Genomic DNA, 225845 nt, shown 5'->3' on the forward strand with positions numbered 1-225845 from the left:
TGCCTTACGTAAAACTCACGAAACCTTAGCAATGTCTCTAAGAGCATCTTCAATAGCGTCAGTTGTTTCCAGAGCCACAATTATGTGGGTCAAGAAGCTGATTCAGCTGTTGCCAGAACCAGATAAGAGGGTGGCAGAAGGAATGAACAGAGTGCTAAAAGCAGCTTGTTTTTCAGCAGACGCCACCTTGGACGCATCCATCTTCAACGCCAGAGCCATGGCCACAGCGGCAGCTGCGAGAAGGACACTGTGGCTAAGAGCATGGCAGGCAGACACAAAAGCGAAATCAATCGTCACTGCTTATCCATTTCATGGATCCAAGCTTTTCGGGGAGTGTTTGGACAAGGTCCTGGTGGAGACACGTGATAAAAAGCGCGTAATGCCAAGGAACTTGAGAAGAACGGATAGACGGTTCTCCCAACTTGCAGGTAACTCCTTTCGTGCCTTCGGCTCATATAACAGGCAAAGACAAGACAGGAGATCTAGCTGGTCCAACACCAGACAGAACTTCAGGGGTGGCTACTCCAATAGGTTCCAGAGAGGAAACCCTCCTCCAAAGCAGGAAAGAGACGGAAAGCCTCACAAGGCGTGACTCCATCATCCCGGTGGAAGGAAGACTAGCCCTATTCTTGGAGCAGTGGACAAGATACCAGGCAGACAGCTGGTCATTGGAAATCATAGAACAGGGCTACGCCATAGAATTCCTCAAGTTCCCACCAAACCTCTTCGTCCAGTCACCCTTCCCAAGATCAAAACCAAAACTGGAAAGAACCCAAGCCGCCATACAACACCTGATCGACATCGGGGCAATAGAACCCGTACCTCACAGAGAGGAAAGGACGGGAGTGTACTCGGTGTTCTTCACAGTGCCCAAATCCAACGGGGATTGGCGAGCAGTGTTAGACCTAAAGTTCCTGAATCGCTTCATCAAGCTTCGCCACTTCAGGATGGAAACCCTCAAATCCATTTCGGAAGCGATACAAAAAGGAGAGTACCTTACATCGTTAGACCTCACGCAAGCGTACCTGCATATTCCGATCCGAAACGGTCACAAGAAGTTCCTCAGGTTCTGCGTGGGTCAGCACCAATATCAGTACAGGGGTTTACCATTTGGACTCTCGACGGCACCCAGAGTTTTCTCGAAGCTGTTAATCGCCCCGGTGGCCTACTTGCGGAAGCAAGGGATTCACCTGCATCCATATTTAGATGACCTGTTACTGAGGGCTCAGTCCCTCCAGCAAGCAAACAGCCACCCCGCAATCGCGTTGCAAATCCTTCAAGACTTTGGGTTCATCGTGAACCTTCAGAAGAGCTCGATAATCCCGTCCCAGTCCCTTCAGCATCTGGGGGTACTGATCGATACGGTGGCATCCAGACTCTTCATGACAGAAGGGAAAATACAAAAAAACAGAAAATTGGCAAATCAGATAATAAGAGGAAGAACATCGTCCCTAATGACGCTGGCAAGTATGATGGGCTTCTTGGTGTCGAACCTTTGCACAGTGGAATGGGGAAGACTGCATTCTCGCCAGCTTCAGAGCTTGTTACGACCATTCCAGCACCAGATCTCCATGAAACTGGACAAGAAAGTGAAGGTACCACAAGCCGTAAAAACCAGCCTGGCCTGGTGGACCAAGAAGGTCAACCTGTCAAAAGGAAAGCTATTTGGTCCCAGACGGGAAAAACAACTGTTCACGGACGCGAGTCTGAGAGGTTGGGGGGCCACACTGGAGAGCCACTCAGCCCAGGGAAGATGGTCCTCAGAAGAGTCAAAACTTCCAATAAATGTCCTGGAAATGAAGGCGGTCTTCAGAGCTCTACAACACTTCCGATGTCGAATAAGAAACACTCATGTGTTGGTAAGAACAGACAACATAGCTACCAAAGCCTACCTGAACAACCAGGGCGGATCCAGGTCCTCAAACCTTCACAGGGAAGCCATGCAGGCCTTGTGTTGGGCGGAGACCAACCTATTATCAATAAGGGCAGAATACATAAAAGGAAAAGAAAACATCCAAGCAGACTGGCTGAGCAGGGCGACGGTGTCCGCAGCGGAATGGCGTCTGAAGCCAGAAATCTTCGCCTGAATAACGTCAATCTTCGGTCAGCCCAAGCTGGACTTGTTTGCGACAGTGGAGAACAGCCAGATGCCCAGGTTCTTTTCCAGATACTTCCATCCGTCAGCGGAAAAGATGGATGCTCTGCTGGCCCAGTGGCCAGAGGGTTTGCTCTACGCCTTCCCACCGTTCCCGGTAATCACACGCCTGCTCGCAAGGGTAAAAGAGCTCAAGGCGGAGGTGATACTAATAGCTCCGAAATGGCCTCGTCGGCCGTGGTTTTCAACCCTGGTATGCATGTCAGTGCGGGAGCCACTGCAGATTCCAGTACAGCCGGACATGCTCCAACAAGGTCCTATTTGGCATCCAGACTCGGGATGGCTCCAACTGACCGCCTGGAGGTTGAGCGGGGCCGCCTAGTCATGGAAGGCTACAGTACGGAAGTAGTGGAGATGATTATGGCCTCCAGGCGCCAGTCCACTAATAGAATCTACAATGCCTCATGGAAGGCATTCGTTCGCTGGTGCCGGCGGAAGAAGGTGGATCACCTGTCTCCAAGGTTGCGAGATGTATTGCAGTTCCTTCAAGATGGTCTGGCACAAAGACTGAAGGTGGCAACTCTTCGGCGACAAGTGGCAGCCTTAGTATCTGTCCTTCCAAATTTTAAAGGCAAGCCGATTTCTAAGCACCCTCATATCATCCGTTTCCTCAAAGGGCCACCCAAGTCCAAGGCCCAATTACCCATAGATTCCCCACTTGGAATCTGAATAAAGTTCTAATGGCAATGACGAGACACCCCTTCGAGCCAATAATGGATATTTCATTAAAACATCTGAGGATGAAAACAATATTCCTTACAGCAGTGACTTCAGCCAGAAGGATATCAGAACTGGCAGCTCTATCGGTCAGGAAAGAACTCTGCATCTTTCACAAGGATAAAGTGGTACTAAGAACAGATCCAGCCTTCAAGCCGAAGGTGCTGTCCAATTTTCATCTTAACCAAGATTTGGTCTTACCGTCCTTTTGTCCAAACCCGGTCCATCCAAAGGAGATAACTTGGCACACCCTAGATGTGCGGCGCTCCTTAAAGGCTTATATTATCAGAACAGAGAATATAAGAAGGTCTGACTCGTTATTTGTGTCCATTGCAGCCCCAAACCAGGGCTCGAAGCTGTCCAGCAGGGCTATCGGTAGTTGCCTCAGAGCGGTCTCAACATTCATTCGCCATTACAAGATAGACGCTTACAGCTCAGCAGAAGCTGCGTTTGGGCAAAGAGTGCTGCAAAACGTGATCAATGCGGATGACGATGGCCCACCCTGATTCTGCGGACTGCTATGGGAGGTCCCAGCAAGATGTCCTCGCCCCAGGAGGAGAATGACCATTGAATACATACCGAGAAGGGTCCTTCTCTCCTGGGGTATAAGAGGACATCTTGATCCCTCCCTTCCATCGTCAAACTAAAGAAAAGGATACTTAGCCATAAGGCATCTGGAAGTTGCCCCATAGCAGAGTTTTCGACATGTCATAATGTGTTTCTTCCATGTTTTTTGATTGTGATGTGTCTCTAGTTCTTCTTCTGTTAGGAGGTTCCTAGGTTATGCGTTGTGGTTATATATGCCTAAAATGCGAACAGCTATGGCAGTGGACGAACTGAAGAGGCCAGGTGAGTGCCACCTAGGGACTGGAAGAAGAACTGTTAAGTTCCTGCCTCCCTTGACCCGACGGTGGAATCTCACCCAGCAAAATGTCCTCTTATACCCCCAGGAGAGAAGGACCCTTCTCGGTATGTATTCAATGGTCATTTTGTCTCCTGTTTCATCTGCACAACAACCCTGTGCAGTAGGCCTCAAGTCTTTCAATTCAACAGCAACAACCTGTGTGAGAGGCCTTAAATGTTTCTTCTCTACCACAACCCTCTCCAAAGTAGCCCTTTCTGCCTGGGGAGCTGATCTTTATACTCTGCAGGTGAGCTGTAATTCCAGGACACCTCTCTAGGCCCCACCTGGAGGTTGGCTACCCCTGGGTTGGAAATATTCCTGGAGGTTTGGAGGTGGGACTTCAAAATCGTACAATGCCTCAGAGTCCAGCTTTCATAGTAGCCATTTTTGCCTGCAGTTGGGAGGGAGTGGTGCAGGTGTGTCCCTCCTGGGCTATGGGCTATGTCCAGCCCTTACCAGCAACTCTTTGTATTCTGGGGCGCAGGCAGGCAGACCAGCATCAGTCCTATGAGTCTGGAAAGTGCAGGAAGATCTAAATAAATACTTACAGCCTGAAACTGTAAATAGTGAGATGGAGAGGAAAGGAAGATGATTGGAAAATGCTTTGAGACACCTTAGGCCTGCTGGGTTACTGCGGCCCATTCCCAGTTCTCTCAGATCTCTCACAGCCCCACATACCTCACAGGTTGACTATTGTGGGGAGACGAATGGAAAAGGTGTTTGTAAACCGCTTTGAGACTCCTTTGGATAGTAAGCAACAGTGTACAAAAATCCGTTCTTCTAAGGAGCAACCATGAAAGAAGCATGTGGGCACATAACATTTTATCAACAGTGAAAAAATGGAGAAGATGGAACAGGGTGGACACTTGTGTACTGTGACTACCCCATGTGTAGGGCAGAGGGGCATTTTGGTGTCTGTGGCCTAATCCCCACAAGAAGGGAAATGACGCAGAACTGGGGAGAATTGGCAGCCATTTCTCCAGATTGCCCCTGGCTGGATGGAATTGGTTGCCATGTAATCTTCCCCTAAGAAGAGTCTCCAGTCTGATTTTCTCTTCACATATCTGAAGACATGGAAAGCTCATCTTTAACCACTATGCCACGATTCCCAAAGGTCAGTCCTCTCCCACACTCAACGAACATTCCACACCACAGGTTCTTGACACCCATATCTCCACACCCATGCCCTTATTTGCCACTACGCCACCACAACCTCCCACACAACACACACATTCAACCCCATGCCCTTACAGACTGGACAATTCCTCCCCTTCCTCTTCCCACTGCCAAGCTCTAGCGCCCATTGTATTTTTGGATACATCGGGCTTTGCCCCTAGCTTATATATAATCATGAACAATGGATCTTCATTCCATTGGTCAGTTTCAGTTTAATTTCTGTGAAAGAACACTTGCATCATTTTAGGGCTGTGGGTCATCACAGCATGAGGAACTGCATTGAGCCACGAGAAAAAGTGAAATACAAATATTTCAACAAATTAGCTTTGCTAATGAAAGGGTTGTCAGTCAACCTCTTTGGAGACCTCAGCAAAGCCTCATCTTTGGTAAATGTAACGAACATTTTAGTGGCTATGGAGAAGCTAGATTGGCATCTGTCCCCAACTCTGGATTGGGAAAGTCCTGGAAATTTGGGGGTGTATCATAAGGAGGTGGGGTTTGAGGTGGGGAGGGACATAAACTGTGTATAATGACATAGAGTCTATGCTCCAAAGCAGCAACGTAACCCATTTTTTCTCCCTTTGGCAAATAGAACAGGTGCTTTAGGGAAGTTTCAGCGGCAAAAAAATAATGGATGAGGAAATGAAATTAACAACCATTAAAGTGACAAGAGGGAAAACATGTGCCAAGAGAAATATTATTTTATCCTCATCAGATCCAGAGACGGTGGACTATACTGTGTTCAACCTGATTCGAATGTCATTGTACAGAGGGCAATACAGGATGTAGTGGATAAGGTCTCCTACTTGGTTAAGCCCACAAGGGTACAAGCAACAGTCTGATGGGACACCAGGATCAGACAATGGTCAACTGTTTGGTGGCCTGAAGTGAAATACATATACTACTTTCTTATCAACCCCAAGCATATTTTACTGCATTTACTTAATATGTAAAATTGTATTATTAGGCATCTTCATGAAACTTAGAATGACAATTACCTTACTGTGCAACCCTAAGAATACTTTCCTGGGAGTAAGATTGCTCTCTTTCTTTTTATTCAAAACAGTGGTTATATCCAGGTCTTGAGAGAGAGAACTGTAGTACCCTGTGTTATTGCAGTTGCTCCCTTGCCGGCGGCCTGACGCATCGGGAGGCGCAAAACGCCTCCGACGCGTCAGGCCGCTGGCTAGGGAGCCCCCGGCAGCCGCGCGCAGTGTGGCTGGTGGGAGCTCCCTGGCCGGCAGCCTGACGCAGCAAGAGGCGCGAAGTGGAGAAGCAGCGGCCTGACGCGGCAAGAGGCGCGGTTGCCGGGGGCTCCCTTGCCTAGCGCCTGCTGTATTGTTATTACAGCGGGCTTAATTACTAGTTTATAAATGATTTGGATGAAGGATTAAAGGGGGTACTTATTACATTTGCAGACAATACTAAACTGGATGGGGTAGCAAATACAACAGAAGACAGAATCAGAATACAGTGGGGCTCATGCCAAACAGCAACTTTTCAAGCCAGCTTGGGGGGGGGGGCTCTGCCGAGGGGGTTGGACTAGGGCCTATTCTGCACACATTGGATAATGCACTTTCAAAGTGCTTTTGCAGCTGAATTTTCCTGTGCAGAACAGGATAATCTTCTAAAGTGCATTGAAAGTGCATTAGGCCTAGGTCCTTCCTGGACATTTAATGCCATAGAAACCACCCACTTACGCTGCATTTTCTTCCAGGTGAACTGATTTCTGCGGTCTGGAGATCACTCGTAATTCGGAGACAACTCCAGCCCCCTACCTGGATGCTGGCAACCCAATGCCAGGATCACACATTCAGAGTACCCCAGAAACTGGCTGTCAGATGGGAGCTGCTGACCCCAAACTGGGTGCTTGGTTGCATGTGCATTTTGCTACCCTGAGTTGGTTCCAGATAAGTGGGCATGCACTGCTGCTGTAGTCTGCCCTGCTCTACCTGCTGCTTGACTCTTCCCTGTTTTTCCCCATCCAGGTGGAGCATGGCTATAGGTAGTCAGGGTTCTGCCCAGCCAGGGGTGCTGGGGCAAATGCCACAGTGTCCAATGGCTAAGACTCCCCCGGCATGTGTCCCCCTTTCTTATTGTTGCCTACATTTCCAGCTGTCCACTAAGGAGAATAGGAAACTGCCATGTAGACATGCCTTAAAAAGCCAACACCCCTTTCTTAAAACATTCCTGCAATGTAATTGGCTTGCCAACCTGCTGCTGTAAGGCCCTTACAATGCTAGCATCATAGTTTGCAGACTTGCAGTTAATGGTCTGCACCATTCCAGAACTGGCAGAGCAAGTCTTAGGAAATCAGTCACTAGACCTGAATCATTCTCATATGCACAATAAGGTCTCAGTGACTCACTGGAGATCATCCCGGTGGCCTGTGCAGATCTGCTGTTCAATTCCAACACAAGAATCTCCCCAGGTAGGATTTTCAATGTTTGCAGGGCAGGCAGTGCCATTCATATGAGTGTTCCTTTAGCGTACGGTAAACAGGTGGCTGAGATTTGGGGCCTGGAGTTCAGCACTTCCCTTGTTGTATGCTAAAGGCTTTAAATTTGAATCCATCACCTTGTACTGAAGATTAGTAGTGTCATTGGAGGGCTGATGCTTGCCCAGTTGTTCTTGGTACCCTTCCTTCATATTTGCTTCATGAAGAGCAGGAAAGTGCCTTTAGCTTGCCGGCTAGCAAACAAGGATCTGCGCAGAAATGTGGCTGCTATTTCTGTTTTATGCTCCTCTTGGTTTAAAAAAACCCCTGTTAATTCTTTGATCATCATAGTTATAATACATGTTTATTTTATTCTTTCATTGCTTTCAATGGAAAACAGATTTCTGGTTATTCCGGGTGGGTAGGGTATATTAGTCTGTGGTAGCAGAACAAAGTTTTCCTGAGCATAAGCTTCCTTGGGACAAATCTAATGTCATCAGATATATCAGATTCAGAGTTGCCAGCCTCCAGGTAGGGCCTGGATTTATTCTAGATTACAACAGACTACAGATATCTGTAGTCTCCAGACTACAGATATCAGTTCCCCTGGAGGGAAAAGCAGTTTCGAAAAGTGGATTCTCTAGCATCACATCCATGCTGAACTTTCTCCCCCCCCCCCCCCAACTCTGCCTTCTCTAGTCTCCACGGCACGCCCCCTCCCCACCAAAATGTGAGAAATGTTAGATAGGAGAATACCTCCCTATCCCCCTTTCTGAGAAACAATTAAAGGATCCTAAGCAGATCTACTCAGAAGTAGATCCAATTTTATTCAATGGAGCTTGTTCCCAGGGAAAATCTTTGTGTCTTCACAGTGGAAACCTAAACTGAGTTTGCACCATTCTAAATCCATGGGTTTAGAGGGGAGAGTGTGTTTAGGATTACACTGTGAATGTCTCCCTTGCAAAGTGGACAGAAGGAGGTGATTAGCAACAAGGAAGCAGGTGTTGGTGGGTACATGTAGTATATACCTGGGGTGTTCTGTAGGGTTACCAACTCTGGGTTCAGAAATACCCAGAGATTTGAGAGTGGAGACTGGAAAAATGGGGTTTAGGGAGGGAAGGGCCTTGGCAAGGTATAATGCCATTTACTCTACCTCCCGAAGCAGCCATTTTCTCCAGGAGAAGTGGAATAAATATTTTAAATAAATAAATTATGAATGTAGTCTGGAGATCAGTCGTAATTCCAGCAGGTCTTCTGTTTCACCTGAAGGCTGGCAGCCCTAGTCTGAACCTACCGATTCATAATGGTAGATCTATTTGTTTTTCTATTTTTAAACAAGAGCAGACAACATGCGTAGATAAATCCTTAAGTCGCCCTTTATTTTGGTGTATTTGAGTGCTTTAAGCATTTTTTTCTTCCAGCATGATTTGCTCCTGGAAACAGAGGAATGTGGTAAGATGCAGGGGGGAGGGGACAGGGTTTATATCCTCTTTCAACACACTTTGCTTTTGTTTAAAAGTAAACTTCCCCCCAACATTAGAGTTGCCATGTAACAGTTGAGAAATTCCTGGGATTTGGAGGTGCAAGCAGGTGAGAGCAGGGCTTGGGAAGGAGAGGAACATCAATGAGCTATAATCCATACTGTCTGTTCCCCAGAGCCTCCCTTTTCTTCACAGGAATTTATCCTTGTAACCTGGAGACCAATGGTAGTTCCAAGAGGGGTCCAGGCCCCACCTGGAAATTGGCAACCCTGCCTTACACTCACCCCTCCCTTTTTTACATTACATGTTTATGCCTTAGTTCAACTGAGTGAAATGTTGTTCTTTGTTGATTAGGTCCACAAATCTACCTTGAACTCCACCCTTATCATTTCCTAGGCTAGTTTCATTATGAGCCACTCTCATGTGTAATTGGATTAATGCATATTTTATGAGAGGCTTTGGTTGTTAATAGAATTCTAAGGCTGATTTAATGTAAAAAACATGGGGTGAGCATGATGAGATCTGAATAATTTGTTCATTGAAGCACAACAGTATGAAAGATATGTGCATCAGCCCTCTTTATTATAAAACAGGAACACTGACATTAAATATATATAAATATATATATGGTCTATACTGCAACAGTAATATGCAAGAGGTACAAGTGGACATTTTGAGACATGTGTCCTGATTTAAGTCATGGAGCTATGACATGGAGCCTATGGTTATCCAAGTTCTGTGTCATGGGTTTCAGGTGGTGCCACTAAAGTTCTGGGATAGGTCTATACCACCACTTGTCCTCTCAAAAATGTCTTAGTTTGGTTTGGTTTGGTTTCAGTGGGTTTAGACTGGAGGAATTCTTCAAAGAATTGGTTAATCGGGTAGAAAATACAGTACAGAGGGAAATAATGTTTCATTGGCCATAAAAGAGGCCTTGGTTAGGCCTGTACTGAAGAAACAATTGTTGGCCTCAACTGATTTTAGCAACTGTGGGGCAGTCTTCTTGAATGGTTGGTGGCAGGCCAGCTCCAGCTCCTTTGGGGTAATACTGATTATATGTATACATTGTTATTGAGTCTCAGGCTTGATTTGGTACAGACACTGGTCAGGAGAGCATTGCCATGTTACTAAGCCTCCATATTGGCAGTGTCTTTCTCTATCTTCCTCATTCTTGGGTGTGTAACCAGCTAGTTTTATGCCATACTTGGAGCTTGGTAAACTTAGTTTGGGGACTATTTGCAATACATTAGGAAGCAAGCTGGCCAAAGAATATGTAAGAGGAGGAACACCCAGCCTGGTGCATTAGAGATACAATAATCCAATTAACAGGCTTCAAGGCACACCATGGGCTCAGATGGAAGGTTTTTAGCATGAAGGAAGTCCTGAAAGAAAATGGATTAAGTTACCCTTTAATGCTGCTATTTTTTGATGTTGCTGTCCAGGTACGCAGGACTAACCCTGGCTAGTATTTTTATGGGAGAGTGGTAGTTCCTCCAAGGAACACTAGGGGTCGTGATGCAGAGCCAGGAAATGGCAAACCATCTCTGAACATTCCGTGATTCCTGCTACTCATCCCCACTTCTACCTGTCCTGGATGCTGATGCTGTGCTTACCCACCGGAAAAGCAGTGGCAGCTCCCAATCCTAGTCCCTTGCCTTAGTGGAAGAGCCTCTGATTTACATGCAGAAGGCCCCAGGTTCAATTCCTGGCATCTGCACTTAAGACAACCAGGTGTGTTGTGAAATACCCCTTGCGGAATCTCTGAAGAACCACTGCTAGTCTTAGTACAATACTGAATGGACTGATGGTCTGATCAGGCAGCTTCATGTATGTTCATGGTAGAGCTCCTCCTCCTTTCCCCCCTTCCCTAACCAACCCTTAGTATTTTTCTCCCAGCAGTAGTAGGACAAACAGTGTCTGCTTCTCTCCCATCTTCTGCCCACTGAGCCAATAAACTGCTGAAACACACTTATGTGTGCATGCACAGAAACACATGCACACTATAGGGAAAGATTGGGGAATTTCTGCAAACCAAATTTGTGGAAACTGTAGTGCATGAACTGGCTCATGAACTAAAAGTTCATGACAAATTTTGGCTGGTTCATAGTTCGCAAAGTGAAGTTTGTGGCAGGTGAAATGGCACAACTGTTCCACATGCTTTCAAGCTGTTTATAAAGGTTTGTGTTGGTTGGTGAATGGTTACATTTTCAGACAGACTTTCTCATGTTTGCCAAACTTCAAAGCAGCAGGGGGCAGGAAATTCAAAGCAATGGTAGGATGGAATTCTCTAGCCTTGGATTTTTTCTTTTTCTCTCTTTCTCAGGTTTCTATGATTTCTATGGGCTTCTACCAGAAGGATTGCCATTTGTATGTTTCAAACTAGTCTTCTCAGTTTCAAGAGAGTTTTTTTCCTTTGCTGCATTCATTTTGGTTCCCTTCCCATTTTCTTGCACAAGCTTGCAAAGTAGTTGCAAAGTAAACGCAGAGTAGATTTTCAAATAATGTCTTTGGGTTCAGATAAACTGCTCTGGGACTGGAATAGCAGGTTCCAGAGTGGAAAGATGGTCCCCAGAACTAGAATTGTTCTACATCCCAAGTAGTATGACGGCCCCTAAGAGTAGCAGAAGTGCTCTGGGATGGGAATGACAGTTCCCAGAGTGGAATGCCAGCCACTGGGAGTAGCAGAACTGTTTTGGACAGGAATGGCAGGTTGCAGAGTGGAGTGACAGTCTATGGGAATAACAGAAATGTCCTGGGACTGGAATTACAGCTCCAAGAATGGAATGACAGCCCTTAGAGGAGGAGTTTCCAGATTCCTATCTGGAATTACAACATCAACTTATTTCTCTGGTGACCAAAGTACACATACAGGAACAATCTCTGCTATGATGCCTTCTGTCACTAGCTGCTAAAGATACCAGCAGATGGTCAGCTTGCCCAGAAGTGTCCTGCTGGGACAACTTCACACTAGAACACAGCATGGTGTTCTGTTGCAGGTGAAGGTATCATGCAGCTTACCTACCAGCCACTCTCAACCTGTCAACCTTTTCCATATGCAAACAGTGTGTGCATTGGAAATAATAATAAACCAGTGTTGTTCAACAGTTAATATTGTATGGGTAATTTTTCATTCATAAATCCTTCTTGCAAGTCCCATAGTGAACGATGGGAGGGAGGATGTTTTGAGAGGAGAAGGTTAAGGGTTTCAAAGGGGAGGCAAGAAGCAGAGAGGTATCTGCCTGTGACTGGTATACTCATGAGCCAGAGGCTGCTAGAGCATGGGTCAAGATGGGCAAATAACTTGATGGGCTATAGAGAGATCAGCTATTGAAATGTTCATATATGAAAGAACGTATCACTTAGAGCAGTGGTCTCCAACCTTTTTATCACTGGGGACCAGTCAATGCTTGACAATTTTACTGAGGACCAGGGGGGGGGGTAGTCTTTTGCTGAGGGACATTGCAATCTGAGCTCCTGCTCCACTTGCTTTCCCGCCGGCGCCCCTGACTTCCCGCTGCCGGCTGGGGGGTTCAGCCAGCAGCAGCTGCGCAGTGCCACGCCAAGCCCGAGCCCCAGCCATGGCAGCTGCTGGAGAGCACCAAAGGTGAGCTGGCGGCAGAGTCGCAGAGCAGCCCCCGAGGCAGCATCCAGGGAGGAGGACGAGGAGGAGCCGCAGCCCGGTACCGACTGAGCCACGGACTGGGACCGGTCCCTGGACCAGGGGTTGGGGACCACTGACTTAGAGCACATGTTCCCAAAATGGTGCCTGTGAGTGCCACGTTGTCCACTTACACTTTTCCTAGCTCCCACCAAGTATTTTTTAGAAAGTGAGCAGGCCCAGATATGACTTTTGTCTAACAAGGCTTCTGGCGGCCTATGCAGTTTTTGTAAATATTTCCTTTAGCAGCAACTGCCACCATATCTCAAGGATCTTCACTGTGTGGCTGAAGGTATGCTGTGGTCTTTTTTCTGACTGGCTCTGCCTCCTGCAGCATGCATTTTGTGGCTGTGTCCAAATTTCAAAGGTGCCCACAAGGCTCAGAAAGGTTGGGGACCCAGGACCTTGAGTACGGGAACAGGATTTTTCACAGAGAACCTGCGGATGGGGTGCTGTGGGATACTGGTCAAGAGAATGGGCAAAAGTGTGTGAGGAACTCAGACAGGGACCATTTCCACATTAGGAGACATGTGTACCTTGTTTCACTCTTGCTTTGGATTTCCTTTGGATGCCGCAAGTGGATTCTAGTGTTTCCACATTTGGGCTTTCCACATTTGGCCCTTCATTTCCTCGGCTGAAGTTTGTGACATGCTTTCTGCACAGAGTCCAATGGAAGCAGCCTCCCATCATGCTTTGCTCCTTTCCCCTTTTCAAAATAAGTATTTTTTGCTGCGACAGCTGAGAGGGGTGGCATAAAAATCTCTAAATTAATATATCTCTAAATAAAATAGTTCCTGCTTGTACCTTTATTTTCATTGCATCCATTAATCCAACCATTCTGATCACTTACCTGCCTCCTCTGCAAAGTGACCCGAAAGTAATTAAAAAAAACACAACCTAGCTTATAATGTTATAGCATTATCACACTGCTGTGTAAGACTGCAAGATGGCATTTTTAGAAACAACTTTGTAATAGGAATCCCTTTTTGTTAAAAAAGCAGATTTTTTGGAAAGGAAGGAAGGAAGGGAGGGAGGGAGGGAGGGAGGGAGGGAGGGAGGGAGGGAGGGAGGAAGGAAGGAGGGAAGGAGGGAAGGTGGCAATGAAGAAAGGGGTGTTCCCAAACATCTCAAAATGGTAGGCACAGGGGAAAACCCGATTGCATGCATTTTCACATTGGGCAGCCCCAAATTAGATTGTTAGACCCTGCTTTGAAAAATGAAAACTGGTTTTCTGGGAATTGCTGTGGGGCAAGTGAGGAGACAATTTGGGTCTGCACCAGAAGTGGAGAATTTCAGTGTAGAAAACAGACATGGTGTGACACAGAATGGGAACATGGAGGACTGGAAGGAAGCGGAACTGAACACTGGAACTGGAAGGGGGACAAGGGGATGATTTATACTTGTCAATGGAGGAGGTGGCTGACACCAATATCATGACGATTCAAGGAAACAGAGCAGCTGGCAGGCAGGCAGACCAGCATTTAGGTGGAGCTGATGAGGGAAAAACTACACACCTTCAAGAAACATTAATTAAAATGTAAGGGATTTCAATCCACACTATGGTCTGTGTTTACAGTTGCAGGACACTAATTCTAATCCCAGGAGCCATCATTCCATTCTGGGAACTGTCATTCCTAGAACACTTCTGGTACTCCTAGGGTACTGTCATTTTACTCTGGAACCTGTCATTCCTGCCTCAGAACAGTTCTGTTACTCCCCATGATTGGCATTCCAGTTGGGGGTTTGTCATTCCAGTCCCAGAATGCTTCTGCTACTCCCAAGAGTTGTCATTTAACTCTGTGTCTGCCATTCCAGCCACTTCTGTTACTCCCAGGGTTTGTCATTGCCCCTGGGGGGCAGTCATTCCAGTGCCAGTGCACTAATTCTATTAGTGGGTATTGTTATTCTAGTCCCAGAGCAGTTTATCTGGGCCCAGAAACATTAATTGAAAATCCACTCTGCATTTTCTATACAACTATTTTGTGCTATAATGCAGTGGTCCCCACCTTTTTATCACCGGGGACCGGTCAACGCTTGACAGTTTTACTGAGGCCCGGGGGGGGGGTAGTCTTTTGCAGAGGGATGTCACCACCACCGCCTGAGCCCCTGCTTCACTTGCTTTCCCCCTGGCGCCCCTGATTTCCTGCCGCCCGCAAGGGCTACTGCCAGCAGCAGCTACGCAGTGCCATGCCGAGGGGGAGCGCGGTCGCGGCCCGATGCCCTGCCGGTCCCCAGCCTCAGAAAGGTTGGGGACCACTGATCTAGATAATACTGATAGGGTTATTTTCAGATTGGTAAGATCTGTATGCATACCCCTACTTTGGAGGTCTGGCTGGATGGCCCCTGATATCCTCAGGGCTGAGCCAGGCCTCAGTTGTCCCCATAGTTGTCTGGGTCGGACCTACCCACAGTGATTCATACAATGGCCACCTCCAGATTAGATTACTGCAGTTGCTATATGGAGAGCTGCCCTTGAAGGTACTTTAGAAATTTCAGGTTATTTAAATGGGCGCAAATAGACAAGATATGGTTCAGTTCATTGCTAAACTGGGAACCAAATGCATAGTTTGTGGCCCCACAAACCCTGGTGAAAGGGACCACAGTTCCTTTCAACCGAGTCTCCAGAATGTGTTTCCCTGCTGCTCAGCTATTTTTATGCCTATTACAGGGAACAAAATGCAGAGGTTTAAAGGAACTGAAAATCTCTTTACATCCCTGCTTTCTGCTTCATCCACAGACCACCACAAACTGCTTTAAAAGTTCATGGAAGTTCATGATGGCAGACCCATCATGAACTTTTATTCACAAACCACAAACAGCAATATTTGTGATGAATTTTGCTTTGGGGGTTCGTTTATACCCACCGCTATTTTTTTAGAATGCAACTGCCAAGCTGTTGACTAATTCACCATTACTTCCACCCATCTTTTCCATTTTGTGGCAACTGAAATAACTTCCAGCTCAAAGATATTAATTTTTAAAGCCCTGAATGGCCTGGGACTGTCATATCTAAAGGACCTTCTCTCCCATTATGACTCTTTCCCCCCCCCCACACACACACACATACACTGTCTTCATTCTGCTGCAAATGGGGTTCTGGTTCAGCCTCTCTGAGTGCAAGAAAGGTTTGGGAACCTTTTCCATCATGGCCCCAACCTGGGGGAATGTTTATTTCTGAAAAAAGGCTGAAAGGCTTGAGAATCTTCAGCCTGGAGAACAGGAGGTTGAGAGGGAATATAGTTACTCTCTTTAAGTCTTTGAAAGGTTGTCACTTAAGAGGAGGGAAGGGACCCATGGTAATGGGTTTAAACTACATAACGATACTGGCTAGATATTAAGGGGGGATTTCACAGTCAGAGTAGTTCAGCAGTGGAACTGACTGCCTCAGGAGGTGGTGAGCTCCCCTTCACTGGCAGTCTTCAAGCCATGACTGGACAGGTACATATCATGGATACTTTAGGCTGATCCTGCCTTGAGCAGGGGGTTGGACCAGATGGCCTTTCTAGCTCCTTCCAACTCCATGATTCTATATTTTTTGCAATACGTTTTAGTGCATAATAATTTGCTACCATTATTAGTTAGATTTGACAATACACATTTGTGATCCCCATGTAAGATCTGTAGTTTGAATCCATGTTTTAACAGCCCAGTGGCACATGACACTAGATTTGTAACTTTTATAGTACAGCGTGCAGTACAGTGCACAGATGACGAGTGTTCTTTTTTGGGGGGAGGGTGTTTTTACAATTGATAGTTTTGTTACTAATCTGTAGAAACCCTGAAGATCCCTGCTTGAGAACTGTGCTTTTGTAATACGGTGTTGTGATGGAACATGCAGAAATTTTTTCTGGAGAGTCATTGGCAGCCAGGAACAATGCTACAAGGGTATTGGCTTGGAACACTGTGGGAAATTTACCAGTTGGCAACAGTGTAGGAAGCAATGGATGGGCAGACTCATCACTGATACTGGCAAAAGCTTAGCTGTTACCCCTAAAGTGTCATCTTATAGTACCCCGGAAGCAGTGTGCCTACAGATTTGTTGGTGGCTGAGTGTAGAATAGACAAAAGGACGTACTTCATTCAACTAGTAATTCAATTGTGGAATTCACTGCAAATATAATGTAGTTGGTAATCGCTTGGCTAGACAGCCTCAACAAGGGGTTAGACAGAGGTCCACCAGTGGTGAACACCTAAGACAACTAAAGCGGACCTCCCCATACAAAGGCATGAATACTGGTGCCCAGAAGGACAGGGGCAGGGTTGACCTCTACACCGTTTGTTGATCCTCCAGGTTGATTACGATGTGAAACAGGATGCTGTACTAGATGGACCATTCATCTGAAGCAGCAGGGTTGCCCTTAAGATTTGTGATTATATGGGAGATGTAAAGTGTCCATATAAAAACGATGAGGATCCACATTTGGATTGTATATTTGTGCCCTCGACAACCATAACTTCGCAAACGGTGACTGTGATATGTGGTGATCATGAGAATCTGGTCTAAAACTCAGGGCCACGAAGCCCTGACTCAAAGCTTTATTTCACCTTTTTGTATGGCCTTAGGCACAGCTGTGATTTCACGATGACTCTGGAGGGCCTACATGCCAAACTGAGGCACAAGATGCATGTACGTTGACATATTCTCTCCCCCCCTCTGGAGGCGGCGGCAGCGGCATCACCATTCCCCGACTTCCTTGAGTGCCGCCGCCGCCGCCTCGTCTGATGACAGGCGCGAGGGAATCAGGCCGGACTGGCCGGGCCGGTATTTAAGGGGCGAAGGCCGCAGCCAGCACGACTCGGCAGGATCAATTTCTGCCCGCTTCCTCCAGGAGAGGAGGAGGAACAGGAAAAGGAGAGCGAAGGCAGCGGCGCGGACGGGCCTTTGGGCTGAGCGCTCCCCTGTGCTCCGCGGGCCGGCTGCGGAGCCGCCAGCGCCGTCCATCCGTGCGTCCCTCCCCTCCGCGGCGTTTGGTCTCGCCCACTCCCCTCTCTCTTCTCCCGGCCATGTTGGATTGTGCGGCCGGCGCCGCGGAGAAGTTGGAAGTTTAGGGCTTGTCGGGCAGGAAGCCGCAGCGGCAAAAGAAAGGGCGAGGGGGAGCGCTGCCTCTGCCTCGCCTTGGCCGGGGCCTACCGGGAGCGGCCTAGTCAGCCAGCCCCTCTCCGCCCCCATGCTGCTGCTGCCGCCGCCGCCGCCACTGCAGTGAGCCGGGCTGCTCCGCCGCTTCCAGCCAGCCCGCAGGAGCAGGAGGGCGGCTGAAGGGGGGAAGGCGACGAGGCTGGCCGGCCGGCCGCGATGAGCAACAGCCAGCAGCAGCCCCCGCCGCCGCGGCGGGTCACCAACGTGGGCTCCCTGCTGCTCACCCCGCAGGAGAACGAGAGCCTCTTCGGCTTCCTGGGCAAGAAATGCGTGGTGAGTGGCGGCGAGGCTCCGCGGGGCCTGGCGGGCAGGGCAGAAGCCACGCGGGGGGGGGGGGAGGGGGGCTGCGTCGGTCTCCGAGCTGCTCGCCCCTGGCCCGCGACCCCCACAGTGCGTGTGAATGCAGAGCTGGAGGCCAGCACCCGTGTCTGCGCAGGTCTCCGGGTGAAGCCCTTGGAGCCTCGCATTCCATTGACCGGAGCGCCACTTCCTGTCGGGATCGGTGTGTCTTCGCGAAGGACCTGGGGCAGAGGTGGCAGGGGGGAGCGCGGGGGGGGGATGTTTCTCCCTTGTGGGGAATCCTTTCAGGCCCTTCTTCTTCGGAAGGGGGAGGATTCCCCTTTCCAGGCCTTGTGTAAGTAACAGCTGCTTGCCTCCCTCTATTTCAGTCCTTCCCCCCACCCCCGTGTTTCCCCATTGTTGGGAGCCAGAAGGAAACAAGCCACTTTCTGCTAAAGCAATTTGAACCAATATTGGGGGTGGGATTTGTTCCTGCTGTTTTGTCTCCCTGGAACATTGCCTTGGGATGCTTCGACAACCTCTCCTCCGTAGAAGGGGGATTGGAAGGGCACAGGCGAGTAGCCACAGTGCTGGATTTGTTTTATGGGGAGGGGAGAAGAAAAGTCTCTGATGGTGCCAGATTTGGTTAAATCTTTTTTTACCGTGTACGCCAGGCCTTTGACTGTGCTCTCTTCTTCCCACTGACACCTTAGAACTGCTGTGAGCTCACTGAAGGAAATAGGCCTGATGTGCGGAGGAGGCCTCCAGCAGTCTCTTTTCACAGGTGTATAGTTGTAACACTCAGTTGTGGGGCACAAATGTTCTTAACGCTGCAGTGAAGTTATTCAGAGGGTGGGTGTTGAATTAATTCTCTCCCCCTCCCTCAGGTGGATTTCAGAAGGAGCTGCAGAGTAATGATTTGCAGTTTCCAGCAGGAACTAGTCAACAGTAGTTCTGTTGCGACACTTGTGAGTGTGCGCACGTGCATGAAAATGTTTAGCTAGTTATAACAGGCCTGACTAATTCCATCCAGCTTGCACCTGTAGGATTTTCAGGAAATGGAGTGGTATGACCAACATAGGCAAAACAGGAACCTACTGTATTTTGTTTTTCTGAACAATAGGCTCACATGCAGATGCAAAATTCTCCATGTAGCAAGACTTCTGAAGGGAACAAAAAGTTGTATAAAAGACCAGGAGGGAGGGGAGGGGAGGGATCACCTTAGACATCATTTCATGAATCTTTGTTATTAGGATCCCAAAACTTTATGGAAACATGAGCAGGATTGGGAATCAACTTTAGAATGTGTGTCCAGTATTCCTATAAGAGTTTAATGTGTAAAATTGTGCTTTCCCGCCATATGAAATTCCTTCTGATGTATTTTCAGAAACAAATTTTATCTGAATTTTGTTAACTTCTGGATTGATCCCCATAAATCTTTAAACTTTTCCGGAGTTTGATTTATCCTAAATAGTAAGGATTTCTTTACCCTCATAGGTTAACTATGCAATGCATTGTTTTCTGATTCCCTTGAACTGTAGACTAATCAAAAGGAAACAGTACAGTTCAAGATTGACCAGGTAGTGATTTAAGTGAAAGGTAACCTTGTGATAAATATAAATTGGAAACCAGAAGTTGGTGAGACCATCAGAATGATGATGCATGGTTAGTGTTATTGTTGACCAATGGATTACAGTTGTGATGCTGTGGGCTGCAATTCTCTCGCAGGTGAAACAGTACAGATGCACTGGGACAACAATGGCAATAATAAATCAAAGTAGTCTCTCTTCAATTTCAGTTGTTTTTTTAATCCTTCATATAAGTAACAACGTGTTTCACCTGTTGGCTTTATCAAGGGACAAATCTTGAGAAATACAAATATAGATATGAAATTAGTGGTTATACAACAATAATAAGTCAATAAGTAAATATAGTACATATAAAGCATATAAAATTGTCACCTAAAATTGAACCCACCCCTCCTAGTTATAGAAGGATGTGAGCCAAGATATGGGGCTTAATGACAAATATGTCTTCCTCTATATATAGTGGGCCATGAAATAAAGCCTTAGCAATTATATATTTTTGTTTGTTTATTTTTTAAAAACTGCGACATCCTGTGTCTTTTATGTTGGATTTGGAGAAGGAGAAACTAACATTTTGCAAATGGGTCCCAAAAAGTAGAATGAGTTTAGAAATGGCTTCCACTTTTAAAAGTTTGAGAATTAGGTTATAGGAAGCTAGTAATTAGTCAGGGATACAGGTTCCAGCGAAGATGGCAAGAATATAATGTGGGAGACTGGCTTTTGTCTCTGCTAGGCTCACTGCAGATCTTCCTCCAGCTTTCTGTCATCTGGGGAACACTTGTAATTGCAGGAGTTCTCCAGCCACTACCTGGAGGTTATGCAACAGGTGAAGACCCGTCAGCCGTGATACAGTAGAAGAAAAAAGTCTCAAGCTGGTGATGGCAAAGTGATTTAATGTTCACCCTGCTATAGAGGAATGTCAGTGGGAATCTCTCAAGGCTTGATTTACTTCTGCTGTATTTCCTTTCCAGTACAGGGCATTCAAAACCTGGCTGTGTTACTTGTACTTCCAACCCATTAAGAATCTCTTTGTGAGATAATATGTGTAAGTATTTGGTCAGTGTAGGCACATTGGAATGACTCCTCATGACTTTCCCCCCAGGGTGCCCCCTTCTTCCATCTCTCTCTCTCTCTCTCTCTCTCTCTCTCTCTCTCTCTCTCTCTCTCTCTCTCTCTCTCTCTCTCTCTCAATGCCAATTTTAAAATTTTAATAAGAAAAGAAAGAGCTGGGTTAACTTTTTATTCTCCTCTCAGCCTTTTTTTAATGTACTGATGTACTGCTTTTTGGAAGGGTTTTAAAATGGTGAGATGTTAAGAAGCTGCCTCCAGAGGTTCTCCCTAGGAAGTGCCAAGGAAGACATGAATTCCTCAGGTCCCTTGAAGTATGTATCTTCACTGAATGAAGGGACAAAATGCCAACTTCTCAGCAGTTGGTGCAATGCAGGAAATTGAGTGCCCCACCCTTTATGTGTTTAGTGCCATTCCTTTGGGGGGGGGGTGCCCTTGCTTCTTGTAATGCACTGAGCACAGATATCTGCCTGTACTGTAACTTCTCTTGGGAAGAATACAGTTTTTCCAACTTGAAGACTATGACAAATTAATTTGCTGTTGCATTATGTTCTCGTAAAACAAATGGGTAGCTATGGTAGAAAACTAGGGCTACAGTATCTATTCTGTTTTAAATAGTTAATCTACTAAAATGTCCTGACTGAAACATATTTTAAAATTTAATAATTGTGTTTTAGAACTGAATCAGATGCAAGCACTAACACCGGCTTAGTGGTAGATACCATCCTTGAAGAATCATTTCCTCTTCTCAATTGCCTGCTTCTAAGTGCCTCAGGATAATGCTCTTGTGACACAAGCACATGTCTAAAAACAAGTGAGCTGTCCTCAGAAATATTCATGTGCAGATATATGCAGATTCATTGATATATTGACTCAGGATTTTTTTAATTGGATCATGTTTCTGAAAACCTGAACAGATTGTGCAAAGAACCGCAGAATAGGTAATAATCAGGCAATATAGAACTTAGCATGCAAACTGTTAGTATTCTTTGATTATATTACAGAGGAGTATGTGTTCGACTCAAAATATTCTAGGTGCCAGCCCTGCAGAAACCTGAAATGTAGCTCTGAGTTATTTGGTACCTGGGCATCCTGGTACTTTCCTGGTTTTGCATTGAATGCTTGAATACTGCCTGGAGAAGCATAAGGTTTATTGATAACACAATTAACGTAACTTTAATTCTAAATAAGTTTTTTTAAAAAATTCTTGGAGGAAATGCAAGCTGGATCCCTTAGTCTCTCTTCCGTCCCCCATACACGCAAACCATGACAGTGCTGTACTTTTAAGGCCTTGTCAGTAAACAGGCATGCCGTATGTGTGTAAATACACATCGGTGGTATACAGGTATTCATCACCTGCTTCAGAAAGGCAAGGTCATAGTTACAGTCAGTAATGGAGAGTGATACTGTTCTTTCTGGGGCCATGTAGGATAGTGGTTAGAGCATTGGGCAAAGATCTGGGAAATGTCATGTTCCTGCTTTGCCATGAAAGCTTTGCTGGGTGACCTTGTGCCAGTCACATACTCTCAGCCTAACGTGCCCCACAGGGTTGTGACAGTAAAATGGAGCAGAGGAGATCAGTGTTCACAGTGCCCAGAAAGGGAGGGTATAAAGGAAGAAAATAAATTTCCTCCTTTAGGGTAACTACAGCCAGTTTTGTTTCATTATTGTGTTGACTTCCAGGTTTTCATGCGGTTATCTGCATTAAAGACTGTACATCTGCATACTTTTCTTTCTCCAATGAAAGTAAAGACTTCATGGTGATTCACATTCTTCCCTTACTTTAAAAAGGTTCTGCCATTGAATATCATCAGTAGTAGACTTTCAACATATGCTATTTTAAGTTTAATAACTTAAGCAATTAAGACTTGTGTTTTTAGCATAGTGTGATTACTTCAGCAGTTGAAATGGACTAGCTTTTCAATCTGAAAGCAAAATCTATTGATTACTTCATCCTGCGGCTCTGAGCAAAATATGTCTGCAGAGTCTACTTGTGATCTGCTACAGTGCCAAAGTGCTCTTCAAAGAAATAGATATTGGATCCTACAATATGTGGTTTCTTGTACTCCACAGAGGACACCTTGAATAAAAATATTAGCTCTGTCACATTTGGCCTGATCTGATGCAGCCTCCATCAACTGGGTTCCACTAGTCATGGGATACATCACTTGTAGCACCATATTTAGTATTCCTTGTATCTGTTATCCTTCAAGTTCATAACTACTTGTGTTTCCGTTCTGTGCCTTCTGTTCTATCTTCTGACATTCTCTCTATTCTGTACAAATTGCATGTCATCTGAAAGGTCTGTATAATGGGAACCAACTGTTAATGACATCTGTTGCCTGGGCCTGATGAAACATTACTGGAAGCTAGCAAAATACTTCACTTTCTGAAGTGTGAGAAGAACCCATGTGAGATATGTAACCTCTCACTTGTTCTTGCCCTACTTAGGTTCAGCTAAGCAGTTCTGGATCTCTGAAGTCATCCATGAAACACTTTTGGAACAGTACACAATCTTGAGTTTTAATAAAGGCAATTAACTGCCTTCTGTCAAACTACCACATCCTTTTCTGTCAGCAGCTCAACATTAAAAATGGAGCAACAAAGGTGTATGTGTTGTGTGTGCCCCTGTAACCTCATCTTGCTGTTAATGGGGATCTAAAACAGCATCTATTCATTTGTTGCACAAAACTTAATATTAAATGACTGATTAAAATGGAGGTGGTTGTCTTGCAGAAGAACTGAACTGCTTTCCCCAGTATTACAGCTTACACACATTTCTTGTACTGTAATGTGATTCAGTTTATATGTTCAGAGTTTTGATTTCTGTGTAAATAGTAAAAGATAAAACAGTCTCTGCTTGTTTATAAGATTAAGGCCAATATTTTCAGGGAAAGGAGGTTTTAAGAAGCCAGTATTATTTTTCGTATCTTTTTGTTGAGACACTTTGTATATATGCTTATACCACCGTGAGTCCTCTTTTTTTTTGTAAGCCATTTAAACCAACAGCTAACCTCCCCACTGTTACGTTTAAATGGCTGCCAGCAAGGCAGGTGTGCCTGTCAGCTATTGGGCTGAAATAGCTTAGAGCCAGTTTGCTTCCCTCTGCTTGGAAGCATGGGGGTGGGGGTGGGAATAGATGGGTTAAATGGTTGCCAATGTTTAACTAAACTTATTGGAAATCTCTCATTTTCTGACTTCAAAGGAAGTCCAGTGATCTTCAGTGCTTGATCTCTGTGGTTAAGATTGTGAAAGAGAATAATATCCTACAGTGCTGCGGGTTTGAATGAGATACCGCAAATTAACTTCCTCCTTGTAGTTTAGCAATAGCTTGTAGTTACAGTATGGTTTCAGTACTTTAAAATATATTAGGCAGTCATATGCATTTATAAAGTCCTCTCAGAAGTCTGTCAGTAAGAAGGAAAATACTTTGCAGTAAGTGCCCATCTGGAGTGTTGGTGTGATTCCTGCTGGAACTTGAGGCATGACTGAAGATCTGCCACTTAGCTCTTTTTGGACACTCAGAATAATAGTCCCCTCCCCAAAATAAAACCTAAAGAGGGAGGGGCCTTTTGAATGAGGTGATTAATTATCTCATTTTAGTCTTTAGTTTACTGTCATTAATTATTGATAGAGTACTTGTACTATACATGGTTCTAGGCTTACATCTTAGTATCTCCAAGTAAAGTATTTCAGGTAACAACACTGGGGAAAAAATCTGTCATCATTGGTGTAAGTTAGGGTTGCTGGCTCTGGGTTGGGAGATTCCTTGCAATTTTGAGTGTAGGTTCTGGGGAGGGGGAAGATCTCAACAGGAGATAATGCAATAGAATCCAACTTCCAAAGCAGCTGTTTTCTCTAGGAGATCTTCTGTCATCTGAGGAGCACTTGTAATTGCAGGAGTTCTCCAGCCACTACCTGGAGGTTATGCAACAGGTGAAGACCCGTCAGCCGTGATACAGTAGAAGAAAAAAGTCTCAAGCTGGTGATGGCAAAGTGATTTAATGTTTACCCTGCTATAGAGGAATTACATGTAGTGAAGTTAATATTAGTAGACCCCTACAAATTTGAATTTATGAGACTAGTTTGGGATTGAATTACACATCCAAGATATTATAGAGACTAAGTTATGTTCAACAATTAAAAAGCATTATTAGAGGATTGAGTTATTACAATATTGAGATTTAGAATTCACTGATGAAGAAATCGAAAATGGACATATACCTGGGAATCCGTTTTGAAATTGTTCTGAATATTGTGAATTTGGCTTGACCATTTAATCACTTTGCCATTGCCAGCTTGAGACTTTTTTCTTCTACTCCCTGGAGGTTGGCAACCCTGGGACAGTATTGAATTATTCCAGCTCTCTGGCCCAAAACCAAATATGGGTCTGTATCAGTTACCCTAGAAGTATAAATGAATGGACTGGCGACTGCTTGCCAGCCCATCAGCTTCGTTGGGTACCCTAGAGTTCTAGTATTTGGGGGGGGGGTCCCCTCTGTTAAATTATTACACTGACTGCTGGATGTTGATTTGTTCTAGATTTCTTGATTTCTACTTGCTGCCCAGTATATAATTGTTAAATAGTTTAGTTTTAGTGTATGGTTTTATTAAGTTTACATGTAGTAAATAATATAATTTAGAACTCAACAAAAATAGTGGTGGTATCTAAGATAAAAAATTAACATATTTATTAAGATAACTCTCTTAAATCAAACAGCTAAAATTATCTACATTTTTGAAATGTCATAAACAATATAATTTATTAAAGAGGACAAACTGGACTAAAAATGGGTGCTACTAGGGAAATCTTGATTGTTAACTTGCATAATACTATGCAATACTATACATAATTTGAGACAGTTTTTGGTTGGCTAGAGTGGAATTACTATGCTGGGGTTTATCCAGCAGTACTAGATTTATATCTCTGATTGCTAGCCTAGGCCTTGTTTCTGTAGTCCTTCAGAACGGTTTATAATACTTTTCAGAGGGCAATTTTATGATGCTGTTGGCTGTTAAAACTCTGCAAGTAGAAAACTATTAAAGACTGGGGGAGGCATCTCATTTCTTCCTCCTACACTATTTCCCTTTTCTAAAAACCCCATAGAATCATCCCTGTATCACATTTCCTACATCCTCTTGGCAACCACCATATCCTCTCCCCTTTCCCTACCCCATTCTCTCCTTGGCCACTCACCAACCTACCTGTTATCTGCTGAATTTATTATTTACTCAGTTTATACCCCACTTTTTTGCACACTGTGGGCCAAAGCAATTTACTTTATTCTCCTCTTGTAGGAGGTAGCTTGGGCTGAAAGTATGTAACTGGCCTAAAATCATCTAATGAATTTCCACAGTAAGAGGGGTTATGTAAGCCTGAATCTCCCATTTCCATTGTTTCTATTTCATCTCTCCAACATCTGTTCTGTTGCTGATCTGCTCTTTCTGTCAACACCACCTCTTAACTCTTTTACCCCCAACCCCTGGTTGTCAACTCCTCCTTTCCTGCCAACTTGGTGGGGGAAAGCAGTGATGATTCCCCCCTCCCACCTCCAGCTTTGCCTGGTTGGTATGGGGAAAACTACTACTCCATATTCTAGTTTGCCAGATTCCCTCCATTCCCTCCATATTCTAGTTTGCCTGATTAGTGTGTGTGGGGGGGGGGGTGAATGATTCTTGCACATACCCCACCCATCCACACAGCTTTGCCAACTTGGAAGGGAGAAAGAGTAGAGTCTTTCATACATCCCTACAATGTTTTGTGCTCTGGATGACAACTCTTCAACCTATTACTTGCATTTTAGCTAGGTGGAGGAGAAGTGTTGATAACTTCTCTGTATTTCTGTCCTCCCCCCTCATATTGTGGTAGGGTGTGCAGCCGTGACCCTGGGCTTTGCTGTTGGTGTATCCTGACTGTGCAGCTCTAGGAGGCCTCTGCTGGCATGCCTGGGCCTGGCACTGCTCTTGCAGGCTGCTTCATTATGTTTAGGCTCAGCATAGACCTTGCATACTGCTTCAGCTGTCATGGGCCACCAGCCTGAGCACAACTCTCACAGGCTACCACATCCAATCTCAGTGTAGCTGTCACTGGCTGCCAAGGTCAGGCCTGGCGCAGATCTAGGTGTTGCTGCCACCACTAAAAATGAGCCCTGAACAGCTCTCACAGACTGTGACCTGTGAGCTCAGAGTTGCCTTCTTAGGCAACCACCATTGAAGGCAGGCCCAAAGCGACCCTCAAAGGCCCCCACTGTGGGAAGGAGGGTAAGTTAATTGGTTATGATTGAGGGGGATTTAACATCCCCAATGTAATGTTTTACAGAGATTGGATTTTTCTGCAAACCTGTGGGTTTCCCCAAGTTTGGAGAAAATCTAATTTCTCTCTGTGTGGGCTCCATCTGCAAATATAAGTGTCCGCAAATCTTCACACGTTTGAGAAATACATATCTAGATTGGATAAGAACAGAAAATAGCAGAGCATGGAAGACACCTCCCCCCTCTGCAGCAGCTAATGTCCCTCTCAGAATACTGCCCCTACACAGGGATAACATTGGACACAAAGTGGGATCTACACTGTGAAAGGGAAAAGCAATAAAAATTCTACCTGTCTTTATGCATATATACCCTTAACATGAGAAGAGCTTTGCTGGGTTAGACCAGATCTAATCTAGCATCTGGTCTGTTACAGTGGCCAGCCAGTCACTCTGGAGACACAGAGATACAGCCCAAAACCTTCCCCTGATAATGGCCTCCTAGCACTTATATGTAGAGGTTTACCACCCGTCATCTTGAAGACTTCCTTTAGTCACTGTGGCCAGCAGCCACTGATGGGGGCCTGTCTTCCTTGAATGTAACCAATACTCTTTTAAAGCCACCTGTACGTGTCAATTCCCTATTTTAATTGTTGAGTAAAGAAGTATGTCTATCCTGTCTTTCCCGTCAACTTCATTATATGCCCTTCAGTTCTAGTATTCTGGAATGAGAAGGAAGAAATTATCTCTAGTCACTGTGTCCCATCTATAGTTTTATAAACCTCTGTCATGTCTGCCAACAGTTTTCTTTTTTCTAAACTGAAAGTCCCAAACTCTTTATCCTTTCCTCATAGAAAAGGTACTCCAGCCCTTCAATAATCCTCATTGCCACCTTCTGTACTTTTTCCAGCTCCACAATTTCCTTTTTTGAGATACAGTGACTGGAACTTCACACAGTATTCCAAATGAGAGTGCACCATAGATCTGAATAGAGGGATTGTAATATTGACAGTTTTATTTTTTGTCCCATTCCTAATAATCCCCAGTATGGACTTTGTCTTTTCCCTGATGCTACACAGACATGATACTTTCATTGAGTTATCCATTATGATCCCAAGGTCTTTTCCCCTCAGTTTCAGCAACTTAGGCCCCGTCCACACATTTATTTATTACATTTGGATACTGCCCTCCCCTAAGGCTTAGGGTGGTTTATATAGAACTAAACAGAACAATACATAGAACTCAGTGATTAAAATGAATGAAAGGTAACTAATAACAACAATAAACAGAGAAATAACTTAGTGAACAATCTAACAGGCCCATGGTTGGTCATATCAGTTGCATGAGTTCAAAGGAGGAAGGTTCAGGGCCCCAGTAGATGTTGTTTAGTTCTGGTCAGCCTCAACCAAATGCTTAGTGGAGGAGCTCCCTTTTGCAGGCCCTGTGGAACTTTTAGTTTTAGTTCTGTTAGGGCCCTGATCTCTGGGAGCTCATTCCACCAGGTAGAGGCCAGGACAGAGAAGGCTCTGGCCCTGGTTGAGGTCAAGCGGACTTTCTTGGGGCCAGGAATCACTAGCTGGTTGGAGGTGGTGGAGCGCAGAGCTCTTTGGGGGATGTAGGCAGAAAGACAATCAAGTACACACCATGTATGGTGGACTTATTGGTGGACGTGCCCCTTTCTTGGCCCAAAATGAAAGATGGATAAAACTTTCAAAGTTTAATTAATTCCAGAAGGAACTTACATTTAACACACAAGAAACCTTTGTTATATTTACCAGTCTTTAACTTTGTTATCCAATAAACCAGTTTAAATGTCCTTCTGCACTGGTTTAGACTGAACAAACATGGTAGTCCATATAAAATTAAATACAAGGTGATTAGCAACACTAGGTAAACAAAATGAAGAACATGCAGTTAGATTTCTTAGAAAAGCTTTTTTGTGACTTTTACACCTAAACTATAATACAGTACTAAACTGTGTTTATTAAAATAACTGCTGTCCAGAATCAATATTCCATTTGCCCATTTATCAGTACAGCTGTTCTCAGAACTGTATTGATGCATAGACAAATGGAATATTAATTCTGAACAGTAGTTACTTGAATAAACGGTATATAATTGGAAGTAAAAGTGATGGAATGCTATTTTAAAGTTATTCTAAATGTTTTACTCTAAAATGAGTAAAATAGCTGTCATGAGCTATTAAACCTTTAATACTGCTTTATTTCTCTGTGTGTGGATATGGGTTTGTGTATATACATACACACTTTACAAATGCACTTTGGCATGTGGGAGCTGTTACATGGACACTGCCAACAAGCAAAAATGCCTCACCCACCCCTTGTGCAAATAGGCACTCTACTTATTACTGGCAGCTTAGCACTTGTCCTCCATCTGTGAAAGTTAAAAGAAGAGGTAATTTGTTATATCGCCTTTCCTGCAGCCCCTCACTTTGTTAACAATGGTTCCCAAACCCTCAAATCATTTTCAGGAGTGCAGCAGGGATGATCCATCACTGTACATTCTCTCTGCTGCTTCTACTTCTCTAGGAACCCCATCCCTTTTTTGTTTGTTTAAAATAGATCAGGTTTATAACCCCCCCCCCCCCGGCTTTTCTACATATGTTAGAGAAATTGCTAGTTCAGATGATTTAAGAGTCACTTAAATGTATAACATAGCTAGATTAGGAACAATGATTTGTTCTCTAAGCTATAATTGCATCTTTGCCGCTTTCTTCCCTTTTCTTTTTCTGGTTTTGCTGAATACATAAATTGAACCTGAAGACAATGTGTTCACCAGAAGGGTTTCTTGCTGTTCGTCTCTATTCAGTTGGTTTCGTAAAACACACCCAATGCTAGGTCTGAGGGCATGCCTGAAGAATACTGTTCAAGCCTGTATGATTGACACAATGATAGCATCATAAATTCAGCACTTTTCTATCTTGGGGCTCATTCACACAATACAAAGAGCATCATGAGGACTTGTATAATATGTGTTAAGAGTTCTGAACCTCTCAGGTGCATGAAGGCCTAATCCAGTCATAGCTTAGAGGGGGAAGCTGGTTTGGCCAAGCACACACACACACACACACACACACACACACCATTCTCTTTTTCATATCCTGGTTGGCTTGTTTCATGATGTGACAATTGGAGGGAGGAGAGTAAAGACTGAAGCCATGATCAGAATTGATCTTTCATGAATCAGGGAGGCACAGAACTCCTATCAGACAAGAAAGTCTCTTGACCCCAAGTACCTTGTGTCATGTCAATCCAAAATCAGTGTTGTCATACTCCTCAGCCTTGTTCATGAGCATGGCACTGGTAAAGTTGCAATACTGAAGACTCCAAACCTCTTCATACTTTTGGAGTGAACATCGTTGGACCTCCTTCTCCACCCTCCTTAGTAATAGGCAGTAGGAAGGGGATTTTTCCACCATGTTGGAATGGATTTTAAGTATTTTAGTGGGGGTTTTAAGACATTGTGACCGGCCACGAGCTGTTCAGGGAGTGGCGGGAAATAAATAAAATAAACAGATACCAAAGTAGTCAAAAGAATTTTCTCCCAGGCTAGTAGCTCAAATGGATAAAGAACAGATGGTTCAAAAGTTCAGCTCTTCATGAATTGCCCTTAAATAACAAAGCAGAATTACATGTTTCCACTTCACAATAAAATCCAGCGGTTTGGTATTTAAATTACGTCTGTATAAGAGTTATGCGTCACTTTTCCAACTTCAAATCCACTACTGCTGCAGTTAAACGTTGGATGGATGTATATGCCTAGTAATGAAGCAATAAAACTCATTTCAATTAATTGTACATTTGATTTTTAAACAAAAATCTGAGTAAATATTAAAATATAATGAAGAAAAGGTTTTTTATACCAAGCCTTTTCCCTACCAGATAGAGTCTCAAAGCAGCTTACAGTCCCCTTCCCTTCTTCTCCCCACAACAGACACCCTGTGAGGTAGGTGGGGCTGAGAGAGCACTGTCAACACTGCTCTGTGAGACCAGAACTATCAAGACTGTGATGAGCCCAAGGTCACACAGCTGGCTTCATGTGAGGGAGTGGGGAATTGAACCTGGCTTGCCAGATTAGAAGCCCCTACTTTATACCAAGCTGGCTCCTATGGCACTTACATGCTGTTCACTGCATAAGGTTGTGCATGTGAAGAAACTTTATTTTTATTTACTTACTGGCAATAGTGAGGACACAGTGATGACATTAAAACTGTTCACAGCTTTTACTTGATCTTTGTACATAGCTTACACTGATTAACAGTTTATGTGCCAGTTGCTAACCTTGAGTGGTTTGGTATTCTGTCAAAATTCTTGCAACAAGTGTTTTTTCCCAGGGTGGAGAGGAAGGGCTGTATTTATGGATGACTGCAGCATTCAGTCTACTTCCAAGTCTGTGAGAATGTGTCACTGAAGCAAGGATATGTTGCTTTTATCTGCAAGCAAAATATGAGCTTTACTATATGGGGGCACTTGTTCTCACACACCATGCCTGTGCTTCTGACGCAGCTTGAGTCCTTCATTGTATCACTTAAAGCAGAATTTAAGAAATCTAGGCTCTGACTACAATAGGACCCAATTATCACTGAGAATAGTGCATTTGAGCTGTGCTATTTCTTTATGGCAGGTGCAGACTTTCATGGTTGAATTTCTCTCTACATACTAACTTCCTTCACACAGAATAAATAAAATTTAGGATAGAACAGGAACCCTTTTCACTGACCTACTGGATTATGTGGATAAAATGTGTGGAAAAGCATGAGATGACCCCCCTCCTGAAATCAAAAGTGGTACAGCCTAGACACATGTAACATTTTCATGAATATTGGACCTGAATTCTTCTCTTAAATTTAGTCATACCAATTCTTGCTCAATTAGTCATTAAAACCTCAGGCAGTTTTGTTACCTTTCTGTGCTGTTATATTTTTATAGTACCACTTACAATAAAAAATGCACTGTACCTGACAAAGTGTGCATATGCATGAAAGCTTATACCTTGAATAAAACTTGGTTGGTCTTTTAGATGTCATTGGACTCAAACTTTGTACAGTTAAACAATCTAATTGCCAGACAAATTCTTTGGCTGCTAAAAAGTATGGGTACTTTATTTACTTAATTTATACCCCATCATTCTTCCCAGTTGGAACTCAAAGTGCTTTACGTTATTTTCCTCTGCTCTGTTTTTATCCTCACAACCACCTGGTGAGATATTTTCTGCTGAGTTTCTAATAGGCCAGTACTCATCCAGCAAGCTCCGGTAAGGATATGTGTCTCCCAGTTCACCTAATAACACAATACTAGACTGATTTATAGCACAATAATTATAGGTACAGATACAGATATAGATATATAGAGCTATATAGATACACACACACACACACCATTAGAAAGGTATTGGTTGTGACCTGTACCTACATGGGTGCTAGCTAGTTTGTTTAATAAACTGTCTCTCTTCGTATATCCCCATGTGTCTGCTATAGTTCTCCAGCTACTACCCATGGGCTGTTCCCCCACTTAAGATAGTTCTCTGTCAATCCTTCAGACCCCCTGCTGTAGCCACTATTTACAGAGTGGAAGAAGCAATCTCTGGAAATTTTATAGAGGTGCTGAAAGCTTGTTTTATTTGCTGCAGTTTTTAATTGGCTTCAGGCACAGGTTGGCATTGTATCTTGTATGTTTTAAATAGGCTTTATAAGGTGCCTTGAGCCTAAAAGGAATGGTGAGGCTTAAATGTTTTAATAAATAAAAACTAAACATCAGAAGTCCATCCATTCTCTCCTTTGGGGAGATAGGGCATGGATGCAACTTGGAAGGACCATTGCTTTGTGTGACCCAACATGTGGTAGCCAAGGACAAACTTACATTTCCTTGCTTCCAACCTAGATTCAGATGGATAACCATATTGGTCTGATTCAAATGTGCAGCCGTTTTGGTCTAAAGTAGCACAATAGAATCAGAGTCCAGTAGCACCTTTAAGACCAACAAAGATTTATTCAGGGCGTGAGCTTTCGAGTGCAAGCAAGTCTGATGAAGGGTGTTTGCACTTGAAAGCTCATGCCCTGAATAAATCTTTGTTGGTCTTAAAGGTGCTACTGGACTCTGATCATATTGGTCTGAAGCAGTGGAACAGAGTTTGAGTCCAGCTTTATTCTCAGTATAAGCTTCCATGTGCAAGCATGCTTCTTCAGGTATTTGCAAATGAAAGCTTTTATCTTGAACAGAATTTGGTTGCTCTTAAAGGTGCCACTGGATTCAAACTTTGTTCTGTTGCTTCTAAATTATGGGCATTTCTGTGTCAGCTGGCCTTTTCATTTATTGAATAACTAGAAATAAAGCCCATTTTATTTTTTAATAAAATGGGCGCTAGGGGCCATGTTCGAGGGAAGGCCTCACAGGAGGAAGGCTTCCCTGGGGTCTGGGATGGGGGGGCGACATATGCCTGGTGGAAGAGCTCCGTCTTACAGGTCCTGCAGAAAGCTGATAATAATTCTGATATGGCCCTCAGCTCTTCCGGGAGCTCATTCCACCAGCTTGTGGCCTGGGCTGAAAATGAACTGGCCCTGGTCGAGACCAGGTGAATGTCCCTGGAATCCAGGACAACAAGCAGAATCGTACCCGCACAGCGGAGTGCCGTGGCTCATGCAATCTCTCTTAAAATAAGTATAAAGCAACTAGTACAAGTATGAGGACACTGTTTTTATTATTTATTATGTGATTTTATACTGTCACTCCCAGCATAGCTGGCTCACGGCGGTTTACAAATCAATATACATCTCATTAAATATTAGTAAAACATCATAAAAGAACAAAGTCCCCACAAAGTACTCTAAAATACAAGTATTAGTCATAACAGACGTATTACATTAGTCACAATTCGTGATATCTCTGAGTTTAGTGTGTGCTGACTGATGTTTTGAAAACATGCTGGCTGCTCTGGTCTTGGAGAGTAAGCCTCTGCAGAATAAATCAGAAGTTTTGCCAGTAGTGTTCAGGCTTCCATGAACCTTGAAATGAGAGAGTACAAATAACATATGCAATCTAGTCTTGCAGAACTGGAGTTGCAGTAGAGTCTATACATTGCAGTAAATTCTATACTAGATTTTGGTATAGTAGTAAATACATGGTTTTACAGAAAAAACAGAAGCAGTTAGTCCAAGGAACCTGGAGCAGGTTTCTACCCACTGTGGTGGTATGTGTAAAATCTGGCCACTGCCACTTCTTCCTAATTTCTCATTTTGATTCACAGCTACCAGGTAAAAGAAGGGTGCCCAAATCAGAGCTTTCAGCCCTTGCATCTTTTCTTTGAACCTTACCCAGAAGTAGGGCAAAGGAGACAAAAAATACACATAGGTTTGGGGTGGGTGGGTTTGCAAGTGTTCTTGTACCCTTGATAATAAGGAGTGCACTAAAAAAATGTGTTTAACTGTTGACTTGAAAAAGCCAACTGTGAAAAATGAATTGAGTGATGGATCTTGCTTGGTTGACTTTGTCTGACTTTGAGCCTGTCAAAAAAGGTGATGGCACATTGATCCATTCTAAGTCCTAAAGCCCTTTTTCTCCTTTTCCAGACTATGTGCTCTGCAGTTATTCAGATTTATGCAGCAGATCGCAATGCCGTGTGGTCAAAGAAGTGCTGTGGTGTAGCCTGCCTTGTGAAAGACAATCCACAAAGGTCTTATTTTATCAGAATATATGATATCAAGGTAAGGAACACACAAATAGAAGGATCTGTAGTGTAGGACGACACAAATATATCAAATGGTAGGAAGCAAAACTGGTAACACTATTGTCTGCATTTTAAAAGACCTCGATCTTTGTAGGAACAAAACTGAATGTGTTGCTGTTTTACTTGGTGCATATTATCATTTAAAAAGAAAACAAAAAAAATAATTTATGTCTGCAGAAAGAGAAAACAGCACCTCCACTTCCTGACTTTTGTGGCAGAAGTTATTACTGTTGAACAAACTGCTGTGTAGCTTAAAAAAAATGTCCTATCTCTTAGGCAATACAAACAGCCACAGTAAGACAGGAAGTAAAGATTTAGTTATGAGAACAATTATGTGTGTCTCTCCCCCATGGATACCCCACTGTTTGATCATGGCTATGCTTTAAAAAATAAAAGGTGATATGCGCTATTGGGGTGAGGGCTACCATTATGGACTATTTGGATGGGAAGAATTTATGCAGAACTTGTGCTGTTATTTTGCATAGAATATTCCCAAAGCCATTATATAACAGCTGCATAGTGCAAGTACCAGGGAACAATGCAGGTCTATGTCCTCAAGATAATGCCGCTCTTTTGATTTCCAAAGAGAGAGTGCTGACTAGGAATCCCTGAGGTGTATGGGGAACGTAAAGGTTTTGCTGATTTCTGGTCGTTTCTTTATGGTCTCAGGATGTGTATTTCTTTTTCTTTCAGGATGGAAAACTACTATGGGAACAAGAATTGTATAATAATTTTGTATATAATAGTCCTAGAGCGTATTTTCATACCTTTGCTGGGGATGTAAGTGTTCTATATTCCTTCTATACTTAATCTTTTTTTTTAATTTCCCTGAAGCTACCTGTAAAGTATCAAATAATGTGTTTCATGTGCTCACACGTGTAGGGACTCATTCTTGTTGCACAGATGAAATAACAAAAGACCTTGAACTGTTTCAGTTCATGTTTGGAAATGTATTGAAAATTCATGGCCATGAAGTCCACTTTCTGTCAGCAGGATCCATGTACAGCTCAGAGCCACTCTTACATGATATCTTTGGCCTCCAGTTGCAGCTGCTGAGAACCTAATTCTCCAAGTAATTCAGGGCCTGACTTGGATCAGGACCACTTCACCAGCAGAGGCTAGTATTGCTCCACAGTGCCTTTTCCTTGAGCCAAAACTGCACCGGGGGAGTGGGGGAGGTGGTACCTTTTCTCCATTGTGGGGCTGTAAATGCAAAAAGCATGCACGCACACCCACCCACACCATTTCAGCAGGGAAAATGGCATGGGGAGGCACTGCAATCCTGGTCTGAGTTTTACCCTACAGTGCTTGGACAGCTGTCACATGGAGGAAGACCCTGACTCAGCTTGAGGCAAAGTGAATCGTGCAGAAGGGCTCATACTTGGCTGAGACTACACAGAATTTATTTACAGTTCATTAGAAACATTAATACACTCTGGGAATTGATTGTTTTTCAGACATGTCAGGTGGGTCTTAATTTTGCTAATGAAGAAGAAGCTAAAAAATTCCAGAAGGCAATAACAGATTTACTTGGACGGCGCCAACGGAAATCTGGTAAATGTACAGTTTTGTTCAGTGTATAATGTGAAAATGTCCAGAAGCAAACATCTAGGACTTAACTGATCACTCAGGCTTAATTTTAAATGTACTTACATACTTCAACTGAAAATTGGAGGCAGAAAATAACAAACTTCTAAATATTAAAAACATGATGTGTGTCTAAAAGAGTTGTAAATTAGGCATTTCTACCTCTTAGCTTTTCTAGAATAACTGGGTTATTAATCTAATAAAGATGAATTGCCATGGAACTTTTCAATGTATTCATGGTCTGTCCTGAAGGTAGCTTCTTCCCCTTGGTGCCAGTCGCTCCCCCCCCCCCCCAGGTTTTTTTCTTTGTCCTGATTCTACTCATGTTTAAATTTTTGTCCTTACAGAAAATGTCTTCTTCCTCCCTCTTCCTCTAAGCTTTCCATATTGGATGTAATTTGGATATTTACTTTTAATTAGTAGTATGTTATGAGAAAGGAACCCCCAAGAATACACAGGGAGGCTGATTCTCATTCCCCCGGTTCTGTTTCTCTCCCCTTTCATCATTAACCTTGCCATATCATAACGGAGGTAGCCACTGCCTCAATTCAACTTCCATTTTGGGTTGCTATAGGAACCCACCATGCCCCTGAAGTCCCTTTTTTATATATTTGAAAATTTTGGAGGTTCTAACTTGCAAGTTAGTGGTTTGGTTCAATTTTTCAGTGATTACATTCTTGTACAGAAACCTCCTCATTCAGCCACCAGATGGAGTTCTAATTCTGCACTGTAACCTTGGAAAACTTTCTAGCAGTAGAATTTGCAGTTAAGTAATATGGTTGTCGATTTACTGGTCCATGGCTCTAATTTCAAACTTCAGAACAGGAGAAATCTGATATCACTTGACACAGAGGCATTTGGTTAGTAATAAAATTAATATTTACATGTATAGCTGCTAGGTTGACATGAAAGTTGTTGTTATTTGCTATATAGCATGCATTTATACAAAGTCATCCTGTATTGAAACCATACATGTGCCAATGTGTATTTGAAAACGTTTAGTCATCAGTTCCTTATTACTTTCTTATGTTAGTATTGTTGTTTTTAAATCTAAAATATTCAGCTTGGCTGAATATTTACAAGTTAGGGAATACAACCTAATTTTACTTTCCTTGCAAAAATGTACACGGTTTACCATCTCTTCTTTATTTTGAAGAAAATGTGTATTTTAGTTATAAAAGTACCAAAGTGTTGTATGATGGTGACTCTGGAAGCATTCTTCTAAAACCTAGCAGCTAAAAATTATTTCTGCCCATGTGCTGCTTTTCTTTCTCTGTTTGGTCTAAAATGGCATAAATTCAGTGGGTTGGATACTGCCATTTGCATACCAAAGGCATTCATGCTTGCATCTTCCTGACAACTCCTCTGCAAATCATGGCTCAATGTATGTGCTGAAGAGGATACTATAGGAAGAATTGAGAATAGGGCTGCTCTGCTACTTATTTGACCTGAACAAGGTGATTTTTCCTCTATACTACAGTTTCATCTTGCCACTTCTTCCTCCATCCCACTGAAGGCACCATGGGAGCTGCTGGGGGCAAGATCAGTGAGCAGAAGATGTTTGTGTAATAGCAGGAGTCACCCCTGTGTATGCAAGAGAGCTCCTTGAAATACTGAGAGCATGTTTAAGACAGGAAGTGGGAGGGCTGATTAGCAGAGTGTCTTGGATCTCTGACCTTTTTGAAACCAAATATGACTTTCAAGGAATCTCAATAGTAAATTTGTTCTTGGTCTTGCACTTTGCATTGAGGGACTGTCGCTCTAAGCTTGTCTTCTACTTAAGCAATCATAGACCTGATGAAAGATTACTTGGAAGATTTGAGGTCACCCACTGGCCATTAGAGGATATTTGCTGTTAAAATGGGGGGAGGGGGAGCTAACGATTTTAGCAGTTTGAAATGTGACCTATATTCCCCTGGTAATAAAAGATCTCTAAATTAAAAGTTAAGAAATGTTTTAACATTCAACCTCATGCCTGAATGACCTGAAATATCTTCTTTCCCTCTTTTTATAACAGAGAAAAGGAGAGATCTACCAAATGGTAAGATTTTCCTTGCATTAATCATCTACTGTCTTCCTCTTTTAAACATTTTTAACTTATTTCCTTAGCTGCTCATCTCCAAAGAGTCTCACTGTCTATGACCTGACTTGTGTTTCAGTCTGCTTATGATGGTTATCTATAGGGCCTGACTCAGTTAAAAACTATACTATAAAACTGCCTTGAGAAAAGCACAGGCAGAGACATGAAAGCAGGACTAAAAATGAAGAAAAGTCAGCATTGCTGGGCAAGTGTCAGGATCTTGGAGACACTCTACTTGCTTTTAGCATATGCTGACACTAGAATGGTTTTCAAAGCTGATTTATCTGTCACTTGACTTAATATACAGACATCAAGCTATCTGCAGAATATCTGCACATCTTTCACTTGCTATTAGTTTCTTTCACCCTTATATTTTTAATATCTTTAATGTTGAATGGAAAAGGCCTTTGAAATGAAAACACCCTTTTGCTAGAAACCTGTCTTAAGGTTGCATCGTAAGAAAAAATGTAGAATTAAACAAATTAGCATTAAGGGTTATATAAAATGCATTAGCCTGTAATTTCCTGGGATTTGTGTCTTTATTCTTGTTGGTAATGGAAAAGTCTTTAGAGTGAATCAGTTAGCAGTGGTTTTGCCGACTGTTCATAGCGATTGGAATGAAAATGGGGATTTATCAGAATTAGGGTTTTTTTTTTAAAATCTTGCCCAGAATGATGTGGACTACTTGCTCTTTAATTCAGAAGGTAGAATCTGGTTTAATCTGCAGCAGGCTACCCTCCAGTAAGGCAGCATTTGAGAAATATATAGAAGTTCTGCAATGTTTTGTACTACATTTTCTGGAAAGTCTTCTGAAGACATCCCAGATATCAACATCAGTGGATGCTTAGGGCCACTATATTGTCAAGTTCTTCCTAATGAGGACCTGTATAGACCATTTTCATCTTCACTCATTGAGCTGTCGACAGCTGATGGGGAAGGTGCCTGTGTTATGATGGGGAAAATTTTCTTGGATATAAATATGGCAGTGTTGGAAGAAAATGGAAGTTCTTCAGATGATACACATCTTCAGATTCATAGTAAGTATGGTTTTTCATAGGCTGTGATGAGCACAGCTGCTCTTGGGGTATTAAAATGGGTTGTAAATAAGGACTTGAGGGAATTAGTCTTGGACTACAAAACAACCAGATCTAAAGCATTAAACTTTCTAATAAGAAAAGTGTCATTTTTGACATATTAAAAATACGTGAGTTGCATCATAAAGGGCATTTTCCTGAATATAGAGCACTGGAGAATTATTAGTAGTATATTTTGTTATGATTGTTATTTATTTCATTATTATTATATTCCATGTAAGCATTCCACAACGCTTAATGTAAACCACCCAGAGCTGTAGGGAAGGGCGGTATAGAAATCTAAATAAATAAATAAATAAATTTTGCCATTTCATTAATCAGTTTGCCTACCAGACACATTGAAGAAATACACAACAAAAATCAGTTAACATGCAAAACAGTCTATATGCATTAAGGAAAAATGCTCCTTGATAAGGAAACATCATAATATCATATTCAATGACTGGGCATCTGCTTGCTGAAACAAGTTTCTGTAGATCAGTTGTCCTGTACCACTCCCAGAAGTGTGCAGAGAGAAAGGAAATACAACAAGGTACTTTTCCTTGAACCATGATGATACTAAAAAGGCAAAGGTACAATAAAAATACTTTGGTGGATGTGAAAGGCCAGTCAACTAAAGGACAAAAATAATTAGTAAAAACTGACCTTGCACATAAGGAATAATATCGTTACAGTATTCATATAGGCAGAATGTTAAAAGGGATTGTAAACTAGAAGTGATATAGAATACCTATTTCTTGTATTGCTTTGTAACATCTTTCTCTCTGCTTATTCCTACTTTTCTTTCATCATGAGGGTCAAGGTCACCTATCTAGGTATTGACCAGACCTGCTTGGCTTCATCAGATTTGTTGGGTCACGTGACTTCTAAATTATATGCTTAGTCCATTGTTGCATGGGGAACCCTATTGTACCATTTTTGCATTGAGCCATCCTTTCAATTCAATAAAAATATCATTAAAATAACACTATTGAAGTCATGGGTTGGAATGCTAGGCATTATTGTGGTCTATTCTAAAGTTTAGAGTTCTTTTAAACAATTTAGCCCTGAGGCAACCAATTTAGTTGTCCAGAAGTACATATCCCATGCTAGCTAACATGGCTGTCTTGATAGTAATCTTTCTTTATGTGTGTGTGTGTGCGTGAGATATTCAGATTTTGTTCTATATCTTGTAAATTATGGGATAAACAGCAGTTGGGTTGCTTAACTTAGCTTCAAATAAATATAGAATCTTATGACATCTTCTCTTAAAATTTTGGTGTTCAGCTTGACATAGTTTTTATGAGTGGGGACTTCTAATCTGGCAAGCTGGGTTTGATTCTGCGCTCCCCCACATGCAGACAGCTGGGTGACCTTGGGCTCGCCACAGCACTGATAAAACTGTTATTACTGAGCAGTAATATCAGGGCTCTTTCTCTCAGCCTTGCCTACCTCACAGGGTGTCTGTTGTGGGGAGAGACAAGGGAAGGTGACTGTAAGCCGCTTTGAGACTCCTTCGGGTAAAAAAAAGCGGCATATAAGAACCAACTCTTATTTTTTTTGCATGTGTACAAGCAAAGCAAATGAAGTAGGTCTCAATAAAGAATATGTGAATAGTCAGCTCACTTACAAGCACTGAGATTTAGAGTTATATTTAAAAGCACTTAAAACTTGTCCACTTACTTATACTATGCAGTGGGATCCAGTTATTTAAGAGCCAAAGGAATTGTTCCTCTGAGAAACAGTAGATTTGATTTGTTTCACGAAATGAACATCCAATGATATGTTAGAACCCAAGCTATCATGGAACAAAGTTTGAGTCCAACAAAGTTTAATTCTGGGTATAAACTTGTGTGTATGTGAAAAACAAGAAAAATATGTTTATCATTATTATTATTATCATTATTATTATTATCATTATTATCATCATCATCATCATCATCATCATTATTATTATTATTATTATTATTATTATTATTATTATTATTAATATCCCGCTTTCCCCCGGAGGCTCGAGGCAGGTCACAGAAAAACCAATCCCCTAAAACAATAAATACAATTAATACAAAAGTTACAAGAATGGCGGCAAAATTCAATAGCTAACCCAATTCCACACCCCCTAAGAAGGCAAAGGGAGGGGGCAGATGACAGACGAAACCGTTACATTTGTGAGGGGGGGCTAGATCTTCTTGCTGCCCGGCCTCAACTGAAAGCCTGGTGGAAGAGCTCCATCTTGCAGGCCCTGTGGAATGATGACAATTCCTGCAGGGCCCGCAGCTCTTCTGGGAGCTCATTCCACCAGGTTGGGGCCAAGGTGTAGCCGTGAGGATCCTAGCAGCTGCATTTTGGACCAGTTGCAGTTTCTGGATCAAGCCCAAAGGCAGGCCAGTGTAGAGCGAGTTACAGAAATCTAATCTGGAGGTGACCGTTGCATGGATCACTGTGGCCAAGTGTTCAGAGGACAGATAGGGCGCTAGTAGCTGAGCCTGGCAGAGATGGAAAAATGCCTGGCTAGCTACTTGTTTGACCTGTGCCTCAAATGTTAGTGAGGCGTCCATGGTCACCCCCAGGTTTCTGGCCTGAGACGTGATCTTAAGTTGCGTCCCAGCCAGAGAGGGCACATCTCATGGCAGTCTTGTGATTGTGGCACTTAATGCATTTAAAAGTTTTACTTGCTGTTTGAAACTCTCTCCTGACTTTCCTAAATAGAACATCTGTAGATGAAAACAAATGAGTCCAAGGAACATAACAGAGTACGTCAGATGAATATAACACTAACACACAATATCCATTTGTATTGTTGCAGGTCCGAGTCTACCAATGGCAACTGTTGACATCAAAAACCCAGAAATCACCACCAATAGATTTTATGGTTCCCAAGTCAATAATATCCCTTATACCAAAGAGAAGAAAAAAGGAAAAGCGAAAAAGAAGAGACTGACAAAGGCAGATATTGGGACTCCTAGCAACTTTCAGTAAGAATGCTTACTCTCTGCCCAAATGGTGCATTGAAGGAACAAACTATTTTGCAATAAGTGGGTTCATTTTTCGATTGGTACAGGTTTCCAGTGTTTGCTTTTCCAGTGTTTGCTGTGTACCAAGCAGATGAAAATGAAAACCTGAAACATCTGTCTACATACATGTCCATGGGCTAGATGCCATGGGGAAAAGCAGGTTCTCCATCCAGAAAGCAAACTTTAAAGATTTTTAAGCGCAGTTTGGCAGATGTTACAAAACAAAACAGCACTAGGATTTCAGCAATGTCATCTTATTACATAATGATATGGAATGATTATTTTGGAGGAGGGGAGAGGAGATTAGGGCACTCAGCCCTATCAAAATAGGTTGTGAAGAAATTGCTACAATCTGTTCAACTGTTTAATGATGATGCACACAAGAGGCATGCAGCACAGCCCAGGCCAAGCCACAGCCATTCAGCGTCAGAGCCCACCGAATGTTTATAATAGGTGTTCAGTACCCTTTCTGCCTTTGCTAGGGGTAGTTGTCATATGTATGTTTATTATAGTAGCTAAACTGGATTTAGGCAAGCATGTTCAAAAGCCTCTCTTCTAGTTGAAGATGTGTGAAGATAGAACTTTGTTTGTATTGTGCTGCCCTGTGTATGAGCAGACTCCCTTTCTCCTGTGACAAATAATTTTTGATACTTGATACAGAAATTTAACTGAATTGGATATCAAAAGCAAGCCACTTTCAAGGAGCAGAAATGAAGTCATGGGACGGGCCAGATTTACTCACCAGAATGTGATCACTTACTTAATCACAACATATTTGTATTCAAATATTCTTGTATTGGAAGAGCATATTAATACCTTCTTTGGCTCGTTTGTTGCATGTTTTAATGTAGAAAATGGAGTCATTTTCAGATGCCTGTGATCAATCAGTATAGTTAAATAAGGCTGGCTGTTTTTTAAAGTAATAACCTCACTGGTTCCTGCATAGTAGTTACCTTTCTGTAAATGAAAGGAGTCAACATCAGAGGCACATGAACCCAGAGATGATGATTACAGGATTATTTTTAAGTGCTGCAACCCAGACTTTAAATTGAAAGTTGTTCATCATGGATAACAAATTTCTAACATGGTCTTCTTGTGGACTTTACAGTGGTGGTGTGAAAAGATAAATATCTGAGTAGGGATACTTTCAGAGAGAAGCCATGTTGATCTGCAGTAGAACAGCTAGATTTGAGTTCAGTAGCACTTCTTAAGAGACCAACAAGATTTTCAGGGAATAGGCTTTCAAGAGTAAAATCTTGTAGTTTACATTTTAGCTTTTCTGTTGTCATGGAGTAAATGTTACAATTTATTTATCTGCAGTATGTCTTATTCATAACTAGGTAACTTAACAAAGTGAGCTTTCCACTTGTTCCTAAGGACTCTAACATTGCTTGGAAGCTTAGCAGTGATTCTTTGAAGAACAGTCAATAATGGCAGAAGGTTCCTTGAAAAACTATTTGTCTGCCATTATTGTATGCTGCAGGGGAGCTTTGAACACATACTTCACTCACACAAGATCACAATAAGTTCTGGCTGGTGTCCTGAGTGTTCATGCTAGAATGTACCTCAGAATCTCTAGCATCATATGAAGCTCTGATGGTGGATGTGTGGGAGTCCTTAGGCAGACGGATCAATGTAGAAAGGCTTCCCTGTGTGTGGGAAACTTGAAAACCACTGTTATATTGGCACTAAAATCTTAAATGCATTCAGTGACAATGATGATTTCTAATGGACCTCAGAATTAATTTGTGCTAGAGACTTTGTAGGAAGTGTATCACTGAGCACAAAGATTAAATCAAATAAATGGTTCATGCTGTGTCTGGCATACAGCAAAATTGCACTTGTTCAGAAGCTGAGCTGCTTATTCACAGAGGCTGTTTCCATGGTTATCAGACTTTGAAGAACGAAATATGGGTTTCACCAGTACAGAATGGCCTCTTTAAGTCTTCGGGGAGTCTGCTTTCAAAAATGTTACCCCCTCAGTTATTGTTGATGATTCTAGGATACAGTACTAGCAGTACTATGTAGAAGCTGTCCAAATGGCATGTGCAAAATCTTATCGAATGTTTTATACGCTGAGGCCATCTTTTGCTCATCCTAACCTAACCAATTCTATCAGGTGAACAATTCCTTGTTGCCATTTAATTGTTCTGAAGACTGCACATTCTAATAAAGTTGCTTTGACCTGCTATCTGTACTAGACCTCCTGATTTTTGTTTTGCTTCCTTCTAGGCATATCGGGCATGTGGGCTGGGACCCAAATACAGGTTTTGATGTAAGTGTGATGACAAGCCTCTCAGAACTTACCATCGAAGCATGTGAGGTTCTGTGTGTTTTGTTTCCCACAAGTTTTGTGAATATGTGGCCATTGCTTCTGTGGAACAGGTGGAATTGGCATTTGTGATTCATACATTTTATTTATAGCCTGTGTATCTCCCCAGTGGTGAACCTAAAGGGGCATGCAATAGAAATAAGAAAAAAAGAAAATTGGAGAGGAGGCTTCTGAATACAAAGCAGATCTTCTGAGTGATCTTCCTGCCAGCTCCAGGGTACAGCCCTCTGGCTGTTGTCCTTCAGCTTATGCACAAGGGTTCGAACTTGTGGGCATGCCCAGGCCTTAAAATACCAGTGAAACAGGAGAACAAAGTCAGCTAGAGATTAGGCATCTGTGCTAGCCAAGTAGCAAGCATTTCCTCCTCTGCCATTTTGATTCATACAGGCTTTAAAACTGTGCTACAACCCTACTTTAAGCTTCATATATAGAAATAGAATCCGCACTGGAAATGAAGTACATCTAACTATTTGTTACTTTATTGTGAATCTCATGGGCTTGGATCTTGTTCTGCTCCAGCAGAGTCTCCCATGTATAAATGCCAATCTTGTCTCCTCTTGTCCTGCTGCACTGTTTGGTGACTTCAGAATTGTATCCCAGGAGGTCACAGGACATCAAGAAGGTGGAGAGCTACAGGGCAAATAGACAAAATTTTTCCTATGTCCTCTTTCCTTGAAGTACATAGTGCAAGTAAAAAGGATCCAATCTATGGATTTATCTGGCAAAATAACAGTTGGAAAAACCCTTTTCCTTCAAATACTGATCTGCAGCATAAGCTTATCTCTAACTCTGCAAATAACTCTCTTTCCCTTAGGTTAACAACTTGGATCCAGAGCTGAAAAAACTGTTTGATATGTGCGGAATTTCAGAGGCTCAGCTGAAAGACAAAGAAACGTCCAAGGTTATATATGATTTTATTGAAAAAACAGGAGGAGTAGAAGCTGTTAAAAACGAGTTACGTAGACAAGGTATGTCCTTGTTTCTTCATGCAGTTAACTTACAATTTTTTTTGTGTCAAAATATTTAAATTGTTTTCAGCAAGCTCAAACACTGTTTCAGGTTTTCCCAATTACAAAAGGCATCCTATTAGCAAGCATGTTAGAACACACAACTCTCCTCCAGTTCTACATTTCCAGACACACTTGCGTGCAAACCATTCAAGTTACGCTTGCTTCACCTTTGATTTATGGAAGCCGCATGTTTATGTATCAGTTTAGGGAGTGGTATGCCTCACTGCTAACTGGTTTAGGGAGATGTATGCCTCACTGCTGACCCAAAAGTGAGGAACACAGCTCCAGTTGTGGGTGCAGATAGCCTCTGTGTTATTTGGGAAATATGCCCAATAGCCAAGTAGAGTTAAAGATGGGAGGCCAAATAAACATACTGTTTTAGTTCAAAATTTAGATCATACCATCCTGGAAAGTATACCTGACTGGTTTACCTGCCATGAGGACTTAATCCATGTTGAACAGATGGCAGAGGTTGGAGATTTCCCTACTTTATGGAAATGGACTTGAGGAACTAAGTGGGATTTGGGGAGGGAGTTCAAAGAACATTAATACATTTTAATGTTTATGATCTAGGTCCACCACGTTGGAGTGGTATGTATGAATTCTAGTCTCTGAAGTTCTTCACATTGTGGTTGTGTGTGGCACATGGTGCATAAACACTTGGGCAAAACATAGTAAAACAGAAGTGGAACATCAGATTTACAAATTAGCATTTGAATTACGACCACTTTATTCGACTAGCATGTTTTCTTTTTGTTGGAATTCTTGGCAAGTGAAACATGCTGTGGTCAGTTTATAACACTAACTTATTCACTTCCATGTTTTTTACCCATCCACCATATAATAATGTATGGTCATTTGAAGTGTGCATGTGTTTAAGATCTTGTTACTTTGAAGCAAGCTCTTCTCCCTTCTGTTTTTTCTTTCTCGTGTGTTCTAATTGCAAGTCTCTATACTTACAAATGGTAATGTTAGGATTTGCTCTGTGGTTGGCTAAATGGATTGCATTTATCAATACATGGCTGGTTTATGGGCTTTGATGTGAGTGAACTGCTTAAGACTGGGCAAGTTGATGGTGACCACAGAGGTGTGGGGTAGGTTGTGCATTGAGAGGATGGGGCAATTTCATATTGTAGAACATGTGGTCTCTCACAGTCAAGAGACCATTGCCTAACCAATTCCTCCTACTCTGTTCCCACAATTATAAAACAGCTGTGGCATAAACCTTACATAACAAATTTTGCTCAAAAAATACAACGCATCAAATGTATGAACAGGCAGTTGAATCAGTAGCCTTACTTTGCTTAGCCAGTTACCAATTTTCCTAAATGCAAGTCTTGCCAGGTTTTGAGAATTTTTTACTCATGTTTCAGTATGATTTCTCAAGCTTAGCTGCAACAACATAATAAAGTTGAAATACAAATTATTCATTCATTCATTCATTCATCTGATTTATATCCCGCCGCTCCCCAAGGACTTGCGGCGGTTTACAATTCATTAAAACCCCAATAAAAACTTAACAATAAAATAATCTCACATAAAACCAGCAATCAGTAAGAAAATCTGGCAGAAAGCCTTGTCCCAATTTAGTCCACTTAATACTGTCTCAAGAGGGGAGGGGAAAAGAAGAAGAGAAGGAAAGGAGAGGGCGCTGATGGAATACGCTAAGGAATAAGACAGATCTTTAATCAGCAGTGGTATATATTTAATGGCCTGTCCTGGATAGCCCAGGCTAGCCTGATCTTGTCAGATTTCAGAAGCTAAGTTGGGTTGGCCCTGGCTGCTATCTGGATGGGAGACCAATTGAGGAATACCAAGGTCATGATGTGGAGGCAGGCATTGGCAGACCACCTCTGAATAGCTCTCACCTTGAAAACCCCACCAGAAGTCATCATAAATCAGCTGTGACTTGATGACAATTTCTACTACATGTCTCAATATCAGAACCCAGGGGATACAAGTGGTTCTTTGGTACTTTCTTGAGCATAGCAAAGTCTTGAATCTCTCATTGTCCATGGCATCTGTTTCCATTGTCATGACAGAGCATGCCTGACTTGAGGCTGATATGAAATGGGGGTGAAAGCATATTCTAGTCAGTGATCAAGAAGTAGCAGATGACAGAGCACTTTCTCTCTCCTCAGTGCCATACGTAATGGTAACAATGTCTAAATGCTTCTGAGTCAAATTAACAATTGGCAAAGATATCTGGCTGTCACAACCTGAGCAAGTTATTATTTCCAGAATGACTACAAGAACAGTCACATGTAAATGCTCTGCAGTAGTCCAGCTGAAAGATTACCATAGCATATACTGCAGAGGAGCATAGTCAGTGAGTCTGCTAAAATTGATGCAAATATTATTTCATCATACCTTTCTTCCATTCACCCTGTGTCCAAGGACACTCCAAAACTGTAACCCTGATTTGTGAAAGTGTAAACCACCACCAACCCTCCCCCCCCCCCAATCCATGACTGGTGTTTCCACCACTTCCGCAGACACAAGCCTTCCTGTTGCACCCTGTAGCCTCCATGTTGAAAACTTTTTGCATTTCAATATTATATGGTGGCTTCAGTAGATCTTTATCAAGGGGCATGAATGAACTGTTGGTACTTTGATCCCTATTTTAATGTTTAGCCCTATTCAATTTGTTTCAACAAATTGGTTGTCTGAAAAACTTATAAAAACATAAACCATTTTGACTAATAGTTGAATAATCCAGTCATCCAGGGACACAAGGAGTTCTTTCCAAGAAAATATGAATTTCAAGCTTCAATTAAGCCAAAGGCTTTGAGCTGCTTTCTGGATATGTATTTTCTCATCAAGGCTATGGGTTGAATCTAATGATCTTTTCCATTAGGTGAGATGTCATCCATCAATGGAAGGAGTCATTGGATTCAAACCTAGGAGAGTAATGGTGGTATTTATGAGTATAAAGGTAGAATGTCACTGTTAATTATCAGTTCTGGCCTGCTCAGGAACTTGATGATTACTCATGTAGTTTCATACAGCAAAGAATGCTTTGTGATGTTAGCATGATAGAATATGTACTCAGCTGGGGATTTAATGTGACCATAAGAAACATTGTTCAAATTTGAGATGATAAAATATTACTGTGTCTGTTTGGTGCTAGATAGACATCGCTGTCATTCATACTTAGTGTAAACTGAGCTAAAAATTCCTGTAGGGAAAACACAGTGAACAGAGAACTGTTATAAAATAACCAGACTGGATTGATGCCTTTAATTGTGACTATTTTAATTTACTAGTTACTGACTAACCTTCGGTTTGGTGTGGGTTGTTCTTTTTGTTTATTCCAGCTCCACCTCCACCTCCGCCATGTAGGGGAGGTCCACCTCCTCCCCCACCCCCACATAGCTTAGGGCCACCACCTCCTCCTGCTAGGGGAAGAGGAGCTCCTCCACCTCCTCCATCAAGAGCTCCAACAGCAGCACCACCACCTCCGCCACCTTCTAGACCTGGTGCTGCAATGCCTCCTCCTCCACCAAATAGGATGTATCCTCCTCCCCCGCCAGTTCATTCTTCATCTGCACCCCCAGGCCCACCTCCACCCCCTCCACCACCATCAGGTGGTTCATGTGTGCCTCCTCCCCCGCCGCCACCACCGCCTCCTCCTGGGCCACCTCCACCACCTGGTCTTCCAATAGAGGTTGACCACCAGGTTCCAGTTCCTTCAGGAAACAAAGCTGCTCTCTTAGATCAAATACGAGAAGGCGCACAGTTAAAGAAAGTGGAACAGAACAGTCGGCCAGTTTCCTGCTCAGGAAGAGATGCGCTGCTCGATCAGATACGGCAGGGTATACAGCTGAAGTCTGTAAGTGTTCTTGTGGGTTTCCTGTCTTCCACTAGAAAACTTTTACATTTGTTAGCAAAAGAGTGTGAAATAAAATTTGCATGCCAAAGGCATGTAACTCCTTGGCATGATCTGAATTAGTGGGAAAGATAAAAGCATGAATGATGCTATGTTCAAGCATCTTATTTCTAAATTGTAACGCTATGATTTAAATATGTATTTGTCCCATTTCTTAATACAGAAATAAAGTTTTCCTAGATTATGCTGGTTGGATGTGTGTGTGTTGGGTGGGGGGATTGTATTTCAGCTGTTTTCCATTTTTGATTGTGTCCAGCATTAGACCTGTAGTCTTAGATACATTCATATAGGCATTGTTTGGATGTTACCAGCATGGTTATTTGAAATGTGGGATCCAGAAATATACAGGTGATATCAGCTGTGGTTAATAGATGGCCGTGTTCTTGGAACTGCTTACATCTGTTCTTGTTTCCATGAAGTTTTGCTTTAGCAGTCTTCTGTTAATCACAAAAGGTGAGGGTTAAATGAGCTATTCTTTATAGATTTGTATTCCATTCTTCCAAGGTATCTGATGGCCAAGAGACTGCACCTCCTACGCCTGCACCCACCTCGGGTATTGTGGGAGCATTAATGGAAGTTATGCAGAAAAGGAGCAAAGCCATTCATTCTTCAGGTAAAATAGTTACTTTAAAATAGTCACTTTAAAGTGCAAGCCTACTCCCAGAACTCAGTGTTCTATGTACTGGTTGAGCTCTAACAGAAAAAGACAATGCATTGTATTTATCTGCTTTGTGCAATTGGTTAACATTCTTTCCCTGAGAATATATCCTGTTTTTGAGTAAAAATACAGTCAGATGCACTGCAACATGAAACCAAAAATGGGCCAATGGGTGATCAATGAAACCCTGCTTGTCTCATCAATTCCTGGTTTCATGCCCTCAGTATTTCCCCATCAAGTCCCCACCAGGGACCTGGCTTAAATCTCTGCCTGCTTGTTTCCTCTCAAGTTGAGGTGAAGCCTCACTACATTAAGATGACCTGATTGTCCCACTTTTGGAGGGACATCTGGGGGCACCTGGCAAATTGTACTTATGTTGAAATTAAAAAAATATATATTACAATACTATTTTTGCATTCTAAGCATTCTATGAAACTTTTTGTTGCTCCATATAGACCAAATTTTAAATCAAGAACCCCCCCCCCCCCCAGCCAGTGGTGTCCCGCTTTACCATTGTTAAAATCTGGTCACCTTACACTACATCACCAAGTTCATTACTGTTGGCCGCCAGCAACACGAGATGAGAGAAGCTGCACTTGGAATTTCTTGTCACTGATTTCAAAGTGCACACATACATAGTCAACCTCCGAAACCTCTTAAGTGTCCCATCCTTTCCTCTGTGCCATATAAGATGCTTGCGGCAAATACTGCTGTATGTCTTACTGATTTGGGCTGCAGCGTCGTTCTCTCCCCACAAATACTGCCTGCTAACAGAGGGTGTTCTACATAGATCTTCTGCAAGAGATCATGTACCCTACCAGTTTTGCTCCCTGCAAAAGGCATGCAGATGAATTTTTTTGAAATTAATTTTATTGGAGACAGAGAGAGAGCAAGTATTGAACAGGAGCAGCTGTGGCTGCCCAACACAAGTGTTTGACTCTCTGAGTTACTTGCCTATCATTCTGTATGCAGTCCCTGCTCTTTGAATCCTGCTTGGGAGGCCTGTAAGGCTACAGTGCAGGGCAGATAATGAGCATGTTACTATGACATGATCTTGGCATCAGGATATGTTGGCTCTGGGCACTATGACTTTGTTTTAACAGGGTTTCTGGTGGGAGAAGTGGAAAGAGATGAGAGAAGACAAACCACATAATGCCTTTTGCAACCATAGCTTTCTTACTCTTTGGCTATGACACGGTGCATATGGCTTTACTTTACCAGAGGGTGGAGGGGGCTGCCCTGCCCCCTTCAAAGCCCATCCCAGCGCCCATTGCATTTCAACTTGCTATGGTCTTTGTTTCTAGTTCTATTTTTAAAAGTTTACTAATCTTCTAGTGCTGTGAATCTCTGCTGGCCCCAACACTAGATGTCATAAGAAGAAGCTACTTTGTCAGCATAATTTATTTAGGAATGCTCTGTTGCCCTCCTTCTGAACTGCATAATTTGTGTATCTGCAAGAAGCATATGGGGAAGGGCAGGAATTCTGCAAACAGCTGTTTGAAGACTTGTCAGAGATTTTTGAGCCTCCATCCAAAAGACCCGAATTCATGATTCACGTTTGGTTGAGGGAAAGCAAGGGAATCTACTCTTTCCTATGAAGAAGCGTGAAGAGTAGCATACTTGCACTGTGGCCATTTCCTGGTTGGGAAAGGGTGCAAAAGAATAGTGGATGGCTGTAAAAATGACTAAGTTAAAAGCAGGCAGATCTCAAAGCATTTTTTGAAAAGAGGAGCAGGCAGCAGTATGGAATCCAGTGTAAGTGCTATGTAATTAACTCTGGAAAGAACTGGTATGATGTTTCAAAACTATTACTGCTCAGAACATTAAGTTCTGTGGATAGCTCTGTGAAAATATCAAAATACTGCACATCATCTGTCAGAGACTGGATTCTAGGGATGAACAGAGCAGGATAGCCTCTTAATGCTTTGCTCAATGCAGTTCCTCTCAGGTTTCTTTGAAACTCATTTTGAGGGGGGGGTTGGGACAATATTGGATAGTTTGCTCACTATTGCTGATCCCCCTCTTACAGTGCGCAATCTAGTTATCCATAGCTTGACTGAATTGAGGCTTAGTTGTTGACCAAAGTGAAATAATTTCTGAAAGTACTTCCTCGCAAGCCCAGATCCTGACTTATTCCTTCTATTGTCCATGTGCTTTCTATCTTTACTATAGAAATGACAGTTTTTAAATTGCCACCATACCAAAGAAGTCAACTGAGTTTTGCTAGTGTTACAAATTAACAAATATTTTTTGCCACTAGATGAAGATGAGGATGAAGATGATGAAGAAGACTTTGAGGATGACGATGAATGGGATGACTGATCCAATATATTATATATCATATAAATATATATATTTTTAAGGTGAATTACTAAACTACTTTCTGTCTATGGATTCTGTAAAATTATCATGTAAATGTTCTACCAATTTGCTGTATATTTTTGTTGCCTTTTGCTTTTTTATTAATCTGTGCAATACCTCATTTAATCTGTAAAGGTTTGTCATAATCCTCTGCAAAGGCTACTCCCGACTTAATGTGTGCCAGTTTACATCAGGTTGCTCAGTGTACATGTGAATACTTTTCATTCCATCAATAAGGGAGTTTTAACGTAACGCGTGAGACTGACAAACATTTTAAATGTATTTAGTTATAATGCAAGAAGGAAAAAAACACTATTTTCATACCCTACTTTTCTGTACCTAAATTTTCTTATAAAGCCTAGTATAGCACTACATTATTTAAGCAATGCAGCTCCTAGCAGATTAGCCCGTTCATCTTGGGAACTGAGCTACATGAATGAGGCTGACGAAAACAATGGACTTCCTAACACTACACGTTAGCATTAAGCTATACATCAAACAGTCACTAGAAAATTAAAACAGTTGTGAATTCCCCTCCCCCCCCCCCTTGATTCTGTAGCAGTGCCATTGGGAAAGTTTTTGAAACCTTGAATGCCAAGTCCCAGGTGAGGTCATGGGGCACAACATCTTTGATGCCTGCAACCTTTGAAAAAAAAATTTCTTTTTTGGCCTGCTAACTTTTACAATGAAGAGGAGTCTACCTTGATGGCATCTGCTGCAGTCATTTATTTATTTTTATATAATCTTTTTTACCGAAGGGCTGTGGTTTAATATTTGCTTGAGGTTAACATTGGGGTTTAAATCCATTTTTAAAAACATGTAGGATGTTGGCGTACTAATAAATGAATTTAAAGCACTGTAACTCTGCAGTCTCGATGGCTTGTGGTACAAAGCAACAACACACTTAAAGATACCGGCTCCGATATCTAAAAATGGAAAGCAGTGAAATGAGGATGGATGCCTTAATAAAATACCTATTTCTCTTGACTGACAAGAGACCCTAATGGAAGCAATGGTGGAAGGAGACGCTTGAGCTCCTCACAATTTTTTTTTGTTTTTTTTTTTTTGCATCAGGCCCCATAACCTCCTTCATCCTCTAGTCTCTGTGCATTTGGGCCAGATGTTTGAGTTTGGGTGGGCTCATTTCATCAGCCCACTAATGCTGCTGCTGCTGCCACCCAGTTCCATATTCCTCACAAGCTTTCCTTTGAATTATGCGTTATTGTAGGTCACCGCTCACCTGTTTCCTCTCTTCTCTTTTCGACTTCCAGAGGAGAGTGGGTTAGAGAGCCAGCTGAGCTTCTTTGCTTTTTGAGGAAGCTTAGAGATCTCTTTAAAAAAACAACTTGTGGAAGCTTACTGTTACAACATTCTTTTCTATGTACTGAATTTGCTTATTGCAGTATTGAGTGTCTTTTGTGTTCTTTAGGATTTAATACCAAGGGTTTGTGATCTTCAAAGATGGAGGCCCTGTGCTTGGAAATAGCATTCCAGTTCATCCTGGAGAAATTAAGTTTTTGTCTTAATTTTCATCCTTACTAACAGATTTAAATTTTGTTAAGGTCTCTTATATTTTACACACAGTAATGTGTTTTAAGGACAGGTATTGGCAATGCTAATTCTACTTGTGGGTTGGAATTAAGTAGGGGAGATTAGAAATATCTTTGCTCACTGATGCAAATTGCTTCCAGTCAGACTTATTTGGAATAGAATTGATATATTCTTTCTTCCAACGATTCCCTATGCTCTGGTCATGATATATTGAGCAGAATTGTATTTCCTGAAACCCAGTGTTGGCCTGATCTCAGCAGGCTGGACCTGCATGATATGGCTTGGATTTCTAGTGCAGTTTATAAATATGTGTTTGGCAGTGGCTTTCAGGGAAAAATCATACTGAGAAAGGAAAAAGTCACAGGTTTGAAGGAGGTGCAGTAAAGCTGAAACTAAATTATTCAGAGAGTAACTTTTAAGCACATGACTTGGGAGAAGCGATTTCTTTTCCCCAGGTATCTTCCTTCTCCCCCTCCCCACCCTGCCCATCTGCAGCTGCATTCACAGCACTGCCTGCTGCTGGAAAAGACTTTTTAACTAGCAGTGCTGCTAGTGCAGCTTGAGGACTGTGAGTGGTGTGGCTGAGGCCTGGGTAAATACTATCTTGTAGGGTTAAGAATGTGTGCAAATGGGAAAGGGGTGTTAAATGGCCTTCAGTAAATGCTTCTCCTTTTTGTATCACGTCCTTGTAGTTCTGATACCATGAAGGGCATTTTAAAGTGGGCACTGCTCAGGTGGCCTCCAAAGACGTTACTTATTAGCATGAATTAAGCACATGCTTCCAGACTAGAGAACAAGCGTGCTTGGGATAGGTTTGATGTTGTATGTCTGGATAGTTGGGATGCTTGTGTGATCCATGAATCACTTGCCAAACAGGCTTCTGACTCTTTTTTTTTCTCTTTATACAAGGTGTATCCATGCTATTGCACAAAAGTTCAAATGTTTTTGCTTTCAGTAGCATATCATATGGTTTTTAAGTCGAGGCATGACTGCAGTTACAGTTTGGCTAAATTATTGTCACCACTGCATGTTTCTGCATTCCCTGCTTTGTGGAGTCCCCAAGCAGGGGCCTCTCATGGCATTAAATCACTTCTAACTGTTGTAACGAAGCTGATTGAACTTGGTTGTCCAAGGAGCCTTGGCAAAACCACAAATGAACTCAAGGCTTGTATCTTGGCACTCTGCATAGACAATACCTGCTAGCCGCTTATACTCTGAAAAATGTCTCAATCATTTTTTTTCCATTTCATCAAATTGAAATTATTGGTATGTGATTTTTTTCTTTTCTTTTTCTTTTTTGAAATGTACAGTGAATAGGATGTTGCACTGGTGGCAATTCATCATGGAGCATAATAAAATTAATTTGACTCAGTATTCACTTGTGGGTTTTGCTTTGTCGGGTGGTCATGCTTATTGATGATCAGAAATAATTTCAAAAGCGAAAGGCCACAAGAGCATCACCACTTTCCTTGTCAGTAACCTTCAGTGCTTCCCTAGCTTGAATTGGACGATGCCCTGAAGTAAGTGGAGGGATAGAATGCCTTGGCCCACTGCCAGCAGCTCCCCTGGAAACAGTTGTCACTACAAGCAAGCAGAGTGCACAATACATTAACATGTCAAGGTTGAACCATCTCAGAAGGACAAGTCAGCATTCTAAATGCAGCCCAAAGGCCTGGATGATTTTGCAGTAGTTTGACTCTCCCCCCACCCGCAAAGCTGTAAAAACATGTTACAATTTGGACGTCAATGTTAGCAATGAACCTCATTAAACTGTCTTCATTCAAACCTCAACACAGTGCACAGGCATTTCATGTTGAATCTGGGGAGGAAAGGATGTCTTGTCTTGAAGGGCAAACAAACATTGCCAATCTTCAGGACACCTAGGGGGTGAAATTAACAGAGGGCAGGGTGTGTATGGCATCCTCAGTGACACATTTCTCAGGAATACTTTCCTTAATATCAAACCCAATAGTAGTTAGACTGATGTACATGAATGATACAGCTACACTAGAAGTTGCTTCTCTTATGCGAAAAGGAAGGGGTGATACGAATTCCTGGTCATTCCTGCAAGTCCACATATGTGTGCTCTGTGTCATTAAATATAAAATACAAGTTTGGAAGCTTTGGCCTTTTCTCAATGAGCAGTGGTGGCTTTAAAGGAAAAGTACACCAAGTTAATGTTTGGTGTAGTGGTTAGGAGTGCGGACTTGTATTCTGGCATGCCAGGTTCGATTCTGCGCTCCCCCACATGCAGCCAGCTGGGTGACCTTGGGCTCGCCACGGCGCTGATAAAACTGTTCTGACCGGGCAGTGATATCAGTGCTCTCTCAGCCTCACCCACCCCACAGGGTGTCTGTTGTGGGGAGAGGAATGGGAAGGCGACTGTAAGCCGCTTTGAGCCTCCTTTGGGTAGGGAAAAGCGGCATATAAGAACCAACTCTTCTTCTTCTTCTTCTGCCTTGTAGACCCTGATAGGGTAAGGTAATATAAAGTATAAAAGGTAGTATAAGGTAGTATAAAAATGTTTCAATAACTAAATATAATTATTAGCACAGTGATCTACAGATCAGAACAAAGAATGCATTGCTGAGCTAGATTTCAGTTAACTGGTAATGCATGTTTGCTACTTCAGTTGTGAAACAGGAAGTTGAATTTGCCCTACACTTAGCAGGCATGCTGGGAATGCTGTTACCATTGTCTTCCATAGAGTAACTCACTTCCTTATTTCTGCTATTTACAGTTTTTCCTTTTCCAGTTGTTCAGACGCATCTTGGAGATGCAGAAGAAATTGCCTGCCTTCAACCAAGGCTAGCCTAGAACAGTGCAGTATTACACAGGCTCCATTACACAGTACACTGTGGCGCTTGTTACATGTGGGTCCCATTAATGCAGAACTTAATACCTCAAGCACTTAAGAGCAGCCAAGCAGCTAAAGTTAAGTTCACCTCCTTTGCTGAGCAAAGTGATGAACTGGAAGTGAAGGACATAGGAGGGTAAGATTTAAAGAAATGGCACCTAACAGGTTTCCTGCACCTAGTTTGGAATTTACTAACCTTATAAGTATAGTTGGGGGCTGTTTGATACCAATGTCTGAAAATCTGTGCTTGTTGGAGAAGGTTGGAGAATAACAGCAGAAGTTCAACAGATCCGCAGTTTAAGGCCATATTTGTTCCTGTGTCCTTTAATCCTTTAGTGCCATAGAAGTATGTTGTCTTGGAAAAAAATTTTAAAATCTAAGTTTTGTTCCTTGTCAGTTGTCTGAATCTGAAAACACCTCATCCTTTCAAGAATGTGAAATAGGATTTACTTCTGCTTTTGTTTTAGAGTCTTCCAGTGAACCCAACATGGTAACTAAATGGTAAATTCATTTAAAAGAATTAAGTCAAGTTCTTGGCTGAAATCTGTTCCATATGTATGGGAGAAAGGCTGATATTGTAAAACAAAGCAAAAAAAATCAAACTCTGTCTTCTGAATCCTTTGCCTCTGATTATAGCTAGGTCCCCTTCTAGTCTCTGCAGCAGGTCATACCTCAAATCCTTTTGCTTTAGTCACTTCTGTCAGAAGTTTAAACTTGTCTGGAACAGCATGTCCTCATTCAGTCAGGCTGGGCTTTTCCAACTCCCCTTCTAATTTTTACTTCACACTTTCCTCCTCTACCTTCCAGCTAACTTTGTGTGTACATAATACAATGCCACCTTTTATGGCAGCTAGAGCTATGTTGCTTTGCTTGTTTGTTCTTTGTTGCCAAAAGATCAACATTAGGTTTCTATCATTTGGAATCAGGCCAAAAATACATCTCATCATCTCACTATAACTGAGTGAAGGTGGGGGAGGACAGAATGCTGAAGCTCAGGATTTCAGAAAGCATTTTGTTTGTGGCATTGGTTTAGTGCAACAATGTGTAACCTGGCTCCTGCTGGTTTCTCCTTACTGTCACTGAGGTTTACCACTGTGATGGACTGCACTTTTAAAAGTACATAGCTTAGAAGTGCTGTGTAAACAGATAAAGAACTGTGAAGGGTTAATTCACAGAGCCAGAGAGTGACAGACTTTTCTAAGAAATCTTATTAGTTAGCATCAACTGAGCAGAGAAAGAGTTCTGAACTGGATGCTGAGGAGAATTGAATCTGATTTCAGGCCTAGCTGAGAACCATTGAACACATACACAAAAAAAAAATTGGGGGGGGGGGAGTTGGCAAGGAAGTTTGGGGAGTAGGCAAAGAAGCCCATTTGGACCAAGGAAAGGTGGTAGATCTTCTAAAGGGACAGAAGAGGATTTGCCTACCCAGTCAAGCAAGGAGTTCTGAAGAGTGCAGAGATCCCTGCCTTTGGAGACCTTAAGCTTCAGTTAAAAACTCAAAGATTGGTGTTTTTAAAAAAAGGTTATGTGCAAGAAAGTGTACATTCTTGCCTTCTGGAAACAAAAAGAGAATACTCAAAGAAAGTGAAGAATTAACCCTTCACAGTCCCTCAACTGTTTACACAACACTTCTGAGCTTTTAAAATGCAGTTTGTCACAACCACCTTTTCAATTGAAATGAGTTCTATTTCATCTTTGCTGCTGTGCACAGGAATTCTTCTGTATTTTAGTATAAATTAAGCTGAGTAACTTAGTCCTCTCCCTGAACTATCCATTTGGGTCTAGAACCACATGCAATTCACAGAGATCCAGAATGTTTCAATATAGAGGTTTTTCTCTCATTTCTAAGAAACTACAGCAATACAACAATAAAAAAAGAACTAGAAATACAAGAGGCTAATATAATAAAAAATCTCAGTAGCACTAGTAGGTAATACATTTCCAGAAATATATTGGAGGATTGGATACCAAATGGAAGACAATGTAGTACAATAGCTTGGATTAGTAAGTTTTACATATTATCAATTTACCCATTACAGAATGTTTTTTTTTTAATGCCACAATTCTAAGGTTGGAGGAATCGGATTTTTCCATATTGTTGAAGCTTTAGTACTTTTTAAAAAAGCATCCACATAACATCATCTTTTCTGTATCCCTTTGTGCTTCGTTAACCTGCTTTGATTGTTAAGGGAAGATAGCGGCCAAAGACAATATCACACGATCTAGATCAGAAGATAGACATTTTCAGCAGCATTTTCCCGCCACACTAAGGCCATTTATGCACTGGAGGTTTCATGCTGGGCTGCAGGCTGGAGTTTTAGTCGTGGCAGATTGCCCCACCTCTTCATGCACCCACACGGAGAGCATTTGGTCCAGTGCACCTCATTCTGATCATTTATGTTCCTGCACGGAAGATGGGGCAGTGAATTTCCCAGTGCATAAACAGTCTAAGAAAGGCTTCCTCCATGACAGAGAAAAATATTGGAACAATGTTCACTGTGAAGGGGTTACCAGTGGCAACAGTGCAGGAAACTTCCATGTGGAAGATTTGTTCCCAGTGCACATGCCTCTGCATTCACAGTGCTAATGAGAGGAACACGAAGACCCTGCCCTGTGTGAAAGAAGCTCCAGTTAATTCAAAAATATAGTGTGGGTGTGTGTGGGTGTGTGGGGGGGGTTCCATTCAAAATTGAGAAACAGGTTTGATCTCTTTATTTTGCCAAAGCTGGTGTTACAGAGGACAGTGTGCCCACTGCCCACTTGGTCCTAGGAATTATGGTCTTCATCTTGTACTTACTTAATTTCAAAACAACAGCATAATTCAGGACATGTGTAGGGTAGCCAGGTCCAAGGACTGTCTGGCAGTCAGGCAAGGGATGTTTGGCATGCTTGCCATGTCATGACCCCTAGTGTTCCTTGGAAGTACGCCACTCAAATCCTTGGAGATCTCCCATCCAAATAACTAGGCAACATCAACCCTGCTTAGCTCACGAGATCTGATGGGATTGGAGGTTCCAGGCTATCCAGGTTATTGCATGTGTTTGACTTTGCAGTAAAAGATGGAAGTAGCTCTCCAATACTAGGGCTCAGACTTCCAAGGTTTCCTCATTAGGCCCAACTGGCCCTGATTGATTAGTTGTACTTATCCTACTTCATTACACTGAGAGGCTAGAATCACTGACCTTTTACCATCCATTATGTGTAAAATCTCTTCTAGTCCTTTATGCAAGGAATCACACGTAGAAGTTTCGGAACAGAATTCACCTTAAGCAACTCAATTCACCTTCTTCTCCTGACTCTCTATGATTTTCTTTCTACAATGATTTATTTCCCATAAATATCTGAATAAATGAGCTATGACTCACAAGTGCACACTATCCTCCATCTACAGGCAGTATACAATATTTTACCCCATCTTCTTGACTTCATCCATTCAATAGTCCCTACCTTTAGACTGCTGTCTTTGTGCCATGTTTTCCATGTACTCCTGCCTAGTGGGCAGCAGTAATCCTGTCACCTTGTAGGTAGTCTGCATGCAGCCCTGCCCTGAAGCACCGTGAGGCTTCGTTGGAATTCCTTCTAATCAGCCTCCCCTCACCCTGGATCAGGTGTAGTCAGCGTTCGCTGGCAGGGGCTCATGGGAATTGTAGTCCATGGACATCTGGAGGGCCGCAGCATGACTGCCCCTGCCCTGGATCTTATTTCCTCTTGCTTGTTTCCTGCAGTTCCATCTGTCGCTTGTTCTGGTCATTTTGTTTCTGAGGTCCCTTCTCCCTTGCCTGATTCTTAGGACCCCAACGTGTCTTCAGACTCCACACAGCTTTAGGCCACAATTTCCTCCTGTCTCTAGGACTTGTGTTTGGGATTTTAATTCCACCTAAAGTTGTACATTGGGGATTGGGAAACTCTAGAGATGTTACGGTGGAGCTTGGGGAGGGAGGGCAGTGTTTGGTGAGAGGAGGGACCTAACTGGGGTTATGATGCCATAATGTCCACCCTCCAAAGCAGCCATTTTCTCCAGGGAAATGATCTCTGTAGTCTTAAGAATCAGTGATAATCCTGGGACATCCCAAAGCTCTACCTGGAGGATGACCATCCTAATGCCACCAAATTTAATTTTCCCACTCACAGAAATACCCTACACTTTTGTCCCTGAGCAACCGATAATTGTATGATATACACATTTTGTGTCATTAAACGAGTATAGCCAATCAACACGTGAGGCTTCACTGCCTCAGGCACCATACAAGTTAGAGGATAGGGCCTGGTGGTCTGCATGTGAAGGTTTCAGAAGGCAAATAGTTGTGGCTGTTAAGACCCTTGAAAGATGCCCAAATTAAAATTCCTGTGCTTGCTTCCTGCACTGCTCTAATTTTTTTTCCTGATTTATTTCCCACCACTCCCTAAGCGGCTCATGGTGGGTCATAAAACCCCATTAAAACTCCCATTAAAAACTTAAAACCATCACAACATGGCGGACGCAAAGAACCCCTTCCTACCCCCATTGCTAGGGGGGGCAAGAAGAAGGAAGCCAGCGATGTTCAATGTACAAGGTGAAGGAACAGGTGATGTTCAGTGCTACATAGCCTTTGCTGGGCTATGACAAAGACACCTAGCCAAACTACTATAGGCCATTTCAATGACTGATTACTTTGGAGAGGCAGATAGATTAAAGCTCTGCCAGGTCTATCTATTTCAGTGCCCAGCCAGAGACTTCTAGGACACCCACAAACAGGACACAAAGGTTTCCCATTGTTGTCTCCTTCCCATCATAGCTCCCTGCTGTTGCTCACTCTATGAGACTTGGGGCAGGGAGAATAATATTTTGAGTTAAGATTTCTATCTTCTTTTATGAATACTGATTTTCTAGTTCACCTTTGAAAAACCAGGGTGAAGAGAACTTGGTTGCCATGGGCATCAGGAATGCAAGGTAAGAGTTCAAGAGCAAAACCTGTGTACTGGGAGGGAAAGATCTGATCAGAAAAGGGGGCCATGGATTTAATAGCCAAAATCTTTGTTTCCCTCTGCACTTTCATATTTAATGATATTTTCTCTTGTATGTGTGTGTGTGTGTTTCAGGGTTGCCAGGTCCCTCCAGCCACTGGTGGAGCAATAGGGGTTCGGAGTGCCAGATCCAGACTAGGAAATTCCTGGAGATTTGGGATGGAGCCTGGGAAGGACAAAGACCTCAGTGGGGTGCAATGCCACAGACTCCACCTCCCAAAGCATCCATTTTCTCCAGGGGAACTGACCTATTGTAAGTCTGAGATGGGATGAAATTCCAGGGGATTCCCCAAGTCCCACCTCAAGACTGGCATCCCTAGTGTGTCTGCATTTTTGGAATGAAATAATCTTACCTGCCTACCAAGTTCTCACATTTCATGTCTAAGCAAGTGGTCGTGACTGAATACTTCTTCTAGTTGTAAGATTTACTGGGTACCGTATAACTGAGATTTTATGCATTGAGCCTTGCTTTTCTTGGTCTGCAGCCCAACTGATATCCAGGCACATGCTGCCTGCAGATATCTCCTCATAACTGAGGCCTCCACAATTTGCCAATTGTTAGAAGTTTCCAAAGGAAATCATTGCTGTGAAGAATTTTAGATTTCCCAGTTATATACTAAGAGTACTCTAGTACCCATCACTTTGGATAAGATGTCAACTTAATTTGATAGGTGATCCTTTCATTCTTCTATGCTCATTTTTATAATTTCTATGATATTGCTGAACAAACTGAAAATTTTAATTGTTTATATGTAGCCAAACACTCTTAGACCAGCAATTTGTTCAATGCAATACTACTAGCAAGCGTGCTTCCCGCATAGTTGTAAGTACTCAACGGAGAATTTGATAATCTTTCTGCATAATTTTCTGTGAACAGCTGTGCTGTCATTTTAGAGACTAGGAGTTCTTCCAAGAAATACAAGGGCAAATAGCTCTTCAAACATGACCTTCTGCTTTTATTCTTTCTAACTTCTAATTCTGTAGTATCTATTTCACACCATTGGAAGGGGAATAGAAAAACAAACTTTGGCTCTGATCATCATTGTGCTCTTAGACAACACATCCTTTCTGTTCTACAATAAAATTCAAGAATATTTCCTCAGATAATTGGATAGTTGTGTGTCCTTTAAAAAGAGGGACGATTGAACATTGTCAGATACCTCCCTTTGGTTCAGGATGATCAAAAGTGTTGGAAACAAAGTTTTATTCAAGGTATAAGCAAAGTTGTTCTGCTGCTTCAGTATGCAAAGGTGGGGGGAATCCTTCCTTCCATTTGATGGAGGGAAGGTTTGGGGCATCAAGAAAGCCAAGCACAAAAGCAAAGAATGAAGGCTGAATTTCTGGAAAGATCAGTGAGCAATCCTGGTACCTTCTGAAAGTGCAAGGAAACAATTGTTTTTCAGGGCAGAGAAAGAAAATGATAGCAGTTGCTTGAAGAGAAGAGAATCAAACCAGTTTCTCTAAGCAAAGCAATGGAAGGAAAGGCAGCTTGTCAGTTTAAGCCACTGGTAGCAGCTTTGGGTGATTAAGGGCTGTGACAGAGGTTCTATTTTGCCAGCTCTTGAACTATTTTACAGCATTGCAGATTTGTCATTATAATCACTATGTGCTATTTACATGACTCAATTTTGTCTGTCTTTTTCATTTTCTGAGACTTACTTTGACCACATTTTTTGGTTAAATTATAGGCAACAAAAGGGCAAAGGACCTCAGTTGCTCCTGAGTCTGCTGTCATTAGGCACAAAATCTGAAGAGCTGTTTTTTTTATTCCCTACTTTCCACTACCCAAAGGAGTCCCAAAGTGGCTTTCAAACACCACTGAGCTACAGCTCCCCTCAACTTCTGCATGTGTGGCTCCTCAGAAATAATTGAGGGTACTAGAATTTTGAGAGAGGGTAGTAGAGCCAGTCAGAAAATGGCTGCCATGGGGCACAATGTTGCAAAGCTCCAAGAAAAGAGTCCAATAGTTATTCACTGCAGATACAAAGCTGATGCTGGATCTTGTGTACACTTCCTGCACTCAGGGGGGAGCAAGGAAAGCTGGGAATCAGGATTAGTTCTTTGCTTGGTGGAAGAGATGTTGTTCAGTGTTGATTTCCACAGAAAGGGGAGGGAGGGGTCCTTGCATGACTACAGGAAGAGGCTGTTCAGCCAGAGCCAGCAGATAATCTGTGTACATTCAAGGTGAGGACTGCCTGCAATGAGCTCCTTGTTAGTTTGGGAGGTTTATCATTCTGTGCTTGCTGTTTTTTTTTCCTATTCAAGAATGTCAGATGCTCAAGAAGCATGCAGATGCCAGAAAACACATTGGCAGACATCATAGTGCTCTTGGGTGTCATGTTATCCCCTGCACTGTATCATCGACAGCTTCCCTGAACGAAAGGAATCCTTCCAAGTATTTCCGTGCATGGATAGAAAAAATAGTTCCCTCTTTCTCTGAATTGTGTTCAGCAGTGACACGGACCTATAGCTGAGTTTGCTGGGCAAGATTACCATGAAGGAGCAGGAGACTCCTTTCTTTATCCTTTGGAATCCCCCTCTGTCTCCAAAGTGCTACTTGTGGCTGCCATGGTACCCAAGAAAATAAAGAGCCACTTTAAAAGGCCAAGGCCAATAGTGCAAAATCAGGTTTAAAAAAATTCTAGTTATTCAAAAATCAACTATAGAAAGATGAACCAATTCCCCTGGAGAAGCCTATTGGTGAAATACATAGGTTTTGCTTTGAGTTTTTTGTATATATTTGAGTAATAAAATATATTTTTTTCCTAACCTTTGTCCTGGTTTCTCATTGCTTCATATTCTATTTGCCAATAAATTATTTGGCTTTGTTCCAGTTGTGGCAATAAACACCCTTTGTGTCCCCAAGCCTTTCCCCTTAATGTTGCTGCTTTATTGTGGACTAGGGGCAAAGCCCGTTGTCTCCAAGAATACAACGGGCGCTAGAGCTTAGCAGTGGGAAGAGGAAGGGGAGGAGTTGTCCAGTCTGTAAGGGCATGGGGTTGTCATGTGTGTTGTGTGGGAGGTTGTGGTGGCGTGGTGGCAAATGAGGCCATGGGTGTGGAGATATGGGTGTCAAGAACCTGTGGTGTGGAATGTTCATTGATTGTGGGAGAGGACTGACCTTTGGGAATTGTGGCATAGTGGTTACAGATGAGCTTTCCAGAGCCATGTCCTCAGATATGTGAAGGGAAAATCAGACTGGAGACTCTTCTTAGGGGAAGATTACATGGCAACCAATTCCCCCCAGTTCTGTGTCATTTCCCTTCTTGTGTGAATTAGGCCACATTCAGCGAAATGCCCCTCTGCCCTAATACACATGGGTAGTCACAGTACACAGGTGTCCACCCTGTTCCTTCTGTGTCCCATATTTTCACTGTTGGTACAATGTTATGTGCCCACATGCTTCTTTCATGGTTGCTCCTTAGAAGAACAGATTTTTGTACCCTATTGCTTACTACCCAAAGGAGTCTCAAAGCGGTTTACAAACACCTTTTCCATTTGTCTCTCCACAATAGTCAATCTGTGAGGTATGTAGGGTTGTGAGAGATCTGAGAGAACTGGGAATGGGCCGCAGTGACCCAGCAGGCCTCAGGTGTCTCAAAGCATTTTCCAATCGTCTTCCCCTTCTGTCCCCATAGCAGACTCCCCATGAGGGAGGTGGGGCGAGCCTCACAGGGAAGGTGGCAACCCTAAGAGGAAGACTGTGCACAGCAGTCTTGACCTTAGTAAGGTTTTTAATACTGTTTTTTTATTTGCCAGGCCAAGGTTATTTGCCAGTTACTATTTCAGTTACGATGTGTCTCCAGACATTTACTTGTTCTCTATTTAGTTTCAGGCTGTAAGTATTTATTTAGATCTTCCTGCACTTTCCAGACTCACAGGACTGATGCTGGTCTGCCCGTCTGCGCCCCAGAATACAAACAGTTGCTGATAAGGGCTGGCCATAACCCATAGGCCAGGAGGGACACTCCTGCACCACTCCCTACCAACTGCAGGCAAAAATGGCTCATTTGAAGGCTGGACTCTGAGGCATTGTATGATTTTGAAGTCCCACCTCCAAACCTCCAGGAATATTTCCAACCCAGGGGTAGCCAACCTACAGGTGTGGCCTGGAGATCTCCTGGAATTACAGCTCACCTGCAGAGTATAAAGATCAGCTCCCCAGGCAGAAAGGGTTACTTTGGACAGGGTTGTGGTAGAGAAGAAACATTTAAGGCTTCCCACACAGGTTGTTGTTGAATTGAAAGACTTGAGGCCTACTGCACAGGGTTGTTGTGCAGATGAAACAGGAGACAAAAGAGCCAGCTTCCTCTGCAGAATAACACTGTGCACAGTGGCCTCAAATCTGCAGAGAGTTGCAAAGAAGAAAGACACATGGCTTGGCTGTGTCTAACCCCCGGCCAGAGCAGTATTTTAAGTGAGAAGGGGCTTTTCTGTGGCCTCCCTGTCAGGCAACTGTTTGGCAGAAGGGGAAAGTTCCCCCCCCTCAAAAGGAAGGCCCTCAGGCTCCCCTGCGTTGCTCTTGGAAAGGCCTCCTTCCCTCAGTCAGGGGCTGTCAGAGGTTTCTTCGCAGCAGGCCTGAAGGGAGGGAGGGAGCGCACTCTCCAGCCAGCTCTGTCAGGGTTCTGAGGCAATTTGCAGTTGGACATGGCAGTTAGGACAGCCTTGGGGTGAAAAAGGCTGGCGCAGCCTGTCCAAGCCTCTGTTCTCATCCCCCTTGGCAGCCCTACTGACCTCCTCTCCCTTTGGTGGTCAGGAGCAGACTGGCAGCCAGACTGGGCTGGGTGAATGGAATTTTGGTCTGTCCTGGTGAGGGGCCAATAGGAAGGCACTTTGCGCGCCTCCCCATTGGCTGCTTGGCCCTGGATGGACACTCGGAGGGCCCAATCAGGAGCCGCTTCGCGGCTCCTGATTGGGCCCTCTGAGTTTTTATCGTGGACAAGGCCCGCCCTAACTCCTCCCCAGGTGGCCTTACTCTTTTATTTAATAGGACCCTGTCCTATTTAAAGATGTGCAATGTGTCCTTCTTTGAAAAAGAACAATGGGGTGCAAAAGAAGCCTATGGCCTCATTTTCTGTAAAATGTGGCCTATTCTAATGGACTGCTATTGTTGTGGCACTAGCTTTAAGCTACAATGTTCTGTGGATTCCTTGAACTGGCAAATAAACAAACATGCCAGATTACAGCCTTAAGTGATCAGTTTTCATTTTGGAGGAGTTGGAACTTCATGATACACATAAGCCTTTATTATGCAGAATGACCTTGAAGTTAAATAGCACTTCATGCACAACAAGGGAATAGGCTATGATTCATAATCTTTGCATTCAGATCCTGTTTGCATTCAGAAGTTCCCAGTTCAATCTCTCGCATCTCCAGGTAAAAAGTTCAGGTAGCAGATGATATGAAAAACCTCAACCTAAAACCCTGGAAAGATGCCGTCAATCAGAGTAGACAATACTCACCATGGTAGACCAGTAGTCTGACTCAATATAAGGCTCAAAAATTTTTCTGCTGCTTGAATTGGTATAGGACAGCTTTACATGTTCATATTTGAAAGCCATGTGTGAAAGCTATTGGAGACATAGTCTTGTGGCATCAGCTGTGAGTCACTTATTAGATTAATCATCCAGATTAAGTTGAATATTTCTGTGAGAGCATCTCACAATCCAAACAACAGCCTGCACAGGCATGGTATGACTGAACACAATAAGGGAAGTGGTAATTTTTTAAAGAAAAACTAAAGACAATCCATGTAACTAGCCAACTACATCTACCACCACAGAATTTTTTTTCACATGGGCATCTTGCAAGGTGAATCCACTATAAATTCCGGGTACATGAATGTTCCCCATGGCACCTGTGTTTCTCTCTTAAATTCTTGATCTTTTTGAAAACGTCTTGTAAAGGTTACAGGCATGAAATGCAGGACAGATTGTTTTGTCACAAACTCAAACCATCTTTATTGCATATTATTGAAATTGACAAAACCACAAGTCACTGAACAACTGCTTCTCCATATAAAGAACATGGTCTGTGAAGTGCTTATATGTTATCAAATAGCCATTTTTCCCTTAGAAATCTTGTTAAATAAAAAAGGTAGTCCTCATATTTACAAATTAAAATGCTGATGTGTCCTCAAAGGGTCACGTAATATTTAGCAGGTCTCTCTTCATATATTTCAGGCACAAGTGTATACTTCTGGAGCCATTTACATTAGTTTATTGATCACCGTAAATCAATGCAGTACCTTTTTTCTAATTATCACAGTACTGTCCTCCTTATTCTTCTCTTCATGGTTTTATCGGAGAGCTTCTGGGATTTCCACCTGAAAAAGAAAAGTGGTTCTTCTATGAAATCAATGCTATTTGAAAGGGAGAAAATTAGATCATATAATTATAAAGCCATAGTTTACATGAAATTCTGTGTTAGCGGTCCTGGATTTATATACTAGGTAATCAAGCTACAGTTTAGAACAGTGGAGCCCAAATGTTTTGAGCCTCTGGACCATTTCTGCACGGAGGGGGACAATGTGCATCACCTCATGCTTGTAAACGCATAATGGTAAACTGCGCTTGGCTGCTTCCTGATGGGAGACTCCTCCTGCCTTATCCTACTGTCTTGCCACCGCTTTTTGCTTCCCAACGAGGCATTGGAGAAGCTGGAAACATGGACAACCCGCTGGTTTCCCACTGCTACTCATGTTGTCAATCAATGTAGGCCACCAATCCTCTCACAGCGATGGTTTTGGGTACTAAAACATCCCCCCCCTCAAGTCCCGAAATAGGTTAAAAAAAATTAAACTTCTGCATTGCTATGGGGGCATGCCACAATAATAAAACATTTTTCTTGATTTCTTTTTGAGATTCTTTTTATGATGGTCTTGATTCATGTTTGGGTAGATTTCTGATAACCTTGAGACTTACGCTGATGGTGATTGGACCCCGAGGATTGCGTGTTCACAATACAGAATAAAAATACAGAACATGGATACCATGTTCTGATACATAACACGCCCCCCTTCCCTGTTCATGTCCTCCCACCAGAAACCCCATAAATGTGTTTTAGATAGGGTTGCTGGCCATTCCCAGTATTAATGTGCACACTGAAGAGAACATGACAGTACATGTTATTTCCATTGATACATGGGCACATCAATTTGCCTTCCCATAGGAATACAGAATGTGCCATATAAAAAAAAAATTGGCATTCCGAAAATGGAGAGGGGAGGGCGGGTTTGAGGGCGAGAGTGAGGAAATGGCTCGCGAGACTGTTGCACATTTCTTCATCCACTCAGGCTTGCCCTGGTTTTCACGTCATTGTGCGCCACAACAAGACAGGGAAAATAGATTCTACCACTGTCCCTTCTCACAGGACAACAGGGACGAAAAGTCATGCCAGCTCCTGGTTGTTGCCGACCATCAGGAAGCAGCATTAAAACCCAGTAACAATGAAAGGTGGGGCAGGGGCAAATTCCTCATGTGGAACTGGTCTGAAATTCTGACACAATATGGAAGGCACAGCCACAAAATGGCTGCTTCAAGAGACCGCGGGTGTGCTTGCCTGGGGGGAAGGCCTGGCTGCTGCTGAGGGAGAGGGCCGGGGATGGCTTCCCTGCAGCCCCAGAGCACACCCGCATCATCCCTGGGCCGCTAGGTGTGCTCGCCACCAGGGGGGGTGCTTTCAAAGCCCATTCTTATGAATGGGCTTTGAGTCTAGTATAAGCATAAAATGGAAAGCTATTTTATCTACTTCTCAAATTTCCTACCAAACTTTAAGGCTTAAAAAAAGCATTTTTTGCATTCTCTTATGTATGTAACAAGAGCCTCTTGTGGCGCAGAGTGGTAAGGCAGCAGTCATGCAGTCTGAAAGCTCTGCCCATGAGGCTGGGAGTTTGATCCCAGCAGCCGGCTCAAGGTTGACTCAGCCTTCCATCCTTCCGAGGTCGGTAAAATGAGTACCCAGCTTGCTGGGGGGTAAACGGTAATGACTGGGGAAGGCACTGGCAAACCACCCCGTACTGAGTCTGCCAAGAAAACGCTAGAGGGCGTCAACCCAAGGGTCAGACATGACTTGGTGCTTGCACAGGGGATACCTTTACCTTTACCTTTACCTTTTTATGTATGTAACAAATACATATAAGACTATAAAAATTTCATATAGGTATTGTATTTCCTAGGCAAGTGTACTCTGAAAAATCAAATTGTTACCAATCTTCCTTTTAAGGGCTCTCTGGAAGCATCTTCATTTTTTAAAAGCCCATCAGTGGGTATCCTCCTATTAACTGTGTGCCTGGACTTTACTGCATTTTTATCCTGCCTCTTCTCTAAGGAGATCCAGCTGGTATAGGTGGTTGTTTTCTCCTTTCATTTTTACCTGGAGAACAGCCTTTTCATATAGGTCAGACTTGAAGAAAGTAATTGGCCCAAAGTGTCTCCACTTCTCCTGCTGCCAGTCCTAGTCCAATGTTCCAACCATGACTGGACACTGGCTATCAGGTTCATACTTGTGAAGCATCTACAAAGAGGGGATGGCCATTGGGCCCAAACTTTGTTCTTTTATTAACCACCCATTCACTTCAATTAGTTAATGATGGTGTTTGGAATTGTCATTAGATTAATGATATATCAGCACCAACAAGGATTATTTCATACATTTTATGAAAGATGGAGAGCCAGTGCAGTATAGTGATTAAGAGTGGTAGATTCTAATCTGGAGAACCAAGTTTGATTCTCCACTCCTCCACATGCAGCCAGCTGGGTGACCTTGGGCTAATCACAATTTTCTAATTGCTGTTTTTACAGAACAGTTCTGTTAGAGCTCTCCCAGGCTCACCTACTTCACAAGGTGTCTGTTGTGGGGAGAAGAAGGGAAAGGTGTTTGCAAGGTGCTTTGGGACTCCTTCAGGTAGTGAATAGTAGGGTGTAATAAATCTCTTCTATTCAGAAATGCCCATTTTAGAGTTGAGTATAGCCACATGTATGAGTTCCAAATATTTCCTCTTACATTAACATGTTATCAGCATTTCAGAGGTGAAACTATGTTAGACTTCTGCAACAAATCTACACAAAAGTGTCAGGCTGAGGCTATGAGATTCCTGTTTATTTCTTATCATGTATCTGAAATACCACTTGCCTGTAAAGCTAAAGCATCTTAAGAAACTTACCTTCTTCAGTTGTTTTAAGCTACTTGCTCTGATTGCTTCCATGAGGTCACCATGTATAGATCTCTGCGGGGTAGGAGGTCGGGTAGAAGGACGTGAACCTTCTTCTGATTTCTTATCTGGGATTGATTTTAAGGAATCTTTGATTTCTTTCAAGATCTCATTCTCATATTTTTTGCTTTTCTTGCCTTTTTTCTTCTTCTGTTTATTTTGTACAACTTTTTGGGCACTCTCTTGCTGTTTGATAACTTGCGCAATATTCCTGGTTGGTGCCTTTTTCTCTGGAACAATTTGAGGAGGAGGTGGTGGAGGAGGAAGTGGTGGGGGAGGGGGAGGGGATGGTGGTTGGATTTTAACTGGTGGAACCTTTTTAGGAAGCTTTGGAGAGGACCATGGTGAACTCCGAGGAGATGAGTAGGGTGAAGAACTAGGAGTTCCTTTTTGCAAAGCTTTGGTCTTTGGATTGACAGCTCCATCCCAGTTGGACTCTTGCTGTCTTTGTTCCTGCATTCGTTTCTGCCTTTGTTTATCCATGTTTCTTGTCAGGATGCTTGTCATACTCATTCTTGGTCCAGCAAGCTCAAAGTGATAGCCTAACTTCACCAGTGTAGTATTGTCCTTCATAAGTTTAGCGATATCCATTTCCACCTGACTGCCCATGATATGTCTTTGGTTGTGGAACCGTAATTCTGTCAAAACTTTGTTATACTGTAAAGCCCTCATGATAGCTAGTATCCCTTTGCCTGTGATAAAATTGGAATCCAGATTTAGACTTGATATATGTTGATTCACTTTTAGCATTCCAGCAATGGCCATCGCAGCATTGTCATCTGCATGAGTGTTGGACAGACTGAATGTTTTGACTACGGTGTTGTTCCTGAGGGCCTGAGCAAAGTGGGTTAGCATCTGGGTGGTAATATTCTCAATATTGTTTAAGTTGACTTCTGTAGTGTCAGGGTCATTGTCCCTAATTTTCTCCAGAGCATCTTCAATCACTGTGGGATTTCCACAGGGATGAATGGCACCTGTTTTGCAGCTTGAGTCTTCTATGCCCTTTTCACTATGACCATTGGTAATAACGTCACTGTCACATTTTCTTTGGTTAATTTTGTCTGAACTCTTGCTGCTTTCACAATTTGTAGTCCTTTCACAAACTTCAGCAATTTCCTTTTCTTCTTCATCTGCACTACTTTCTTCTTCCTCCTCCTCCTCTTCTTCCTCCTCCTCTTCCTCCTTTTCTGCCACTTCTTCCTCATCTTCTTCAGTATAAGCCTCCTCAGAAAATTCACTGTTGCTTCCTGTAAAATCATCTTCATCAATTTCTTCTGATGCGTCATCATCTTCATCTTTAGACTCCTAAACAGGAATAAAACATCAATAATTTATTTTAGGAATACCACAACCTACAATAAGGGTTCTTATGCTTGGCTCTACTGAACCTCACTAAGGTTCCATCTTGCCCCACCTCCATTAGTAGTTTGCTAAAGCTAAAAATATGCTTTGTTGCTCATTCATGGTGTGAAATCCAAACACCTTCCCATAAGAAGTCACTTTTATTACAATATATTGCACTGGAAAATTGAATTATTTTTTACAGCTAGCAGCTAGCCATTGTTGTTTGGAATACTGGCACTTACTGGACATATATTCATTTGAAAAAACTTCTGTCTTGCCTTTCCCAAAGTCACATCCTTAAAGTCCACATGTCCTTTTCTAGGATGTAAAAATGTAGACGGGTACACAAAATGTTACATGCTGTTCTTTTGTAGAAATATTCTATTTTTTATCCTCTCCTTTCGTCAAAGTCTTCAGGGCACTTTATGTCTTCCTTTTATCCTCACTACAGCCCTGAGGTGGTTGATTAGTCTGAAAGATAAAGACTGTCCTTAGAGCATCCAATGAGTGACTTGAATGGTGACAAAACCAGAGCTTCCTAGTCCATCATTCAAAGAACTGAAATCCACATATGGTTGAGGATTTGCCAGAGAATACAAAGTGAGTATGGCTGTATTGAGCCCTAGGCTGATTTTGTTCTTTTAATGCTTTCTTTAGCCTTCCCCTGATGGAAGACACTCATCCATTAGCAGAAGAGTCTCTTGCATCTGGGGATGATATCTTGCACTAGAGGAAGGAACTGCCATGAACAGAGCACATTTGCCTGCATGCAAGAGGTACATATGTAGCAGAGCCTTAGAATAATGCTAATTACATCAGGGTTGAAGTGAGTTGCGGAGTGGAGAATAAGCACAAACCTTGGCCAAATAGGTATTATCACATGAAGACATGGGAAGCATTTATGAATGGATAGCTATTAATCACCAATCTCCGTAGGCCATAATGAATCAACACCAGACATATATGGCAGAGGGAGGCTGAATAGGGGATGAGAAGTTAGCAGTGACCACCCATTTCTCAAGATGTTCCACCTCGCTACATAAGCAAGGGTCCTACAAAGTGAGGGGTTCATGCCCTAAATGATTGCGATGAAAATTAAAATAATAAAGGTGTTTGGAACCAAGAAGTGTTAAGCAGTATCAAGTATTGACGAGACTGAAGAACAGAAATAACTGTGCTTTTGTTTTGAAATACAGGGACACACAAAGATGCCTTATACTGAACCAGACCCTTGGCCTATCAAGGTCAGTAGTGACTGATTTTTGGCTGGCAGCAGCTCACAAGAGATCCAGGTAGAAGTTTTTCATCTCCCCTATAACCCACCCCCCTTTTTGTGTGTGTGCTGGGAATAGCTAGGGCTGAAGATCAACCTCTCTGCATGCAAAGCGATGCTCTACCTTCCCAGTTCCAGACACCAGTTGTTGTCATGTGGGTTCATGGCTATAAGGCATCAAGGCTAACTATTGTAGCCTTCTAGCATCCTTACTGTTGTGGTGTGTTAGAAAACAGTTGTTGTTGTTTTGCCCCTCTCTTGGACAGAGTGGTGCATGACAAGCACTATATTAATACTTTGACTGATGGCACAGCAACACTCTGGCCATCGTGCTTGAATAAATTCCTTCTGATAAGAGCCAGCCCAGAAGTGAGATAATGCCCTGGTGCTGCTTTACATGGATAGAGGGCATGGCTCTATCAGTGCTGTGGTGGTATATATATAGCCCTATAATCTCTCGACTGCTAGGAATTCAATATTCACTCTTCAGTGTTTCATGCATTCAGTTTGCTCTATGAAAACAAGTGATTATGTTACTGAAGAGGTAATGATACCTATGAGATCATGACCCTATGGAGTTGCGGGCCTGTCTTCTATATCATTTTTTTGTTTAGCCTAATCTTCCTATTATTATAGGATTATTTTGTCCATGCAAATCCAATATATATATATATATATATATATATATATATATATATATATATATATATATATATATATATATATATATATATATATATATATATATATATATATATATATATATATATGGTCCTTTATTGTATAGGCTTAGGATGATTTGATTGCAGTAACTCCTTAGGTGGTTATGAGCTTTAGAAAATTTTGTGCTGTTATTTCATAAAGTGGCATTACTGTATGGTAAACAGAGCCGATTCAAAATCTTTTGTCCTCCATAACAAGGCATACCCATTGCTTTCTGGAGCTGCACCTCTACTAGCAGGGCCAAGTCAAGCCCCTGGATAATGCCAATTTGGGCTTAGGGAGTGAGGCATGTCCCCTTGTGTGTCACTGATGACTGGGAATGAGCAGAGCTCCTGCTGTGCACCAGTGGCCTCCTCGTTCAGCCACCCTAATCAGTTATCTGGGTGGGCTTGGCCTTGATGGGACAAGTGAGAGGGAATCCATAAGGTGAGCTCAGAGAAGTCATGAAATAGGAATAGTTCCAAGCCTCAAGTATCTTATATGAGTAATGTTAAAACAATTGGGTGCCATCAAGTCACATGACAATCCCAGTGCCATGGCAAGGAATTAGTCAAAGTGGTGCAGTTGCCTTCCATGGCTTAGCCACCCCTGGCCTTCCTTGGTGGTTTCCCATCCAAGTACTAACCGGGGCCTGTCCCATATAGCAGCCTAGTTCTGATGAGACTAGTCTACATTAGGCTTTCAGGCTGCTTTCTATGATTAAAACTCCGTCTGTTTTTAAGCAGGCATTTTGTGACCAAGATAGTCCTCATAATACCTTCATCTTTAATCTCTCTCTGAATTATAACTACTATATTAAAAAAAATCTTAACAGAAAACTTTACTTCTCCAAATTTCTATACATCAGTGGTCCCCAACCCCTGGTCCAGGGACCGGGGCCGGTCCGTAGATCAGTTGGTACCAGGCCGCAGCTCCTCCTCGTCCTCCTCCCTGGCTGCTGCCTTGGAGGCTGCCCTGCCACTCTGCCGCCGGCTCACCAGTGGACAATGGGAAATCAGGGGCGCCGGTAGGAAAGCAAGTGGAGCAGGGGCTCAGGCTGTGGTGACGTCCTTCCCCTGGGCCTCAGTAAAATTGTCAAGCGTTGACCGGACCCCGGTGATAAAAAGGTTGGGGACCACTGCTATACATATTTAAGAATTCACCCACAAGAGCGGACAGATTGGGGTAAGAGAACTAATAACATGTGGTCTAATACTGAGGCATTTATAGGTTTTCCTCCCACTTTTAAGTAAAAACAGTGGGCTCCATAAAAGGTTTATTGGTTTTAAACTCACATTTAAAATTTATGTTGAAAAGGTGCCTGACCCATAGTTCAAGATTGGAAGCGTTCTGCCTATTCCAGGCAAGAATGGGTATAAACTTAAGAAAATTGATTAATATTCAAGTTTTTGGGTTGTCTGAAAACTAACAGGGAAAATATAAATGGCTTCTTGACCATGCATAAGGGCTTCTGTATATGCACCCACCAGGCCAGACACCACCCCTCCCTCTGGCTTACAGAAGCATCTTTTTGTGTGCAACAGTGTGGCTGTTTCAGCAAGAGTCCTCAGAAACCGTTGGATCCTGTCCAGGGGCTTGACAGATATAGGTGCTTTTGCACTTTCTGTGGGCCTTGTCATGTCCAAGATAAGCACTTTGTTGATTTCAGAGGAATCAACAGAACACAAATAGAATGCATCTGGACTCTATATGTGGAATAACTTTCTGAATCTTCCCATGTTTAAAAAATCCTGCTTACACAAAATTACCCCAGATGGCAAAAGGACTAGATGAAAAAAAGTTTCTCCCAATGTAGTTTTTAAAAAACAACAACAACTATATAACAGAGTTTAATAATGTGATCCTTATTTACAGTCTAAAGTGCTGGCAGAGTTCCAGAAGGACTGCCGTGCTGTTTAGTGAGCCCCTAACCCAGACTCCCGTAGAATGTTTCCAAGAACACCCTTTCAACAGATATAGAGAACAACACATCTAGTTCTTTACGTTCCTGTAGAAATGTTTGTTTTCCTGAATAGAACTTTATTACAAACTGCACTTTCAAATCAAAGTTTCAAAAGAAGTTTGCTACAGGGGCAGGGAGGGGGAAGAGTACTCTTAGGAATCAGATGTGGTTCAACAGAGTTTAAGTACTGTCTTTTTTTCACTGCTTTCTGCCACCCCCCGCCCAAAATAAAAACACCCAACGTGCCTTTGGACACTGTTCTCCTTGCCTCCCTTGGATCCACATTACATTCACTTTTCTGTGAGGAAAGGTTGTCTGAGTGGTCCCAGGTCACCCAGTGAGGTTCCACAGCAGAAAAGGGATTCAAACCTGGGTCTTCCAGGTCCTAGTATAAAACTCTAACCACTACACTGTGTAGGATTTTTACAAAATGCATTATTGTTGTTGTTATCATTACCATTATTATATTATTAATAATAATGATGAGAGGACATATTTTTTGCAACCTAGTTAATACATTTGCTGTCTTACCTTTTCAGATGCCCCCATCCTCTCTTTTTCTAGGAGTTTCCTGGTCTCCCTTTCCCAGTAGGCCATCAGAGCTTCCCGGCTGAAAGTTCCAGTTGGAGTTTTCTCTGTGAGGCTTTTTTGCCTCTGGCCCACTGGAAGGTTCCGGTCAGGCTCAATGTCCTCCAGCTCCCTCTCCAGCTCCTTCAACTCCTCATCGGTTAGAGAAGCAAGGAGCTCGTCTTCATCGAGGTCTTCATATTTACTAAGCTCTCGTCTGTAGCCAAAGGTAGACATGGTCCCTTGTTTTGACAGCCCGAGATACAGCTGGGAAAAAAGGCAGCATCCACAAAAGCTGAACCAAGGAGTCACTGTCTGATTTGGTCAGCAACTGTTTCCCTGCGTCTCTGCGGCACCCTTTAAAAAGTATTCCTAGGGGTTGCGACAATGTACGGAAGGATGAAAGCATGCTCTGTTTTAAGCATCAGACGTCAGCAAGACAGTTGAACAGAAAGAATGTCCCAACACCGGTGTCTGCGTGTCTCTTAAACACAAGGCTTATTGACCTACCGGCCATGACCATATTTAGCGTAGCCTGACATGAGGAAAATATATATTTCTCCATGCACTTGCAGGCAGGAAAACAAACTGCTATGCTCCTCAATATCCTGTCTTAGTCAAGCAACAGAAAGGAATCAAAAAGCATTTCATTTTAGTGGGGTTTGTGTCATTCTACAGGGGGAGGGGGAAACAGAGACTTTCCCAGCTGTTTAATGGTTATTGAGAGGGGAATGGTGGGAGAGGGGCTGTCACTCCAACAGGCAGTGTTGTTATGTTTAGAAATGGAACACGTGGCTGGGATGGTTGCCATTCCCCAAGATAGTTGAATAGGCCCCTCAGGTGATATCAGCTGCATGTTAAATAATTGTACACAGAGATTGATTGCAGAACTCTTTAAAAGAAAATGTGATCTCAGCCACAATAGTAGCTTCCTAAATATTTTGAACCTTGATAGCCTTCCTTTGAACACAATGGGATTTGTCAAGGCACAGTTGTGGCATTGAAACTTGAGGAGCTGCAACCAACAATACCCATTTATTAGGACCGACAAAAATGTAATTTAGTAATCATTTGTTAAAATATACATTTCTCACATTTCGCCATGACTCAGCCTACACATTAAGTACCAAGGCTTGTGCTTACCATATTATGCTACCTAGCAGTAATGCAAGATATTAATTTTTTTCTCATTAACCACCAGTTTTGAAATTCTCCCCTCCCATTGGAAATGTGAAGTCCCAGTGGGGAAATAGAACTTCTTTTCCCTGAAAGCTTTAAATGGAAACTGGAGGCTTTTGTGAAGTGTTAAAAACAATTCAATTTGTTTTTCTTGGGAATGTGTGAAATGCTGTTTAATAAAAGATTTTATTCATTCAAAATAGATAACATGAAATCATCTAAGGATTTTTAAAAATTCTGATAGAAAATGTGAGAAATTTTGAGGAGCACTAAAAACTATGAAACACTTTTGGGGGCCTTTTGGAATAAATGAAACAAATAGCATAGGGTCCAGCAATTTGCAGCTCTTTTACTTTATTCAAAGGTGTATTTGCTGTTAGATTTTATATTTTTTAATTTCACAGCTTTTATACTTTTACATTTCACCACTGTGCCAATGAATACAATTTTATGTTTGAGGCCTAACTTATTGCAATATGCCTTATATGTTTATGTTTTGAGCTCAGTATTTTTGTTGTCATTTTAATTTGCTTTGATTGCATTTTAATTGTTAAAATTGGAATATCTGTTAATTCTCATATTTCATGTTCATCTCATTTCCCCCTTTCTGATTGTCACAGACTTGCAAGATGCAATAAACTTCTTTGATCAATGTTATAATGAATTATGCCTTTTGTGTGCTAAAGCAGCAATACATATTTAGGCTTGATTAGAAAGCATCAGATCCATTTCCAAAAATCCCTTAATTTCTGTAAAAAACTGAAAAAGGAAAAAAAATGTTATGGTTCCCAAATTTCTGGTAATTTTACAAAACTGCTCTAGTATATAGGAGTGTGAGGAATCTGTGTCGACCCTTTGGTATATCTCATCTTTCTGTAAAATACCCTTCAAATATCCTATTATATTCAACCAAGTTAATGTAGACATGAGTGGGAGGGTGGCTTCTTTTCAGCAGAACTGCAAAAAAAAAGCCATTTGCATTATATTGCATGGTTAGAAAGGAATACAAAGAAGCAACCTGCAAATAGCGACAAATAGGTCAATGAATGATAGAACTAACCACTGAAAAATCAGTTCCGTGCCGTGAACATGATGCTCTTGGACAGTTGGTGTTCTTGGAATTGCTATTTCAGCAATAGATGACTTAGATTAGCTACTCATTACAATTTCTATAATATGTTTTCACTTTTCAGGTAAATCAATTTCCCTTCAATGTGTTATTCAGAGCATCTTTGCTCTGAACCTAGATTTGAGAAACAATCATCAAGATAGAATTTTTCTAAATAAGGGGTTGTGACTTGGATTCTTTTATGTGTCTCAGTAGAAGCTGTGATTCCACAGGTAACAAGGTAACATAATAAAGCCATTACAAAAATTAGATCATCGGGTCTACAATGTTTTAATATTTGCATAGTTCAAAATGTCCACAATCTTATTACTTCACAAAGTTACCATGAGCAAGCTTTGAACAAAATGTATATATGGCCTCATGGTCTCTATATACATTAAAATGTAGTATAGAAGAGAATGGGAAAACAGAGACTGAAGTTTTAATCCTAATTTCACTAGTATATATCATGATGGTAATAAAATCATTCTGAAGGAAGCCCAGTCAAAACTTTGCATAAAACTGTAACATATAACCATCTGCAACAATTTCTATGGAAAACCTGATTGTTTAAATTTTACAGAAAAGTAATATTTTGTTAACAGAAATATATTTATTAAGAGAAAATCTAAAAATACTGGCAGATTTCCTCTCAATTTCCATGGTATATATGTGCACTATAATAAAATATTAAGCAAGTGTAAAAATCTTTGAAGGTTCACTGTAGCCCAAAGGGATTTAATATCATTAAGTTAATTCCCTAGGACTGACCCAACCTTGGTAGCATATTTGTCTTCAGGTCTTTCTCTTCTGTTTCAGTTTGAGATTACCATGTTGACCAGGCTTAATATACATAAGCAGAAGCACAGCCTTTCCATGCTTAACAGATCAGAGCCTTCAGGTGCCATTTCTTGAATTTCAAATACTATCTCCTGAACTTGAAGACTCTCATTTGGAGATAGGTCTAAATCTGAATCCAATTATTTGCACACATGGCCTGGCCTAACTATATTCAAACACAAGGTTTTCCCATTCATAATCCAAAATGGTAAATATCCTGGTAAATAACATCTCATTAAGCATCTGTTAAAGCAGTGGTCCTCAACCCCCGGTCCGAAGACCGGTACCGGTCCGTAGATCAGTTGGAACCGGGTCGCGGCTCCTCCTCGTCCTCCTCCCCGGCTGCTGCCTCAGGGGCTGCCCTGCCACTCTGCTGCCGGCTCACCTTTGGTGCTCTCCGGTGGCTGCCATGGCTGGGACTCCCCCTTGGCATGGCATGGCGTAGCTGCTGGGGCAGCGCCCCCTCACTGGGTGGTGGGAAGTCAGAGGTGCCAGCAGGAAAGCAAGCGGAGCAGGGGCTCAGGCGGCGGCGATATCCCTCGGCAAAAGACTACCCCCCCCGGGCCTTAGTAAAATTGTCAAGTGTTGACTGGCCCCTGGTGATAAAAAGGTTGAGGACCACTGTGTTAAAGGAACAGGATGTATTCCCTCCCCCATGTAGTAAGCTGTAATATATCAATTATGTCATTGAAGACCCATTTCAGTCTATACAACAAATGATATCCATCATTAGAGAGGAATGGTATATGCAGAGGTGAATTATTTGTGATTTCACCAGTCCAACTAAAGTGAAGTGAAAACAATGAGACTTAACTTAGTCACAAGTCATTACTACATCTGCTTTCAGTGTGGCTTAGTCCCTGCCAACTGTAGTTAGATTGGAGCCAACCTCATGCAAGCACATAGGACAAACGTCTGACATCTGACGAGATTGGGCTAACCTAAATTATCCAGGTCCAGGCATTAATGGGTACACCTAATGCTTATCAATACAGGTAACTCTTTAACATGTGGCTTTCTGAGCTGCTGATATGTAGCTTGGCCTAGGAGGATATTTATTAATTTATTTAAAAATGTTTCCTCCTAGGTTAAGCTACATATCAACAGCTTCAAAAGCCATATGCAAAAGAGTTACCTATAATTTCTGAATAACAATTACTATTGGGGATGCTATTTACTTTGTGGGATGGATGGCGATTATACCAGTGGGGATGCTATTTACCTTGTAGAATGGAGGATGATTATACTTAAATCCCCTCATCTCAATCAGATAGCTGTGGGAGTTCTGTATTAAAATCCACTGCTCTGCAATCTCAACTCTTTTCAAAAGATCTTGCATAACAGTGGAGGTTGGACCGTGCCTGGGACATAATGCCCAGTATGGGATACTGAATGCCTTTTGTGTGTCATTGTCCCCACTATTTAGGCAAGCACCAACAAAATGGCGACAGTTGTCTTGGAATTATATCTTTGTCATATGGTTTGATTCAATTCAAAGAAGAGATGTCCCAAATACTACTTTCCACTTGAGATAACAGTGTCTCATTTGCATCAGTACAATATTTATTTTTGTGGTTTGGATGGATTCTTACAGTCCTCACAAACGAAGGGGAAGTGGTGTTCTAAATAAGCACTTAATGACATTTGTTCTCATTTTTACTTTTTGCTGTAATTAAATTGCTTCTCTATATCCAGGACTAAATGGCCTTAGGGTATCTTTATTGTCTCACACACTCATGTATGAACACATGAAAAGTATCCATGTGCTCAAAAGCCAGGCGTAGCAATGGGGGCACTCCGCCTTTCAGTGTTTTGGACTGAGAGAAATGGCTAAAAGCAATGTGAAAATGATTTTGTTATATTTACAGGCAGTCTAATTAAACCAATGCAGCAATTGTGCCATGACTCTCTCAGAAATAGAGTGCTTGTGCTGACTTTCTTTCCACAGAATAACCTGCCTGTACTAGAAAAATCCAGTACAACAGCCATAGTTTCTGTTGCTACTTCCAGAGTTGGCACAAGTAGACTTCATATGTGCATCACACAGTTGGGTTGCTTTCAGCGAAATCAACAAGATGAGTTTAAGGATGCACAAATGTGAAGGTGCGTAAAATAAAACACACAAAGTATCTCTCCACCAGGGAGGTATATAAATCAATGCATAAATGGATACAAAAACTGTTGCAGTCAAATATAAATGATTCCTTTCCCACTTTTCAATCATGAAAAGTTAAGCAGTTGTATCTTTAAAACAACAGTGAACCACTACAATATATGCTCAAGAGGCAGTTTGGTGTAGTAGTTAGAGAGCTGGATTTGATTTTCCACTCCTCCACATGCAGCCAGCTGGGTGACCTCACAGCCTTGTTTGAGCTGTTCTCACAGAATAGCTCTGTCAGAGCTCTCTCAGCCTCACCGACCTCAGGTGTCTGTTGCGGGGAGTGGAAGGGAAGTCAATTGCAAGCCACTTCCAAGATTCCTTTGGGTAGTGAAAAGCAGGATATTCAAACCAACCTTCTTTTTCTATTTCTTGGAATAGGATTCCTTCATCACATATTCTTTGTTGATCATTTTCAGTCCTCTGTGAGAGACTAATAGAATGCTGGATACCATAGTGAGGTAAAATTTGCTAAAATGCCAGAATTTTAGATCCTAAATTAGATCCTAAATTGGTCTAGAGAAAGGCAAGATACAAATCTTATCTTAACACCGCCCGTGGCGCCGCGGGCGCCACGGACTAAATAAAAGGCTAAGGGGTTCTGAGGCGGGATGTGTCCGTGATGAGGAAGGGTCTGGATTGGACCCTTCCTCCGAACAGACAATCGGAGGGACTAATCGGCAGGCGCTACGCGCCTGCCGCTTGGTCCCTCCGATTCCCAGCCGCAGCAAGTGCGAGCCGCGCACAGCGCGGCTCGCATTTGCTCCTTTGCCCTGTCCTGCCGACAAGGAAGCAACTGCGAGCTGCGCAGAGCGCGGCTCGCAGTTGCTCCCTTGCTGGCGGCCTGACGCGTTGGGAGGCGCGAAGCGCCTCCCGACGCGTCAGGCTGCGGGCAAGGGAGCCCCCGGCAGCCGCGCTCTGCGCGGCTGCCGGGGGCTCCCTGCCGGGTGGCCGGCGTACTGGAGCACAGGACGGCGCCGCCGCTGTGGTAGCAGCACAAGGAGGCCATGGCCGAAGGCGTGCTCAGCAGCACCTGCTGGCCCGAGGACGAGGCGGCGATGCGGCACGGCGAGGACGACACCGGCGACAGCAGCGGGGGCGGCCCGAGGGTGCGGCGGTACGAGGTGACCGCGGCTGCCGGGGGTTCCCTGCCCGGCGGCCGGCGTGCTGGAGCGCCGGACGGCGCCGCCGCTGCGGTCGCGGCGCTAGGAGGCCAAGGCCGAGGGCGTGCTCTGCAGCAGCTGCTGCCCCGAGGACAAGGCGCCGAAGCAGGACGGCGAGGACGACACCGGCGACAGCATCGAGCATGGCCCGAAGATGCGGCGGTACAAGGTAGCACGCAGGCAGCTGGAGTGGCTCATGGCTAAGGCGTGGCCGGGCGGGTGACCAGCAGCGCATGAGGGAGGCAAGGCAAGGGGCGCCCGAAGTTTCGCCTGGCAGAAGGAGGCAGCAATGCCGGCCGCCCCGCCTTTCTAAGCGCCCCCTGGGTGGGAGGGAGGGCGGCGTGGGTAAAAGGCTCCTCCTCTCTTGGACAACGCCCAGAGCCCTGCGTTGCAGCTTCGCCGGCGGCAGGGAATCACCCGCGCTACCGCCGTGCCCGGGGAAGAGGCGCCGCAGGGGGGGAGGGGGAGAGGAGGGCTGCCATCCTTCACCCCGGTGCTGCCCCGCACTCAGCCAACCCTCCATTTTGTGGGATGGTCGGTGCGGTGCCCTTCTCCGGTCGTTTCCCATCGACTGCGTCACAGCTGCCTCCCGCCCCGGTTTGGTCGCTTAGCCGATCTGGATGGATGGCGGGACGAATCTCCCAGACCCCTGCCCTTTGCGCCGGAGGAAGAAGAAGACCTCCCCCACCCCCTATTTTAACGGCGCTTGGGACACATTCAGTCTCAAGGAGGTACGCATTTCTTTCCTTGGTTCTCCCCCCCCCCCAAGGTCTTGGGAAGTTGTTCCATGTGTACAACTTGTGTATAGCCCATTAATATATTGAAGCTCTCCCAATGAAATGATATCGGTGCCACAGCCTAAGGCACAAAGACTATAGGGGAAGAGAGAACCCAGGTGCCCCTCAGCCTTTTGCTGCAACCACCGATGCCCAGTTTGCAGGATCCACAGGGCTTCAGACTGCCAAACTGAAACCTTTGGCCACAAGGCATCCCGAACCCCACTGTATACCCCCAAACAAGCCTCTTTGCAGTTTCCGTTCCCCTTAGAAAAGTTCAAATGGGTAGCCGGGTTGGTCTGACGTGCCACAATGACACTCAACAAGTCATGCCCTGAATAAATCGTTGCTGGTCTTAAAGGTGCTCCTGGACTCTGCTTTTATTCCTTTGAAAAGTGTCCATCTGCATTATGCTTGGAAAGATGCTTCATGATCTGGCAAGTCTGTGCATCCATGCACACCCAAGAACAAGATGCAAGTCATGGCACGCCTGCCGGGGGCTCCCTTGCCTAGCTCCCGCTGTATTTTTTTTACAGCGGGCTTGATTACTAGTATTTTAAATAAACAGAAGGTGAATCTACATAGTAAGGATTACTTTTGCATTCATCACTACTGTGAATTCAGAGCCATATACACTGGCAATGGACCATCCACCCAGCAGTTTACTGTTCACTTTACTCAGCCACCCGCCATTGTTCTTGCCATACCACCTGAGGACTTTTTGATGGTTAACGGTCTAGCAATTACAGATTTTTTAAAAGCCCCCTGCGTATAACGATGGCCACAAGCTGCTAACAGAAGAAAAATTCTACCAATGTAGGCAGGACCTTTGAAAACATCCAGATGGCTTGATGCCACAATTGGGCTATGGTGTTTTATAAGAAGTCATAATAAAGCAGGGTTGAGAAAGAGTGTTCTGAGGACAGGAAAGGGATGTCTGGGAACAATTAGGACATGGGACTCAGTGGATGCTCCCCCAACCCCCACTCCCATAGCATTCCAGTTTGGACACCGAAGTGGAAAAAAATAACTTGCAAGCTGCCTTGGGTGGCATTATATAAATAAAACAAAAATTAACTTCTTGTACTTACAAGTCTCCTTGTACACTTTCCCTTAGGTGCACTACTGCCTATTCAACAATAGCATACTCTCCTTTCTGAGGATGAGGATACCTTAACTGAGCCCATTAAACTTATGGAACATTATAACATGACACTGCAATATCCCATGAAGGTCAGTGTAGATTACATGACCCTTCTGCTTTCCAAGACAATGACTGTTCTGTCCTGCTGACATCTAGCTACTAATGCTTTCCATTTTAGGGGTCTCCAGATGCTCTATATTTCAAGAATGATGGCTGTTTCTTCCTAACCTGGATACTAGGAGCTGGAACATCTATCAGGGGCACTTCCTGGGCTATATTATATGATGCAAATCATGCTTGTGAGGCCACTGGAAAATAACCTGCCCCTACAAGATGTTCTTGGTCCCAATGAAAAGTTCTGCAACCAGATATAATCCAGGGTCTCTGCGTGTCCATTAGTCTCCACTTTTACTTAAAAAAATACATGCCAGATGTTTGTGTCCAATGTTTCAGAAATTGCTTCATGCTACTTGTCAAAGTTCTTTCTGGAGATTTACACTGATCATATTTTTATTTTTATTTTTATTTTTATTTTTATTTTTATTTTTATTTTTATTTTTATTTTTATTTTTATTTTTATTTTTATTTTTATTTTTATTTTTATTTTTATTTTTATTTTTATTTTTATTTTTATTTATTTTATTTCTTACATTTTTTATACCACCCTCCCTAGCAGCTCAGGGTGGTTGACAGGGAACATGAAACCAATAATACATATACAACATGGTAACTGCATCAATCAAACAACAGCAACGTCAATAACATAGAACATTTAATATTTGCTTTATCATTTCAACCACAACCCTAGAGACTGGTCAAATTGGAGGGAGGGGGATTCTGGAGGGCCCTATAGCTGTTGTTGATTTCATTGGCCTCAAACAAATGCTTGGTGGAAGAGCTCCATTTTGTAGGCCCTGCTGAACTGCAATACCTCTGTCAGGGCCTGGATCTCCTCTGGGAACTTGTTTCCACCAAATAGGGGCCAGGACAGCAAATGACCTGGCCCTGGTTGAGGCCAAATGTGCTTCCTTGGGGGCAGGGATCATCAGACAGTTGGAGTTGGCTAAGTGTAATGCCCTTTGAGGGGCATAGGCAGAGAGGCAGTCGCTCAGGTACACTGGGCCCAGACCACGTATGGCCTTAAGGGTAATTACCAAGACCTTAACCTTGATCCAGAATTCAACTGGGAACCAGTGTAGCTGTTGGAGAATAGGCTGGATGTAGGACATTCAAGGAGAATGCTGGCTGCTGCATTCTGGACCAGTTTTAGTTTTCAGAGCAGGGATAAGTGTAGGCCCATGTAGAGCAAATTGCAGAAATCCAAGCTAGAGGTGACCACTGCATGGATCACTATAGCTAGGTGTTCCAGGTCTAGGTAGGGCGCTAGTAATTTGGCTTGGCACAAGTGGACAACACCAGCCATGCTACTTTTGTGACCTGCTTCTCCATAGAGAGTGAGGCATCCATATTCCTGGCAGAGTGGGCTTTTGACAGCTGCACCACATCCAGGCTGGGTAATGGTACTTTCTCACTAGGACCCTTACTGCCCAGTCACAGGACCTCTGTCTTTGAAGGGTTGAGCTTCAGACAACTCTGCTTGAACCATCTCGTCACTGCTTCCAGATATTAGGCTAAGGATTCTGGGAATGAATGTAGGCAGCCATCCATCAGGAGGAAGAGTTGGGTGTTCTCTGCAAATTGATGACACCCCAGTCTGACCTCCATACCAACTGAGCAATAGGGGACATAAAGATGTTAAATAACATTGGCAATGACTGCTTTGTGCAGTATTCCATACTAGATCTAAAGCCCATTTTAATCTCAAATAAAATGGGCGCTAGATGGGCACGGCCTCCTGCCCCCGACTCCCAAAGGCTTCCGCAGCTATGGGGCCGCAGAAGTCTTTATCCTCCTCCCCCCTCCGGACGGCATAAGGGTTCAGTGGGGCCGGGGCTGCGGGGAAGCGGCCTACCTGTATTGACGGACGGCAGTGGGGCAGTCACGGCGGTAGCAGCGGTAGCGGCTCGGCTGGCGGCGGCGGCGGCCATTTTGGGCGGTTGGCGATTTTTTGCGGCGGCTGGCTCACTGGCAGCGGTGGCGGCTGGCTGGCAGGCTGCGGCGGCGGCCATTTTCGGCGGCGGCTGGCTGGCAGGTGGCGGCGGCTGGCTGGCGGCGGCTGCGGCGGCCATTTTTGGCCATTTTCGGCGGCGGCTGGCTGTCAGCGGCGGCTGGCTGGCGGCGGTGGCGGCTGCTGGCTGTCGGTGGCGGCGGCCATTTCCAGAGGTCCGTCGGAAGAATAGACAGGAGTCCCCGGCAGCCGCGTCTGGCGGGTGCTCTCTTGCGAGTGAAGCAGGAAATGGGGAGCCGTGCGAAGCGCGGCTCCCCATTGCCTGCTTGGGCCGGGATGGACACTTGGAGCTCCTGATTGGCCCCTCCGAGTTTTTATCCCAGACAGGGCCCACCCTAACTCCTCCCACAGTGCCCTTACTCCTTTATACAGTCCGTGGCGCTCCGCGCCACGGGGCTGTTTAAAGATGTGAGTTGGCAGCAGCTCGATTTTTTCTCTCCAATTGCTACCCTCTATCTGCAATCCCAAAGGAGAGCAGCTATTGGAGGGCTGTCTATCATATCCTGGCATTAGTGAGGTGGTGAGCTAAGAACTCATGGTCAGTTATGAACATTGCCATGAGGTCAAGGAATACAAGCAGAGTTGACTCACCCTGATCCAGCTGGTGATGGAGGTCATTTGTCAGGGTGACCAGTGTTGTTTCCACCCCATGGCCAGGCTGGAAACCCGGCTGGAATGGATCTAAGACCAAGACCAGCGATGCTGATATTTGGTTCTGAAAGCTGGGCCAACATCAAAGAAAAACTGTGACCATGGAGAGCAATCACCATCCCATTAAAAGCCCTGTTGGGTTGAACCCACTTGCTAAGAAAGCAAGACAAAGTGGTCTTGGGATACAACTGCACATTGTACTTTGCTGCCTCGAGGAAAGCCATGGGCTAGTGGGAATATGCTGAGATTCTTTAAAAGCGGTCAAGGAAAAATGGATGCTCATTTCTACAGACTACACACACACGTTTGTCAAATGTACTTTGTTTTATTGATTACTGCACCTAATGCAGTACAGGTCCCATGATACAGAGAGTTTGGGCTCTGAGATGGGAAATAATGAGTGCAAATAAGCCTTGAACATACACATCCCATTTGTAATATAGGGCAACAGATTCCAAAGATGTTATCAGGATTACTGATTACATCAATCACTTTGAACAATTCAAAAAGCAGAGTATCAACTCTAAATATCACAGTATCATTAAAGCCATACATCCAGAAATGTGTTCCTGGTGTTCCATTTAAAGCCATCTTTCTCAGCTAATAGGAAAGTGACCTGGCAATCTGGAATGGTTGCTAGATGGTACATAACGTTTTCAAAGGGTTGCGACTGGTATGAAGGAAGTTACAGGGCCTGTGGCATGCATATCTGTCTCACTATTCCCAGGTCACTGGCTTTTCAAAGCTTTGCTCTGATTCAAAATCTCGTAAGATTGATTTGACAGGAAATGGCAGAACAGAAATGGATGTGGGAAACTAGGGAAAGGATTCATTTATGAAAGCTATCACTGGCTCCTACACTACCGTTGCTGTTTGCAGTCAGACAAGAGGGAAACGCCACAAAATCCCTAACCCCCCCCCCCCCCAATCATAAGTCTGTTAGTAGCCAGATGCCTCCTCCTTTTTGAAGGGCAGTTTATAATCAGCCAAAATGCAAATGCCCTTCCATGACCTCCAGAGATCCCCTTGCAAAGCACAATCTAGCAGAAATGGAATTTGGAATAGATAGCAACTGCATCTGTACACTAAAGTTTTTTCTCGAGCAGCCATCATGTACACCAGCCAGTTACCTGACTTCTTGAAATTAGTTTAGTGAGATAACTAGGGACTGGTTAACCACTTGCATTCTCTCCCCACCCAAAACTGGGATGCATATCTTTGGGACAATAGTGACCACCCAAATATGTTCTGTTCTGTAATTAAGAGGTTGTCATCTTTAGTTCTACTCTGGTAGCACAATTGCAAGTATTGTCTACTACCTGGGAACTCATAATGAGTTCACCCCAGGTTTTGTCCTTACTCTGATCTAATCCAACACATCAAGTCTTGGGCCTCCAGGGATCTCCAGAGGCATCACGTTAAAGTCACATGTTGCCATAGTCCTGTTGCACGCCCCATTGGTCAGACTGCACCAGGAGTACTGTGTGCAGTTCTGGAGGCCTCACTTCAAAAAGGGTGTGGACAAAATTGAGAAGGTGCAGAGGACAGCAACAAGAATGATCCAGGGCCTGGGAACCAAACCTTATAAGGTAAGGCTGAGGGACATGGGAATGTTCAGCCTAGAGAACAGGAAGTTGAGAGGTGATATGATTACTCTCTGTAAGTATTCAAAAGCGTGTCACTTGGAGGAGGGCAGGGAATGGTTCCTGTTGGCAGCAGAGAATAGGACCCACAGTAATGGGTTTAAACTACATGCAGAACAATACTGGCTACATACGGGGAGGGGGATCATAGTCAGAGTAGCTCAGCAGTAGAATAGGCTGCCTAAGGAGGTGATGAGCTTCCCTTCAATGGCAGTCTTCAAGCAGTAGTTGGACAGATACTTATCCTGAATGCTTTAGGCTGATCCTGCATTGAACAGGTGGCTGGACTAGATGGCCCATATGGCTCCTTTCAAATCTATGCATTCTAATTTCTTTATTATACATACACAATCCAACTGAGTACATTGTTTTAGAGGCCAGGTCATGAAACCCTAGCCTCATTATTTAAAATTCTATAAAAACTGGAGAGATCCAGACCAGTCTCCCTATGTGTGTTCTCTGGAATTCTCTGTGTGGGCCCTTCTTCCTTCATGTGTCTGGGTTGTCAGATCCAATGCACACATCCCTACATGCTTGTAAGCTCTTCATCTCTTCTAGAAATGTTGTCTGTTTCTTCCTTAGACTTCTACATGTGACAAAGGCAGCTATAGCATACTTTGTACTTTTGTCCCCATCATATCATCTCACCTCTTTTTCCTCCTGGTTGTATACTTAGTTTAATTTGTGTGCTATTTATTTTGATTTGCTTTTCAATAAAAATCATTTTCATTATTTCAAAGTGGTTTTTGTGCGAGTTTCTGAGGGAGGAACCCTGGTATACACAGGTGGAGATCCCATTGTTACCCACCTATCGCTAAATCTCCTTGGATCTGTTAATTCCCTCATCAAAATTCAGGAGACACTCTAATTTAGGTAACAAGCTGGGAGAGATATTGGAAAGCGACTGGGAATGTAGAGTGCAACTCAGCCATCAAAAATGTGCACTGTCACACCTCCTACACAAATCTCTTCAGTTAGGTTTGTCTTTACTCAGATTTCATAAGCATTTTGGAAGTTAAATCAAGGAACATGTATATGTCAGCTTTACTACAAAATTAGTGGTGTGACTGTCATGTCATTTGTGTTTTTGCATTGCTCCAGTTATAAGAATGTGTTTGTAAAGATTTCAGCTCCTCTTATATGGACAAGGAAGTATTTTACATGAGGAAGAGATGTTAGGTCTGGTTCTCACAGGCAAAAATAATGAGAACGGTGAATGCTGAAGTGGACCCTTCAGACTGCAGAAGGGGATGGTTTTGGAGGAAGTACATTTTGAAATGCTGCCTTATGTTAAAAATTCCCTGCAAACAGAAAATTGGCTCAGCAAAAAAAGGTGGGTAGGAACTTCCTCTGTTTTTATATTTTATGTGGAGGTGTCTTTCTTTTATGCAAAGGACTATACGCTGGAATCTCCTGTGCTCGTAAAGCAGGAGTTACTCAGCTAAATTCATTTAATCTAATCTGCATGTTTTTATATTATGCAGAATGATTATCCTTCCGTGGAGTTTGATTTGACACTGCTGAAAAAGGAAGTGGACTTCATTATGGTTTACCAGAAACTGAACATGACACAGAGATCAGGAACAGAATCCTCCCGTGAGAGCACTGCACCCCTGTATAATAACAGATACTGTTCTAGGGAGTAAGTATACCCAGAAATCCAGGCAGACAGCCATGTTGGTCTCAAACAGTAGAACAAAGTTTGAGACCAGTAGTCTTGACTGTTGGTTTTAAAGGTGCCACAGGACTCATAAGCACAGGGTTTCTAGGTGAGGGGCAAGGGAAGAATAGGGGGATGGTGAAGCAAGTTTTGTGACCAGTTTTATTCTCTGTGAATATAAAGAGTTGCATATCCCCAGTTGTTAAAAATGAGACCCTGTAGCCTCCAGTATTCATACAAACCTGCTCTGCATAATAACTGACTGTTCCACCAGAAAGCCCAGTTTCATGGGCTACCTGACAAACATTTCTTAGTGTGGTAAAAGAGTTAGATAAGATTACTATATTTTGAAAAGCGAAAAGGTTGACAGTGATCACTATGACAGCTCTTTTTAAATACCCTTACTATTTAGGTTGTGATAACTGCTGCTAACAAGGAATATTTCCAACCTCAAAAGAGGACATTTTCATCAGCTTTTTTTTTTTTTTTTAAGCCCAAAAGAGGACAGATGCACAAAAACAGGATATCTCCTCTGGTGACCCTATGTTAGAGTGTTGGACTCAGACCATATTTATATCCCCACTGTGGCATGGAAGTTCATTGGGTGGGTCAGTCTCTGTCTCTCCATCTCATGTACCTCACAGGGTGGTTGTTGTGAGGAAAAAATGGAGGAAGAAAGAAGAAAATTGTAAACTGTTTTGGGTCCCCACTTGGGGTGGGGTAAAAATACCTATAAAATAGTATCTGTGGTCCCTTCCAACTACTTCAACGTTTATAGCATGTCACCAGAAGCAAGATACAAATGTTTTAGTTAATAAATATCCTTCACATGTATTGTAGGATGTACGTTTAAGGTTAAAATATATGGAATTTCATTATAGTAAATAGTGATTGAGGCAGCATCTATCTTGAACTGCTTATTTCAATTGTTAGCAATATACATTAAAAAGTTGCATTGACACTTGCGCAACTGGCAGAAAACCTTTGAATTTTGTTTCATGTTTCTCTCTTTTGAAACCACCTGTAGAGAAATGTATAAAACTAGTTCTTCAACAAGACGACTTGAATCCAACTCTGCAGTTCAAAATTCTGGAACCCTGATTCTAAGCATGGATATCTGAAGGCAGAAGGAGTGAGGATGAACTTCCAACTAATTTGTGTTAAAATGGAGCAATGCAATAACTGGTCTGGAAATCACAACAAATCATAGAGGCCCTTTCCATAAAGGTCATACTCTTTGTACAGGATATACCCTTTAAGGACAGGTGGAAGAGGAAGTTTTTTCATTGACAGTGGCTTTTGCAGCCTCTCTAATCCCATACATTTACGTATTTTCAGGCGGCACAGATGCTTTAGTGGGCGGGGGTTCTCTGAAAAACAAATAAAAAAAAGATAAGTGCATCCCTATTTAATGACTATGTAAGTGCTGTGGTAAAATTCACCTCACCATGTGACTCAAGAGAACTGCCAACAATTTAGTACATGGTAAGTTAATGGGTAACCGCTATGACCTAGATGCCTGCTAATACAAAATCCTCAGAGCTAACATGATAGGCCCTTTGTCATGACTACCTGTTTTCAAGAGCATATAACTTCCTGTGGAGCTGTAAGGCATTTGGCTTAGTACCATCATTTTAATAGCTTGGATGTTTACTTTTGCTATTATGTAAATTACAAAGACTTGATCAAGGCTGAAGCAACCATTCTCCTTCACTTGCTGTGTTTGGGTTTCAATAGTACAGTGTTTTCACCATGACCTGTAAATTATTCAAGATCTCATCCATCTGACATTTTGAGCTCTACTTGGCCATTTAATCTCTCTGTCTATTCATGTACTAATTACTAGGTATCCCTTGTTCCCTTGATCCTAGACAGCATTTCAGCGGTGTGGACTACTATTGCACAAGATCAATGCATAGGTGTTCATATATATATATATGTTCAGGTAAAGCCAAAAATAAAACAGAAAATTCCAGATTTCATCCACCCACCCCTTCCTCAAACACACTGGCAAACAGGCAGCCATTACATTGCCTCATGAAGATCTCTAAGAAGGGGACCCTTCCTGCCTCTTCAGGGAGCCCACAAAGCAAGAGCCATGATAGAAAAGACCTGAGCTCTTGTCAGACAGCCCACTCTAAGCAGTCGGAAAGACAACAGATGGCTGCATCAAGAAAGCCATACTCAGAGTCATGGGGAAGAAGATAGTTCTACAAACCAGGGGATCCCAGGTTGTGAAATGTGTTAAAGGCCATATTCAATAGAATAAGATTAATTAAAACTAGGGTCAAATTAAGACTTGTTAAAAACCTAACCTAAGCCAAATTTAATAAGCCCTAGCCAAAACAACAAAAACACTCCGGAGAGAGAGACAGAGAGAGACAGAGAGAGAATTTAATTAACTTGTATTTAGAAACTGATAATAATCCAATGGTTGCTAAATCCAGCTAAATGGTTGCTAAATCCAGCTCTGCTTGAGACCACACATGAATATAACATGATTTACTTTTACCTAATATTTGCTGAATATCTCTCCATTCTTTCTGTGTCTCCAAGACAAACTTAAGTTTTGTGCACAAAGGAACATAATCCATGTAATCTATCAAAATGCGAACAATAGGTCCCACTAAATGTTTCATCCAAGGAACAGTCATAAAGTCACAGAACTGAAACAAAAGACATCCAGTGTTAGTTTAAATCCTTGCTGAGGAATGGCTTCCAAATAGGTTTTTGAGAAGCATATCACCAGACATTCAAAATAAATACAGTAGTGACTTTACTTTAACATCTTTTAAAACGATTTAAATTAACTTTTTGAGTTTTGTTCAGAAATTAGACTGCTAGACTTTGAGCTGAAGATAATACTAGAAGAGCAGTTTTTTGGATGGGTGATGGTCTGCAGGAGACAGGGAGAAGTGGGAAAAATCTATTATTTGGATTCAACCCATAATTTGGTGTGTATCTGTGTTTGCCCTACTGGCAACTCAATCCATAAGCCATACTGCTTTAACTGCACCAGCGTGCTCACCACTGCTGTGGACAAACACAGTTTACAGTATCTCCTTGTTCATTTGGCTTAGAATCTAGCACTCTAGTTTGAATTTTAGGGAGAATAACAAGAGCCTGCTGCAAACCATATAAAGCTATAGCAGCACCAAGCAGGCTGGTGCAGCTAAAGTGGTACATTTGGTGAAAAGGGCAGAACTCGACTGATCTGGCCCCCTCCTAAGGAAACTCATCCTCAGGCAATGAATCTGTACAAGGACCACCGTGTTCAGAGGTAACACCAATATTTCCTTGTCCCTAGCAGCCAAGTGGCAAAAGGGGATGTTGGAGATCTCATTCTACTCCCAGTGTTGCATAATCACTGTTTAAGTGCTTCAGCACTGTTTCTTGGATGCCCTTCTTGCGTTACAGCACTGAGCATATTGTTGCTACTGATTACTTAATGGTTCTGCCCTGGGCATTAGCTACTGGGGCAATGCATCAGTTGTGCTGGTAGAGTATTCTTAGTGTTCAAGAATGATAAGACCCAGAGATTAGTTACTCTGAAATAAGTGATATTAAATCAGGGACATGAATTCTTCCAAAACAAATAGTACTGAATTGGCTAGCCTTGAATTCACCTATTATGCCACTGAGACGCTTGTAGATCCTTAGGCCAAATTACACAATGGTAGATACAGCTGAGGCAAGAACACAAATGTTGTGTCAATTTTTTTCTTCTTACAACAAAGCCTTTAGCTACAATTTCAACCTTGTCCTGCCTTTGGTCTTTGCATTCTGGTCAATAAGAGGGAAGAACAAATGCCCTATAGTTTGGTTGTTTGTTATCATTTTCCTTTAGAATTACACTATCCATTCAAGTAGCATGCTAGTAACCTTACATCTGATGTAGAATGGTAAAGGAATAGGGAAAATGCTTACTGGATTATCTTTAATCACACAAGATGTCCATCCTGGTAATATGTCTTCCTCTGGAGTTGACCACACAAAAGAATTGCCAAAGATGTCCCCATGCATGCAGTCAAAACACATACCAACATCATACCCATGGTTCAGAAGTAGCCTCAGCATGACCTCATCATTCAAGGCATACTGTATGGCACTAGGGAAGTGGGTGTCATTGACAAGATTAAAATAGCAGTTGACGTTGGCTCCGTAAGAAAGCAGTAACCTTACGATTTCATGGTTGCCAGCTCTCACTGACACAAGAAGGCAGTTCAGTGGGTCTTTGTTCGGATCTGCTCCAGCTTGAAGTAGTACTTCAGTTGACAGAATGTCATTGTTGGAAACGGCAAAATAAAGAGCCGTTTTCCTTTCATCATCATAACTTTGTGAAATGTTTTTAGCTAGGAGAGCATTGACGTCAAAATTGTTTTCAATCAGGAGTTCAAGGCACTGTGGATTTTGGCCATCTGCTGCTGAATGAATGGGACTTAGCCCACTTTTCCGGATTGCAGTTGTGGATGTAACGGGAATTAGGTATTTCAAGGCCCTAAAGAAAGAAAAATGAATTAGCAGATGGCTGGGAAGACAGAATCAATGGCCACACTTTGTCTGGCATCATTATAGTTGTCATTGCAGTAGCTTGTTTCAGGACTGGGCCACCAGAGAATAAGGACCTGTCTTGTACCCCACTTACTACACCTCACAGGACTTCAGATTAGATAGGGCACAATTTCTCAAGGGAAAAGGGTTAAATCCCAGTTATTTAGGGTGCCACTAGACCTAGGAATCCCCCATCCCCCTCTGAGTTGATTTTTGTATTAAAGAAAACATTCAGATCAGGCCCACTGAGCCCCTTTCATTCACTTACTATGGACACAATCTGTCTCTTTCCCCTGCCTCAAACTCTTGCTGGCTTTATAAACGATCCTCTCTCTCAGCCAAACTAGGTTGTAAGGGTTTTGAAAATAAAATGGAACAAGGGATACTATATTGCACACTGACATCCTACGATAGGCAGAGAGTCCAGTTATATAAAAACAATAGATAAATTTGACTTGTGCAAGTTGCATCTCTTGAGAAGTCAACTTGAGGAAGGCAACTTTTCTACCTTATTGTCCCTCTGCAGCTTTCAGTGCCTTCAAAATTGTGCTTCTGCAGACTGGTGGCTTCCCTCAAGAATTGGGGGGGGGGATCTGGAGCAGAAGGCAAGAATCAACAAGAATTGCCCTTCTCCCACAAACAGAAAGACCATTTTGTTGCAAGAACTGCTGTTGAGCTGACAGAACAGTATCTTAGAAACTAAGCCCTCAGCTGAAAGCTTCTCAAGCCATTTTTTGAAAAATATCACCCTGTAATGTATTTGTTGGCAGTGCCATATAAGTAATTACATCTATGACCTAATCCTTAAACAAAGAGTGGCCTACTCACACAAATACAGGAAAGGTAACTGAAATGTACTCACAGATAATGCCCTTCATAGGCTGCTCTGTGTATAGGTAGATGCCCTGCCTTATTGGGCAGATTCCCACTACCTCCATATTCCAACAACAAAGCTATACAGTCTGGATTCCCACCACCTGCTGCTTCAAAGAGTATTGAGGAGCCGTCATCAGCTGTCGCAGAAACATCACCACCTAGTGGAAGAAGTGTCACTTAAGCCAAAAGAACAGGAAATACATGGCCACATAACAACAAAATCCATAAATTTTGTTTTGTTTCAAAATTCTTATAGCAGAAGTATCCTAAGAATGGAATAAAAAACAACACGCTAACTTTGAGAGATCTTGTACTTGGAATGGCAGTTCCTTATCTATCTTGAGTGCTAACAATTTTTTACAGGATTGTCTGCACAGTTGACTTGTTTGTTTTTAGTATGCCCTTCTTCCTTGGAACGGAATGACAGCACTTCTTCCTGTGTCAGACAGGCTACAAATTCGAGAACTATTGTTCTGTGCCACTGGAATACAAATAGTGGCATCTGTTTTTCTCTGCCTTGTGCAAAACTCACATTCAAGTAAGTGAATGCTAAGCAGTTGCGGCAGGTGTAAGACACAGTTAGTTGGCTGTTCATAAGGGGAATATCTTAATTCTGTGTTTCATTTCCAGGACTCCTTCAGGAGAATGTGAAAATAACTGGACCATCTCTTTTCCTCAGCAATATTTAGGTTATAGTGTAACTTTGGCTTCTGAACCACATTAAAATAAATAAGACTTTGAAGAGATTTGACTAAACTTTTATCAGAAACGACAGAATTACTTTTAATTTGAGGTGCCGTTTGGTAACTGAAGTAAAAGGTGGAATTGCTATTAAGTTAAATATTTTTACTTGGATATAAGATGTATGAGGAAAGGCAGACTATCTCAAGAATTGTTATTAAGTGATAATAAGAATGGATGTAAAGAGAGATGCAACAATCAATCAATACCATATATAATGCAGGTTTTAGAAGAAGAGTTGGTTCTAATATGCCTCTATTCTCTACTCAAAGGAGCCTCAAAGTGGCTTATATTTCCTCGCCTCACAACAGTCACCCTAAGAGATAGGTGAGGCTGAGAGAGCCCTCTATTACTGCTCTGTCAGAACAGTTTTATCAGTGCTGTGGCAAGCCCAAGGTCACCCAGCTGGCTGCAGTGGAGGAGTGGGGGATCAAACCCAGCTCGCCAGATTAGAAGTCCGCACTAACCACTACACCAAGCTAGCTCTCAAACTGTAATTTATTTTCCAAAAATAAAACAATCTTATTTTTAAAAAAGTAAAAGGTGGAAGGGGGAGCAGAGGAGGGCACTTTTTAAAACTTACCTTTTTAAAAAAAAGGTATGCCAAAGGAAGAGGAAGGATAATGAATAATAATAAGTGAATGTTTTAACAATAAAAATCCTTGTGGCAGTTTGGTGCAAATATCTTGGGCAGGGGTAACTTAGGAACTTAGCACACACCCGTATCCTTGCAATAAAAGATAGTGCTGGAGAAATAAATACATGGATGCTATGTCATTTGATGAAGATGAAACTCAAATACTTTGGCCACCTCATGAGAAGGAAGGACTCCCTGGAGAAGAGCCTAATGTTGGGAGCGATCGAGGGCAAAAGAAGGGGATGGCAGAGAATGAGGTGGCTGGATGGAGTCACTGAAGCAGTCGGTGCAAACTTAAATGGACTCTGGGGAATGGTAGAGGACAAGAAGGCCTGGAGGATCATTGTCCATGGGGTCGCGAAGGGTCAGATACAACTTCACACCTAACAACAACAAATGTCATTTGAATTGTCTTTTTTCTGCTTAATATTAGTAGAGACAGACAAATTGCCTTTGCTGTTCTGAAAATTTATTCATTAATTGAACTCCTGTCCTGCTGCTCCCTTCAGAATTCTGTGCAGCATCAAACATAGGTCATGCCTTTACATCCTCACAACAATCCTTTCCAATCTGCCTAGGTAATGTGGTTATTTTGTGTGAACAAGGCAACACATATACATTCCAGCTTTTGTAGGCACAACCTGATAACATGAAAAAATCTGGGTCTTCCAATCACACATAACAAAGCAGGAAAATAAACATGTTGATTTGTTCACATGAGCAAGGGTCCCAGACTTGCCCAACAGTGTTTTGTGGCATGGCTGCTACAGGGAATGGGAGGCAGGAAAATGGAGGGGCCTCTCCCCCTTCCTCATTGCCACAGCAGCCTGGTGTGCTGGACCTGCTGGGCAGGCTTCTGAAGCACTGGTTCCAACACCAATCACTGGTGGCACTGGATGATCAGGACAGGACTGGAAGGATGGCATTCCCTCTCTGGTCTACCTAGCCCCCTTTGAGCCGGGCCCCGCAGTGGAGCCAACAGTCAATTATAACTGTTCTTTGTCACAGACTAAGAACTATTTTGTAGAGCTTCACTGGAGTGACAGCTGGAAGTGTGAAATTAAATGCAACTTGATTAGGCAACCAATATATAGTTCATAGTAAGGCGACACTACTCTTCTCTTAATAGATTTGGGAAGGGGACAGGCTCAAGAATGCTTTCAAATAATCATAGAATCATAGAGTTGGAAGGGGCCATACAGGCCATCTAGTCCAACCCCCTGCTCAATGCAGGATCAGCCCTAAGCATCCTAACGCATCCAAGAAAAGTGTGTATCCAACCTTTGCTTGAAGACTGCCAGTGAGGGGGAACTCACCACCTCCTTAGGCAGCCTATTCCACTGCTGAACTACCCTGACTGTGAAAATTTTTTTCCTGATATCTAGCCTATATTGTTGTACTTGAAGTTTAAACCCATTACTGTGTGTCCTCTCCTCTGCAGCCAACCTATCTTCATAGGGCTTGGTCCCTTGGCCCCAGATCATCTTCGTCGCCCTCCTCTGTACCCTTTCAATTTTATCTACGTCCTTCTTGAAGTGAGGCCTCCAGAACTGCACACAGTACTCCAGGTGTGGTCTGACCAGTGTCGTATACAATGGGATTATGACATCTTGTGATTTTGATGTGATGCCCCTGTTGATACAGCCCAAAATGGCATTTGCCTTTTTTTACCGCTGCATCACACTGCCTGCTCATGTTTAGTTTACAATCCACAAGTACCCCAAGGTCTCGTTCACACACAATCTTTATTAAATTGCATCATTTTCCCATTGTGTTCAGATCTCGTTGAACTCTGTCTCTATCTTCCGGAGTATTTGCCAGTCCTCCCAATTTGGTGTCATCTGCAAACTTGATGAGTAGTCCCTCCACCCCCTCATCTAGATCATTAATAAATATGTTAAAAAGTACCGGGCTGAGCACCGAGCCCTGAGGTACCCCGCTACTCACCTCTCTCCACACCATTGACAACTCTTTGAGTGCGGTTCTCTAACCAATTCCCTATCAACTTAACTATCTGAAAATCCAAATTGCAGTCCTTCAACTTATCCATCAGAACATCATGGGGAACCTTGTCAAAAGCTTTACTAAAATCCAAGTAAATGACATCAACCGAATTTCTCCGATCCAGCAAACTTGGTCAAAAAAGGAAACCAGGCTGGTCTGGCAGGACCTGTTGGAGACAAATCCATGCTGACTTCCTTGGATCACCAAATTGTCCTCCAGATGTTTGCAGATCGCTCCCTTTAATATCTGCTCCATTATCTTCCCCACAACAGAGGTCAGACTCACTGGTCTGTAGTTTCCCGGGTCATCCTTCCTCCCTTTTTTGAAGATCAGAATAACGTTTGCTCTCTTCCAGTCCTCCGGGACATCTCCAGTCCTTAAAGAGGTTCCGAAGATGATGGACAAGGGCTGTGCAAGTTCTCTGGAAAGTTCTTTGAGTACTCTCGGGTGCATTTCATCCGGACCAGGGGATTTAAACTCATCCAGTGCAGCTAAATGCCTCTCGACAACCTCTCTATCCATGTTAACCTGCCACCCAGACACTATCCTTTGGCTACGGCCATCTCTAGATGTGCCTAAACCCTTTGGCCTGTGTAAAATAGGCACTAAGATGTAAAATAGGCACTAAGCCTTTCTGCTTTCTCTGCATCCTCCGTTAAAGTTTGTCCATCCGCACCCAACAGTGGGCCTATTACCTCCTTTACTTTACGTTTGCTCCTCACATAACTGAAAAATCTTTTCTTGTTACAATGGGCTTCCCTGGCCAATCTTAGCTTACTCTCAGCTTTGGCCTTTCTGATGATTGATCTACAGTGCCTAGTAACCTGTAGGTACTCTTCTTTAGAGCTCTGTCCTTCCCTCCATTTCCTGAACATTTTCCTTTTCTTTCTTAGTTCCTCTTGAAGTTCTCTGTTCATCCAAATAGGCTTCTTAGAGCTCCTGCAGTGTTTTTGTCTTTCTGGGATAGTCATTGATTGAGCATGCAATAGGTCTTGTTTGAGTAGCGTCCACCCTTCACATGCTCCCTTCCCTTCCAGCATTCAATGAATCAGGGTATATGAACAAGAGACAGGAAAAACCCTCATTGAGCAGAAGCTGCTACATGCTGAAATGAAAATCGTGTTAACACACCTTTATGGATCAGATGTTCCAGCACATCACAGTGTCCATTTTCAGCAGCCACTCCTAATGGAGTTACCCCATATCCATCTCTAAGGTGCACATTTCCACCGTTCTTCAAAAGAAGAGCAATAATATCATTGTGGCCCTGTTTTGCGGCTTCATGCATTGCAGACCAGCGCTTTACACAGGGCTGATTGATGGTGCAGTTGAATTCAATCAGAGTCGAGGCCATTTTGTAGGACCCCAGTCTTATGGCTGGAAAATGAAATGCAGAAGGGAAACCATTTTAGACATTTCGTTTGTAAGAAGAAATTGTGTCAACTGTAAAATCTTACATTTCTGTTTCAATTGAGTAAAGAAAAATGTACAGTGCAATTCTAAACAGAACAAAAATCGAGTCCAATAGCACCTTTAAGACCAACAAAGATTTATTCAAGACCTAAGGTTTCGAGTGCATGCAAAGTGCATTCTAAGTGCATGGAAAGGTCACGCCTTGAATAAATCTTTGTTGGTCTTAAAGGTGCCATTGGATTCAGCTACTTCAGACCAACACGACTACCCACTTGAATCTATTCTAAACAGAGTTATTCCATTCTAAGTCTATAAATGCAATGGGTTTACAAAAGTTTCTCTTCTTAGGACTGCACTGTAAGAAATAATTTCAGGTTTCTTTTGGTAATCAAAATAAAAGAGGAAAAAATATTTTAGATTCAAGACTCTTTTATTTAACTTATATGAATAGTTCAGATTGTAAAGAAAAGGAACATCCACACACTTCACCACAGGTAGCAGAATAGGATTCTGGCATTTGAGAATGGATATTGAAGATGATCTTGATACTATTGGCCAGATTGATAAAATCTGTTTGAATCAAGGAAGGAAACCCCAAGGAAAACACAAAACAAATTTAAAGAAGAAATATTGTATATAATGCAGTGTCTCTTCAAAACTAATAATAGTAATTGCCTCACATTATTATAAGAACTGATTATATATATTTATGAAAATCATAGCCTCTGCATTAATTAAGCACTTCATTTTTCATTGACTTATACAGGGGCACAAGTGTAACATTCAAGAGAAATCATAAACAGAGTGACACCCTTCTAAGTCTAAGAAAGCCAAGACTTTTAGAAGGATGGAACTTCACTTAGGATGGCATGGCTAGTCAATTGCCATGTAACTGACAAGACGTATGAACTAAATTTCAATCTCCAGGGTGTAAACTGCACGGAGCTTTTATTCCACTCCCAGGTCGATTCAGTCCCTCCCGTCTGCACTGAAATCGATTTCCAGTTTGATTTCCATCGATGGAAATTTTCCATCTGCAACCGTCATGCCTCGACCCGCATTCACCGTACCTTTGCCTCGGAATATCAGGGAGCGCTTATTTTCTGGAATATCCACCAATCCGTGCCGGATGCACCAAAGGATCCACATGTAGATGTCCTCGGCACTTGGATTAACCAGCATTCCTCCCCCCGCTCCTCCCCAATGGTGACATTACGGAACTGTCTTTTGCTGATTGGTCAACCAACCCCCGCGTTTCCAATGCTGACACTGCGTGGTTCTCTCTTGCTGATTGGTCGACAACCCCCCCCCCTTTCCAATGCTGACTGAACGTGTTTATCTCCTGCTGATTGGTTGACTCGCGGAGTCAAAAGAAAGGGCCATCCTTTGGATCTATAATAATTGTTTCATGGGTAAATACGCTGTTCGGCTCTGTTTTGAGAGCTTAGATTGTTTGAGACAGCACAGAAATGGAAAAGTGTACAAATACGGTAATAAAAAAAACATATCCAGGTGCACTCTGGTGGGAAGTAGAGCACATAGCAGGGCAGTACATTGCGTGAAACAAGAGAAATCTTGGGCTCCACCTTGTGGTTGTTGAGACTGCTCACATTCTCTAGTCTCACGAAAGATCACGAGAGCAAACATGGCGACACGTCAGAACGTCAGGAATCGATTTAAACTAACGTGATGCAGATGACGCAAGTATGTTAAAGCTGTTTCGTTTCGGAAATAATGTTTGTTGCAGATCACTCATAATGCCCGAGCCCGAATCGGGCGGAGATCGGCAAGAATAAAAGCGGGAAAATCAAGAGATGCAGAATAGGCCCTGAAGTAAGCATTGATAGGACATGAAAATACCAAAAGTCATATAAGGAAGATAATTACCTATGAGAAGAGGAGTTTCTCCTTTCCTGTTAGTTGTATTAGGCCAGACACCCTTTTCCAGTAGCGTTCTGACATTTTTGACAAGGCCAGATTTGGCTGCCAAAGTTAAGGGGGTTTCTCCATCACATGTTTTATATTCCCACATTGCTTTATAAGAAGCTAGATATTTTTAGAAAGTAAAAATATGTTACATCAGCATTATCAGAAATGAGAATATCAACTATGTTCAAAGGAAACTGATGCGTACAGCCTGGGGCTCTGTGTGAGAGGCTTCAGACCAGGGGCCATATTTGTCTCCATGATTCTACCAGGATGTCTATGGGATTACATAGATATAGCTGAACTATTGTCAGTTTCAAATTAATATTTCCTATTTTGACTCTTTGATGTACACACTAATGAACACACTTCCATCTGCCTTATACTAAATCTGGCTATCAGTCCATTAAGGTCAGTAGCTGTCTAAGTTCTCAAGTACACGTCTTTCACAGCACCTGTTACCTGATGTTTTTAGTTGAATATGCCAGGGATTGAGCCTGGGGTCTTCGGTATGCCAAGCAGATGCCCTACCACTGAGATACAGCCCTCACTATTGTATTAAAGTCTGCTGTTTGTTGTCTCTCCTCAGTTAATTTCTAATAGATTTGGGTAGAGGAGATGTTGTGTTTACTTCCTCTGCACTCGAACCGCATCTTACAACTGTGTCCTTGGATTTCCAATTACTGGCCTTTTCTCCTCTGTCCACCTGCCATTCCACAGTTTCTAACCATAGTCTTACCTCACCTTGCCTTGGGAACCATCTTTCAGCCTATTATCAGCTTTTGAGTGGGCCTTCTGGCTCCAGGCACTAGACTAGATTCAGGCAATGCTTTTCACTTCAGGAGTTTGTCATAAACCTTGGATCATATCCTAGTAACATCTTCTACATGTACTTAGCAAAGTTTAACACAATGCACTTAAACATTATGCAACCTAGCCATCCCTATGTACATATTGTTAAGAATTCAGATCAAGAAAACAATGGAAGCATTGATTCCATCACACTTTACGTTCCCATGTTTTCCATTTTGTTATCCTGTGCACCGACTTACCATCCAATATGACTTCAAGTATTTGTTGGACTGGCTGAGCAGCAGCTTCATGCAAAGGAAACCACCCTCTCTCATCAGCCTCATCCAAGGCATATTTGCATTTCACAAAGTTCTGAAGGGCAAATACTTGACCTAAAGAAAAGAGAAATCAGTCTGAATGAAATGGATGGCTAGCTCACACTCAAGAGAAGCAACTGTTTTCTTTGGGTACTTGTACCTTCTTTTATGGCAGTCACAAGCTGTCTGTTCTGCTCACTCACTTTTACAAACCTATTGAATGGATAACAGGAGAGATGAGGTGTAAATAAAATCTCAAACTTCAGGATCAAACACTAAGAGCCAGGTTGGTGTAGAGACTAAGAGTGACTGGAGAACTGGGGTTTGGTCCCCATTCCTCCTCCACATGAAGGCTGCTGGCTGATGTTGGGGGAGTCCCAGCCATCTCACAACTCTCTCAGCCCCACCTACCTCACAAGATGCCTGTTATAGGCTCATTATGCACGGCCGCCGAAACAGTGATTTTGGGTCACATGGAAAACGCGAAAGGGGAAGAAGCGAAGCAAATCGCTTATGCATGGGACAGGATGCAACAGTGGCAAAACTCAGAGTAACCAACTATGCACGTGGCGACCCTGGCACCACTTCTGGTTGTGCCCTGGTCACCCGGAAGCTGCGCTTTCTTCCGTGTTTTGCTAATGCGACTTTTTCGGCGGCATGCACCGAATGTGCGGCTGGTTGCAGCTGGCTCCATGCGTTATCAGTGACTTTAGTGGCCGCCATTCCACCCCGAATGTGCACTGTCCCCCCCGTGCATAATGGGCCATGGGGAGGGAAAAGGATGTTGATTGTAAGCCACTTTTAGGCTCCTTAAGGTAGAGAAAAGCAGGATATAAAACCCAACCTTCTATTGTCTCATAACAGTTGTTCTAACAACCTTAAGAATGTCTTCAGTGGTAGAGGTAAAATGAGCAGTCCTCAGACAAGCAGAGGAGACTGCTGCCATGCAAGGGCATCATCTAATACACTATCTGTGCAAGCCTAAGCAGAGTTCTGTCTTCAGTTGATTTAGAAGGATGTAACTCTGCTTAGGGCTATACTGTACAACTCCTTGTGTCTGCGTACACTATATCTCCTATTCCTCTTCTTTGACCAAAGGTTATCCTCCTAAGCACAATGATTTCTAAACCCAATAAAGATGACATACAAAACATATTCAGATTATAGTGGTGGACAGACAGGCACTCTGTCCCATTGTTAAGAAACCAGTTTCTCCTAAGGAATTTGCCAAATAATAATAAAATTCTCTCTTGGAAAGTTGCCATGTCTGCACAGTCCCCCCTCCCCCCAGAAATGCTCTAAGATGTATCTGTTTAGGATGATTTTGGAGGCCAAAGCTGAAACACATGAGGGTTGACTTGTGAAGGCTGAATGTATGCTTCCTTTGCAGGTCTTTATGTGTCCTTTTAAATTTGATGGTATCTACCCCAAGTCAAGGGAGTGAAGGAGGTTATACCATTAAATAAAGAATGGCTGTGCAGGCCTTTGTCATCTACCCTTCAGAATAACTAACATAATAATGATATGGGGATGAGTTACTCAAGTAGCCAGTGTTAATGTCTAAAGCACCGAACACTCAAAACTAGGTTCAAGGACACCCACAAGTACCTTGTTTCATTACTGGGGGAAGAAGATTGCTGACTCCTTTCACTCTCCAAGGATTCTTGAATGCTAAACTGAACTGCATAACTGGTAAGCTGATCTTCATCAGGCTCTTCATGTTCTTCCATCTCTCTTTGTATGGGCTGATGAGCTGTTCTCAAGTCATGAAAAATGGATTAAAGGTCATATTTATGTCAAATTGTTGTTCTAATGTGGCAGAGGATGTTTAGAAAAGAGGGATATTAATTTGCAAGCAGGAGGTTACCATCACTTTATTTTATTTATCAAATTTATATGCTGCTCTTCCCTGAAGTAGGTAAGAAAGCAGAGACAAACAAAAGAGTTGTATTGAAGGATGGATGGGCCCTTTGCTGAACTGTTTCCTTTGTCCTTCACCCATAAACTGTATTTTACCTTTGTCCGTTACTTGACGGAACAGATTCCTAGGCTACCAATGTAAATGTTTTTGGGCAACTAAAACGGAACAATAACCACTCTCTGTTCAGGTACAAAAGTTCCCTTTTCAGTGTTCAGACTCCACATTTATGTAAAATTATCTGCTGCAATTGAAATATGAGCCCCTAGCTTTCTCATTACTGAATTATGTGAACTTCACACATGTGAGCAATTTTTTTTCCTGAACATCACCACTGCATCCTTTTCCTTTATAGGGAAACAGACACATGACTCGCTTTGACCCCCAACTCCTGGTCACAATAACTTTCATAAATAAATATAGCTCCTGAACACTCATAAATCTCTTTATTTTTGGCATTGCAGAATAAGGCTTTGTGTCAGTCAGCACAGGGGTGCCAACTTCTTTATCCTGCCCCCTTTCTGATGGAGGGAAATTTTAATATAAATGGTTAAAAAAAAGATTTCACACATTAGTTTATTATTTACTGACGTGGTCCAAAGGATACTGGAACTTCTATCTCTTATCCCTTTCAAGTTATAACACAGGCTTAACTAAGACCATTATATAAAAAATTGTTCAGTGGCAGAATCAAAGCTCATTCAAAATAAAAGCACTAAGGGCCATGCAAAAACACACACACACACACACACACTGATGACAAAAAGCCCATGGTTGCTTTTCATTGTCTTGCCAATTGCAATGTTTGTATCTTAGGTAAGATCAAATAAAAGATTCCATTGCTATGTGGGAGTTGTCAAAGGTCAAGAACAACAGAGCATTTAAAACAGGGATCCTCAATCCTGTTGAGCCTGTGAGCACTTTGGGAATATTGAGAATCAGTAGTGGGCACAAACACAAAATGGATGCCATGAAGCGCTGGGTCCGATCCCAAATGGTGATGTAGGCAGCCATTTCTCAAAGGGTGCTTCCTGCAGACAAAAATTTGATGCCTCCCAGGTTTTGTAAAATAAGTAAATGGTAGCCAAGAAACCAATCAGCAAGAGCCATGGTACTCACAAGTGCCACACTAGTGTAAAACATTTTTAACATGGCTGCTTACAGTCTCTGTCCCTTAACGTCTGCTGAGATTAGTGTAATGTGAATGGTCTGAAAGCAGTCGAATCCTCTCCCATCAAAGTTTTGTCTAAACACAACAATATTCCTAATCTTGGACTTATCTGGAACTGCAGGCTATTGGTTAGCAACCTGGGAACATTAGAGAGGAAAAGAATGAAATACTATGGAATCAGAACTTCTGGGTACGTAACTGGAAGTAAAGTTTGGTTGTCATGCAACACAACTTTTCACTTTCATTTTGCTCCAGTTGCCCCACTGAGCAACAGCAGCAGCAGTCTGGGGCAGGAAGTTTCCTATTATAGCCATAGTCCTGGCATCCCTACTGAACTCTAGGCCTAGCCTATAGAATATGGGAAATGATGAGTGCAATAAGGAAGGAAGTTGATGGAGTGCCCTATACTTATGTACTTAGTTCATTTACAGCCCAACTTTCTACTCAATGAGAAGCTGCTTATTGTGCTTTTCCAGCATGTTCAGATCTCATCAAGCTCTATTTCTGTCTTCTTAAGGTGTTCGCTACTCTTACCAATTTGGTGTAGTATGTAAATTTAATGAGAAGTCCCTTCACCCCCTCATCCATATCACTGATAAAGATGTTGAAAAGTACTGAGCCCAGTTCCGAGCCCTGTGTACCCCACTGCTCACCTCCCTCCAGTCTGATGAAATACTATTGTCATCCATAATCACAAAGTCCTGTTGGTCAGATATTCCATCAATCTGCTCAAGGACGGCAGCATTCGCGTTCTCACCCTGGTCAGGACATCTGTAGCAGATGGCAAACACTACACACTTTGTTTTTCCTTTCTTTATTTTCACCCAGATACTTTCCACTGGAGTGTCACTCGCCTTCTCTAGTACTACTTGACAGGCAAGCCCTCTCCTCACATTCAGTGCCACTCAATCTCCTCTTCAGGAAGAAAGACTGGAGAGCAGCCTTCTTCAAGCTGTGCTCCAAGCAATACAAGGATATCTCAGAAGCTTATTAGTGGTCCCTCGATAACAAATGTGTAATCTCAGACAAATGTTCCTGGAGAGATGCTATGGGTATCCCTCCAATGCACAACTATTCTAGGTCATTTTACAATACTTATAGAGCAACACTGAGGCTCGACAGGACCAACAAAGGCCCTGGAAGGAGTAAATAGTTGTTCATAGGATCCAACATAGCTCTTCTTATTATTATTTTTATTATTATTATTATCATTTTATTTATATCCCGCCTCCCTCCGGAGGCTCGAGGCGGGTTACATAAAACAATCCCATTAAAACAATATCATAAAAGCATGAACCCACAACTAATCCTTAACAACATAGTTATAGCAGGACAAGAGTGGTGGAAAGGTTCAATAACTAACCCGATCTCTGCCCCCCCTAAAAGGGAAGTGGAGGGGAGCTGCTGACATACGCAACCGCCGCTTTGTGAGGGGGGGGGCAGATTTTCATTGCTGCCCGGCCTCAACCAAAATCCTGCCGGAAGAGCTCCATCATGCAGGCCCTGCGGAATGTTGAAAGTTCCCGCAGGGCCCTCAGCTCTTCCGGGAGCTCATTCCACCACGTCGGGGCCAGGACCTTCTCTGGTCGAGGCCAGGTGAGCCTCCTTATGTGAAAAAGATATACTTAAGACAATTTTGCAAATATTAAAGGACACTGAAATCCAAATGTTTTCTACTCCATACAACGCTTGCCCCCCTCCTCCCCTCCAGATCTGGGATATCCTTCCAAAATATAAAACCTTGCCAACATACTTTTAGTTACTGGAGTCCTATTTATCAAAGAGGGCCTTTCTACTAGCAAGAGTTAATTCCTTCATCTCTAGAGTGTCTTGGGGTAGGTTTCACCAAATATCCACATCTGAAAGATACTGCCTACATGGCTGTGGAGTCCCAGACACATGAATACATATTGTATTGAATTGTTCAGCTTTTTCAGCCCAACAAGCTGCTAAATAGCAATGCTATCTGAACAGGATCCTACTAAACTTGCCAGGATTGCTCTTGCTCTTGGGAATACGCTGAAAGTAAATAGTCATTGCTTGCTAAGGCGGAAGAGTAGCTTTGTATAAGTAATCTTTGGTATTTGGTTTTGTTCTCTCTGGATTCTGGTTTATTATGCCAATAAAGGGTATTCTGTAGACTAATACTCTGTAAAATCTCCACATACTTCCCCAACCTGACCTGGCAACCCTGTGTGTGTGTGTGTGTGTGTGGTCTAACCCAGGACTCAACCAGTTGTTAGAATTTTGATTTCAAAAGTCAGCAGCCCTGCTTTCAGATGTTGAAGAGATCCAGGTCTTCAGGACAGAGCAAAAACTATCTCTTCCCAATACTCCTCTGCATACTGTTCTATGCAAGAAGTGGGATCATGCTTTACTGGAGCAACAGAATTAGTGATCCCCTGCTTCCAAAGTGAGCCAACGTGCTGTAGTGGTTAAGAGCAGCAGACTTTAACCTGGAGAACTGGGTTTGAGTCCCCATTCCTCCACAGGAAGTCAGTTGGGTGACACTGGGCTAGTCACAGTTCTCTTAGAGCTGTTCTTCTAGAGCAGTTTTATCTGAGCTTTCTCAGCCCCACCTGCCTCATAGGTTGTCTGCTGTGGAGAGAGGAAAGGAAAGGTGTTTATAAGCCACTTTAAGACTCCTTCAGGTAGTGAAAATTGGAGTATAAGAACTAGCTCTTCTCTTCAATTCCATGCCCTACTATCATTGCAAACAGAGCACTGGACAGAATGCTAATTACTTTTGAGGACGGTACCTTAGTGCTATTTTTACAGTCCATAAGTTTCAATATGTGGGAAAATGTATGAATAAATTTATCCTCTAATAAATGAAACCATGTGAAAAGGTTAAACTTGACTAGATGGTTGCTTTTTTTGAAAAGATAATACACAAGAATAAAACAAAACAAAATTCAAGAGTACAGATTAGCTGCAAATATTTTAAAGATAACAGAAAATAACACTTTCAGCAAAATCCTAAACATCAGTATTTCTTGAGATTATTCCCAGGTAGGTGTGCATAGGATTTCTGCTATAATGCCCTAGAACTGTATTAATATTATTAATTTTAAAACTCAATAGTTTTGTAATACTACAAAGATAACATGGTTTAATCTTATGTGGTGCTTTGTAAATAAGTTTTTTGATAATTAAAATGGTCCATAAACATTCAAACTAGGATTATTCATAATAACATCACCATGATAATAGTTATCTATGTTTTGAGTCATTCTTAATCTAATATTCCTGGTTTTGAACAATCTCACAATTAGGTAAATTGGCAATATGCACATACAGGGAGAATCTCACCTTTTCACAATCTTGCCATTGTTTCATTGGAACCTGAATTTCAAACATGAGAGCATAGGCCCGTGAGCTACTGGGTCATGAGGCATTTCTAAAATTAAGTACGCAGTTGGTAGTTAAATTAAGGTCTGACCTTATGCAACTGTAACACAAGCGGACTCTAGCCTACAGGAAAGTATGACACATGATTGCTCTAAAATTCTCATCTAAGTAGTTTGAGGTCTGACTGGTATAATAAAATTATTTGCACCCTGATTGGCTCAACCTACCCTCTTTAAGAAAATTAATTATCTGTCATTGTATTTTAAAGTTGTAGTTCAAAATAGGTCTGATAAAACTGCTATTAGCTTTGCTAGATACAAGATTGCACCTAGATAGCCAAATTTTAAATTCTGTTTTCATACAGATCGGGAGCTTTTCTCTTTAGACAGGAAAATCCACTTTTTTATATTAAGAATAGTTTACATGGTTGCCAATTCCAGGTCAAGAGATTCCTGGGAATTTGGGAGTGGAGTCTGGGAAGGATTGAAGTTAGATTGTTTCACCCATCGTTTCCTGCAATCCCGAGAGAACTGTCATCACACTTTTGCTGACAGCACCCCTCCCCCTTTTTTGCTGGGTACCAGACTGTGCCTAGCAACTTTGGTAGTTATGCTTAGATGGATTACATACTCTTATGTACCAGCCCCTAGTAGAGTTGCCAACTCTGACTTGGGAAATTCCTGCACATTTGGAGGCAGTACCTGGAGAGGGCAAAGTCTAAGGAGTGAGCTCGGCAGGGATATGGTGCCATACCGTCTGCCCTCTGAGGCTCTGAAGCTGCCATTTTCCTCAAAGGATCTAGCTTGGCAGTCCTACCATCAGGGTGGGGAATTCCTTACCCCCAGCGTCTTCCTTGGAGTGAAAGCAGGAAAAACATTTTTTAAAATGTTTGGGCTTGATCCGGAAACTGCAACTGGTCCAAAATGCGGCTGCTAGAGTCCTCATAGCTACACCTTGGAGGGCACATATCCAGCCAGTGCTGAAGCAGCTGCATTGGCTACCAATTATCTTCCGGATCAGGTTCAAGGTTTTGGTTTTGACCTTCAAGGCCATCCGTGGTCTTGGCCCAGTGTATATGAGGGACCGCCTATCACCCTATGCCCTCGCAGGGCCTTGCGCTCTGAAGGGGCTAACCTATTGGTCATTCCCGGTCCCAAGGAAGCTCGCCTGGCCTCAACCAGGGCCAGGGCCTTTTTGGTCCTGGCCCCAACCTGGTGGAATGAGCTCCTGGAAGAGCTGTGGGCCCTGCGGGAATTGTCATCATTCCGCAGGGCCTGCAAGACTGGTCTTGCCTGCAGGTTGCTATGGCCAGGAAACTTTAAGGGGAACTGATCTCTGTAATGTGGGGTTTAACAGTAGTTCTGGGAGAACTCTAGGCCCACCTGAAGTCTGGCTCAACCCTATGTAGGTGAGATGCTAGCATAACCTGTATGAAAAAGGCATAGCACACAAAGGTTTTTACGGGACTAAAGAGATTCATAGAAGAGCTGTACAAATTCAAAATGATATAATTGCCATTAACTCAAAGGGAAATCATGCATAGATCTATATCAGTGTACTAAAATGACAGCATACGGGGCCCAGGTGTATATTTATCAGTTATTGTGAGACCTTATATGATCCATAATAAAGCACTCACAACAACCAGCATTTGTGCTGTCGAAGACTTATGGATTATCAATCACCATATTATTAATAATGTTAAGTTGCATAGGTTTGGTTATTCAAATGAGCTTTCTTAACACTAGCTCTTTGTTGACCTTTTGCTCTTAATTTTGAGTCTTTGACTCTAATAGTAAGAGATTGCAGAAAACTGGGATATATGGCTCATGCTACTGAAATGGATGGCGCTTTATCATAGGGGGGGGGGGGTTGAACTTCCTCCTTGAAATAACTGAATGGGTATATTGGGATTTGACCCCCCACCATTTTGAGCCTTATATTCTGCTGTAGTTCCATCATTGTGTAGGGCACTAGAATTTGGCTTGCTAGTCTCCAAAATATATGTCAGCTTTTTCAAGTTCTGTAAAAGGAGTACAATGGTTCTTATTAAATCCGTGGGCTTAGAGGAAGCCAAGACACTGGGAGTTCAATCAGCTTTTTAAGCAGACCTTAGCATGGTGGTACAAAGGCAAAACGGATCCCCCCCCCAAGAAAACCAACATACACACAGGACAGACAACGGATCTTCCCACCAGTGTGCGCTATAGGTCAGTTTGGGATTTAAACTGATTGGTTCTGGCAGACAGGATCTAGCTGTGCATTGGTCAATTTCATGCCTGTTTGGATCCTGCAAGGCAACTCAAGCTCAGTCCTCAGCAGATGCAAAAACAACAGTCCTGTTATTTAGTTGGCTGGCCAGACAATAATCTTTTAAATGATGTTGTCTCCCATGAGGTGCCTTGTCTGTGCTTTTCTCATTTTTAACGCAGATTTTTAGAAAAGGGTCTTAGTGGTCATTACCTTAGACGGACCCGCGTGACAACCTGGCAACAAGTAAAGGAAGGAATGAAATGAATTGCTGGTGAAAAAAGGCAATGCTTCCGAACCTATGCTTGTGCAGAGCGTCTTTTAAAGGAGCCACAATTTCCAACCCAACTCGCGCTTGGTGGCGCCAGCACCAACTAATTTGCCATTTGTAAGGGATATTCTGCGACCCGCTTTGTTTACAGGGTCCCTGCTATCTTAACTAATGGAATGCCCGTGATCCCGTCCCAAGCGCAGTCGCCCAGAAGGTCCCAGGCGGCCAGACAGGTTTCTCTTTCTCTGATCACCTCCGGCCCAGCTGGTGGACTGAAGTGCCATCAGCCTGGAGAACCCGGATCATAGATTAAAGGCCCTAGAGCGACACAATGCCTATATGCGGAGGTGGGACTTCCGGAATACTCTGACTGACATTGATTTGATGTTAGCGGCGGGAGGGGGGATCGCGTAACACTCGCCGCCAAACGTGGAAGCAAAGTATTTTTGAAGCGTTTTAAAAAAAGCTTTGTAAACCGAGTCGTTTGAAGACTAAAGTTAGCTGTCGTGGATTCGCATGCAGGGGGTGCTCCCTTACCGTCGCAAAGCTACTGAATGGTCAGGATTTATGTCCATCAGATTCGAAATTGACATCATGACGTTCCGCCCTCTGACGACGGCTTTCCCTGGCCCCTGAACCCTGCCGCTGATTCGTGTTTTCAGAGCTGCGGCAGGAACGAGTGCCCGAGAAGCCTTCGAGAGCCTCACTGACAGTGAAGACATGGGGCAGCGGGCCGCAAAAGGGGTCGCTGGAATGATTCTCGCGGGTCTTTAAGATTCCCCGAGAATTCCTTGTGCTGCCGGCTAAGGAGGCAACATAAGTGGAGATCTCGAAAGAAAAAAAGAAAGCTCATGGTTGGCTTCACGATGCGAGGGGACGAGGAGGAGACCGAGGTTAAATCGGCAGTGCCCGTCCACCCCCCCCTCCCCCGTACTACCCCTATATTGTAGTGTGAGAGTGTGTCAAGCCTTTGCGTTAGGCAAGCCTATGGTTATCCCTATACTGGGCGGGGGGAGGGACACGCGTTACACAGCCCCGCAGTCCGGTTTCTTTTTTATCAGCACTGCAAGACGGAGTTAAGTTTATGGGTCCTGATCGACACATATCAGCATGAGGCAGAAGTTGGTAAGTCAGTAGCTTGCAATTTATTTATTTTGTTAAACCACCACCACCTCGCAGTTTATTCCTGAAATAACGCCACCGCCCCGGGTCTGCCTTGAAATACTCCACCACTGGCGTTTCAAGCTACGACTGATACTTATTTGTCACAAATACTAATTTGTGCCATCTGGGTTCTGGCTAATAAAAGGCATTGCAGCGGCTGAGGTAGGAACCGGATTTCGTCCTGGACCAACACAGCTACTTGCAACATCTGATGTTTCAAGCACAAACAGTATTCACGTCCTCCAAGTGGAAGAGCACAGCGAATTAAAGCTACCTTTTAAAAAAAAGCTGCATCAAAGGGAAACACTCTAGTTAAATTTCAAACAGTCGCCAAGGATTTTCTGTACTACAGACGGACCCCGTGCGCCTTTCCCTCCCTATGCAAACTTTCTAACCGAAGAATATGAGTGACGCTCCGCCTCCACTGCACCTTGCGATCGAAGTGCTATTATTCGGGCGCATGCGCACTTCAACGTCCTTCGTTTCCCCTCCGTATTCAGGAGGCTGCGCATGCGTACTGAGTTGCTCATTGGCTTTTTGTGATTGGACGGTGAGACCAAAGCGACGTTATTCCTGTTTCTTCTCGCTTCCTATCCGGCTGTAGAAGTGGCAATGGCTGGGGTGCTGAAGAAGGTGAGGGCGCAGCGGGGAAGGGGAAACGTTTGGGGGAGGGAAGGTCATTTACTTGGCTGAGACAATAAGACCAACACAGATTTAATCAAGGCGTGAGCTGTCGAGTGCAAGCACCCTTGGCTGAGACAGTGAAGCCTTGCGGAGAGGGGAATCCTAGGTATCCATGCCCCCCCCCCGCGAACCCCGCACACTTTCCGTGTCTGCTTTCTTGGGGTTTTCTGGGTCTTCATCCATCCCAGCCATCCTAAGAACGTCAGGTATACGTATCCTGGGGCAGCGTTCCCAGAAACCAACATCTAGTAAAGGGCTACTTGTGTCTCTCTACAATTGTGTAAAACTTATCCAAATATAAGAACCTTACTAGTTAACAGGTTTATTGCAGCTTGAACTTCCCTGTGCACTACGTCAACGGTTAGCAGATAACACAGATACACAGGTATTATTCATAAAGAAAATGTATATGCCTTCTATCCAGACCCCTTGTTGAGGTGGCTCACAAATCAAGTACCACCATATCCTTCATTATTTCTCCCTGCAAAAGATTATATATAATATCCTCCAAAGAGTGAAGTGCTCAGTGGAGGACATAATCAGTTTTTGCATATTGGAGGACAATAATTGAGCAATCACTAAGGTAATTAATATATATGTGTGTGTGTGTATATGTATGTTTACACATATATACACCATTCATTTTGAATGCCATTTATAACTCCTTAGTATTTTCATAGAGCTCTGATATGTATGTTGATGTCTCGTGTTGGTAATTTTAGATAACACTCAAATCCAAAATTGTCCTGAACTTTCAGTGGCACTCTTTAAAACCTGACACATCCCTTTATAATCCCTTGTATCCTGTGTATAGGTCCCTGGATTTAACAGCCTAAAGTCCATGCAAGAATATTGTATTATTTTGGTTGTGGGGACCACCCATAGGTTAATTTTTTATTTATAATTAGATTTCTATATCCCTTTTGGCTCTGCCAGCTCAGGGCAGTTCGCAACATAGCTTACAATAGTTCCACAAACAGTTAAAAGAATAAAAGCACAATTAGAACATTGCAATGCTCAGTAATCATAAATTGCAACCCACTATAACCATTCACCACTGTTGTTTTGACCTATAGAATCTCACCTAGCACTCGGGAGGAGAGTTTGAGGAGGAGGGCCAGATGCCTCATGTTCTATTGTTTATTGGACCCAACCAAACATGTTTTGAAGGCCCCTTGGAACTGTCAGAGCTCCTGTGCCCTCAGCTCTTCCAGCTGCTTGTTCCACAAGGTTGGGGCCAGGACTGAAAAAGCCTTGGCCCTGGTTGAGGTCACGTCTGTGTCTCAAGGACTGGGGATTACCAGCCTGTTCTAGTTGGCAGAGCAAAGTGCTTTTTGGAGGACATAAAGTTTTTGCATTTTGGAGGACAATAATTGAGCAATTACTAAGGTAATTCATTTCCTTATTGAGTGTATTTCTCTCTCTTTAATGTCTGCAGACTACTGGGCTTGTGGGACTTGCTGTCTCTGAAGCTCCACATGATGTAAGTTTTATAAATAAATCTATTGAAGAACAAATTTAGAGTTGAAATACCTATTTACTTGAAGTTGATTTAATGCAGAAACAAGTGTTGGACTGGCACTGATTAATGCTAGTGTGGGTATTATATAATTATTAGTTAATAGTTATTTATTACCATAGACAGGTATTACATTCTGATTATTCAGTTACCAAAAGAAGCTTAAATCAAAATACTTTTAGCATTCTAGGCTGCATGTAGTGCTACTAACCTTAATATAAAAAGAGATTTGATGATTATTTTAAATAGTTGCCTGAGGTGGTATGATGTGCCTCCAGGTGACCAAGTAGGGAAGTTCTACTAAAGTGGATGTTTTTGTTTGTTTGTTTGTTTGTTTGTTTCAGCAGAGATAAGTGTATGTTCAGCACTTGCATAGAGAATGCTACTTTTTGGGGGGAGGGACTTAACACCTCAGAAGGTACTAGTGGAGTTCAATGAGTTCTGAACACGCTGGAAAAGTGGGCAAATGAAAAGATGCAATTCAATAAGGATGAGAGTACATCTGAGTCACAAAAATGAGAAGCATGCATACTGGATAGGAGACACTCTTCTGGGTAGCAGTGTGTGAACAAGATCTTGGGGTACTTGTGGACTGTAAGATAAATATGAGCAGACAGTGTTATGTGGCAGTAAAGAACAAATGCAGTCTTGTATCAACAGAGGCATCATGTCAAAATCACAAGATGTCATAGTCCCTCTGTATCACAATGGTCAGGCCACATCTGGAGTGTTGTATGCAGTTCTGGAGTCCTCACTTCAAAAAGGATGTGGACAACATTGAGAGGGTTTGCGGGAGAGTAGCAAAGATGATCTGGGGCCTGGGAACCATGCCCTATGAAGGAAGGCTGAAGAACTTGGGAATGTTCAACCTGGAGTAGAGGAGGTCAAGAGAGGATATGATTGTTCTCTTTATGTCTTTGAAAGGTTCACTTACAGGAAAGGTTCCTTTTGGCAGCAGAGGTTAGCCTGCAGTAATGTGTTTAAAATACATGTAGAATGGTATCAGCTATATATATATCAGGGGAAAAAATTCAGAGTCAGAGTAGTTCACCAGAAGAATGGGCTTCCTAAGAAGATGGTGAACTTTACCTCATTGAGTCTTTAAGCAGTGGCTGGACAGCATGGATATTTTAGGTTGATCCTGCAGGGGTTTGGACTAGATAGCCTGTATGGCCCCTTCCAACGCTATGATTCTACAGTTGGTATTATCAGTGTAATTCATGGTAGTCTTCAAGTGTTAATGCCTAAGTATGAATAGCCAATTTAAAGCTGTTGCTTATTGAATGCTGTGTGGTCTTTTCAGCGCCTGAGGATATTGTACACAAAAATTATTACCACTCTGCAGAGTGTACCCAGAGATGCTGCCTACAGGATCTATACAGAGAAAATTGTAAATGAGCGGTTTGGACTGGTGAAAACAGTAAGTACTTAAACTCAAATGGCATGATTCAGTTGGCATGTTACCCCCCCCCCCTTCTCTTGTCATATTGTGTGTTTCAAAATAATTGGCATATTCTGAATGTAAAATTATTTCCCTTAAATAGTAACTTAATATTGATAAAAGGGGATTTGAGATCTTAGTTGTTTTCACAGGAGAATGGTGTTAACTTTAGCTCATTATTGTCTCAAAAAAATATAAAGCTCCCTTTTTCCTATTAGATGGACTCAGTCCAAAAGGAACCAGATCAGATGATGGAGTGGGTTGTATACATATTTCAGGGAGAAGAGGTGTATTGAGAAGACCTTGGAAGATGTTACTGGTGCAATATTGAAACGATTTTATATTGTTAACAAAACCCTTTATTGAAAATAATGACATTAGGCGGAAAGCCCTTGAAAATCTTCAACATTGCTGAGAGAGTAGCCTGAACTATTTGTTTGTTGATGAAAATGTGTGAATGTATGTCACTGGTAACCATAGATTTCAGGAGTTTTGTTCTGTATTTTGTGAGGACCTTTGTTTCCTTATGTTATTTTTTTCTTTCAGCATATGTTACTTGTACAGTAGAACAGGTCTGAGCCTTTAACTTTTTTAAATCTGCAGGAGCCTAATGTGCAAAAACTAGAAAATAAAATAAATTGTGGACAGATAGAAGAAGTGATTTTGCAGGTAAGCTTGGACAATGCTTAAGTGCAAACAATTGACGTGTATTGTAGCTTCTTTGTGTTGCCTATAATAGTAGTAAGAGAACCAAGGGAATCCCACACTTCATTTTAATGTCCTGATTACTGGGTTGGGAATTAATGTCTTTTTGTTTCTGTAAAAAAAGAATATGAAAGCTTATTGTTTTAAGTATGACATTTATTCTTTACAATACAGCAAAATAATTGCTGTTAATATAGAGTAGTAAAACAGCTGGTCCTGTGTGCCTGTTAGGAGGTGGGCATGATTTTTTTTCATAAACACATGAAGCTGCTTGAATCAGATTATTGGTCCATCAAGATCATCATTGTCTGCTAAAACTGGCAGAGGCTCTCCAGTGTCTCAAGCAGACATCATTCACAATGTCTACTCCCTGACACTTAAGTGGAGGTGTCAGGGACTGAACCTGGGAATTTTTACATACCAAGTAGATGCTCTGCCACTGAATCATAGCCCTTCATTAAGGGCTACAATATGCATTTAATGAAATTAGGACACATGAAAGAGGGACACACAAAAACAAGGTATTTTTTTCTACATATTGGAAAGGAATCCCTAGTTACACAGAAAATAACAATGTTGTAATTAGCCAAAAAGGGACAAAATCTATCTGATAAGAACTGAGTGTACTCCAGTGGGCATAGAATTTTGAAAGCAGTTGAGCCAATTAAAATGAGAGAAATTGTTCTGTTCATATCTCCCCAGGTTTAGAGTCCTGGAAGGAAAGATATTTTTAAGCTGGGTTGGGATTTCCAAATGCAAGCCCTCTCCCCACACCGCTTCTGTATGAGCCCGCAGCTTGTTTTTCCTAATAGCTAGATTGATAGGTAACCATTCTTCAATAAGCGATTGAAACAAAACAGAGGGCAAACTGTTCCTCCACATTTGGGATACTTTTCAGAAATGCAAAAAAAATGCTACATTATATATCCTTAACACTTAGTGGTTCTTATATATATTTGTGCAGAGCCATGGTGGGTGGAGCATGTCCAGACTCCATTTCCAGCCGGACACACTTTGCGAACCAATCAGGACACACCCAGCAAAGCTGGGTGCTCCCTGATTGGGCTGGCCCCTAGAGCGCCCACTGCCACAAGACAGCTGTGCGGCACTGGCAGATGTAGCCTAGCCACCAAGGGGAGCAGACCTGCAGCGTGCTGGCCCGGCTGCTGCTTGCCCTGCCTGTGACTTGCCAAGGGGAGCGACCTGCGGTGCACTGGCCCGGTCACTGCTCAGCCCAGCTGAGCCCTTGCACCAACATAGCCACCCTGTCCGGTCCGGCCAGGGATGCGGGGGCCATCCCAGCTGCTGCAGAGACTCCCGCCAGGCACAGGGAACCTATCCTAGATGCCATGGAGGCTTCCGGCCCACTTGCACATGCACGGACAATCCCCAGTGACAGGCAAGCACCTACCCCAGCTGGACTTGGAACGGAGTGGGGAAAAGGGGCACAACCATGGAGACGTGCCAATATACAGGGGAGGGTCCGAGGAGTGACGTTGGGACCCGGCAGCTGACAGCTGCACCGTACAGGTCCAGAGTAAGCAGAGGGGAGGATGGGCCGGGGAAGAGTGCCTCACCAAGCCAGGAGGGGCAAGGAGCAGGAGAGGCACTCACTTCCCTGAGAGAGCTGGGGGAAAGCCCAGGAAGACTGCCCAGAAGACAAGTCTTAGCCAGCCCAAAGGGAGGGGAGTGTGGGGGAAAATTTGGAGCCAAACGTAACGCCCCACGTCCTCTCAGGAGGGACTAGTGAGTCACAAGCCTCAAAATCCTGCAGAGAAGGGATTCTTACCAAAGAAAGAGTCGCTGGCAGAGGAAGACGCCCTGGCTAAGGGGGAACAGGGAAGGAAGGTGGGGGCTCTACTATACAAAAAGAGGGGGGGCTACACAGGAGGATGAAAGGAGAGGGGAGACACACAAGGTGGTGGGCTACAGCACAGAGGAAGGGGTCGAGGGCTGGAAACAGTGTGATTCTTTGTATGTCCAAAGCCATCAACGACATTTGTCTGCAGCAGCCTTAGAGTCTCTCTCATTTTTGGGGTCTTGAAGGGGCAGCAAGACGGGTAAAGGCAGCGGGGCCCAAAGGGGTGGGTTACCTGAGAGCACACGCCCTCAGACCCCTTGCCCTCTGGGATGACTAGCTCCGCCACTGCACGTGTGGCCTGAAGGTTGGCCGGCTACAGCCGCCTTGAGGGGCCCGTTTTTCATTAATTAGAGACAAGAGACGCAGTTTCATCTCCCCACCGGAGCTTCTTTACCCATATAATTATTAGCACACATCCTACAGTCTTTACCAAGTCAGAAAGGTCTACTAATGGGGGAGCTATGCAAAATAATTAGTGTTTGCTTTCCGCATTCAACCCACTAATTCAGTGAAATTAGAATCTTCTGGGCAAGTTTCAAAATTAACTTATGTTTTATCAACAGGCTGAAAATGAGCTCTCTCTAGCCCGGAAAATGGTGCAGTGGCGGCCATGGGAGCCATTAGTTGAAGAACCTCCTGCTGATCAGTGGAAGTGGCCAATCTAATCTGCACTAATTTCTGGAATAAAAAAAATACTTCATTAAATGTATGCTGGATGTTTATGAAAAATATATTTAAATACAGTGCTACTTATAATATTTTTGTCTGCTTCAATATTAATTGGACTATCACTCTAAATGCTACCCAGAGTGGAGTGAGGTCTAAATAATTTATTTCCTTTTCTAATACTCAGCAGCAAACTTTAATCTCCCTCTCTCAAATTTTCCTTCAAATGGCTTCTGCTTCTTACTTAAATTGGGGAGACAAATCGGTAATTATATCTCACTGATGTGGAAACTGGTTTATTATGTTTTAGAAATCATAAGGTTTCATTAGAGGACAAAAGCCAGCAAGAAATATTCATCATATTGACCACCTAAGATAATTCATACTTTTTCTCTACATTGCTTTCTTTTTTTGATGAAATTTGGTATCTGCTATGATCTTAAATTAGATGGCCTTGAGACTTACTGCAAGGCCTGAAGGGTATAGCAGAGCTTTTCTGACACTCCTCTCTTCTTTTCACATTATCTACAGGCAAGACTAGGTATAGATATGGAAGGAAGTTTTCTGTTTTTCTGTTACCTGAAGCACTCTGGCATGGCTGCTATGCATATATCCCATGGAGTTGCATTATAGAGATTCCTCCATGTATGGGTCTTATAGCTATCATACAGGAACGAATACAAAATTTTATATTTCACATCTCAATAAAAGATATTCTAGTATAAGTTCAGTTCCCATATCTAGAATCAGAAATAGAAGTATGGAAAACTTGTATTATGCCATTAGGAGCCCTCCCACGTTCTGCCTTTTCTCCACTGAGACAGAAAAAAATCCCTGCTTTTCCTAAACAGAACATTTTGTTCACACAACAGGAGACTTCATTATACTTCCTTTCACCAGCACAGAGTGGGAAGAGGAAATTTTTAGCAGCAACTCAATGAGCTTGGCTTAAGCTCTGGAGAGATGTGACATGGCAAACGGGCAGGGAGAACATGACCACCTGGATTAGAGGCAGCTGGGTAAAGCCCCAAACAATGACTTATCTTGGTGGAAATGTTTACTTGCAGGGGGGGGGACTCTAGGTGCAGTGGTCATAATATTAAAGGGCTCTCAAGTTGCAACGGACTTATGACAACTTATGGGGTTTTCAAGGCAAGATATGAATAGAGGTAATTTACCATTCCTGTCCTCTGCATGGCAACCCTGGTCTTCATTTCAGCTTCCTAGCTAAGGACCCTGTGTGGCTTCCAAACTCGGATGAGTTCAAGCTAATCTGGCCTATTGAGGCTGCTAGTTGTCTATTACAAATTTACAAAAATACTTCAATTTGAGAAAAACCCACTAGGTGGCACAACCTCTAAGGATGTGATAGAAAGTAAATGCAGAGAGAATGGGCATGATGATCAAGTGATGAAAAATCAGTAATACTTTTCTACTAATCTAATATATATGCTTATTGGTTCACTGAATTGAAGCTCTTCTAGAGATTGTTGATACTTCTTTTAGTTCCTGGTGGTGCATTTGCATACCTGGAGTTGCTCTGATGTTACTGCTTGTACAATATATTGCTGTAAGCTTGTTGGTTGTAACCATATCAACTTAAAAACTGGAGTGTCTCCACAGAGGATTCCTTGGATGAAAAGAGTATTAAATTGTAGAAGGCACAGAAATCAGTTATATTCTTACAGGAAACCTCGTGTAATTTTATTAAACTCTTGCTATATCAGTGGGCTTCTATCTTTTAAATCAACTTTATATAGCAAAATGGACATTTTCACCACATTAATGGTGCAATGAGCACTTCTGTTTTGAAGATTTTAACTCCCTCTCTGGATCAATGACCTTCACTGTGGTTTACAAGCATTAAATACAAGGCAAGTAGACTGGTAACAGGCTAGAAAGTCCTTAGCCTTGTATTGACAGTTGGAAATCAACCGAGAGGAAAGAAATCAAGTTCCCAGCGGATACTGTTCTAGTCAATGATGGGGAGCAAAATTGGATGTGGGATTGTAATTGGGGATGTAACCTTCCCCTGGTTTTCTACTTCTGCCCTTCCCCTCCCTTGTAATCTCCTAACAGGTATGGATGTAAGGCCTACCAATTTTGCCCTTGAGCCTGGAACACCTGGCCAGTTATCCATGCAATGGTCATCTCTAGATTGGATTTCTGTAACTCGTTCTACATGAGCTTTATTCAGGAAACTGCAACTGGTCCAGAATGTAGTGGCCAGGATTCTTACAGGTACACCCTGGAAAGCACACATTTGACTGGTGCTCCAACATCTGCACTGGCTCCCAGTTCAATTCTGGATCAAATTTAAGGTTGTGGTATTTACTCCATAAGGTCATCCACGGTCCAGGCCCTGTGTTATCTGAGTGACCACCTCTCTATACCCCATGAAGAATGCTCCATTCCTGGAATACCAACCAGTTGGTGGTCCCTAGGTTCAGGGAGGTATGTCTGGCCTCAACCAAGGCCAGGACATTTTCTGTTCTGGTATCTAACTCATAGAATGAGCTGTTGGAGCACATCTGGGTCCTACTGGAGTTGGCAGTGTCTGTAATAAAGAGCTCTTCTACCAGGCTTTTGTTTGAGGCCAAAATTAACATCTGCCTATGCCCCCAAGAGAGCCTCTTGTGGCGCAGAGTGGTAAGGCAGCCGTCTGACAGCTTTGCCCATAAGGCTGGGAGTTCAATCCCAGCAGCCGGCTCAAGGTTGACTCAGCCTTCCATCCTTCCGAGGTCGGTAAAATGAGTACCCAGCTTGCTGGGGGGTAAACGGTCATGACTGGGGAAGGCACTGGCAAACCACCCCGTATTGAGTCTGCCATGAAAACGCTGGAGGGCGTCACCCCAAGGGTCAGACATGACTCGGTGCTTGCACAGGGGATACCTTTACCTTTACCTATGCCCCCAATAATTTCATCTGTCCATTTATCCATGAATCACCAGACCAGCCTGACTCCATAGCTGCTGTGGAGAAACTCTTGCGGTTAATGTTTAATTTGTTTCTTACCTACTTTTGAACTAATTTTATTCTTAAATTTTATTTGTTTTAAACATTGTAGTTATATATTTGTGCGCTGGGGGGAGGGGGTGGCTTAGAAATCTAATCTTAAGAAATACATAAAATATATATGCCTCTATTAGGATTGCCAGGATCCTTTTTCTCCAGGGGAACTGATTCCTGTGGCCTGGAGATGAGCTGCAATTCTAGGGGATCGCCAGGTCCTCCCTGAAGGCTAAATTCCCTCCAAGGCATCCTGAGCAGTTTAGACCTTGCGCAGGATGGCCAGCAGCAAATAGGAGTAGTCTCCTAACCTGTACCTTGTGGTGGTAGAGCAATGACACACACAAGTGAGCAACCATCTTGTTTTTGGTAGCTGTGGCAACCGCAGAGGCCGAAACGAACAGAAAGATCGCCCCGGCCGTCCACAGCGCCCTGCTTTGCTAGGAATGAACGTCTGAAGTCGCGGAACGTCTAAGCGTAGTCTCGCTTTACTCCTCTCTCGCGAGAGTCCGCAGCGTCCTTGTTGCCATGGTTACAGCGGCGGGCCTAGCGGCAGATTGCTTCGGATAAAGTAGCAGCTGCGGGAGTGTCGTTTGATTTCTGAATCTCAAGGTAAAGACGCTAGGCTTTCTGCATTCTCCAGCTCAGGAAAAGAAAAAAAATTGGCGGAGGGGGAGGGGTCGCCGAAGCGGAGGTGCAAAAAACTGGGTTTTAACTCGCTTTAATCCCTCACTACAATTCCCAGCATCCTGTGTACAAATGCCACCTTTAAAAGAATCCTGTAGTGGCCGCGCAAAGCACTTTGGGATAAGTGGTCCTTTAAGCACGAGCGAAGCGGCCACTTCTTCCTGCCTCTAACGAAGTGACTGATGGTTGGCTGGCATTCGAAAGGCGGTCGTGAGGGTCGCCGTGCTTCCCCGCTGCCAGGGGGTTGCGTTCCAGATGTCACGGGGCTCCCAGGCCTTTGATAGCAGGCGGTGTTTACATAGGGGCTCTTGAAAAAGCAGAACTGCAAGAAAACATTCCTGTCACGGAAACCATTGCTTATGGAGTGAGCATAACCCCGCAGTAGAGCCAAGCCGTTAGCGCACGAGCTCAGGCAACAGCCATATAATCGGAGGCACGTTAAGAGGAAACTGCTTTGGTACCGCCTTGCGGGCTTGGTTTTGATTGAGTCGTGCAGAGGTGTATGTAGGGCAGAAAAGAGGTAGGATGAGTCAAAATAAGGTCTCTTGAAATAAAGCCCATAAAATTAAAGACTGGAAACGATACTGTCATGCCTGATAGACTCGCCTCTGTGTAAAGTATGATAATGGACTATATGGACCATTGTCATCCCAGAGGCATTCTGCATAAAGGCACAGAGACTCTCCTTTCTTGCTGACTGCGCACCTTCCAGAGCTGGATACCCTGATGTGGAAATCTGCTCATGGGATAGGTCAGTAAAAAGGAAGGAGGCTGTTATAAAGAGGATCCCTCAATATACTATTTGTACCTTCCTTCATCTCCACTTTCGCATACTGCTAGATTTATTTATTTACTAGATTTATAGACCCCACTCTTGCTCCAGTTGGCTCGTGGCAGTTTACATAAAAGTATAAAATTAACATAAAACCCAATACAATCAACGGCAACAATCAGCAACCTAGTCTCTATAAAATCAGAGTCCAGTAGCACCTTTAAGACCAACAAAGATTTATTCAGGGCGTGACCAATCTTTGTTGGTCTTAAAGGTGCTACTGGACTCTGATTTTATTGTGTTACTTCAGACCAACACGGCTACCCATTTGAATCTAGTCTCCTCTGCAGACCCTCGCTCTGCTCTGGTTCGGCCTCACTTGGAGTACTGTGTTCAGTTTTGGGTGCCCCAGTTGAAGAGGGATGTAGACAAACGAGTATGTCCAGAGGAGGGCAGTAAAGATGGTGAGGGGTTTGGATGAAAAAAGCTTGGGGGGAGCTTGTTCGGTTTAGCCTGGAGAGGAGACAACTGAGGTGGGGATCTGATAACCATCTTCACGTATTTAAAAGAGTGTCATATAGAGGATGGAGCAGAGTTGTTCTCTCTTGCCTTGGAGGGACGGCCCAGATCCAATGGGATGAAATTAATTCAATAGAAATTCTGTCTAAACATCCAGAAGAAGTTCTTGACAGAGCGGTTTCTCAGTGGAACAGGCTTCCTCGGGAGGTGGTGGGTTCTCCATCTTTGGAAATTTTTGAACAGAGGCTGGATAGCCATCTGATGGAGAGGCTGATTCTGTGAAGATTCAAGGTGGTGACAGGTTACAGTGGATGAGCAATAGGGTTGTGAGTGTCCTGCATGGTGCAGGGGGTTGGAGTAGATCAGTGGTCCCCAACCTTTCTGAGGCTGGGGACCGGCAGGGCATCGGGCCGGGCCCGTGCGGGCCACGCCCGCACATCGGGCTGCGCCCACGGGCCGCACCCGCGTGGGCCACGCCCACACATTAGGCAGCCCCTGCGGGCAGCGCCCGCACAGGCCGCGCCCACGCATCGGGCTGCGCCCGCACGGGCCGCGCATGCACGATGCGCGGCCCGGCCTGATTCCCTCTCCTCGCCCTCCCGCAGTAAGAAGCTTCCCGGGCCGCAAGCTTGCAGCCTGGGAAGTTTTTTACTGCGGGGGGGCGGGGAGAGGGAGCCGTGGCCCGGCGCCATGGCCTTCGCGGCCCGCAGGTTGGGGACCACTGGAGTAGATGACCCTGGAGGTCTTTTCTAACTCTATGATTCTCTGATTCTGCTAGCAGTATTAGCAGACGTTTTAAATTAGTGTTGCAGTGTTTCATTAAATAGCATTCTATAGATCCAAGGTTTGGGCAGGGATGATAGCTGATTATAATCAGGAATGGATCTTAACTGAGAAATAGAATTTTAAAAATGCTGCATTGGATATTATGTTCACCTTGAGGTACTCTTGAATCCATTTTTGTACTCCTTAATGCCTTGAGGAAGTTACAGCTTATTTCCCTCTCTTTAAACTTGGGAAAATGTTAATAGGTATGCATTACATTTGAATTCTGTGAAATCATGTATTTGCAACCCTTTTAGTCTTAAAATGACCAAGTTAGTGCCAGTGGTCACAAAATAGCGGATGCCCCATTCAACACTGGGACAGATTTAAATAAATGATGCTTTGTGAAAGGCTAGGGAAACAATAGATTCTGGAAGCTTTAACTCAGCATGAATAAATAAACAGTATGAATAAAAGATTTCAGGTGGGTAGCTGTTTTGGTCTGAAGCAGCAGAACAAAGTTTGAATCCAGTGACACCTTCAAGACCAACAAAGTTTTATTCAAGGTATAAGTCCCAAAGGGAATATTTTGAACCTACTGCTTTTAAATTGTTCAAGGCTAAGGTATTGTCTCAACTGCTGTATGCCACATTTTTAGGGCCTCTACCCTCTTCTGTTATTTTTCTAGAGAGAGTTCAGTGACATTTTTTTGAGATTGTTATTACATAATGGCATATTAAGGGTAGAGGCCAGAATCTGTATGCTGTCAATTTTTAAGTGGCTGTCAGATTGTTTTAATCCTCAAGGTCTGTTTTTGCTAGTAATGCATGACCAATTCAAATCTAGCTGACAAAAGATGCTCCCGGATGTTCTTCAAAAACTGGCCTTTCTCCTCATGAACTTTTAAATTTGGGGATGGAAAGGGCAAAATTAGCTGAGATCACCAGAGTTTATTTCTTCTGACAACACAAAATACACTGCTACACTTATCTATACTTAATTCATTCCAATAGTTCTAGAAGGGCATTCACATTAGCCAGAAGTAAGGCATTGCCTTCCACCGTCTTGGAAGGAAAATAGAAGAAAATACCTTATAAACAGAGGCTTTGTCACTGTTCACAAGAGGAGATTAAATCAATCCAGCATATATTTTTCAACTGTCCATTTTACAGTAAAATATGCAAGGAAATTATTAGCCCTTTCATAGATGGGTTTCCTGGACAGTCAAATACAATCAAGCTAAATTATCTCCTCTCTGACAGGTGACATGCCGGGTAAGATCAGAAACTCTATATGGCAACTCGATGAAATTTGATAATCTGGATTTTTCTCTTTTATAAACTATTATTCCAAAATGGTTTATATGAACATGTTTTGATAGTTGGTCTGTAGATTTTATACTTTGAACTGTGATTGTTATTGTGTATTGTTTCCCCAGAGGCTCGCAGCAGGTTACAACTTCTGTTAAAATCTCAGTAAAAATCCCTTAACAATTAAAATAGATTACTACATAAAACCATAAGACACGGCGGCAGATGCAACCCCATACTAATAAACTCCTAATAATCTAAGAAGGGTGGGAGAGGGTGCTGATCGAATTCGCTACTGCCGCTTCTCTAGGAGGGACCCCGATCTATCTGGCTGCCCGGCCTCATCCATAGACCTGACGGAAGAGCTCCAGTTTGCAGGCCCTGCAGATAGCTGAAAGCTCCCGCAGGGCTCACAGCTCCTCCAGGAACTCATTTACCAGGTTGGGGCCAGGACTGAAAAGGCCCTTGCTGTGGTCGAGGCCAGGCAAGCTTCTCTGGGGCCGGGAATTAAAATTCAGTGACATGTATTTTGTCTCAAATGCAGGCTTTTCAGGAAAAAACTGAGTAGGGCAAACTTTCAGTGCTACTGCTCATAGTGTTCCTTGTTTATTCTTAATCAGAATAATTAGTGATGACAATATCCCTTTCATTGCATGAGAGTAAACATACAAGTAAGAATTTGAGCTTTGGTTTCAATTTGATCTACATTTATATCTTAGTGCAGCCTTTTGCAACTTTTTTACCATTGTAAAACCCCTGAAACATTCTTCAGGCTTCCAGAAACCTGGGAAGTGACATGATCATGCAGAATATGGTTGGGAAGCACAGCTGTGTACATGCCTACGCGAGGCCCCTCCAGGCTCATAAATAGACATTGATTAGGGGGGGGGGGTTCAACAAGACCATATATGGTCATATCACTCAACAAATGTTTAACAAATCTAACAAATATTTTTAAAATTAATTAACTCCTACTCATTCAAGAAACCCTTCCAGGGCCATCAAGAAACCCCAGGGTTTCACAAAACCCTGGTTGAGAAAGCCTCTCTTAGCGGGTGAGAGAAAATGAGTGTGATTTTATTCCTGTTCTCTCATTTACAAAGCTGTGGAACAGACATGCTCTCTCTCACACACAATTTCATCTGAAAAACATTCATTATAACCAGAATACTGACAAGGTTGCCTAATATTATGTTGGCAATGTCATATATTCATAGCTACTAATTTTATGGTGAAGAAAAATGCAGGTTCAGAGATTGAAGTTTTTCCTCAGAAAAAGAAAGCACTGGAAAATTGTCTCTTTTAGAAAATGTCAGTCTCTGATTTAATCTGAAGAGCTTTCTCCTACTGATAGTTTTGTGCAGTGTCTAACATCAGAAAATGCAACCAGTCACTTCAGATTGGGGATTAGACTAAATTCTAAATATGGAATACCATTTACTTGAAAATTATGCTTGACTCTTACTGGAAGGTAAAAATGTACTCTTAATTTCAGTGAAAAATGGCTGCTCCAGAGAAAGAGGCAGATGACCTTGCAGAAGCAGAGGCTAATGTATTGATAGCTGAAAAGAAAGTTGTAGTGGATGCATCATTATCAGAACAAATAGATGAAATTATAGACTTTGTAAGAACTACAGAAGAGCAAACAGAAGCAGACAAAAGCAGGCAGTCAAGTGAAACTGGCATGCCTGCTGAGCAGGAACAGTTAACACTAGAATCCAGCACGACTGAGGAGCCGACAGAGAGACTGGACGCATTAGCAGAGCGAAAGGAAGCCCATGCAGAACCCCAGGTTCAGGAAGATGTTGTGGATGTCAAAGATCTTAATGATGAAGTTCAGTTTGAAGTTGACACACGAGCTCCAGTAATTGAAATAACAGCAAAATCCGTTGTACCTGTTGCTGAAAGCCTGTCTGGATTAGCTGCAGAAACACATGCTATGGTTGGCACATCATCAGAAGTTTTGGGTTCTCAAACACCAGAAGTTCCAGAAGATACAAAAGATTTTACAACAACAGGTATACAGTTTACTGGATACTGTAATTCTTTTTTTTTTTTGCCTTTACTTCTCTCATGCTTCCTCATGTCTGACTGATTTCCTGTCAAAGCGCTATTACTTTAGTGCAGGGGTAGTCAACCTGTGGTCTTCCAGATGTTCATGGACTACACTTCGCATGAGCAAATGCTGGCAGGGGATCATGGGAATTGTAGTCTGTGGACATCTGGAGGACCACAGGTTGACTACCCCTGCTTTAGTGCACAGATTAGGATGTGGTGTGTTGGGGGAAGTTTTTGTTTTTCAAAGACAGAAAATAACAAAATTGCTCTTGACTCTTATCCCTGCTGTGGGCTAATTAACTCGCACTCATTCAGAAAGTCCTTTCAGGGCCATCAAGAGACCCCCGGGTTTCAGGAAACCCTGATTGAGAAAGCCTGGCCTAGAGGAATAGAAATATCTTCTTAACAAATAAAGTTAGATGTGCCTCAAAAAATGAAAGGATTCTGCAATTTGGACAGTTTCCAAACCTCTGTAAGCAAAGAGGTCTTGAGTAAGCCTCCTGTGACTATATGGACTATGACAGTCCAATACTAGTATGAATAATGGCTTCTGAATAATGACTTCTGCATGCACTTCTGTGGAACTAAGAGCTTTCAGGACCAAGGGATTTTGAGTTTTCTGCTTTTTAGGAAACTCCCTTCAGTACAAAATACATTCTACTAGTTTGTCCAGAGATGTCTTGCTTTGGAAATTAACAGCAGTTAAAAGTTTATTTTTTTATATAACCTATCTCTGCTTGCTTACATCGTTGAACGCAAGATGTCATACAAAGGGTTACCAAGATATCTCTCATACAGGCACTAACCAGATCTGCTTAAGATTAGGCCCTATTCTGTGCATTTGTTCTTTATTTAAGATGTTGCTTTTACTGTTATTGTACAGTTACGAAGTATAAATGTATATTATTTGAACAATTCAATTTACAGCAATGTTGTTTTAAGGTGATTAGTTTGAAAAAATCACCTTAGTTTTCTGAGGCATTCAATTAGAACTTGTACCGCTTAACTGGGCAGTATACAAATCAAATAAATAATACAAAGTAATAAACTAAATGAAGAAACATGAGCATGGATTTCATTTTTTTCCTCTCCCCCCCCCTCCCCAGTTAAAATCATGCTGCATCCTGATATCCAGGTTTTCACTTTGGCTTTCAATATAAACAGAACCGTGGGGCAAATGAAGCAGTATTTTTCATCACGATTAAAAATACCACAGGATGTTTTACAGTTCATGTTAGTAGGTATGTATCAAGTTCCACCATAAATCTCCCTCTATTTCCTTGATCTATAAAAATAGTGATGAATTGGACTTACAATAAGAATGAACGTTGCTTAATAGAACTGATTGATATGCTTTGTCCAAAGAATCAATATATACAAATAACCACTTTTTGGTATATCTAGGGAGATTCAAAGCATTAGGTAGCATTGTAGTTCCACCTGAAGACTGCAGAGGATATAGAGGTTCTGCAAGAATGTTGGGAACAGCAAGTGTATTTTGGTTCAACCCATAGATGCAGTTTATACTCTGCTACACAATGCCTAGCTAGTCCCGTTACTTCATTATTTTCAGAATCTCATGCACCAGGGAGTAGTCGTGACCAGGTTTAATGTTTATAACTAGGGTTTTAAATTATTGTTTTATGGGATTTTATTGCGAGGAAACCTCCTTTTGTGAACTGCCATGAGCCATTTCGGGAGTGGCAGTATAGAAATTGAAATATAAACAAACAAATAAATACTATATCAAAAGGACACACGGAGAAGCGTCTTTGGTTTGGGGGTTGTTGTGTTTGGTTTAAAAAAAAGAAGTCAATTCAGAATATCAGTTGCAATGGCATTAGCATTCACTGAGTATGGCTGCTTCTCCAAAACCAACCTCATTTTTATTTCTTTTTTTCTGTGCCGATATTTATCCCTTGTTTATGATGTAAGCTGTTAATCTTCAATATTACATTTTAGGGAGAATATTGGAGAATAGTGAAACACTACAAGATCTCGGTGCAAAATGTCATGGAACTATACAGTTTGATATGTTCTCCCTAGATGAAGAACACTTTCCAGTCAAAGCATCTAAACTCCTTCAAGAGTATTATATGCCTGATGTTATAACTGTCAAAGTGCAAACAGGTGAACAGCCATTTTCAAATTCACATTCTGTCTTGTTCTGACCCAACAGTATACTGTTATAATACTTCCACCTTTGTTCCTTTTGTGCCCTCCTAAGTTCTCCCTAGTAGGTTTGGCATTGGTAGCCCAACCAATAATAGTTAGGAGTTTTGGGGAGGTTAGTCATCCCAGGATGTTTTATGGGATTTTATCCTGGGAATTGAATATATCAGCTTCATGTGGGTACGGTGGAGAGTTTGGTCATCTGCTTGGTGTACTGACTGCCTAATGCACCAGCAGATGCCCTTCCAAGCTTCCTGGAACTGGTAACTAGGTGGGATTTAATTCTGGGGGACTTCAACGTTCACACAGACAAAACCAACTCATCGGACCTGGTGTCAGCCATGGCAACTCTAGGACTCACCCAATTTGTTTCTGGTCGCTCACATCAAGCAGGCCACACCTTGGACTTGATCTTTGGGATGGGGATAAATGTTGGCCTGCTCCAATCAACCAGGTTGTCATGATCAGACCACTATGCCCTGAAGGCTTGAATTGATATACTTTCCCCTCTCTATATAGGCAGGGAGCAGATTTATGCTCGCTAAAAGAGACTTATGGATCCAACTGGATTCCAGAACGATCTATGGGATCTGAACACCCCCTTCCCAGTGGCAACCCAGTCAATGAGCTGGTAGAGGATTGACATGCCTGACTCTCTGAAGCCATTGACAAGATTGCTCCCTGATACATCTTATCTCCTGCCCAAAGCTAGCTCCTTGGTATACACCAGAGCTACGTGAACAGAAACAGGAGCTGAGATGGCTAGAGTGGGTCTGGAGGAAGACTCACAATGAAGCTTCAAGAATATCTTATAAAATGCTTATGAGATGGTAGGGAAAGCCACTAACAAGGAATTTTACGTGGCCACCATTGCCTTCACATACTCATGCCCAATACAATTATTTAAAACTGATATCCTTGGGATCATCTCAAAATTTGAAATTGGGTATAAGCTATGAGACTTTTGCAAGCTATTTTGCGGAGAAAATCGTGTTGCTCCACTGAGCCTTCCAGCCAGGGTTGTTGCAGAATGTGAACTAGAGACTCCTCAGCCATCTTAGAGTCTTAATTTCGACCACTTCTGTCTGTTCTTCTTGGCAGAATTAGACAAGGCCATAGTAGCTGTCAGTCCAACCACTTGTCTTCATAATACGTGTCACTCATTATTGGTTAAGGCTGGTGATGAGGAGATCTAAGGTCCCCTCTGAAGTATTATTAACTTAACCTTGACTTCAGGGACATTTCCAGTGGGGCTGAAAGAGGCAGTGGTGTGGCCTTTATTGATAAAAACCAGAGCTGGATCCCACTTACCTGTCCAGTTACTGCCTAGTAACACATACAGCATTCCTGGGTAAGGTGATTGAACAGGCAGTGAAAGATCAGCTCCAGGGATTCTTGGAAGAAGAAACTTCAGCACTCAGCCCTTTTCAATCTGGCTTCTGACCTGGCCATGGGCCATCTGGTCCAGATGGATGATCTCTGCAGGAAGCTTGATCTAGGTGGGTTGGTGCTGCTGATACTATTAGATCTGATGGCAGTGTTCAATATGGTTGATTATCAACTCTTGGTCCACCACCTAACTGGGACAGGAGTTAGAGAAACAGTCTTGAAGTGGCTGAAGTCCTTTCTCCAAAACTGGGGACAGAGGGTGACAATTGAGGAAAGTGTTTCCTAGCATAGGGCATTGAACCCTGGGACCTCATAGGGAGCAATTCTATCTCTGATCCTGTTCAGCGTCTATATGTGCTCCCTTGCCCAGCTGATCTGGAGTTTCAGGCTGGGGTGTCATCAGTATGTGTATGACACCTGGTTTTTTCTGTTAATTGATGACCATCCCTCAACATCTCCAGACAATCTGGCCAGGTTTCTGGAGGCCATGGCAAATTGGCTTGGATGGAGTCGGCTGAAATTGAATCCAGCCAAGATAGAGGTCCTCTGGCTGGGCTGGCAGGTAGAGAGATGGGTGATACAGTGTCCAGCTCTTAACAGTGTACAATTAACACTTGCGTCCACAGTCAAGATCTTGGGTGTGGCTTTCGACCCCTCCTCAGTGGAGGACCAAATAACAATGACGGCCCACCTGGCATTTTACCATCTACATCAGGTGAAGCAGCTTGCACCTTTTCTCAGAGCTTGACCTCACCAAAGTTTTCCATGTGATGGTCAACTCTAGACTAGACTTCTGCAACCCACTCTGTGCAGGGCTGCCCTGGAAACTAATCCAGAAGCTCTAATGGGTTCAAAATGCAGCTGCCCAAAATCTGACAGGGATTCAGTGGAAAGCACACATAACATCGGTGTTTGCTCAGCTGCATTGGCTCCAGATTGGAGGTCAAAACAAGTTCAAGGTGCTGGTATTAACCTTTAATGCCCTAAACAGTCTGGGACCAGCATACCAGTGGGACTGCCTTTTCCCTTATAATCTCCCAAGAGTATTATGATCCTTGGATCAGGCATTGCTCAGAATCCCCAGCCTGAGAGAGGTGAAACTGGCCTTGACCAGGTCCTGGTGAAATAAGGTCCTGAGGAAGATCAGGGCTCTGTGGGACCTTAATTAGTTCTGCAGGGCCTCCAAGATGGAACTATTCCTCCAGGCTTATAGTTGAGGCCCACAATAACATCCACCGACCAGCTAGCCTCATGGCTAGGAGAAACTAGAAGATGGGCTCCCTTCTAGAGGACACCCCTGTCTGGGTATTTTAGAGGGGTTGGTTGTGTAGGTCAATCATTTTAAAGTTTTAAATTGTCTGTTTTATTGATGTGACCCCTGCTGTTTTTTGATAGATGCAGAAACATTTCAGGATATATCCATAGAGATTACGAGGCCAACTTTTGAGAAACCATTTCTGGGTGGATTTAGACATAGGCTAACAGGTGTGGAATATCACAATGCAGGATCACAGACAGTACCCAGAAAACGTCTAGAGAAAGGATATGAAGAGTTCTGTCGGTCAACACAGGTACACTTTCAAGATTATAAAATGACATTAATTTGAATTTAAGTAAACAAGCTAAGTATCTTTTATTTATTATTCTTTCTTTCTTTTAGTTATATATTACATTTTTGTACCACCCTCCCATGCAGCTCAAAGAGCCTCTTGTGGTGCAGAGTGGTAAGGCAGCAGAAATGCTGAGTGTCCATGAGGTTGGGAGTTCAATCCCAGCAGCTGGCTCAAGGTTGACTCAGCCTTCCATCCTTCCGAGGTCGGTAAAATGAGTACCCAGCTTGCTGGGGGGTAAACGGTAATGACTGGGAAAGGCACTGGCAAACCACCCCGTATTGAGTCTGCCATGAAAACACTAGAGGGCATCACCCCAAGGGTCAGACATGACCTGGTGCTTGCACAGGGGATACCTTTACCCATGCAGCTCAGGGTAGTTCGCAGCATAGATTCACAAGTTCCATTATAAGTACAGTACACAAAAATAAAATTCTGTAACTTGTATTAACATTATAAACATTTGAACTGTTAACAATATAATCAAATAACATAAACTATTTGCTTGATGGGATGGCTGGACTGGAGATTGCCTTGTGATGTATCTAGTAGGTATATCTGGTGGAGAGGGGTTCTGGGGGGCCTGGTAGATGTTATAGGATTTATAAATTTCCCCTCCCTTTAAGGCTATAATTATGTGAATTGTTCTTCTGCCATACATTCACAAATGTGTTTTTATTTGTTTAAGAAGGTATATAGAAAAAGCAGTGTTTTATTGTGCCACACTAAATAATAATTAAGTGCCATCAATTCATAACTCACTTATGACCATGCTTAGCCTTCATGCTCTGATACGTTTGGTCTAGTCCGACCTATTCAGGCTGCTATATACCCTTCATTACATTGACTTCAGTAGTCGTAGAGAATGATCTGTAAAAATAAATAATTTTTTCCTAGACAGTGGTTGAGAGGAAAAGGCTGCAGCAAACCAGAAATACAACTTCCACTCAGATGACTAAAATTGGTGTTTATGTGTCAAACATCACTGACAAACTCATTGAACCAAAAGGCTATGTCACAGCTGAAGAGTACCATGCCCGAAGACTTAAGGCAGTAAGTGTTCATTGAATGATCATCATTAAATCGTCACACTGAAAGCAGTTGTTTAAATCACAAGGTGGTGCGATGCTACCCTCTCAATCTGCTGGATGAGCACATACTAAGGCGTATAAATAAAACTGAACAAGTTGATATTTTGATAGTTATATCATGGGGAATAGACCAAATTAAATGTCTCTAAAAATGTGGGGAAAATATTAGTTGAATCCAACTACTTTTTCTGCTGGTTAAATGAGGATAAATCCTGTTTGATTACTCAAAAAGGTTCTGTTAGGGAAATGGGACCAGGTGGTCAAAAGCCATGTGTGACAGCAGCTGTAATTAGGAGATCTGGACAAGACTGAGTGAAAAAGCAGCTAGATCCAGCCCACACCGGGAAGTACCTGGGGATTTGGTGGGGGGGGGGAGCCTAAGTGGGGGTGAGATTTGGGGAGGGGAAGGATTTAACTGGATGTAATTATATAGAGTCCACCTTCCAAAGCATCCATTTTCTCCAGATGAACTACGTACATTCTGCACTCACAGTTATTTAAGCTTCATAAGAGCTGCCAATCCTAAATCCTTATTTGGATCCAGTCCTTGGATCTGCAAATGTTGTTATTCTCGACTCTGAAGTGTGATTACTAAGTGCTCTTTTCTGCACTGAAAGCAGGTTCTAAATACTGAACTTCCCTTTTGAAAGGGCAATTATAGTATATTTTAAATTGAAGTTATAGTGATTAAAGAAATACAGTAAGTATATAGGGAGTTATGAAAATCTGTGGAAATTGCAGCTTAGCAAACATCACTGTAAGTTAAGGAGTGATTATTTCAGTGGTAAAGGGGAAACAAATCTAGATTTTTAAAACATTTGTTACTATTGTATTTATATATTTTAATTTAGGGATCACCAACCTTTTATGATCTGTGGGCACCATTTCACTTTTGACAAAGTTGTTACAGGCACCACCACAAAATGGCTGCTGTAGGAGATGGATTCAATCTCAAAATATCGGATTGAGAGTTGAGAGATTCAAATAGCAGAGCTCAACAGAGCCAAAGTGGTTGAAATGCAGATTAGGATCTGGGAGACCTAGGTTCAGATACCCAGTCTGTCACCCAGGCAGCAAGTCACATACTGACACCGTAACCTACTTTGCAGGGTGATTGTGAGGATAAAACGGAGGAGAAAGTTGTAAGACACTTTGGACCCCCATTGGGGGAAAAAACAAGATATAAATTGAGTAAATAAACATTTCAGGTAAACCTCTTATAATGTGCTGTTCAGGTGGATGCCAAACCTGTGGTTTGCTAGTAAGCTATAAACCCTTCCTGTGTATCACAGGCTGTCCAAAAGTGATGATTTCAACAGATGTTCCAATTAGATGCATTGGGGATTTCAGCTGTGCAGTCCAATCTTACAGGCCCAACTATGGAGATTTTTTAGTATATCATTTCAATTTTGGACAGGTACACCACTTTTTTTATATAAAGCTGCTGTCAGATTACATTATAAACAACAATTCAAACCAGCTCTGTAGCATGATACATCGTGATGAAGATGATGGTATAACTCCCTACAAAAGTAGACTGTATTGAAAGGAGGGGATGAAAGGACACACATAAGAAGCCTAAGTGTGTGTGAAAAGGAGGAATATGGGCAAGGGCTGACTTCTGTGGTCACAGGAAACAAATGTTAAATCAGGGTTAGACTCTCTATTGCATGCCACTGATCGGAAGGTTCCTCTATCTTTAGTGTTGAAAACAAGATACAAACTATATTCTTCAGCCGATTTGACATGTACCTTACACTTCTTATTATTATGTATCTCGAATTTCCATGATGAGTCACCAGCATATACAAAAGGATGAGGGCAGGTTGATAGGACATATGCTGACCATGAATAATAAATATAAATATAATAAAATAATGAAATCTTATTTTTAATGCACCCTCCCCATGCTGCTCAGGGCAGGTAACAGTATTTCATAAAACAAATATAAAGTTAAAACAACATTAAAACAGTGTTAATCAATATGCCCCCCAAGCTACTTTGGGTTTCACCAGTGTCTCTGCCTGCTGTCCCAGCCAGAGAACCTCCATCTTGGCTGTAGTCAATTTCAGCTGACTCCGCTTGAGCCAGTCCACCATGGTCTCCAGATACCTGGCCAGATTGTCTGGTGGGGTCGATGGATGATTGTCAATTAAGAGAAATAGTTATGTATCATCAGTGTACTGATGGCAACCCAGATCAAAACTCCAGGTAAGGGGTTACATATAGATATTAAATAGTATTCATAGAATCATAGAGTTGGAAGGGGCCATACAGGCCATCTAGTCCAACCCCCTGTTCAACGCAGGATCAGCCCTAAGCATCCAAGAAAAGTGTGTATCCAACTTTTGCTTGAAGACTGCCAGTGACGGGGAGCTCACCACCTCCTTAGGCAGCCTATTCCCCTGCTGAACTACACTGACTGTGAAATTTTTTTTCCTGATATCTAGCCTATATCATTGTACTTGTAGCTTAAACCCATTACTGTGTATCCTTTCCTCTGCAGCCAACGGAAACAGCATCCTGCCCTCCTCCAAATGACAACCTTTCAAATACTTAAAGAAGGCTATCATGTCCCCTCTCAACCTCCTTTTCTTCAGGCTGAACATTCCCAAGTCCCTCAACCTATCTTCATAGGCCTTGGTCCCTTGGCCCTAGATCATCCTCGTTGCTCTCCTCTGTACCCTTTCAATTTTATTTACGTCCTTCTTGAAGTGAGGCCTCCAAGAACTGCACACAGTACTCCAGGTGTGGTCTGACCAGTGCCGTATACAATGGGACTATGATGTCTTGTGATTTTGATGTGATGCCCCTGTTGATACAGCTCAAAATGGCATTTGCCTTTTTTACCGCTGCATCACACTGCCTGCTCATGTTTAGTTTACAATGAGGAAAGTTTACAATGAGGAAAGTATTTAGTTTACAATGAGGAAAGTATGGCTCCCTGTGCGACCCCACAGCTGAGGGCCCTCCGTTGGGACAAACTTCTCCCTAGGGCCACCTCAACTTTGGAGAAATGACTCTAGAACTTTGTTCTTTTAATTGTTTTTCAGTGAGTTCAAAATACAGCCTAAACTACTCAAGAGCTCATTCATTTGTTTTCATCTTATCTTTACCTACTCTTAAATCTTACGGTGTGCTCTGTGGACTACTGGGGTGCCTCATGAATCCAGAACGAAATGATGAGAACCTTTTGCAGAATAAGCAGCCGTAGAAATTGAACGAATATGTTAATCCCTTTGACACGTTGGTAAAACTGTATTGAAATGTGGAGTTTTCTTGTGTTAATGAGATACTTGTCAGTCTAGATCCTGCTGTTCAGAATCTATTCTTTCATTGCACCAGTGTATTACAGATACCACATACAAATCTAGGAATCCACTATCAGCAAGTTTTTTTTCTTTTCCTGCATATTTATTTATTTTGATTAGAATATACTTTACCATTGCATTGGAACGTAGAACTCAAGTTTTACCATTGCTTTGGAATGTAGAACTCAAGTTTTAATTTGCTAGCATTTCAAGCCATCTTCCGTATCACTTTCACCAATGTCAATAAGAATGTTTCACTTTTTTCATGTGTTGAATATTTTTCTCCCTAATTTTCTCTCTTTCCTTCCCTTCCTGTTTACAGGTCATTGTAATACAAACCTACTTCCGACGGTGGGATGCTATCAACATAGTAGCAAGACTAAAAGAAGAAAAAAGGCTGAGACTAGAATGGGAAGAGCAAGAGAAAGAACGAATAGAGCGAGAGAAGGCAGAGAGACTACGGAGAGAGTATGATCGAAGGATGCATCCTAAAACAAAGGATGATTTTGAACTACTGTATCATGCTTTGGAATGTAAGTTTCTTGAAGAGAGACATTTAAGTTAAAACCCTGAACTGAAAAGAAGTTTGTATAGATTCCTTATATTGTAAGAATGTTTGTTTCCATGATTGTTTATATCAAATCACAGGTACTGTCTTGAAACATTTATCAAGCTGAGGTATCTCAGACTGTGGTAAAACCCCATGGGTTTTCAGAACTACAGCTATCGGTTATAACCAAGTACTGTATAGACCCAGCTTCTGTGTTTTACTTGACATAAATGGCTGATGTTACTGCTGGTTTACATTTTAACAAAAATAACCTTAATGAACTAAACTCAAGAGGACGTTAGAATGATTGACATTAATTGGTGCCTTAGAATTGTTCTGCAGCAGGTACTTTCAGGTTGCAAACTTTCACTTCTATTTCTTCCACCAATCCTCACATTATACTGAACAAGATGGTAGAATTCCGGATTGTTATCATTTCAAAGTGCAGATGGAGAGTCATGTTTGTGGATGCTTTCCTAATGTCCTAAAACCATGTTTTACCATGACACCAAAACTGGTAAATTACATGTTTCCTTGCCAGCCAGGATTTCAAATGACAATTAAGCCACCATTTGGAGACCATTGAACTGCAAACCATACGTTGCCATCTTGGATATTCTAGTAAACTATTTGTTGCCACAAAATTTGAGGCTGCTAAATGTGTCACTACATTCAAGGGCAGGAAGGAGTAGGGTTTTGCTTGTGCAAGAGAGCCTGGAGCTTCTTCAGGGCTCATCCATGTAGAAACAAATTGCTGGGTGGGATCCTACAGACGTGTCTGAATCATTACTTGGAGAGAACCTGTGGTTTTCCTCTGTGGTATCCTTTTTGACTTGGTATAAAAAAAGTTATTGCAAGTTTTTTTCTTTTTAAAAAATTAATATACTTTGTAGTCATCAGGCCCAATATAAACATGGGCTGATTCCAGTGCTGTTTTCAAACGATTGGATCCCAGGGTGCTCTTCAACTAGTGGGACAGCATTAGTGAAAAAACTGAATAGCGAAAATGCCCTTCTGTTTTTCGGAGGTGGATTTTGGTCAGCTGCCCTCCTCTCCCTGCAGTCTTCACTCACACCCCAGCTATTTTTGTGGTCCGTTGGGACCCAGTTTCAGGAGTGTTCCATGAGTTGCAGTGGAGGGGGGTGGGTGGAGTACCATTCTGTGAGCTTCGTTCCTCTCATGGTACTTTGTATTCAGTACATAGTTTACTTACTGCCCATCATGGTTTGTGCATTGAGCCTGTGCAAAGTCCTTGTGACATTACAGAAGCTTTGGAGTATGAAGACCGCTGCCTCATCTGCCTGTATTGGAGCCCCATCCTGCCATTAGCTTCTACTTTTAATTTGTTGTTGACTGGTTGCCTCTCTGGTCAGTGAGAGAGCTTAGTGATTCTAGGAATAAGTTTTTTTTAAACCTGTGACTAGAATGACTTTTGACATTGCTGCCATGTCAAAGATGTGCTCAAGCTGAATTTCTCTGACAGTGATGTCCTCTAGAATTATGTGAAGGGTATTCCTGCTGAATTCAACTGGAGGACTGTGTTACTGAGCCCAGGTAACAGCAACATTAATGCTTTTTAGGACAGCTTCTTGTCTGCTTGAAGATGTCCAAAGTGCTTTCAGTGAAGAATAATTGTTTATATGAAAACAAGAAAGACAATAAACACTCCATCAGAGTAGGCACCAACTGCAGTTTAGATTTTCCAGGTTAAGGTGATTTTGCAGTTATTATATGGGATTCCTGTCTGGATCCAAGCTTATAATGAGAAGGGTGAATGTTTTTTGAGGGTTTTTTTTGCAGAGTATTCTGGGTTTCCCAAACTCTGTTGGATATTCCACTTTGTATGGTGAGTTGGGGCTGCACTTCTGGAAACTGGAGCATAGAGCATTACATTTTAAATACTGGTTACATCTTCATTTTCCATCACAACATACCAGTCTAATAGCTAATTTACTTGCTGATTCTCATTGTTTTCAGTGTCTCAATATATCCTTCGTAAAATTAATACTCTTGGTATATACATTTATTCCCTGGCCAGTTCAGGGGAGAGAGATAATATAATTCTCCAGACAATAAAAAAAGAATATGGGAAATTGAGAAACATTGAAGCAGGGTTAAATTGGGTATGGTCTCCCCATTTCTTTGGTCTCACCTTTACTCAGAACTCTGTGGACCAGTATTTCTTAAATCTATTCGATCCAATTCACCGTTGTGCATTCATGATGTCCAGGATTAATGTTTTCCCATCAGCTGTGGTTGAAGGAAGATACCGAAACATACCCATGGAACAAAGGATATGTGCCTGCCATCTTGGTGAACCAGAAACAGTTACACATATACTATTAATTTTCCTACTATTCCTCAAACAGTGGTCATGCCTAATGGGGCTCATTTTGCAAGCCCAAAAGTATCTGACTGTAGATGTGACAGAGTATTCATTAGCCAATATGATCTCTGAAATAATAGAGCATGTTGAGGAATTTTTAGCTGCTGTTTACCAGAGAAAAATTCAGATACATTGATTGAGACCTTGATTATACATTACTCTTATCTTATATATCTTAAGCAGAGGAATTTCTTAAGTTTTATTTTGTATACTTGTTTATATATGGTATTTGGCAATAATTTGTATTTATTATTCACTATCCAATTTTATTTTTAGTTTATGCCAATAAAGGTACTGTACTGTGTGTGGGTAAACAGTATTAAATAATTAACTTGGAGATGTCAGTATTTTAGAACAGACAGTCTTTCTGTTTATCAGGATGGAATTTATTTATTTATTTATCATTATCATATGGCATGTGTGTAGCATAGCCAGGCGATCCAAGGGGGGTATGGCAGCCAGGCAAGAGATGTTTGATGGTGGTTTGCTATCGTGCCATGAACCTAGTGTTCTTTGGAGGTCTCCAATCCAAATACTAGCCAGGGTGGACCCTGCTTTGTCAGAGATCTGACAAGATCGGACTTGTCTGGGCACCAGGTCAGGGTAGAATGGAAATGAGCAACCCTTAAACCAGGACTCTAATTTAGAAATGTCTCTAGTTCCACTGAAAGCCTGTAGCAATGCAGTTGACACAGATTGGCTAAGTTGGTAAGGCTGAGGATAGTCAGCTGGGCAGAGAGCATTCGCTGGCAGGGGCTCCTGGGAATTGTAGTCCATGGATATCTGGAGGGCTGCAGTTTGACTACCCCTGCAATAGAGTCTTTTAACTAGAGTGTCAGACTTGGCTCTGGGCTTTAAACTCCCACTCTGTCATGGAAATTTACAAGGTTACCTTGGGCAGTCACTCTCTGTCAGCGTAACCTAACTCATAGGATGGTTGTTGTAGGGATAAAAGGAGGGGAGTACACTGCTGTAAGTCTATGGTCTGCAGGACAAAATTCAAAACATTTGCATGCATAAAATCCTAAGGCAAGTTCTGTTCAATTGCTCTTTTTGTGTAATTCTTCCTCCATCCTCCTTTATTAAGACAATACATGGGCATGGAACACCAACAGATGAGGGAATTTCAGTAACCCCATTTTATCTATGTATTTAGCTAACCTTAGTGTACTGGGGGGAGGACACTGTAATCCCTTTTTCTCTCTTATTAATTTAAAAGATCAATTTCATATGGATAGCCTGTGAAGTGTAACTCAAGAAAGGAGAGCTGGAAGATCAATAACTGTCTTTTCCATTGCTGCAGTATGGAGGCAGGAGGAACTTGCAGGCATCGACAAGAACTTCACTGGAGCTGAGCGCAAGGCAGCACTCTGTGCACTTTTAGAGAAAGAGGCCCAGCTGATTGCCTCCATTGGGAGGCACAAACTCAATGCTGATGATGAAAATGAGAAAAAGGCAATCCTGTCCTTCTTGGAAAAGGTCAGTGAGATCATTACAAGCTGAAACATGACTGTAGCCCAAGTTCAAAACCATGAATTAAAATTAACAAACTGGCAGTAGGCAAGAAAACAAAAACATTATCTTGACAGGCCCAACATTGGAACTGGAGGCCCTCTGCATGCCTTTCAGTAAAATCTGTTTGTTAGGTGTCGTTATTCAAAGCCTTTGTAAGTTTCTATTGATGGACTATTCATCTTTAAGATGGTAAGTCTTGGGCACTAGGTTACCTTCAATTAATGCTACAGTCAGTCAGGTTTATTGTAGCCAGCCTGTCAGAAGTGCCATGCTTCTGCCATAATAAAATCAGAGTACAGTAGCATCTTTAAGACCAACAAATATTTATTCAAGGCGTGAGCGTTTGAGTGCAAGCACTCTTTGTCAGACTAGTAAACATTCTTAGTAAACATTCGATTTCACACAGCCATCTTTTCCTCCTGTGGTGTGTAGAGCTACCTTCTTCTTGTCTAATTGCAAAGAAAGTCACTTCTTGTACACAAGTTCAACTTCTCATACTTCTAAGCAGGATAGGGCCTTTTCCAAAAGTACAATCCTGACCTTGGTTGTTAGCACATCTAAACCCATAACATGTTAAATGGCGAAGAGACTTAGCTATGAATTGAAAAGTGTAATCTTTGAGTTTTGTCTCTACCCTAAGTTCACTAAGTAGCCTTCACTGAGCCACTGCCCACCACTGCAGCATAATAATTCTATCTTGCAAAGTTGTTGTAATAGTCCCTTGTAGGACTCATTATATTCCATGAATAGACATGGAGAAACAGGCTTGTTATTTGTGGAAGCAAGACTTGTCTCCTCTCCATGTGCATTCATTAGAGCTGTGGCAAAATTTCCCATCTCTTGAAGCTTCTTTAAATAGTATTTGTTTATTTGCTTATTTGTTTGTTTATAAATAATTACATTTCTGTACCACCCCTCAGTATTGCTGGCTCAGGGCAGTTCACATCATTTATTAAACAACAAGATTAATAGATATAAATAGCATAAAATGATTTAAAGTTACCCCATACCCACATCATACAAAGTTTCTGCATCTCCTCAGCTCGTTCAGGGGATGGGTCATTTTTATGGAGGGCCTGTTCAAATGTCATCATTCAGTTGTTTACTGGCCCCAACCTAAAGCCTGGTGGAAGAGCTCTATTTTGCAGGCCTTTTAGAATTGGGTAAGTTTCTGTAGGATCCACAGCTCTTCTGGGAGCTCATTCCACCAGTTAGGAGCCAGGGTCAAAAAGGCCCTGGCCCTGGTTGAAGCCAGACATACTTCTCTAGGGCCGGGGATCACCAGCTGGTTCATGTTGGCAGAGCAAAGTGTTCTGGGGCCCGGTAGGGCACTGGTAGCTTAGCCTGGTGAAAATGGTAAAATGTCAACTGAACATCCATAGGTAAGGAAGAATCAAGGACGATGCCTAAGTTCCTAGCAATTAGTTCAGTCATCAGCTGTACACCATCTAGACGAAGCAAGCATGGTTCCTTTCCTGGTCTTTCCTACCCAGCCAAAGGACCTCCATCTTGAAAGGGTTGAGTTTCATACAGTTGTGCTTGATCTGTCACTGCTTCCAAAGAACTGGCAATCTCCTTATGCCCCCTGTAGGACGCTATGCTCTGTGGGTAGGGAATCTGCTTGTTGTCCCGGGCCCCCAGGATATTTGCCTGGCATATTTGCCTTTTCAGCCCTGGCCCCAACTTGGGGCCTGTAAGACAGAACTCTTCCACCGGGCGTATGGTTGAGGTCATGATAAGTCCCAGAGTTTCCATCAGTGGATCCCTCCGCATTGGTACATATGGACCCTTGCTCCCAACAAGGAAGAGCTCTGGCCCCCTATAGTTGGACAGAGGGAGAGCGTGGGGGGTAAGAACTCTGTATGGCCATCTTTTAATGCTTAGTGTTAATGTTAATTTTAATGGGTTTTAATGGGGTCATACTGGTTTTTATCATTTTACTGTAAACCACCACGAGTCTGAATTGAATGCAGCGGTATATAAATACATCAATAAAAAAATAAGCAAGCAAGCAAGCTGTTCAAAGGTAGGGTCTTGCTCAGGGTATGCGTTATGTTTATATGATTTTTCAGTTTTCTTCCAGAATTGTCTTTATTTCAGCCTGTATTTTACTTTAATCTGCCTCCTTCTGTATTTTCCCCCCAGTTCTGACACTCTGGTCTGCTTTCATGTGCTGGCAACTGAGTGCAGTTTACAATTGACTTGGTCTCTGAAGCAATTTAGATAAGCGGATTATGATAATTTTTGTGTTGCAGCCAGCAAACTAAAAGGCAGAAGAGAGCTGGCAAAACAAATCAGGAGATTCAGATGTTTTTGCAGCAGTTTGTGGCATATAAAAAGAAATCTGAAAGCAGAACTTGGACATGGATAAAAGTCTTGCTGAGGGAGCACTTGGCTTCTTTGCTAAAGATTTAACACATATCATTGAGTGACTCTTCCTGCTCTGCTAATAGCCTATGAAAATGTGATGTGCCATTTTTTACATCTATCTAGAAATTCGCCACAAGATTATCATATTTTACCCCTAAGAAGAGGGTTATTTGTAATAATTTGTATCTTTTTTGTTGTACACAGGTACAATTTCTTCATTGCTATTGATAGGAATATGAATACAGCACCTAGTGAAAGTAATGTTGTATTTTAATTGAATAAACAAAAACCTTAAGCTCTGAAAATAAAAACTCACTTTCTCAGCTAAGTGACTGGGTATAGGAAACTCATCTGTGAATGTTAAGCAACTTATAGTGCAAACTTTATAGTACCTTAAGGATTTGTTTTGCCATGCGTACAAGAGAAAACAAATTAAGAAATATTCAGTTATGTTAAAGAAGCAATCCTTTGTTTCTGATCTTCCTAACTATCATTGAAATATTTAAAATTATTCAACTAAACCTGTTTCCTGTCAATTTTTTTAAAAGTGGTATTTGCTTCAATACGTCAGTTCCATTTATCAGCACCTTTGGGCTTTTTGCAAACACTGTTTAAGGGGGCCATGGTCCCTTTCAATGGGGTTTGTGGGGCTACAAGCCACGAAGTCCTTTGGTTCACAAACATACCTCCTGGTTTGGTTTATGGTTAGGTCTGTGGTACAGCCATGAACCAACACAAGCCGTATTTAAACCAAGTGGTTCTATTTGTAGAAGCAAGGATCATTGGTAAAGTTTTAAGTATTGTCCTTCATTCGGCTGTTTGTCCCATCATTCTGACTCTGTGCTTGAAAATATTTCTGCAGTGTGCCAGTCCCAAAAAATGGAAGGCTTTTGATGGTAAAATCACAGAGATGGATACCCAGTTCACTTTGCGTGCCAGGGAACTTCTGGAAATCTATCGCAGCATTAGTATGAAAGACATTCTTCAAGATGAGCGGCTAGATGTGCTCTTGACTCTGAAGCATACAGTGAAGGTATTCTCATTTCAGGTTTTCAGAGATACCTGACTGAGATCACATGCAGATATCAGCAAAGCATTGTGGTTGTGAAAGGGCTCAGGGGGACTCTGGAATTCATACATCAGCATAGGTGTTGTGTAATATTGTACTGACTTCTTAGATTGGCCATATTCCTAAAGTACTTGCATGCAAGTAAGTTCCATTGAATTCAGTTTGTGTTGTAACTGAGTAAAGATGTTTAGGACTGGGCTGTATTAGTTAAGAACTATTGATGCTGTATTTAAAAGACATCTATAATGATACCTTTAAAGAGCTATACACTTCGTGTTTCTCATGGCTGGACCTACAACAAGGTGAGGTGAGGTAGTTGCCTTGGGTAGCATATTTTGGAGGATGGCAGCCCAACACTTAATTGCCATTGTGCACTGTGGCACTCTCCAACAAGATGTGAGAATTCAGGAAGCCCCTGACATTCATATGTAAAGGTTTATGAGGAGCCGGGAAAGAAGGCTCATTGGGTGCTCTGGCTTCAGAGCTCAAGTGGGAATACTGACATTTAGGCAAGGCAATTTGAAATGGCCACTTAGAAGCATTCTTTTTTTAATTCCGCTCCTCCCTAAAAACAATATTTTAAATAGGTTAGGCTGAGTTTTGAGAGATCAGTCCAAGGTCACCAAAAGAACATCAGGGCTGACGAAAGATTTAAACCTGAGTCTCCCCAGTCCTAGTCTGTTGCTGTACTATGCTGGATCTCCAATATGCCTCATGTGAAGTGCATGTCTCCTCTTTTTATTTCTTCTTTTCCATCATCAAATATTGATTCACCCTCCAGGTACTTGACTCCAGTGGAAAAGCAAGAGTTTACATACTCTGGAATGGCCAAATAGACTATGTAGTTTACTGCCGGCCAAAGGGTGGGTAATTTAGCCATCCCAACAAGGGACCTGGGTGCAAGTGTTTAGGCTACCTTTTAGAGATTTGTATAGCAAGTGGTCAGACTTTTAAAATATAACTTTTACATGCAAGGACAAGTTTGACTCATTGTTATTATATTCTACAAACACTTCTTGATGTTAACACATCAAGCATGACAATTGAACTGGATCAGACAGACATGAGTGTTCACCAATTGGTGATTCCTGGATAAGAAGATGATGTATGCTTCTGGAAGCAACTGGGATGGCTGCCTTGGGTAGCTTCTGAAGTCTCTGACTTACCTAGCAAAAGCCAACTACAAGTACTCCATTGAGTTGATCAGGGTGTTTGGGTCTGCAATGTTCTGATGAGATCATTTCTTAGATACAGAGTTTTACAGGCACATGTGGTAGCATGATTTTCTGGCAACCAGAATTTATGTGCATCTGTAACATTTTCCTTGTGCTTTGCAGGAGCATGACTGTAAGCTCACACATGAAATAGTACAACTAATAGACAGAGAGGCTGATCTCATGATGCGAGGAGTGAAGGAATATAATCTAGAAGGGCTCAGAAAAAGAATATGTACTCTGTTTCTTCAATATATTAAAACACCGATCTTTAACCCAGAGGTTGCAAGATATCTCAAGGTATTTCCCTTTCTGTTACAAACAGCTGCCTTTTGTGTATTATTATGTGCTATAGATAAGTAAAACTCTAGCTCTGAGTAGATAAGAATTGTGTGAATTGGTAGATAATAAAAAGAAGACTCAGTGAGGTGGGCAAAATTTGAAGCCTTCCTCCAACTTCAGTGGCTCTTCCTCCATCAGAGGAAGGCTCCTTGGAGAATGGTTGGATATACCCCAGGAAATCTTTTTCCTGGTCAACTAATGTTCTTGTAGAATAAACCAGGTTCTCCAGAAAAGCAGGCTGTAAATTGGAAATAAATCATGTGTATAAAATTTGATATAAGCAGGAATAGAATATTTATTGCAACATAACGAAGAATGTGAAGTATCATCAAGTAATTTAATTAAGAGAATAAAAAGAAGGCAGTACCAATGAAGTCATGTAGCATAACAGCTAGGAGGTGCACCTTTCCAATTTCACATAAAGTCCAACCTCACTAACAATGACCCCTCAAACCTATTACACTTTTAAAAACCCATTGAGTCCAATGGGCTTCAAAGAGTGTAAATCTACTTATAATGGCACCTTAGGAGACCACATTTTTTTCTGCCTCAGTTTTTCATCTACAGATTTGTTATAATACTGGCCTTCCTTACAAGACTATTGTAAGGAATGGTGACATAACAGATGTAAAATGCATCGGGCGGGCAGTCCCAACATTGGATCTGGGCTCCCTGGGTTCATCTGAGTGATCTAATTGCCTCACTCCCATATTAGCAACCTGATATCCCTCGGCTAACATGGGGCGGTTTGGGGAGGGGGGTTAGTGGAGTTAGTTAGTGCTCGCCTGTTGCCTAACATTGATAGTGTGGATTGGCTTTAATGGTTTTAACTATGGGTTTTATTGTAATTTTTATCTTGTAAACCGCCGTGAGCCTAAGGGAACGGCAGTATAAAAGTTTAATGATGATGATGATGATGATGATAATAACAATCAAATGCTTCATAAATATGACTAGGCTTTCAATGGTTATTTTGAAGATGGTCATGAAATTAAGAAACCTTGTTGTGTAATGTTACTAGTTTTGTTTGAGATGTTTTCATGTAACAACCCCAAGAGGCTTATGGCATCAGTCAGAAGAACCACAACAGCCAAAGAAAGCAGATTTTTCAGAAAAAATCTTCCAACTGGGATTGAGAAATGTTGTGGCACTCTTACACTCCCTGAATAATGCACTTTCTATCCACTTTGAATGAAATTTAGAGATGGTGTGCAAGTGAATTTTGCTATTTCACACACTAAAAATCAGTTGTAAAGTGCATTGAAAGTGAAGTGGAAGTGCCCTATTCAGCCTGTGAGAAAGTGCCTTAAACATTTCACTTATCTCTTACCTGCTTCAGAGACTGCATCTAAAGATCAAGACTGCAGAAGCAGCTTTGTTTAGAGCTGAAATCACAGATAGGAAGTATGAAGTGGAAAGTAATTAGGCAAACTAATTACCCTCATTTGAACTGAAAGTGCTGGAGAAATGTAGGTGTACAAAACCCCACTGCAACTAAATGGATACTCTTTAAATCAGTGGTCCCCAATCCCCGGTCCGGGGACTGGTACCAGTCCGTGGATCAGTCAGTACCGGGCCGCAGCTCATCCTCGTCCTCCTCCCTGGATGCTGCCTCAGGGGCTGCCCTGCCACTCTGCCACTGGCTCACCTTTGGTGCTCTCCAGCGGCTGCCATGGCTGGAGCTCCTCCTCGGCATGGCACTGCGCAGCTGCTGCTGCCAGCACCCCCCAGTGGGTGGCAGGAAGTCAGGGGCACCAGCGGGAAAGCAAGTGGAGCAGGGCCTCAGGCGGCATCCCTCGGCAAAAGACTACCCCCCCCCCCTCGGGCCTCAATAAAATTGTCAAGTGTTGACCGGTCCCCGGTGATAAAAAAGTGCTTTAAACCACTAAATACTTCTGTAGTTAACATTTTTGGATTTATATCTTCTCAGCTCACTAAGACCATATTGGCACACACTGATGGTTTTATTTGTCTCTTGAGGGTTTTTATATAATTTTAAAAGAATGCTTAACCCTTTTGAATTCATCCTCACATACTAAACTTTAAATATGTTCATAATCACTAGATTTAGTATACGGAGTGGGGGAACAGATTGCATTTGTCAGACCACATGCTGTGTTCCAGCAGATTTGTTCCCTAGTACCTATTTACTCAGAAAGGCCACTGTGCATGCAGCTATCAGCAACTGCTTTGGAACATGCTGAGTGGGATTTTAATTGAGGCTGGCTTAAAGGTTTATACCGAAACACTGGTGATCGTGGGCCAATACTTCTTGGCTGTTTCCTTCACTTGACCGTATATCTAACGTAACTAATGCCCTAATGTAAATGGCTTTTTAAAGGCACATGGCTTGCATGGTTATATGGCTCTCTTATTCACCCAGTACAGTTGCCTGTTTGTGTTCCTATGAACACATGGGCCTCTTATATGCATTGACTTTCTCTTAATTCCAGTTGATGGGGAAAGATCCATCTGTGCTGAGGAAAGCACACCAGGATCTGCTTCCTCTGCTGCAATGAATGGGGAAGCTCCATGCACAGATTAGAATTGTGTGCCTGGCTCTACCTTGGATCTGGCAGTGATTCAGTCTGAGCAGTATCTTGTCCTTGCAGGTGCCACCAGACCCAATGAGGCTTTATCACAACATCTACTTTTGCCTCAGTTGCAAGTGTTACCTGCCTTCTACTGATTTCACCATGGCTGCTAGTTCACGCACCGTTGGCCGGTGCCGTCGGTGCTGCAAGCTAGATAATGAAGCCCGTCAGAGAGAAGCCTTTTTGAAATACAAACTTATGCTTCGAAATCTCAGACAGACTGAAATGAATTATATGGATGGTGCTAAAATTGCATTCTTGATACAGGTAAGCTGGCATCAAAGATGAGAACAGGCATCAGAAAGCATGAAATGGCATGGTTAAGTAGAGTGTTATATTATGTTAATTTGTTAATTTACATTAAAAACTGGAACTATGTATGCGGTTAACACGACCAAAGAACTGAGTCAGTAAGATGACCTAAGCTAGGAGGAAATTTCTTTCCAGTGGTCAACCAAACTTGAACATGACCATGAATGTGGTCAGAAGATATTTGTACTGTCTAGCACAACAACTTTTCTAGCAATAAGGTTATGGGAGTAAATATTCATCAGCAAGGAACAACGTTTGATACAACTTCCACAAATAAGAATATTGCAGCAACTTTCTACCAGCAATAGTGTGTGTCAACATGTACAAATCCCCAAATGTACTAAAGGAATTCTGCCAGTCAAACACACACCGTAGAAACTGAAATTTTGTCATAAAATTTAGGACAGCAACTTCTTTTTAGCAAATTAGTGCCTGTTTATTTATTTAGCTAATTTAGTAATTTTATGCAAAGGAATCTGTCTGAGGCAGCTTACAAAATAAAACATAATTAAAAAATAAAATGGTAAAACTTGTTAATTAAAAGCCAGCATTGAAAAGCCAATCAGAGCATAAAGACATAAATCACCAAACAGCTTAAAACTAGTTTAACAATTTTCAGTCTTAAAGCATGCTAAAAAAATGGATCAACCTCTTAATTAAAAGCCTAAGTAAATGGAAATGTTCCTCTTCAGTGCATTAGCACAGGCCAGCCACTGGAGGCTCTTTATAGCTAGTCTATAACTCTCTGGTTTCTGCAGGGCTTGCAAGACGGAGCTCTTCCAACAGGAATTTGGTTGAGGCTGGACACAATGAATACTGGGGAATAAAATCTGGTATCTCCTCCCTTCCTTTCGTCTTAGGCCAAGGTATTAGACTGGCCAAGTCCCACCATTCATTCTATCTCTTCATTTCTTTTTTCTTTCATTCCCAGTTTTCCAGCCTATACTGGCTACAGCTGCAGCAGAGGGATTTTTACCGCCATCTTGATTTTATTAGGCCTTTTGGGGTTTATTGTTTTATTGTGATAATGTTAAGATGTTTTAAATGGTTATATGGTTGATGTTTTATTGTCTTATGTTGTAAACTACCGTGAGCCTATTTTTGCTGGGAGTGGTGGTATACAAATATAATTATAAATAAAATAAATAACTTGGTAACATTCCAAGGGGAGCCCCTTCCCTGCAGGGCCTGTGAGAATCTGCCTTGTTACTTAACAGTCATGTGCTCTGCCCCCCTCCCTCAGTCCTTTCTTCACTGCTGCATTGGGAGGACATGTTCTCTGCAGCTAAGGACATTGTTAGTTTTCATCAAAATTTCTCTTCTTTGAATGTCTTCCTGAGTCAAATATGTTGCATAAGACTTTATTTTAAAAACATAGCCAGTGTGGTACAAAAATAACAGTCTTATGAGCCCATTTTATGTCTTCTATGCTTGGATGAGGCCCATAATATGGCTATGTGTAAGATCTGCCTTCAGTTTACTCCAAACCTTGCTCAGATTGAGCAGTACACTTAAAGGGTTGTTCATGAGAGAAGGCAGCAAAAACATCTCCCCCAGCAGAGCATAGCTAATTGCAAGCTGGAACTGATGAACATCAAGCTGTGAGTGTCCTGCATAGTGCAGGGGATTGGACTAGATGACCCAGGAGGTCCCTTCCAACTCTATGATTCTAGAATTCTAAGTGTCTTGGTTCTAGAACTGAAGCATTGAGTCTGGTCCCTTGTACATTTAGCTGAGCACTGTGCATTGGAACCTCCACCAAAGAACACATGTTCCAAGTCAAAGCACAAGGAAAGACAGCTCTTTGGTTTCAACTAATGCAGTGTCGGTTCTAGCGGAACAAGAAATAGTCTTACCACTGTACACCCACTGTACACCACACTGGTCGCTTCCCTGGCACATTCATTCTCCAAAGGAGAATCATGGCACATTAGCAGTTCCAGCACTGATCCGTCCATCAGAACTCCAACTCCTTGGCAAGGTTCAATGCCTCCACCTTCCTGGCAAGACTACCACTATTATTTCCCATCTCCTGGACCCAAGGAATGGAATATAAGGCATCTTTAGAACCAAGACACCCCTCCATATGGAGTAGTGTGGTTGCAGATCCACCTACAACTCCCCCTCATCCCTTTTTGAAACATTCAGATTCTGAGGAAGAACAAAGGGCTGACTCTCTTTCTATTCTAGGTTTGGATTAACAGCAGGTTCAAAGGGAGGAGGCAGAGAGATCCTAAAGCAAGCTTTTATTGTACCTACTTCTCAGACTATTTACATTATTTTGCTTTATCACTATAGAGATCTGGATTAGGAACTTTTTAGTATTTCAACCCCAGCTAAATGGTTAAGGGCTAAAAATGGTGCATAGTAATATGAATTATCTGCATAAGCTAAATGGTATATAAATGTAGTGATTTCATCAGTAAGATCTATTTTTCCACTCCTTGCCTCCCCTATTCCTTTTCTACTGCAGCAGCAAGATCTCCAATATATGGTTGAGAAGTTTTGGGGTTCTCAGTCCGCTCTTAGTGCCTGGGATGATCTCTATGACCTGGTTATGGTCAGGTGGGATAAATATAATGAATGGGCCCCCTGGAACACTATTCTCCTCACAAAGGATGAAGCTGAGGCTCACCTTAAGCTGACAGATCTTGAAAAGGTACAGATATTAATTAAATATTTTAGTATTTTTCTTTAATGTTCAAATGTTGAGTAATGTTCTGTGATATGACAGTTAAAGGCAGAGCAGAATTGATTTAACTGCCTGTAAAATCCTCAGTCCATCGTACTGGCTCTGTTCTAGACATATCAAACATACAGCCTGGGGGTGAGAACCAGCCCATCTAGGGCTCTTATCCAGCCTGCAGCTAGATGGAAAACAGTTCAAATGTGGGCTGGAAGGGGCTATATTAAGGTATAATGTCTTCCCCCAGATCTCCAGAGATTGCCCAGCTCCAAGATGGCAACAATAAGGAATGAGGAGGGATGGTTTGGCCTTCAGCTCTGTACAGCCAGTCCTATGGGTGCCTGCCTGCTGCCCTTGGCAGAGGCACCAGGGTGGGAGGTGCTACCTGCTGCTGCCTCCTCCTCCTGCCTGGGCTGCTGGATAAATGACTGGCTGTTCATGTGTGGCAGGCAGAATCTCTTTGGCCTCTCCTCCTAGAGCCCAGCCAAGTAGCTTCCTTCTTGCAAGCATCCTGCAGAAGGCACATGTGGACACAGGCACCTTTGGAGAGTGGCTAGTTCACTAAATTTGCCCATTTATTAAACATGTGAATGGAAAGACTGGCCTGGCACACTGTGCGCAACTGCCCAAGCAAGAGAGAAAGCCCAGTACTTACATAAGTGGACCACGAATTGCTGGTCCACCGCCTTGCCGAAACAGGGATACGGGGCACAGCTTTACGCTGGATACGCTCCTTTCTCCAGGACCGGACCCAGAGGGTAGCAGTGGGGGATGAGCTCTCGCGCTCCTACAGACTTCCATATGGAGTCCCACAGGGCGCGGTCCTCTCCCCCACATTATTTAATGTTTTTATGCGCCCTCTGGCCCAGCTGGTGCGGAGTTTTGGACTGGGTTGCCACCAGTACGCTGATGACAGCCAGCTCTATCTCCTCATGGACGGTCGCCTGGACTCTCCCCCGGAACCATTTGCCAGATGTTTGGAAGCGGTGACAGAATGGTTCGAGCAGAGTCACCTGAAACTCAGCCCCTCCAAGACGGAGGTCCTGTGGCTGGGACGTAGGGGGCGGGAACAGGAGGCGCGCTTGCCCACCCTGGGAGGGGTGCATCTTATCATCGCGTCCCAGGCCAGGAACTTGGGTGTGATCATTGATGCCTCCCTGACTTTGGAGGCACAGATCAAAAGAGTAGCGGGCCAGGCATTTTTCCAACTTCGCCAGGCCCGACTACTAGCGCCCTACCTGTCCCCCGAACACCTGGCCACGGTGATCCATGCAACGGTCACCTCCAGAATAGATTTCTGTAACTCGCTCTACGCGGGCCTTCCCTTGTCCTTGATCTGGAAACTTCAGCTATTGCAGAATGCAGCTGCTAGGGTCCTAACTGGTACACCTTGGAGGGCCCATATCCAGCCAGTGCTGAGGCAGCTGCACTGGTTGCCGATTGCTGCCCGGATCCGGTTCAAGGTTTTGGTTTTAACCTTCAAGGCTTTATGCGAGTTGGGACCCACATACCTGAGGGACCGTCTATCGCCCTATGCCCCCCGCAGAGCCTTACGTTCTGCGGGAGAAAATCTGCTGGTCGTTCCCGGCCCCAGGGAAGCACACCTGGCCTCGACCAGGGCCAGGGCCTTTTCGGTCCTGGCCCCCGTCTGGTGGAATGAGCTCCCAGGAGAGCTGCGGGCCCTGCGGGACCTTCCATCGTTCCGCAGGGCTTGCAAGACGGAGCTCTTCCGCCAGGTTTACGGTTGAGACCAGGCTTAACATCTATGCCCCCCGGGACCTGAGGATTGGGATTAAAGAGACGGGTACCATCAGTATCCCCTCTCCACCCGCTAGTGGGGGAATGGGTAGTCGATTAGCCGCTCTTGCCAGGCAGCTTTTAATTGTAGATGTGTCAATGGGATTTTAATGTATTTTATGGGGTTTTATACTGTTGTAACCCGCCACGAGCCGCAAGGGAGTGGCGGGTAATAAATCCAATAATAATAATAATAGTAATAGTAGTAGTAGTAGTAGTAGTAGTAGTAGTAATAATAATAATAATAATAATAATAATAATAATAATAAGGGGTGCAACATGTGCAGAATGCTGAGGGTCAGTGTGGAGGAGACCCACCGAGCCAGGTGAACTGGAGCCTGCTAACCTGCTGACCCAAATGTGCATGGCTCCTTTCTTGCCTTGCTTCCTTCCTCACAGAATAGGATTCAAACTCTAATTGCCTATGGATAAGTATTCCATCCCTTGCTAGTAAGTTAGAGCCATAAAACTGGGGGGGGGGAGCTTTCCCTTCAGCCTAACTGCCTGGAGATGAGCTGTACTTCCAGGGGATTCTCAGTCCACTCCAGTCCACCACTCCAAAGCAGCCATTTTTGCCTGGGGAGCTGATCTTTATACTTTTTATATATGATCTTCATATATGAGCAGCAATTTCAAGAGATCTGCAGGGACCACCTGGAGGGTTGGCTGTCCCTGATTTAAACATATTCCTTGAGATTTGGAAGTGGGACCTCAAAAGTGTGTAAGGCCCCTGCAGCTACCTAGTACCCCATGACCTATTTGAGGTCAAGAAAACATTGCAGAGTGGAGGTAAGGTTGCCAGATTGGTGTAGGTTCATGTTCTGGAATTCCACACTACCTAGATATGCATAACCCTGACTAGGATCAAGACTGCTGTGCACAGAGAGACCTCCTCTTAGGGTTGCCAGCTTCCAAGTAAGGCACTAAACCCACACCAAACCATGAGCTAGCACTCTCTAGGCCCCACCTCCCTCACAGGGAGTCTGTTATGGGGAGAGGAAGGGAGGGTGATTGTAAACTGCTTTGAGACACCTGAGGCCTACTGGGTGACTGTGGGCCATTCCCAGTTCTCTCAGAGCTCTCTCAGCCCCACCTTGCTCACAGGGTGTCTATTATGGGGGAAACAAAGGGATAAAGGTGTTTGTAAACCGATTTAAGACTCCTTTGGGTAGTAAACAACAGGGTACGAAAATCTAGTGCTTCTAAGGAGCAATTGTGAAAGAAGCATGTGGGCACATAACATTTTATCAACAGTCAAAAAATGGAGACAGGAGGAGCAGGGCAGATACCTATTGTACTGTGACTACCCCATGTGGATTAGGGCAGTGGGACATTTAGGTATCTGTGGCCTAATTCACACAAGAAGGGAAATTACCTTGAATGCAGAACTGGGAGGAATTGGTTGCCATGTAATCTCCCCCTAAGAAGAGTCTCCAGTCTGATTTCCCCTTCACACATCTGAAGACATGGTTCTGGAAAGCTCATGTACAACTACTATGCCACAATTCCCAAAGGTCAGTCCTCTCCCACACTCAACGAACATTCCAAACCACAGGTTCTTGACACCTATCTCTCCATACCCATGCCTTTATTTGTCACCACACCACTACAACCTCCTCCCCCCCACACACACGTCCAACCCCATGCCCTTACGGACTGGACAACCCCTCCCCTTCCTCTCCCCACTGCCAAGCCCTAGCTCCCATGTATCATTGGTGACAGAAGGTATTTATCCAGGTTATAATTAACACCCTTAGTAAGGGAAATGGGCATGTTCTTCTAACTTCTCAGGGCTCCAATCAGAAGGAACAGAGAGGGGCTTGCAACTCCATTCCTCTATACATGCCACTTCCCCCACCAATTTATTTACTATTATCTCATCTTGCGGCTTGCACCTCAAGTGATTTGTAAAAAAAACATGTATGTTATATATCTACTCTCTCTCTCTAGTACTCTCAATAATGTCTTCTCTGATGATTTTGAACTGAATTCTTCAGGGAAGCTGCTGCATAAGGACTGTGTAATACAAGTATTGTCCTCCAGTTCCAAGCATGTGTGGGTTTTTCCTATTCACCACAGTATGGCTTTGATTAATGGACATATTTTGGAAGTCTGCAATATGGATATCTGCTTAACACAGAGATTTTTACCTTATTTTATTTGCCTTTTCCTCTCCTTTCCAGGCATATGAGATGGTGTTTGTTCATAGGATCAAGCACAAACATCTCCTCGCAAAGAACTATTTCTCCCAGTTCCCAGAGATGGCAGCAGCTCTTCATAAAGGTGACAAAGAGCCCTGCTCAAGTGATCTTTTAGTAGCAAAGCCTTTAACACCAAGTTCAGCAAAGTAATCCATTAGGGAGAAGACTGTTCACTGATCTACTGCTTGAAAACCCGTCTGATCTCAAGATAAAGGAACATTTGTCTGTCTTAATTGCTTGTACTTTAGGAAACACACAGTTGTCTTAAAGCTAACTTACAACAAATGGAATCCAACCTGGTTATTGTTATGCTGCATTTCTCTGAAAATTAATCATTTAGATGTATGTTGTTGTTGTTTTTAAAAAAACACATCCATACCTATTCATTTCTCATACAAAAAACATCCATTCTACCTCTCAGCAACCTCTCAGCTCCTCCATTCAGCACACCTAAGAACAGAAAATGATCTTTCCTTCAACCCTTCTCAACAGATACACTGGTGTTGATCAGATCCTGGAGACCAAAAGTGCAATCCTTAACAGAGTTAACACCCTTCTGAATCTACTGAAGTCAGTGAGCTTGGAAGAATGTAGTTCTGCTTAGCATTGCAGTACAGAAGCTGAAAACAGCAGATCAGAGCAGGTGATTTAGCTATCTTTTTTATTGCACTTGCATAGATCCAGAGGCAATTATGGCCATAGGTATAAGGACGTTGCCTATTTTTTAAATCACTTTTAGATAGAATCATATAGTTGGAAGGGGCCATACAAGTCATCTAGTCCAACCCCTGCTCAATGCAGGATCAGCCTAAAGCATCCAGGGTATCTGTTTAGCCACTGCCTAAAGATTCCCAGTGAGGGGGAGCTCACCACACCCTTAGGCAGGTGATTCCACTGCTGAACTACTCTGACTGTGAACATTTTTTCCTGATATCTAGCCAATATCATTCTCCATGTAGTTTAAACCTATTCCTGCAAGTCCTGTCCTCTGCTGTCAACAGGAACTGCTTCTTTCCCTCCTCTAAGTAACAACTTTTCAAATAAAGAGAGCAATCATGTCCCCTCTCAACCTCCAGGCTGGACATTCCCAAGTCCCTCAGCCTTTTCTCATAGGGCTTGGTCCCCAGGCCCTGGATCATTCTTGTTGCTCTCCTCCTAACCCTCTCAATTTTGTCCACGTCCTTTTTGAAGTGAGGCCTCAATGCTGCATACACTACTCCAGGGTGTATTATACATCATGGAAAACTCACAAAAAGACTGTCAAAAATGACTTCTTATTTTTTAACTTAACGTGGCACCGTTTTCGTAGCGCAAAACCCATCGTGTTATTTTTGTTTTTTCATTGCAAACACTGGCCACAGTTCCAGCAGCATTTTATCAGTGAGGCTTCTGAATAGTTTTATGGCAATTATTCTTGTGTTGTGGCACTGAGAACAGTCTTTTTTTTCTTTATGCATAAATGTCTGCCTGTTTTTGGTCTCCCCTTTTCTGCTCACAGTCCTTCTTCTGCTAATGGGAGCTCGAGCACCTGCCACTGATACTCTACCTTTATCAGCAATCACATGAATATGCCATTTGCCCTGGCAACCAATGCACCTGAGACTACAAAGCTCTACCTCTGATCAGTGACCAGAGAAAGAGAGTTTTGGGAGAACATATACATAATTCCAAACATCCATTGTATTCTATTGATATTATCCCCCCCCCCCCCCCCCGGGTATCTACTTGGGAACAGATTTCATCAGCCTGCCCCTGAAATGTAGAACAATAATTTTGAAAATGTTTGCCCATCTGTCTTCATCAATAATTGATTCCAGCTGCTGCTTGGGGCAATTCCTGACTGATCAAGTTGGGGAGTATTTGGTCCTGTGACATACAAAATGGAGAGAGTGTAGAAGGTCAGCAATAAAGTTTTCTACTAGTGTTGTAAGCTACTGAGAGCACAGGAGACTGCATAGCCCCAGAGCAATGAAATGATGTTGTATATTGTGTTTAGAAACAGGATTTTGATTGAAGAGATATATCTAAGAGCCACATGGTATAGTGATTAAGAGCGGTGGCTTCCAATCTGGTGAGCTGGGTTTGATTCAAAGTCAAAGTCAAAGACCTTTATTGGCATAATAACATAACAGAACATGTATATAAAAGACAAAGCAATTCAGATCCCAGATCGCTTGCAGAAAATCCCATGGAGGAATTTTGCAATGCCTTCGGTTACTTGAGGATTGTGATCCAGTAAAAGAGAGTGCCCTACTGTTGAGGGGCCATGGATTCTGCTCACCCGCATGAGAGGATATATGTACCATTCTCTAAGATGGTTGTGTTGCTCACAAAGGAGGAGAACGTGCTCCACTGGCTCAGGTTTCTTGGCGGGACATGAGCAGAGTCTGTCGGCATATCGGATTTTGATTCCCTGGTCCTCCATGAGCAGCCATCTGGGTGACCTTGGGCTTGTCACAGCCCTGATAGTGCTGTTCTGGCCAAGCAGTAGTATCAAGGCTCACTCATCCTCACCTCCCTCACAGGGTCTATGATATGGGGAGAGGCGGGGAAATCAATTGTAGGCTGCTTTGAGACTCCTTCAGGCAGTGAAAATCGGGATATAAAAACCAACTCTTCTCCGTCTTCATATATGTGACATTATTGCAAAGCATACTGGCTTAGCCATGCTTAATACAGACAGCTGTTTATATCACAAAATCTTGAAAATCTTTTACCATGGAAGACTTTTAAAGGATACTGCTTAGATGTATTTATTTTAAACATTTATATCCTGTGCTTATCCGCATAATTCCTGAGGCAACTTCCAATTAATGTTAAAAAGATAAAAATTACAGTAGAATAAAAAGGACCTTGAGATCAGTCGTAAAATCATTATAAAATGAATTGGTACAGTTTGAAAATGCCAGCATTCCATTATAACAAACTCAATTAAGAGAGCAGAGCAGACTGTGTTATCATTTTAAAAGCCAGACAATCAAAACTAATATCTCAAATCACACAGAAGCCTGGGGAAACATTTTTTTTGCCTGTCAGCTAAAGTTTTACAAGTTACCTGCTATGTGATTCACTGTCTATCCATCTCCTTTATTGAATAAAATGAGCTCATTCAGGTGCATTTTGCATAAAACATGTGCTATGCACAATAGTAATTATCTTATCCTGAACAAGTCTTGAGTTAATTAAGATTTTGGGAAATTCCCAAGAAATGCAAATACTTATTTTATTTCAAATTATGTATACTGCAGTATTTCATAAACTATGTTGAATGTTGATGGCCTATGATTTCCAGGTACAGAATAATGTATCTGGACTGTAAATGTGGATGGTATGGGCAAAGCAATTTGCCCTGGTTTGCTGGATTCTGCTGCACAGCCTTTTCTTTTTTCTTTTCCTTGGGCCCCCCACCCCCTTTTATTTAGGCTTAGAAGTATATCGATGAGCTGCATAACTCACTTATGGTGAAATCAAGCTTCACTTTTAGTAAAGAGAATTGTCACAGTCAAACTCAAGGCTTGTTGAGACAGAGCAAGGGATTTTTACTTAGCGTGGACAGCAACAGTCTAATATTTGCAAAGTTAAAACAGCTCACTTTTCAACTTAAACATGAACAGCAGTGTTTTATTACACCTTCCAGTCTAGCAAGACAGATTTTTGCACAAAAATATTTTCCCACAACTACTGAATGTTCAGCAAATGTTGGCTTGGATGCACATCTGGATGATGTGTCTTGTGATGCATAGGGGCATGTTTGTCTGCACTGAGGGCCACCAGCTCTTATATGTCCAGTCACCTGCAGTTACAGCTGGATGCAGACCCATCACTTTATGAAAAGAGCAGGAGTCAGGCTAAGATATTTCAAGTTTGGGACCTCCATTCTTTCTCAATGGTTGAGTGAAGCAATGAACTCAACTGCAAAGTATATAAAGAACTATGCATAGCCAGAGGTTATTTGATAACCCTCAACGGTGACCTGGATAGCCAAAAGGAGACGGTGAGTCTTAATATAGATGCAAAATCCATTCATTATTTTACAGCCATCTTTTAATGTATTACAAGTATATATAGCGTAGCACTTTCCTAACTGAAGCTCCCAATTCTGCAATGTAGCCTGATGATTAAAAAAATAAATTTGCTTTGAGTAACTAATGCTCAGCTCAATCCACATGTTGAAAGCCTGATCTACATGGAGTGCATATATTTTCATTGCAATTTTAAAAATACTAAGATGGTATTTTGGAGATCTTTTTGCTAAACAATGATGAACACAGCTGCATATTAAGTAGTTGCCTACAGTTGAGTTTACTAGGATGCCAGAATTCCAAGGCTGTATATATTTGTAATGCTTCCTTGAGTTTTAAAAGTATATTAAATAGGAAGACCAGTATTATGTATATCAGACTCAAATACTGACATCTGTATTCCCTGTAATTCTGGCATAATTGCACATCTCAAAAACATCTCTTCAGAAATTCAAGCTGCAAAAATCTATAAATTTTCCTCCTTTACAGCAGTGTCCCATTTATCCCAATTTAGAGAACTAAATTTATTTGTACTATCACATGAATATGGTGTTGACAGCTTTTGAAAAGACAAAATAATTTACATCAGGAATGTAAAACTACAGCTGGGGGGATATGTTTCAATTCTCCAGAAGAGTTTTATGTAAAAGAACATCAGCCCAGACAATTTAAAACTGCTATTGTCTTGTGCACCGGTCATGAACTGCAGAGAAATGTATGCAGCTTATAGATAATGATGAAGAACCTCCATGTTTAGTTAATTTAGAGATTCTATCTATAAACTAAAAACTGTCCCTAATATATCAATGAGAGTTTAAGCAATTTATTTCCCAAAAAGAAAGTAACGGAGGCCAAAGAACTATCGCCCACCCATTGTTCCTTTTATCACTATAAACTTTATTCCAGAAATGTGTTGATCTTAAGCAAAATCTTTTACTATTATTTTAATGCCCCTTCAGTAATTGGCAGTGCACTGGGAAGGGCCATCCTCAAAACTAGCCTTTTTACTGGCTGGTCACAAATTTACCATTGACACCCAAGTCCCAAATCCCAGCCTTCATTGGTCAAGATTCCCAAAGCAAAATTCTACTTCCAAGTGTGTCCTCTTGAAAAAACAAGCATTTTCTTTTGGTTGGGTGTTAATGGTCAGAAACTATCTGAGAAAACGGCTGTCTATTCTAGTTCAAAACATGTCAGTATTTAGAACTTTAAGGCTAGTAACAAGGTGGAATGACAATGTTAAACCGAATTCCCTGATTATTTCCCCAAAAATCTCTTTAAAGAAAAAACGATACCTGTTGTTCCAGAGGCTACTGTTTAATGCAAAACATCTGCATGATGGAAGATGACTATTTAATTGTAGCACTTGTTTCCTGCCAAAATCACAATCCTCAAGCTACTTATCTTCAAAGAACCAGTACGTTTTCCTCAGAGAGGGTAAAAGTAGACTGTGGGTAGCAATTTATGGCAAGGGAAGAAATACTGTTCCTTTCTCCATGCCAGTCTTGTCTTTAAATCACAGTCCATGCAGCACCTATAAGAACTTTAAAAAGCTTGCCCAATTAATCACAGGACTACATAAATAAATAAACTGGCATATGGGGAAGAGGGGTTACATAACAGAGTACTTTTATATGCAAAAGAATTCCCTTTTACATTAGGGAAAAGGCTAGGCTATGATCTTTCTGTCTTCTTGTTATTTAAATGGGTGACTTTTCTTGATGGAGAGTCATTTAATCAGGTCAGCTCCCAACTGCAATTAGAGCCCAGATCCTGTTTTACAACCTCAGCAAACTATCATAATTGTGGGACAAAAGTTTCAGTTTCAGTTTGGTTGTCTGTACCTGTACTGTTCATGTGTCTGTATCAGGTGGTTTACCTTTTGCTGCTTATTTCTAAAACCTTTAAAACTGTAAATGCTTTAAGCCGGCATGTTTCTATGCAAAGAATCATTTCATGTGTCGGCATCATTCATCATCTGAACAGGAGTGGGTGAGTTTGGGAGGTTCCCATCCAGCTAAAAAAGGGAGATTATAGACCAGCTCCTTGATGCTATCTCCTCCTGCCAGCAGTCTCTCCCTACTCCAGAGAAGGCTCTGGGGCAGCAAATTCACTTCGTTAACTCCCAGAGATGGAATTTTGACTCAACACCTGCAAGACACTATTTAGAAAGTGGTGAAAAACCACCGTGAGTGAACAGTGTCACCTCAAAGGCAGTACACGTTCAAAAGGAAAGGACAGTTTATGAGAAGAAATCAATGCAGATGTGGGAAACTGAATTTATGAAATGTGAATGGGACATTTTATCTGTAACTACAAAACACAATAAAAAGATTACCCTGAGGCACAGTTTTGAAATGGGGTGCTACAACTGAAATACATTATTATGTTATGGCTTCTGCAGAACATAGGAAGAGCTTTATTAGATTGGGCTCTGTTTCCCATCTCTTCTGATGACCTGTCCAGGCTATTCTTACTTCACAAGATGTGCCTGGTAAATAAAAATGAGACCAACAATAATGTGCATTTTATGAACGTCTCCCACCTCTGGTCTTACATGTGTTAGGCCCCAAGCTTGAGGATATGCAAGACAAAACAAAATAGACATGTGCTCCTTACACTGCATCAGAAGAAGAAGAGTTGCCATTTTTCTCTACCAGAAGGAGACTCAAAGTGGCTTGCAATCATCTTCCCTTTCCTCTCCCCACAACAGACACTCTGTGAGGTAGGTGAGTCTGAGAGAGCCCTGATATTACTGTTTGGTCAGAACAATTTTATCAGTGCTGTGGTGAGCCCAAGGTCACCCAGCTGGCTGCGTGTGGAGAAGGAGTGGGGAATCAAACTCAGCTGACCAGATTAGAAGCCATTGCTCTTCACCACTTTACTGGCTATATTTATGGGCTGCAATATAAACAGCTGCCTTATCATTTACTCCTCCACAAGGAACTGTGATGTACAAATATATACTACAGTTGCAACTTGCCAACACCCAAATGTGTGACATCAGCTTTTGGAAATGTGTGAAGGAGAATTAAAGTGAGGGACATAACAATAAACTAGAAATAAAATGAGATAAATTTCAGAAACTGAGATCCAAGATTTTCTGCAACACTCACTTCTGACAGTGAAAGGTTATCAGTAAAAGGTTATGTTCAGGGCTGAAGGACATTGAGAGGGCTGAATGTATGAATGCTGACTTTTCAGTGAGCGCCTAAGTAAATCCTTAGTCTTGCAAACCCACCATATGTATGCATTAAGTGTTTCAGGTCTTGGAGTCCCATCTATCACAGATCCTAACCAGATCAAAAGGTGGTTGCTTCCTTCAGCTGTGAACTTACCTTAAAGCATCAGGAAATCCATTAGAGGTAAACTGAGAATCTACTCGGGTAGCTTCATTTTGCTAATGTGGGCTAAGTAAGACAAATGCTGCTATTGTCTGAAATCTTCTGGAAGCCTGAGTCCTGTACATGCCATAAACGTATTGCAGTGTTCACAAACAGGTGAGACCTTGTTCTGTTCTGAATTTTATAGTGTTGTCACAAAACAGTCCCACCTACATCCTGGCTCAATCCAGATGCTTCTGGGGTCATTCAAAACAAAAAACCCTGCCTCTTCCACTTCCAAAGGCAGTATTGATTTTGTAGCTGACAAGTTAGGAACAAACCCAGGAGTGACCATGGCCACATGCAGTCTTGTTTCATGGGTTCAGATATTCTGCTTCTCCAGCTTGCTGTTCAGAGGGATTTTCTCGGTGGTTCATATGCCTGTGCTTCTCTGGTCAACTGACAGGTAAGGAAGCCTTCATTCTGCTAGGATTGCTCCGTGTCCCTAATGCTATTTTCTGTGAATTAGGAATTTTAGCTCTTGGTCTCCGTCTGACTATTTTTATGTCGTGAAGGTCATAAACCAGTGGTTGTGTCTGCTTTTTAGTCTTAGAGTGCAGTTGAGGGATCCAGGGGAATGGTTAGCAAATGGGTTTGAGGGTCACAAGTCTCAGGTTTGTTACCATTTGGGTGAAAAAATACTCAGGAACTGCATGAATCTGTAACACGGAATTATTAAAAAATGACTTAACTCCTCCTCTTACACGTTTGCTTCCTCTCGCCCTGATGCTGTGGTAAAGCATGTCTGCTTCTTGGATGCTAGATTAACATGCTTGCATTTTAGTCCTCTCCAGAGTACTGTGTTGGGTTGATCAGCTGCCCAAAGATTTACAGAATGTCAGCATTAAAAAAGCTTATCTGTAATGAGGACATTTTAAAAATGTCATTAAAGATGCAGGTATTGTTGTTATGTCACTGTAATGTAGTTATACTCTGCAAAGTATTGTGCCAGACAGTTGTAAGCATTATCATGCAGCCAGATTGCTTTTGCTGAAGATTTTTCTTTATGTATTTACTTCATCATATATTCTGCATTTCTCCACAATGTGGAACCAATGTGGGCTTAGATCTACAATTGGCCATGCCGGCAGAGGCTTATTGTAATAGAAGCTCATAGACGTCTGGAGAGCCACAGTTTGGCCATCCCTGGCTTAGATTTTTATTCTCTCCATTTCTGTAAGGTAGGTTAGACTGAATAGAGTGGTTGGCCAAAGGTTACTCAGACATTTACTGCATGGAGGTCATTGCTCTGGGCTGCAGCCTGCTGGCTGAGCCAGGGCAGGTTGCTCCACCTCTTCCTGCTCCTGCACGGGGGAGCATTTGGCCTGGTGCACCTCGTCCACCCTGGATTTGTGTTCCTACACAGAAAATGGGGTGGCAAGGTTCTTCCACACTGCGGGTCGGCATGGACCTGTTTATTCCCCTAATTTAAAAAAATTAGGGGAATACTGCATTCTTTTAAATTAGGGGAATACTGCATTCTTTTAAAAAATGCCCCAGCTGTCTGGGCCATTTTTTGTTCTTTTTGGGACACTGTAGTCAGAGGAGGAGCTGGGCCAGGACAGCCCACTCTTCTCCTGCTGCACAGGCCTGACCTGATATAGGTCCCATTGCTGCCAGGGTCAAACAAGGGAATGTGGATATATCAGTGCTCCTTTGCCATGGGGCAATGGAGGGTCTGAATCAAACCACGTCTGAGACAGCCCTGACTCACTGCTGACTTTGAGCAAAATTGGGAATTTCCCCCAGCCACGGGACAAGCAGTAAGGCAGGGCAAATTCCCAATGTGGAAGCAGTCTCAATAAGTGTCCTTGCCAGCATGGGGATTCAAACTTGGGTTTCCTGGATTCTAGTCAGACACTGTAACCATAACGCCACATTAGAAACCTTTAGTTATTTTAGATATTTTACCTTCCTTTTTTCAGACAAGGCATTAAGGATGGGAAATAGGGATCTGCACCTGCAGGGATGGGAAATAGGGATCTAACATGGGCCTCTCTCCCGATGACCTCAATATACACATTCAAAAGGTTTTCATGGTTTTCTTTCTTGTACAGCATCAGGACCTCTGGATCAACTAGTGATTCAGGCTCTCTTAGGTCAATGCACGGAGGATTCTGTAGGCAGTTCCAAGGGATTGTTTTGTATGTCATCCTGTATTTTTTAGAGGTGAGACTAATCAAATCTGAGCATGCAAAAGGATACATATGGATTTCTTTACTTCATTATTATGAGGGGGCAAATCATCATTAGCATAGTTCTGTGTATACCTTGGAGCTCCTACGCCCAGTAAGTAGGTCACATCTCTTTCTAAGAACTGCACACTGCACTGCCCATGCCAGGTCTCATAAGACAATGCAAAACCTTGTGCATGAACACAATGTTTTTTTTGTTTTTTAATGAAGGTAAATAATGATACTCTTTTTTTCAGAGGCTAGGAACTTACAGCAAATAGTACAGTGGTTTTCAAACAAGAGTCAATGGGGAAATCTTTTTTTTTAATGGATAAAAATACTTTCAAGTCTGGCTTGTCCTTTGTCTTAGAGAGCTCTTGCTCCTGTTGTCTCCATAAATATGCAAAGCAGTGTCTGACCAGCAGCCAGAAACTGGTTCTAAGCAGGTTGCTCAATCAAAATGGCTTCAAGTTCCACATTCAAACCAGTTTCTGTTTACTTTGTATTGTGGTCAGTAAACACTAAGCCTACAACCATGACCTTTGTGTTGTAAAAATCCACTTTACTACTAAAGGCAAATAATTTGGGGTAGGAAAGTAGCAGAGAGGAAGTGACTGTTTTGTGTCTCAAGGAAGAAGAAGCTGTGCTGAGAAAACAAGTTAACTCTGGATTAAAAATGGTGTGGTTTATCCTGCCTAGTAATTTAGCACATGGTTTCTTGGGACTTGTTTCTACTTCCTGCCTGGGATTCCAACTTTATGAAACACCCAGGTTTATCACGCACCTTTGATTATGTTATCCGTTCAGTCATGCCTGCCCCTTGGCGATTCTATAGGAAAGTTTTCGCCATACGTTTCTGTCAGTGCTTCTTTTAGTTGGTTCATGGTCATCCCTGTGTCTGCTTTGATCATGTTGAGCCAGCGGATCCTTTGGTGACCACATTTCCTTTTGCCACTAACCATGCCGAGCATTAATGATTTTTCTAGTGAGTTTGATCGCATGATGTGTCCAAAGTAAGTGAGCTTTAGCCGTAATATCTTCTCTTCCAATGATATAGTTGGTTTGCTCCTCTCTAAAACTATCTTGTTGGTAACTGGCTGTCCATGGTATTCACAGCATTCGTCTACAACACCAACCTTTACTTGTATGTAATTGCTTACTCGTTTAGATTTCAGGTGGGTAGCTGTATTGGTCCGAAGCAGCAGAGCAAAGTTTGAGTCCAACAAAGCGCACAACAGTTTATATGTTGAATAAAACTTGGTTTGTCTTAAAGGTGCCACTGGACTCAAATTTTGTTCAAAGAATGTCCTGCTAGCCTTAATGTTTGATTGATCTACCTTTTCTTTTGCTGACGTCATATGCAAATTTATTTACCTATTGGGCTTTCAACCTTTCTGCCCCAATTCTGCACTCTTTGTTGGTTGGGCCTTTAAAGCAAGGTGAACTCCAGGCTCAGAGCCAACCAAGAACATAAAAAAATAAACCTTACACTTCCGCGTTGCTATGGGATCACACAACAACAATAAAACATTTCCTTCAATCCCTTTTCAGGATTCTTTGTATAATGGTCTTTCTTTATGTTCAGGTACATTTGTGATAAGCTGGCCATGGTAACATGATCCCAATGATTGTGTGTTCACAATAAAGTTTTAAAACACAGAGCATGAATGCCAAGCTGATAGGGAGATGTCTGCTTTATCACTTGCCCCCCCTTTCCTATTCATACCCCACTGCCAGAAAACACAAACTAGAATGTATTTTAGCTGCACAGTCCCCATATTACTGTACACAATGAAGAGAGCATTTCATTTGTACTGAGAACATGTCGCTTTGTGGTCCCGTAGCAACGTGGACTGCACCATTTGAAAAAAAAATTTCGATCAGGAAATGGAGAGACAAGAAAAGCGCAACAAGAAAGGGAAATCTTTTTGTGTGTTGTGAGTGTGATTTATGTCATCATGGAGCAAACTGGATGAAAACTCGTGGCAACTCTTGCACAGCCGCGTGTTGCTGCCAATGCCATGTTGAAGCCGCACTAAAATCAGCAAGCAATGAGAGGCTGTGCAGGGGCAAATTCCTTGTGTGGAAATGAGCCAGCATGCCTACAAGATGGACACCATGATCCAATGAAGAGATCTCTGTTCCAAAACTGGCTTATGTATTCTTGTCCTTTACTGAATTTGGAACGGTGACATAAATTGTCTTCCACTACATCTGAAGTGTATTCCTGTTTACATTGTATTGAAGGAGATGCAGGGCAGATCAATAGTATCCATAATCAGCTGAGCATCTGGGTGGATGCAAATCTCTTTAGTTACTCACAGTGGCTGATTTGCCATCATGCTGGTTATTTTGTTGCCTGCCAGGGTGGTGTGGCTGTAGAGGGAGTATTGATGTATGTTGACAACAGGTCACCTTTTCCCCATCCCTCCATTCAGACTGAAGACAACATAAGGGTTTTGTTGGTGCTCAGTGACTTCATTTTTAAAAGTGATAAAATTTGATTGCTTATACAGTACTATGATTCCACTAGATTTGCCCTGTGAACTTTGACTGGCTGGGAATCATGTAGATAGCAGAGAGATCACATTGTAGGTGGTGAGGAAAGGAGATGGACAAGATAAAAGTAAACATCTAAATTTCACCTTCCACCATTCTGTATGTATCAAATAGAAAGCTAATTGAATAGAGAAGCAAGATAGACAAGCAAAGATGTTTTGAGATTGAGGAAGATGCACCAAGGAGATTCAAGGAGAAAACTGTGGTAGAGATGTGGGAAGAGGATGACTAGGAGTCAGGAAGAGATAAAATAAAGAGAATGTGCACATGTGGAACTGTCTTATGCTAAACTAGCAAGAAAGCCCATTGCAAGCAGGAATGCAGTGGGCGCTAGGACCCAGGGGACACCAGGAGGTGCAGATCTCTCTGTGTGTGTCTCTCTCCCCCTCTTGCTGTGTGTCTCTCGGTGTGCCTTGCAGCAGGAGCCATAGCAGGTTATTAGGGCTCATGCTTAGGAGGGAAGCAGGGCTGATCAGCAGCTTGGGGCAGCTCTCTCTGTGTCTCTGCCTCCTGCAGCAGGAGCGAGAGGAGGGAATGAGGGCTCGTGTTCAGTCTGGCAGGGCTCTGTGTGTCTCTCTCTGTCTCTGGTACGTCTGAGAGGAATGTGGCTAGCGTCCAGGGAGGGTGGGCAGGTGCTGTAGGGGCAGGGCCAATCAGGATGCAGCCAGTGTTGCTGGCTGCACCCTGATTGGCCCTATTCCAGCTTGGACAGCCAGACACATTCCACCCCCCAGGCTGTTTCACAAATATATAGAGGAACCATGGATAAGGATAAGGATAAGGATAAGGATAAGGATAAGGATAAGGATAAGGATAAGGATAAGGATAAGGATAAGGATAAGGATAAGGATAAGGATAAGGATAAGGATAAGGATAAGGATAAGACCACTGTCCTTCAAGATCTGTATTGTCTACTCAGACTGGCATCAGCTCTCTGGAGTCTTCAGAAGAGGTCTTTCATACCAGGCCTGCTTAACTGGAGATGCAGGGATCAAACCTGGGATCTTCTGCAGTGTTCTACCAGTGAGGTACTTCCCCTCCTTAGGGGAGGTACCTTTTACATGTCCTATAGTGTTGGTGTTTATAATGCAGATACTCCATAGGATCCCTATACCTCCTATTTGTAACCTTTTTTCAAAATGCTAGCTTACTGGTGGATATTTTATCAAGTTGGTATAAACAATGAAGGCCAAATGTGTCTGTTGTTTGAAATATCTGTTGTTTGCAATCAGTTAAAGCCTTTGACAGTTTATAGTGACAGCCAGTTTTGTGGCAAGATTGTGAGTGAAAGCATTTTCTAAAAGATTTTCTCCAATTTGACAAGGCTGCTCTATCCAATATCCCCTCCCCAATCACATGCAAGGAGCTCAAAGAGAGAGATAGGCTATTTTATTTGGCATATAGATGTGATGCCTTGAATACAAACAAGGTGAGCAATTTCATAGTTTTCTGAGAGAATTTTCTTTTGACGAATCAAAGGTGCTAAATTGAAAGATGACATTTCATATCAGGCCATTGTTAGGTTGCCACTCCAAATAAAATCCCTCCAGGTAGAAGTGAATTGGGCTGTCACAGCAATGTCATTTGGTGAGATGCTTCAGTACCTTTTTGAAATTCTGCTATACCAGTCGTTGATTTTAATTATGTAGCTCCAACTCCTGCCACTGGCAATAGAAGCATGTGACTTTGATATCTAGCCATTGCACATATGTCCTGAAATGTATTATCTGGAATGTTTGCTTAGAGCAGTCTGGGAAATGCATGATTTTAAAAATATATTAGGCTCCCTCTGATTTGAAAAGACAACTAAAATATATCCAGTCTGCAAAAACTACTGGTTGTTTTGGCCAGTGAAAAAGAAGTGGAGGAGAGTGCAGCAACTTCCCAAGTAGAGCAACTTCTCTTCTCCTCCCTGTCCCTGAAATCTTGCCAAATATAATTTCCACAGTCAGTGATTCCCTTGGTCCCCACCTATTGGTTGTCTTCTGAGGACCAAGTGACACTCCCCAGGGAGCCTGATACCACTAATCACACTTCTAATTTTGCATTTACCTTTGATATGTACATTGTTGAGGGAGGAATCATAAAGTGCAGTAGAAGTCAATTGGCCCCTGGAACAGTCTCTGATTGTTCTTGGCCACATTCCAGGATAAGCAACAGACGTGATAAACACTAGAGCATCAATCTGTGATATCGAACAGTTCTGCAGAGCCTGCAAAAGGGAGGCATTTGCACTCACATTTCCCCCCCCCCTGTAAAGCCTGCAGAATTCTGGTCAATTTGAACCCATATCTACAGCCTTCCGTTTCCCAATTTTAAACATGTTGCCCTTCTGTATTTGCATTGTCCCAATTTTTGGTGTCCTTCCCACTTGATTTTTTTTTGAGGGGGGGGGAGAATTGGGTGAAGCTCCAGCCAGCATTGAAGGAGCACAAGGCTGGAGAGTGCTTTATTTCCTGCAGTCAGAACAAGACAAGGGAGGGGGAACTGGAGCATGAGGCTGCTTGTTTATCTTTCTTTTCCTACAGGAGTGGGCGGGGGGGGGGAGGGGAGGCAGAAGCCTCACAGAGAACAAAGAGAGGAAAGTAAATCCAAGAGGCACATCTCTGCCCATAGAAATGTGGGCTTTTGGAGTGCAGTCACTTTAAAACAGATCCCAAGATGAGAACAAAAATAAGTCTTGTGAGAGAATGGCAACTGAGAATCAGGCAGTCTGTGAACTGATGCCCTGACCAATTAGTGACAGACTGCTTCGCTATGTCAGCATTGGAGGCATGGGGCAGGAAGTTAATCTGGCAAAATGCAGAGATCTACACTTAATGCTGGGGCTTTCAGAGTGGTTTCCTTAAATGTAATGAGTTCTATCCACTCCTGGATAGCACAGGGGAAAGGTAGTGTCACCACAAAACAATCATAGACATTGCAGAGGGAAAATTTAAAGTGCTAAATATAAAAATGGAAATTGAATAATGTGTAGATTGCATTCTTTAATTTGGGGGTCACTAGGGATAAAAAGCTCAGTGCAGATTGACCCTGAAAGAGGATGCAGGCACAAGTGCTTACTCTAGTTTACTTACCCTAGAGAAGAGGATGGAACTGAAAGTTAACTTTGTAGCATTTTAAATCTCTTCACCATAAGCTATTTAGGAGAGACAGATATACCTGAATTAAAGTTGAATATTTTTACTTTTATTTCGGGTCAACTAAACTGATAGCCAGTCAGATTCTCTAATCTGTATTCAGCTTTAAAAAATCCCCAAAATACTTGTAAGGTATTGTTTTTTTTTTGGGGGGGGGGGGGGTTGGTGCCAATAACCCAAATGCACATCCCTAATAATTTCTTCTAGTTACTAGTATGTCTCTTTTCTCAAAAAAAAAAAAAAAAAAAGTAATGGATTTGATCTTGGGAAAAGAGTTCCAGACCAGGATCTAAGGAACAGCACATAAGTTATAAAAAGTACCATATTTTAACACAGGAAAAGTTTTGTATCCTCATATCCTTTGTATGTGTAACAATGACTATTTTTGTTATATTTAATTAATTCAAATTCATGTTTCACATATTATTTTTAAATTAATAGCGGGAGGAGGGGGGTTGGGAAAAAACACTTTAAAATACCCATCTGTTATTTATTTCACACCAACTTCCCACATAAAATACCCTGATTTTAGATGGGAGTTTGTTTTGCCGTTAAGTCATTTCTGTTATTTCTTATTTCTCTGTCCTGATGTGTACCATTAAGAGAATTAAACAAAGTCACACTGTAAATCCTTTTTAAAGGTTACTTAAAGTCACTGACCCCTCCCTCTTTCTCAATCTTGTCCTCAGAAAATGTGTGCAAAAATTTCAGAAGACCCACAAAAGTATTATTCCAATAGGCTGTTTTAGCCGTTTGTAAGACATGCTTGATACATACATTTTTAATTGGTATGTTTTAATGATCTGTTTATTCCACAGGTTTGGCTGCTTTAACAACTTGTTTTATAGCATGATTCATTTTCCTGAGTTGCTGTAGTGTCTTTATTGTTTTAATTGTTACCTGTCTCAATCACATCTGGAGAGATGACATCAGATTTCCTAAATACTTTAAGAAATGTTTGTTGATGTTTTTTTCTGACTATCTTCCTACATGGAACACAAAGGGGAAAACAAAGAATTCTCTGGAAGCTCTTCCAATCATAGAATCATAGAATCAGAATCATAGAGTTGGAAGGGGCCATACAGGCCATCTAGTCCAACCCCCTGCTCAATGCAGGATCAGCCCTAAGCATCCTAAAGCATCCAAGAAAAGTGTATATCCAACCTTTGCTTGAAGACTGCCAGTGAGGGGGAGCTCACTGCTGAACTACTCTGACTGTGATTTTTTCCCCCTGATATCTAGCCTATATCGTTGTACTTGTAGTTTAAACCCATTACTGCACGTCCTTTCCTCTGCAGCCAACGGGAACAGCATCCTGCCCTCCTCCAAGTGACAACCTTTCAAATACTTAAAGAGGGCTATCATGTCCCCTCTCAACCTCCTTTTCTCCAGGCTGAGAAAGGTCTCAAACGAGACCTTTGCTTTGTTTCAGCAACCTTGCTGTACCATGTGTATACCATGTGTGCCTTCCAATCATGCCATAATAATCAGATGTAAACAGATAATTCATTCCATCAATATTTTAGAATTTGTACAATTTGCTATCCTACTGGCTGAAAGGCTATTATTTTTATTGTAAATCATGCTTTGTTTCCCATACTATACCTGTATGTTTCTGCTGCAAGGCAACTGGTAGCTCTGGTAGTGTTACACATACAAAAGATATGAGGATACAAAATCAGAAAACCAGCATGGTAAGATAGGAATAGCTCCCCCACTCCCTTGAGTTGTGGGACCAGCTGGATCCCATGTTCCCTTGCCCCATCCATAAATACTTCAGTCTTAAAACAAACAAGAAAAAAACCCACAGGAGTTCCTGATCATGGAGCTCCCACATTGTCCCCTTTTGAGGATGGTGCACCAGTTGCTGCTTTGCTCAGAAAGCATCCAGGGGAGAGTCATGTGTTCCTCACCACCATTTGCTGAGTGTCTGAAGGGGTACCCAAAGTGCTATGTGTTTCCATCACTGTGGGAGAGGTGAGATGTGGGCCATACTAGGAAGTATCAGGTTTTGGCACTTTACCTCCTAGTCAGCTGTCCTCCTTATTCATACTCTGGAGTCTATTTAATAAATAGTGCATAATATGTTAATCAGGTATGGCTACATTCTAGTGGCCTGCTGAAATCCTGAACTCGGTATATTGTAACATTTGATCATTATCTTTTGTCAGTCTATACTGAAGAATGTTATGAAAAATTTAAATAGTTTTTAAAAGGAAACTGCAGCAGATTCAGCTATGCAGTGGAAGACTGGAAGTGACCCATTATGTCTGCAATTCAATTATCTCTCTGTATGTGGCAGCTGTAAATATATATTTTAGGAAATTCTGCCTGGAATATAAATGCAGGTGTCCTGCTGCTTGAAGCATAAAGACTGATCTTCGAGAGGTAAGAAGTGGAGGAAGAGGACAGTAATCAGCAACTATCCCACCACTTGGAGATTCATTTAAAAGAAATGGTGAAACTCACATTGGGGCCCCTTAATGTCAGACATGAATGGGAGAAGTGGGCCAAGCTGACAAGGCTGTTAGTCTAGATTAGACCATCTGTGCCTGCAAGGCTTACACTGTCCCTCTTTGGGCCACAGTGCTATGGGTTCAGGGACAGAAGAAAATGTTGCAAATCCCCTCTAACACATGATGCTGTCGCCACCTGTACCTTTTCAAGCTAGGCGAAAGATGTGCTAGGACCTGGGAGAGCCAGGTTTCAATTCTGGCTCTGGGCCAGTCACATCCTGTCAGCCTGACCTACCTCACAGGGTTGTTGGAAGGATAAAAAGGAACAGGGGTGGTGATGTAAGCTGCTTTGTGTCTCCACTGGGGAGAATGGGGTTCAAATGATGTAAAATAAAAATAAATAACATGCTTGGATATAGTAATAATGAATACATAGAATGCCTTTCCCACCCCATTAACCCACCCGCCCGCCTCAAGAACAGCGGCTGTTGCTGACACTAGACCACCTCCTCTCCCCTGAGATTAACCAGTCTTTTGTTTCAAAATGGAGAAGTAAATTGCCATTTTATTTTTAGATCTCTCCAAGGCTTGGGAAGTACTTTACATGAAGGACACATTATCTTTGAGCATGAGCTGCATATGTTACTACGACACACTCTTTCTCAGGATTCCAGAAACCTTGTTGTCTTTCTTCAAGATACGGTAGGTGTTGGTAATTTGCCTCTCCTCTTAGCTGCAGAGTGCACCTTGTGGGTAATGAGCCAAGATGTCCTCCTGCGACCTATCCCATCTTTTTGTTTTCCAGCTTAGCGTGAATGACTTCACACGTTATGCAGAGTCCTCTGGAAATGAGACACCATTTCTCAATGTTCAGGCAAGCATAACTGTCCCATATGGCATTCCCCAGCAGTGTTCAAAATCAAAACAAAACGACGCTTGAAACAAGTGACGGAGACATTGTAATTCTGGTAACAAGGCAAAAGCTATTTCAGACTTGGAAAATGTCATAAAAGATTTTTAAATGGCAGTAATTTTCTTTACAGCTTTTGAAAAAGCATTTGAATTTACCATTTTGTTCTGCAACTTGATGGCCAGCAAAAAATTGGACAGAAAACAAACCATTCTCAGTTCCCAGCCTGTTACTGGGAAATCCATTTAGAAGAAGAAGAGTTGGTTCTTATATTCCGCTTTTCCCTACCCGAAGGAGCGGCTTACAGTCGCCTTCCCTTTCCTCTCCCCACAAAGCCTGTGGGGTGGGTGCGGCTGAGAGAGCCCTGACATCACTGCTTGATCAGAGCAGTTTTATCAGTGTCGTGGCGAGCCCAAGGTCACCCAGTGGCTGCATGTGGGGGAGTGCAGAATCGAACCCGGCATGTCAGATTAGAAGTCCGCACTCCTAACCAATACACCAAACTGGCTCTCATGGGGTTTTCAAAATTCAAAACTGAGCTGATGGTTTAAAAGTGTATCTTCCTCCTAATTAATTTATTTTTCTAAAAAGTCTTGCTTCATAGACATATGCCAGAAGACCACTCATTAGTTAAGACATTTTTAATGTCCTGATTTTTTTTTAAGTAAAATAATACTTGTCCATTTCCCCCTTACATTGGTACTGCTGAGCTACCCAATAAACCCGTCCAGTCCTTTGACAATCTTTTATGCATACTGCTAGGCACTCTGAAGTTAAACAACATTGTTGGATTTAATGAAGTCTTGCTCCTGCTTAGAACATATTCTAAGAGCCTGCTTGGTATAGTGGTTAGGAGTGCAGACTTCTAATCTGGTGAACCGGGTTTGAATCAAGTAGCCAGCTGGGTGACCTTGGGCTCACCACAGCACTGAGAAAACTGCTCTGACTGAGCAGTAATATCAGGGCTCTCTCAGCCTCACCTACCTCACAAGGTATCTGTTGTGGGGAGGGGAAAGGGAAGGCAATTGTAAGCCGCTTTGAGACTCCTTCGGCATATAAGAACCAGCTCTACTTATTCTTCTTGAATATAGCACGCATCATAGCTCTAATTCTGAACCTGCACCTCATCATATGGATAGAAAAACCCACACAATGTGTCTAGGTACAGACAAGGGTTGTTTTTCTACAAAAATTACAAACACTATAAAAGATGGAGGGGGGTGTAATAACAACTCCAAAACCAGAAAAGCACTGTTTGTGGAACCGCAGGCAACAAACCAGTGTGAGTGCCAGCGATGGTGAAATGAGAGTACGTGAGAAGGATGGGTGAGCAGGACAAGACTCATGATAGCAAGACAGAAGAGAAGGCAAAAAAAGAAGTTGGGTAGGCAGTGAGAGGCAGTGGCCAGAAGGAAAAAGGGATGACAAGGCTGCTCTTTGCTTCTTGAAGCACTGTTCCAGCTGGGTAGAAAAGATAAATGAGTAACAGTAGCCAGGAAGAGCTGGAGGTGCTACTACTGTGGCTTCTTTCCTTGTGCTACACAGCAAAAAGGCTGGGAAGGAATGGCAACAGTAGCCAGAAAAAGAAAAACTCATGAGGAGTGGCTGCTTGCTCACTGTCAGCCTCAAGAACCCCCAGAATTACAGCTCATCTCCAAACTACAGAGATCCCTTCTCCTGGAGAAAATAGATGCTTAGGAGGGTGGACTCTATGGCCTTGTGTCCCTTCTCAGGCTTCATCTCCAAATATCTAGGAGATAATTTACAGAGCTTGCTTGTGACAGAGTTTGCTTGTCCAGAACATCCCATAAACTCCTCATCAAGTGCTTGGAAAAGGCAATTTTTTCCAGAGAGGTTTGGATAAATGACATGTATTTTGGCAATTTAGACTGAAGCTAATGTCAGTTTATTTAGTTGAGGTGCTGATAGTCTTAGGTGTTCTTTGGTGCCACTCGAAATCATGTTATACGCCTCTCAGTCCCTTTAAGGCAATAGACTTAGAGAGGCATAACTCTGCTTTGGGCCGGAAAATAATCTTTATTTTTGTATGGTGATTTTCCTTGATCATGAGCAACTTTGGAGAATATGCTTTAATGTTTTATTATGTTATTTATTTCATGTCACATAGGCCTGGAATCTCCACAGTGCAAATTTAGTTATTGAACCTTTTAAGTGTAGTTATAGGAGCATGGAGCAGTATGCATAGCACAAGCAAGAAACTCTGATATTTGAAAAGAAAAGCTATCAGATTTGCAGACCTTAGAGATGTGTGCAGATATTAGATTTGTTCAGCAACATTAGCAGCTGTTTAGATCCTTGGGGATCAATGGCTATGGATGCCACTAAAGTTGCATTTCCATTTCAAAGAGGAATGTTATGCTTGCAAACCTGACTAGCCATTTTTCTTAAGTGTTCAATTCACTTCTTAAGTCAGTGGTGAAGCACAGCAATTGAACATTCTGGAAGATTTCTTTTATAACAAATAGCTTGCGAATTGCTTTGCTCAAATATCAGCCATCACTCTCTCCTTATCAAAAATTCATTCTGCTTACTTTATTTATATCCAATATCCATATGTCAAAATGGTTGATTTGTTTTAAAGATATCTAGTCTTTCATCATAGGGGTGTGTGCCTGTAGTTTTAAAATAAATAGCCTCATCACAGGCACAAACAACAACAAAAGCATGCTGTTGGTAGCCAAATTTCTCTCAGATGCTGTGTCTTGTCATATAGCTGTTCAGAATTGATAGGCTGATAGAACAGTAATAGTATCATCACCATCATCTTTCCTAAGCCAGAGTATGGGTCCATTTAGTCCTTCTCCATCAAACTGACTGGCAAGAGCTCTGCAGGGTTCTTCCCAGTCCAGCCATTACACTGGTGCCACATGGCACTGGTGCCACATTTTCAGATGTGCACATAGTGTACAAAATTAAAGGTTAAAATAAATTTGAGAATCCAAAGAAAACAAGCACTATAAGAACATAGTAGCACCAGGTTAAGGTGGCTACCCATGCAGTAAAATTCTTAAATCCAAAACAATTAGCAGTGCATTAAATACCTGCATACAAACACACACATGCAAGGTACAATAACTAAACACACCAAAGCCTCAGTGAGCAGTGCTGTAGTAATCCAAATGCATGCTGAAAGAGCACATTTTTACATTATCTTCTTTAAGACAAAAAAGGAAGTGGCCCTGCACTGTGAAGCCTAGCAATAGAGGACTGGAGCCACAACAGAAAATACTTTTGCTCTTGCTCCGGAAGTCTTGAACAGCGGGTGTCATACCAAATCCCAAAGCGGATGCACCCCAAGTTGTACCACAACATTTTGGGAGAATGTTGTTTCATGCATATATTTTTGCTGCTACATTGGTAAGATGGTGTTTATAGTTCAAGGTAGAATTCTAGTGCACCCTGGATAAAGAGCAGGTACCTTTGGTTGCCAGACAATTGCAGGATCCCCTGGCTGCCCTACACACATGGAAACAATCAGATGGAAGACTTCCACACTAAACTGCATCGCCCAGTACATCATAAAACAACACCTTAATTAAATCTACATAGGTCAATTTTTATGTACACATTTAACAGAAATGAAAAGCCTCCTCTTTCATTACATTTTTTTTTGTTCCCACTGTAGCAATCTCTCTGCCCTTTCTCAGCTGGTTCTCTTTAGGAGGTTCTGTCAAGTTCAGGTGAATATTTTATCAACTGAGTGATATACTTTTCAGTAGAGTTAAAAGAGTGATTAGTGGGCAAATTCTCACTCCAGCAATAGTGTGTGTGTTATAAATTGAAAAACCAGATGATCAGCAGTATAAACCAAATGTTTCAGGAACAGCAGCAATACTAATTATCTCTTGGCTTATCATGATGATGTACAAATGGCTATTACCTGAGAGGAAACAGATGGTTCTTTGATTTACTTTTAACAAATAAAGTTCATGAATCCGCCTTATAGGAAATGATTGTGTTATTCGGAGCCTTTAAATGGCTGCTGTATGGTTAAAGCAGAAAGGTAGTAATGCAGCTTTGGTTGGATGTGCTTTGGTGATTCAAGGCACTGCCCACACTAGGAAGTGTACCCCATTGGTTTTGTGGCATCCAGATGACTGCTGGGATGCAGAGGCCCAATCAGATAAGCAACACTTGTGGGCTTGTATCTCCTTTTCTGGAACTGGATGAGAATAATTGGATGCTACCCTGGTCTCCCAAGTATGGAGAGCATATTGTGGAGAGATTTTTCACAGGATCTGTCTTTCTCCCTCTATGCTGCTTGCAAGGGGGTGGCTGCAGGCACCGTACTCTGACATGGCTAACCAATTTTATTGATTTATTTTGGTTATAGCTGCCTTTTTCATGAGGGATTGGGGCAGACTGAATAATATCAAACAAGGCTGAATGTCTTATTCTGCTCTTGCTGCAATGTTTTCTAATTACATCCATTCTTCATTGTTGGACTCATCTCATCTAATACTGCATGCCTGAGGTCCCCAGACTTTTTGAGCCTGCGGACACATTCAGAATTCTGACACAACGTGGCCTGGTGCAACCACAAAATGGCTTCTGCAGGAGGTGAAGCCACCACAAAATGGGTGCCCCTTCTTACCTTTAGTCACACACTATCCTTGTGCATTGGTGGTAGCTACTACCAAAGCAATCTGCACAGCCAATCAAATTGCCAATGAACAGTCAGAAGACTTGCTGTGAAAAAACCCCACCTGGCCCCACCTACATAACATATGTTTCAACATCCTGGCCTCATCCTGGTTTTGGAACTTAGGCTTCTGTGGAGCCACAAGCCAAAAGACATGGGCTAAGAGCCAAGGATTGAAGAGCCAAAAGCCCCTACCTCTGCTTACAGCAGAGGATGAACAGAAGCTCAGCCCAGATTTTCTTCAGCTGACAAAAAGCTTTCTCTGCCTTGCTCCCCTCTCCCTTTGATGTGAATCACTTGACTGTGTTGGATCACACTCCTCATTTCCCCCCCATTGTCATCTTTGCTGGGCTGCCATTCTCAATGCTGCTAATTGACCTACCTGAGGAAGCTGGTAAAATGAATTGCTGTAGCTTCTTCCTCTGAAATTAACATCCTAAAGGGATCTTAAGCAATAGGAAAATATCTGAGCAATCAAGATGAGATATGGAAAGGTCAAGGAAGTGCTGGCAGCCAGGAGAGGGGGAAGCAAGAGCAGTAGGAGTAATCTAACATCATTTAACAGCTTAGTGATGGTGTGCAACAAGCTATTAATTTTTGGAGACTAGACAGAACATAGATCTTAAAGTGGAAGTTGTTTTACTGTGAACTAAGGAAACAGCATTGCACTGGAAGTTCTGCACCACAAATCAATATATAATTCTGATATCACACATTTTGCCATTTGGTAACCTAGGTGTGGTTTAGCCCAGTGGTCCCCAACCTGCGGGGTGCGGCCCGGTGCTGGGCCATGAAGGCCATGGCTCCGGGCCGCGGCTCCCTCTCCCCACCCCCCCCCGCAGTAAAAAACTTCCCAGGCCGCAAGCTTGCGGCCCGGGAAGCTTCTTACTGCGGGAGGGCAGGGAGAGGGAATCAGGGCCGGGCCACGCATCGTGCATGCGTGGCCCGCGCCGCGCCTGTGGGCACGGCCCGATGCGTGGGCGTGGCCAGATCTGCGGGTGCGGCCCACGGGTGCAGCCCGATGCACGGGCGTGGCCCGCGGGCGTGGCCCGACCCCCTGCCGGTCCCCAGCCTCAGAAAGGTTGGGGACCACTGGTTTAGCCTACATGCTGAGTTAATTGAAAATGTTCATATTCAGATCAATCTAGAATATTATTAATCTAATACATTTTTGGCATTAGACTGGTATGGGTACAGCCTCCATACTTGAACAAAGTGGATTTCAGACCGTGATGGTGTAGTGGTTACAGCCAGTTTGGTATAGTGGTTAGGAGTGCGGACTTCTAATGTGGTAAGCTGGGTTTGATTCCCCACTACCTTGGGCTTGCCAAAGCACTGATAAAGCTGTTCTGACCAAGCTTGCGGGCTCTCTCAGTCTCACCTACCTCACAGGGTGTCTGTTGTGGGGAGAGGAAAGGGAAGGTGACTTTAAGCTGCTTTGAGACTCCTTTGGGTAGAGAAAAGCGGCATATAAGAACCAACTAAGAAATTGAGCCTTTTGCTGACACTGCAATGATACAGCATCAAGCAATTGTTGGCCATTCTATTGGGAACATTAAACTGCAAGTAGCTGTAAACACTGGGGAAGTACATCATAATACTGAGAGAAAAAACTTTTGTTAGGGGAGGAATATGCCTGAATGTGTATGACCCTATATCATATTACAGTGGAGAAACATAGGTTGCTGGACTTTGGGTCTTATTTTGTGTGATTGTTCCAAAGACTTTGAAAAGAAATTGGATTCAGCTAAAGGTGCCCCCAAACTGGTGTGTCAACTGGAATATTAACTTTGCTAGCTGAGTTATGAAAACCAGCTGCTGAGATATCATGAGAATCAAATTTCTCCAGACTAGGTTTCACATAAGAGTAAACAGACACCCCAGAATGTTTACATTCATAGCCATGTTGTTCAGGAAGACTTTTCTATGAACTCAGGCTGAAACTCATCACAGGTCATCCCCAGTGTACTTCTGATTGCTGAGAAAGCAAAAAGTCTCCAGGACACCTGTACCTCTGATGAACAAGACCAGTCTTGTGACCAACCAAGCGCACTGACCAACATATTGTTTGGGAATACTTTGTTGTTGTTGTTATGTGCGAAGTCGTGTCCGACCCATCACGACCCCATGGACAATGATCCTCCAGGCCTTCCTGTCCTCTACCATTCCCCGGAGTCCATTTAAGTTTGCACCTACTGCTTCAGTGACTCCATCCAGCCACCTCATTCTCTGTCGCCCCCTTCTTCTTTTGCCCTCGATCTCTCCCAGCATTAGGCTCTTCTCCAGGGAGTCCTTCCTTCTCATGAGGTGGCCAAAATATTTGAGTTTCATCTTCAGGATCTGGCCTTCTAAAGAGCAGTCAGGGCTGATCTCCTCTAGGACTGACTGGTTTGTTCGCCTTGCAGTCCAAGGGACTCGCAAGAGTCTTCTCCAGCACCAGAGTTCAAAAGCCTCAATTCTTTGACGCTCGGCCTTCCTTATGGTCCAACTTTCGCAGCCATACATTGCAACTGGGAAGACCATAGCCTTGACTAAACGCACTTTTGTTGGCAGGGTGATGTCTCTGCTTTTTAGGATGCTGTCTAGATTTGCCATAGCTTTCCTCCCCAGGAGCAAGCGTCTTTTAATTTCTTTGCTGCAGTCCCCATCTGCAGTGATCTTGGAGCCCAGGAAAATAAAATCTGTCACTATCTCCATTTCTTCCCCTTCTATTTGCCAGGAATTGAGAGGGCCGGATGCCATGATCTTTGTTTTCTTGATGTTGAGTTTCAAGCCAACTTTGGCACTCTCCTCCTTCACCCGCATCAACAGGCTCTTTAATTCCTCTTCACTTTCTGCCATTAGAGTGGTATCATCTGCATATCTGAGGTTGTTGATATTTCTCCCTGCAATCTTGATCCCAATTTGTGACTCCTCTAATCCCGCATTTCTCATGATGTGCTCTGCATACAAGTTAAATAGGCAAGGCGACAGTATACAGCCTTGCCGAACTCCTTTCTCAATTTTGAACCAGTCAGTGATTCCATGTTCAGTTCTCACTGTTGCTTCTTGACCTGCATATAAATTTCTCAAGAGACAAATAAGATGCTCTGGTATTCCCATCTCTTTAAGAACTTGCCACAATTTGTTGTGCTCCACACAATCAAAGGCTTTAGCATAGTCAATGAAGCAGAAGTAGACGTTCTTCTGGTACTCCCTAGCTTTCTCCATGATCCAGCGTATGTTGGCAATTTGATCTCTAGTTCCTCTGCCTCTTCGAAATCCTGCCTGTACTTCTGGAAGTTCTCGGTCCACATATTGCTGGAGCCTAGCTTGTAGGATTTTGAGCATAACTTTGCTAGCATGAGAAATTAGTGCGATGGTGCGGTAGTTTGAACATTCTTTGGCATTGCCCTTCTTTGGGATTGGAATGTAAACTGACCTTTTCCAATCCTGTGGCCATTGTTGAGTTTTCCAAATTTGCTGGCATATTGAGTGTAGCACTTTTACTGCATCGTCCTTTAAGATTTTGAATAGTTCAACTGGAATGCTGTCACTACCACTAGCTTTATTGTTGCTCAGACTTCCTAAGGCCCATTTGACTTCACATTCCAGGATGTCTGGCTCCAGGTCAGTAACTACCCCATTGTGGTCATCAGGGATGTTAAGCTCGCTCTTGTATAGTTCTTCTGTATAATTTTGCCACCTTTGTTTGATCTCTTCTGCTTCTGTGAGGTCCCTACCATTTTGGTCCCTTATCATACCCATCTTTGCATGAAACGTTCTCTTCATATCTCCAATTTTCTTGAAAAGATCTCTGGTCCTCCCCATTCTATTGTTTTCTTCTATTTGTTTGCACTGTTCATTTAAGAAGGCATTCTTATCTCTTCTAGCTTTTCTCTGGAATTCTGCATTCAATTGGTTGTATCTTTCTCTTTCTCCCTTGCCTTTCACTTCCCTTCTCTCCTTAGCTATTTGTAAAGCTTCCTCAGACAGCCATTTTGATTTCTTGCATTTCTTTTTCTTTGGGATGGTTTTAGTTGCTACCTCTTGTACAATGTTGCGAACCTCCGTCCATAGTTCTTCAGGCACTCTGTCTATCAGATCTAATTCCTTAAATCTATTTGTCACCTCCACTGTGTATTCGTCAGGGATATGATTTAGTTCATACCTGAGTGGCCTAGTGCTTTTCCCTACTTTCTTCAATTTAAGCCTAAATTTTGCAACAAGAAGCTCATGATCTGAACCACAATCAGCTCCTGGTCTTGTTTTTATTGACTGGATAGAACTTTTCCATCTTTGGCTGCAGAGCACATAGTCAATCTGATTTCTGTGTTGACCGTCTGGTGATGTCCATGTGTAGAGTCGTCTCTTGGGTTGCTGGAAAAGAGTGTTTGCTATGACCATTGTATTCTCTTGACAAAATTCTACCAGCCTGTGCCCTGCTTCATTTTGTACTCCAAGGCCAAACTTGCCTGTTATCCCGGTTATCTTTTGGCTTCCTACTTTAGCATTCCAATCCCCCATGATGATAAGCACATCATTTTTGGGCGTTGCTTCTAGAAGGTGTTGTAGGGCTTCATAGAACTGATCAACTTCATCCTCTTCAGCAGCAGTGGTTGGGGCGTAGACCTGGATCACTGTGATGTTGAATGGTTTGCCTTGGATTCGAACTGAGATCATTCTGTCATTTTGGGGATTGTATCCCAAGACTGCTTTTCCTACTCTCTTATTGATTATGAATGCTACTCCATTTCTTCTGCGAGATTCTTGTCCACAGTAGTATACCTGATGGTCATCTGAATTAAATTCACCCATTCCTGTCCATTTTAGTTCACTGATTCCTAAAATGTCGATGTTCAGTCTTCTCATTTCTTGTTTAACCACGTCCAGCTTGCCTTGATTCATGGATCTGACGTTCCAGGTTCCTATGGAATAAAAATCTTTACAGCATCGGACTGTCTTTTCGCCACCAGTTACTTCCACAACTGAGCGTCCTTTCGGCTTTGGCCCAGCCGCTTCATTCATTCTGGCGCTACTCGTACTAGCCGTCTGCTCATCCCCAGTAGCATATTGGACACCTTCCGACCTGAGGGGCTCATCTTCCAGCGTCATATCGTTATGCCTATTGGAACTGTCCATAGAGTTTTCATGGCACAGATACTGGAGTGGTTTGCCATTGCCTTCTCCAGTGGATCACCTTTTGTCAGAGCTCTCAGCTATGACCTGTCCGTCTTGGGTGGCCCTGCACGGCATAGCTCATAGCTTCACTGAACTACGCAAGCCCCCTTGCCACAACAAGGCAGCGATCCTTGAAGGGGGTTGGGAATACTAGGAGGGTGATATAGGCATAGGCCTCTGTAGTCCCCTCAGTGTCAAAATAAATGAAGTGATGTGCTACCATGGTACCAACTCAGGCCATCAGAAATGTAGAAAAGGCTAGGAGGAAGGCAGGTCTGTTTAAGGCACTCCTTCTTTGAGGATGTCTTGAAGCCTCCAAAGGCCCATCTTCACCCTCCCCTCCTCTGATTTCTCAGGATTCTGAGGTTTGAGAGGCTACACATGGCTGTGAGAGTCTTGCCTCTTCACCCTTCCTAGATCCTCAGATATGTATCTATGGTACTGCATCAGCTTGCTTGCTAAGAAACTTAACTTGCTGTAATTTCTTAGGAAGGACAGAAGGATGCTAGAGTGGCAATTAAAGGTTTCGCATTTAGATTGTCAAATATAGATTAAATTAGTTTTCATGCTTTCAGCTTTTTGTTTCAAGTGTATTTACAAGTTCTAGTGGTTTGCGCTTCATCTCTATGCTACCTGGTGGGTGTTCTCCTGATTTAGGTCTTTGTTTTATTTGCTTCTGCTTCTGCACTGCCTTTTTATCTACTTATATTTTCTGTAGTCTTCTGCATCTTTCTGATGCACTCATGTACTTTTCATATACGTTAATGTATCATGCATCAAATCCAGTTTGGATTTTGCTTTTATAGTATATTATGCAGTTAATGCCTTCCAATAAACCACTTAATTCATATCAGTAACATTTTAGAATTGGTTTCTTCCTACTGACAGTTGTGTATCCACTGGGGTGATAAGAACCCACAGGAATACAGGCCTCCTGCTTAAGGAGATTGCATTAACAAATATGACTTCCCTAAACATATTTCCATACTACAATAAATTGTTCTGTCACCAGTACTTCCGTAGAAAAGATATGTTAGCCTGTAAAACCACAAGCCAAATACATGGCTCTGAAACCGAACAGCCCGCTACCAATATTCATTTGCATTCTTGACTGGTATATGTTTTTCGTGTACTGTAAACCTGTCTGCCTGATCATCTGACTCAAAGCTGCATCATCATTGTTGACAACACCCAGCAAGATAATTCTGCAATGTATATGAGTGAGGAGTTGTCCTTTGGTAGCATGTGATTGAAGCTAAGCAGTTACATTTGTGAACATCTGAGGCATAGTAAACTGACTGGTAACCTTGTGCTTCTTAAAGGCACCAGGGAAACATGGAAGGATGAACTTATGTTATGCAAGAAATTTGGCAGAGGGATAAAGAAGCATGAGGGACTCAGGTAGATGTGACTGACCAACTTGGGAATTAAATAAGAAAAATCACTGTTCAGATTGTAGGAGGAATGATAGGAGGGCAATTAATGAGTCGTAGTCAGACTATTTCTATACCCTTTACCTTCTAGAAACAGTAGCCATGGGGACTGTCACACAAGGCAGGAGACCAGGAAGGCCCTGCATTTCGAGCGGATTTCCAATGTAATTGATTACTATGAAAATGTTATCTGTTGTCATTGAGGCCATTTCTGCATGAAGAATTTTCCCCTGCCCAGCTTCTCATTGGGTTTTAATGCTGCTTCCTCATGAAGTCAGCAGCAACCCATTGTTCTCAAGTGGTTGGCATGAGGTTTTGTCCCTGTTGCCCCATGATGAGAGAATACAGCAGAATCTGCTTCCCCAAAGCTCAAACAGGGAAATCTCAATTTCCGGATTGCAAAAAAAAAAAAATATATGGCACAGTCCATATTGCTACAGGACCACAAAGCAACGTGCCTGTGCATCTTCTGTGGAAATAAAATGTGCTGTTGTGATCTCATCAGTGTGCACAGTAATATTGGGAGTGGGCAGCAATCTTATCTAAATCACATTCATGTTTTTGTTTTCTGGAGGAAACAAGGGCATGAACAAGGAAACAGGGGGGGGGACTGTGTGATAAAGCAGACCTCTCCCTATTAGCATAGTGTCTGTGTTATGTATTTTTAACCTTTATTGTGAACACACAATCATTGGGGTCCATTTACCATGGCCAGCCTATTAGAAATCTACCTGAACACAAATTGAGACTGTTATACAAAGAATCCGGAAAAAATCTTGGAAAATGTTCTATTGTTGTGGTGTGATCCTGCAGTAATGCGGAAGTGTATTCTTCTTAAATTAATTTCACGACGGGTGGCGAAGGAAGTTTGAGGCTCTAAATCCACCACTGTGAGAGGATTGGTGGCTTGCGTTGATTGACAACCGAGGAGTGTGTGTGTGTGTGGGGGGGAGAGACCTCTGGGTTGTCCATGCTTCCATCTTCTCTGATTCCTCATTGAGAAAGAAAAAGCTGAGACAAGATGGCGGGATAACACAGGAAGATTCTCCCATTAGAAAGTGACCAAACATGCAGTTTACAAACATGCGTTTACAGCAGGAGGCGGCACACATACGAGTCACCTAAGACTGCTAGGTCCCCTCTGGCTACCAGTGGGGATAAAGAGGCTAGGGTTTCCAGGTCCAGTTTGGGAAACTTCTGGAAATTTGGGGATGAAGCCTGGAAAAGATAGGGACCTCAGTGGAGTGCAATGCCATCTCCAAAGCAACCATTTTCTCCAGGGGAACTGATCTCTGTAGTGTGGAGATGAGCTGTAATTCCAGGGGATCTCCAGTTCCCACCTGGAGGCCGGCATCTCTAATTAATCACTACTTAATGGGATAATGATTTCCCCCCCCCCCTGCTCTTCCCCAAGGGCCTCCTGGCAGCTTACAACAGGTTAAGAAATACAATAGTTAAATATAATTTTGTTTCAAAAATCTAAAATTCACTTTAAAATACCACTAATCCAACTAAAAAACCATGGTTGCCTCTTTTTGGATGGAGCATTAAAATGGATTACTGAACGGGTGGGCCATATGGAGTACGTGGAGTATTGTCTGCAGGTGGATTTTTGAACAGGAATTATTCTGAACATGTCTACATAGACCATTATAAACAGCCAAACATTCCTTGTTAAAGATAGTATTTCCCCTTTATCAAAGCATCGAGTTTTTCACCACACCTTGAGCTGATTGCAAATTAGCCAATTCATCATACTCCATGCACAAAAATTAATTTTTTACAAAATTGTTTTGGAAAACATTTGAACATGTTTGTTAGACTCACTGATTACCATTTACTAGGCTGTTTTAGTAATGAAATTATGTCATATTCTTGTTGAGAATAACAAAGTTAATTTTTTCCATAATGAATACTATAAAAGGCTGTAATCAAGCCTAGCAGAGTATAAAAGCAATCATCCCTACATTATAATTAACTTTTCTTTGCACTTATTACAGGAACTTCTTAAGGTTTCATCCTCTTCTTTAGTTTTGCCAGCTGTTGACAGCCAGGCTGTTCATCATCTCACAGAATACCTGCAAAAAACTCTGAATTTTCCCTTGGTGAACGTAGATGGCCCTGAAACATCACATCTAATGGTGAATGCATCTAAACCCAATCTATATGTGATCAGGCTACAACCAACCAAGAGGTAGGAGATGCGGAAGATCAAGAGTCTTGCATGCATGCACAAAATGGCGGTCACTTCTCAAACATGGAAATAGTGATAAGTAACATTTTGAAGTTTACAGAAAAATCCAAATCTTCATTGGCATTTCGATGATCTCGGATGCTCTCATTTTATAAGTTGCTGATTCTTCCAATCAGGTTACTTGTACCTTTCAAACTTAAATGGAACAATTGGCTGTCTTTTAAAAAATTACTCCTAACATATAAAACACTCTGCTCTTAAGATAAGCAACAAATAACTGTTTTAAATATCAGATTAGTTGAAATATAAAAATTCTTTAGAACGGCAGGTAGTAGTTTTCAGTGTTCCTCCCTATGCTATATTTTAATTTTTCTTCCATTTGTCTCCTGTAGAGAAGATGAACCTGCCACTTTAAAGGCACTGATGGAAAATGGTAAGCACCGTGCTAAGGATGAATTATTCATAGATTTTTTTACTGTTGGTGGGATTTCATAGGGAAGGAGGTTTGTTGAATCAGAAAGTGCATATGCAGAGTATGAACGCAGATAACAAATACAATTCATCCACTGCAATTTCTAGTCTTGTTCAGATGTTACAGTGTACATACTGCCTACATTGTATGCAAATCAGCGTGTAAAAAAAGGGCCAAAGGGTGTTAATTTGACAAATAACACTGGGAACGAGTACCTGGATAACTTTGGTGTCTGTATAATTTTTTCAGCTGTACATGTGTTGTCTGTGACATGAGAATTACTCAACTCACATACAACTCACATACAGCTTGCATGCACGCATATGTAGATACATACATACACACAATGCTCCCTGGTTGGCTAAGGGTCCACTGGGTCCCTTCTCATTCATTAAAACACACAAGAATTTGTTGTGGGTTTTCCTGGGCTGTATGCCCATGGTCTGGTAGTTTTAGTGCCTGATGTTTCACCAGTAACTGTGGCTGGCATCTTCAGAGGTAGGACCCTGAAAGATGGGAATCTCTCAGTGTGAAATATCAAGGACTAAAACTATCAGACCATGGCCACACAGCTTGGAAAGCCCACAGCAACTAGTTGACTCTGTCTGTGAAAGTCTTCAACAATTCACCCTGAAGAGGCTTGATTAGAACTGGTCTGCTGCCACTATCCACCAGCTGCTACTATCCACCAGTTGCCAAGGCCTTCTGGATGATTTGGGGCCCCGGAATTTTGTGCCTGTAGTCCCTCCACGACCACTTCATCCACATGGGTTATGATTCAGAGGGGTTTTTTGAGCTAATACCTTATTAAAATGCTTGGACTTGACCATACACTAAAGAAACCATTTAATGACTTCACTGAACACCCAAACCATCATACCTTCCAGCAAAATTAGCCCTCACTTTACCTGAACAAGGTGTGGGCCTTCTTTTTCTTACTTCATCCACTAAAACCTTTCTCAACAGTCTCTTTTAATGCATTTTAATATCACCTTCAATAGTCCTTAAACCTCCTCTGAAGTGTTATTTGCATCACCAATAGAAACACTAAGCTCTTTGGGGCAGCACTGATGTCTTATTCAGCTTTTTTGTAAATTGCCTCGTAGACCGTAAGGATATTTTAAATATTCATCCATGTGGATGCAGACCCTTCTTCAGGGCTTGGCATGTGTTATCCTCCAAGATTCCATAGCTATTTTGAACTTGTTTTTGGTATATTATTATAATACATTTCTATTTACAGACAAAATAATTGGAAGGATTACTAAGGATCTGCAGCAGCAAGGAGTTCAGTCTTTGATGATTTATACCGCAAGGCAACCATCAAAGGTAAGTGCTTTCCAGCATCTATCAGTATCAGACATGTGACATGTGACAACTTGCCTAGTAAATCATTGTTTGCTATATATTATCCTACCCGAGAAAACCAAGTGGGTGGCAGCCAGTACTTAAGGTCCGAGAAGAAAAGAGTAAATCTTGTTGTGTGAGGGTTCAAGTCTTAGTACCAGTACCTCCAATAAAGAGGAAGACCTTAATAAAGCATTTCTGTTCACCATGAAGACTATTCACTTGTGATGTTCCAGAAGGAAGAACAGTCTTGACACCTCTCTTGAAAAAGGAATTAAGAAGGAATAAAAAATAAGATGAGGGATCCCCCCCCACACACACTCACACTCACATTCTGCATTTTCAGTCACTTTTGTACATTCAGAAAAAAGGTTTGAGTCTAAAGTGCACATAGAAATATACCAAGAGATTCCCCGCTGGTTCAGTGCTCCATCTTGTAGACCATCCTGTTTCACACAGTGGTCAACCAGTTGTCCCAGAGGGCCCATAAGCAGCATAGAGATCAAGGCCTTCTCCTGAAGGAGAAGCACTCTTATTCAGTGGCTTCCTACCTCTGGACACAGAGGTTCCCATTATGCTTCATGGCTTGCAGTTGTTGATGCACTTATCACCTCTAAGTAGGAGAAAAGAGCAAGAGTCCAGGAGCACTTTAAACACTAACAAAATTTGTTAGTTATAGTCTTCTGTTATAGTCAGATTAACATGGCTACCCATCTTGATTAATCATCTTTGAATCTGTGCCATAATCTTTTATAGCCATCTATGCTAGCGGTAATCATGACATCTTCTGGTAGTGAATTTACAATTGAATTGCTTGTTGACAGTTAAAAAAAAAACGTTTTATTTTTTAAAAAGAAATTACCGATTCTGGCAGGAAAAAGTTTAAAATGCTTACCTGTAATCAGTATATCCCACTTCCACTCTGCTATGGAACTTGGTTCTTTGTTCCTTTTCATGAGCCAGTCACACTCTTTCACTCTAACTACTTCACAAGGCTGTTGTGGAAAAGAACCATATGCTTCAAACACCCTGAAAGAGCAGGATTTTTTTTAAAGACTTTATGTATGTTTGCATACACGCACACACATGCACACACACACACACTGTGTGATAGGATGACATGCCCATTCATTTAAATACTGAGAAGAAAACTCCATCCCTGTAGTGTAGCCAGAGCTTCCCTGTCTCTACAATCGGTGCTAGCCAAGCCCTCCCATTTGCAGGTTTTGTTTGTCTGCTGAAACTCTTTATTTCCACAGAAGGGACTGGATTGGCAACCCCTGTGGAATTATGCCCACATAATTTGTACATGGTAACTATTTTAAGCCCCATTCATTGCAGCAGGACTTAACAGTGACTGCTTTTAATTGGATTGGAGCTTATGTTTTCAGAACTCAGATACCAGTGTGGCTTTAAGGTTTTTCTATTTAGTATTTACAATTCCACTTGATACCAGGCTCATTCTTGAAGGTCCTATAGTTCACATAACAGAAAGATTGTTCATGTTCCTTTTTTCCACGGATGTTTTCACAAAGTATACATAATCTTTAGAGAAACAGGGAGAAAAGAGCAAGGGAAAAAAATGAGATGCAGCTTGCTTAGCAACCTCAATGTTTTTGTCCATTTTGAGGAGGAGCAGCCAGCCCTGTGCCAAAATGGACTTTGTTCCCCTTGGAAAGTTAAGATCTAAAGATCTTAAGTGCCAAAATGGACTTTGTTCCCCTTGGAAAGCTAAGATCTAAGTTAAGATCTCAGAGTTTCATTTGCAGCATGGCAGTCATTGTAGTGAAGGAGCCACAGATGCAGTCAGAGGCACAGTGGTGCTTAACAAGCAACTTATTTACCAGAACTTCTTTGAAAATATGGGGCCATATGACAACGCAATCACATGACATACAAATAAATTGTGGTTTAGTATTTTTTGAGCCTAGTTCCTCCTGTCACCTTTAAGTGGAAAATAGTCACTTTTTACTCCTGAAAGTAGCATTTGCTTTGCTGAATCAGTGTGCTACAAGATGGTTGTAAACCTACCACAAAATATTGTGGAAAGGTGTGACATTGTTGCTTTCTTTTCAAGGGCAACATGAAAGTCGCATGACATTTGTCTATTGTCATAACATTCCTTGTGGTAGGGTAAATAGAGACAATGATGTTGAAGGTGTAGGAAGTTGACCTTGCTGTCTTATACCCCAACACTTTAGGGTGAACAGGATCTGAACACATCTAATAATTTCTGCTTTATGGATGCTATGAGTGAATGCTACTGACAAATCCATGTGTATTACAAATACTTAGCCTAGGCTAGCCAGAGCCAGTCAAATCTCGGAAGCTAAGCAGGCCCATCTTTGAATAGGAGACCTCTATGGAGCACCAGGTTGTGACATGGAGGCAGGCAAGGGCAAACCACTCTGAACCTCTCTTGTCTTGAAAGCCCTGCAGGGGTCACCATAACTCAGCTGTGACTTGAGGTCACTTTCCACCACCAAAAGGAGTGGGATGTACAGAGGGACATCCCAAAGCATCCCATTCTTTTCCTCTTCCTTCTTTGCCTTCTTCTTTGCACAGAGCTTTAAAAAAATAACTTGTAGCTGTAGACAATATATTTAAATATTTCCAAGCTAAGTCATCCACATGCAATGTGAAGGAAAGTTTGCAATAATGACAGAACCGATTCAAGCTGGTTGAAGCTAACTTCAGGTTTTCTAGGGGAAGAAAGCATCTATTTTGCTGCGTAGAAAAGTACACAGAGCAGAAAACAGAACTTTTTCACAGACGCATCTTGTTATTTATTTTACATGTGTAGACAATGATGGGCATTGTCTGCTTTATCTGTTTGTTCTGCCATAGAGTTTGTTTACCCTGCTGCAGATGTTACCAGCTTCTTTACTTTTTCAATAGCACATCAATCTTCTTGCAGTTATAGGATGAAATTTCATATCTATCCTGTCATAATACTTCTATGTCAAATCCCCATCACTATATTCTGTTACAATGAGAAGGCTAGAAAGGAGATTAGACAGACAGACAGAAAGACATTCAAAACTTAAATCTGAAACACTTCCTTGTCCTGTTTAAAATATTTGACATTTCACATTCACTTGCTAATAATTATGACAATCTATGGAAAGTTTTAGAAAAGAACTTTCTGACTTTGGTGCCTGCAATCTGTTTTTCACAGCTTTATGGGAAGACAACAGGAAAGGCAGAGGGTGTAGGGTTTTCTCAGGGTGTAAGCTGATTAACAAAAGCATCTCCACCCAGTTTTTCCACTTTCTGCCAATCACTATACATTTTCTACTGGTTTAGGGAGAGATTTCTGGATCTAGATAAGGAGAAGTCTGTCTTGTTTGCTTCTGATTCTATTTTCTGCTCTCTTCTAGTGCAGCACTGCACCAGCCCGGAAAAGCTTGGTTTGTAGTCTCAGAAGACAGGCTTTGCAAACTGGGTGACAATAAAGTCACAGATTATCCTTCCCCCATGATAGCAGCAGATTTGTGGGACAAAGAAGCAAATATGGAAGGCTGCAGATGAGGCCAACTGCAGATGAGGGTTAGAGCCAGTGGTTAGACAACCTGACATGCTCCCACTCCACAAACAACAGCTACTTTTCAAGGGAGAAAAGCAAATTTTTGATATACTCTTGGAAGGCAGGCATTCATGCTACGGGGGGGGGGGGGCAGGAATCAAATGTTTTCCTACAGCAGAAGACTGGGCTAAACAAAATGGGATCTAAGAGTTCTGTGGTGAGGAAAGATCCGATTATTCTCTGTGTATGTGAGAGATGAGAGATAAGTGAGGGTCAGATTTATAAGATCGTTCATTGTCTTTAATTGCATGCTCACTCCACCACTGCTACTGTACATTTTGATAGATTAAAAAAGACCAGCAACTTTCCACTCACTTGTAAAAAAAGTGTTGTTGGGGGGAAAGCATGTAATCCCTAAATGAATCTTGGCTCATCTGTCATGTTATGTATCAGGCTTCCAGGAATTAATTCAGATGACTAGAGGATGTGTTAAAGTAGTTTGGAGATTTAATCCCAAGGATTAATTAGAGTTGTCAATCAGCCAGTTTTGAACTGGGTGTTCTGGTTTTTGAAGTCTAGGATGGGTTGCTAGATGTGAGGTTCGGGCTCCCTATGTCCTCCAGCTTACTCTGTACCTATTTTTGGGACAACTGTGCTGTCTGGGTAACAGTGTTAGTAGCATGCACACAAAAGAAGTGTGCATGCTTATACCCAGAATCAAACACTGCTGGCCTTAAAGGTGCTGCTGGACTTGAACTTTGGTCATTGACTTGCACAGTTAAGAGTTACCAACCTCCCCTTGGGCCATAGAAATCTCCCATAATTATAGCTGATCTCCATACAACAGAAATCAGTCCCCCTGGAGAAAACGGATGCTTTGGTGGGTGGCCTGTGTGGCATTATAGTCCATCCCTCCCGTCCTCAACCTCCTCCAAGGATCCTCCCAAATCTCCAAGAATTTCCCAGGCCAGCCTTGGCAACCCTGCTTGTGCATTGTATGAACAGTATTTTGAATCTAAATAAGAGAGTAGACGTGGCTGCTGTAGGAAACAGTCCTTCTGCATTGCTGCAGGTGTACTGGCAGCCAGGACCTTCAGATCCAATGGGCCAGCAAAGAAGCAATGGCAGTCAGAAGATGCAGCCTTGCTTCTGCAGTCCTTGCAGCCTGTCCCTGCTGGGTGGAAGGTCACACACTGATCTGGCATTATACAGTCTTCAGAATCATTTACCAACGTTCATTTGGTTTGTGAGCAAAGTGTTTATGGTACAATTTGAGCCTCACCATAGAGTTTTGTAAAAACAAACAAACAAACAAAACAACAACAACAGAGCATCACCCCCTGATGTCACCAGTGTCTCTGCATCACTCCTGGGTGATGCAGGGACATTGTGTTTACATTCTCATTGTTCCCTCCCTGCACCTGGTAAGTTCCCCCAGTGTTTGAGAGCCTTAAAGAAGGGGGAGAGGCTCCACACCAGGGTATCTCCTGGCTCCAACTGGAAATTGACAATCCCAGCACCCAGAAAGCTGTCATGGTAGAGTGGAGAATTGAACGTGGCTCAATTCTCAGTGGCTCTGAAATGTCTGCTGATATTTAATTCATACTTCTGTTTATCTAGTAACCCTTCAACAGCCCTCCACTCTAAATCTCCAATTCACCATCCAGTCTCGAACTCTGTCTCCCACTACAGAACTCCTGTTGGCTGGTTCAGGTTGCCACTCTCATTGGCTCTTGTGCTGCTGGGGTGTTACTCATTACAGCACCTGAGAAAGTCATTTATTGCAGTGGCATTTATTGTTGCTTTGCTTTGCGTGCTGGCAAGATAAAGGACATGCATAAGAGGCATAGTGCTTGAGTAAGAGAAAGGCCAAATGATTTTGTAAGCACTGGACTTAAAGTCAAGCGTGGGTGAGAATATGTGCATTTTCAAAAAAAGAATACACTTCCTGAAAGTTTTCTTTCATCTCTAAGGCACCTAAATACCGACAAGTCAAGCTTGATCCTGCATAGGAAATATAACAACCGCCTTAATTTTTTCTATTTCCTTATGGATAGCCTCTAATCTAATGCTCTGCAGCATCTGCCTACTTTACTTATCTGTAGTGCTGAGATTTCATTTACTTGGAACTAAAATACTCACCTTTTGTATTTGTCTGCTTTCACCTAGATGCATGTTCCTAAGCAGTGCCACTCTATTATTGCTCCTGCATGCCCCAATACTTTAAACTTTTATCTTCCTTAGAATCTGGTGGTAGGTTGAAATTTTAAAGTCTAAGCATTGTTAGCCCCCCCCCCACACACACACCAGATGTACATTGGCAAGCTCAATAGTGATCTTTAATTATTTTTTACATTGTGACATTTCTTTGTTGGTTTTTACAAAAGGGTAGTTTGCAGAAATGTCAGACAAACTTTGTATGCAAAAAATGATTTTCAAGCTGGCGATGGCAAATGACAGTTTATTCCACTGTAAAACAATTTCGCAAACTTCCAAATCATCAAAATGAACTCCTAGGTTTTTTTTTTTTTTCATTTTTGGTATCTTCATCAGTGATATAAGATACTCTTTAATTGCTATCAATCAATCCTCTTTAAATGAATTCTTATCAATGATGATATGTATCAGAAGCATATAAACATAATCCTTTGATGATATGTATATGGTTCACTCTGCAAATAGTTCTACAGTATCCAGTATACAGAGGTGTACAAGTATTAGCATCACAAAGTGTAAATGCTCTTTAGTAGCATTTACAGGTCCTTGGCCCAGTTAGGACTTGGAGGCTCTCTCTCATTTCTCCGTCATTCAGTACCTTTAAGAATACAATTGTCACTAGCAGCTTTCATGCAGTGGCAACTCTCATTTCCATCTCTCCTTAGCCTTCCTAATTTTTCAAGGTGCTCTTGTATTGGTAATAATACAAGAAATTTTACTAAATTCTTTTATGAAACCCAAGAAACTTAAAATGTTTCTGAGAGGTATTTTCCAGCAAAGTTTAATAGCACAGTTTATGGAATTTAAGGAAAATATAACTGTTTTATTGAAAAAACTAGATTCAAAGCCTGTTCGTTAGAACGGGCTATGAAAGGCCCCCCCCTTCCAGTGAGGCGGCCCAGTGAGGTGGTGGGTCTGCTCGGTGGGCCCTGCAGAAGCCATCCCCTGCCCCCTCCATGCCGGCGAGCCCATGGCTTCCATGGGGGGGGGCAGGTCGGGGCTAGGACTCTGGCCTGTCCTGGTGTGGGCCTTCTGATTGGGCCCTCATCTGGACCGGCCCCACCCACTCTCTGCCCCTCAGGCCCTTAGCGAAATATGATACCACTCATCAAGTGGTTAAAGATGAGTGAGTTCTCTGCTCACTTTTCAGGTAATATCTTTGGGGCAAGTCTCTGTAAACTCTCTGCCATCATATATCTTCTGCATATATTTAGACATTTGCTTCTTTCCATGATTGTTTGCTTTCCATTTTGCTCCATAATATGCAGGAATCATAGGTGGGATGGGTGGGAATAGACATTGGTTTTCATGGAACCAAATCAAACCAACTTTCCATCAGTGTGCATTTACCAAGGACAGTCACTATTTTTCTGAGACTCATCTTTGGTCAATCTCCTATTTTTGTCTCAGCTGAGCAGCTGTCCTTAAGGTGACATTGGACTCAGATCTTGCTCTTATGCTGCATAGCTTCTGTACTTTGATGTGTTGATAACCTTTTGTGGAATACATATGCTTTTCTTCTATAATTTTAACAAGACCAATAAACAGTTAGCTGTAGGCAGAGTGTGGGGCATGAGGTGTAAGTCACCTGGCCATGGCTGTTGGATAGGCTGAAAAGAAGCAACCACTTTTTGCTTCTGTTCAGCAAAGGGCTTCAGGGGTTAGGCAAAAATGAGCTAGGAGGACCTCAGTCATGCATCTTCCTCACCCAGTTTTTCCCATGTGATGGTGCCCGTAAAAGAGACCTTGGAATTTTTAAAGATGGAGAAGGGACAGAGAATGCACATTCTCTGTTACCTGAGGCCAAAGTGTCTTGCTTTCAGAACTATCAGCCCTTCCATAACCAGGTGCTATTTAGGGGAAAGTATCAGATGTGATAAGCACAATTATTACTTGATAACAGTCAATGAATCCTAAATAACTGTCCATAATAGTTCTATTCAGCTGGGAGACAACTTTGGCAAAATATAACTGTACAGTAATATTTCTGGCACTCCCTAGATAAACTCACACTCATGAATACATGGCAATGCCTTATATTGAATTAGAAAACAGGCATATCAAGGACAGTATTGTCTCTGATCAGCTGTGGGAGGATGGGCTGGTGGTGGAATGAAAAACGAGGTGGATTTTCCATGGACGTTACTAGAGTAGAACTGGGCAGGAATTTAGTTTCCTGCTTGTTTGTTGTAAATCCATGTGGGCTTTTGCTTTCTAAGATAGTATTTTCACAATTATGCCTTTGAGCTAGATATGTTTTCAAAGGAGGGAAAATGCTAAATTGAAACCAGCTTATTCCCTTATCGAGACCTGCTGCTTATATGGGTCTATTTTGCTCATTCAAGATCACCCTCAATTCCAGTCTGTGAAATGATTTAAATGTATTATCAAATGCTTGAATGCAATGGCCCAAGACGCCCCCCCCCCACACACGCACACACCACTCTCCGGTTTGCTATGGGAGAGTTGGCAGCTCATTCCTCTTCCACGTTGTATGCTTTGATAAGTGGGATTCCTGCATGTAGACACTGTTGAAGTCTTTGTAGTACAGCTATGGAAATGAAAGCTTTGGAGGCCTGGAAATATGTCCATGACTTCCCTTCAAACTCCCAAGTATATCCCAGTGCTCGGCCATCGTTTCTTCTCACAGAAGCTTCATTTTCTGACATTAAGTTTCTCACTGGACAATACAGGAGCATCCAGTGTCCCTTAACAGGCAGTCAGTTGATTAAACACCGTATAATTTAGTCTTCATAACCTTTTCTCAGTATGAAATAAAATGATGTCACTCTGGGAGCAACAAGAAAGATTAACAATTTTAATTAAAAAGGACTATGTATTCTTTCCGTTGTAACATATTCTTTTATTAAACCCAAACACAATCCAGTCAAATTGGGGCAAGCACCATCTAGCAAATCTTGATTGCAACTAAGTCCCATTGAAAGAACAGAATAGGATTTAGGGCAATGAGGTGTTCTGCGTTTGAACAGTATCACTTCAAACAGATGGGGGGGGGGCTCACATTATTTAATGATCCTCCATGCAAAATTGCTTGCTTATAGAAAGCAAGCATATCAGAGAGACTACTAGGTCAGAATCTTTCTTCTCGAGAACTAGCAGAAGAATTTTTTGTATGGAAGAACATTCAGTTATGGGAGCGTATAATTCTTGTCTGAATTTCTATAGCTCAAACAGCTATTTACCCTCTCCGTGAAAGCTAGGCTTTAGTTGTGTCTTAAATTTTCTGTAAGCGCCTATTTTAAAGGGGAGAATTCTGCATGGGCTGCTGCCCTGAGTGCACCCCCCTTCCCTCATCTCCAGATGAACAGAAGGGAGGCAAAAGGCACCCAACTCTACCCTGAGCATAGAGGGGCTGCAAGGACAGACACAGGCACAGCTGGCCCTGGATTCACTTTACTGGCCTGAGCCTGATGCTGATGCTGCAGGAAACAAGGCAGAGTCTGCTCCAGGAAAGAACACAGCCTTTCTCTTCAGTCCTCCTTCAGTGAGAAGAACAAAGGGGGGCAGGAGTCTTTGCCAGGTCCAATTTAGCCTCCCTGAGGCACAGACACAGCCTCTTCTCACCCACTGGGAAAGCTTCACAGCCTTGCGTGCCTCCCAAACCTTCACTCTCTCTTGGAAGGGATCCGTTTATTACTAGCCACATTTTGAAGACTTCTCAGCTTGTCTCTCAAAGCTGTATGTAGGCTTTGACCGTTGCTTGGTGCCACCCAGAGGCCAAGCCCAGGAAGGCATGCATGCATGCTGAAGAGTTTTCAACCAGCTCACAACATTTGTGAAAATCTATCAGCTCTTGCAAGCCAGGTGAATCATCTCAAGGTTTTGTTTCCTCTGCTCCTCCTGCATCTTCTCCTCTTGTTCCTGCAACTTTTCTTCCTTCTAGAGCGCTGCAGGCTTCCCTCTCCTCTGCTGCTCCCACATCTTCAGTTTTTGGATCTCTGTCTCCTGGCCCCTCCTCTCCTTCTCCACCTGCAGCCCCAGTTTTCCCCTTGAGCCAGACATTGTCCTGCTTGCTTGAGTGCTCAGCTACAGCTGCTGCCATTGGCTTCTCAGCACTTAACAGGAGAGCACTAACCTCCTAAGTAGTCTGATTCTCAGAAACTGTCTGCTGCTTTGCCATTCGTCCTGCAGCTCTTGCTTTTGTCAGCTTCAACATTGTTATGTACTCTGCCTATTCCTGAGCCTAATCCAGTTAACCTTTAAAAAACTTCTAGTGCTCTCTCTCTCTGCCAAACTCAAATTGCCTGACCAATCAAGTTCTCTATTTATTCTTAGCCCACTACTAACGCCAAACTGTGGTGGAAGACTCCTGGTAAGACCTGCAAGTTCTATTCCACCATGCCCTCCAAGGTTTCCCTCATGCCGTCCTGGAGGGGCTTTTCATTCTCTGTTCAACTGACATCACCACTTGCCCTTTGCGGGAATTGGCCATGGAGAGGTCCAGGCCCCCCCACTCTCCCTTCCCAGATCTGAGGCTTTGACTTCATGTCTCCTGCTATCCAGCATCTGATTATCATAGGAACAACTTACTACCTTGTGTGCCACTGTGAGGAGTACTTACTTTCCTCTTTTTTAAAGACTGTGGAGATCAGTGTTATAAAAAGATCCATTACCAGCATCCAAAGTTATAAAGCATTTATCAAAAGGAAAATGTCCACAAACATTTTCTCAGCACAGCACCAGACAGAACAAGATTCAAAAGAAACAGGTAAAAAATGTGATTTCTCTGTCCTTCCCTCAGCAGATGTTAAATATAAGGCAACCTCCTTAGCTTTAAAAAGTTATAGATGTACTACAGAATGCACAGATGTGTGGGCCAGCACATGGCAATAGCTGCCTTTCACAGACCTCAGACAAGAGTTCTGCCAGCTTAGTGGAATCAGCATAAAGGGATCTTCCACCTTACTCCCAGGAGTTGTATCATCTCTCTTTTTCTTCCTACTGACCAGGTCAGGCCAGATCAAAGACATTTTCCTCTAAATCTCTGTTCTCTGCTAGATATCTCCTGCCTAGCTGGAATGGCTGGGAAGCTTGACCCATTCTCTCTTGCTAGACCTACTAGCATTTCTAAAAGGTGGCTGACGTGGACTGGAAAGCAATTGAATTGACTTCTCCCCTCTTGTCTCTTCTCTGCCCAGAGGGGAAAAAAAACTTGTAAAAACACAAGGTGAAGGTTTTGCTCAGTTGAAACATTTAAAAAATGCATTTCTTCACAACTGGTAAAATTAACAAGGTTTTATCATGCTCAGCTTCTGTTATTTAGAAACATGGTTCATTTTTCAGTGGGCATGTATCTGGGGCACAGGCTAACAGCAGTGCTGAAGGACGCAATGCAGACTCACGATCGTAGCATACATGCTACTTCCTCTGCTCCCATTGCCAGCATCTAATGCAGCCTGCTGTTCATACATGCTGCATCCATATGTGGCTGGATATTGCAGTATAGCAATCATTTATGATTGGATTGCCTTGTCCATATTGGATAATCCAAAAGAAAACAGTTGCTGTAATTTCACCCAATGTGTGGATGCACCCTCAGTGCCAGTGAAATTCTTACAGCTAAGGCTGCACCCACACATTGTTGGACATTGCCCTATCATTGCTCTATAGCAGTCATTTACTACTCATTTACCACAAGAAAACGCAGTTATAAAGGCTTCTGTAACACGATATCCAACAACATGAGGGTGTAACCTAAACCCAACCCATTCTGGCCTCGTGACTTAACTGCCAGTTCTCTAGAAAATGGGGACTAGCCAGCCTCCTTGGAATGTAGCTGCTGCCCTAAGTAAACTGCTAGTACTTGGCAACCCAAAAAGGCTGCTTGAAAAGAAATGCCAGTCACAGACACATTCTGTTGACTCAGATTACAAGCTTTGCTGCACTCATAATGCTCACCCATCCATGCCAGTCGAATACAGCTGTTTCCCAAATTCTTCTCTGGCCATCCCTTTCCTTTTCCTTCTCCCCTCTTGAGCTGGTCAACCAGCCAACCAGTTGCCTAGGAAACAAGAAGAAACTTTCTTCCTTCCCCTCTTTCTTTTTCTTTCACAGCCCCCTCACACATGCACATCTTAGACAAAATGTCATGCAACCTGAAGTGACATTTCCCAAAATGTTCCCAGAACACTTCCATTTTTCTCTAGCCTCTAGGAACCTTGGATGAAATGGATCTCACCCTTGGATGAATCAGTATATTCTAGGAAATATGGTTCCTGGGACACATGATATCCTAATCCCATGCTCTCTGGGGACTACATTTATGGTAGTGCACTTGGCGGCCTTGGAAGCCAAGATGGAGGGAAGAAGGAAGGAGGATACATGTTGATTGTGCCATCCTCCTGGTCCACTGGCCAGCCTACCACTATCTGGCACCTGTCTCCACACCAGCACATGACTTGGGCTAAGGGTGGGATTTTGGGGTTCCTGTCATACACCTAATGACATTTGGAATGCCATGGGGTTCAGAGTACTATAACTAATCAGACTTGAGATAGCCTGAGGTATTTGCTGATATGCCAACAAACTGTTCATCAGAACCCAATGATGAGCCAAGTGGGGTATACATCATCTCCTCATTATTTTTAAGAGAAACAGGAAGAGTTTTAGCTGCTGCATTGTCTCCCAGCAATGTGATAAGCAAATTCAAGTGCACTCTCAGGACCCCTCTAAGATCTGCTGGATATCATGTTTGGAGTCTGAAAATGTGACTTTGTTGGTTGTTTTCTTGGGGATTTTTTGTCTTGGAAGTTGTTTAAAATCAAGATATTAATGTGCCTGCACTAGATGGTGTTTTAATTGCCTGCGCTGAATCTATATTTGCACAATCTCTCAGTTTTATTTTCTGTTGGAATAATTTCAGATGTTCTTTTCCAGGTACCAGTTCAATTTAATGTAGTTGGGCACAGTGGGCGACAACTGATGTCTGCTGAAGTGCAAGATACCAGTCTCTATGCTCCAGTGTATGCACTCAATGGGTCTCAACCATGCATCCTTTTTTATGCCACAAATTTCAGCCTCATAACCAACAACAGTGCACTCATTGATCTAACCAATTTAACGTTTGGGTCTCATAAAGTGGATACCAGTACATCCGAATGTCTGCCCACCAATGCCACGTGAGTAGAGTGCCTTTACAAGGCTAATAGCTTTTAGCAAGTAGTAGAGTGCTGAACAATCAATAGTATTACTCTTTCTTCCCTATGTAGTCTGTCCTGTACATTTGGGCATGTTACTTCTCTGCCAAAAAATCCTAAATTATACCCAGCGAGGGTGGGTATGACCCTCCCTCTCTTTTGCTCCTTTCCAGCCAGTAGAGAAAACTAGGCAACTGGCAGACTTAATTTTTAAAAGAATTTTAAAAATTATTTAATTTATTAATCTACTAGTAACTAAGCCCACTACACCCAAAATACAGCGGGTGTTACCGGGGATGAGATGAGGGTGTTATCGGCTTTGTGGGGTAGCCTGTGAGGCGCAGGCGGCTCGTCCTGTGCCCCCTCCCCGTCCCGTGGCCTACCTGTGGCTGTGGAGGGAGGCATGAGATGGCGGTGGGCGGGAGGCCAGGAGCAAGGCGAGCGATTTTGTTGTGCAGGCGGCGGGCCCAGCATCGGAGCGGGCGGCGGCACTACAGCCGGCTTCTGGCGCATAGCGCGGCTCACCATTGGTCCCTTGCCGCCGGACTGACCTATTGGAGGGCCCAATTGGCAGGCAAAGCGTCTGCTGACTGGGTCCTCCGATTGTCATTCCGGGGGAAGGGGCCTATCGGCACCCTTTCTCATCCCGGACAGGGCCCGCCGATGGAGCTCTTACTCCTTTATTTTATCAGCTCCGCGAGGAGCAGTTAAAGATTTCTTTTTTTGGAACTGTATATGCTATTTTTATATACTATTTTATTTGTGATGTAATCTGAAAGGAAGGAAGGAATGAAGAAAGCAAGGAAGAAAGAAAGAAATATTGATTTCTAGGTTCAATCCCTGGCATCTCCAATTAGGGGATCTTCTTTAGCTTCCGTAGAATTCCCACTAGTCCAGGTAGATAAAGCTAAGTTAGTTGAACCCAAATAAAGTCAGACAAATATGTTCAAACTTCTTCTTGCTAAAGAACCAAAGTCATGTTTATGGCTCCAATGTCTTTTATTTGGTTTTATTAAATGATAATGTGTTCATTGGAAAATGGTATAAAATGTTCTCCATTTCCGCCTCTTCTCCAACTGTTAGATTGTCATTACAATATACCAACCCAGCGGATGGGATCCAGCATCTGGAAATAAGGTACTTTTATAAATGATCTTTAAGCATAAATTGTAAAAGAGTGGTTGTAAAACAGGAGTATTCGTTCTCAAATGAATTGATTGTTGATCCACAGACTATTTAGTACACAGATTGTGAGCTGAGTTTGATTCTGTGCTCCCCCCTTATGTAACCAGCTGGGTGACCTTGGGCTCACCATAGCACTGATAACGTTGTTTTGACTCAGCAGTAATAACAGGGGTCTCCTTCCTCCCAGGACCTAAGTGGGTGTTAAGCGCGGAGTGGCACTTAAACCATGAGATATGCTCCTCCCATAAGGCCTTACCAGAAATATATTATATGGAACAGGTGGAACAGATTACTATGCTTGCAAGAAGGCCTAAATACTATTACAAAGTTAATTAAAGGTAAAGGTATCCCCTGTGCAAGCACCGAGTCATGTCTGACCCTTGTGGTGACGCCCTCTAGCGTTTTCATGGCAGACTCAATACGGGGTGGTTTGCCAGTGCCTTCACCAGTCATTACCGTTTACCCCCCAGCAAGCTGGGTACTCATTTTACCGACCTCAGAAGGATGGAAGGCTGAGTTAACCTTGAGCCGGATGCTGGGATTGAACTCCCAGCCTCATGGGCAAAGCTTTCAGACGGCTGCCTTACCACTCTGAGCCACAAGAGACTCTACAAAGTTCATTAACATGTCATAAATCTACACTTTCTTTTCCCTCACTTCACTTTATTTACACTTCCTCCAACCTTTCACTACACAAATAGAATCCTTGGAACACAAACTCAAGCCACAGAACAGGGTTTAGCACGTAAATGTTCATATATTACACTTCAGTATTTGTTCTTAATCCAAACTCTCTACTGTGTGCTGATTCACAACACTGTGAGGCAAGACCTAGCCTCATTTCTGTCTAGGTCTACATTCTACAATTTTCACATCTTACATAAACTGCTTGTCCATCCACATATCACAAACTATCAATACCATACATGTATTAGTATTTGCAAAAATGCTAGCCTGCATATTGGGTTTTAGTGTATATCACCTATGCCCATCTGTGTTGTAGTTATCTGTATTTATTTGAATTGTGTGCCATTAAAGAGCCTCTTGTGGCGCAGAGTGGTAAGACAGCCGTCTGAAAGCTTTGCCCATAAGGCTGGGAGTTCAATCCCAGCAGCTGGCTCAAGGTTGACTCAGCCTTCCATCCTTCCGAGGTCGGTAAAATGAGTACCCAGCTTGCTGGGGGGTAAACGGTAATGACTGGGGAAGGCACTGGCAAACCACCCCGTATTGAGTCTGCCATGAAAACGCTAGAGGGCGTCACCCCAAGGGTCAGACATGACTCGGTGCTTGCACAGGGGATACCTTTACATTTACCTTTTTTAAAGGTAATCTATATCTAGATTAGCATGGGGCCCATGACCAACTGCCCAGATGTGTGTGTGTATGTGTTAAGACAGCCCTGGTGGAATATACTGTTTGGCTTGTTGTTCTATAGCTTTTTCTTAAGAAGTGGAGTAGCCAGGATCCAAAGAAAAATTTTAAGGTGTGTGTTTTTATGTTTGATGGGCTCCAGCTAGTATTTGCTGACTTCACTTAAAGCCTAGCTTTAGAGCTGGGGAAGCAAACTAATGCAGCTGCAAAAAAGAAAGGGGGGCATTCTACCTACCTCACTTAGCTCAGAAGATGGCCACCTACCCAGATTCAGCTAATCTGGCCACATGGATACTTGCTACGGTTACCTCAAGTCTAGATTATTGGAAGGCACCTTACACAGATCTTTTCTTAAAGATGTTTCAGAACCCCCAGTTGGTATAGAATGCCATTACCCAACTACTATCATGCACTAAGTAGAATCTGCATAATATTCCTATTCTACAGCCATTGCATTGATCACTGATCAATTACCAGGCTCAATTCAAGCTATGACCGGGTTCAGTTCCAGTTGTCACCCACAAAGCCCGTTAAGCATGGGATCCATGTACTTGCAGTACCACCTCTCCTGCTCTGTTCTGCTATAACAGCTGTGTTTATCTGAGCAAAGCCTTCTGAAGATGCCACCCAGCAGACAGTTAAAATGGCAACTGCCTGTTCGCATGTATTCTCTGTGGTGGCTCTCACATTATGGAGCATGCTGTCACACTTCTATCATTTTGCAAAATGTGCAAAATAGATTTGTTCAGGAGGGCCTTTTTATAAAAGAATCATAACTACAGTATAATGGAACAGCTCTGGTGGTTGCTTCTATAAGACATAGTAAGTATTACAGCACATTTCAATGTTTATTATATAAATCATCCCCCTTTTTACTGCAATTCAATGTTTTCTATCTTTGCAATCTTCTTAAGACAGGGTTTTTTGTTTTTGTTTTTTGTTTTGTTTTTTGCCTTAGGAAGTTATTTGCTGACACTAACTTTTCTGGTTCCTTTTTTTTTGTTTGCTTGCACTAGTTTCCAGTTCTTTAGCCCCACAACATTATTTTGTTTAGCATACATCTTTGCGTGCTTGTTTGAGCTCTTTTTATCACATTTTGTAATTTGCCTTGAGTCTCAGTGACAAAGGTAGGTTACAAATGAACATGATGATGGTATTCTCATTAATGTTTCTTTTAATGGCTGCATAGTTTCATTGCATTGTTCTCACTGAATCACCTCAAGTGGGTCTCAGAAGAAGCAACATACGTTTTTTTCCTCAATACATTAATCTGCCATTTGTTCCATGAGCTTGAAAAGGTCTTTAGGCTTGTTTGTCTCCATGTTCTGGTTCATGCATGCATGAGGATGAGGTGCAGATAAGATAACAGAATGTTGATGCAGTGCACTGTTTTGAATGGCAGGTAGGGAATCCCGTTTTGATATGTTCTTTAAGGAATGGCAGCATGACAGGTTCAGAGATGAGGCAGCTCTTTCCTCCCTGCTGTGCTCGTTTCCTGTTGGCATGAAGTTCTTGGTTTTGTTATTCACAATCTGCCCCTGATCTCTGAAAGATTATCTTCCATGCTATTGTGAGTCAGTGTTCAACCTCCTCATTTCTTCCTCATTCTTGGAACCCTTCCTACCACATGGAAAATTGCTTCTTGAAGGGGAAGGATCCCTTAAATAGTTTTTTCTGATATGGAGCAGGGAGGCAACTCTTGCATGCAGTATTAGCCAGAATTGCCTTGAGTTGTTTAAGGATGTAGCTTGAAGAAGTTGTTCCCATTGACCTTTTATGCACAGCGGCAGCTACCCCGTGCTGCTGCTGTGCCGCTGCGGCAGGGCACAATGCCCCACCGTTCCCCATGTACACTTTATGCCAGCTGTACCAGGCCAGGTTGGTGGTAAGTTTAATCACCAATACTAAAGGAACATGGTTACAAAGAAATCTGCATACTCCCAAAATGACAGGAAGATCAAAACATAATAGATCACACTGCGACCCTTGTTGACACAAAAGTATATTCATCTGATTTCTCAAAATTAGTTAAGCCATTCAGCCACAATTTATTAAATTGAATACAAAATTTGGGAAGACAAGTGTCAACAGCATTCAGATAACTATGTTTTGAGCATCTTGCAAGAGAAAGGAAAGGCTGTAGTCTGCTAATGCCATTCAGAAATGGTTCAATTTCATATTGGTCCACGTAAATCTACTACCCAAGTTATTGGGGATGATGTTTCCATTGCCTGATGGTTCACAAATGCACATCCACCACCTGATGATTCTCAGCTCTGCAAACTCTGTTTGAGGTGATATGAGACGGGGGAATTCAGCAGGAAGAGATGTCAGTGTTGTCATCTTGGTTCTCCAAAACTGACAAAATGCCCTCCTGCCCCAACAGCATTGAAAGCTTTCTGTCTTTGCTTGATGCATTCAAGAAGGCCAGAGGCAGCAGTAAAAAAAAAATCTCAATTTGAACGATTGATCTCTTCCAAATTAAGGGATTTACTGGGAGCATCATCTTGAAAGGCCCTGCACATACTGGTACCAACAGTTTGTGGCATTTTATCTGTGATAGGTCCTCTACACATTCAAAGCATGAAAAGATGCTGGCAATCATCAAGAGATTAATAAGCTTGTATGAAACAGAGCCTAGTTTAGCACCAGTCAGGTAGGTTGTGTTTGCAAGGGTACCAAAGTTACATTAGCTTCCATAAGGTAAAGGTAAAGATATCCCCTGTGCAAGCACCGAGTCATGTCTGACCCTTGGGGTGACGCCCTCTAGCGTTTTCATGGCAGACTCAATATGGGGTGGTTTGCCAGTGCCTTCCCCAGTCATTACCGTTTACCCCCCAGCAAGCTGGGTACTCATTTTACCGACCTCGGAAGGATGGAAGGCTGAGTCAACCTTGAGCTGGCTGCTGGGATTGAACTCCCAGACTCATGGGCAGAGCTTCAGACTGCATATCTGCTGCCTTATCACTCTGCGCCACAAGAGGCTCTTAGGTTAATTCATAGCTCTCCAGAAATCACAAATGTTTACAAATAACTTGTATACCTGAAGGATGGCTAATACAATTTCTGGGCAGATGGGCAACTAGATTTTCTGTCTATGCCAGTGTTTTGTCTCCTCTGCCTGTACTAGAGATGTAATCTGAGTAGTGCTTCTTATGCATAACTCACCATTCCATATGTCTCTATGTAATGGATTGGGTCCAGTGATTCATGAAGGAAATGTACCTAAGTATGCTTTGGCTTGTGCAAGGAATAGCACCATGGCTGTATCAACACAGGACTTCGGGGTTTTTTTAATGAAACAGTGTGCATGTGGAGCAATGGTCAATACCACAGATGGGTGATATGATTTTAATTTAATTTTGTTTTGAAACTGTTTCAGAAGAAATACTTTGTGCTATGTCTTGTACATGTGGAGAAGACAGGAGGGGTACAAACCCTTTCAATTTGTGCAAGCAGACAGGGAGGTGTAATTTGAGAGCTCTCTCTATTTCACACATGGAACTCTCCAGGCCACTCTGCAAATTGCTCCTGGGAGGAGGGGGACTGCCAGGAATAGCATGGGGGCAGTCAGAAGTCTGCAGGAAGGGGAATTGGTGAAAGTCTGTGCGATCCCCTCTACAAAAAAACATTTGGGAGGGGAAAGGAGATAACCATGAGGCAAGGCGAAGCAGGAATAGGAGAAAAGTAGAAATGATGCTCAAGGAAGATGTACACTCATGTTCAGGCATGCGTTCTCTTGCCCACGTGTATCCTCTTCAGCAAATAAATCCATCTTTGCACAAGAGTCCCTCCTCCCGCTCTTTTTATTCCCATGGCAAACAGAATCCACATGCCACCCCCTTCCTGTGCCTTTAGGCTTTAGGGAAAGGCTCAAACTCAGAAAGTTTTCTAGCCTTTCTGTTGTACGGGGAGTGGGGAGAATAAGCAAAGGGGTTCCATGTTTGTACATTTCTGCACTGCTGTATGAAAATACCATCTTTGGGGTCCCTCTGAACTCCCAAGCTAAATGGTATATTTAAAGCTTTAAGCAGATATCTAAATGAACCCATAGATCTACCACCAGTTACCTTTTTGCTATTCCTGTATAGTTTTAATTATTGTGTTCTTTGATTCTTTTTTCTCTAGATTTGTGATGACCAACAGGTTCTATGCAGGCTCCGCTCGAAACTGGTCCACTTTAGATTCTGTTGAAATTGTACAAGACTATGGGAATTCTGCTAAATATAATGTCTCCATCATCTCTAGTCCTGTGGAGTACTCATTTCATTGCCAGCTGGTGGGAACAAGAAGCCCGTATGGCGCAAGTCTAATTCCATTGAATAATGACGTGAAAACCTGGGAAGTTGTCATTTCTGATTTCCAAGTGAGTACACATTGCCCATTTTGGAGGCAATTCTGAAAGCTATTACTGATAGTAAGAGTTTCTGAAAGCCATCTCTACAATATCACCTTTGCCTTTCCTTAGGAAAGTGCCTTTCCTAAGGAAAAGTGAAAAGAGAGCTATTTTCCACAACAATAGTCATTCCACTCCCCCAGTGAGTTATTTGGTAATGAAAATTCAAGGAGTAGAGGGAGCAGGGGATATGTACAGAATGGCAAGGAACAAAGAAACAGGAGACACCATGAAAACATCCAATGAAAATTATACCTCCTCATCTGTTAAAGTGACTATCTCACCACTTTAATGGGGCTACTTTTGCAAAGCCAGTTTGGTAGCTAAATGGTAGAGCACATCTCTACAACATGTGTCATGTTATATCCCTTAGTGTGTTATCCATGCATACCCTGTCCCTTTTCATACATCTTTCCCCAAAGTAGGCCCCCAGTTGCCCAGACTGTTCCACACACTGCCCCCAGCGTCTGTTGCTGTCTTTTTTCTGTCCTCCTCCTGGATCATCCATTTGTGTTCAAATTGCAACATATGAGAAAGGAAGAGGATTGGCTAGCAGATAGGAACTAATTGATCTTGACCCTCAACTCCTGTGCTAATATGCACCTGCAGAGAAAGGGACTGAGACCTGACAGATGAAGGCCAAAATGGTGCCTGGAGTTATTTGGTTTTCTCTCCTGATGTTTATCCTTGTTTGAATATTCTTTTCCCTGATGATTTGATGATAAAATATGATTGATCTTATTATGACTTCTCTTACTGTTTATGTTGATGCTTCCTTAATGACATGTTTTGTTGACTTTTTAAAGTGTGACTTGAAAGCTGTACCAGGAATTTTTATGACAAGTGTTGATGGGTATAAATATTTTAAAGAAATGAAAAATAATCATGTGAACCAGATACATGTAACTTTACAATATACTTGCTCCTTGCATGGAATGCTGTAGCCTTTATACTTTTTTATACTTTAAAAATTGTAATTTTTAAAATGCTGCTTCATCATCGTATTCAAAGGATCTTACAATGTCTTTCAGTGATAAGTCCTTTTGTTTTTTAGGGCCTTTGAGTCTGGTTGTTTACAAACTTTCTATACTCATGTGTGTATGCAAATATATAATAAATATACAAGGGATGGTCCACAGGTGAATAAAAAATCCATACCACTAGGCCTAGGGCTGCCAGCTCTGGGTTGGAGTCTTTGGAGGTGGAGTCAGGAGTGGGCAGAACTTGGAGTGAGGAGGGACCTCAGTGGAGTATAATGCTATGGAGTCCCCCCTCCAAAGCAGTCATTTTCTAAAGGGGAACTGATCTCTTCAGTCCAGATATGAGCTATAATTCCACAGGATCCCCAGGTCCCACTTGGGGGCTGGCACAGCTCCAATTAAGTCCCTGCAAACCCAGAAGAACTTCCAGGTTTGCAGAGAAATCCAATTTGTCTTTAAACAAAAATTCTGCAAAGTGTTAAAAATGTTGTCTGTACATTCTTAGACATCCTTGTATGGATGTATGAGTACATATATATGCATCAACCCTTAGCAACAAACAATTATGACATTGATTATTTATAGTAGTTGTTGCAATGGAGGTGATGCTATGGTATAATATATATTAACACAATTACTTTATTTATATCATTAAAACACTTATTGACCCCCTTCATCTTCATGGAGCTCAAGGTTGCTTACAATATAGATATAATACATAAAATAGAATACCCAAATCCCATAAAACTTAAAATTCAAAACAATAGTATAGGATGCTAGTACCAAATCACATGGAGTCCTAAATAAAACCTTCTACTTCTCTCCCTTACCTCTCACAATCCATTGCCTCTCTGAAGAAGGAGAAAAATGTTACTCTGTCATGTTAATTTTTCATATATCTGGTATATCCTACTCTCTACAAAATGTCTTTCACGACATATCTTTATATAGAGCCAAACAACTGGGAGAACCCACTCAGGATACAAAATGTAGGGTTTGTTTGCTTTTAAAGAATTGTTAACTTTTCAAAATGCAACAAATCAAGTATAGGCTAAACAAGAGAACTAGAATCATTTGTTGAAGGACCTTAAGCAATCTTGCCTGTGAAAGAGAGTGAGAGAGACAAAGAGAGGATACTATTTTATATGTATTTATGAGATTCTTCATCAAAAATACTGCAGGGAATTGCATTTTTATTTCACTGCTGGAGTTCAACAACCTCCCACACAGCAATGGCAAAACAACAGCAAAGTTATGGAAAATTACGTCAAACCAGACAAGACATTTAAGACAATTAAACCTCCATTCGGAGTCTGGGTTTCTTTTTGGGGGGGAGGGGTAGAAAAGAAGGTTGAAAGAACCCTTGTGCTGCACCCTGAAGCTTCCTGCCTCCAGTCCCCCAGCCTCTTTTGTCCTCTTCACATTCAGATATGTTTGTGTGACTCACTTTGCAACTCTGGCTTGATGCCTGAAGAGAAGCTATGAAATGCCCTATTCAACGTGACCACAAAGGAAAGACTCCTCCCCTCTGATCCCATTTTTCACAATCCTGGTTAAGAGTAGAAATCAGGGATACTGAATAGCCAAATAAGCATTGGAGGTTGCTAAGTCAGGAAGATCAAAACTGATTTCCCAGTCCACAAGTAATTTTTCTAGCTATTTTTAAATATTTAAACATTTTTAGCATTGTTTTAATTTTAAAAAATTAATGTAGGCTTTTAAATTGGGGTGGGGTGTCTGAGTTGCTGCTTGCATGTGTGTAGAATGAGTACAGATTGAGTAGACAGGATAGGCCTAGAGGAAGGCATTGTTGACCCTGGCAATCAGAAAAACCCCAGTGCTGCTAGACCCCAGGCTTGTTCTGCTCCCCTCTCCTTCTGGACCATGTGGAGACAAGAAAGTCTGGCTGGGTGCCTCACTCATTCTCTCAGTGTCCCTAGCAGTAGCAGAGGAGGCGGATGATGATGGTGACTGGAATGTAAAACAGCTGCGGTGAGGAGAAACTGCCTGTGCAGCCAGTCCTGTTTCCCATGTTGGTTGACCTGGTACCTTCCCAGGCTTGCCACTGAAGCTCCCAGCCTCCTGCATAAAATACTTCAGCCAGCTCACTGTCAATCAGTAGCCAACACAGCAGCAGCTGGGTGAGAGGGCAGGATTTGTGAGTGTGTATGCCTATGAGATATTCTTGTCTATGGAGCCGTGTATCCCTGCCCATGTGTTAAAGGTAAATAAGCAATGGGTAAATATTTTGTACATGCTTGATGGTTGCATATTGAGAAAACGTGTCACATCACTTCCTAGAGACTGATTTACTCTCTGTGTTCTTGACTGTGAATTCACTTGATCTGAGGGTTTTAAGATTCCTATGCTTCCCAGATTGATTTGCTTTGCATGGCTAATGAGTTATTGACCATGGGTCACTGACTGCCCTTCAGACTAGAAATTCTCAGCCTCAGTGTTCCATGCCTGCAAAATGAGTAAAGTATTGTCCTGTTAATCACATTGGGATGTATGGCCTAGTGGCAATATGCACAATAACCTAGCATCTTAAATTCCTCAGACATTTTTTTAGTCTCCATCCTTTGGGCAGTGGGCCTCATCCATCGGTAAATAAACCCTGCCCTTTTACTTATGGACCATAGTGGGCCCTGAGCCTTCACCTTCCTGGGTGCCACCCCTTGACTTTTCTAGGTTTTACTCCAGAGCCCCTCCCAGGTATCAGACTTGTGTCTTTAAGGAATAGGCAAATGGCAGTCCTAACTGTAAAGCTGAATAATTTAGCCACATTATTTTTTCACATTAACATTGATATCAATACTTTGAATGCAATTTGTTCGAATATAATGGTTAGGTATATGTACACTGTAGGAATATCAACATCAGCAACAAATTCCATGTTGTGGCTTTAGAAACTTTCTAAGTCAAACTTCTCTGAAGGACATTGTGGGTGCCCTTGATGAATCTAAATGGCATATATGATGCCAATGTGAGGGGAAATTTAGATCTTACAGTAGATTTCTTGATGGAAGAATTATCCGTATTATCTAATCAGTTCTAACTCAAGAATTTAATTTCCATACTAGTCATAACATTTCCAGGTGATACAATGAAATCTCTGTTTTCCTGCTTTGGAAGCTAAATGGTAAAAATCAGGCTTTGTAAGACACAAATTTCCAAGTTTGAGATCTTAGCTAGAATGTCCCAGAAAGACTTTTATGTAAAAACCTGGACAGCTGCTCTGAAGTAGCATAATGCAATTCTTAAGTGCATGAAGGTTACACAGTAACCCTGACAGGGGAGAGGTTAAATTCCTAATCATTACAAAAAACCTAAGAGGTACTGCCTTTTAGGTTTCCTTAAAATACCCCTAAGTTTCTTAAGTTTAACTTAAACCTTTCCCATGGTTACAATAACAGCAAGGATGTTAATGAATACACTGCACGTGGAAGTAGAATATGAAGTACACATTTACTCCTGTGTCTTCTCTTTTGCAGATTCAAGCTTTCAGTGTTCAAAACATCACCTTTTCATATGCAAGTGACTGTGCGTCCTTCTTCAGCCCTGGAATTTGGATGGGTCTTGTGACATCATTAGTTTTGTTACTGATTTTAACTTATGGAATCCACATGATTGTGCATCTCACAACAAACAGTAGATTTGATAACCCTAAAGATCCACGTCTATCTGTTCCGGAGACCGAATAACTGCATACATAAATTTAGTGTTAACAGCAAACGCCTTTCATACCTAATAATGTAAAAGAAAGCATAGGTAAAGTTATGTACAATATGTAAGCTTTGGACAATGGGTATTTTTTAAAGGAGATTGTTAGCAGCAGTGATCATTCTGCCAGCTGTTACCTCTTTTTCATAGCTGCCAGAATGAAGGTCTTGTGGCAAAGCTGATGCCACTCACAGCAGTTGCCAGCCATTAAGAAGACTCGTAGGTAGTGCCAACTGCTTCATAATTGCTGTTTGGAAAGTGTGTTATAAAGATATGGGGGAAGGATTTCAAAGCAAAGTTTTATTAAGAAATTACATCTGGGATTTTTAATATTTCTTTTAAAGCCATGTTCTTTCCAAGTATGATCGTCAAGAAAAACATAGGGAATAAACCTTATATGTAAAACTAACCAGGGACTTCATATCCTCACTTTGCATAATACTTTTCTCCATAGGAGTCTATGATAGTATGGATCTACCACTATATGTAAACCTAGCTGCTGATTCATGATGATTGCGGACTTATGGGTAGGCAGCGTTTTCTCCATGGCTGCAGTATCACAAAACATGAAGCAGACTGTGATGTCATCACCCTCAAATTGGAAAATCTGCAACATTCGGTTGGGTCTCTTGTTTGCTCACTCCCCGGAGAATGTAGAAGAAGTATGGAGGTGGAGAAAGCACCTATTCCTTGTAGTGCTGAGGAATGTAGAGTGCTGGGGAGCAGAGACCTGCCATATCTTTGGGAGGGCAAATTGCAGGAAAATGTATAAATGATTTTGGATAACTGTTTACAAACTATCTTCTTTATCCAAAGAAACAAAATATTAAATTAATGCTTTCGAAGAAGCAACAATCGGTGAAATAAAATGGTTGGAAAATATTTACCCTTTAAAAATAGCTTTTAATACACAGGAGTTTATGATGCTGGGATTTGTGATATGTATTCTGAGGCATGGCTCACAAGTAATGTAAAATGATAGTTTTTTTAAAAACTAGCCTATGAAACCAGGACTATCATTCCACCCCAGGTTTGTCTCACCAAATGCTAGGTATTCTATCTATCCCCTGCCCCCCTGGCTGGTGTCCTGGCCTGTACTGCATTGAGGGCAGCACTAAAAAAACAAGGCAAGATTCAGCAAGGATTTCTACATTTGTACATCACGCAAAACCATAGTGAAATCCAACTAGGATTAATAAACCAACTTGAAACGTATGGTTTTGCATACAGATCTGAAGCACCCTAAAAATCCATGTTTGATTAAGCACATCATCAGGGTTCAGTTGAAAAAAATCTTGGATTGTGCAATCTCTAAACTGAGGCCATTTCCGCATGGAGGGGTAAAATGCGAATGGCTTCCTGCTGGCAAACACAGGATGGTAAATCTCGCATTTGCAGCCCTCCTCACGGGGAGACCCCTCCCAAGTTTTCCCTCTGCCCCATTGTGGCAATTTGCCTCTTGATGAGGCTGCAAGGTAAAACAAGCTGAACTTCTCCCTCTACTCTTTGGCTTGTCAGTCACAGCGAATCACTAATGACAACATAGCAGCTCTCTCATGAATTTTCTCCCCCCCCCTCAGCCCCCCAATTGTTTTTTTAAGGCACGTCCGTGTTGCTATGCAGTAATGCCATAACACAGATTCTCTCTGTTATAAAAGGGAAACGCCATTGGGGGCTAGCCCTGTCTGGGCCTCTCCAGGCCTGTCCGGACTGCAGCCCAATCCATGCCCAGATTGGGCCAGCCCCTAGAGGGAAATCACAAAAAGTGGATTTGCCAATTTTTATCTCACATCTAATCGGTGAGCAACCAGTGAGCAACCAGAGGCAAGCCTGTATGGAGGATGAAAGGTGTGATATTCTCTACAGCATTGTCCCACTCTCACCCCCCTCCCCCTCCATTTCCTGCTCTGAGTAATTTTTTTTTTTAATGGTGCAGTCCGCATTGCAGCACAACTGCAAAGCTATATTTTCAAAGGTAAAATAAAATCTTCTGCAAAGTGTCCACAGTCTTTTTGGGATCAGGCAGACAGAATACAGTTCCATTTCTGTTTTCTGGAGGTGGGAAATGAGCTGGGAAAGAGGGGTGGGTGGGTGATTGAGCAGCCTTCTCCAGATAATACAGAGGTAAGAGCACTTTATTTTTTAAGACAACCATTTACCAAAAATGTCTTTTTGGGGTTCAGTTACCATGTCCATACAGACTTCTCACAACTCAGGCAGGCAAAAACAGTCCCATTTGGAAAAATACATTTATACATATTAGGCAAGTAACTTGGATTTTTTTTTTAAAATCTCTATTTAAATGAAAACCACTGATTTCAAAGGAGCAGGCTGACTTCACTGGAGATCTTTGTTAGAAGGTTAGTTTCATTCTGAAATGGAAAATATCTACTATTTATGAATGTGAAGATGAAAAAAAGGCACTACTACATCAATTTTCATGTTCTACATTAACATTATGGACCAACTGATATCTAACAGCTGGGAAGAAATCTTCTTTTGTGGAAGGCTTGGACTGACAAGAGGATTTTTACATTGAATCAGTTGATAGTTCATGAGATGAGCTTTTGTCATTTTCTCAGCAGAGGTCTAAGGTATAATTTCTGGAATGGCAGTACAGACAGATGCAACATTTGCTGGTATCTAAATATGGTCCTGTGGCGTTAAGCGTCTCTTAGTCTCCTTTGCTCCTGAGCACTCTAATCCAGTCAAGGCAGAAAATGAAACCTATAATATCTGTTGATAAGTATTTGGTGTCAGTTAATAAATATGGTATGCAGAGTCTCAACAGTGGATGGAATAAGTGGTTAGATTGCTGCCCACCTTTATCAAAGCAATGGGATATGGCGTTAAAGGCTATAACTATTCTCTCTGTGGATCTTAAGTTGAGAATTGCTCAGCAAAAATTATGTTTAGGATATACTGGACACCACAGCACTCTTTAACAAAGGATGTATTTATTTATATTCACATTTCTATACTGCCCATCATGATAAATTGTATTGTGGCAGTTCACAACATAAAGCCAATAAAATAAAAAATAAAACCCACAAAACCCCTTAACATACAATAGCTAAAAATAGAAGCCAAATGAGAAGTGTTGGCATGCTTTCTCCATCCCAATAACTGTTCCAGTCATGTTGGCATTAATGGTCCTATAATCCTGTTCATCTGGGGGTAAATCATACACATGGGAGGGGGAATCTACAGATGTCATCTCTAGTCACCGCCCTAGCCTCAACCAAATGCCTGGCAGAATAGTTCCATCTTTCAGGCCCTGTGGAACCTAGTGAGCTCCATCAGGGCCCTTAACTCTTCTGGGAGTTCATTCCAAAAAGACCCTGGTCGAGGCCAAGTGAATGTTCCAGGGGCCCGGGACAACCCACAAATTTGTACCCGCAGAGCACAGGGTTCTGCGGTGGGCATAAACGGATCAGCAGTCCCTCAGATAAGTGGGACCCAGGCCACATATATATTGAATAAAGTGTCTAATTGTAAGTTGCAGGACACATCCCTTAAACATATGCTTTGGGCATATCCAGTCATTCAGTTTTCTGGGGTAAAGTTATTACTTATATCAATTTAGTTTTAAAATGTTCATTGGTTTTTGAGGATTATTCATTACTTTTAAACTATTTGCCCATCTCTTGGAGATTAACTGATGGTCAATGAAAATGGACCCTACATGTCCTTGCTACAGCTAAGATATGCAGCTGGCTCTTACTGCGAGTTGCCAGATTGTGGTGGTGGAGGAGTAGAGTCACTCAATGAGGACTTCCAGGCTGTCAGAGATGGCACTGGGGCTCTGAGGTGTGTGCTGACCCCTGTCACAGCCAGTGACATGGCCAGCATGTGGAGGGGCTGGGAAGAGTCTGAGGTCACTCACGGCTCTATAAGGAGCAGTGCCTTCAACCCCAGCCTCTTCCTCCCTGGTCCCTTCCCCCCATCGGGGTCCCAACTGGCAAGGGAGCTTGGCTCCAGACTGACCAAGGGCCTAGGCAGCCATGGGAATCACCTCTGGGAACTGAGCTTGCTGCAGTCTGCTGACCATATGGCCCATCTGCCCCATGCTGCGCCAATGCTCTATCTTGGGTTCAATAAAGCTACAGCCGGTTTTATGCCAAAATTGATCAATGTGTGCATTCTCTTCATAGGGCCTCAACTTGCTCTCCTGGCACACAATCATTTTACAACATTGAAAGATAAAAGCCCATCTTCAGTAAATCAATAGACTGAGAACTGTAGAAGTCCATCAGCATTTGAACATATAGATGGCAATTGTGTATGGACTTATCCGTATCCTTGGTTCCTCTATATATTTGTGAAACAGCCTGGGGGTGGGGGGGTGGGACATGTCCGGCTGTCCAAGTTGGAATAGGGCCAATCAGGGTGCACCCTGATTGGCCCTACCCCTACACCTCCCACCTTTCCTCCATGGACACTAGCCACGTGCCTCTCAGACACTCCAGAGACAGAGAGAGACACAGAGCCTTGCCAGACCAAACTCGGGCCCTCATTCCCTCCTATCGCTCCTGCTGCAAGGGAGGCAGAGAGAGACAGACAGAGAGAGCTGCTCCAAACTGCACACCAGCCCTCCTTCCCTCCTAAGAATGAACCCTAATTACCTGCTATGCCTCCTGCTGTGAGGCACATGAGTCATGCAGCAAGAGGGAGAGAAAGACAGAGAGAGAGGTCTGCACCTCCCGGTCTCTCCTGTGTCCTAGCACCCATTGCATTCCTGTTTGCAATGGGCTTTCTTGCTAGTTTTTAAATATTTTGAAATATTTATAGAAATGCATGTGTAGATCCTCCATCCTGTTGTTGTTATTATTATTATTATTATTATTATTATTATTATTATTATTATTATTATTATTATTATTATTATTATTATTATTATTATTATTATGTCTTTATTAATCTTTTTAAAAATTATTTTCTTTTTAAAAATCTTATTTAGTTGCTGGATTTAAGCCCATCTCCCTTATTCCCCTATTCCCCCCTGCTTTTAATAAATTAAATAAATAAAAAATGGAAATAAAAGGTATTTCCCCCTATTTCCAGGTGGCAGCATGGTAATATGGTTTGTATAGTGGTGTGCTCTTCAACCTCGCCACTACAAATAACATTCCAATAACATTAGCCACCAACTAGCTGCTTTAATTAATTACTCTCCCACTTAAAGCCCACTAGCCCTAGCACATGCCGACTGCATGCCAACTGAGCTGTTCCTACCCCTAGAGTGAAGAACACTGTTCTAGATAATCATTAGAGCCCTAGGGAGGATCTGATGAAGGGAGAAAGTTACAACATTAACATTATGCCCCCATGGCCTCCAAATATGTTTTGCAAGGGTTACATTTTGACAGAGGAAAAGGGGAGCTGGCATGTTTGTGCAACGTGTTCTTTGGTCTTACCACTGTCAATTAAAATTCCACACTCTAGATTAATCTACGGTTATTCAACAATAGAACTGTAACCAGTAGTACCGGTACAGGGAGGCTAAATAAATAAACTAGAGAAAATAGCCATTTCATTCCTCCAATTTGCAGCAAGCCTCTGGGTCTAAGCAGGTTGCTCACGTACTGCATTTGCAAAGGGAGAAATCTGTTGACTGCACCAGCATAATATTGTTTAGCTGAGTCAAATTAGATCAGAATTGGATCAACTGCCCTGCCTCTTTTTCTATAGCAGCCATACAAAGGAGGGGAGAAATCAGAAGGGAGACCACAGCCCCCTAAAACCCTGTTTTCCTTCCACCTCTCTGTGTGAATCGGATGGAACTCTTTCAGCATAGGAGTACAGCCAGGAGGCCAAGTGGACTTCCCATTTCTAGTTAAGGATCTGGATCAATAACTATGGCATACACCCCATCCTGGAACCTAAACCTCTCCCATAACCTCTCTCCTTTCCCATTTCCTTTCTTCTTTCCCACCTGACAGCCAACCAACTTGTATTTGTCTCACTGCCTTTCCCTCCCCACCAGCTCCTTCTAAAGGAAACTGTGGCACTGTAGTATGAGACTGACTGCTGGGCCAGGCCCCTTTACACAGGCCCCTCAAGGACTTGTGGGGGGCACATCACTTTCTCCTATATCCCCTTCCCACCTGCCTTATCCTTTCCCTTCTTCTAGCAACCCCCATATCCTCTCACCTTTCCTTGCCTCATTCTCTTTTTCTCCGCCATTCACCGGCTTGACTTTTAACTGCTTCCCACATCCAATTATATTTATCATCCCCTTGCTTCATTTATACCCCACCTTTCTCCACAAATGGCTTCTCCTCACCTCCTTTTTATCCTCACAACAATCCTGTGGGATAGGTTAGACTGAAACTCACACAGTATCATTCAGTGAGCTTCCATGACAGACTGGTGATTTAAACCTGGATTGGCCAGACCCTACTCTGAAACTCTAATCACTAAACCACACTGGTTTTCATAGAAGGGCTGCTGCTGAACAATAGCAACCAGACAGATCTAAGTGAGTCATGCAGTTGGGTGGTACCAAGTCGTACAGGGGTTGTTTCAAGGCCTCGTCCTGATGATTCCTCCCCAAAGGCCACAACAGCCCTGCAAAGGGTGCTTCCTCTTCCTGCCTTTTACAGAAAGAAACCAAGGCTAGAATGCTCTGGTTGCCATAGCAACTGGCACTTGGGGCTTCCATGCCTTAAACTGACATGCACTCCTTTTGCCACTTGGGTTTTTAACCCCACCCCCCCACGTATTCCTTGATTTCATTTTTTGATCTGCAAACCAGTGTCATTTTTCATGTTTGTAGAAATATCTGTCTTGTATGGTTATGTCTCCACCAGATCCTATTTGGCTATTAGAATATACAACGAGAACCTGTAATTTTCAGGGAATCTGTCCACCTTTTTACCTTTATTTCCCTCCCCTCATCACTGTAGCTAGAGTCCAGACTTTGCCACCAAGTCTATTGAGACTCCCCTCACTGCTGCTGAGGACAACGGCAGCAAGCACAGCTCCTGATAGCCAGGCCCACCAAGCCTTCTCCCCTTCCTTTACTGTTGAGGAAGAAGATGTTTCCCAGATACCATGTTGCTAAGGCTTGTTCCTCCCTCCACTGATGCCAGTCTCACATGGTTCCTGAAGCTGCTAAGGCTTCCCCTACCATCTCTGGTGCCTTTATTTCCCTCTCCCCATCACAGTACCCAGGCCTAGTGTGGCTCCCAGCCTCCACTGTCAAGCTCACTGAGGATTTTACTCACACTCCCCCCCCCCATACACACACACTGGTGAGCCCTACACAGGTCATGGCCTCTACTGTGGGGGGCTCTTGAAGCTTCCCCATTCCAGCATCAAGGAGGAAGGGGGCAGCAAGCCATCCAAAATGTGCAGACATGTCTGCACATGCATAGACAACAAGTGTCTTTGGGAAGGGAAATTTAAAGCCCACAGTAGCCTGAGGATCAAAAGTGGAAGTAATGTTTATAATACCGAAGTTATAAGAAAGCTGAATATTAATGGCAATCTGGTTTGAACCAGGTGATTGTGTTTTTTCCCCAAGGACTCTTTAGTAAGTTATATTTCCCTGAGGTAGAGTCTCACAGAATTGAAATATGTTGGATCATTTTAATCAATACCTCTTCATAGCACTTTTGGGCTAAGCCCTGCACCTTGTTTCCTGCACCTTGTTATATGGTTTATACTTTGTCCTTACTGTACCAAATGGCTGCTAGGTGGTCAGGGGAACTTTAATCTGCTCCCAAAGGCAATAGATACTATTCAGAAAAATTTTGCTTGTACATAAGTGCAGACTAGAGGCATTCCCCCACCCCTTGCCACTTCAGACTTCCAATACAAAAGTTGATATATGCACAGATAAAAGTCTCCTGAACTATCTGGTGATTC

The 225845-nt window shown here is 42.5% G+C and overlaps 6 protein-coding genes across 13 annotated transcripts; 4 read left to right on the forward strand and 2 right to left on the reverse strand.

Annotated features, from left to right (window-relative positions):
* Window positions 1-17232: 17232 nt before the first annotated feature.
* WASL (WASP like actin nucleation promoting factor) lies at window positions 17233-55518 on the forward strand. Of its 2 annotated transcripts, XM_077338352.1 has the most exons (12): window positions 17233-17938; window positions 34432-34566; window positions 35283-35369; window positions 36047-36143; window positions 38194-38217; window positions 42136-42304; window positions 44576-44618; window positions 45490-45643; window positions 46259-46276; window positions 49003-49517; window positions 50079-50187; window positions 52493-55518. In XM_077338352.1, exons 1-12 carry the CDS (start codon window positions 17822-17824, stop codon window positions 52552-52554), a joined length of 1530 nt encoding a protein of 509 aa, XP_077194467.1. In that variant the 5' UTR covers window positions 17233-17821; the 3' UTR covers window positions 52555-55518. The 2 variants fall into 2 exon arrangements, with proteins under 2 accessions (XP_077194467.1, XP_077194468.1); XM_077338353.1 differs by lacking the exon at window positions 46259-46276 and having other exon boundaries at window positions 17235-17938.
* Window positions 55519-67940: 12422 nt separating this feature from the next.
* LMOD2 (leiomodin 2) lies at window positions 67941-77705 on the reverse strand. Its single transcript, XM_077338354.1, has 3 exons — window positions 77033-77705; window positions 71172-72524; window positions 67941-68333 (listed from the first exon to the last, which is right to left on the reverse strand). The coding sequence occupies exons 1-3, from the start codon at window positions 77303-77305 to the stop codon at window positions 68307-68309; spliced, it is 1653 nt and encodes a 550-aa protein (XP_077194469.1). The 5' UTR covers window positions 77306-77705; the 3' UTR covers window positions 67941-68306.
* A 10894-nt stretch (window positions 77706-88599) lies between these two features.
* On the reverse strand, window positions 88600-114416 carry ASB15 (ankyrin repeat and SOCS box containing 15). 5 transcript variants are annotated; one of them, XM_077338360.1, is made up of 10 exons: window positions 114274-114416; window positions 106384-106528; window positions 104936-104988; window positions 104719-104850; window positions 103628-103786; window positions 101459-101704; window positions 96932-97103; window positions 95446-96016; window positions 94031-94184; window positions 88600-92888 (listed from the first exon to the last, which is right to left on the reverse strand). In XM_077338360.1, exons 2-10 carry the CDS (start codon window positions 106503-106505, stop codon window positions 92713-92715), a joined length of 1785 nt encoding a protein of 594 aa, XP_077194475.1. In that variant the 5' UTR covers window positions 106506-106528; window positions 114274-114416; the 3' UTR covers window positions 88600-92712. The 5 variants fall into 5 exon arrangements, with proteins under 5 accessions (XP_077194475.1, XP_077194472.1, XP_077194473.1 ...); XM_077338357.1 differs by having other exon boundaries at window positions 96932-97121; XM_077338358.1 differs by lacking the exon at window positions 114274-114416 and adding an exon at window positions 111177-111257 and having other exon boundaries at window positions 96932-97121.
* Window positions 114417-114677: 261 nt separating this feature from the next.
* NDUFA5 (NADH:ubiquinone oxidoreductase subunit A5) lies at window positions 114678-121868 on the forward strand. 2 transcript variants are annotated; one of them, XM_077338364.1, is made up of 5 exons: window positions 114678-114861; window positions 117023-117067; window positions 118407-118523; window positions 119148-119213; window positions 121674-121868. In XM_077338364.1, exons 1-5 carry the CDS (start codon window positions 114847-114849, stop codon window positions 121773-121775), a joined length of 345 nt encoding a protein of 114 aa, XP_077194479.1. In that variant the 5' UTR covers window positions 114678-114846; the 3' UTR covers window positions 121776-121868. The 2 variants fall into 2 exon arrangements, with proteins under 2 accessions (XP_077194479.1, XP_077194478.1); XM_077338363.1 differs by lacking the exon at window positions 114678-114861 and adding an exon at window positions 115392-115533.
* A 3400-nt stretch (window positions 121869-125268) lies between these two features.
* IQUB (IQ motif and ubiquitin domain containing) lies at window positions 125269-159790 on the forward strand. Of its 2 annotated transcripts, none has more exons than XM_077338355.1 (13): window positions 125269-125397; window positions 130334-130856; window positions 132003-132137; window positions 132859-133026; window positions 135853-136028; window positions 136965-137120; window positions 140792-141002; window positions 144709-144884; window positions 148153-148323; window positions 149697-149873; window positions 152528-152776; window positions 155295-155480; window positions 159488-159790. In XM_077338355.1, exons 2-13 carry the CDS (start codon window positions 130340-130342, stop codon window positions 159653-159655), a joined length of 2490 nt encoding a protein of 829 aa, XP_077194470.1. In that variant the 5' UTR covers window positions 125269-125397; window positions 130334-130339; the 3' UTR covers window positions 159656-159790. The 2 variants fall into 2 exon arrangements, with proteins under 2 accessions (XP_077194470.1, XP_077194471.1); XM_077338356.1 differs by lacking the exon at window positions 125269-125397 and adding an exon at window positions 125647-125992.
* A 7339-nt stretch (window positions 159791-167129) lies between these two features.
* LOC143837903 (V-type proton ATPase subunit S1-like) lies at window positions 167130-218382 on the forward strand. The gene is made up of 10 exons (XM_077338365.1): window positions 167130-167316; window positions 177815-177941; window positions 178045-178113; window positions 191406-191599; window positions 191992-192032; window positions 193315-193400; window positions 206059-206300; window positions 207402-207455; window positions 213003-213240; window positions 217745-218382. Exons 1-10 carry the CDS (start codon window positions 167204-167206, stop codon window positions 217952-217954), a joined length of 1374 nt encoding a protein of 457 aa, XP_077194480.1. The 5' UTR covers window positions 167130-167203; the 3' UTR covers window positions 217955-218382.
* Window positions 218383-225845: the final 7463 nt, after the last annotated feature.

The sequence above is a fragment of the Paroedura picta genome, chromosome 5, assembly GCF_049243985.1.
Source record: "Paroedura picta isolate Pp20150507F chromosome 5, Ppicta_v3.0, whole genome shotgun sequence".
NCBI classification, from domain to species: Eukaryota; Metazoa; Chordata; class Lepidosauria; order Squamata; family Gekkonidae; genus Paroedura; species Paroedura picta.

Excerpts from the sequence above, each read along its gene's own strand:
- IQUB (XM_077338355.1), top strand. The coding sequence starts at position 130,340 with ATGGCTGCTCCAGAGAAAGAGGCAGATGACCTTGCAGAAGCAGAGGCT. Across the intron at positions 132,138-132,858 it reads TTTACAGTTCATGTTAGTAG|GGAGAATATTGGAGAATAGT; the intron begins GTATGTATCAAG and ends ATTACATTTTAG. Across the intron at positions 141,003-144,708 it reads ACTGTATCATGCTTTGGAAT|TATGGAGGCAGGAGGAACTT; the intron begins GTAAGTTTCTTG and ends CCATTGCTGCAG.
- WASL (XM_077338352.1), top strand. The coding sequence starts at position 17,822 with ATGAGCAACAGCCAGCAGCAGCCCCCGCCGCCGCGGCGGGTCACCAAC. Across the intron at positions 34,567-35,282 it reads TCAGAATATATGATATCAAG|GATGGAAAACTACTATGGGA; the intron begins GTAAGGAACACA and ends TTTTTCTTTCAG. Across the intron at positions 35,370-36,046 it reads TTCATACCTTTGCTGGGGAT|ACATGTCAGGTGGGTCTTAA; the intron begins GTAAGTGTTCTA and ends ATTGTTTTTCAG.
- NDUFA5 (XM_077338363.1), top strand. The coding sequence starts at position 115,513 with ATGGCTGGGGTGCTGAAGAAG. Across the intron at positions 118,524-119,147 it reads GGTTTGGACTGGTGAAAACA|GAGCCTAATGTGCAAAAACT; the intron begins GTAAGTACTTAA and ends TTAAATCTGCAG. Across the intron at positions 119,214-121,673 it reads TAGAAGAAGTGATTTTGCAG|GCTGAAAATGAGCTCTCTCT; the intron begins GTAAGCTTGGAC and ends TTTTATCAACAG.
- ASB15 (XM_077338357.1), bottom strand. The coding sequence starts at position 106,505 with ATGGAAGAACATGAAGAGCCTGATGAAGATCAGCTTACCAGTTATGCA. Across the intron at positions 104,989-106,383 it reads TCCCCCAGTAATGAAACAAG|GTTTGTAAAAGTGAGTGAGC; the intron begins GTACTTGTGGGT and ends TCCATTCAATAG. Across the intron at positions 94,185-95,445 it reads GTGTGATTAAAGATAATCCA|TTCTGTGACTTTATGACTGT; the intron begins GTAAGCATTTTC and ends CTTTTGTTTCAG.
- LMOD2 (XM_077338354.1), bottom strand. The coding sequence starts at position 77,305 with ATGTCTACCTTTGGCTACAGACGAGAGCTTAGTAAATATGAAGACCTC. Across the intron at positions 72,525-77,032 it reads GGATGGGGGCATCTGAAAAG|GAGTCTAAAGATGAAGATGA; the intron begins GTAAGACAGCAA and ends ATTCCTGTTTAG. Across the intron at positions 68,334-71,171 it reads GCTTAAAACAACTGAAGAAG|GTGGAAATCCCAGAAGCTCT; the intron begins GTAAGTTTCTTA and ends TTTCTTTTTCAG.
- LOC143837903 (XM_077338365.1), top strand. The coding sequence starts at position 167,204 with ATGGCCACATGCAGTCTTGTTTCATGGGTTCAGATATTCTGCTTCTCC. Across the intron at positions 177,942-178,044 it reads TTGTCTTTCTTCAAGATACG|CTTAGCGTGAATGACTTCAC; the intron begins GTAGGTGTTGGT and ends TTTGTTTTCCAG. Across the intron at positions 191,600-191,991 it reads AGGCTACAACCAACCAAGAG|AGAAGATGAACCTGCCACTT; the intron begins GTAGGAGATGCG and ends TGTCTCCTGTAG.